This window comes from Rhinopithecus roxellana, chromosome 5 (assembly GCF_007565055.1).
Source record: "Rhinopithecus roxellana isolate Shanxi Qingling chromosome 5, ASM756505v1, whole genome shotgun sequence".
Taxonomy (NCBI): Eukaryota; Metazoa; Chordata; class Mammalia; order Primates; family Cercopithecidae; genus Rhinopithecus; species Rhinopithecus roxellana.
In genome coordinates, this window is record NC_044553.1 from 129,534,977 (window position 1) to 129,823,334 (window position 288,358).

Consider the following 288,358-nt stretch of genomic DNA (forward strand, 5'->3'; position numbering starts at 1 on the left):
ACCTCTCTTGCCTGAAATTCTGTAACATCTTCTAGACCTGCAGCAAACTATTAAAAACAAAAGTAAATCAGATTAGAGAATATACAAAATTCACTAAAAAGATACAAACATTGTTTCTGTAATAATTACCACAGAGTTATCTTTGCACAAGTCACAGATCTTTGGTCCTTTGTCACCTTTGCCATTTATTCATTTATTTCCTCCTCGAATTCTTCTTTATTTTTGAGATGGAGTCTTGCTCTGTTGCCCAGGCTGGAGTGCAGTGGTGCAATCTAGGCTCATTGTAGCCTCCGTGTCTCTGGTTCAAGCGATTCTCCTGCCTAAGCCTTCCAAGTAGCTAGGACTACAGGCATGTGCCATCACGCCTGGCTAATTTTTGTATTTTTAGTAGAGATGGGGTTTCGTCATGTTGGCCAGGCTGGTCTTGAACTCCTGGCCTCAAGTGATCTGCCCACCTCAGCCTCCCCAAAGTGCTGGGATTACAGGCGTGAACCACCCCACACTGCTAAAATTCTTCATTCTTTAAATAGTAAAAATCGGCCAGGCGCAGTGGCTCATGCCTGTGAGCAATTTTCTCTTTGAATCAGAGATTTTAAAGTTGTATTCCGCCAAATAAAGACTCTCTGAAAATGCCCTGTGATGGGTAAAATTAAATACACATGATAGGGGTGTTGTGAAACCAGTATTCTAGAAGAGATAAAAAACTTTAGGAATCTACTTCAATAGTGAAGTAGAAATCTGTCTCTCTCTCTCTCACTCTCTCTCTCTATATATACATAAACTTTGCAATCTATTTCAAAATGTTACACAGAAATTAAGATGGCAAGAATAGAAAACACAGACGAAAAATTTCATAAAATAAATGGAAATCATAGAAAAGAACAAAACGTAATAGGCCACTGCCATTGTAAGACGTAAGAGAAGATGGCGTTAGCATAGTCCATCTTTACACAACCAAAGAATTAAGAGTCTCAGAGGGATGCACTGATATGGTAGAGGAGAACGTGGAAGGCGAAATGTTTGAAGGTGAACTGGGGAACTTAAAGTGCCATAAAACACCAGTGAGTTTCAGGTTTTTCCTTTTCTCTAATATACCAGCCTTAATTCAGTATGGGAGAGTTCCTGAAAAATAAAACATAAAACTGCTTGTTGAGTACAACAACCAAGATGTAACCTCTATACTTATTATTTCAATGCATTTTTTTTAAAAATAAGAATAGTTCACATCAATATTCAACAGAAGATTCATTTTGCATAGCCTATCATCTGCCTTCAAACCTAGCGAAACTTATCTTAAACATCACTTACACACAGGTCCTCAAAATGTCAAATAAACATAGTTACTATATTCTCATGTATAAGAGAATTGAATACATAAACACAGAAAAGCCTCCACATAAATATTCCTAGCGGGATTAGTCATAATAGCCAAAAACTGAGGAGTAGATAAGCAAAATGTTATATTTATACAATAGAATGTCACTCCTCCATCAAAGAAAACGGAGATCTGATACATGCTACAACATGGCCAAACCTTGAAAACATTAGGCTAAGTGAAAAAATTCTGGGTAAAAAGGCTTCCTTCTAATATAAATGCTTCAAATGCGGTTATCTACAAGGCCTGCTGGTATTATAGTACTCATGCATTTATTCCACATTTTCATGTTTCCTGAGCATTTATGTATGCTCAAAGCATTCCTTTTGACATGTTCTTCTGCATTATTTTCATCAACTAATTCCAGACCTACTGAACAGACACAAGACTATCCATAATTCCTGGATAATCTTTACCTGGATTCCCTATTAGCTAACATCTTATAACACCTGTTTCATTTTTTTTCTCATTTTTTGAAACATGTATAGGCCGGGCACGGTGGCTCAAGCCTGTAATCCCAGCACTTTGGGAGGCCGAGACGGGTGGATCACGAGGTCAGGAGATCGAGACCATCCTGGTTTACACGGTGAAACCCCGTCTCTACTAAAAAATACAAAAAACTAGCCGGGCGACGAGGCGGGCGCCTGTAGTCCCAGCTACTCGGGAGGCTGAGGCAGGAGAATGGCGTAAACCCGGGAGGCGGAGCTTGCAGTGAGCCGAGATCGCGCCACTGCACTCCAGCCTGGGCGACAGAGCTAGACTCCGTCTCAAAAAAAAAAAAAAAAAAAAAAAAAAAGAAACATGTATATTATTTTATCTAAATGCTTTGAAAATTACAGCTATGACATTATCCTTTTATCCTTTAAATTTTTTTAATTTCTCAAAAACAAGAATTTTCTGTTACATAACCTCAGGCAATTATATGACATTGGCAATTAATACTCACATTATAATCTACTTGAGGGACAGTCTTCAAACTCTGCCAACTTTCCATGTCCTTTTACAGACATCCTGAATCAATGTTATATTCCATTCTCATGTCTATTTAGTTGGAGATAATCTGGACTATTTCCTCAGTGAAATTAGTATGTTTGAATACTAAAAGCAGAATGTCACTCAATTTGAGACTGATGTTTCCTCATGGGTAGACTCAGGTTTATACACTTTAGTCAGTAATACCACAGAAATGAGACTGTGTTCTTCTCAGTGCATCCTACCAGTGTCGCCTGATGTTGCCACTACTGGTGGTATTAACTTTCACCTCTTTAATTCAGGTGCATCAACCATGTTGTCCATCAGGAAGCTACTGCTTTCCCTTTGTAATGATAAGGACTCAAATTGCTCACTATCTAAGTGTCCTATTTCTCTTAAAATGTTCTCCAAGTTTTAGCATCATTTGATGATTCCTGGCTGAAACAATTATGATTATTTCCAAATACTGATTTTCCAAATCCTGTCATTTCTTTGTAAATGCTATCTACTGTACAGAAGAGCTGTACTGTCAACCCTGCCTAAGCGTTCATTCATATTAATATTTTAGACATCTTATTACCATTGATTAGGTCTCTCATCCTTCAAGAAACCGTGTCCACATATTCCAAAATGGTGTCCGACAAAACCCGAGGCTGTTCACTGCTCAGTATCCAGTGGTATCCTATTTGAGGGATGCAGCTTTCCCCATCTCTGCTTTCTCCTTCTGTACTTTTCCTTCTTCAGCATTCTCAACATGTCTGAGACCCAGCTACAAGAATCTCATAGTCAATTTCCAACCCCCCAAATACCAGAATATAAAAAATACAAAGCTAGAATGGCATTGTGCGTTCCTTACATGACAAACAGTCAAAATTCTAAACATATTTCAATAACTGCCATAGCAAAGCAAAATTTATGTCACAATCCCTCATGCTTATACCATTTTAACCGAAGTTTCAGCTACTAGCTGAGAACTGCTAAGGGATTGCATTCACAAGACACAAAGTGCCATCTTTAGAAAAGGGTTAGAATGAAGAAAATGGAAAAAGAGAACTAATTATAGATTTTGTTGAATGGGGGAGATTTTGTAGAATCCAGACCATATGATCATAAATTACACTGGAAAACTATCCCAACAAGAGGTTATGACCTTCAAATCTAGATCAGTTGGCAGTTTTCTCTTCACTCAGATATTACCATGGACCTTTTTCCTGCTATTGGCAATATTTAAGTCATCATACTGCCTGTCACCAGCTCTATTCCAAAGTTAGCTTCTTCCATTTAGTGATCCTCTTTCTACTGGCCATTTCTCTTTGGACTTTCATCTGTGCCTCCATGTCGTCTCAGAGCTTTGTGTATAATATGGTTTACTGCTGGAAAACGTGTTGTTCCACATTCTGAGCAAAGGTACCCCATATTTCCAGAAGTAACTCCTTAAAGGTTTATACTATAAGAATTTCCAAAAGATAATTTCCTATTCATGTTTTTCTCCTGTTCCTACAATACACCAACAGTTACATTTTCTGTCCTGACAAGCTACACTTAATAATTATCATGGCTCTGGCCTTAAAGACAAAAGGAGAATGAATATGACTTCTGAAATGTGGGTTCTTTCACAAAACATGATTTTGCTCAATGGGTTTAACAAATCATAAGCATTTGTAATTATTATCTTCCAAAGGTTGGGACATCCTAGGTTTATTTAACTTCTATATAATAGGATGAATTACACAAATTCAAACTCAACCTCAATTTACTTATTTTTTATAAAAGACATAAATTCGTTATTCCATCTGTTATTATAAGCATTACGATAATTCATGTAAAGTGTTGATCTGAATATGTGGTATATGTGGTAAAAATTCAATAAATGCTATGTTTAACTGAAATACATATATGTATTCAAAACACACACACACACAGATGCAACAATAATGACCAGAACTCGCTGTATTTTGAGAGTATTCTTCCTATAAAACTGGTTTTATTGACCATATCATAACAAGCACATACATTTATCATTTCAAATGAACAGAAATAACAATGTTGAACACAGTTGGTACTCAATAACTGGCAAATAAACTGCCGAAGTTGTTGGATTTTTATATCAATTAATTTGAACATGCATCACCGTTTTCCTAACTGAATATAATCCAATTGGTTAAATGTGCCATCACTAATTTTTCTACCATTATTTAACAAAAATGTTATTTACTATTTTACAATTATAATTAACACTACACTGAGTACCCTGAAGTTTACATGCATCTTTGAACACCTCCTATTATATCCTTACAGGTAAATATCTAAAACTAAAATTGTTGGTCAAAAGTGCTAATTTCCATATTATATATATTTTCTACTACCTTCCTTAAAGATTTTAACACATCAGGAATTGTAAATTCTCCCCACCTTGTTAACACATGTATCTGTTAATCTGATAGGTGAAAAAAGGCAAATAATTGTTTTATTTTATATATATTTTAAGTATGTATATTCATATGTACACAAATTTCATAATTTCATTATAATGACTGATAAGATTGAGCACATTTTCTATGCTCTTGGCCATTTGCAATGCTTTTCTTTTATGAATTGTTCATTTACGTGCTTTCCCAAATGATTTGAATGAGCCTTTCAACATTAAATTTGGCATATATGTTTTCAGTAAACACACACACATTACTGCAAAAGAGAAATTGCCCAAATTTAATTTTAACTTGGCAGTTTACTCATTCTTTTTACCTCACCTTTACTGCAATGCAGATAGCATCAACAAACTAGAGCAAATTGGTAAAAACCATTTAATTGGATTAAAGATGGCATTCATTTGCTATATGTATTGTTGATGCTATCATGCTTTTTACAAGCTGAGTTAAAGAATAGCTCTGGCATGTAGTAATCTCACTCTGATGTGGTGAAACAATTACAACTGCTCAAATGATGTCAAAATAGGCTCAAATTTATGGTCCACGGAGGATGGATACCACCACGGCTGCTCAGAGACAATCCTGCTAACTGGGATAAGAAGGCAGGCAAGATTTTGGAATTCCCTGGAACTCTACAGATGAAATTTGGAAGAAATAGGTTCAATTCTGAAATATAATTTATCAACTATAACTATTATAGCAAGGGGTTTACATCACTCCAATTCCTTCTACTGTGCTTGTTTTACACTGTTTAGGTGATGTTAATGGCACGTGGTAGTCATTTATATCACTCACTTGCAAATGCAATTTGGCAAAAGAGCTAAACAAATTTTTATGAAAATGAAAATGTTGAAATAATACTTCAAATATTATTACCACGTGGCTGAGTTGATGTGATTTTTTTTTCAGGTTCCAGTTTAGCCAATGCTCTGGTTTCCTGAAGAGTAAACTCTAGCCCACAGGCTGCTTTTCTAAAGTTTTATTGGAAGAAAGGCACGGCACACTCATTCCATTATAAATTATCTACGGCTGCTTTCATAATACAACAGCAGAGTAGATTGGCCGCGACAAAGACCACAGGGCTTTCAGAACTGACAATGTGTATCTGGCAGTTTACAGAAAAAGTCTGCCAATCCATGGTCTAGTTTAACACGGGCTGGAAAAATAACTCTACATAATTAAAATTGAGCTTTAAAATGTGGAAATACAAAAGACTGAAATGGCTGAGTCGTCTTATCTACTCTGTTTTCTCAGACCCAGAAGATACAGAATGTCAGCGCTATTTTGATATTTTTTCACATTCAAGCACAGTATAACAAGGCCAGAGTGCCTGCTGGACGAGGTCCCTGACTTAGGGCATGCTCTCTTCTGATTTTTCGTTCTATACATCACCACCTCACAGATCACCATCACCACTGTCCATTCAGAGGGAGGTAACTCCTTTGAGTTTCCACTGCTATGCCCTTCTGTCTCTTACGACAAACGGCACAGACAGAATACAGATGAATGATTGATAAAGACAGATACATAGATAATAGATAAAAATGGACTGATAGATTATTTAACAATAGACAAATTTAGATGGAAGCAGAATTGGGGAAGAGTTTGAGAACTACCAATAACATTAGACATTAAGGATATCAATCAAGGTATTTCTCAGAATGGAACACTTATTGTTCCACATAAGCTTATTTATCTTATGTGTACATTGGTATGCTGTTTCTGAATTTTTCTTAAGACCATAGAAAGACAGTAACTATGTTTTAGTGATGGTATGCACTACAAGAAGTGCAATCATGCCCCTTTCCTGCATGATCATCATGGAAGTTGACATGGAAATTATGAGAAATGTGAAAAAACATACCATTCAAATCAAACAGATTAAATTGGAAGATTCACATCATCTTCCTCGAATTCAGAAGTTGTAAGATACCTATATCCCATTTACATTCAATCAAAAATGGTATTTTAAGAGCTAGATCAATTCTATGTTAGGAGAACTCATCAAATGTCTACAACACAGCAAAATTCACAAAACATAACATAAGCCTATGTTCTGACACCAATAATATTTTCGATTAATTAAATAAAATCTTTTTACCCTGCTTTTTCTCATTAACAGTCATCCAATCACTTTCTAATTTACTCTTTCACTATAAATACCATGAAAGCAAATTTAGTCATTTAAAAAGGAATAATAATTTTCGGTTTCACTTTCCAGGATGTGGTATTATCACACTGTGAAAGAGACGCAAATAGCAACACGCAAAACTGGTAATAGTTCTACTCTTTGTTAAAGTGTCTGTCACATCCTGATATGCCAACCAAAACTTCTGTTTCAACTATTTGCTGTATCAACTACTCAAAGAAGAAAGTGGTCACATTTTATTTTTAGCCTTTACACAAAAGCCACATTCATCGACTCATTTCAGATGGCCAGAAACGTCTACCATGCGGTAGCTCACTTATTCTCTCTTCTGGCAAGATCAGAGCTCGCGGCACCCCTTTGCTTATGAACTACAGACTGAAGACTTGAACTGTGGGAAAGAACACTTAGGCAAGTTGGCTACAGATACCAAGGGGAAAGACTTTGTTCGTTTTATTCATTTTTTTCTAGATTTTTCTCTGGTATGAATAAATGCATTGTGGAGAATGTTTCCACCCCTTGGAAGTGGTAAAAGCAGGTGATAATGCTGGGAATGAGGGTAGAGAAGAATAGTTAGCTCAAATTAATCACCAGGTATTTCTAATAATAATACCAAGGTAAACTAGAACATAACGCTTAGTCAATCTGTTTTGGATGAGTGGAAAACAGATACTCATACCAAGAGATTATTCCTACTCTCGCCAGGCAAAATACAAAGCAGGTAGACCTTGGAAATATGTATAGTTTATAAAAACTGTGATGCTTTAAAAATCCTACAGAAATCTGAACATGTATACTTTTTATAAAAAACAGTGAAAATCAGAGAAGTTTCATGTGGGATAGACAGCTCCACTGTTTTAGGCTTGGGTACCTTAGAGTACGAATCAGTAAAACTAGCTAGCACATTATTGTCTCATAAGATGAAACTTTTCCCCATCAGGTCATGGAAGACATCCAGGTCTGGCTACTAGTAATAAGAGGAATACGTGTTATCAAGCTAAGCCCCCAACAGATATCATCTGGAAACTCCAGAAGTAATATAAAGACAGCTATCTAAAACCATGGAGAACAACGAAAAGCAAGCCAACACTGGAGGAGACAGCACTTTTGGAGGAAAGGAATTTCCCGGTAAAAGTTTCCAATTTCAAGGAATTTTGCTGACAGGCATCCTCCATAGTGGATGGAAAGTGGGAAGAAATTCCCAGTGTGGAGAATCAGACACGGGAAGCCTGAATGAAATTCTGTGTGTAAGTTCTGCTGAAATCTTTGGTTGACCTGTAAATTGCCCATCAAGTAGGCCATACTCAAAGTAACCCAACCAATATGAAAAGAAAAGAACTGAATAAGAGTGTAGGCTGCTTCTCACAGCACACAAAAAAGCCTGCAGTTCGAATGCAGCCAAGTTAACTACTTCTCTCAAACATAAGTAAGTAAAAGTGTCACTATCATTTATAGCCATAGCTCTCAATGAAAAAGAGTGAGTAAGAATGTGCGATTTTGGCCCCAACACCATAAAAAAGAGCGCTTAGAAAGGATTGAAGGCATTTTTTGGCAGGGGACATGGGGAGGAGAAAGAGTTATGCTACTGGTAAGAACTGAATGGAGACAAAGGATAACACTCAGTACCCCACAATGCATACAGAACAGTACCCTCCCAGAATACACACAACAACAACACAAACAAAATAACTCAGTTCAAAATGTCAATAGTGCTGAAGCTGAGAAATACTGTTTTAGAAGAATAAAACAGAATTCAGAGTTTCTAAAATATACTCAAACTTCAAGTTACAATCCAAAATTACTTGACATACAAAGAAAGAAAACTATAACCCATACTTAAGACAAAGGAAACTAAAGCTAACCTGGAAGCAGTCCTGATGTTAAAATTCTGAAAAAGCATATAATTATGCTGAAGACATAAAGAAAAATGTGCTTATATTAAATGAATAGGATAGCACATCAAATACAACATAATATTAAAAATAAAGAACTGGTTGACGGGGGCATGAGGACGAGGCAGGAAGAATGCTTGAGCCTGGGAGTTCAAGACCAGCTTGGGCACCACTATGACCCTATCTCTACAAAAACAAAGAACTAGCTGAGTGTGGAGGCATGCACCTGTAGCTCTAGCTACTAAGGAGTGGGTAGGTTAAGGTGAGAGGATCGTTTGAGACCAGGAGGTCAAGGCTGCAGTGAACCATGCCACTGCACTCCATCCTGTGTGACAGAGAAAGATTCTGTCTCAAAAACAAAGCAAAAGCAGTAAATATCTGGAACTAAAAAATAAAATAAATTAAAAAGAAAATTCACAGCATGGGCTTAAGAGCAGATTGGAAAAAAATAGAATAAAGTCAGTGAACATGGATGGAAACAAATTATTAGGTTGTTCAAGGTGAAAAATACCCAAAATAAGATTTAAAAAGAATGTCAGGTATCCATAGAGTATTAATAGGTGTAATACAAATACATATGTAAAAATTAGAGTCCCGGGGGAAGACTGAAAAGTTATATTTTAAATGGCTGAAATCTCCCCAAATTTAACATAAACCACAATATTAACAGATTAAAGAAGTTCAAACAGCCAAACAATATAAAGAAAAACATAGAGTCACATCATAACCAAAACTGACTCAATACTTAAGTAAAAAATATCTTAGGAGTCAGAGAAAAATGGCACACTTATATGAAGAGAAAGAATTACACAAAAATAAAGATTTAAATATTAACGGAGTCCAGAAAACAGTGGATTATCTTTGAAAGTGCTTAAAAAAAAACCCATTAATTCTATGTTTAGTAACAACATATTTCAATGAAGACTTCAAAAAAGGGCAGTTAAATATAAAATAATCACCATATACTAAAAGAAAAATTATCATCAATAGGCCTGCTATACCAGAAGTGCTAAAGATTCAGGCAGATGGGAAAGAAATTTCAATCTTCAGGAAAAAATGAAGATCACTGAAGTTGGTTCATATTCATGGAAATGTAAGTGATTTGAAAAAAAAGTAGTGTTACAGTGAAGGTAAAATTCTGACTGAGAAGCCAGATTCAAAACTAGCCATTCCAATTGCTCAAGCAGTGTCAAACAAAAGTCGAAGCAACTGGCATAGCAACTAGCCCTTTACTCCCATTGATTACAACTCATTTCCCTTGCATTCCCCATAAACCTGAAGATGGACTCAAAATGCCATCAGTCCACTTCCTTCTCTGCATGGGTTAACAAGGGTTAGCAAAGAAGGAGCTGTGGCAAAGCGAGAATAATACAACATTCACATAGAACAGACATACGAAAGCCCCAGAGAGAAAATCTTTTCAAATTTCCCAAATTCAGACATTTTTAGGGTCCTTTCCTATCATTCATTTTAAAATAAATCACTAATATTCTTAAAGAGTTAATACTTACACCTCTATACCTTATTAAGAAATCACTACATTTTATGTTCTCTTTTTAACACCATCGAACATGGCAGATTGCCAAATTATCCAAATACAACAGGATATAGTAATATATATGACATAAATGACAAATACATTAGATATAACATAGTAATATGTTATATACCAAAAAGAATATTGCATGACTATCAGAGTATCACATTCTCCATTATTTCTATATTCTCTCTCATTCATGACCTCTCTCTCACTCATTCCGTCACAAATTTTATTCAACAAACTTTAATGAAACTCTTACATTTTTATCCTGACATTTTGTCATGAGACAATAGAAAGAAAAAATCCCTGTCAACTAGGAGCTCATTATATTTATTCTGGGAAAACAACACAGAACACAAGACAAAGTGTATTGATAAGGCTATCAACACAATATTCAAGAGCTTGAAGTGGGGAGCCTAAGAAATCAGGTCTATATGCAGCTATTTACATTAAGGCATACTGATCAATCCTAGGATACTTCATGTCTGCCTGCCACGTAACAATGGTGTCAGTGCAAATGTACCATCTTAGCATGAATCTATTCAGATGTTCTCCAAACCTGCACTTCTTCACTGAGATATTCGGTGGCTGAGGGTAGGAATCCCATATAATGATAATGTTATCACTGAAGAGAACCATGAATCAACAAGACAATTTAACAAAGCCTTGACAGATATGATACTACTTCAGATTGAACAAACAGCAATACCTTTTCCAAAGTTTATAATGTCAGAAGATATCTTAAACTTATTCACAATAGCTGGTAAGAAGCCAGAATGAAAGCAAGACGAGGAGGCACATCCCCTATATACCTAATGTCTCAATATCCTTCTAGAAATCAACACTTTCTAACAACTTGGTCAGCTCTTTACTGATAAAGCATTTTTCTACAGGTTTTCACCTTCTCAGAAATCTCCACTGCGATGTCTTGTGGACTTTCCAAACGCAAGAGTAACGTGAAAAGCTCACAAACACTTCCTTCTTATTTTCCTTATTGTTTCTCTTGGTCTCCTATTTAAAACATACATACTCTTCCCATCTGTTATTAATCAGTAGACATTTCTTCAACACTCCTTGAATCCCAATATTAAACAAATAAACTGGATCACAGAAATAAATATAACTCTATTGTACAGCAATATCAATACTGTGTTACAGAAACACCGAGTGGTCACACTGAAGTCTGCTACATAGACTGTACTGTATCGCTCCCTCTTGTGATGGAAAGTAATCAGACAGTGACTATAATCTACAATTCGATCATTGGCCTGTCTACAGCCACTCTCCCTAAGAAATTTTTAAAGTAGAGTAGTATACAATATGGAAAACATGAATCCTTTCTAAGGACTGACAACACATAAAAAGAGCACTACGATGAAATATGTTGACTTTTCCCAGATTACAAAGTCTACCATGCATATGGCTTCCTCTTTGACCGTCTTCCTTTGAGAAAACAGTGAAAAAGAGGACACTAATGGCACAGGCTATACAAGCAGGAAAGAAAACAGGAGCTATCCTCTATTACTCCACAAATATCAGGAGGGATTTATGCCTAATCCCTAAAAAAGACTTTCACCATAAAAAGTCTAATCTAGCAGATGCTGAGTTCCCTAATACCAGAATCTATATTTACACAATCCAACTCAACATAGTCTACAGAATCTATGATTTCCTCAGTCATGCCATAATATTCTCAAAAAAGTGTGAAGCAGCTACCTCATATTGGGTCTCTAGAAATTCTTTTTACTCACCCTTCAGGTGATTGGGGCTCATTCATCAAAATTTCACTCATCCATGGTCTAAACTACTTTAGACCTATTATTACATTAAATATCTGCTACATAAAAGGCTCTGTAAGGTAAAGGAAAGTATGAAGAGGAAAATATCCCTGTCAATAGGAGCTCATTAGTTCTAGTCTGTTAGACACAAAATGAAGAAATGAAATGAAATTTGGTAAGTGAAATGTTGAGAGGCAGAAAGTATGTTGAACAATTTTCTACAGACTCTTATCTAACCCGTATCTAGTTAGGGAATGACAATGTACAATGACTGTACAATTGACCATATGGTCAATATCTTCTTCAGATTAAGCTGGAAAAGAACATCTTCCACAGTGGTACTCTCTCCCTGACTTTACTGGTTTTTTGTTTGTTTGGTTTTGTTTTTTTGAGACACAGTTTCATTCTTGTCGCCCAGGCTGGAGTTTAGTGACATGATCTTGGCTCACTGCAACCTCCCACTCCTGGGTTCACACCATTCTCCTGCCTCAGCCTCCTGAGTAACTGGGATTACAGGCACCCGCCACCATGCCCGGCTAATTTTTGTATTTTTAGTAGGGACGGGGTTTCACCATGTTGGCCAGGATGGTCTCAAACTTCTGACCTGAGGTGATCCGCCCGCCTTGGCCTCCCAAAGTGCTGGGATTACAGGGGTGAGCCACTGCACCCGGCCTCAACTTTAGTGATGTTATTGTATTTTAAATGTAGGTTCAACACACCTTACCCGTGTCCTACAACTTTCTTTAAAAATTCTACCTTTTGTACATTCTATCTTGCTTTACTCCCTCAATTCCTAGCACCATCCTTTCTTCATTCCTTTTTCACTTATCCATCATTAGGTTGATACTTTTTTTTTCAGCTGGCCCCTTCATCCATTCCTTTCCTTCAACAATCTTTGCTAAATGTCTGACAGAAGCCAAAACCAATGAAATGCAATCCTGCCTTAATGAAAACTCTACTGTGGCCGATGAATGCAGGTACAGAAAGAGACACTGCAAATGGGAACTCCAATGATAAAGCTACATAAGGATTGCTGTTAGAAGACTGAAAGGATATAATGAAAACATCAAGTTTTATCTTGCATACATATAATGTGGAATGAAGAAGAGGATCTAAAATTGTACAACTGGGATGCATCTTCACATAGTAATTGATGAGAGCAACTCACAGGTATCAGCATGTGTCTATGCTGGGCTAACGATGGTAACCTAATTATAGTACAGACCATCAACTCAAAGGTGTTCTTTGATTTGACCTTTTCAATAATAAGAGCACTACGATCAATGATACTCAATTTTCAAATGGAACTGTGTCTTTCACTGCCATGCAAAAGTCACTGCCGCCTCATTAATTTTTAATCTCACTCTTCATGTATCTTCAGGAACACTACAACCCTTTGGTTTTCACCTAGTAACTCTAGCCACAATCTCCTTTTAATGGGTCTTCCTCATTTTGTCAATATCCAAATGCCAGAGCATCCAAAGCATGGTCTCAGACACATATGTTCCTACTCCCACATACACTCTATCTCTAGATCTCATCCTTTCCCACAGCCATTACGTATCATCTCTATCTCCAAATACCCCCCAACTCAAGCTTCCTATTTACACTTTCAAAACCAAAATCTTAATCTGTGGGTTTAATATGGAACGAAAACTGGCAAAATAGTCTTTTTAAAAATCATGCACTCAAAGAAAAACCAACCCTCCCTAGCAGTTGTTGAGGTCTCAATCATAAGGAGTCCTGTTTCAGTCCTCTTCTCCTCTCATATGGTACCATTCAATGCTTTATCAAGTAGAACTGGCAAGGATTTCAAAATACACCCCAAATCCCAGTACTTCATAATACTTTCATGTAAGACAATCTAATGTAATACCTATGTACAACTTATATAAATACAACTTCTTACTTCTAGTTTTGCTATTAGTATTTATACCATCCACAGTGATCTTTATCCTACCTAACTTGTTTTAATATATAAAAATATAGAAAGTTAAGTACTGCAGAAATGAAATTTATAAATCTAAAATACCCAAAGCAGTTGGCATCTTAATTATGAGTAAAATACAGCCATTGAACAAGGCATTCTTGTTCAAGGCACTTAGGGAGAACACTCACTAAATCTTGGAAATGACTAAATGAGACACGAGAGATGACGTTTTTAGAATCTCTAATTCCTGAATATAATCAATTTTAGAATCGAATTATCTTGTGGAAAAATCAACATGATTGTCATTTATTCCAAGGTGACAAACGAGGTACAACAATGTAGCAGAGAATATTTCAAACCATCAAATAAACATGAGACTGGTATTTTTAACCAACTATACACTTTTGTCTTCGAATTAACTTTGCTAGATAAATCAAATACCAGAAGAGTCAGAGGCCTGAATTTTTTTGTGCAATCGTTTATCAGTGAGCAGTGAACCTCAACAAATACAAAGAGAAATAAAAGCCTACAATCTTCTCCTCAGCTTTCATTGGTCTGTGTCACTCTGCTCCCACTGGAAACAAGAGGGTCTAATTTGATTGGTGGAATGATACAGTACTTACTGGGCTACTCTTTAGAGGGCACTCACTGTGTTCCAAGGTCAATCACAGATATACAGATACGCATTTACGTTCCTCTGCACTCTCTTACCAAGTTCACAGGATGATTAATTGAAGGTTCTTTTCCATTTTTAACAGAGCAAGCCATGTTGTTCCCTTACATTGCATCTCCAGGGTATGGGCATATGGGTTCCATTCAGATTTAAAATTAGAGAGGATGAATTCCTCTGTGGAGTTACTCTACATTTCTCCCTGAATCAAAACGTGTCCTGCAGCACAGTTTCCATTACCATCAGGGAATCACATAATAGTAATGTACTTCAGTGCTGTGATTTCCATTGTTAAAACTTCCCTCACATCATGGAAGCTTTAAAAGTTTGCTACACTGAGGCTGAATGTATGAATTCAGTATTAAACTACCTTAAATATTCTCATATATATGTTTTAGTCAGGCAGATTCAGGTTTTCTGATACTCCCTTACTGTATTATATGTGAAAGCAACAATATGCATAATAAAACGGTAACACTATCTTAGGTCCCTGGCAGCCTTTTTCACTTGGTTTCCATTCTTTAGGTAACAAGTTGTGTTTTTTTTCCTGCTGGCTATTTGTCTATTTGTACATTTATTCACTTGGTGCTTCATTTGTTTACAATCAGTAATTTTTGGCCTTGCTTCCATTTTCTCCATACATTGAATGAACAATATTAACTAGGCCTCTGCTGCAATCCTGCCACTGAAGACTAAGTACAAAGTTACATACAGAGAGCAGGGAACACTCAGATGACCACTTTTGACCAAGACTTAGGTCATGTTCAAGTCTCTGATTCCACTGCACTGGTTTCAAATTATACATTTCCATTAATACCAGGTGGCCTGCATCTCACCAATAATGAACCAGATTTTGAAATATATCAAAGTGATTATTAAAACCACTTCCTCAATCTATCCAAGTCATTGTTCCAAAGTAAGAATGTCTTTATTCTGGGAACCTTCTTTAACTAGCATAAGATGCAGGATTACTACTGGGAGACTAATGCCCTAGTTACAGAGAACACAGAACAGAGTTCGGATATGTATAGGTTTTAAACAACACAGTCACTGCACAGTAGTCTGAATAATGTACACAAACTTCTCCACAGAGAATGGGAGGGGCCATGTAAGGTGACACATGAAAGAAACTTCAAAAAGCTGAGTTTTTGTCTTCAGATAGCTCCCAAATGCAGTCCCTTCACTGTCAACCTTGGATACTCTAATGGGTTAAATAAACTTAAAGTAATGACAAGCAAAAATTGATAAATAAACATTGGTGATATGTAGGATACAGATCTAGAATCTGAACCCAGATTCCAGCATAATGCTTCACAGTCTATTCAACTGTGAACTGTTGAACACTCTCCCAGTAACCAAGGTACACATACATGACACAGATATGTTACATGAAACACTATTACCAAAAACTTCCTCTTCTCCTTCCACCATGCAATGTATTTGCATCACAGCTCTGGGGTTCTATGTGCCTCTCACATTCCACTCCATGGTTTAGACATAAATTCATTCGACTCCTTGGGTAACCCTTTCCCTGTATTCTCATATAAATCACCATCTTACTCTTTCTTTCAGAATTTTCAGTTGATAAAAGACATTGCTGGACTGTTCTGACAGGCCATGATACACGAACTCTTCCTTACAGTACAAGACGCTAAATAATGCATATAAGCAATAACACAGATTTTTCTTTTTTTTTCTTTTTGAGACGGAGTCTCGCTCTGTCGCCCAGGCTGGAGTGCAGTGGTGCGATCTCGGCTCACTGCAAGCTCCGCCTTCCGGATTCACGCCATTCTCCTGCCTCAGCCTCCCGAGTAGCTGGGACTACAGGCGCCCGCCATCACACCCGGCTAATTTTTGTATTTTCAGTAGAGATGGGGTTTCACCGTGATAGCCAGGATGGTTTCGATCTCCTGACCTCATGATCTGCCCGCCTCGGCCTCCCAAAGTGCTGGGATTACAGGCGTGAGCCACCAGGCCCAGCCAACACAGATTTTTTTCTAATCATCACTGACTCAGGTAAAAGTCACCTATGCATATTAAACCTACTAGGTGAAAGTTTGATGAAAAAATGTAATTCCTAAGTAATTACAAGGGAATGTTAACTATAGTGGAAAAGTTCAGTGGACACCAATTGAACCAAGAGACCAAAGTAGTTCAAAGTGAGAAAAAGTGACATTGTTTGTCACCCGATATGATTCACTGAGGAAGACTGAGAATACTGAAGTATTTCTGCTCAAAATGAGTATCTTAAGCCTTTTCATGAGGAAACACAAAATTCAAAATTTGAGGTTATCTCCTTAAAAACTGTTAGCTATTACTTTTTAAAAACACTGATGTGATCGAAGTCCAGGAAACTGTTTCGAGACATGACAACTGAATGCAACAGAAGATCCTTTTCTGGATGTTGTAGAAGTGAAGAAACTGCTATAAAGAACACCTCTGGAAAAATGGATAAAATGTGAATATGGACTGTATAGTTATACTTTTATACTACTGACACATTTCATGATTTTGAAATTTGTACCAAAGTCAATATAACATGCTCAGGCTCTTAGAAAGTAGATGTTGAAGTGTTTTGGTTTACAGGAAGATAATGTCGGCAAATCATTCACCAATAATACATAAAATGATAACACTACGTATAAACACATGAAGGGAGGAGATGGCAAGAAGAGAAGTGAGGGGAGAACACAACGATGCAGAATAAGAAGTCAATCTGGGTGAAGCATAAATCAGGTTGCTCTGTGTGATTCTTGTGATTCTGACTCTAAAATTATTTCAAAAATACAAAGAAAAACGCTGGTATAAGGTATACTTAGGGAATTTATAAACTTCCAGGTGGCACTAAATTTAGAAAATATTAATCATTTCTAATTCAGATAAACAGGATTTTTGGGGGGAGTAGAGGAAAAACTGAGTACTGCCTTATCTTATAAATCATGCATCATTATTTGATTCTTCTTTTACCCATGGCCATTAATTGTTTAAGTTAGACTTATGTTAAAAATGCCATTTTCACCTATTAGATTGATTAAAAATTTAAAGACTTTTTTTTTTTTGAGATGGAGTTTCGCTCTTGTCATCCAGGCTGGAGTGTAGTAGTGCAATCTCGGCTCACTGCAACCTCCGCCTCCTGGGTTCAAGCAATTCCCGTCTCAGCCTCCCAAGTAGCTGGGATTACAGGTGTATGCCACCACACCCAGCTAAGTTTTTGTATTTAGTAGAGATGGGATTTCACCACGTCGGCAGGCTGGTCTGGAACTCCTGTTCTCAGGTGATCCACCTGCCTAGGCCTCCCAAAGTGCTGAGATTACAGGCATGAGCTACTGCGCCCGACCTAAAATATTCTTAATACCCAATGTGCACAAATTTTTATGAAAATTGGCACTTCCATAACAACACCGTTCTGTGGTGGCAGAGGACACCACTTTAAAGAGCAATTTCATAGCATCTAACTAAAATGAAACTGATGATCCAACAATGCAACAGCTAGACATCTATCCTGTAGAATTAGGAGACCAACTGCATTAGAATATACATATAGTCAACATTATATGTAGCAACAAAACAAAAAAAAATTAACCTGCTTTCCCAAAACAGAGAAATGGATTCACCCATTGTAATACATACTTTACATCCCACAGAAAGTCTGTGGGTAAGCTATATTTATTGTTTTGGAAACATGTCCATGCCACATTAAAGAACCTTGAAATTTACAAAATAACATCTATCATAATAATCACACATTTGTAAATGAATTCCACATAAACTTATATAAGCTCAAAAAGTTACTGACAACTATACTACAAACACTACTTATCAAGCCTAGGAAGTAGGAATGGAAGATAGTAGATAAATGGCCACAGTTTGCTTATCACTGACTGACTCACTCATTCTTGTTGGCTCTGTTTCAATGAACTAGGTGCCAAGCCTAAGTGAAAAGGAGATACAAAAGAATAAAAACACACAACCCTCGACTGGTTTTAAGAGCCAAGAATTCAAAAGCTTAAAGCAGATTCTACCCCATGTTTTACTTTAACTTCCTATGTTGAGGATTCAGAAAAATGACATGGGATGGAATACATTTTCTCACTTCTGCTTTCCATGTATCAAAATAAACTTCTGCTGTAAGCCAGAGGTCAGAAAACTACAGCCTGTGGTCCAAATCTGGCCTAATACGTTTTTGTTAGTAAGTTTTACCACAACACGGCCATATTCGTTTATGAATCGGTTATAGCTCATTTCACATATAATGGCAATGTTGAGTAGTTACAACAGTATGGCCTATACAGTCTGCTCTTTTACAAATTTTGCTGACCTCTGTATATTGTTATACAGACTACAAAACTCTGTATCATGTTTCATATAATGTAAAGGTGTGTGATTAGGACACTCATCTTCTTATATCCAGAACACATCCTGAACTTGGAAAATATTAACACAAGAAATAATATGAGATAAATTAACTTTGGAAGTACAAGAGCATCTTCTGTCCAGGTAAAATAAATGAGTATTGCAAAAGAGAACACAAGTGCTACGTCAAAATCTAGCTGCCAATGAATAAAATAATATAGCATGAAAGGAGACACTAATGGCTGTACACATTCATAAGATTTTTAAACCCTTAAATCTTGTGTCGGTAGGATTAACTGACATCAAAGGGATTGATAATATAGTCTTAAAATTCCAGCAATTGTTTGTTATTGCTAACACTGGTCTAGAGAGTTAATATTACTGAATGCCTTCCCTGTATAAACCTATCTAGACAGGTTGGGCAATATGGTAAGCAGTTCCCCAGTGGACAGTGCAGCTTATGTTATAGCAGTAGACAATTAAAACACCAAGTAAACACTATTTTATATTAAGCCCACTTAGGTTAAACAGAAAACAAAGGAAAACCAAGGTAATGTGGATAAAGGGGAAATCTCTTTGGTACACTTAAGATTTTTATTCCAGCCCCAAAGAACACTAGTGATACCAAGAAAATGATTATACAACATGTTCTACAAGATGAGATCACAATGGCTCAAAATGGCAGTGCAAGGGTCTCGCTCTCCCTTACACACTCAATTGTCATGTCATCCAAGTTTGTGTACTTTGAAAGAGGTGAATTATAGTCACTCTCAGATACTGATCTGGAATGAAATATACTAGGTCTAACAAAAAGGATACTACAGAAGGTCTAGTCCAGACAACACAAATGCTTAAGATTTCATTTGAAACTTGTCCAAAAACTGTGGGCTCCTGATTCAAATGAGGAAAAAAAGTATCTTACACATGGGGGGAAAAAAATCACTGGCACACCAAGGCCCTCTGCTTCTGAGAAAGACTTGCCATAATCTGGACAGTGACTAGCGTGTCCATGGGGTTGAATTAATTATATTTACCATACACAAATCTCACTTCCATTCAAAAAGTAAAATATAAATTTAAGAAATACAATGAGTTAATACACAAAAATAGAGGGAAGCATGAAATGTATTGAGAGCGCAGAGAAGTACATAAAGACATTCCAGGCAATTACTTGCCAAAAAGCAGGTCACTTCTATTCCTGGACATACTTCTATAAAAGCTGTGCCCCTTGAGAAGCAAAGATGCAAGAAGATCCCAGAAAGAAGCAATAACAACAGCATTTTGGTGATGCTGTAGATGAAACCACCATTTGGCTATAATCCCATTATCCACATGGTCACCACCTGAGAGTACAGAAGAAGAGATTGCAAATGGAAATAAACAACAGGTTGACACAGCCATGCCTGGTGACAGAAATATATCATCTTCAAGTCAAGTAACACTCCGTAAAACCAAACTCCTACAATCTGATGTGGAATAACCCAAAACCTACAAAAACCAGGTGTATGTACTGTATGCAAATTATAAAACTGCCATTTTCCTTCCTTTCTCTACACATTTTTTTCTGTGATTTGAATACCTATCTCCTATTCCAAATTATTTCATGCCAACCAACCACCTATTTACTCTTTGAACCAGCATTTCCTGCGTAGTTTCTTCATTCTAACTTACACACCAGTTCAGGGGTTAAGAATTTTCTTAAAAGACAATATAAGGAAATACTAATAAGATACTCTGTGTATTCCATAGTATTCCATTAAGATCTTTCCACAAACTAAAACCCAGTATCCACCCATCAATTCTCCTTGCTACCCTGTATGCTTCTTGTGCAACTTCTAGTGGTACTAAAATCAATAAAATCCCTGATTTGCTTAAATGTTGGTTATTAACAAGCATTAACTATAAAGTCCTTGATTAAAATATCAACTCAAAATAATCACATAACCACAAAATAGGATGAGAAAAGAAATTTCAAATAACTCAAATAAGAATCTAATGTATCATCAACATAACAAATAGAACAGCTTCAAAATCACAATATAGTCCTTAATGATTTTACCTGCAGGAAAGATGTCTTTGTCCTCCTTGACTATGAAAGATGCTTGTGGGAAAAAAAAAAAAAAAAACAGGAATGTTGGAAAATATTTGAAGTTTTTTTTCATTCACTCATCAAATGAAAGGGTGTTAAGACCCTACTTTTACAACTTTAGTGTTGAAATATTCCTCATCTACTATCTGCTCACCTTACCTACTTACTGATGATATCCTAAATCATGCAACTGGAACTAAAATTGAACCTGCTGCTCTCATTATAACCCATACTATTTACAGTAAATTCTAATTCCTAATGACTTTGCTCTCTGATGACTTTTAATATCCTATCCATTTTCTTTATTTTCCACAGGCTGCCAGACTTCCTTCTTACCTCCCTCTAGCTGATGAATTTATTCCAAAGCATTCATTCAGTAAAATTTACTGAAATAATATAAAATTTACTGAGTATACAGATAAAAAGTTATAGTCTCAGTCCAGATAACATCACATACCATGGTGAGAGTAGGTAAGAGTGGTAAATCAAAACCTGCATAGACTACTTATCAAAACTGTGTCACAATTTAGGGAGCCCTTTCATCTCTTTCATTTCACCTAACTGATAATCACTCCACAAATTCACAATCTTGTGTTTTATGGAATTCATGTATGGTTTTGGATGGTAAAATATCACAAATTAGATTCAGTATCAAATTGGTCAAATATAAACAGTACACCAGGGTTTCTGATTCTTACCAGCACTTTTGAAGAATGACGTCTACAAAAATAGTAAACAAGCACAATGATTTGGATTGATATGCAAATATCAGTCAATGAAGAAGTTCTCACTTCTTAAACTGGTACCACCTCAGCTATAACTGTGAAAAATATGGGAAAATTGTGACATATGACCGGTTAATATACAGTCATTCCTCAATCTCCTCAAGTCCGCAAATTATTAAAACATTGAAAGATCATTTTGATTAAACTAATTTGTGAAGGTTAGTTTTTGCTTATTTACTAACACATGTTGAGAATGCAAAAACAAAACTTCCATAATTTCATAATGAATTTGTCCATGAAAATATACCAGTCTTTCAAATGTCCATCTTTCCCATCAACTTTACATGACTTTATTATTCCATCAGCCCATTCTCATAGTCATCAAATTCCTGTACCATCACCTTGTGAATCAACCCACTGTCCATTAAGCCACTCTAAAGCCATCAAACATGCAGCTATCACCCACACAACCAATGTATCTGTACCCTGATCCCTATTATTTATCCAAGATTTTAGATAGCTGTACTTGTATTCATCAATCTAAAGATCCATGCATACAGCATTCCATTTTTGATCCATTCCAATGCTAACACCTAGGCATATAACCATCTGCTCCTTCACTAAATAATTCCACTGTGCATAGAACCATACATACACCCAACAGGTTATTGTTTTTTGTTTTGTTTTGTTTTTGAGACAGAGTCTTGCTCTGTCGCCCAGGCCGGAGTACAGTGGCGCAATCTCTGCTCACTGCAAGCTCCACTGCCTCCCGGTTTCACGCCATTCTCCTGCCTCAGCCTCCCTAGAAGCTGGGACTACAGGCGCCCGCCACCATGCCCGGCTAATTTTGTAGTTTTAGTAGAGACAGGGTTTCACCATGTTCGCCAGGATGGTCTCGATCTCCTGACCTTGTGATCTGCCCGCCTCAGCCTCCCAGAGTGCTGGGATTATAGGCGTGAGCCACCGCGCCCAGCCCCAACAGGTTTTTAAAACTTGCACTCTCCATCCTTGCATCCAGTCATCTGCTCATATTCTACTTTCCATCCATTTCTTACATTATTCAATATACCCAATTTTGCATGCATCCATCTGTTATTATATCTCAAATTATATTAGAAGATTATTGCATTCATCTGTCAGGGCTTTAAATATCCAATCACACATAATTTCAATGACTAGTTATTAAATCCACATAACCATATAATACAAAGAAAATTTCACTAACCAGTCTTGCATCCTTCCATCAATTCACACGTCTGCCTATCTACTACTACAACCAGGCTTGAAACCACCAATCCAACCCTGCCTCCTTGAACGCACCTATCCACCAATCACTGAATTATTGTGTGTGATTTTCCCTCTGTACTCAGATTGAAGTTGCGGCCACTTCAAAATCTTACTGGCTTAACACATTTACTTCTCACTAATGAAAATATTCCTGTGGGTCTGTTATGATGGCTCTCCAGGAAGCTTTGCTCCATATGATAGATCACTGTTCTAAGGGCATTCACCTCTTCTGGAAATTACACATCAACAAATGGTTCTACAATCACCATGGGTAAGATATAAGGTAGAATCACATATAGGCCATGAAACTCCTGTGCCCATGAAGCACATAACACATTTTACATTTTTAATGGGTCACTTTTACTTCCAAAGAAACGAAAAGCCCCTGATTGTTTTAAGACCTAAAATAATCATCTCTATGAACAGTCGAACATCTTCCACAATGCCTATCTTAAAAATAATTAAGTAGGATAAGGGGATTGGGAAAGTGTGCCAAAGGTAAAAGCTATAGCCAGGGAAAACCAAGGAAAACGTGAGCATCTTCCAGGACCTAATAAAACACTCTCTAGCCCAGTATAGGGAGCCTTTGCAATGTATTTCCAGAGGGATTTCAAAATTTCTATGGAAAAGTGATTACTCTCACATTTGACATCTTAGAGTTTGGAGTTGTATTACGGTTTCCCCGACCCTGCTCATTGTACATTGTACAAAGGGAAATGAGATTCAATTATCTCTTTTTTTTTTTTTTTTTTGAGATGGAGTCTCACTATATTGCCCAGGCTGAAGTGCAATGGCACACAATCTCAGCTTACTGCAACCTCTGCCTCCTGGGATCAAACGATTCTCCTGCCTCAGCTTCCTGGGTAGCTGGGATTACAGTCGCACACCACCACATCCGGCTGTTTTTTGTATTTTTAGTAGAGACGGGTTTCACCATGTTGGCCAGGCTGGTCTTGAACTCCTGACCTCATGATCTACCAGCCTCGGCCTCCCAAAGTGCTGAGATTACAGGCATGAGCCATTGCGCCTAGCCAAGATACAATTATCTTTAAGTTTCACCTATCTCTGGGCCAACAGTAGGTACACTGAGACATGAGGTACAGATTACTGCGAATTACCTCATGATAGGGAGACAGCATCACTGAGACGCTGGATTTTTACCCGGATGAGGTTTTTGTTGGTTCCCCCTGTGAAGGGGATAAAGTTTTTATTTAAGTAGAAAGTACACCTAGTTTGTGAGACCAGAAAAGTATCCTACAGTAAGCATTATCAGTGTTTAATGTGTCCTTTTTATCCTTTCCTTGAGAAAGCATAAAATACAGCTCCTAAATCTCCTGAAGTTTTGGAAAGCCATGGGATTTACCCAATTCCTTTACCCAATTTATCATTACGTATTTAAGAGACAATGGATGATTTTCCATAACTCTACCAAAGCCACAGTGAAAAATAAAACCTTATGCTGTCATAAAAGCAGTAAGAAGCATTAGTCTTAGTGACGTCGGCCCATGAGTTACTGCCATGAGCACGCAGCATCCTTAACAGTCACTGTTGAACAGTTCTGTGAGAATCACATGATTACAATCATTACTGAGATTTAGTAATTATCCTTTCCTAAACTGACCTATCCATACATTATTTCAGGCACATATCCATCAAATTCATACATTCATACATCCACCTTCAGTTTATTTTGCGTTGTCAATATAGCTGTCCAAAGTTTTTATCCTTACTCCCCTTCCACTCTTGCATCAATCTATACACACACACATATACACACACACACACAAACATGCTTACATGTATACCATACTTCATATATTTATTCTTGTTTCTTAATTTCATCAAAAATGCATTCAGGATCCATCCATCCATCAATCCACACACACAGTCCCATTTGCACATCATCTACTTGTGATTCCATTATTATTCCTGATCCTATACCCATTTATATACCCATTCCCATCTGTTAATTTATCCATTCATCCTACTATTAATCCAGTCATTCAATGAAGCAACTAACCATTTATCATTCCCCATTACCCAAGTGTCAACCAGCTGGCCAGGCAGAGCTCCGTACTGCTTGGAGTTTTACATAGTGCCTTGGCTTAACTAAACTTTCTCATACTACTGAAGATCCAATCAGCCCGTCCACAGGCCTAACCCCAAATAATCTTCATACCTTCTGACTTTGTAACTGTTAAGCAGAATCTCAGGTTTCCTTTTTTTTTTTTTTTTTTTTTTTTTCAGAAGGAGTCTCGTTTTATCACCCAGGCTGGAGTACAGTGGCATGATCTTGTCTCACTGCAACCTCTGCCTTCTGGGTTCAAGTGATTCTCCTCCTTCAAGCCTCCCAAGTAGCTAGGATTACAGGTACGCATCACCACACCCAGCTAAATTTTATATTTTTGATAGAGATGGGGTTTCACCATGTTGGCCAGGCTCATCTTGACCTGCTGACCTCAGGTGATCCTCCCGCCTCGGCCTCCCAAAGTGCTGGGATTACAGGTGTGAGGCACCATGCCTGGCCTCCTCCTGAGGAGTTTGCAACCTTCGACAAATTTGCAACCTTCAAGAAGGCTGGGATTTATTTGGGAACTGACCCTGCTCTCATAGAGAAAGCTTCTTCACTCACTACTCCAAGTATTTAAAAATGCTATCTTTGTATTAAAGGAACTTCATCCGGAATGTCTGCTCTTCTTCCTAAGATACTGCAAAACCCCCTTCTTTGTTTTACTTATTATTCCACAATAAAAACCTATTTATTCCACAACTCATTAGCTCATGCAGCATCTCATTTTGACAAAATTCTGTTGAAAGCCCAGTACAATTTCAGTTACTACCCAGGACACCATTAACAAACATGGTTATCTATTATGATGATGAAAGCACCCTAAGCACCATATTACCATTTTTACTTTCTGTAGCCTACATCTCCCCTATTTCTACATTATATCCAAGACATTATCACAGTGGTATACAAACATCCATCAATCATTCTTACTGCTATGTATTACTAGAAGATGAACCACGTTTTTTGCCACAGATGATATAAATTTACAAAATATCAAATTCCTACCCATATGTTTTACATTTTACATCACTAGCTGCAACGTATGATTTTCCATAATTCCCAACATGTTGCCAAAAAAAAAATGTTGTCAAACTTTGGACTTTTGCTAATCTGATAGTAGAGAAACTAATTGTATCTTAGCTGTATTTTCAATTGTCATTATCCTTATTATAAGCAAATCCAAGAATCCTTTTATATGGTTAATAGCACTTTGTATTTTTTTAATGAACTATGTGCTCAAGTCACTTTTCCTTCGAGCTGGTATTTTTCCCCAATTATATCTTACATACACCAAAAGTTTCACTCTTCTTATGTGATGTCACAACTAACTTTTTCAACTTCGTCATTTCATTTTTACTATCAATCTTTGTGTTTCTTGTTGCTTCTACAATGTGTATCATCAGTAATTTCCTCAAAATTGGAGAGACATTCGTTTTCTGAAACTGTATAATTTCTGCAGTTTTTGATTTAAACCTCTGATTCATTTTAAATTCTTCATGCTACATACCATGAGAGATGAATCTAATTTCTTATTCATTTGGCTAACAATCTACCCCCATGATTGCAGATAACTTTAATACACTTTCTGTTTCTCATGTCAACTTACAGGTCCTTCTATTCCATGACATTACTTTGCTTATAAATGTGCCATTAACATAACTCTAAACACATACAAGATTTTGTAAGTCTGTGATACCCAGTCAAGTCACCTTCCTCATTACCAATCTTTACAACGTCTTCACAATTTTTTTTCTCACAACAAAAGTGACAATCAAAATGTCTGACTGTAGGAAAAATGCCTTTTAAAAAAAGATGAAATTATAAATTGACTCAAAGAACAAAATTCTTCTATACCATCCAGATTTTCCCTGAGGAACTAGAACACCCTGGAATATGTATACACTCCCATAAATAAATATACTGAACACTAAAAATAAGACAGTTTGAAGCAAACAGCTATCGCAAAATGATTAAACAAATTGTTGTTCAAAGTGACATAATGACTAAAAACATACTGGTTTACTTGATTTGTATCAATTTTACCTTCAATTGCTAGTGCATTCCCTCTTAAGAAACATGAAAATAAATACCTTCATTGTATCTCTACTCCTTGGTACTAACACATCATGCATTCCTCTTTAGGTAAGTCTCATGATGAAAGTTGTGGTCAACTCTTTAAAACACACAACTAATTGATAATGAGCTTCTGTCTTTAATACAAAGCAGACAAACAATACATAAAAATATAGTTTAAGCTGACATTTGGCAATGTGTTCTAACAGGTATGGAGCTAGTATCTGAGCACTATAATCACTAAAGTGGGATATTCTGATAACCTTCCCTTTCATCTCAATGTTTAATATTTTTTGGAAAAAACACTGAAACACTGAGAAAAAAATATTAAACATGACCACAGGGGTGGCATCCTACCATGTGTACAATGTAATTTTTACCAGATAGCATGATGATTATGCTTAAAAGGATTGGTATCTCCTAAGCTTAATATAAAATACACTGAGAAGAAATTACAAAAGAAAACCAGCAATTACTTTATATTTACTGGGTAAGAGATGGCTTTTTTTCAAAAAATCAAAGTATGTTATCAGATTATATTTGCAAAACTTTTAAGAAATCTCGTTAGCATGATCTCATGAAAAACTGAAAGCATGACCAGGCCAGGACATCAAATTAATGGGAAAAATAACATCAAAGACTAAAAAGGTCTCTAATACGACAAATACAGAAACATGTAACAAGTTTATAGTAGATCTTGCCAACTATTACTTATGAAGATCTACACACGTAAGGTAATATACCTAATATACCTTTCCAAGCACCCCTTACAAATATGGACTGTACTTTGTCATACAAGAATTCAGACTACATATGGTGTATACAAAATATCTATTTTGGACCACAGTAGCTCACCAATTCATTCAGTATACTAAAAATAAAGGGTAGAATCAATCCCCCCCCTCAAAAAAAAAAAAACCAACAAATAAGAAATAAGAAATCCACTAGAATACCCAGCCTGGAGTTCAGTGTTGTGATTGTAGCTCAGTGCTTAAGTGATCCTCCTGCTTCAGCTTCTGAAATAATTGGGTTCACAAGTGCATGCCACCACACCTAATTTTTTTTCTTTTCTCTGTGAAGACAGGTTTCACTAGTTGCCTATGCTCATCTGGAACTCCTGGGCTCAAGCAAAATGCCTTGGCCTCCAAAAATGCTATGATTGCAGGCTTGAGACACCATGCACAACCTTGAGAAATTTAAATGAGGATTGTTTTCTTTGTGTTTTTAGAAGGCACATAGGAATTTTAGTAAATTTTACTAGGTAGAGATAAGATATTGCAATTATTTTGAAAATTGATACATAAAAATATAAACCTATTCAGGATTAAATCACCATAGTAACTGTAATTTTCAAAATGGGGAAAATGTTGATAGTTATTAATTCTAGTTGCTAGATAACAGAAGGTACATTATTCAGTTCTCATTTTTGGTGACTTCAATTTCTCATAATAAATAACAAATATTTCCTCAAAAAGCAAGTTCATGAAATTACCAAATAACTCAGCAATTTCATTCCCCTATATATATATTCAGATATGAAGACATGAACCCAGATATTTGTATGGCAACGCTCAAATATTAATGGACATATTTTTAAATGTATTCATCTCTCAATGGACACTGTGAATGTTTTGGTGAGCACGGGTATATAAAATGGCCATTAGCAGAGGAATAGATTTAAAATTGTGTCCATTAGCAGATGGATAAAAAATGTGGTGTTATATGTGTATACACACACATACACTCATATATACACATATATACACACACATACATACACAAAATGGATTTACTCAGTCATAATAAGAAATGAAGTTCTCATGTATTACATGAAACTTGAAAGCATTAGATGAAATATGTCAGGAACCAAAAAACACATACTATGTGATTCAACTTATATGAAATACCTACAACAGGCAAAATCAAATGCAGAAAACATGATTGGGGAGACAAGGGACTAGGGATTAGAGTAACAGGTATACAGTTTCCAATTAAGATGACAAAAGTTTTGAAAATGGTGATAGTGACACAACACTGTGAGTGCATTTAATGCTAACTAGTACAATTAAATCTGGTTAATATGGCAAAATTTATGTCATGCATAATCCATCACAATTAAAAAGTAACAAAATTATAGAACACAACTTTTATTGATAATCAGAAAGTGGGCAGATTCATTTGACTACTGTAAAATAAGCTGGGCAGAGTGGCTCACGCCTAGAATCCCAGGACTTTGTGAGGCTGAGACTGGGGGACTGCTTGAGTCCAGGAGTCCAAGATGAGGCTAGGCAATGTAGTGAGACCCCATCTCTTCAGAAAAGAAAAATTATCCGGGCATATCTGTAGTCCCAGCTACTCAGAAGGTTGAGGCAGGAGGGTCCCTTGGGCCCAAGAAGTCGAGGCTGCAGTAAGCTATGATAGTGCCACTGCACTACAGCCTGGGGACAGAATGAGAAATTGTATCCCAATAAAAAAAACTGGTGATCTGAGGGTTCTGGGAGTATGGTAGAGCAAGATGCACCAGAACTCTTTCTCCCCCTGAGATGACAAATACACCAGAATAATCGGTATGATATAACTGGTATGGAACTCTGGAGGATTCTATTAACCTCTAAATTCAGGTTTATTCAGGTTAATTTCACTCAACATCAACTCCTAGCAAAGTACAAATTACCTACCCCTAACTCCTACAGCCTCACGCAAGGTAGCTGTGCACATTTCTGGAACAACTTACATACAGCTTGCAGAAGGAATGAGGGTAGGAATAAACAAAAAACAAAACACACCACTCTGATACACAAACACTGAGAGGCTGTGCTCTCATCAGTTTACCACTTCTAATCTCAAAGATGTTAAGATAGGTAAGCAGCTTTTAAAACAACTATCTTAAAGTTGCTCAAAGAACTAAAGAAACTGATGGAGAAGGTTAAGAAAATGATGCATGAGCAAAATGGAATCATGAGACAAAAAAAATTTCACAAAGGAACCCAAAATGAAATTTTGGAACATGAAACGTTCAATTAACTGAAATGAAAAATTTTCTAGAGGGATTCAAATGCATTATCTCAGCAGGCAACAAAAAGGATCAGCCAACTTCAGAATTTTATCAGTTCTGAGGAACAAAAAGAAAAAATATTGAAGAAAGGTACACAGAGTCTAAACAACTTCCAGTCTACCACTCAAGCTAACCAATACACAGCAGGATTTCCAGAAAAATGAAAGCATGCAATAGAAAGAATATCTGAAGAAATTCTAGACGGAAACTTCTCAAATCTGATGAAAGACACAGATATTAACATGTAAGAACCTCAACAAACTCCAAGCAAGATTAACTCAAAGACCCACAATGAGACACATTATCTTTCAACTATGGAGAGCAAAAGAGAAATAATTCTGAAAAGCAACAATAGAAAACTGGCATCATATAACAAGGATTATCAGTTAATTTCTCACGAGGCCAGAAGGTAGTGGACACATTCAATGTGCTAAAAAAAAACAAAAAAACCCATTCAACTAAGAATCTAATATCCAACAAAACTGTTAATTTTTTTTAAAAAGGGAGAAATTGATACATTCCCAGATGTACAAACAACAGGAGTTTGTTAACATTAGGTCTGCTCCCCCACCAAACAAAAACACTGAAAAGACTTCTGAAGGTTGAAATGAACAGTAAATGGAAGCCCTATGAAGAAATAAAGATGGGAGGCTGAGACAGGAGAATGGCGTAAACCCGGGAGGCAGAGCTTGAAGTGAGCTGAGATCTGGCCACTGCACTCCAGTCCGGGCGACAGAGCGAGACTCCGTCTCAAAAAAAAAAGAAATAAAGATGTGGTTAAAGGTAAGTATTTGAGCAATTATGAAAGGTTAACAATGGTGTAACTGTCCCTCCACTTGCTTTTCATTAAGAAACAGGCTCTCATTCTGTTGCACAAGCTGAAATGCAGTGGCATCACCATGGCTCATTGTAGCCTCAACCTCCAGGGATCAAGAGACCCTTGCATCTCAGCTTCCTGAGTATCTGGGACTACAGGCATATGCCACCACACTCAGCTATTTGTTGTTGTTAAAATTTGTTTTGTAGAGACAGCCTCTTGCTATGTTGCACAGGTTGGTCTCAAATTCCTGGTCTCTAGCAATCCTCCTCCCTTAGCCTCCCAAAGTGCCAGGTATTATAGGCGTGAGCTACTATGTCCAGCCTCTTGCCTTTTTTAGATTCTACATGACTTAAAATTGATAAATTATAAAACCACACATTAGGCTAAAAACCAGTAAATATTATTGTAACTTTGATTATAACTTTACAATTTATCTTCTAAACAATTTAACAAAAAAATGAATTTCAGAAAATATTTTTTGATCCACAATATGTTAAAAGATATATTTTTATAACATCAACTGAAAGGGGTAGGAGTGAAGGTGTTAAGAGAAGCAGATATTTTGTAGACTGCTAAAGTCAGAAAACAGACTGCTAATCCAAGATATTACAAAAAACAAAAATGTACATCATACATTAATCAAAATTACAAGATAAAGATGATCAACATTTATGAACCTAATAAACCACCAAAATATATGAAACAAAAATTGACATAAAAGAAGGGAAAAATCGACATTTCCTCACTAAGAGATATAGACTTCCAAGAACCTACTCTCAATGATAGATAGAATAACCAGAAACAAGTAAGAAAACAGAGGTGTGGGCCAGGTGTGGTGGCTCATGCCTGTAATCCCAGCACTTTGGGAGGCCACGGCAGGTGGATCACAAGGTCAGGAGTTTGAGACCAGCCTGGCCAACATGGCAAAACCCTATCTCTACTAAAAACACAAAAATTAACCGGTGGTGGTGGCACGTGCCTGTAATCCTAGCTACTTTGGAGGCTGAGGCAGGAGAATCGTTTGAACCTAGGAGGCAGAGGTTGCAGTGAGGCAAGATCACACGACTGCACTCCAGCCTAGGGAATAGAGCCAGACTTTGTCTCACCCCCCACCCCCCCAAAAAAAAGAGAAAAATGAAGTGTGTAACATCACAATAAATCAATTATATTTAACAGATATGCACACAACAATCTCTGAACAACAAAATGCACATTCCCCTTGAAGTGCATGAGACATTTTTCACAACAAATGTAGTTAAGTCACAAATTCAGTCTCAATAAATTTTGAAAAGGCAGACAGAAAAAGCCTCTTCTCTGACCACAGCAAGACAATGAATTTAGAAATCAATTAACAGAAGGAAAGCCCTTGGAAAAGTCACAAATTTGTGGACATACGAAAACACAAACAACTAGTACAACAAAGAGGTTAAAAGGAACATTAGAAAATATGTGGGAATGAATGAAAATGAAAATAAAACGTTTTATGAATCTTACACCTATTAACGTAACATAAAAAAATCTCAAATCAACAAACTGTACAAATTAAAGAACTATAAAAGCCAACTAAACACAAAGAGGAAAAGGAAGGACATAAAGAATGACACAGAGATGAATAAAACAGAAAATGAACACAAAATAACCACTTGGTTCTTCATAAGCAAAAATCAAGAAAACTGACAAACCTTTAGCTAAGTGGACCAGAAAAAAGAGGGAGACTCAAGTTGCTACCATCAGAAACATACTGCAAAGTCTACAGAACTAAGAGATTTTGTAAGAGCACTATAAGCAAGTGAATGTTAACAAATTAGATAACCTAGATGAAATGTACCAATTCCTAGAAACCTAGGAAACTAAAGGCTACCAAATCAAAACCACACACACGAAACTATTAACAGTACTGAATTATTAATGAAAAATCTTCCATCAAAGAAATACTTAAATAACAAGTGTTTTCAAACTTTTCTAAGAAATTCAAGGAGGAAACACTCCCCAACACATTTTATGGGGCCAACATTACCAAATGTCTTACCAAAGCAAGACAAAGGAGGAATAAAAAATTCAACATTCAACAAATTAGGAATAGAATGAAATCACATAACCATAGTAAAAGCTATAAATGAAACTCAAAACAACATTAATCTCAATGGTTAAATACTACAAGGATTTCCTCTGGTATCAGTTTCAAAGCAAGGATGCCTGCTTTCGCCACTTCTTTTCAACACAGTATTACAAATCCTTGCCAAAGCAATCAAGTAACAAAAAGAAAGAAATGACATCCAAGTCGGAAAAGAAGTAAAAGTATCTCTTTTGGCATCTACTAAAATTTCATAGGCTGGTCGGGCATGGGGACTCACGCCTGTCATAGCAGCACTTTAGGAGGCCAAGGGAGGAGGATCACTTGAGCTCAGGAGTTCGAGACTAGCCTGGCCAACACAGTGAAACCCCATCTCTTCTAAAAAATACAAAAATTAGCCAGGCATGGTGTCAGTCACCTTTAATCCCAGCTACTCGGAAGGCTGAGGCAGAAGAATTGTTCGAACCTGGGAGATAGCGCCATTGCACTCCAGTCTGGGCAACAGTGAGACTATGTCTCAAAAAAAAAAAAAAATTTACAGGCTGAAAATTTCCCTTAGGAGTATAAAAAAAATCTTAGAACTAATAAATTCCACAAAATACCAGGCAACAAATTCAGCAAGCAAAAAAGTAATGAATAATTCCACTTGCAATAGCATTTTAAAAATACAATACTTAGCAACTTAACCAGTAAGATCAAAGAAAATTTTCTGTACAACGAAATTTACAAATTATTTCTGAAAGAAATAAACGACATAAATAAAAAGACATCCCATGTTCATGGACTGGAAGAGTTAGTATTGTTTATGTCAATATTACTCATAGCAATGTACAGATTTAATCCCCAGTAAACTTCCCATGATATTTTTGGCAAAAATTAAAAACAAAATCCTAAAACTCATATAGTGTTTCAAAGGACTGAAATGAGCAAAACAAACCTGAAAAAGAACAAAGCTGTTAAGAGTCACAGTTCCCAATTTCAAAATGTTAACTGCAAAGCTACAATAATCAAAACAGTGTGATACTGACATGAAGACAAACACAAAGAACAAGGAAATAGAATAAAGGGTTCCAAAAAACACAAGTTTGCATAAATGCTTAGTTGATTTTGGACAAGAGATAAATAACTTTTTTTTTTTTTAAACACACACTATTATTTCAACACCTTTTTAAGCCAACATTTCTACGTAATTAAAGAAAAACATTACTTGTTTCTAGCCTGTGCCAGAAATACTCAAAATGTTTTCAAAAACTCAATAAAACATTAAAAACCTCTGACAACAGAACAAGTAAAAAGCTGTTTGTTTAGGAATCATTTCAGAAATTCCAAACGAAATTATAAGAACTACAATCAAGGAGTACATACTAAAATATAATTTACTTCATTCATGGGATGGAATACGTTAATTTTGGAATACGTTAATTTTAACCTTAATAATTATAAGGACAGGTTTTTCAACTATACAAAAAGAAATTTTATTAAACCTGTCACCAAATTTGGTAAAACATCTTCTTCTAAAAGACTACTGAAATGCCCGTAAGAACAAAAACAACCATGACCTAAGGGGACGGCAATTAACAGTCCAATTGCCGGCCGGGCGTGGTGGCTCAAGCCTGTAATCCCAGTACTTTGGGAGGCCGAGACGGGCGGATCATGAGGTCAGGAGATCGAGACCATCCTGGCTAACATGGTGAAACCCCGTCTCTACTAAAAATACAAAAAAAAAAAACTAGCCGGGCGAGGTGGCGGCGCCTGTAGTCCCAGCTACTCAGGAGGCTGAGGCGGGAGAATGGCGAGAACCCGGGAACCCGGGAGGCAGAGGTTGCAGTGAGCTGAGATCCGGCCACTGCACTCCAGCCTGGGCGACAGAGCAAGACTCCGTCTCAAAAAAAAAAAAAACAGTCCAATTGCCCAATTGCCAAGTATACTTCCTACTTCCATATATCCTAGAAGTACTTACAAATGTACTTTATCAAGATAATTAAAATGACAAATTGTTCAAGAAAGTCATAATTTTAGAAATTCAGTAAAGACTACTAGAAAAGGCATACAAAAAGTTTTCACGTATTAGGAAAGTTGAATGACTAATTCAAATCACTAAATTAACAAATAACTAAAAAATGCCTAGTATTAAAAAATACTTTTAAAAACTGCACTAGCAATATCCCCAAATTATTATTCCATTAAAAATAGAAAGACCTACCTTGCAGTTGGATAGAAGACTCAATTTTAAAGATATCTATTCTCTCCTAATTAATCTATTAAGTTTGTTGCAAATGAAATTAATACTGCATTTTTTTCCAACTTGCAAAAATAATTGTGTCAATTAATAGAAAAAAATGCAAGTATAGACAGGGAATATTCTGAAAAAGAAGAGAAATGAGATAGAACTCAATGGAATAGATAAGACAGTATAAATCATTAGTAATTATTAAAGTGTCAATAAGATGGTAAGGCAAGTTAACAGAAATGTAGTCAATTTTACCTGGAAATTTTCTTTCTGGTAGAATTTAAGAGATAACTAAATATGTAATGCATTCATTAACACCAGAATGATGGTTAATGGAAAAAGAAATGACAAAATAACTGCTGAAATAGAAGGCAATACAAATAAATGATATTAATGTAAATATGTTTAAAAAAAACACAAAACTCCAAAGTCATAAAACAGAACAAGATTATATTTCAATATACAACTTCTATATAACCAAAAAATAAAACACCATAGTAAAATGAATGAGAAAAAACATATTTGCTATTCTAGACAAAATGTTAACATCTGTAATCACAAATGAACTCTTCAGAGATCAGTACGAGGAGACTAACATTAGAAAGGAAGTGAAAATAAAAGGAACAGAGGAAAATGGAATAGCACAAATGAGTTTTAAGGCAATATTAAGATGATACAGTTAACATTAATAGCTCAGAAAGCAATTTCATTATAAATTACATTATCGATCCTTACAAATATTATCTGATGTTTTGTACAGCTTTAGGAAATGAAGAATTCTCAAATACTGGGGAAATTTGCTCTAGTCATGGGGAGTTTACTCAAAAATGTAGACTTTTGCCTAAACATGGCCCCAGCAGTTCCAAACCATAGGAATCACTCCAACAAACTAATCAGATACACATCCACACACATACATGTACATGTTTACTACACAGAAAATGTATAATATATCATCCCCCCAAAACTACTTATGTATCAACTGGTTTATAAAAAATTGGCTCGGGGCTAGAAATAAAGAAAAGGCACTTAAGTAAAACTACTACATTTCACAAAATTCTAGTCCTTTGAATTCTTATGAAACATTTTTAATGAATCAATTTTATATTTACCCTGTGATTAGCGAAAATTATAAATATATGCACTTCATACTTATGAAAGCACTGAGATGAAGCTCTTTAAGTTCCACTATCCTGATTTCTTTGTTCAGTAATGTCTGTAGTTCCAGCTCCTGAGATATGATCCAACAGCAACCATGAAAACAATCGTCGTGCCTACTTAAAATTCACTTCAATGACACTCTTTAGGTCACTTTCCAAAAGTGAGCTTGCTCAGTTTTTTGTATCTGCAAGGAATGTCCACTGAAACACACATGAAGAGTGTCTCCATACATCATAAAAAGCATTTTTTGATTTTGGTGAAGATGATGGTACAAATAGTAGCACAGGTTCCCTTTTTCAGTCATCACCTGAGAGAACACAGTTGGAAAAATGGGAAAAGGTTAGAACCAAAGTTTATATCATCGGCAAGAACTAATAAAATTTGTCTGTAAAATGATATGCAACGTTCATTCTATTATGGAGAAAGAGTATGTGGATCAAAATTCCTTTTGGAGAATTCTAATAGTAAAGGAGGTCAGATGTTAGCGCTCCTTCCTTCCTTCCTTCCTTCCTTCTTTTTTTTTTTGTTGTTGTTGTTGTTGTTGTTGTTGTCGTTGTCGTTTGTTTTTCTTGAGATGGAGTTTCGCTCTTGTTACCCAGGCTGGGGTGCAATGGCGTGATCTTGGCTCACTGCAATCTTTGCCTCCTGGGTTCAAGTGATTCTCCTGCCTCAGCCTCCCAAGTAGCTGGGATTATGCTACCACGCCCAGCTAATTTTGTATTTTTAGTAGAGACGGGGTTTCACCATGTTGGTCAGGCTGTTCTTGAACTCCTGACCTCAAGTGACCGACCCACCCACCTCAACCTCGCGCTGGGATTACAGGCAGGAGCCACAGCGCCCAGCCTCTTTCCTTCCTATGTCTTGTGAAAAATGGACCTCTCCAACATTATCCACACAATGTCTGTGTATTCGGATTCCTTTACCTCTAGGTCACTTGTTCACATACAGAATTATTACCTGCAGTATACATGCGTTTCTGCACAATATACATGACAACAATGCCTAAATATTTAAATGATAATAACAAAAAGAGCTCAGCCTATCTGATGAGAAAGAAATAGTAACTATACTAAAAACACAGAAGCTACAATGAAACTTTGGAGAGGATACCATTTCTAAACTGTCCTGGGCATGGTCAGACCAACAGAATCCATGGACATAACAATATTGTTTTATGCCCCTGTTTCAAGATAATTTATTACATAGCAGTATGTAACCAACCAGATCTGAATGTCAACTAGCTGCCAGAAAAAAAATATCAAACTTATGAAAAACAGAATATATCAAGTCCTATCTAACCAAACCGCCCCTCTCCCAATCAAGTTAGCACTCAACTGCCCTTACAATCATATTGCTGAGGGAATGAAGAACACTTCAATGAAAGCACTGCAACAGGTCATTCACTGATGGTAGGTACCATTCTTGAGATTAAAAACAAAGATGATAAAATGTTCCTTCTTGGAACTACCATCTCCTGACAAAGAAAAAGAAGAAACACTGTAAAGTGAGATATATACCACTCTAATGAAACAGCTAAGGTGGCAGGTTAAGTGAATGCTCACGCTGAACTTTATTGCAGGTTACGTTAACATTTAGAAACACTTCCCATTATCAATCCTATAGCAAAGTCAACTTACAACCTCAGTAATGTTTTCAGTATCAGCACCTTTTTGTGGTTTCCATGAACTTCACCCTTTACATATCAAAGAACTGTATGTGAAAACATTTTGTGAAAACTGTACATTTATGAAAATACACATTTTCATAATGCCGATTTTATAATTTCTAATAATTAGATGCCTGGTCATTTCTTTTATTAGTTATATTTTCATGTTTGACCATAAATAAGCAAACTAATTAAAGGTACTGTGTGTGCATGCGCACCTGTGGAAGACCAGGTTCCACTAACACAGGCCTCCATTGACAGCTGTTTCAGTACTGACGGAATGATTAAGTTAAATATTAGAAACTCAAAGAGCCATTTCGTTATCCAAAGGCTGCAATGTCACAAAAGCCCACCAAATTTTGCCTAGGCCTCTCTTAAACCTTAAAGCATGATTAAACAAGTTTTATTGGGAGTCTGAAGAAACTCTCTAGGCCTCCATGAATAAGTTTACTGGGGGTATGAAGGAACTCCCCAAACCTTCATGATTTAGTAGGAGACAAGATAAGGGTAATCACCTCAGCACCTGGACCCATTTAGATTACATAAATTTACTGAGGCTACAGAGGAAGGTCTCTAACACTCAGACCTTAGTTATAGATCGCTTATGTCTTTAGATACACACTTACACACGCACATATAGCTTAGAAGGTATTTAAGCTCTGAAAAACTTTGTAATTTTGAACTGGTGTGGTGACAATTTCCAGGCCTTCTTCCTGTAACTAGCTCTAACTCTTCCTCCCCTGTTCATCTGCATCTCATTATTGGACCATGAGAAATAGCAGCCCAACCCTCAGTTTGGTCTGGGAACCAAACTATACCTTCACTTCGATAAAATATATTTTAATGAGTAACTCATTTGATAATTCCAAGGTGGTCAGGAAATACACCTGTACCAGTATGATTTTCCTGAGCTTAGGCAAAACCTCACCAAAACCTCACCCTCAAATAGCACCAGAACCTTCTTACCTATGTTTGCAGTTAAGTTGTAAATTAAGGGACTCCGTAAGAAAGGGATGTTCCTGATGATTCCATTTGCAGGTTAGCTGCAAATAAGTTTTGCACTCATCCTGATTGTCTAAGAAAAACAGTAACCAGTACAGAAACATTTAGCTACAAATCAGGAACCAGAACATACCCATTAGGATAATTTTAGGCTAGCCTGGCATAGAGAATAGAGAAAATCAAGTTCAACCAGCAACCATTTCACTTTCTCACCAACTTTAAACCACACCTTTTAGAAAGATGCAGAGAATATTTAAAATTTTCCCCCGCTAATTCTGAATGATCTATAAATCCCCAAAGGCCTACTTTAAATCCATCAAAGACTCAACTACTTTAAAAGGAAGGAAGCAATCTGTTTTCAGTTTATACCAAATTAATGAAGGATAACTTCCAACATATCCCAAGACACCTCCTCCAACATCTTGATCTAGTCAGTACCCACAAATATAGCATTGCCACCACTATTAAAATGTACTCTCCTTATAGAATGTTTCAGTTACTATTTCCTTTCACTCATCTGTTTCTCAACAGAAATTTCACTGTTTGACACCTACCTCAAATTCCATCTTCTGCTTCTTTCCTCGGGTAATCCAATACTCCGTTTCATGGTAGTTGCTGCATTAATGTCTCAATCACATGCTCTTTGTGAGATCAATCAAAAATCATTCATAATGCTGTTTAGAACAAGTTGTTGAATACAACAGCCCATTGTTCCTAGGATGTTGAATGTCAAGGATGAAGACAGGCACAAAGTGGTTGTCTCTAAAATTTCCTGTTGTTTAAATGTTCATTTTGAAATAGCTTTTGAAACTTTCAGATACAGAAAGTAGAAGTAGTCCTTCTATTCTCCATTCACTACACAGGACTGTGAAAACTTGGTCATGTCCCTCCAAACAATTTTCATGTGAATCATATTCTTTCTAGATTTTTGTCATGTAGTAATATACAAATATGTACATATACAGTCTTTTGAGTTTAACTCATGTGTTACAATTTCAAACAGTATATTTAAATAATCACCATCACCACAACACTGAAGTATTAAATGTCAGAATGACAAGCCCCACATATAATTCATATTTTTATAATTAACCATTAATATTTCAGTTAGAAAAACTAGAGACATATGCACAGACCTCTGTAAACAGCTAGTTGCTCACTGAAAAATGATATAAAATATCAATTTAGGACTACAAAACATATTCCATATAGAAGAAGCTATAATCATTGCAATCTTTGATTTATTGACAGATACCTCAGACAGTTATGATTTTATAGCCAACCTATAATTTGGTAAATTTTCAAGAATTGGAATAGATAAAATCCCAGTAGCCAGCTATAACATTTCAAAACTTTTACATAGTATCAATTTGATTGTCATTGCCAAACTGCTGCTTAAAAAGACATACAATTTAAACTTTTGATCAATACTGGATGGAATCTTTATAAAAATTTTCCTAATTTACATTGTAAGTAAACTTGAAATCTCTGATTATCACATATCTGAGTTTTTAAAAGCTATCAAAAAGTAAAAAATATTCACAACCACAGTTCTTCTATAGTCATACAAATATGGAAAGAGGTTAGAGAATAAAATGTTTACAGACCTGCTTATTATTTAATGAATAATCACCATACTTTTAGATATAACGGTAAGTGGAATTCTAGAAATATCTGCAAGCTTAGAAATAAAATACTAGTTCCACAATTTTTTAATTTTTTTTTTTTTTTTGATACAGTTTTGCTCTTGTTGCCTAGGCTGGAGTGCAACGGCGCAATCTCGGCTCACTGCAACCTCCAGGGTTCAAGCAATTCTCCTGTCTCAGCCTCCCAAGTAGCTGGGATTACAGGGACCCGCCACCATGGCCACCTAATATTTGTAGTTTTAGTAGAGACGGGGGGTTCACCATGTTGGCCAGGCTGGTCTCAAACTCCTGACCTCAGGTGATCGACCGCCTCTGCCTCCCAAAGTGCTGGGATTACAGGCATGAGCCACCATGCCCAGCCACTAGTTCCACAATTTTTTAAATGAAAATAAAACACAAAGCAGTACATGAGTGAAAGATTAATACCCTTGAAATAGATCTATGCCACTAAATTAAATTTAGACATGCACATGAATACTTATGATATACATGGATATGCATTTAAATAAATTTGCAAAGAGTACAAATAACAAAAAAAAATTACTTAAATAATCTTCTAACACTCGATATATCTATCTAATTTACAATGACCATTCCCTTCTCATGTCTTCCTCTATCTTTCTAAAGATAAAATATCCAGGGGGTTTTGTTTCTTCGTTTCGTATCAGTATACGATGCACAAAAAACCCACAATGGTTATTTTTCTTATACAAGAGACCTTAATGTTTAAAAGATAACGGAAGCAAACTATTGCTCTGTCTCAAAACACACAAACACCAAAATGTTACACAGTCCCAAGAGGCCAATTATTGATCACCTATTATACTACTGAACACTTAAAGGAGTCAATTTATGATATTTTACAATGAAATATTTACACATTTATACTTTGTTGAGACTCCATGCATCTAGCAAACCTAGATCTTTAGAAAATGTCATTTTTATCTGTTAAAGTGTTTTTTGAATGTTGTCATGCAGTCCAAGTAAATACAAAACTGTGTAATTCAAAGAGGTAGAATAAATTTTTCCTTATAAAAGACATTTCCTACAATGACTATAAAAGTATATTTATATAATGCCCTATCAACAATGTAACTACAAAATTAAGACTGAAGTTTTTAATACATAATAGAAAAACAAAACAATGGTTAAATATATTTTCTTTCTGATTATAATTTAAAGTTGAAAATACATTCTTTTAACTTATTCCTTACACTAACAACCCAATAAAGGTTAGATACCAAAATATGTATAGGTCAAGAAGCCAAAAATTTCATCAAGTTCATTGCCAAGACACTTGCAAAACACAACGAAACCATGAAATTTTACAATGACTTATTTACAAAATTATACTTTATGAGACTCTATACATCTAGAAAGACTAGATGTTAAAAATTAAAAAATTTTATCTATTATTTACAAAGTTGTCTTGAATATTGTCATGCAACCAAGGGAACACATACAGAATTTTGTATAGTTCCTAGAGGTAGTAGAAAATCTCTTTAATGAAGTCATTTATATCTTGAATATTAACAGGAAATAAAATTTATGGTATCAGGAAGTATATCTAGAAAGACCAAATGCATTTACATGACATTTAATCTAAGTTTTTTAAAATATGCAATTCATATCTGATATAATGGTAAGCTATATATTAACAGGTAAAATGCAGAGTCTCGTGTCATTTCCTCCTTCTAATATCCAAATTAAAACATGATAAATTTTGTTTAGCTCCAAGACCCTGTGTATCAATAATCAATTTCATTGCCAAGTTAACTGCAAAAGACAACAGTACTAACAAATTTACAACAAGCTACTTTAAAAAATCATACTTCATGAGACTCTCTATACATCTAAAAATACTAGATGTTTAAAATTAAATATTTCATTTACTGATTATTTATTAAATTGTATTGGTTATTGCCATGCCACTAATGAACACAGAATCATATAATTTAAAGATTCTATAGTATGGGCTTAAGAAAAATGAATTGCATCATGAACCTCAGTACATCAAGGATAGTAAGATACACCTTCCCCCCCACCCTTTTTTTTTTTTTTGAGAGGGAGTCTCGCTCTGTTGCCCAGGCTGGAGTGTGCAGTGGCGCAATCTTGGCTCACTGCAACATCTGCCTCCTGGGTTCAAGCTATTCTTCTGCCTCATCCTCCCGAGTAGCTGGGATTACAGGTGTGCACCACCACGCCCAGCTAATTTTTGTATTTTTAGTAGAGGTGGGGTTTCACCATATTGGCCAGGCTGGTTTTGAACTCCTGACCTGGTGTTCCACCCTCCTCGGCCTCCCAAAGTGCTGGGATTACAGGTGTGAGCTTCCGCACCCCGTCAAGAGATACCTTTCAATACAGAGGTTATTTTTACATGAAACTGACCCAAACAATTTAATAAAAATTAATTTTTACTTTTAAATAAAAATGTGGTGGAGGGAACCAGTCTCCCTCTCTAACACGACAGCATATATACATTTAATATATAAGCTTAAATATGTGCAAGTAACAATCCCAGCAACACAATGAAGACTACACAAAGGGGAAAGAACAATCTGTCATCAAAAGAAAAACGTCTCTATCTTTATCAACCAACTATATATTTACAAAGTTGAAATATTATAGAACAACTATGATAAACACAGCTATTTAATAGTAAACCCAAAAGAGCCACCCACACAGAGCTCTTAAAATCATTTGCAGGGTTAAGCACAGTTTGAAAAAGTGATGCCTGCAATAGATGCTCATCCACACTGTCTATAAAACAAAAAAAAAGAGGATTTTATAGTTGTCAAGCAATACCCATCGAGGATTTGTACCTGTACCGTGCCCCCATACCAAAAGCAGCGCATACTCAACTCCCTCAGCTCTTCAGAACCCATGGTTATGAAAAAGAGGTGCTCTGTTTACTCGGGGTTCAGATTCTGCCAATGCTGTACTTTCCAGCTGCATGTGCTTGCGGAGGCAAAACCCGCAGACAGGAGGGCTGGCGTGACAACTGCACACCACAGAGATGAAATGATAAAGTACCCAGCACACCTCTCCACGCCAATCAGGAAGCTAATGCCTACATTCGTAAAAAGACCTCTGATTTTTTAATATGTATCAGCAATGTCTATGTATTAACATGGAAAGAATAGGTACTTTAAAGATATAACCTGACTGTACACACAGCAATCTAAACATCCCACTCTACCATACAGGCTTGTTACGCCATTTCACTTCAACAAACATAAACAACTTCTGCCCTATAGTTTTAAGTAAAATATATCCACCAAATATAACAAATTTCTGTACTTCTATAAATTCTGCACATATTAAACATGGACACAACTAACAACTGAATAAACCTCCACCAATTTAAAGAAAACATAAAGGTTAACACACTTCTATTGGCAAAAGATTGTTTTCACCATATTTTAACATTCATATATTCTGTATGTTCATATATGTGCATGGTGGGTGCTTCTATATACCTAGGAAATTCAGATGTTACTCAAGACGCATCTGTTATTCACACAGCAGTCAAATGGTCTCCAGCTCTATCCAGGCACCTAACAGTCCAATAAACACAGGAAGGGACAAGCCACCAATTAGGTTGGAATAAGAAAAAATAATATAAAAATGTATATCAAAGTTTTTTTAGACAATCTCATTTTTTAAAACTGCAGAACCCAAAACAAAACCAAGAAAACCCTCAAAATCAAACCTCACAAGCACACAAAGATGCTAACTCTATTGGCAAACAATGATTCTACTTTTGAATAAAAATATATTTCCAAAAATATGGCAGAACTTGAATATTCAAAAATGTTGTTTTATCTTCTATATACAATATAATTATATATTCTGCATCAATCAAATAAATCCCACATAAACATGGCATAGCAATTCTACTGATCAAACTGAAGTGTTTTGCCCTTGTCTAGTGGTTTACTGGTCACAATATATGCCTATTAGTAATCTGTATGCAGATGCTAAAAAGCAAAAGGTAACATTTGTCTAGTACATATTTAGCAGCCATACAATAGCTCTGGCAACTTAAGAATATTTCTACCCTATAACAAAAAATGTTGTTTATACAGTGATATGTATGTGTATATATAAACCCACATACACACAAATACACGTGTCAGTAATTCCTACAAATCAAAGACTAAACAATTAAAGCAAAACAATTATATATTTTGACTGTTTTATACACATGTAACAAAATTCCCCTTCAGCTGCTCAATTATTTACACACATTAAGTGATCTGCCTATGTGAGGGAGGGAACAAAAGCTTTCACTATATATGTATGTGTATGTGTGTGTATACATATAGAGATTCGTGTGTGTTTACGTGTGTATACGTATTTAGAAACATGCAGACATAATAGCCTCTATGCTTTAAAAAACATATAACCATGTATATTGTATACACATAAGTGTTCCATTGATCACCTCATGATCTAATGAACTCAGGTTTCACATCCCATTGCTAGTATCCCCATAAAAACTTATAAAATGCCTCTACAGATAGAAACATTTTAAATCAAAAACAACTCACTAATGATGAAAGTCACATTTTTTTGGCAAATGAGAACTTTTCCAACCTATGCTATTTGACTCATGTGGCAATTTTTCTGTTACATAAGAAACTGCATATACACATCTGAAAACTATAAACAGAGGCAGACCAACACTTATGACATTTCCACCATGTTGCATCTGTCAGAAAAACACTGTCACATACACATTTATATTGAGATATACAATATTATACTAGAAATTATAAGATTTAATTCCTATTATATCTACCACAACCTAAAACTTAAGCCCAATGATCCAATGAACACTTTGCTTTTTGCAAGCAAAACTGGTTCTATCCCGTATGAATTAAAAATGACATCTATACACTTAGAAAATTAGATGTTAAAAATATTTAGCATATCCACCAGCAATGAATCAATGTTCCGAGAGGTGATTTAACACTCCCACTAGCAAAAGGAAAGTAGTCTACCTGTCTACAATGTAATGTTAACATATATATAAGACCACCACCACCTTCACGTGGATTTAGGTCTGGAGGCCCCGCAACATATGCTCATATGCACACAGGGCTCCAACATTCCACCCTCTTATCTCCTAAATCCACATCTAGTATTTGCCTAATACTAACAAAGCCATCTAAGAGTCTAGACACTCCTATCAGTAACCAATGACATCACTGTATAACAATTTAATGTCCTCCAAAATGCAAAATGTCAGCCATCTCTATGCTGGTTAAGTTTCAGTAATACAATCCTGTTGGTTATATAAACAAAGTAATACAAAACCCACCCAACCCTTAAAATATAAGTGTTCTAAAGGCTGGCCTTTTCTTCAATTCCATCACGAAAAGAAAATCTTATACCATGCAAATTTTAACATAAAGACCACTGACAAAATAACATCTACATCCATGGCTTTCATACATACAGCAGCATCAATAAAACTTCTTAGTTAGAAGTTGTATACATTAAGTTCACCCAGAAAAACATCCATAGCAATAAACCAAAATAAAAGGAATTTTAATGTACATCACTCAGAGGTACTCTAACAATTTTATCTCTACAATCATTTCTTAAAATGTTTCTATATACTTGAGCAAACTAATTGTTAGCAATATCTATATACCAAGAAAATGTCATTAAACAGTTACTTAGAAACTTCATACACCGTTTGTGTGCATCCTCAAATACACGTAAACAAAATGCCTTTTTTTCTAATTAACACTTCCCATGTCATTTTCTATTACCCTTATGCACTCAAAAAGTGAATACAGAATTGTATTTATCTTTAAAAGGTGACCTGAGAATTCCTTTCTAACAACGGTTCTAGAATAAAATTCTACCAAATACATTTTTAGAAGCTTCCCTAGGAAACGAGCTATTTAGCCACAGCAACTACATTAACAAGCTTAATAGATTCATGTTCAAAAACTAAGTGTTTGCTTTTAACTAGTTACATCCCAAGATTATGCAAAAAAATACAACTATTACGCATTTAATTTCATTGTCTGGCTTACCTAAGGCACAATGAACAATTCATACACATTTATCATTCAATGTGTGTCTTATATTTTCATTCAATACTATTATCCAAACAGAATTTTCCCACATATTTAAACAAACTCATAAGGTAAATATGTCCAGGAAAAAAAGTTTATATAATTTGAATATTTGGAGCTCTTTCACAATGCTAGCAGGAGTTGGGGAATGACGTCCTTATTGCATGTGCACGCAAGTATATCATGTGCAGGGCTTTTACTGGTAAGCCTTCCAAAGGCAAGCAGACTCTCCACAGCAAGAAAAAAAATATTCTCGGCTGATGAAGTTCAGGCAAGCATCAATCTATATTTCTTTCTTCCAGGGTCTTCCAGCTGATGAGGCACCTAGCTGAATTCAACAAATGTTATCCTTCCCCTTCTATCCATATATTCCTGCAGGGTTGGCTTGTCAACTTGAGTTTGTACAGACCAGCCAATGTATTTCAAGTTTTATATATCTGAAATGTTTTTCAATTCAGCAGATAATTCTTTATGCACCTGCCAAGCCAAGAATCTGGAGTGAGAGTTGTTCTGATGCTGTAAGGAGCAGGCAGATAGAGTAGATATGGACCATGGCTCTACAGCGGACTCTGGTCAAAGACCCTTTAAAGCAGACATCTCCAAGGGGGTTTAGACTTCCACTGCAGTCTAGAAATAAAAGTTCTCCAGAAGTTCCAAAAAGATCTGTTAACTACAATTTTCTCAATGCTGGGGTAGTTACTCAGACTACTCACTTGTGCTTATACATTTCAACGAAAAACTGGTTCACAAATCTACCCCAAATCATACATTGTAATCAGCGTTTCTTGCTGCAAAAAATTTCTGAAAATTTTTAAGGATGAGAGGATTAGTGAGGGAATGCCACAAAATATACTAATCCAAATGTTTGGTGCCCACAAGTAGGCGGTTTCCAGTGTTTACTGTGGCAAAAGATGTTCTAAATATTATAAACGTATGCAATCTTTGTCCTCTTCCTTGATTATTGCTCATTTCCAAAAGTCTTGAAACATGACAACTGCTTATTTATCAAAAAAATCTGATGAGGTTTGTCTTTTCTCCCCACATCAGCTCTGCCAGATAGATGAATTAAACAATCTGAGGTTAGAAGCAAGGGGAGCAGTTGCAAGTATGTGAATACAGTTAAGATGACAAAGCGCTCAGTTGGAAGAGTAACTCCAGGTCAGTTATCTAATGGGGTGAACAGTATCTTTTGTACAGTAAGTTTCTAAAGGAAATAATCCTGGTCCACCTTTTTTAAGTTGCAATTTAGCCCATGAATGAAAACTGTTTCCTTGCCCCTTAGCTGGCATCTCCTTTATTCGACTCTTCAGAATTGACAGTCAAATGTATCACAGTGATCTTAAAAAGATGTTCCTGAATGTAAATGAGTTTGAAATATTTCACAAATTTACTTTCTGCTTATTTTCTTGTTCAATGATCTGTTCATGATTCGTACATTTTCAAAACAATTTTCCAAGACTTTTTGTTTACTTTGAGCTGTAGATCGTATTTATGCACACTACAGGAATCAACAGAGTAAATAACCAATATATTTTGCCAACCCAAATATAGTAGATGCATTTTCATTTATTTTTATGTTGTCAACTAATATTAACACACTAACAAGTACACCCTCTTATCCTCTCCAACAGCAATCTCCTCTTGATTTCCAATAGGTTTGCTCAAAGGACAAGTTCATGTGAACACACGCTTCTTTTTTTAACCTGGAATATTTATTCTCCAGTGAGCTAGCCTGAAGCAGGTGGAGGCATCCAATAAAATACAATCTTAAGGAACCACCTTTTCTATTTTTAATAACCCCCCCAACCAGACATCTGGCGATGTCGTAGTAACCTCTCTACTTGATGAAAGAGACAACTTTAATTTAAAGCAAGACAGTATGTCCCAGTTCCCTACTCTCAGCTATGTGGTACAATGAAATGCCCTCGTTCTTGATCTAAACCCTAACAAAGAATGGAGAAAAAAAATCAAGGGGAAACTGACAGCCATACTTTGCCTGTACTCTACTAGAGGGCAAGTTTGTTACACTTTCTTCATTCATGTATTAACTCTACCAATGACTGTGGTAACAACATACCAATGAAATAAAAATTGACTATCCATCAAACACATACTAGATGCTAATTATTATGCTAGGCCTTGAAGACAAAGCAGTAAAAAGTATAGTCAAGGCATCTGATAAACCATTAATGTTTCTTTCTCCTTAAAGGGGAAAAATATCCAAAAAGTCAGTCTATTTAGCCTTTTGGAACCATATTTTCAAATTCTGCTACGTACTCATCTTAGACAAATGAAAAGCATTATTTCAGTAAGTCAAAGCTTTTAAAAAAGGTATCATCATTGTGACTTTAACAAATTCTAAGAGATGGTTTTTTTTGTTTTTGTTGCTACTTGACATCATTGCCTATGGCTGTAATCCACTCAGTAGATAAAACACCCAGTCTACCTAAAATGTGAAGCCACGGTGTCCAGCCACGCTCACTGGAGTTACACGTTATACAATTGACATTAAACCAGAAAGTACAATGTCCCAAATTTGTTGCCACCCTCCAAAACAATTTCAATAATTCCTAGGCCATATATATTTTTAAATCCTCTGTAATTTCTTCTCATTTTGTTCAGTCCAACCCAAAGAAATCTGCTTGTTTGAAGTCTGGGTTTCTTGTTCAGTTGCTGTATCACAGAAAATGACTCTGATTTGACCTGAATAGATCCATATTCTTCACCACTTCCAAACCTGGAGGAGTCTCAACTAAAGTGGCTAATTTTGCCATTTTAAAGTAAAAGAGAACAGTCTATTCCCAAAGAGAATCATCACTGGAAAACAGTACTAAATTTCAAAAAACAACTATAGCCACTGGAATGTCAACCTGTATGTTGAAATTTCCCAAACCCAACATACGTAAATCCACCAGAAGTAGATGCTTAAAATCAAATAAACAATAAAACAAGTTATGAAGAGTTCAGTAATTAACATTAAGCGCAAACAGGATTACCTTTCCTTCCTCCAAAAGGGTAGCTATTAGGCAGAAATTACCACACTATATTCACTGAGATTATAACTGCTCTTAAAATGTTATTTTTTTAAAACTACTGTTTTCTGGAATTCTTGTTTTCTTTTATCCAAAGGGAATTTATATGGACTGAATTTACTCAAATTTAATTTAGATTTGAATGGGTATAGTTGATACACCGCTAGGAAAATTATCAAATAAGCTTGTTTCCTCCTATGAGGTAGGTAATTTAAATTTATGTTAGAAATGTATTACTGTGATATATCTCTATATTCCCAGGAAATTAAATGTTTATGTCCTCTCATGCATTTGAACACACTGGCTACTAACAGTCATGCCTACTAGTAACAACCTTGCAAGAAAAAAAATATAGCATTCTACATTGATTTACATTATTACATAAGACAACTTTCTCTCAAGATTCCCTGGTCATGATCACATTTAAAAATATGTGGCAACAAGATATATCATTTTTTTCCCATATCAGTGTACATTAAAAGACATATAATAGCACTATAAGTGTGGTTCCTAGATCTCCAGCATCTAGGAACTTGATAAAAATCAACTTTTCATACTTACACCTAATAAGCCAGAAACACTAAGGTCAGGACCCAGAAAACTGGGTTTAAAAACCCCTCAGGTGATTCTTATCCACACTAAATTTAAACAAATCACTGACTAACCAAAGCTATCTAGAAATATAGTCCTTTATTGATTCTAATAATTTAGCAAGAACAGACATTTAATCAGCACACTTCGCTACTTAAAACAATCTCAGTAAAAGACAATATTACCTATTTATGGTCATCTCAAGAAAAGGTATAGAAGCTAACATGGGAAAGGTAGCCGACATTCTTTCTCTGAAGTAAAACAGAAACTTCCATGTAAATGATAATTCTGATTCCTGACATATACCACCCATTGTCCCACAATGCAACCTGTGCAAGTTTTCATTATTTCCAACAAATGAAACAATCGTAACATTACTCTCAATTTACCTGTCTCCCTTCATACAACTCAAGAACATGTTCCAACCATATTAAAATTTGCTTACTGGCCGGGCGCGGTGGCTCACGCCTGTAATCCCAGCACTTTGGGAGGCCGAGGCAGGCAGATCACCTGAGGTCAGGAGTTCCAGACCAGCCTGGCCAACATAGTGAAACACTGTCTCTATTAATTAAAAATAAACAAACAAAAAAAAAACTAGCCAGGCGTGGTGGCGATCGCCTGTAATCCCAGCTACTCGGGAGGCCGAGGCAAGAAAATTGCTTGAACCTGGGAGTCGGAGGTTGCAGTGAGCCGAGACTGCGCCACCGCACTCCAGCCCGGGCGACACAGTGGGACTCCCATCTCAAAAAAAAAATTTTTTTTTGCTTATTTTTCTCCTAGTACTCATTAATGTGATTTGCCATCGATTGCTAATTCATTCCTTCCACTACTCTCAGCAAATTACTTTGATTATGAATTAGCATGGCTGGACCCCAGGCTCTCTTTGCAGGAATGGAAAGTGTCATCCAATTTAAGAAATAATGATTCTCATCATTAAGCCAACCCTCCTCCTCCTACTACACCAACACACATACACACACGTGTCATCTCTTCCAGAGATTATTTTCAGGGGATTTATTTTAAGCCATCTGTGAAGTATCACCCCACAAATGAGGCTGTTTGGATGGGCTAGGCCAGCAACTACCACTGTATTCTCTAGGTTGCAGCAAACATCTAAAGGTAAAAGACCCCTGTCAACACTATACCTCAACAGAGTTGGCACTAATTCCCTATTTTTCTCACTTAACTGCTTATTTCTAATCTAATTCAGTTAGTAGGAAGGGAAAAACTCATTTTTCTCAATTCAACCAACATATCCCTAACTGCCTGGATCAGGAACACTAACAGAACCAAACAAATCTGAGGGGTTATAAATACGCTAACATTTCTACCAGAAGAACAGAGATTCAAAGGCAAGAACTAGCAAATAACATCTCACTTTCAAAAGAATGTTCATTTCTCTGAACCCCAACAGCCTTTCACTATAAACCAGTCATTTGTCATGTGACAAACAGTATCAACACTCACATCATTAACATGTACATATGTATACACAAACACATAACACATACAGAATTTATCAACTAAGAAAAAAACTAGAGAATAAGATCTTGCTATATTCAATGTTCATGGTATATTCAATACAGGCTTCTCTAAATTACCTTTTTATTCACCATTCTTCCTTCATAATATTACAGGCAGAACAAAAGCACCTACTCACAGAACGTCAACCACAGATAACAGAAGACCCATCAATCATACAAGCAAAAGTAGAGTACAGAATAATGTGAAATTAGAGATGTGATTTAAAAATGGCATGGTATTTAGCAATCATTTAATCTCCGTGGGGCTCAGCATCAAAAACTATATAATGCCAATTTCATCCCCTTAACTGAATCTAAGAGTCAAAACTAAATCTCCACCTATGTCTTGTAAAGATACAGCAAATGGTCAACTTAATTAAAAGTAGAATTAAATTAATCCCTGTAAATATAACTTAAGCATTCTGCTAAATATATAAATTAAGTCTCCTCTCAAACCAAAGCAATGTCTCAGCCACAAACTAGCAATTTCTCAATTACATGCTAAATGGAGAAGCTGCCTCAGTGACAGAAACATACTCACGAAACTTTTATACAAGGTTGGAATCAGGTGATGTAAGCAATAGGGTTAAAAAAAAAAAAAGGGCACAGGAGCTCCCAGGTAGTTACTCTCTTGAAGTGATCACTTGAAATGCATAGTAGAAATAAGCAAAGGTGTGGCTGCATGCATGGCTGACGCATGCAATCCTAGCACTTTGGGAGGCTGAGGTGGGTGGATCACTTAGAGACCAGCCTGGCAAACATGGCAAAGCCTGTCTCCACAAAAACATACAAAAATTAGCTGGGCATGTTGGCACATACTTGTAATCACAGCTACTCTGGAGGCTGAGACAAGAAGTGCCTGAACGCAAGAGGCGGAGGTTGCAGTGAGCCAAGATCACGCCAAAGATGACACGTACCAATGCAGTGAACATAGAACACACGCTACAAAAGATTAACTGTACTAAAAGATCTAGAACCGACTTCCCTCTATTGCACTGGAAAACCTACAACACGCCACTCTCCTTAACCTGTATTGATAGGAAAAAACATGTGACATTTAGAGTCTAAGAATTTATGTTTTGCGTATTTGTGTCCTGAGTCCTTAGACCGATACACTAAGGCTGGACTTCAGAGTAATCACATTGAGCTTTACTTCATCATGCTCAGTAAACACAGCTCATCACAAATCCAGCCCAGGTCTTTCCCAGTGTCTTTCCTATCAACTAGTAAAAATAAGTAAAAAAATAAATCCCTGCAGACAGTGTATCTCTACCCATAAGGACAGTCCCTGGCCTGGAAGAATAAATAAGAGTTTTATGTGACAATGGATATAAAACAACAGTAACAACAGTATCATTCAAAGCCCACAGAAATAAGGGGAATTATGAAGAAAAAGACACACAGCAATCTATGTGAAGGAAACACACACACACACACAGAGCAATCTGCCAGTAGGGTCTCATAGAGCTAAATATAGTAATTATTTCCACTAGCAAATTGTCCAAAGAACTGAAATGGAAATATCCTAATGCCACCACAAATAACTATCAACAACTTGCTATTCTCCCCAAAAATTAAATGTAAACCAATTTTAGGACTAGAGTACACTGAAAATACGCATCAAAATATTTCAGAGTTAAGTGTAAACAAATGGTATAGAAAGACAGATAGACAAATAAAATCAAGGCTGGCACAACATATGAAATACAAAGTCCAACGAAAGGATTCTAAAGGAGGTCTAAACTAACTGTAATTTCTCTGACAAGAAACCAAAGTAGCACAGCAATGCAATCCAAATTTTCTCATGAGAACCCACAGGATTCCTGATACATATCTCCTAAACATGAAACCATTAGAGTTCAGGAACTGTATCATTTCAGTTCAATTTTTGCTACCGAAGAACAAATGGTATAACATAAAATGAACACATCTATACAAACAAGACTTCCAAAAGATGGGAAACAGTCCAAAAAATTCAGATGTACAATCTAACTCTCAAGGTCACTGTATTCTCATTAGTTCAACAGAAAATAATTCACATGAACTAGACATCAAGTTCAAACACGAGGCTCCTTCTTGAATCTTGGACACTTAGTGTGGACCTTGCTTTTTAAGTTGAATCGGCTCAGCAAAGCAAATTAACCCAGCCAAGCTTTTCCTACCAATCATTTCTATGCTGCATTAGTTCTTAAAACTCATGGGCAAGCAGGCATTGGAAAAAGGATTCCAATGACTCACATGGTTGACGCTGAAAGTGGAAGAGCTAGAACTGTTTCTCCATGTCTGCAACCCCCTTTCGATTGTACAACCACCTCATCCCTTTATCAACATATACTTCTACAATATTCTCCACCTCTTTACTTTCTATTGGCTTAATAAATACATCCTTCGAACTTGATATCTTATTTTTTTTCCCCAGACAGAGTCTCACTCTGTCACCCAGGCTGGAGTGCAGTGGCACGGTCTTGGCTCACTGCAACCTCTGCCACCTGAGTTCAAGTGATTCTCCTGCCTTAGCCTCCTGAGTAGCTGGGATTACGAGCACACACCACCAAGCTCGGGTAATTTTTGTGTTTTTGAGACAGGGTATTGCTATGTTGGCCAGGCTGGTCTCAAACTCCTGATGTCAGGTGATCCGCCCACCTCAGCCTCCCAAAATGCTGGGATTACAGGCTTGAGCCACCGCACCTGGTCTCAAATATTTATATCGAATTAAGTGTTCCCCATCTCACTATGCAAGAGAGGACTTCTCACTCCTGTAAACTCAAATAGCACTTGCTGATTTCTATTTTTTTTTTTTCTTGAGATGGAGTTTCACCTCTGTCACCTAAGCTGGAGTGCCAGTGGCGTGATCTCGGCTCACTGCAACCTCCACTTCCTGGGTTCAAGCAATTCTCCTGCCTTAGCCTCCCAAGTAGCTGGGATTACAGGCACCTGCCACCACGCCAGACTAATTTTCGTATTTTTAGTAGAGTGTTTTGCCATGTTGGCCAGCCTGACCTCAGGTGATCCGCCTGCCTCAACCTCCCAAAGTGCCGGGATTACAGGCGTTTTAACAACCACCACCAAATAACCCCAAAACCATACCCAAAAATACACTGTAAATATCATTGCAAGGTACTAAACAAGTGCCGGTAAACACTAAATAACTCAAATGACCTCTATCTGGGAATGGCTGACTACTTCATGGGTGTAAATGTATGGACTCAGATATCAGATGGATCGAGATTCTGATCAGATATTCTGTCATAAGAAAGTAACTAGGAAATAGCTAAAAACTTGTTTTCTAACGTAAGAAAAAAATTAGTACCTGGCACAATGGTTCACACCTACAATACCAGCTGAGGCAAGAGGATGGCATGAGGCCAGGAGTTCAAGACCAGCCTAAGCAACATAGTGAGACCCCACCTCTAAAAAAATTAGAAAACTAAAATCAGCCAGGCATGTTGACACGTGACTGTAGTCCTAGCTACTCTGGAGGGTAAGGTGAAAGGATCGTTTGAGCTCAGGTGTTCAAGGCTGCAGTGAGTTATGTTAATGTCACTGAACTCCAGCCTGGGCTGTGAGATACTGTCTCACTTTACAAAAATTAGCAATGCTGCCTCATTCATTCACTTAATATTTCTTCAACATCTGTTGTGTCATGGGCTCTGTGCAAGTCAATCAACTGCACACAGCTGAAGAAAAAAACACAAACAAAATCAACTGTTCTAAAACACCAACAGTATTCATTTAAAGGCATGTACTATACTCACTGTGTTCCACAATATATGCTCCATAAATATAATTCCTCCTCTTTCCTGGACATCACTTAGAACCCTAGAACTCTGGAACTTTTTTTTTATCCGAGAGGTGGTAGTCTCATTTTCACACATCCTTGTTTCCATCTCACCAAGTGCCTGTGCCTTCCATGATCCAAGGGTAAGTTTCCTTTTAGCTTTCAACAACGTACAACATGTGGGAAAAAAAAGGAACTCAGACTATACAAATAAAAAAGGGTATCTGAGCAACTAGCAAAGTGCAATAATACACCTGCCATTTTTAAGTATTCAAAGTTTTCACAACATTTTCTGCAGAAAATCTTGAAATCGAAAAGTCTAATGAGGCACACTGACTGGATTTCAGAGTGTCATTTTTAAGCTCAAATTTTGAAATCATTATGTTCAGACAAGGTCCTGTGTCATCATGAACCTAGCCAAGGCCTCTGCAATATAGTCTTACTTTTCTTTACAAGGTTATTTTACCTGAGCAGTTTACGTTTCTGTCCTAAAAGCACTTAACATGAATTTCAGCCTCGTTGTGACACTGCTGAGTAGGATCCACACTGACGACACGTCAGATTTCAGCGACCAGATTCTCTCTTCCTTTCAGAGGCATCAACTAAGTGGTCAAAAAACGGTATCACATGACGCTGAAAAAGTTACAACACAAATATCCTATTTCAGGCTCAGATGTCATTCTCCCACTACAAAAGTCCCATGAAAATATACCTTGCTTTATTACATAAAATCCATGTACTAAGCATTATTACGTGTACGGACAAGATGAAGAGAATTGAAATGCAAATATAAGACAGAATCAAGCAATGTATTATCGACCAGAAAAACATGCATTTAAAAACTTCAACCCATGGCCGGGCACAGTGGCTCACACCCGTAATCCCAGCACTTTGGGAAGCTTAGTCAGGCAGATCACCTGAGGTCAGGAGTTTGAGACCAACCTGGCCAACATGGTGAAACCGTGTCTCTACTAAAAATACAAAATTTAGCCAGGTGTGGTGGCCCACACCTGTAATCCCAGCTACTCAGGAGGCTGAGGCAGGAGAATAGCTTCAGACCAGAAGGCGGAGGCTGCAGTGAGCCAAGATCACACCAACCACTGTACTCCAGCTTGCACAACAGAGCGAGACTCTGTCTCAAAAAATAAATAAATAAATAAAAACGTCAACCCATGGATTATAACTGACTACCTACTGAAATCAGTGAAGGTAGTGTCAGAGGTAAACATAACAGGTAAAGAGTGTTTTTGCTAAGCTTTGAAATGAGATCATGAAAATTCTAGTCAAGCAGCACTATTTCACATAATTATCTATGTAAATCATTTCTACTTGTAATACTCTATTACAAGAACCTATACAAAGCAAAATACCAGTATGTTAATAACAAACTTCTGAAATTTGACATCATAATTAAGGAATAATGAGTTCAGGAAAGCTGGGAGCCCCCTAAGCAACTTTCAGAATCTTTTTAATTCCAAGCCAAGATTACCTATCATATAAAAAGACAATACCTCAAATACTTCATTACCTATTTTAAGTAGCAAAATTTTTATCCCAAAATTCTATTTGAAATTATTCTATAACCTACAATGAAAGCATATTTGAGTCAAACATGATGTGCAACATGAATATATTTATGGAGTCACTTAACGAAATGCATATCAGGAAATCAGAAAGTTGTTGACCAACCATGTTTTAGATGAGAAATGTGTGTGTGTGTGTATATAAATATATACACATATAGTTTGTTGTTGTTGTTGTCGTTTGTTTGTTTTTGAGACAGAGTCTCGCTCTGGAGTGCAGAGGCTGGAGTGCAGCGGTGCTATCTCGGCTCACTGCAAGCTCCACCTCCCACATTCACGCCATTCTCCTGCCTCAGCCTCCCGAGTAGCTGGGACTACAGGTGCCCACCACGCCAGCTAATTTTTTGTATTTTTTAGTACAGATGGGGCTTAACTGTGTTAGCCAGGATGGTCTCGATCTCCTGACCTCGTGATCCGCCCACCTTGGCCTCCCAAAGTGCTGGGATTACAGGCGTCAGCCACCACGCCCAGCCACATGTATGTATTTAAATGCAAGAATGTAGGATGATTTTTAGGTAACACCAAGCATTAACTACCAAGAATGTTTTAAGACGGGTACGTTGATGTATGTCCCTAGTGGAAACACGCAGAAGCTTAGACTAGCATTCCATAACAAAAGATTCACCATGCTCAATTATACTATCTATATCCCAAGTTTTCTTCTAATATATCATCACAATCAGGATTCTCAAGAAGTCCAGGAAGCTCCAGACAAAAGAAAATGTATTATCACCAAGCAAAATAACTACAAGCAAGCATCTTGCAGAATCTAGAGTTCTTATAACTTACCTTTACCTCACGGAACAGGCCATATTTAATTAAAAAGGTCCTGAAAACAGGTTTTCTTCAAATATGCTGCATAATCACTCATGCCAAAATCTAAGGGCCATCCATACCAGCAAACCAATGCAAGGAGAAATGCTTCCCCTCCAAAAACGAACAAAAAAGTATAATTAGAAGTAGTTCCAGAGCAGTATGGGAAGAAATCACAGGTTGCTCTACATACTACCCCACGGTTTGTAGAGGAAAAGTGTTTGTCTTTTCATCAGTCAATTTGTGTGAACTGAGGAGCTCTGTCTTCAAAGATCCAGATAAAGTACTTTGGTTGTGGCTTTGGTAAATAAAGAAGTTTAACATTTCCAAATTCTGAGAACACTGATGTCACACCTGTATTCTATAACTCCTAAAGCAACTAGGCTTGGCCTCTTTATTTTCCTTACCTGAGAGTGGCCATTAATCCAAGAAGCTATTTGGGCAGAGACCATATCAAGTCAGTTACAGGAACTGTTGTTTACTCTGATAGTTCCTTTTCCTTGAGTAATTACCACCTGCAAGGATGTGATTTAAAAGACGGAAAAGGTGACATTCACAACCACTCCTGGTAAATTCAAGAGAAAAAATGTAACTCCAATCAGTCTATCAGTATTATCATGGAGCTAACACCAATCTCTATAGTACCTGGTAATCAACTGTTACAACCACTATGAATCATTCCCTTGCTGCCTACTATAAACCTTAGCTGCAAAACCTAAAAATCTCTTCCGTTTTATGAATGGCTTCTTTGTCCTGTAACCAACTCGAACTGGACCTAGAGACTAGGGCATTCCTGAACTATTTACTCCCAGTTTGTCACTTAGTGACACCACTGAACATAACTGTAATTTGTATTTCAGTGCACCAAGTATGTTTTAGTGTGTCAGTTATCTCTATTATCAGTGATACAACTTATTAACTCAAATATGCAACCTCCTGCCTCCCAGTACCCAGGACCTTCCACTCATTTAGTAATTTATAAATAAATACTTACTCGGCCGGGCGCGGTGGCTCAAGCCTGTAATCCCAGCACTTTGGGAGGCCGAGGCGGGTGGATCACGAGCTCAGGAGATCGAGATCATCCTGGCCTATACGGTGAAACCCTGTCTCTACTAAAAAATACAAAAAACACTAGCCGGGCGAGATGGCAGGCCCCTGTAGTCCCAGCTACTCGGGAGGCTGAGGCAGGAGAATGGAGTGAACCCGGGAGGCGGAGTTTGCAGTGAGCTGAGATCCGGTCACTGCACTCCAACCTGGGCGGTAGAGCCAGACTCCGTCTCAAAAATAAATAAATAAATAAATAAATAAATAAATAAATAAATAAATACTTACTCACTCAATGGTAGAAAATGATTATTCCAGTATCACATCCTCTACTGTGATGATAGGGCACTGTAAAACCTGATCAACTGAGGTCAACATCCCAAGAAAAAGAGTAACTGGTATTTCAAAAGCCTTGATACATAACAAGCATGACCGTGATTCACTACAATTTCCTTCAGTATATAGGTGGCCTTACAAGGGCTTTCATCCCATCCCCACTTCCCTTCAGACAACACGACTTAGTAACAGGAGAAGCAGGAGGCCACGTGTGAAGCCGCACAACCACTTAAAACCCCCGGGTCAGGAAAACATAATTAACCAACACCAGTCAATGCACAAAGTGAAAGTTAGAAAGCAGAAAACCTTTTTATCCTAAGAATGAAAGAGAATATGATTTGAATCTACTGCTTAATAGGTATCACCTCATCATCCACAGTAACTTAAGATCTCATCAAAATCAACAGGCAAAATAATATATACAACAGTACCTCACAGTTTAATTGCTCTATGCATTTATTATTAGCTATTATTAATGCAGAATGAGGGGACAAAAAGCTCACAAACACTCTACACAATTTCACAAGACGCATTGCAGGGGAAAAAGTGACTGAGATGGATCAACAGTATGCTAGGGTCTTGGTGGACGCATTCCTGGGGGAGGTGGACCTGGAAAGGAAATAGAAACATTGAGAAAAAGAGGATACACATATTCAGGGGCCTGGCTGAACCATCAAGCCCCTATGCTCCCACTCACCTCTAATTCCTGGTGGAGGGGGTCTCATTCCCGGAGGGGGCATGCCTATGGGCGTCCCTCGAGCAGGGGGAAGCCCAATTGGTGGGCCCATGGGTGGTCTCATACCAGGTGGAGGAGCCATAATGCCTGTGATGAAAAATGGTAGAAATAAAGGCCTCACAAACCGGCTTAGAAAAGCTGTTAGAATTTAGCCCAAATAATCCCTAAAGAAATGGGCCAGACAACAGTGATAAGAGTCAAATGATTCCCATAGGACAATTACTCTTCTATGTCTTTCATTAAACACCAGTACCTAGAAGAGGGAGGAAGCATATTCCCCAGATTCTGAGTGAGGCTCTCAGGCTGTGTCTTCAATCAGTAAGCCCTCTCTCGTCAGAGATTCAAATTCGTCTTAACGTTCACCAATCCCTTACCTGGAGGTGGGGTTGCTCTGCCGACAGGTGGGGGCGGAGTCCCCCGTCCTGGTGGGTACTGTGTTGGGGCTCCAGCAATGCTGGCAGTGGCAGCAACGGCAGCAGCTGCTACAGTGCCTCTTCCCTGTGGAGTCATTACCTGAGAAGGCAAGGCGAGAAACAAAGTGATACATACCTTCACGTTATTCAAACAGAAAATAAATGAGAAAAATGACCAATTAGATACAAACAACTGTTGCAATGTTGTACTTCTCTCATTATTCCCATTTTGTTTTTGAGACAGTTTCACTCTTGTCACCCAGCTGCAATGCAATGATGCAATCTCAGCTCGCTGCAGCCTCCCACTCCCGGGTTCAAGCGATTCTCCTATCTCAGCTTGCTGGGTAGCTGGGATTACAGGTACCCCCAACCAGGCCCAGCAGTTTTTTGTATTTTCAGTAGAGATGGGGTTTTCACCATGTGTGCCGGGCTGGTCTCCAACTCCTGACCTCAAGTGATCTGCCCACCTTGGTCTCCCAAAGTGCTGGACTACAGGCATAAGCCATCGCACCTGGCCTATTCCCGTATTTCAAAAACTAATCTTAGTCCACTGACATCCACAAAGCCCTTTGATCTTTTCAACTGAGGTATATCCATGCATTCTGTTCACTCACCACTAGTGGCAAGTTACTCTTACCAAGAGTAACTCGGGTAATTTTAATCACCCAATGACCATTTTAAGTAGCTAGTTTTATTCCCTTCTTCCTGTGTATCTGTCCGTTGGTTCCTCCTAGACCATATGCTGTTTACACAGTATGACATGTACACTCAGGTTTTTAAATCTCCTCAGCCTCTGGCTTAGTCACATTCTCCCAATAACCTAAAACCCTCTTCTGGTCCTCACCTGCTGGGATGGTCCCCCAACTCCACGGACAGGGCCTGCCAATCCAGCAGGGGCCTGGGGAATTGGCACACCAGCTGGTACTCCTCTACCAGCTGCCCTACCAACCCCAGGGCCTCCAGCAGCTCCAGCAAGTGGTACCCGAGCAATACCAGTCTGAAACAAGAAAATGTATAGCCTAAAACCAAACAATTTACAAGTTCTCAGTATTTTTATGCATCAGAGATCACTTCTGTCCACCATTTTCCCAGACACCTATCTCATATTAGTTCTGTATCCAAATGGAACAAACAAGCAAGTATACCATGGAAGTATCTTGTGGATAAAACGCGCATTATTTGTCAAATTGTGAAAACGGCTCTTTTATAAACATACCAAGCAAACATGAATCAGCAACTCCTACCCTCACCTAGGTAATGCCCAGCACACAGAATAATTCACCAAAAAACACTTAATCCAAATAGCACAGGCAACCAACAATTGATATTAAGTGCTTGGCACATTTTGTTCGACAATCCATGTTGAACTGTGTCTGTGCTGTACCGTGATTGCAGACACCTCACGTAATGTGATGTTCTTGCAAATTACAGTTCTGTCCTGCCCTACATCTTCCTTACATCTTTGGGGGGCGGCCCCTCCACAGTCATGGACACCAAGTTCTCCCCACGCAGCAACACCAGACCCAAAACCCGCTTTTCTTCACGCTCTGGTTGCTTCGCATTCTTTGGCCTACAAATCAGAATTAAATGTTAGTGAGATAAATGTTAGTGGCCCCTAGATCGCTCACTCATCAAAATACTTACACAACCTCAAGTATCAATTAAGGCAACCGATGCTAAACAGATATTGACTTATCACTGAAAAGCAAACCCAAAAATTTCTGTAAACACAGTTAATATACAAGGGTAAATAGTAAAGCTGTTTTCTGATCTAACTTGAGTCTTTTACAGAATGCTCCTTTGATGTTACACTACGACAAGACTAATTTCTCTTGTAAAATGCCTTTTAAGGAAAACAAAGTTGAAACTTCGGTTTCCATATTAAAATGGAAATTTCTTTAAAAAATTACTTAAATAATTAAATCATAATGACAGGGTGACACAACTGAAATAATGGGAACAGTAATAGGCAAAGAGAGGATAACAAATAGCAACCATATCCCAACTCCTCAACCATGAAGAACAATTATTCTCTATTTCAACCAAGATTTATTCCATCTAAGACTGTTGCAGAAGCCAACCAATTAACAATAGCATTTTTCTCAATTTTAAAAATAAACGTAACTTCATATTTTGAGCATAGCATACACTTTTATTCCCAGTAATAAATCCATGATTGTCTCACAAACTTAAAATTTTGAGTTTATATGCAGACTCTGACCTAATTCAGAGATCAGGTCAAGAGGTGAAATAATAGACTGGCTCTACCATAGCTTCCCTACCTACCTCAGTTACTCTTGGAAATCCCTTACTCCAGCTCTGGCCTTCCCTTCCCACTGTCTCTGCATCCAACCCCCATTTACCCAAATCAGCCTTACTTGATCTTTCTGAACTCATCACAATCACAGAGGATCAAATTCATATGCTTGTCAAAAGCCTTAAAGGTGCCAATGAAGATTCGGCCATCTTGTAGGATACATCTCATTCTATAGTCAATGTGCTGCAGCATCTTGCTACTCTTGCCCACAGTCTGGAAGCAGTAAGACAAGAGTCACGTTCAGCTTGCCAACACCCTAGTCTTCTAATCTTCTGTTTCTTCTCCACCCTTAATATAATCCAAGCCTGGTTTCCTTAACAAATACTCTCTCCTACTTTTTCACCAACATTCTTCCATATTTAGTATGGGTCGCTGGACGACCACAAAGGATTATGAAGTATTTTTTCACATCTCAAGAACCAGTTTTCACCTCTTTAGGGGTGATTATTCTTCTCTTAGACAATGCATGCTGTAAACTGTCCACTCCCCTAACTAAACCAAACCACAATGATTAGGGTGTTCTCTCTCTCCAGACTGCTTTTCTCCGTACTATTAATGCCAAAACCCTTCCATTTTCTTTTTTTTTTTTTTTTTTTTTTTTTTTTGAGAAGGAGTCTCACTCTGTCACCCAGGCTGGAGTGCAGTGGCCAGATCTCAGCTCACTGCCAACTCCGCCTCCCGGGTTTACGCCATTCTCCTGCCTCAGCCTCCCGAGTAGCTGGGACTACAGGCGCCCGCCACCTCGCCCGGCTAGTTTTTTGTATTTTTTTTTTATTCGAGACGGGGTTTCACCGTGTTAGCCAGGATGGTCTCGATCTCCTGACCTCGTGATCCGCCCGCCTCGGCCTCCCAAAGTGCTGGGATTACAGGCTTGAGCCACCGCACCCGGCCAACCCTTCCATTTTCAAAGTCCTCTTTATTTCTATTTTAATCTGACCTGGGAGTCCATCATCTGCAGGATAGTCCTTCACCACTGGTGGAATCATGACCAAATACTCCTGTATTTTCTCACATCATAAAACATTTCTCACAGCCAGGCACAGTGGCTCATGCCTGTAATCCCAGCACTTTGGGAGGCCGAGGTGGGTGGATCGCTTGAGGTCAGGAGTTTGAGACCAGCCTGGCCAACACGGTGAAACCCCGTCTCTAATAAAAAGGCTGAGGCACAAGAACCTCTTGGACCCAGGGTTGTAGTGAGCCAAGACCACACCAGTGTACTTCAGCCTGGGAGACAGAGCAAGGCTCCGGCTGAAGAAAATTAAAAAAAAATCAGCTTATCTCCAGCTGATACTCAGTGCAATGAGAACCTATATCCATGGACGTATACTAACATTCAGAACCCAAAATCACTGCACATGCTGGCAAACTATTTCTTTCGGCCCTTACATCACGTTTTCAACCCTCAACCTTATTGTACAGCTTACCATGATTGCTGTTCCACCAAATCCAATGTCCACAGTTAAAACTTGGTGCTTCTGAAGACCTAGGGGAAGGCTATAGATAAAGGTATGACGCAGGTTCTCCTAGAAACAATGCAAGCTGGGCAGAAGCTTCAAAGAGTAGACGGAGCCTGCAGAGGAAAGCATGTTAAAGCTGCACTGCAATCTACCATATTTTAAAACAGCCATGAAAATCACTGACAGACATATTCAGAAACATCCTTCCTCTCATACTAGCTTCCTCACCAAGGGAATGCCAAATTTCACTAGTCCCATTCTTAACTGTCACATTTGACACACTTAGGACTGATGAAACTCATTGAATTTTATTTTACCTAGTAATTCCTACATCTTTCAAAAACTAAGCTTTATTTTCCAAAATTTAGTATTTTTCTTTCCATCCTCATTTAACATAATGTGTCTCTCTCTAGTTCAGAATTAATACCAAGTCATCTCTGTATCAACATCTCGGTTACTCTTTCATTCAGATTTTTCCTTTTTTCTAAAATATCTATGTTGTCATTTGCAACGTTCTTTCTTACCCTAAATTCACTTCAAGATGATGGCAGGAATCTTTCCCCACTAAGAGCCAAATTTGTTATAAACCTGCCTAAGACTTCCCATGTCAAAAGAGGATACACAACTATGGAATATATATAGACTCACATAAACAACTTTCATACATCATGTAATGAAGGACAAAGTTATAAATCACGTTAACGACTGGGTTCGGTAGCTCATGCCTGTAATCCCAGCACTCTGGGAGGCCAAGGCGGATGAATCACCTGAGGTCAAGAGTTCAAGACCAGCCTGGCCAACACGGTGAAACCTCATCTCTGCTAAAAACACAAAAAATTAGCCAGGCATAGTGGTGGGTGCCTGTAATCCCAGCTACTCGAGAGGCTGAGGTAGGAGAATCTCTTGAGCCCTGGGGGGCAGAGGTGGCAGTGAGCCGAGATCACGCCACTGCACTCCAGCCTGGGCAACAAGAGCAAAACTCCATCTCAAAACAAATCAGTCAATCACGTAACAATGGGGATACATGAGGAGAAATGCACTGGGTGATTTTATCATGGTATGAACAGTGTACTTACACAAACCTAGAGGATACACAGAGTCTACTATACTCTTAGGCTATATGGTAGATCCTAGACTACAAACCTGTACATCATGTTACTATCCTGAATACCATGAACACTCACAATACAATGTTAAACAGAGAAGAGGCTGGGTGTGGTGGTTCACGCCCGTAACCCCAACACTTTGGGAGACCGAGGTGGGCAGATCACCTGAGGTCAGGAATTCAAGACCACCCTGGCCGACATGGCGTCTCCACTAAAAATACAAAAATTAGTTGGGTGTGGTGGCGGGTGCCTGTAATCCCAGCTACTCAGGTGGCTGAGGCAGGAGAATCATCTGAACCCAGGAGGCAGAGTTTGCAGTGAGCTGAGATAGGCCACTGCACTCCAGCCTGGGCAACAGAGCAAGACTCCATCTCAGCGGGGAAAAAAAGAGAAAAGGTACAATAAAAACATGGTTTTGTAATCTTAAGGGACTGCCATCACACACGCAGTCTCTTGTTGACTGGAATTGTTATGCAGCTCATGACCGTAATCAAACATGCATACATAGTTTTCCTTTTCTCCATAATTTAAAAAATGCTATTAAATATGGCAACCAAATCTAGCCTGAATTGTAAAAGGTCTCAAAGTGCTTAACACACTGATTTAAAAATGGAACACAAATTACTTTTGAAAGGATTCAAAAGTATTCCTTTGAGCCGAGATCACACCACTGCATTCCAGTCTGGGCAGCAAGAGTGAAACTCCATCTCAAAAAAAAGGGAATACTCTAATGCCTGGCTGTCATTCAGTGGCCATGAATCTGATGTTTGTACATTTAAAAAAGTATTAAATAAAACTTGTAAAGATCTTAAAAGAACTTTTCAAATAAGCAAAGACCCCCAAAAAAATTAAACGTAGTTTCTGACCTATATATAATGAGTGAGAGAGTTTAAGGCCTATAAACTTAGAAGTTTTGAATATTATGATTCTTTATAAAGCAGTCTAAATCCAAGAAAACATGGTATGTGAGACTCATTAGCAATATCCTTTTTTTTTTTTTGAGACGGAGTCTCGTGCTGTCACCCAGGCAGGAGTGCAATGGCACAATCTCGGCTCACTGCAGCCTCCACTTCCCGGGTTCAAGTGGTTCTCCTGCCTCAGCCTCCTAAGTAGCTGGGAATACAGGCACCTGCCACCATGCCCAGGTAACTTTTGTATTTTTAGTAGAGATGAGGTTTCGCCATGTTGTCCAGGCTAGTCTCGAACTCTTGACCTCAGGTGATCTGCCAGCCTCGGCCTCCCAAAGTCCTGGGATTACAGTGAGCCAGCACGCCCGGCCAGCAATATCCATTTTTACAGCATTGCAACACTTGGGACCTTCAGCCATCCAAAGAGACAACGAGGATCATGACTGTGAATGAGCATGACAAATCTTACTGTGCTGATGAAAATGTTTCCTGAGTAGTTCATGTCAATGATTGCACAGTTATATAAATTTACTTAAATCATTGCTTCATGTACTTGAATTGGATGGATTTTATGTTTATCAGCTCTACATCACTAAAGCTATTTTTAACCTATTTATGCCAGAGGTTGGAATTTTTTTGTGAAAAATCAGACCCTGGCCATGACCTTGAGCAATAGGATATAAATAACTCCCACAAGCTTAGCAGTCTATATGTATGAAAGACATCTAGGGATGTGAGTTATGGCCCAAAGAACCGAAGACGTAGAGAATTAGGAATAGATTAAAATAGAATTTAAATATATATATATATTTTTATATATTATATATGTTTTGCATATATGTGTGTATATATATCATAAACAATATAATAAAATAATAACCTGTATAGATAGAAAAGATACATGTTTCACTCACAATAGGAGTTGACCTCCTACAGCAGTTAAAAGGATTCCTTTAGGAGACAGATTTGAAATTTAGAAACAGTTCTCTCTCATCCCTAAATGTGATACAATGTAGTCATGACCTTGTAAGTGAAAGAAAATAAATCACTGCAGGGTGGTCAAATTTATCTTTACAGCACAAGAAAACAAAGCTTCAAGAGAAAGGAGCCAACAGTAGCAACATCACACTGCAAGGATGGACCAGCAGTCATAGTGTATCTTCGGAGATCAAAGGACACATAAGCAAATAAACCAACTGGTATCCCTCACGGAAGCACAAGTTCTCAAACTTTAGGAAACGGTAGATGTTCAAGTGATTAAACTGCATAAAAATGTAAATCTACTTTAATTCAAAAGTAAAATAAGATGACTAGGGTTGGCCAAAGCACACATAGCAAAAAGTAAAGTAAGATGACTAGGGTTGGCCAAGGTACACATAGCAAATGAGAGACACCAGAGTATCGGTATTCATCTGTTAAAATTTAAAATTATAGAGGGTCTCCGTAGAGATCCTCCATCGAAGAGTATGCAAAAACAAGTGACAAAAGAAAACTAAATGCAAAATATTAATATGCAATAATTCCAACTAAAAACACAAGAAAACAAATTTCCTTTATTGGAAAGGTTTAACAAAAACAGAAAAACACCAGAATACAAAGGGTGTTACTGAGAAACTAATGGTCTACTAATTTTTAGTGGCAATCAATACTTCTCATGATGTGTTTAGAAAACAACGTAACAAAAACGTTTAAAAGTCATACTAACAGTACACCCTGCATCCCAACTACTAGGTAAGAATCCAATTGGATATGTACCCTAGTAAATACTTAGGTACCAAACAAAAATAGAACATTTTTTTTTTTTTTTTTGAGACGGAGTCTCGCTCTGTCACCCAAGCTGGAGCGCTGTGGCCGGATCTCAGCTCACTGCAAGCTCCGCCTCCCGGGTTCACGCCATTCTCCTGCCTCAGCCTCCCGGGTAGCTAGGACTACAGGCGCTGCCACCTCGCCCGGCTAGTTTTTTGTAGTTTTTCGTAGAGATGGGGTTTCACCGTGTTAGCCAGGATGGTCTCGATCTCCTGGCCTCATGATCCGCCCGTCTCGGCCTCCCAAAGTGCTGGGATTACAGGCTTGAGCCACCGCGCCAGGCAAGAACTAACATTCATAACACAATGTTTTTGTTTTTTGAGATAGAAGTCTTGCTCTGTTGACCAGGCTGGAGCACAATGGCACAATCTCTGCTCATTGCAACCTCTGTCCCCAGGGTTCAAGCAATTCTCCTGCCTGAGCCTCCCGAGTAGCTGGGATTACAGGTGTCTGCCACTATACCTGGCCAACATTTGCATTTTTAGTACAGACAGGGTTTCGCCACGTTGGCCAGGTTGGTCTCAAACTCCTGACCTCAGGTGATCCACCTGCCTCGGCCTCCCAAAGTGCTAGGATTACAGGTGCGAGCCACCACACCCAGCCACATAATAGTTTATTTTCCTATTTCTCCTGGTCATAATGTGCCTTACATTTTTAATGAAAAAGGGTACCCAGTGTTTAAATGTCCTTAAGACTACCCATCTTCCTCCACAGCAGGCTTTAACATGACTCTTCGACTGATCCCTTCCCCAAGAAATTCATCTGACTGTCTACCCTGTCATGCATACTTCATACATACTTCTATAATCCATTCTTCATCACCTTCTATGACATTATGACTCTATTCACTGGCCCCCACTTTGGTGTTTTCTTCTTTGAATCTGCTCCTCTAAAACAAAACTCAGCCAATTTTTTTCTTTTAAATAGCAAGATACTAAGTATTTTACGCTTTGCCTGTCCTTCAATCTGCCACAACTACTCAAAGCTGCACCACTGTAGCACCAATGTGGCCAAGGATAACATAATAAATGAATTTAGCTGTGTTCCAATAAAATGTCATTTATAGACACAGGTAGTGGTCCAGATATATTACCAACCTGTGTTCTACAGGAATACTAGTAACGGGTACTATCTAGGTAGAACTAGCAGTTGAGACTAGAATAAGATATAAATAAATACCATAAAATTAGATGGTCCTACTTGCAGAGTATAATGTATGACTTAAATGTTGTATTTAAAAATTTACAAAAATCTGTGAACTGAACTGAGAAACTGAAAAATTCCTAAAAAGAAAAAAATCAGTTGTGCACACCTATTCAACGAAAAATTCCCTTACTCTAGGGAACAGCTTGAGACAATGATCAGATTCCAATCTGCTTATGCAATTACTAGAAAATGTTGAGTATAAAGGATTCAAGAAAGGAGTATTTCTCAGAAAATTTCTGTCTCCTTTGATTTAAACTCAAAATTGGCTGGGCACAGTGGGTCACGCCTGTAATCCCTGCACTTTGAGAGGCCAAGGCAGGTGGATCACCTGAGCTCAGGAGTTTGAGACCAGCCTGAAGAACATGGTGAAACTCCGTCTCTACTAAAAATACAAAAATTAGCCAGGTGCGGTCGGGGGTGCCTGTAATCCCAGCTACTCGGAGGCTGAGGCAGGAAAATCACCTGAATCTGGGACGCAGAGGTTGCAATGAGCCAAAACTACACCACTGCACTCCAGCCTGGGCGACAGAGTGAGACTTCATCTCTAAATAAATAAATAAGTAACTCAAAATGGTGCCCATAAACAAGCCTCATTGATTCAAGTTGAAGAACAGTATTTCAAAAACAGACTTTAAAAAAAGGCTAGAAGAAATTTATCAGTAAACCCAATTCCTCTCTGCTCTTATTTTGTAAAAAGTAAACAGTAAACTCTCAGAAATGAGGGCATTCTAAACTTAAAGTAGAAAAAAAGAAAAATCACAAAGGAAAAACAAGAAAATAAATCAAAATCAATTGTGTAATAGCTTTTTCCTAAAAAATGAAAGCAACAACATAAAAAGAAACCAAATAAATCTATATCACATTGAAAATTTATCATATTTTTATTACATTGCTGATTCAAATAGGAAATACATTGGTTAAAACAGAAAAGTGAGAAAAAGACAAAACAAAAAGAATTAGTAAATAAGCATGAGAAAGCATTTAGATTCTCTAATACTAATGGTTAATTATGTGTTGTGTATTTATAATTCACTAGACATAAACTCAATTCAAATTAAAATAATGCTGTGAAAGTGTGTTGTAACTGGCCTTTTATTTTTTGAAAGCAATGAATACTAATATAATACTTTGCAATAAATTTAGAAAAATGTCCCTTAAGTTCATATTCCTTGATTCAATTTATTTTTACATCTGCGTATCTGAAAAAATTATTCTACCTTAACTTTTATACAAAGCTATCTACTAAAGCTTTGTTCAAACTACTGGCAGAAAAAAATGACACCTCCCACAAAAGGAAATTATAAAACATTCAGTAACAGGGTATTTAAGAGCCATTTATAGTGAAATATTTTTATATCATTAAAAAAAAAAACACAAAAGAGAACTACCTGAAAAACATGCACTACAATAACCGGAATACAGAAACATGACAGAAGTGTCAGGGCAGAAAATGTAAGGTCCTGCTTTTACTTTTTAAAACTTTCTGCAATGTGCTTATTCTATGAAGCTCTAAGGAAAAAATGTAATGTGTGACTGATAATTAAAAGAACCCTCAACACCCATTCTTTAATGATTCTTTATTCTTGATCATTGCTGCATTAGTTCTAACCTGGTTTTTGCTTGGAATCAGATTCCTCGCTATTCCAATATGGCTTTAACCACCTCTTGGTGTCTCAGCTAAGAATGCCTGCCTCAGTTCAGCCTGGAAATCCACCACAGGTACTTGCTGCTGCTGAGAACGCCTCGGGTACAACTGACACCTACAACAAGAGCACAATATATATAAATGATAAAAGGACATTTGTCTTTATAAGAAACCATGTGAACAAAAACTAGGGACCCTTACATTTAAGAAGATATTCCTTTTTTTTTTTTTTTTTTTTTGAGACAGGGTCTCATTCTGTTGCCCAGGCTGGAGTACAATGATGCAACTTTGGCTCACTGTAAACCCCGCCTTCTGGGTTCAAGTGATTCTCCTGCCTCAGCCTCCCAAGTAGCTGGGATTACAGGTGCCCGCCACCACACCCGGCTGTTTTTTGTTTTTTTTTCCTTTTTTTAAATTGGAGATGGAGTCTCGCTCTGTCAACCAGGCTGGAGTGCAGTGGCGCAATCTGGGCTAACTGCAAGCTCCGCCTCACGGGTTCATGCCATTCTCCTGCCTCAGTCTCCCGAGTAGCTGGGACTACAGGTGCCCGCCAACACACCTGGCTAATTTTTTTGTATTTTTAGTAGAGATGAGGTTTCACCATGTTGGCCAGGCTGGTCTCCAACTCCTGACCTCAGGTGATCCACCCACCTTAGTCTCCCAAAGTGCTGGGATTACATGCATGAGCCACCACACCGAGGCAAGATCTTTCTTTAGGGTCAGAGCATGACACTCTTATGAGAAATTATAAAACAAAACAGGAATCTCTACACAGTGATTGTGCAAGGGGATTAGTGGATACTTAGATACTTACCAAGTCTAGAAATATTTCCAAAAGAACTAAAAGCACAAGAGCTGGTAGCCCTGAAGAAACACCATCAGTACCATATATAGTCACTAACTTCCAGTTATCCTATGTGAACAATCCTTTCTCCCCAGGGGTGAGGGGAGGGATATGCGACTAAAGCATTTGCAGGGAGATGTTCAGGCTGTCCTTCATACTGATCCTCCTGACAAATCACTACCTGAAATATAAAACTTCCAGGGCTATTTAAGGGCTCTTAAAATATGTAAACCCATCATCTACTGGCAAGCAGGGGATTCCAGAGAAAAGCCCTCAACATACCCCTATGAATGGGTAACCTGGCTGTGAAATCTGATCATGAGAAGGAAGAGATATAGGAAATGACAGTTAGCTTGCCTTCAGGTGAGGAGGTGGGGAATCACCAGCAATGCTGCCCTTGTTGGTATGTAAGGATTTAGAAATTGGACTTTCTTCTACAGTTTTTCAGTCACATTTTAAACATGTTTCTGTATAATACAGAATTTAGCTGGTCTTTGCTCCTGGTTCCTGGGAAATAACCTATACATCCTGGGAATTTACCAAGTGAAAGAAATGTGCTTGTTATTCCAGGTGGGTCCCTAGGATCACACCTGAGTTCATGGTAATGAGATGTCTCAAGATGGTGACTAACCAGGCCACAAAAGATCAAACAAAGACTAAAGGGTTGGGGCTGTGAGCAAGCCCTCCTGGGAGGGCAGGAGAGCTGCTGACTGAATTCAGTGACACGTCCAATGATTCAATCTTGTCAACATAATGAATCCCCAACAAAAGTCCTGGACATCAGGAGTTCTGGTGAGCTTCCTGATTGGTGATATACACTAATGGGCAGATAATGCATCCTGAGGACAGGGAAGCTTTGTGTGGGACCTGTCTAGATTTTGTTCTATACATCTGTTCATTTGTATCCTTTATAATAAAACTAATATGTATAGCACTTTCTTGAGTTCTACTAGTCATTTAAAAAACCTTAGTCAATTATAAAATCTGAGAAAACAGTAGGACCTCAGACTCTATAGACAGTTGGTCAGAAGTGTGGGTGCCCTGCCAACCCTGGAGCTTGGACTTGGTGTCTGCATTGAGAGCAATGTTCTGGAAGGCATCTGCATAACTGTGAAATTTGCACTAACTCCAGGTAGTCAGAATTGCACTGCGCATACCTATAAATCTTCACACTCTAATTCATAGTCTACTTTATACTCTAATTCATAGTCTAATTGCTGAATAAATCTTAATTTGGGCATTCTCCATTCTAACCTTTTGTTTACAAATGACAACTAAGTCTCTGATTTAATAAAGGTCTAAAAAGTGTTTCAGTCAAAAAAAATCTGTTATCTTGAAACTTAAGAGAATTCTCTATTGCAGTGTCCCCCTCAGGTTTAACCTGTAACCCAACAGAAGACTAAAGACTGAGAAAATATGAAGCAGCCTATAGAGTATTTAATTCATAAACTGCAGAATATTAATTTGAAAAGACATTCGAAGCTTTGCATAAAATAGATTAAGACAGCCCTCCAGCTCCAATTTCCAATTTCCCTTCGAACTCACAATGCCTCATCCAGCCCCAAAGAATAAGAACTGATTTAGTGACACATACACAGACAGAATAAATAAAAAAACTTAAATCAGTGAACTTTTACTTGATTTTTTTGAGATGGAATCTCACTCTGTCACCCAGGCACAGCCAACGGCACGATCTCAGCTCACTGCAACCTTTGCCTCCCGGGTTCAAGCGATTCTTCCACCTGAGCCTCCTGAGTAGCTGGGATTACAGGTGCACGCCACCACATCTAGCTGATTTTTGTATTTTTCTGGAGATGAGGTTTCACCATGTTGGCCAGGCTGGTCTTGAACTCCTGACCTCAGGTGATCCGCCCACCTTGGCCTCCCAAAGTACTGGGAATACAGGCGTGAGCCACCGTGCCCAGCCTCCTTCATTGATCTTTAGTGCTAATAACCACACAGCTCCTCCAGGAACACTGCCTCCCAATACTACTTACGGTTTAGGAGGACGTAGGAGATGAATGGGTAAATACTGAACACTTCCAGTGTAATAATCTAAGTATACCAATCCTGAGAATCCTAAACACATGGATAATGAGGCAGTGCTAATCAATCCTGCTTACCCATTCCATAATCCAATTACTCTCAAAATGGAAAAGCACAACTGGGAAAATTATACTATTTCCCTAACTCTACACTTTCCTCAGATCATTCCCCCAACTCAAGACCCTGCAGTATTTGTACATATGTATGCAGTGCAGATTAGAAAAAGTCAAGTTATTTCTTCTTCAAAACCATCTAAATGTTTCCATAAATATGGACAAGATGCCTAGAAGGCTTACCTCATCCCACAACAAGATGAGGATGAGAATACCTGTTATTGAGTCCACAATGAGGCTATATAGGAAAAAAACTACAACAAAAATATAGCAAGATAGAACCTTCACCCACTTAACAGTCCTAAAACTAAGAGTCCTAACCCTCAGCCCTACCTGCACCACAATCTCTGAACCACCTCTAGAAACTCAGGGAATAGTAATGGCACTTCAAAAAAAATGTCAGAGTTACAAAATAATGAACAGAGAGGCTGGGCGCAGCCAAGGCAGGTGGATCATCTCAGGTTGGGAGATCGAACCCAGCCGGACCAACATGGAGAAATCCCATCTCTACTAAAAAATACAAAATTAGCCAGGAGTGGTGGCACACACCTGTAATCCCAGCTACTTGGGAGGCTGAGGCAGGAGAATCACTTGAACCCGGGAGGCGGAGGTTGCACTCCATCCTGGGCAATGAGAGCAAAACTCTGTCTCAAAAAAAAAGGAATGAAAAGAGGAAAAAAGAGATTACCATATCCAATAAAATGAATGATCGAATAACCTATTATAAAGGACAAATTATACTACACAAAATACTTACAAAATATGTATCAATATACAAACAAAACATACATAAAATATGTCTTCCAAAGCAATTTTAAAAATGAAAAGTATATACTCACAAAAATAAAAAACAGCAAAATAAATCAGAAAAAATAAATCTTTACCCTCACCGTAATTTAAAACTTGCTAACAGATGTTTGACAACTTTTTTTTTTCTTTTTGAGACATGATCTCATACTATCACCCACTGGAGTGCAGTGGCACAAACATGGCTCACTGCAGCCTCAACCTCCTACGATCAAGTGACCCTTCCACCTCAGCCTCCCAGGTAGCTGAGACTACAGGCAGACATCACCACGCCTGGCTAATTTATTTTTCTGTAGAGAGGAGGTCTCCCTATGTTGCCCAGGCTGGCCTCTACCCGCTGTTCAGGTGACCCACCTCAGCCTCCCAACATGCTGGGATTAGAGACATGAGTCGCCACGTCCAGCTCAACTTTTCACATATAAAATGAGGAAATGACAAAGCACACACAAACTGCTACCCAGTCTTTACTGTATGGAAAAAACTTTAATTTGGAAAAAAAAATAAATTAGTATTCATACACTGCATTTTCTGTTTTTTTTCCTGAGACAGAGTCTGGCTCTGTCACCCAGGCTAGAGTACAGTGGCGCCATCTTGGCTCACTGCAACCTCCACCTCCTGGGCTCAAACAATTCTCCTGCCTCAGCCTCCCAAGTAGCTGGGATTACAGGCACATGCCACCACGTTTGGCTAATTTTTGTATTTTTAGGAGAGATGGGGTTTCACCATGTTGGCCAGGCTGGTCTCAAGCTCCTGACCTTGTGATCTGCCTGGTTGGCCTCCCAAAGTGCTGGGGCCACGCCTGGCCTACACTGCGTTTTCTTTTTTTTTTTTTTTTTTTTTTTTTTGAGACGGAGTCTTGCTCTGTCGCCCAGGCTGGAGTGCAGTGGCCGGATCTCAGCTCACTGCAAGCTCTGCCTCCTGGGTTTATGCCATTCTCCTGCCTCAGCCTCCCGAGTAGCTGGGACTACAGGCGCCCGCCACCTCGCCCGGCTAGTTTTTTGTATTTTTTAGTAGAGACGGGGTTTCACCGTGTTCGCCAGGATGGTCTCGATCTCCTGACCTCGTGATCCACCCGTCTCGGCCTCCCAAAGTGCTGGGATTACAGGCTTGAGCCACCGCGCCCGGCCACTGCGTTTTCAAAGTGATTGTTCTTTCCGTTGTTAATAGTCAAACAATTCAAACAAAATATCCAGCAGCAAGCTAATGATTAAAATAATAATGTTATCACACCACCCACACTTTGTAAAACAGATTTATGTGTACTGATATGAAAAGATCACCAAGACATATTGTCAAAATAAATACAGCATGGTATCGCATGCACACAAACTTCAAATGTGTCCCATGTCCTCCCTTCCTCTCTCTCCACTATACACACAATGCCTAGGACAAGGTCTGAAAGGACAGAGGGCTACTTACTTAAGGATTATCTTTGGGGAGGAAAAGGCCAGTAAATTCGTAGTTGCTTTAAACTACTTTTTAAATTCGTAGCTGCTTTAAAATACTTTTTATGCAAAACTGTTTTACAAAAAGAATCATCTTCATGAATTATTGATACTTATAATTAATAAAATAAAACAATTGTAGCTAAGAAAAAAATGCTATCTACTGACTGTCAAAATTTTAATGGCAATGACTAAATGCCAAAGTTTCAATGTAGACTAAATATGTATTAGGTCATTTAAAATGTTCACATATTTTTAATTAAAATTTCCCTTCTAGAAATCTAAATTAAAATGTGTCTGAGTGTCTGTGTATACATCCTATATATACATTCCACACATACATACTAAAAACAGAATAAAAAACACAAATGTATTTTAAATTTTAACAGAATGCACTAACCAAAAACAAACACCTAAATATCACAGAGCAAGAATGAATATGTAAATTAATCACTTCAGTGCACAGTACACATTCTGCAAGCATACAAAGTGATTTAATAATATAAGAATGCAGAAAAATTTAAATATGCTTATGTTGAAGGGTAATTACAAAATTGTATAAAGATAAATGCACTTACACATGTATAGGAAAAAAATTATACTAAAATCTTTAAGAGTGTGAATTATTTTAGGACAATATGGTTAAGAATTTCACTGCTTTTTTACTACATGTTCTGTATTATATGTGTCTGCTTCTTCAATTATGTTCATTTTAATCCCCTCATTGCATGTTATTTTGTTCTACTCTGAAATGGGATTCTGACTTGCATTTGTACTCACTCTTGGTTGCTCAGTGAGGCAGTCCTTCTGCGTTTGACTTGGACTTCCACCTCTGGTACGTGCTGTTCTGTAGTTCGTCTCAGGTGTAAGCGATCCCTGAAACAGAAAAGAGAGGGATTTGTTTGGTAGACTGCATCAATCTATGAAATAACTATTTGTCAAGGTTATATTTAGAACTACATTTACTATAATGGATTTTTAAATCTAATTAAAACAAGTTAACATTATTACAAGATCTTCAACCTTCAAACAGTCAGAATCTATGATATAACCACTTCTTTTCTCCTTTTAGAAGCCCATGACATCAGAAAACCTGGTTTTAAAAAAATCAGGAAATTAAAATAATGTATCTACCTCTATTTGTAGTCATGTACATATAAAATTCCCACTCACGCAGAGATATATACACACATTACACCACTGCCCTTACTTACCTTCCCTCCAAAAACTGTAAACCTGATTTCAAAAATGGTTTCAAAAAATATTTTTAGGATACAATAGACATACTTTTGTATGGTAGACTAGAACATAGTTTAAATTATAAAATATCTACTTAAAAAAACATGCAAATAGCGCTTTCTTTAGGATTTGAAAAGCAACAGAAGAGTTGCTCAGGCTAAAAACGATCCACATATCAAAAACAAACAAAAAAAAACCCGCCGTGTGATGTCTGCAGAACCCCTCACTAAATGGCTGCTCAAGGGAACAGAACACGAAATCAGAAACAGAAGCACTCGGACTAGCCATATTAAGGGCTGCAGAAACCACCTATGGACCCTTCAAGATGATAAATCAGAAAGATCAGCAAAGTAACACAAGTAACAACTCAAAAGCAAAATTCAAAATTAAATGCCAAAAGCTAGTAATAATTCTCTGAACCCTGATGTCTTTAAGTCACGTTAGACTTTTAGATTGGTAAAATAGCTTACCAATAACGCACAGCTGTTTTAGTCCTTCGGGAGTTTAAATGTTCTAATCAAGCCATACACACATATTCGATTTCTCGATGGTAAACTTTTATACACTGATAACGTTTATTACTTCTGATTACACAATGGTCTATTAAATATAACACCTGATTTACAAACAGTATAAGAAGTAAAGAGGACTTCATCAGGCCGGACACGGTGGCTCAAGCCTGTAATCCCAGCACTTTGGGAGGCCGAGACGGGCGGATCACGAGGTCAGGAGATCGAGACCATCCTGGCTAACACGGTGAAACCCCGTCTCTACTAAAAAATACAAAAAACTAGCCGGGCGAGGTGGCGGCGCCTGTAGTCCCAGCTACTCGGGAGGCTGAGGCAGGAGAATGGTGTAAACACGGGAGACGGAGCTTGCAGTGAGCTGAGATCCGGCCACTGCACTCCAGCCTGGGTGACAGAGCAAGACTCCGTCTCAAAAAAAAAAAAAAAAAAAAAAAAAGAGGACTTCATCAAAAAAATAAAGTTCCGAAAACACTAAAGAAAGTGAAAGGATAACCAGAATAGGAAAAAATATTTGCTAAACATACAGCTGTTTCTAGTATCCAAAACAAACAAAAAGAAAATCCAAACAATGAAAAAAAACACGGTAGGGAGAGGCAAAGGAAAACTTTTTCAGGTGACAGATACATTTATGCCACTAATTTTGATAAGACAATGATTTCAAAGGCATGTACTTATCTCTTAGCATATCAACTTTTAACATTAACTATCTACAGCTTTTGTATGTCAATCACATCTCAAAAAAGTATTTTTTCAAGTTTGGTATCAGGAATATGTAAGGAACAACATACAACTCAACAATAAAAGGGCAAATTTTATTGCTACAATGGGTAAAACACTTGAATAGACAGTCTTCCAAACATATACAAATGGCTAATCTATATGAAATGATGCTGAACATTAGTCACTAAAAAAATGCAAATCAAAACCCCAATGAGGCAGGGCGCAATGGCTCATGAAAAGCTGAGGCCAGCCGATCACTTGGGCTCAGGAGACAAGCCTGGGCAACATCTGTAAGAGAAAATACAAAAATTAGCTGAGTGTGGTGGTGCATGCCTGTGGAGCCAGCTACTCAGGAGGCTGAGGTGAGAAGGCACTTCAGCCTAGGAGGCAGAGGCTGCAGTGACCTGAGATCATGCCACTGGCACACCAGCCTGGGTGACAGAGCCAGACCCTGCCTCAAAACAAAAAAAAAAAACTACTGAAATGCCACCATCTGACACCACAATATTTGTGAAGGATGTGGGGAAACTGCTGGTGGAAACATAAAGTGGTATATATAGCCTTTGCCTACTTCCTAAAAATGTTAATCATGAAAGTAACATATGACACTAACTCTACTGCTAGATAGAGTAATATTACAAGACCCAAACTCAGCCTCCAAAGTAGCTGGGATTACAGGCGTGTACAACCACACTCAGCTAATTTTTGTATTTATAGTAGAGACAGGGTTTACCATGTTGGCCAGGCTGATGTCGATCTCCTGGCCTCAGGTGATCGGCCCACCTCAGCCTCCCAAAGTGCTGGGATTACAGGCATGAGCCCCTATGCCCGGCCAGTTCATGTTCTTTCTATTATACCTGCAGCCTTTCCAGCTACCAGTACACTCTCATACTTCCAAAAAGACAAACTTTCAAGAACCTGGCATATACTAGGGCTACGTAAAACTTTGTGAAACTAATTCTTTGTATTAAACATATTATACATGTTCCTAGTAGCATTATTCGTAACAGCCAAAGAGTGGAAACAACTCAAATGTCCATCAACTTATGAATGAAGAAAATATGGTATATCCAAAGGAACGTCATTCAGCCATAAAAAGAAATTTAGTATTGATGAGTGCTGCACTATGGTGGCCAAACAAATATAGCTAATAATGTAGTACATTAATATAATACAATTAAACTATTAACTAAACCATGATTAATCTAATAGTATACAACTGCAAACACTGTCTTACCAAAAAACAAACAAAAACCAGCAGCTGCTCAATATGAAAGGTCTGAGGTCAACTGAGGAAACAGCCATCAAACCAAAATATTCTATTATCCTATTATTTCAACTTTCTGAATTTACCTTTTGTGTGTGTGTGTGAGACAGAGTTTTGCTCTGTCACCTGGAGTGGAGTGCAGTGGCATGATCTCGGCTCACTGCAACCTCTGTCTCCCGGGTTCAAGCAATTCTTCTGCCTCAGCCTCCCAAGTAGCTGGGGCTACAGGCACGTGCCACCACACCCGGCTAATTTTTATATTTTTATTAGAGACAGGGTTTTACCATATTGGCCAGGCTGGTCTTGAACTCCTGACCTCGTGATCTGCCCGCCTCGGCCTCCCAAAGCGCTGGGATTACAGGTGTGAGCCACCACACCCAGCCCAAATTTACCTTTTTTTAAATGTAGAGACAGGTTCTCACTACCCAAGCTTGAACTCCCAGGCTCCAACAATCCTCCTGCCTTGGCCTCCCAAAGTGCTGGGATTATAGACGTGAGCCACCACACCTGGCTTAAATCTACTTATTTTTAATCTACATATAAAATGTCATCTATGACGTTTATTTTGAAAACACTGGTTTATTGAATGTTCTAGATACATACACACATGCATTTATCTAACTGCATCCCCAACACAGAAACCAACATTTGATGAAACTGAGGATATCACGAAAAAATCATCATATATAAATGGTATTAAATATTTGCCCTCAAATCACTTACACTGAAAGTAACAATCTGGAAATACATTGAAAAGCAAAAAGCAATGGGATCCCAACTTTATTATGGCCTAAATTTTCCATAAAATTTACGATGTCAAGAATAAAAATAAATAAACAAACAAAGAAAGCTGGCCAGGTACAGCAGCTCATGGCTGCAATGCCAGCACTCTGGGAGGCCTAGGCAGGAGCACTGCTTGATTTCAGGAGTTCGAGACCAGTCTGGGCAATATAAGGAGATCCCTCTCCACAAAAAAAATAAAAAGTTAGCTGGGCACAGTGCCTCAAGCCTGTAGTAACAGGTGCTTCGGAGGCTGAGGCAGGAGTCTAGATTGATCCAGGAGTTTGGGGTTACAGGGACCTATAATTACACCACTGCACTCCAACCTGGGCAACATAGACCCTGTCTCCTAAAAACAAAAAAATAAGGTTAATGATAGCCTGATAATCTGTACCCCACGCACGAACACAAGGAACCTCAGTGCCTCCAAAATAAAACCTGCAGAGGATTAACAAGAAGAGAATTTGGGCCAGCCACAGTGGCCAGAGAGAGACTGGGGAGGGAGAGGATATAGCTTGAGTCTAGCTGTTCGAGTCCAGCCTGGACAACATAGGGAGACCCTGCTCTATTAAAAAAAACAAAAACAAAAAAACTCTGAGCCAGCTAGCATGCCGAAATGGAGAGAGGCTGTCTTAGGTAGTAACAATTCTCACTCAAGCTTTCTGGCTCTGGGCCACAAAAAAAAAAGGGGGGGGGGGACAGGACCAGCGACAAGTCTTCGCTTGGAAGAAGTTAAGATTTTTAAACCTTCATTGTCCCAGTCATTGAGGGCAGTACTTACAACCTGCTTACTTAAATGATTCTTCATAAAAATAGCTATGTAACAGAGAGCAGTGGCAAAGGAGGTTATCTTGGAATCCTTGACACCTCATAAACTAAATTTTTTGGAAAACAAAAACGTTTATTAGGAAAAAGAACAGGGTAAGGGAAGCATCAAGACACAGAGTAACTATAAATGGGGAAAACATTCCAGCAATGACACACTGGTCAGACAGAATAGCGAAATTAAGATAAGGCAAGGTCTGTGAATAAACCCAAACCAGGTACTACCCTGCCTGAGACAACAATGTAAGGGTCTCTCAACCAAGCTTCCTTGCTCTGCATCACAAGAAGGGCTGCCACTCCCCGCCTCCAAAAAGCCCTAGCACACAGCCAATTCACTGAATAGGTCACAGACCTTGAAACTTCAAGAGGCCTTTCCAAAGGGATCTGCCATATTGGGATCCCGGGCCTGAATGCAAGACTACAAAATGGCGGACCAGACTAAATACTGAGTTTGCAAATAGCCAAATGACCAGAAGTTAAACCAAGAAATACATGTATGTTAAGTGCTATCTTCATGCAAGCAGAAAAAAAGTGAATTATAAGTATCATATAAAATCCCAGACTCCTGCTATTTTTAAAACTACCCAAAAACAGATTATTCCAGAACAAGGCTTTTCGGGCTTCGTAGATGTAACTTTTTCTGTTACAACTCAGTGCAACCAGACATACCAGTTATGACATATACCAGTACTGGAATATAAAAATGCAGTTATTCATTAACCTTTCTCACCAAATTTTTGTAGTAGCTCCAACTTCAAAAATGATCATCATTAATTTAAAAATCCAAAAAAAGACATTAACTCTGATCCCAAGCACAACCCCACCCCAATAAGATCATCTCCACTTTTCTGCTTCCATTTTCTTTGTGCAAACACAACTTGCAGCTTTCAAATCCCAGAAGATGAAGAGGTCCAGTGTTTGAAACACCTTTCAACCTTGGTTGGGAAGAGCCATCATGATATCCTCTCCCCCAACCCATTTAAGGGAAGTATGCTGTGCATCAGAATGGACTATCCAGAGATTAAGAAGGGTAAGTGAATCTTAAATAGAGTAAATTTGACATTTATCAAATGTGTCGAGTGGAAATCAAAGACTACAGGGAGTTAAAAAAGGGGTTAACAAGTCCACTCTGAATAGAGAATTAGCGCACAACACAACCCAGAGAAGAACTACAAAAATGAAAAGGCAGGATTTTCTAGGGAGTCAGAAAACCAATTTAAAATCTCTATCATTAATGGAGGTTTCCTGAAGCAGCACAGCAGGTCTTGGGGTGGCTGCACCTTTGATAGCCTCCAGACCTCCACCACTCCAGTTTACTGCAGAACAGAAAAGCAGGAGCCCAGTGCAGCTGCCATTCCACACAGGCGGAGGTGGTACAAATGCCTGGCCTCTAGCCACATTTCCCTCCAATCCTCTACTGCCGCACTGTGGGTAAGGGGTGGCTGCCAAGCTTGCTAGGCGGAGCCTGTGCCAACCCATCTCCCTCCTCCCCTCTCTACTGCGCCACAACCGGAAAGGAACAGCTGCTGTATCAGCCAGGTGAAGGGGAGTGCTGCCATCCCTTCCAGGCAAAAGCTGCATAAGCCCCTACTCCCCTGCTCCCCGTCTCGCCCCATTGCAAACGGAGGCGACTGTCACCTCTTCTGCGTCTGCGCAACCTGCATCCTTCCCCAGGCAGCACTTTGGGGAGGAGGCAGCCGCCCACCTTAGCCCGCCTCCTCTCCTTACCACTGCACCCTAAAGAGGGTACGGCTGAACTTCAAAACAGCAGAAGCTGAGCAAACACACCAGCCGCCCCCTCCCCACTGGCGGCTCTATAGAGAGGAAGCGGCCACCCCCACCCTGAAGCGCTTGCGCAGATCTAAGCCGCTGCAGCGGCGGCCATCTTGAAGGAGCCGCACAATGGCAGTGACGCAACACAGACCCCCAGGCTGTGTCGACACAGCCTTCCGAGACCGGTTCCAGAGAGAAACAATGAAAAAGAAGGTAACCCTCAGGCATCACCTGGCCTATCAGTCAAAAGATCTGTAAATGGAAGTTCTGCACTTATGCCAAAGCCTCAAAAGCGAGGGTTCCTAAAGGGTACACCAGGCAAGGATTCCACGCGTTTCTGCAGCCCCTGCGGCAGTGTAGGCGTTGCGCAGTTTTAATAAAAAAGCACCATCACAGCAGACAAACCAGATGACCACCGCAGGTCACAGGAAAATTAAAGGCTGCTGACTGTGCTACTGCCCCTCCTTCTGATGCCCCCTCCCCGCCACAGCGATCATTCAGCGTCCCTTAGTCACTCCAGACAGCAACAGGCCCCGCGGCCGCCATGCCCACCACCTCCATGCCATGCCCACCGCCGCCATGCCTACTGCCGCCAATGCCCACCGCCGCCGCCTTCCTCCTACCTCCCAGCCGCTTCCTACAGACCCTTCCCGCGCCGCGATCACCAACACAACCCCCACCATGGTCGCACCGACTCATCCCGCTGGTCCACTGCCATAGCCTCCTCGCCTCGGTCACTGCGACGGATCCCCCCAAGTCGCCCCACGTACCTTGCTCCACCACGCAGTGGCCACTTCAATACACCCACCTGCGCTCGACACCCCCTAAATACCCATGACTCCACGTACCTTCGCCCTGCCACGATCACTCCAATATACCTATCTCCGCCTAAAATCCCGATGCACTGGTCCCCCCACGTACCCTCGCCACACGGAACTGCAATCACTCCGATGTACCCACCTCCGCCCATGTCCCTTGCTGGCTGCGGTTACCCCACATGCTCCCCGTCACCACCGCCCTTCCCACCGCAGACACCCGCAATAGGACCTGTCGCTGTCGCGACACCACAGTTGGGGGCGGATGGAGGACGCGCCCCAAAGCGAGCGGACAGGGTACCATCGGGGCAGAACGGCACAGCCACAAGCCTCTGAACATTCCGGATCTGGTTCTCCGGAACAAAGGACTTTAGGACCCAAATTCGCAGTTTATTGAGTACTCCAAGTCCTGAAAACTTGGAATATCTGATGAATAAAAGTGGCTGCTCCCCAGGCTGTCTCTTGAGAGAAGCCACCGGCACAGCTGACCTTGCTCGCTCCATCGCGTCACTGACCGCTCCTCAGACCGATGCGTCAGGCATCTCCGGCGGCCGCTCCACTCTGCGCCAGACTCGCTGCAGTAGCGTCAGGCTTCGCACACATCCCCTCCTGAGCATGCGCACTAGCCCGCCTCTGCGGCCGCGCAGGCGCGCTTGTTTGCCGCAGTGCAGGGGTCCCAGTGCCCTCCCTGACCGGAATGACCTGGGGGGTGGGGGCTACTGGACCCCTAGGGCCCCACAGCACTGCTGCATTGAGAGGGGGCCTCTAGAAACCATAAGCAAGCTGGGATCAATGGACATGCCTATTTTTTTAAATGTGTAAAATACTAAAGAAATAATTCTTGGTTCTACAATAAATGTTTGCACACACCACTGGCCAAACAATCCTAATTTACACTCATCCTCAGGTCTTCCTATGTGCGGTACAGAAAAGCTGCTTTGGAAAAGTTAAATGCGCCATAACCACAATCAATGCAAACATGCCAGACTTGAAATCCTTCCAGAAGAAAATCTCCCTAACTCTAAAAACACGCTACATTGTTCAAATTTGGTGGGATTTTTCTTCCTTTTTTCTACTTTCTACATTTTGAGGGGGTAAATTGTGAAAAATATCTTCCCCAAAATCACAATATAATTAAACTGTCCCATACAGAATGGATAGATCATTCAATTCAAAAACACTGGCTATTCAATTCTTGTAAAACAAAAATATGAACTTAGACCCCCCCACCTAAGATCTAAGTAAGAGAGCCTTTCTTTGCCTATTAGACTCGGATACATTAAAATTTTTTACCAATAATCAATGATAGCTGGAGTGGGGAGAAACGGGCACTTTTATATAATACTAATGGACAAGTAAACATTATTTTTGACCTAATAATATTCTATCTGCAGAAATAACGGAAGCATCCGTAACTCCAAAATTTACACACTGATGTAGGTTGGGAAAAGACACTGCTGGGAATAAGAAGGAAATAATCCTGAAACTGCATCTGCATAGTTTGTACACACATTTGCCCTTTCTCAGTTGCCCATTATCAAAGAAGGGTGATAGGAGTGGAGGCTGACTAAATGGTTAAATCCCCTCTCAAGCCCTGTAAGCTACTGCTCAGTTCCCAATGATCCTACATTAAAACAGGTGCACAGAGGCTTATCAATGCTGACTTTTATCATAACAAAATCTCGCAAACTGTGTAATGTTCCTCCCAGAGAACAGATAGGCTAAGTAAATAAACGTATATATAAACAATAACATGCAATATCGCTGATGGTAAAAATGATCTATTAGGCTGAACCATATAAAATTGTCAATATTCAATTTTTTTGACCTACAAAAACATTGCAATTTCTAATAGTTCATTGATACATATTCACATAAAATAACATGGGAAGTTGACTCTGGATCACGGGAGTGAATCAAAAAATAAAATGTAGGCTGGGCACAGTGGCTCACACCTGTAATCCCAGCACTTTGGGAGGCCAAGGCGGGCAGATCACGAGGTCAGGAGATCGAGACCATCCTGGCCAACATGGTGAAACCCCATCTCTACAAAAAAACAGGAAAATTAGCTGGGCGCGATGGTGCCTGCCTGTTGTCCTAGCTACTCGGGAGGCTGAGGCAGGAGAACTGCTTGAACCCAGGAGGTGGAGGTTGAGGTGAGCTGAGATCGCACCACTGCAGTCCAGCCTGGTGACAGAGCAAGACTCTGTCTCAAAAAAATAAATAAAATAAAGGCATACTGTATGTTTATTCGTACACTGAAAAAATTATGAAAGAATACACACCATTATAGTCCAGTGATAAAAACCATGCCTTTGGACTCAGGCTCTTTTGATTCAAATTCCGGCTTTGACTCTCCACAACAATGTTACTTTGAGCAAGTTACTTAACCCTCTGTGTATTAAATTCCTAATCTGTAACAAAAGAAGGGATTCTATTTACTTTATACAATGGCTTAACAATTAAATGAGCTAAAATACTATTTAGAACAGGCCCTAATAAAAGCAGGGTAAAAATGTTGGCTCTTAGAACATCACCAAATGTTACAGTACTACTTCTTCTAGGAGTAGAAATTGGGTATTCATATTTTATTCTCATTGTTTTAACTAATGTCTGTATCTTATATTTCCTTTTTTTTCCTAATATCCTTTTTCCATTGTAGACACCAAACTTACATGCCACAAACATTATAATCATGTTTCCTCAGGTTTCTCTTGGCTGTCACAAGTTGAGATTGTTTTGTATTTTTAATTTTTACAGTGTTTCGTACTTTTTGCAATGATTATGAATTACTTTTACAATTAAAATATAAGTATTATTAAAAAGAAATAAAACTATATTCAGTTCTCAACTTGCACTTATCTAGTTTCTTGGACCTATCTTCCATTGTTTCTGGTATGTTCTCTTTTCAAACTCTGACTGCCTTTCCTCACAATCTCCTGTATGTTCTACTGCATTAGGAAATTCGCTTTGGAGTTTGAGAAGTCATAATGGGTGTCCTGGGCTTTACAGAAAATCCAAAGAGAACTGCCATTAGGCTCACTCATATTTTATGCTAGTTAATAATAGGTCTGATTCAGCATATTCTACAACTGGGGAGTGAAGATACAAAGAAGGAGACATTGCCACTAAACTCCACTATGATATGTTAGTAGACCCTGATAGGTGTCCCAAAAATTCAATTTTCCCAAAGTCTACATTTATCACCAAGTCAAACACTTAAGGTTATATACTTAAAGGACACTAAACCTGCAATAAAACTATTCTGTACAGAATAGACAAAGGAGACTAGAAAAACTAATCAGAACCCTTGCCTCATACCATGTACGAAAATTAACTCAAAATACATCAATAAACTATAAGTCACTTGTTATAGAGCATATATATACATGTTATATATGTATACATACACATATATACCTATGTATAAATGATATATAACATTTGTGTATGTGTATATTTTACATATATATTCCATGTATACTTATATATACATGTATAAATATATGTGTGTATATATATAAATCTGTGTAACGTTGAATTAGGCAACAGTTTCTTAGATATGACACCTAAAACAAAAGCAATCAAAAATAATAAATAAACTGACCATCACAGTTACATAAAAGTTTTTGCTTCAAGGGACATTAAGAAAGTGAAAAGACAGCCAAGAAAATGGGAGAAAATATTTGCAAATCATAAAGCTACTAGGAGTGTAGTATCCAGAATGTATAAAGAAGTGTTACTATTTGGCTGGGCGCAGTGGCTCATAAGTGTAATCCCAGCACTTTGGGGGACCGAGGCAGGCGGATCATTTGAGGCCAGCAGTTCGAGACTATTCTGGCTAATATGGTGAAACCCCGTCTTTATTAGAAATATGAAAATTAGCCAGGCATGGTGGCACATGTCTGTAGTCCCAGCTACTCGGGAGGCTGAGGCCAGGAGAATCCCTTTAACCCAGGAGGCGGAGATTGCAGTGAGCCCAGATCATGCCACTGCACTCTTGCCTGGGTAATAAGAGTGACACTCTCTGTCTCAAAAAAAAAAAAAAAAAGTGTTACTATTCAACAACAAAAGGACAAAAACATTTTTTTTAAATGGACAAAGGATTAAAATAGTTCTCAAATACCAACGTCCAATAAGCACATGAAAAGATACAATTGTTAAGTCACTAAAGAAATACAAATGAAAACCACAATGAGATGCCACTTGGGGCTATAATTAAAAAGACAATGACAAGTGTTGTGGAGGAGGTGGAGAAATTGGAACCCTCTAACACTGCTGATTGGGATGTAAAACAGCACAGCCACAGTGGAAGAGTTTGGCAACGCTTACAAATGTTAACCCTGAAGTTACCATGTGACCTACCATTCTACTCCCAAGCAGATCAGAAAGAAATGAAAACGCCAGGCACGGTGGCTCATGCCTGTAATACAGCACTTTGGGAGGCCAAGATGGGTGGATCACCTGAGATCAGGAGTTTGTGATCAGCCTGACCAACATGGTAAAACCCCATCTCTACTGAAAAATACAAAAATTAGCCAGGCATGGTGGCGGGCGCCTGTAGTCCCAGCTGCCTGGGAGGCTGAGGCAGGAGACTCCCTTGAGCCTGGGAGCTGGAGGTTGCGGTGAGGGAGATGGTGCCATTGCACTCCAGCCTGGGCGACAGAGCAGGACTCCGTCTCAAAGAAAAAAAAATGAAATGAAAACATAGGGGCTGGGCACAGGGGCTCAAGCCTGTAATCCCAATCCTTTGGGAGGCCGAGGCAGGCAGATCGCTTGAATCCAGGTGTTCGAGACCAGCCTGGGCAGCATAGCAAGACCTGTCTCTACAAAAAAAAAAAAAGCCAAATGTGGTGTTGCACACCTCTGGTCCCAGCTACTCAGGAGGCTGAGGTAGGAGAATCACTTGAGCCTGAGAGGTGGAGACTGCAGTAAGCTGTGGTCACACCACTGCACTCCAGTGTGGGGAATGGAGCCAAATCTGTCTTAAAAAAAAAAAAAGAAATGAAAACATAAATTAATGCAAAAACATGTCTATGCATTTTCATAGCAGCCTTATTTATAATACTTAAAAACTGGGGGTCAGGCGCAGTGGCTCACCCCTGTAATCCCAGCACTTTAGGAGGCTGAGGCTGGTGGATCACGAGGTCAGGAGTTTGAGACCAGCCTGGCCAACATAATGAAACCCCATCTCTACTAAAAATACAAAAATTAGCCAGGTGTGGGGGCATACACCTGTAGTTCCAGCTACTCGGGAGGCTGTGGCGGGAGAATCACTTGAACCCAGGAGGTGGAGGTTGCAGTGAGCCAAGACCATGCCATTGCACTCCAGCCTGGGTGACAGAGTGAGACTCCACCTCAACAAAAAAGAAAGTTAAAAACTAGAAACAACTCAAATGCTCTTCAACTGATGAATGAATAAACAAAATCTGAGGTCAGGTGCAGTGGCTCACGTCTGCAATCCCAACACTTCTGGAAGCCAAGGCGAGAGAATTGCTTGAACTCAGGAGTCCGAGATCTCCCTGACAGCAAGACTCCATCTCTACTAAAAATTTTTTTAAAAATTAGTTAGTCATAGTGGTGCGCACCTCTAGACCCAGCTACCCAAACTGAGGTGGGAGGATTGCTTGAGCCAGGGAGGTCGAGGCTGCAGTGAACTATGATTACACCATTGCACTTTAGCCTGGGCAACAGAGTGAGACCCTTTCTCCAAAAAAAAAAAAAGAAAAGAAAAGAAAAGAAAAAAGAAAACAACTATGGCATGGTACTATGGAATATTCTTCTGCTAGAAAAAGGAATGGCGTGTTGCTTCATGAAAAAACATGGATGAACCCTGACAACATTACGCTGAGTGAAAGCAGCTAGACAGAAAAGGCCACATATTTTTTTTTTGTTTTTTGTGTTTTTTTTTTTTGTTTGTTTTTTGTTTTTTTTTTTTGAGACGGAGTCTAGCTCTGTCGCCTGGGCTGGAGTGCAGTGGCCGGATCTCAGCTCACTGCAAGCTCTGCCTCCCGGGTTTACGCCATTCTCCTGCCTCAGCCTCCTGAGTAGCTGGGACTACAGGCGCCCGCCACCTCACCCGGCTAGTTTTTTGTATTTTTTAGTAGAGACGGGGTTTCACCATGTTAGCCAGGATGGTCTCGATCTTCTGACCTCGTGATCCGCCCGTCTCGGCCTCCCAAAGCGCTGGGATTATAGGCTTGAGCCACCGCGCCCGGCCTGTTTTTTGTTTGTTTAACAGTCTCACTCTGTCACCCAGGCTGGAGTGCATTGGCACAATCATGGCTTACTGCAGCCTCGACCTCCTGGGCTCAAGTAATCCTCCCACCTCAGCTTCCCTAGTAGCTGGATCTACAGCAATGTGCCACCATGCCTGGCTAATTTTTTTATTTTTTGTAGAGACCTGGTCTAACTATGTTGCCCAGAGAGGTCTCCAACTCCTACACTAAAATAATCGTCCCACTTTGGCCTCCCAAAGTACTGGGATTGTAGGCATGAGCCAACATGTCAGGCAGTATTATGGTTCCTTTCATATGATGTGTTAAGAATTGGCAAATCCAGGGCAAGTGCGGTGGCTCACACCTGTAATCCCAGCACTTTGGGAGGCCAAGGTGGCTGGATCACCTGAGGTCAGGAGTTCAAGACCAGTCTGGCCAACATGAAGAAACCTTGTCTCTACTAAAAATACAAAAATTAGCCGGGTATGGTGGCACATGCCTGTAATCTCAGCTACTCAGGAGGCTGAGGCAGGAGAATCACTCGAACCCAGGAGGCGGGGGTTGCAGTGAGCTGAGACTGCGCCAATGCACTCCAGCCTGGGTGAGAGAGCGAGACTCTGTCTCAAAAAAAAAAAAAAAGAATAGGCAAATCCATATAGACAGAAAGCAGATTTGTGATTTTCAAGGGATGGGAGAGGAGTGAAAGGAGAGTAATTGCTGTTAGTTATGAGGTTTCTTTCCGGATGATCAAAATATTCTGGAATTTCTGGAATTAGATAATAGGTTATCTAATTTTCCAACCATAGGATGGTTGGGAAACATTGTGAATATACTCAAAAGCACTGAATTATATATTTTAAAGGGGTAAATTTTATAGTATGTGAATTATAAATCAGTTTTTAAAAACCCTAATTCAGGGACATTCTACAAACATTTGACCAGTAATCCCCAAAACTGTCAAGGTCATCAAAATAAAGTGAGAAAATGTCACAACCAAGAACAACCTTGAGATGCAAGAGTACTAGCTGTACTGTGATTTCCTGGATGAGATCCTGGAACAGAAAAAGGGTATTTTAGAAAAACTGAAGACATCTGGATAAAGTATGTTATAAAAGTTAATAAAAATGTACCAATATTGGTACATCAATGACACAAGTGTAACATGTTAATAGGGGAAACATATGAGACACATGGGAACTCTCTACTATCTTTGAAATAATTTCGTAAATATAAACTGTTCTGAGGCTGGGTGCGGTGACTCACACCTGTAATCCCAGCACTTTGGGAGGCCGAGGTGGGCAGATCACGAGGTCAGGAGATCGAGACCATCCTGGCCAACACAGTGAAACCCTGCCTATACTAAAAATACAAAAATTAGCCAGCCGTGGTGGCGTGCGTCTGTAGTCCCAGCTACTCAGGAGGCTGAGGCAGGAGAATCACTTGAACCTGGGAGGTGGAGGTTGCAGTGAGCCAAGATCATGCCACTGCACTGTCCAGCCTGAGCAACAGAGCAAGACTCCATCTCAAAACATAAATAAAATAATATAAAATAAAATAAGATTTGTAATTTGAGTTTTCGATTACATTGTGAAACACTGATGCAACATTAAGAAATTCTAGTAGAAAAGTGAGTGGTAGATTAAGACCATTTTCCCCCTTAACTTATTGAGAAGTAGAGGTCTTTTGACTGATATAAATTACTTTCTTTTTCCTTAGTTTGAGACAAGTATAAGTACAGTCCAGCCAGGCATGGAAATAAGATGTGCTGCTACTTGGATAAAATACTTTTGGATGGGGTGGAAGGATATTTTAAAACAAATACAACTGTATGCCAAGACAAAATATAAAATCAGGTTTTTTTGTTTTGTTTTCTTTTCTTTTTGAGACAGAGTCTCACTCTGTCACCCAGGCTGGAATGCAATGGTGTGATCTCGGCTCACTGCAACCTCCGCCTCCCGGGTTCAGGTGATTTCCTACCTCAGCCTCCCAAGCAGCTGGGACTACAGGTGCGTGTCACCATGCCCAGCTAATTTTTGTATTTGTAGTAGAGACGGGGATTCACCATATTGGCCAGGCTGGTGTCGAATTCCTGACCTCATGATCACCTCCCAAAGCCTCAGCCTCCCAAAGTGCTGGGATTACAGGCATGAGTCACCGCGCCTGGCCTCAGGTTATGTTTTAAATACAAAATAACGTGAAGTTTTCTTTGCATAATTGCCACATCATCCCCAGTCCATCTTACCTGCCATGAGGAGTACTTTTGTGGCAGGGTCTTTTAAATATAATATTTGTCTTTTAAAAAAGCACCTCTACGAATAGTAATCTGAGATAATAATACACATTAAAATATTTTTGAAAGCTGCATTTTGATATATTAGAACTAAAACAAATATAAAAAGCATATGCATTATAAAATAATTTGAAGTAAATAATCTTAAAATTTATGGAACATATACAATATTGGAAATGATACTTTAGAGGGACTAACATCCTTCTTATAACAAAATTAAAAATTCAGAAGCAGAAATTCAGTGTAATAAAACTAGAAAGACTAGAGGGTTTGAAATCTGCACTCTAGGCCGGGCGCGGTGGCTCAAGCCTGTAATCCCAGCACTTTGGGAGGCCGAGGCAGGCGGATCACAAGGTCAGGAGATCGAGACCATCCTGGCTAACACAGTGAAACCCCGTCTCTACTAAAAAATACAAAAAACTAGCCGGGCGAGGTGGTGGGCGCCTGTAGTCCCAGCTACTCGGGAGGCTGAGGCAGGAGAATGGCGTGAACCCAGGAGGCGGAGCTTGCAGTGAGCTGAGATCTGGCCAGTGCACTCCAGCTTGGGTGACAGAGCGAGACTCCGTCTCAAAAAAAAAAAAAAAAAAAAAAAAAGGAAATCTGCACTCTATGTGAGCAGCTCTCTTTATTTTTCATTTATTTATTGTACAAACCCATATCCTTACTATGCAGCAGATACTTTTCTAAGTACGTTAACATTAGTTCATTTAAAAATCATGTTCTGGATTCAGGACTAGATCTATAAAAAGATTAAAAAGAAATCAGGCCGGGCGCGGTGGCTCAAGCCTGTAATCCCAGCACTTTGGGAGGCCGAGACGGGCGGATCACGAGGTCAGGAGATCGACACCATCCTGGCTAACACGGTGAAACCCCGTCTCTACTAAAAATACAAAAAACTAGCCGGGCGAGGTGGCGGCGCCTGTAGTCCCAGCTACTTGGGAGGCTGAGGCAGGAGAATGGCGTGAACCCGGGAGGCGGAGCTTGCAGTGAGCCGAGATCGCGCCACTGCACTCCAGTCTGGGCGACAGAGCGAGACTCCGCCTCAAAAAAAAAAAAAGAAAAGAAATCAAAAACAAAAAATAAAAACCATGTGATGGCCACTGTAGGCTCATGCCTAAAACCCCAATACTTTGGGAGGCTGAGCAGGGGGATCACCTGAGCCTTGGTGTTAGAGATCAGCCTGCATAACATAGGGAGACCCCACCTCTACTAAAAATACAAAAATCAGCCGGGCATGATAGCACGTGCCTGTAGCTCCAGCCACTCAGGAAGTTGGGACAGGAGAATTGCTTGAACCCAAGAGGTCACGGCTACAGTGAGCCATGATTACGTCACTGCACTCCACTCTGGGTGACAGAGTGAGATTCCAAGACTTCATCTCAAAAAAACAAAACAAAACAAAAAACCGTGTGAGTTACTATTTCATTTCCATCTTTTCTTTTTATTTTATTTTTTTAGAGACAGGGTCTCACTGTGTTACCCAGGCTAGAGTGCAGTGGCACAATCATGGCTCACTGCAGCCTAGACCTCCTAAACTGAAGCTATCCTCCACCTCAGCCTCCCGAGTACCTGGGATTACAGGCCTAAGGAACCATGCCTGGCCCTATTTCCATCCCTTTTACAGATTAGGAAACTGATGCCCAGAAAACAGAAGAACTATACTCAAAGTCACGCAGCTCTCAAGCATTTGAGCCCAGATTCAAGCCAAGCATTCTGGTTCCAGTACTGCCAGCTCTCAACCCCAACTCTATGCTGCTCCTCTTCATTATAATTTTATTCCATAAAAAGTTTATATAAATGCAAATACAAAAACCTAAAGCCAAAGCAGAAAGATGGGTAAAAACACAAAACAGCACACACACACATTAAGCACTGGAGCCCAGGAACTAACCCAACAGGCCTTTCTGCTCAAAGCACCAAGTAACAGGGGCAGCTGACATTTTCCAGACTTTTGCCTACAGGCACCATCTGTCCCACAGGAAAGCAGGCAAGGGACAGCCTTGATGAGGAGAGATAAATCTTTGCTGAATTTCTCCTCTCCCGCCTCAATCTAGGGAACAGCTGGAAAAAGACTAGACTAATAGCAACCTTCTTAGAAAATCCCAAGATAGGCTCAGGAAGAGAATTAGCAAGAAAAGAAAGTACCTACTCTTGAGAATGCACCAACTGGAACACAAGCAACAAAATAAAAAGCTCTTCACCCATGGCCTTTGCACATATTGTTACCACATCCATGTTTTAGAAAAGAGAGCCCTTGACGGTCAGCAAACTATGCCAAATCCTGCCTGCTGCCTGTATATTTTTTTTTAAAGAGATGGGGCCTCTCTATGTTGCACAGGCTGGAGTGCAGTGACACAATCACAGGCTTAATTATAGCACAATATAACCTTGCAGTCCTGGGCTCAAGTGATCCTCCTGCCTCAGCCTCTCAAGTAGCTGGGATTACAGGCATAGTGATATGCACAGGTACCTACCATTGCAACCTGCTGTGGTACTTTTTGTTGTTGTTGTTACATGGTGGGTGGGGGGAAGGAGGAAAGGATCCAAGTAAAAGTTTATTTTGTGATGTAAACATTATATGAAGTTCAAATTTTAGTATCTATAAATAAAGTGTTATTGGAGCACAGCCATGGCCATTTGTTTATGTATTGTCTATGACTACAACCACACAGTTGAGTAGTTTTAACATGAACCGTATGACCCACAAAGCTAAAAGTATTTGTTATCTGACTGTGAGAGTGATCTTATGTGTCAATGGGGCTAGGCCATGGTACCCAGGTATTTGGTCAAATGTCAACCTGGATGGTGCCATGATGGCATGTTTTTGAGATGGGATTAACGCTTAAATCAGTAGATTCTGAGTAAAGCAGATACCTTCTTTAATATGGGTGGACCTCATCCATTCAATTGAAAGCCATAAGAGAAAACAAACCAAAGAAAAATAAGATGAAATTGTCTCCAGACTGCCCTTGGTCTAGGGCTACAACATCAACTCTTCCCTGAATCCATAGCCTGCTCTAAAGATTTTGGACTAGCCAGCCTCCATAACCACATGATCAATTCTGAGAAAGAGAGACAGAGACTGAGACTATATACATCCCACTAGTTCACTTTGTTTTTCTGGAGAACCCTAACACACACAGATTTTGGTATCAAAAATAGTTCTATAGGAAACAGATCTTAAGAATAAATTTTCTGAGTTAGTTCTGGGGTTGGTTTCTGAAATTGGTACTCTAAATTAACTAGATTTAAAGGCATTAATTACAAGTAATCAGAAGAACACTAGCTAACAGCTTTTTGTATTTTTAGTACAGATGGGATTTCACCATGTTGGCCAGGCCAGTCTCGAACTCCTGACCTGAGGTTATCCGCCCGCCTTGGCCTTCCAAAGTGCTGGGAACACAGGCATGAGCCACCACTCCCGGCCCAGAGACTTTAAATTAAATAAATATAAAAGGCAAGGTTCTGGATTAACGTGTATGATACCTTCAAACATTTTGTCAAACTAACAAGTATAATGAGACTGTCTAGTTGCTCCTAATTTCACTGAACAAAGTAGGGGGAAAATTGCCTCAGGGATTCAAACACCCGGCTCATGTGCTACATTCATGACCTGAAAAGCTGTAGTTTTGAGTAGATCCCAAAACAAGAGAAGCTTCTACAACAGGTTCAGGCTGCAACATAAATTTCTCTGTCTCTATGGTCACATGATTCTGCAAGAACCAATGATGCAGCCAGGTGTGGTGGCTCACGCCTGTAATCCCAGCACTCTGGGAGGCTGAGGCAGGTAGATCACTTGAGGTCAGGAGTTCAAGACCAGCCTAGTCAATGTGGTGAAACCCTGTCTCTACTAAAAATACAAAAATTAGCTGAGCATGGTGGCACACCCCTGTAATCCCAGCTACTCAGGAGGCTGAGGCATGAGAATTGCTTGAACCTGGGAGACAGAGGCTGCAGTGAGCCAGGATCATGCCACTGCACTACAGCCTGGGAAACAGAGCAAGACTCTGTCTCAAAAAAACAAAAACAAAAACAAAAACAATAATGCTTGAAGTGTCAGTAGCAGACAGTAATGCTTTTAGGAGCTCTTTGCAGGCCCTCATTGGTAAGTTGCACCATAGGCCTTTAGGATATTGGCACAAAGCCCTGCCATCCTCTGTAATTAACTACTCTCCTTTTGAGAAACAGCTGTTGGCCTGCTACTGGGCATTAATGGAGACTAAAAGCTTAACCACAGGACACCAAGTTACCATGTAACCTGAGCTGCCCTTCATGAACTGGGTGTTATCTTACCCGCCCAGCTGTAAAGTTAAGCCCACACAGCCAGAACATGATCTGAAGACATAATTAAGTTACATGAAGAAGTGGCTCAAATGTCCATGGCCCCCACTCCTGCTACACTGCTTTCTCTATCCCAGCTGCCCCTGTGGCTCATGGGGCGTTCCCTTCAATCAGATGATGGAAAAAGAAAAGACTCAGGCCTGGTTTACAGATGGTTCTATGTAATATGCACATATCACCCGGAAGTGGACAACTGCTGCGCTACAGAGCCTTTCTGAAGACCTCCCTGAAGAATAGCAGTGAAGACAAATCCTCCCAGTGGGTAGAGCTTGGGACAGTGTTCCTGGTTGTTTATTTTGTTTGGAAGGACATATGGCCAGACATACAATTATATGCCAATTTATAGGCTGTGGCCAATGGTTTGGCTGGTCAGGAATGTAGAAGGAGCATGATTGGAAAATTGGTGACAAGGAAGCCTTGGGAAAAGATAGATGGACCTATAGATAGACCTCTCTAAATCAACCAGGGAAAGAAAAAAAGGTAAAGACATTTGTGGCCATGTGAATGCCCACTTAGCAGAGGAGGATTTTATGACCAAGTGGACAGGATGACCTGTTTCATACATACAGTCAGGCTCATTTTTCTGTCATTGCCCAATGGGATTATGAACAAAGTGGCCACGATGGCAGGGATGAAGGTTACGCATGGGGCCAACCTAGCTATGGCCACCACTGAGTGCCCAATCTACCCTCAGCAGAGACCAACGCTGAGTCTCCACTATGGTACCATTCCCCACGGTGATCAGCTGGTGGCAGGCTGATTACTTTGAACCCCTCCATTATGAAAGGGTCAGTGTTTTGTCTTTAATAGAACAGACCCTTACTCTGGATACAGATTTGCTTACATTGCATGCAATGCTTCTGTCAAAAGCTCCCTCTGTAAAATCACAAATGCCTTATGCACTGTCATAGTATTCCAGACAACATTGCTTCCGACCAAGGAACTCACTTCATAGCAAAGGAAGTGCAGCAATGGGCCCATGCTCACGGAATTCGGTGGTCTTACCATGTTCCCTGCCATCCTAAGGCAGATGATTTCACAGAATGGTGGAAAGGCCTTTTGAAGATTCAGTTACAGTACCAGCTATTTGGTAATACCTTACAGGACTGGGGTAAGGCTTTTCAGGAGGCTGTATACTGTCTGGGTCAGTATTCAATATATTGCTGCTTCTCCCATAGTCAGGGTTGACAAGGCTAGAAACCAAAAGATAGAAATGGGAATGGCAGCCCTCCACAATTATCCCTAGTTGACCATCTAGCAAAATTTCTGTTTCCTGTCGCCATGACCTCATACTCTTCTGGTCTGGCAGTCTTAGTTCCAATAGCAGGAATACTTCCATCAGTAGGAATACTTCCATCAGTAGAAACAGCAGTGATTGGACTGAACTAGAAGTTAAGACTGCCATCTAGGCTGGGCACGGTGGTTCACACCTGTAATCCCAGCACTTCAGGAGGCCGAGGCAGGTGGATCGTGAGGTCAGGAGTTCAAGACTGGCCTGGACAAGATGGTGAAACCCTGTCTCTACTAAAAATACAGAAATTAGCCAGGCACAGAGGCAGGCACCTGTAATCCCAACTACTGGGGAGGCTGAGGCAGTAGAATGCTTGAATCCCGGGCAGCAGAGGATGCAGTGAGCCGAGGTGCACCACTGCACTCCAGCCTGGGTGACAGAATGAGATTCTGTCTCAAAAAAAAAAAAAAGACTGCTATCTAATCCTTTTAGGCTTCTAGTGCCTTTGAATCAACAAGGAAGGGAACCGTTGTGCTGGCTAGTGCTACTTGTCCTGATTACCAAGGGGAAACTGGGCTTCTGCTTCATAAAGGAAGTAAGGAAGAATATATGTGAAGTACAAGGGATCCCTTAGGGTATTTTTTTTTTTTTTTTTGAGATGGAGTCTGGCTCTGTTGCCCAGGCTGGAGTGCAGTGGTGTGACCTCGGCTCAGTGCAATCTCTGCCTCCGGGGTTCAAGCAATTCTCCTGCCTCAGCCTCCCTAGTAGCTGGGATTACAGGCGTGAGCCACCACGCCCAGCTAATTTTTGTATTTTTAGTAGAGACAGGTTTCACCATGTTGGTCAGGCTGGTCTCGAACTCCTGACCTCATGATCTGCCCAGCTCGGCCTCCCAAAGTGCTGGGATTACAGGCATGAGCCACCATGCCCGGTGTCCCTTAGGGTATTTTAGGATTAACCAAGCTCTGTGACTAAAGCCCATGGAAAACGTTAACAACCAAATTCAGGCAGGACTATGACTGGCCTAGACCCTTCAGAAATTGAAGGTTTGGGTCACCCCACCAGGTAAATAATCACAACCAGCTGCAGTACTTGCTGAGGACATGATGAATAGTAGACAGAGTTAATTACAAATATGAGCTGTGACCACCTGACCAGTTACAGAAATCAGAACTGTAATAGTCTTCAGTATTTCATGTTTTATGAATAGGTCTGTGCATGTGCATGTGTGTATATAAAATGTCATTGCTAGGCCGGGTGCAGTGGCTCACGCCTGTAATCCCAGCACTTTGGGAGGCTGAGGCAGGCAAATTGCCTGAGGTCAGGAGTTCAAGACTAGCCTGGCCAACATGGTGAAACTCCATCTCTACTAAAAATACGAAAAAATTAGCTGGGCGTGGTGGCGTAAGCCTGTAATCCCAGCTACTCGGGAGGCTGAGGGAGGGTAATGGCTTGAACCAGGAAGGTGGAGGTTTCAGTGAGCTGAGATCGTAACACTGCACTCCAGCCTGGGCGACAGAACGAGACTCTGTCTTAAAATAAAAAAAATTTTTTGAAGTTTTCTTTCCTCTCTTATCCCCTTACCACATAACATATAAGATATATTAACTTTATGTTATAGTATTTCAGTGTTATTAACTTCATATTATAGTTTTTATGTTACAGGATAAAAAGGAAAAAAGTGACTATCACCCACAGACTTTGTATCCTCTTCTGTTTGCACTAAAACGTTGGTGTGTTTTTTAGTTGTACACAAGGTGGTATATCATGTTAGGCAAGAGTATGATCTTGTTAATATCTTTTTTGGAGAGTAAATAAGGTTCCAGGAGATGCTTATGGCATCCGTGTTGACAATAGGTAAACTTGTGACGTTTAACATATATATATATATATTTTTTTTTTGTGATAAGAAGTCTCGCTCTGTCACCCAGGCTAGAGTGCAGTGACATAATCTTGGCTCACTGCAAACTCCACCTCCTGGGTTCAAGTGATTCTCCTACCTCAGCCTCCCAAGTAGCTAGGATTACACGTGCCCGCCATCACACCTGGCTAATTTTCGTATTTTTAGTACAGATGGGGTTTAACCATATTGGCCAGGCTGTTCTCGAACTCCTGACCTTGTGATCCACCCGCCTTGGCCTCCCAAAGTGCTGGGATTACAGGCGTGAGCCACTGTGTCTAGCCCCTGATGTTTAATTTTCTTTTTTAATTATTATTTTTTTTTGAAACAAAAATTTTTTTTTTGAGGCGGAGTCTCACTCTATCACCCAGGCTGGAGTACAGTGGTACCATCTCGGCTCACTGCAAGCTCTGCCTCCCAGGTTCACACCGTTCTCCTGCCTCAATCTCCTGAGTAGCTGGGACTACAGGCGCCCACCACCACACCAGGCTAATTTTTTTGTATTTTTCTTTTTTAGCAGAGACAGGGTTTCACCATGTTAGCCAGGATGGTCTCAATCTCCTGACCTCATAACCCGCCCGCCTCAGCCTCCCAAAGTGCTGGGATTATAGGCGTGAGCCACCACGCCCCTGGTTGGTCCCAGATACATGGCTAAATACCACCCTGAATATTGTCGTGAAGGTACTTTTTGGATGACATTAACATTTATGTCAGTAAACTCTGAGTAAAGCAGAATACCCTCCAAAATGTGGGTGAACCTCAACCAATCAGTTGAAAACCTTAAGAGAAAACAGATTAAGGCCAGGCGCGGTGGCTCATGCCTATAATGCCAGCACTTTGGGAGGCCAAAGCAGATGGATCACCTGAGGTCAGGAGTTCAAGACCAGCCTGGCCAACATGGTAAAACCCCGTATCTACTAAAAATACAAAAATTAGCCAAGCATGGTGGTGTGCACCTGTGGTCTCAGCTACTCAGGAGGTTGAGGTAGGAGAGTCGCTTGAACCTGGGAGGCAAAGGTTGCAATGAGCCAAGATCGTGCCACCGCACTCCAGCCTGGGCTGCGAGACTCTGTCTCCAAAAAAAAAAAACAAAACAAAAAACAAACAAAAAAAAGAAAACAGATGAAGATCTCTTGAGGAAGAGAGGGAATTCTGCCTTCAGACTAGTTTCAGACTTAACACTTAACACCACAACTCTTCCCTGGGTTTCCAGACTACCAGCCTACTCTGCAGATTTTTGGCTTGCAAGACTGTACCATCATGTAAGCCAATTTCTTAAAATAAATTTAAAATACATCTCACCCTCTTTTTCACTCACACACACAAACATACACACACAGCTCCTTTAGAGGAGAATTTGCTGACACCTGCCTTAGACACTTCGCCTACAGCAGCAAAGTTGTCAGAACTCCTGGTCAGAATAGGATGATTAACCATCTTCCTCACTGCACGTAGTCCTACAAGTCACATTTGAAATGCTGATTCTGAAATGTAAAGACCAAAAATATTTTTTAAAAAGAATGCAAAACATAGACAACTGGAATAGAATAGAGAGCCCAGAAATAAGCTCTCCCATATGGTCAAATGATTTTCAACAAGTGTGCCAAGACCTTCAATGGGGAAAGGACAGCCTTTTCAACACATGGTACTGGGAAAACTGGATATCCACATGCAAAAGAATGAAGTTGGACCCTTTCCTTACATCATATACAAAAATGAACTTGAAATGGATCAGAGACCTAAATATAAGACCTAAAGCTATAAAACTGTCAGAAAAAAAGCTTCATAACTTTGGATTTGGCAATGATTTCTTGACTACAACACCAAAAGCTAAGGAAACACAAAAATAGACAAACTAGAGTATATCAAAATCAAAACCTTCTGTGCATCAAAGGATACAATCAACAAAGTGAAAAGGCAACACACAGAATGGAGAAAACATTTGCAAATCACATATTTGATAAGACGTTAATAGTACACATAAGATATAAGACTCCTCAGCCAGGCGCGGCGGCTCATGCCCGTAAGCCTAGCATTTTGGGAGGCCAAGGTGGGTGAATCACAGGAGGCCAACGGTTTGAGACCAGCCTGGACAACAAGGTGAAATCACGTCTCTACTAAAAATACAAAAATTAGCTGGGCGTGGTAGTACACATCTGTAATCCCAGCTACTTGTGAGGCTGAAGCAAGAGAATCGCTTGAACCCGGAAGGTGGAGGTTGCAGTGAGCCAAGATCACGCCTGGGCGACAGAGCGAGACTCTATCAAAAAAAAAAAAAAAAAAAAAAAAAAAGAGAGAATTCTATCATCAACATTAAAAAAAAAAAAAAAGTGATTTTAAAATGGGCCAAGCCAGGTGCAGCGGCTCACGCCTATAATCCCAACACTTTGGGAGGCCGAGGTGGGTGGATCATTTGAGGTCAGGAGTTCAAGACCAGCCTGGTCAACATGGTGAAACCCCGTCTCTACTAAAGATACAAAAATTGGCCAGGCATGGTGGTGCACATCTGTAATCCTAGCTACTCATGAGGTTGAGGCAGGAGAATTGCTTGATCCCAGGAGACAGAGGTTGCAGTGAGCCGAGACTAGGCCATTGCATTCCAGCCTGGGCAACAGAAAGAGACTCCATCTTAATAAATACATACATACATACATACATATATAAAAATGGGCAAATGTCTTAATGAGAATTCTCCAAAGACATACAAATGGCCAAGAAGCACATGAAAAGATGCTCGGCATCACTAATCATCAGGGAAATCAAAATCAAAATCACAGCGAGATACCACTTCACACCCATTTGGATGGCTACCATAAAACAAAGAAGAAACAGAACATAAGTGATGGTGAACATCAGATGAATTGACAACCTTGTAGAATGGTGGTAGGAATGGAAGATTTTGCAGGCACTATGCAAAACACTACGTGGTTTCCTCAAAAAATGCAAAAGAAGTTTTACCATGTGTTCTGGGTTTTCTTAGCTTCTGTGTTTGTCTATTTGGGATCCATTCATCACTAAGCCAATTATATTAACTATATCTTATTTTCTGTATTTTTGTTGCTCTGGCTTTCGAGGGCCTTGCAAATCATGGGAGAGAATGCTCCTCCCAAAGCTAGCTAATTCCCAAATATAATAATTTGTCTATAAGCATGTCTTTTTTTTTTTTTTTTTGAGATGGAGTCTCTCTCTGTCGCCCAGGCTGGAGTGCAGTGGCCGGATCTCAGCTCACTGCAAGCTCCGCCTCCCAGGTTTACGCCATTCTCCTGCCTCAGCCTCCCGAGTAGCTGGGACTACAGGCGCCCGCCACCTCGCCCGGCTAGTTTTTTGTATTTTTTAGTAGAGACGGGGTTTCACCATGTTAGCCAGGATGGTCTCGATCTCCTGACCTCGTGATCCGCCCGTCTCGGCCTCCCAAAGTGCTGGGATTACAGGCTTGAGCCACTGCGCCCGGCCTATAAGCATGTCTTTCGTATGCCAAACAACCAATTCCAGTCTGAAGCCCAGCCAACTCCTTAGCTAACTTTCACTGGCCGCTATTTCCCATACTCTATATACCCAGGCCACAAACCAAGCCACTAGAGACCATCCCTATAGCCCAAAGCCAATCAGAATTATTTAAACTAACCCACCCTATGCTCAAACTTGCCCTGTTTCCCTTGGAGTTCCCAGTAAAGGCTTTACCCTAGATTTTCCCCTTCACTGCTATCTTCTGCCTCCAGACCAAAACCTAGTGCTCCTCACGTGATGTGGTGTAGTGTAGCACGCCCCCTTCCTGGAAAAATGTAAGTAATAAAAATCTTCAATTGGCCGGGCGTGGTGGCTCACCCATGTAATCCCAGCACTTTGGGAGGCCGAAGCAGGCAGATCACGTGAGATCAGGAGTTCAAGACCAGACTGGCCAACATGGTGAAATCCTGTCTCTACTAAAAATACAAAATATTAGCCACGCGTGGTGGGTGGGAGTCTACAAGCCCAGCTACTTGGGAGGCTGAGGCAGGAGAATCGCTCGAACCCGGGAGATAGAGATTGCAGTGAGCCGAGGTCACACAGTTGCACTCTAGCCTGCACAAGAGCGAAACTCCATCTCAAAAAAAAAAAAAAAAATTCAGTGGCATTGGTCTCTCCATGTCATCACTCAGTCATCTCCATAAATTAAGACCTGGGCACAGAACACTATAATAATCTAGCATCATCACTTCAGGGTTATATCTAAAAGAATTAGAAGCAGAAGGCCAGGCATGGTAGCTCACACCTGTAATCCCAGCACTCTGGGAGGCCAAGGCGGGTGGATCGCTTGAGTTTAAGAGTTCGAGACCAGCCTGGCCAACGTGGTGAAATCCCAAATCTACCAAAACGATAAAAAATTAGCCTGGTGTGTTGGTTTGAGCCTTTAATTCCAGCTACTTGAGAGGCTGAGGCAGGAGAATCAAGTGAAAATTGCTTGAACCTGGGAGGCGGAGGTTGCAGTGAGCCGAGATTATAGCGTGGCACTGCAGTCCAGCCTGGGCAAAAGGGCAAGCCTCTAGCTCAAAAAAAAAAAAAAAAAAAAAAAAAAGAATTAGGAGCAGAAACTCAAAGAGATATTTGCACACCCATGTTCATAGCAGCATTATTTGCATTACCCAAAAGGCAGAAGCAACCTAAATGTCCATTGATGGATTAATAAATAAAACATAACGTATACATGCAATGGAGTATCATTCAACCTCAAAAAGAAAGTACGTTCTGATGCATGCTACAACATGGATGAATTTTGGAAACATTACACCGAGTGAAATAAGCCAGACACAAAAGGACAAATACTGTATGATTCCACTTATACGAGGTATGTAGACTAATCAAATGTCATGGAGACAGGAAGTAGAATGGTGGTTGCCAGGGGATGGGGTCCGGGGAGGAGGAAATGGAGTTATTATTTAATGGGTAATTTTCACTTTTGTAAGACAAAAAGTTCTAGAGCTAGATGGTGGTGATGGCTGCACATCACTGTGAATGCACTTCATGACCCTGAGCTGGACACTTAAAATGGGGAAGATGGAAATTTTATGTATTGTTTTTACCACAATTTAAAAAGTGCAAAGCATTATCAAAAAGTAGCAAATATACTAGATTCACATGAAAAGCAAGTCAAGATGAATTTTTTTTTAATTAAAAAAATTTTTTTAGACACAGTCTTGCTCTGTCATCCAGGCTAGAATACAGTGGTGAAATCATGGCTTGAACTTTTAGGCTCAAGCAATCCTCCCACCGCAGCCTCCTGGGTAGCTGGGACTACAGGTGCACATCACCACACCTGTTGGTTTTTGTCTTGCTTTTTTGTTTTTTTTTTTTTTTGTAGATACAGGGTATCACTGAAAATTTTTTAAATACTAAAAAGTGTCAATACATTATACATTTCCAGGGAAATTGTTTTGGTTTTTTTGTTTTAGATGGAATCTCACTCTGTCACCAGGCTGGAGTGCTGTGGCACAATCTCGGCTCACTGCAAGCTCTGGCTCCCTGGTTCAAGCTATTCTCCTGCCTCAGCCTCCCAAGTAGCTGGGATTAGAGGCATGCACCACCACGTCAATTTCTGTATTTTTAGTAGAGACAGAGTTTCACCACGTTGGCCAGGATGGTCTTGATCTCCTGACCTCGTGATCCACCCGCTTCAGCCTCCCAAAGTGCTGGGATTAACAGGCGTGAGCCATCGCACCTGGCCGGTTTTATTACTTTGTAAGTTATTGGCAAGATGCATTTATTTCTCATCAGCAGTAAATTCCATTGATAACTGAAAATAAGTAAAATATTTCTTTGGTCCCTGATGTGGTTTGAGTCTGTGTCCCCATCCAAATCTCATGTCAAATTGTAATCCCCCATGTTGGACGTGGGGCCTGGTGGAATGTGACTAGATCATGGGGGTGGATTTCCCCTTTGGTGCTGTTCTTGTGATATATCACAAGATCTGGTTGTTTGAAAGTATATAGAACCTCTCCGCCTTGCTCTCTCTCTCCTGCTCCTGCCATGTAAAGATGTGCCTGCTTCCCCTTTGCCTTCTGCCATGATGCAAGTTTCTTAGGGACTCCTCAGCCGTGATTCCTTGAGAGCCTGTGGAATCATTAGCCAATTAAACCTCTTTTCTTTATAAATGACCCAGTCTCAGGTAGTTCTTTATAGTAGTGCAAGAATGGACCAATACAGTTCCCAACTTCCTGACCTGAATCATCACTAGTCCCTTGGTCCAAACTTGTACCATGTTCAAAGCTGACTCCGTTTCTGCCAAGATTCTGGTTTCCAACACCTTCAGCACCACCGTCCCTACCAGATCGGGAATATGGGCTTTCTGCAAATTAACACGGGAGCCTAACTTGGCCTCCTCACTCTGGACGCAAAGCAGCAAATTAAGCTTTCTCCAATTCTCACCACAAAGTTTTACACAAAACCATGGAATATAAAGAAGTATCTTTTGGCGGCAGGTTCAGAATTCACAGGAAAGTTGCAGTCATCTTCAGTGGGAGATTAGGTGCAAAAGGGAGAAATAACAATTTTTTTTTTTTTTTTGAGACAGAGTCTACCTCTGTTTCCCAGGCTGGAGTGCAGTGGTGTCATCTCACCTCACCACAACCTCTGCCTCCTGGGTTCAAGTGATTCTCCCGCCACAGCCTCTCAAGTAGCTGGGACTACAGGCATGCGCCACCATGCTCAGCTAATTTTTGTATTTTTAGGAGAGACGTGGTTTTCACTATGTTGGCCAGGCTGGTCTCGAACTGACCTCGTGATCCACCCACCTCGGCCTCTGAAAGTGCTAGGATTACAGGCGTGAGCTACCGCACCCAGCACATAATTTTTAACTCTTCTCTGTCTGGCCCCAAAGAGTGAGCACCCGCAGTCCACTTTTTCCAGAAGCAGGAAGGACTTTCTTATGCTCAACCTTATTTTAGGGCAACTTTTCAGACTCCACTGCTCTAAAAACTCTCCTTTTTAAAACTTCCCTTGACTTCATTTGCTCCAAATAGATCACGCACGATTGAGATGACATGTTTGAAGCAAATAACGTGCAGTCCAGGCTTCTTGGTGTGGGCAGGACTCCTTGGAAACATTGGAGCCTCCTCTCTCTTCCTTACCCTGTTCCCAAAATGCTTCCCACTTCCCACTCCAGAAACAAAACATTCCCTATCCGCTCATGGTCCTGTCACATCCAAATCTTAGCTGAGACTCTTGCCTCCTAGCTTTCAGAATATCTCTTTCTCCATTCTTCCGTTTTCAGCCTGAACCCTTCAGAAAGCTTCTCAGGAATGTTTTGCAGGCAGAGACTCATTCACAAAGCACAATCCGTACATCAGTACTTATATCTATGTTTCAAATGATCTCACCTATTACACAAAAATCGAACTTTGGTTTTTGTTTTTTGAGACAAACTCTCACTCTGTCGCCCAGGCTGGAGTCTAGTGGCCGGATCTCAGCTCACTGCAACCTCCACCTCCCGGGTTCAGGCAATTCCCCTGCCTCAGCCTCCCAAGTAGCTGGGACTACAGGCGCATGCTGCCATGCCCAGCTAGTTTTTTGTATTTTAGTAGAGATGGGGTTTCACCGTGTTGCCCAGGCTGGTCCCGAACTCCTGAGCTCAGGCAATCTGCCTGCCTCAGCCTCCCAAAGTGCTGGGATTACAGGCATGAACCACTGCACCCGGCACAAAAATTTAACTTCTACTAGACTGAAACCTCTGTGATGAAAGCGCTTTTATCTTGCTAACTCGTGATCTCCAAACAACATATGCACAAGCAACTGAGTACCTGTCCCCACCTGGCCATATAAATCAGAGGTCAGCCAGGCATGGTGGCTCATGCCTATAGTCCCAGCACTTTGGGAGGCTGAGGCAGGCAGATCACTTGAGCTCAGGAGTTTTAGACCAGCCTGGGAAATATGGTGAAACCCTGTCTCTATCAAAAATACAAAAGATTAGCTGGGAGCGGTGGCACACGCCTGTGGTTCCAGCTACTTAGGAGGCTGAGATAGGATTGCTTGAGCCTGGGAGGTGGAGGTTGCAGTGAGCTGAGATGACACCACTGCATTATAGCCTGGATGACAGAGTGAAACCCCGTTTCGAATAATAATCAATCAATGAATCAGTCAGAGACCAGCAGCCTTTTTCTGTAGAGAGGAGAGCCAGACAGTAAATATTTTAGGCTTTGAGGGCCATCGCTTACAACCACTCAACCTTCGTAGTGTGAAAGCAGTCACAGACAATACGTAAACAAGTGGGCATGAGCGTATTCCAATAAAACTTCACTTACGGACTGTGCCATTTGAATCTTATGTAATTTTTATTAAATGGTATTCTTTTGGTTTTTGCAAGTATTTATTTATTTTATTTTTTGAGACAGAGCCTCGCTCTGTTGCCCAGGCTAGAGTGCAATGGCAGGATCTCGGCTCACTGCAACCTCCGCCTCCCAGGTTCAAACGATTCTCCTGCCTCAGCCTCCCGAGTAGCTAGGATTACAGGTGTGCACCACCACACCTGGCTAATTTTTGTTATTTTTAATAGAGATGGGGTTTCAGCCAGCCTGGACATCATGGTGAAACCCTGTGTCTACGAAAAATACAAAAATTGGCCAGTTGTGGTGGCAAGTACCTGTAATCCCAGCTACTCGGGAGGCTGAGGCAGGAGAATCACTTGAACCTGGGAGGCAGAGGTTGCAGTGAGCCAAGATCGCGCCATTGCACTTCAGCCTGGGCGACAAGAGCAAAACTCTATCTCAAAAAACAAAGAAACAAAGTTGGTCTTAACCTAGGCCTGTAAATATTTGAACAAAATACTAACAGATTCTAGCAGCTCAAGGCCACATCCCCTGGTTGACCCTATCCCTCTTAACCTGCCTGAAAAAAGTGAAGGCTCACAAATGAATTTCCTGTTTGTTCTAGCCAACACCAGAAGATAGGGTCCCGTCTCCTGGCCTCTGTGCGAGGGTCAGAGCCTAACTTCAAACAGCATCAGTTAGCAATCCCAGTTGGGTTTTACGTGGACCAGCCACTTTTGGTAAATTTGTATTTCCCTGACTGTCAAGCATACCCTGCCCCCCAACTCAATCCCCTCCTACTCCCTCATTTTCCATTTGTGGGTGAAGCAAAGTCCTTTTTTTTTTTTCCCCGAGACAGGGTCTCACTCTATAGCCCATGCTACAGTGAAGTGGTGCGATCTTGGCTCACTGCAAACTCTGCCTCCTCAAATTCAAGGGATCCTCCCACCCAAGCCCCCTGAGTAGCTGAGACTACAGCCACATGCCACCATTCCCTGCTAATTTTTGTATTTTTTGTAAAGACAGTCTTTCACGATGTTGCCCAGGCTGGTCTCGAACTCCAGAACTCAAGCCATTCACCCGCCTCCACCTCCCAAAGTGTAGATTACAGGCATAAGCCACCCCGCCCAGCCTAAGTCTTGATGTATTGCCCATGCTGGTCTCAAACCCCTGGCTCAAGCAATCCTTCTGCCTCAGCCCCTGTAGTAGCTTCATCCCAGTGTCTAGTACACACCCAGCTTCATTCTTCCTTTAAAACACCCAGTCACCTCTGTACACACCAAAGTTGAGCTCAGATCATGCTGGACTCTCTTCACTATTACAATAGTTATTAGTGATTAAAATGTGTCCTTATCACTATAACTAATATCCACCTTTTGTTTTTCTTTAACATAATTAAGGTAGAAAATACTGGAATAAAATCATTCAGTATATCCTGGTAGCATTATTAACATAGACAGGGGCCAAGGAGGGAAATGCTGTGCCAGGCAAAAATAAAAATCAGAAGCAGCAAAACAAATTGCAAGTTCCTAGTAATCAAAGAATATGACCTTTTTTTTTTTTTGGAAACAGAGTCTCATTTTGTCACCAGGCTGGGGTGCATTGGCATGATGTCCGCTTACTGCAACCTCCACCTACCGGATTCAAGTGATTTTCCTGCCTCAGCTTCCCAAGTAGCTGGGACTACAGGCATGCATCACCACGGACAGCTAATTTTTGTATTTTTAGTAGAGATGGGGTTTCACCATGTTGGCCAGATGGTCTTGATCTCTTGACCTTGTGATCCACCCGCCTCGGCTTCCCAAAGTGCTGGGATTACAGGCATGAGCCACCGTGCCCAGCCGGAATGTGACTTTTTTAAAGTTAGCTTGTAGCAATGTACTCTCAACTAGAAAAAAGTTTTATAAAATTAAAGCTCAGTGTTTTGTTTTTTTTTGAGACAGGGTCTCACTCTGTCGCCCAGGCTGGAGTGCAGTGGTGTGATCTTGGCTCACTACACCCACTAGGGCTCCCTACCTCAGCCTCTTGAGTAGCTGGGACTGTAGGTGTGCACCACCATGCCCGGCTAATTTTTTTTTTTTCCCCGAGACAGAATCTTGCTCTGTTGCCCAAGCTGGAGTGCAGTGGCGTGATTTCGGCTCACTGCAACCTCTGCCTCCTGGGTTGAAGCGATTCTCCTGCCTCAGTCTCCCGATTAGCTGGATTTATAGACACTCACCACCATGTCCAGCTAATTTTCATATTTTTAGTAGAAACGGGGTTTTACCTGTTGGCTAGGCTGGTCTTGAACTTCTGACCTCATGATCCACCCACCTCAGCCTCCCAAAGTGCTGGGATTACAAGCGTGAACCAACGTGCCCAGCCTTTCTTTTTTTTAATTTTTTTTTTTTTTTGATTTTTGTAGAGACAGGGTTTCACCATGTTTCCCAGGCCGGTCTCAAATTCCTGAGCTCAAGCAATCCTCCCTCCTCATCCTCCCAAAGTGCTGGGATTACAGGTGTGTGTACCACACCCAGCAAAGCTGAGTTCTAATAAGGTACAGGTAAATCTAGATTGATTTCTGAAGACAATAATGTATATTCTGAGGATTGAAACTAAGGACATAGGCAAAATAAAAAATATCTATGCATAAAATATTTTTTGCCCTTTTATGTAAAATATACTTCTCCATCTCATCATTGAAATAAAAAGAAACCCAGGCCGGGCGCGGTGGCTCAAGCCTGTAATCCCAGCACTTTGGGAGGCCGAGACGGGCGGATCACGAGGTCAGGAGATCGAGACCATCCTGGCTAACACGGTGAAACCCCGTCTCTACTAAAAACACAAAACTAGCCGGGCGAGGTGGCGGCGCCTGTAGTCCCAGCTACTCGGGAGGCTGAGGCAGGAGAATGGCGGGAACCCGGGAGGCCGAGCTTGCAGTGAGCTGAGATTCGGCCACTGCGCTCCAGTCCCGCGACAGAGCGAGACTCCGCCTCAAAAAAAAAAAAAAAAAAAAGAAATAAAAAGAAACCCAATAAATCATCTATTTAACATTGACTCATAGGCCAAATCACTATGAAAGATGAAAGATTTTTTTTTTTTTTTTTTTTTTTTTTTGGAGACGGAGTCTCGCTCTGTCGCCCAGGCTGGAGTGCAGTGGCCGGATCTCAGCTCACTGCAAGCTCCGCCTCCCGGGTTCACGCCATTCTCCTGCCTCAGCCTCCCGAGTAGCTGGGACTACAGGCGCCCGCCACCTCGCCCGGCTAGTTTTTTGTATTTTTTAGTAGAGACGGGGTTTCACCGTGTTAGCCAGGATGGTCTGGATCTCCTGACCTCGTGATCTGCCCATCTCGGCCTCCCAAAGTGCTGGGATTACAAGCTTGAGCCACCGTGCCCAGCCGAAAGATCAATCTTAAACAGAGTTTTTTGTTTGTTTGTTTTGACTGTGGTATAATTTTTACATTTTTAATCTGGAAAAATTTTTTTTTATTGATACACAATAGATATATATATATGTTCAGGTTGATTCTTTGAGCAAACTTGTTACTGCCTTAATTGCTTTTATTTGAAAACTATGTAACTGTTGCTCTTGCAGAAAGAAACTATTACTGGCAGAAAAATCATCACACGGACCCTGCCCTCATGCTGTCTACCATTCAACAGGAAAATAAAATATGCTGGACTCCACTTGGAAGAAAATGCATTTCTGCCTTTTTAGGAAGTGGTGTGGCAGCCCTAGAGGGTTGGCTGGGCCTCAGCCCAGGGTCCTGGGCTGCTGCTGCCACCCAGAACTCAGGGAGACAGTCTGCCACCCTCATGACGGACACCCAATTGACAGGGTGCCTACTGCTTCCCTGAGCTTCCCAGGTGCCTGCAAGTATTCCCCATCTTCCCAGACCTAGCCCCTTTCACTGCAGAAGCCTGCTTACATTTCTCTGAAAATTTTAAAAGTTTAATATTAAATCTATGATGTGTGCATGATGCTCCTCTTGTCTGACAACTGATGAGAGGAAAGGGGACCCTAGGAGGCAAGGGGCAGAGTAGGGAAAGAGATGAGACAGAAATGGGGTGACACTCACTGGGAGATAAGGTTCTCAATGTGGAAGGAAGCTCTACAAATAGGGAAGGCAAGGAAAAACTCTGCGGCGTAGATTGGGATGGCAAATATCACTGAAAGTACATGAAGATATATATACACATACACACATATAGTTATATACATATATACACAATAGAGTTACATGCATACAGCTATATCTTTATATCCTGTATATTTGAAAGGTCCTAAAAGCAATAACATACCAGTAGCACCAAGACCTTGGTTTCTAAGTACCTTTCTCCACAATAGAAATCAGGATTCCTTGGAAAAAAAACAGCTGATTCAAAAGTGGGGACAGGCCGGGTGCGGTGGCTCAAGCCTGTAATCCCAGCACTTTGGGAGGCCAAGGCAGGCAGATCATGAGGTCAGGAGATCAAGACCATCCTAACACGATGAAACCCCGTCTCTACTAAAAAATACAAAAAATTAGCCGGGCAGGGCATGGCGGGTGCCTGTAGTCCCAGCTACTCGGGAGGCTGAGGCAGGAGAATGGCGTGAACCCAGGAGGTGGAGCTTGCAGTGAGCCGAAATCAGGCCACTGCACTCCAGCCGGGGCGACAAAGCAAGACTCCGTCCCCCCCCCAAAAAAAAAAAAAAAGTCGGGACAGGAGAGGTACAAGACAAGCTTGGAATGTGTTCTGGGGTCAGTATCTAAAAATTGGAGCTGGGCGTGATGGCTCACACCTGTAATCCTAGCACTTTGGGAGACAACGGGAGGATTGTTTTAGGCCAGGAGTTTGAGACTAGCCTGGGCAACATGGTAAGACCCCATCTTTATGGAAAATTTTTTAAAAATAGCTAGGCATGATGGCATTGTGTCTGTAGCTACTCCAGAAGCTGAGGCAGGAGGATCGTTTAAGCTGCAGTGAGCTGTGATCGTGTCATGCCTGAGTGTACAGGACAAGACCCTGTTTCAAAAAAAATAAAAGAGGGAAAATTACAGCTAGATAGGAAAAACAAGTTCTAATGTTCTGTAGTACTGTAGGATGACAATATTTTTTGATACTGACCATTATTTATAATTGTGATTATTAATTACAATTCTGCTCTCTACTTCTATGAGGTCAACTTTTTAAGCTATTTATCTTTCTGTGCCTGGCTTATTTCATTTAACATAATGTCCTCCAGTTCCATCCATGCTGCTATGAATGACAGGATTTCATTCTTTTTTATAGCTAAGTAGTATTCAATTGTGTATATGCACCACATTCTTTTAATCCATTTATCTGCTGGTGAACACTTCGGTGGATTCCATATCTTGGCTATCATGAATAATGCTGCAATGAACACAAGAGTGCAGCTATCTCTTCAATACACTGATTTAACTCTGGACAAATACTCAGTAGTGGAATTGCTGGTTCCTAGGGTAGTTCCATTTGTAGTTTTTTGAGGACTCTGCATACTGTTTTCCATATGGACTACACTAATTCACATTCTCATCGAAAGTGTGGGGGAGCTCCCTTTCGTCTGCATTCTCACCAGCATTTATTTTTATGTCTTTGTGATAACAGCAATTCTAACTGGGAGGAGATGATATCTCATTGTGGTTTCGATTTACATTTCCTTGATGATTAAATGTTGAAAGAATACTTTAGCCATAAAACATCATTTTGACGACCACACTGGTAAAAACTGTGTTGTGCCAACCAAAACAGCATTAGTAGAATCCAGTCTTAAGAACACTTCAGATGGACTCAAGCTGAGGGCATTCTGTAACATACCTAGCATGCATGCTTCAGAAGTCACAAACACATGAAAGGCAAAGGCAGGCAGAGGAACCATTCCAGAGTAAAGATATTAAACATTATGGCAGACTGATAAGATATATAGTGTTAAACAAGATACTTAACATGAAAAAGCCATAAATAACATTATTGGGGCAAATGAAGAAATTGGGTTATAGCCTGTAGATTAGACAAAATAACACTATTAATGTTACATTTCCTCAATTAATATCTTTACTATGGTTATCCAAATGTGTATCCCGGTTCTCAGGAAATGCTGGGGGGACATGATGTCTGCAACCTTCTCCCAAAGTGGTCAAAAGTAAAAAAACAAAATTAAAAAGTTTATAAGCGGGGGGAAACAGAAGGTGCAGAAGAAGAGGGAAAGGAGGCCAGGCTTGGTGGCTCATGCCTGTAATTAGAACACTTTGGGATGTCAAGGTGGGAGGATCACTTGAGCCCAAAAGTTTGAGACCAGCCTGGGCAACATGGCAAGATCCTGTCTCTATAAAAAATTTTTTAAACTAGCCAGGTACAGAGACATATGATGATAGTCCCAGCTACTCTGGAGGCTCAGGCAGGAGGTTTCTTGGAGTCCAGGAGTTTGAAATGTCAGTGAACTATGAGTGTGCCATTGCACCCCAGCCTGGGTGACAAACCAAGACCCTGTCTCCACAAAAAAAAAAGGGGGGGGGAGAGAAACGAAAGAGGGAGGAAAGGAGAAAAATGTATAAACTAATGTGAAAATATATTAGTATTTGTGAATCTGGGTAAAGGGTAGGGTTTTTGGTGTTTTTTTTTTTTTTTTTAACATTCTTTTAAGCAACAGGGTCTCACTCTGTCACCCGGGCTGGAGTGCAGTGGTGTGATCACGGTTCAGTGCAGCCTCTAAGTCTGGACTCAAGTGATCCTCCTGCCTCAGCCTCCTGAGTGGCTGGGATTATAGGCATGTAACACCACACCCAATTAACTTTTACTTTTTTTTTTTTTTTTTTTTGTAGAGAGGAGGTCTCATTATGCTGCCCAGGCTGGTCTCGAACTCCTGGCCTCAAGCGATCCACCCATCTCAGCCTCCCACAGTGCTGGGATTATACCTGTGAGCCAGCATACCTGGCTACTAATATTCTTTTAACTTCTGTAAGTTTAAGGTTGTTTCAAAGTAAAAATTTAAATTAAAACAGCATGGATACATCCATTTCTTTAAAAGTGCAAAAAAACAGAATTCATGTATGTACTTATAAAATACAAATAAAATTCCTCTGGAAGAGACATAGGCAATGATACCACATTTGCCTCTGAATTGGAGGGAATATAACAGCATGGTGAAGAAGCAAGGATATAAGCAGAATGTCTGTATAATTTATCATCCAAACTAGCACACTTCTGACAGAAAGTAGGATTATTCATAATCATGTCAGGACAATAATTTATGTGTGCATCTACGCCAGGCAAAAGGGGATATATTGTCATTACGGGTGGAAAGATGACTTCTCACTGTATGCCTTTTGTATATTTTGATTTTTTAACTATGTAAACATATTATTCAAATATATAAAAATTTACATATATAATTTAAAAAGGAATCACCTAAATCCTCATTAGTATAATAAAAGTTGGAAAATGGGAAAATTCTTAAAATATCATCACAATAGAATCTAAAGTAGCTATTTAAAGAATGAGGGGCCTGGCACAGCAGCTTATGCCTGCAATCTCAGCACTTTGGACAGAAGGATTGCTTGATGCCAGGAGTTTGAAACTAGATTGGTCAACATAGTGAGACCCCATCTCATTTTTAAAAGATTAAAAAATTAGTGGGCCGGGTGCAGTGGCTCACGCCTGTAATACCAGCACTTTGGTTGGCCGAGGCGGGCGGAACATGAGGTCAGGAGACCGAGACCATCCTGGCTAACATGGTGAAACCCCATCTCTACTAAAAATTCAAAAAATTAGCTGGGCAATGTGGCAGGCGCTACCACTACTCAGGAGGCTGAGGCAGGAGAATGGCGTGAACCTGGGAGGCGGAGCTTGCAGTGAGCCGAGATTGCACCACTGCACTCCAGCCTGGGCAACAGAGCAAGACTCCATCTCAAAAAAAACATTAGCTGGGCATGGTGGTATGCACCTATGGTCCCAGCCACTGGGGAGGCTGAGATGGGAGGATCGCTTGGAGACTGAGGCTGTAGTGATCGCACAACTGCACCCTAGCCTGGGCAACAGTGTGTGACCCTGTCTTTTAAATAAACAGTAATAAATTCATAAAAAGGAAAAGGAGGACTCTAGAAAGGCAGTTTTTGAAAGCTTCATAGAGTAAGACACAGCAGAAATGAGAGCAGAGGAATTGGGGTTTGGAGCCAGGGAAGTGTTGGGGAGTGGTGGGGGGAAGCAATCATACATTTTTCTTTATGTAGAGATGGGGTCTTGCTATGTTACTCAGGCTTGTCTTGAACTCCTGGTCTTGAGCAATCTTCCCATCTCAGCCTCCCAAAGTGCTGTACAAGTGTGAGCTACCATGCTGGCCACAATCCTACTTTTAATAACCAAAGAATTACAGCTTATTTTCCTATCACTGACATAAAACACTGGAAATGTCCTTTCTTCCAGGGGCCCTTTATAAACTAGTAAGCAACATATATACTATGGATTTGGAGGCATCAGTATTTTTCTTAAAAGAGGTTGAAATTTAGCTTTTCCTGACTCAACCCTGAATAACTTCAGTACAGCCTTCATACACAATTCTATTTAAGTCAACAGATAAAATCATCATGATTGTGTACTTACAGTGTTCATAGTCCAATAAAGAGTTTAAACCAGCTAATAGAATTTGGAGTTAAGTAGATGGAAAAATCACCACAGCTGAATCAGAAGCCAAACCTTCTGTCAGACATGCAGACATTTATCATCCCAGTTTTCACGTGGTTGGCTGTAAGTTTCTATTCTGCCAAGCATAAGTTCAACAAGACTTGGCTGTGGACAGGGGTATTTTTTATTCTTTCTGCCTGCACATTTCCCAAGAGGGCTGAAGGAGTTCAGGAAATGCCACCCCTAGCCTGAGCATGGTGACTCATGCCTGTAATCCCAGCTGTTTGGGAGACAGAGGTAGGAGGATCACTTGAGGCCAGGAATTGGAGACCAGCCTAGCCAATATGGTGAGACTCTGTCTCTGGAAAAAAGTTTTAAAAAAATTAGCCGGGCATGATAGTGCATGCCTGTGGTCCTAGCTACTCAGGAGACTGAGGTGGGAGGATCTCCACCCCAAAATATGATGCTTTGGTATGCTGATTACTTTGAACTGAGGGTATGTGGGGAGCAGCTCATACAGGCAGAGGTTTTCTCTGAGCTTCCTTATCTAAAGAGATTATCCAAAAGGAACTTAATTGTCATGAATCCCCTCCCCAGGAAACTCACCAACCAGGGAAGACTGGCTCCTATCACAGGAAAAGAGAGCAGACCTTGGCAACACATGCAGACTTTGTCACCGGCTGTTACCTGTTCTTCTGACAGTCCGTTTATCTTTCCCCCAAACTGTTTACTCTCCCCTAAGTTACCTAATCATCTATACCCTCTGTCCTAAGAAGAGGGTACATAAGCTTCTGGATCTCACTGGGTTCTGGGACATTTGCTTTTCTTTCATGTGATGTCCCTGTGTCCATATCTAATTTGTGTACCTTTTCTCCTGTTTATCTGACTACTGTCAATTTCTTTCATGGACTCAATTATTGAATTCTCAGAAAGCAGAAGAAAGGTCTTCCCTCCTGTACAGAAGGAAAGACTCCTGAGCTCAGGAGTTTGAAATCAGCCAGGGCTACATGCTGAAACCCCGTTTCTACTAAAATATAAAAAGCCAGGCATCCAGCCTGGGGGACAGAGCGATACTCTGTCTCAAAAAAAAAAAAAAAAAAAAAAAAAAAAAAATATATATATATATATATATATATGGCAGTAAAAAGAAACAAACCCTAAATTTATCACAGTGAACTCCAGCAACTGAGAAGACCCAAGTGAGCCCTTCCCAAAACAGCCTCTCTCCTGTTCACAGGTAACCACCATCCTGACTTTTCACACTGACTTCTGAATGTTATAGAGATGAATTCAGACAGGTATATTTTTGCCTAGATTATTTTGCTCAACTTTGTGTTTATAAAATTCATAGGCCGGGCGCGGTGGCTCAAGCCTGTAATCCCAGCACTTTGGGAGGCCGAGACAGGTGGATCACGAGGTCAGGAGATCGAGACCATCCTGGCTAACACGGTGAAACCGCGTCTCTACTAAAAAATACAAAAAACTAGCCAGGCGTGGTGGCGGGCGCCTGTAGTCCCAGCTGCTCGGGAGGCTGAGGCAGGAGAATGGTGTGAACCCGGGAGGCGGAGCCTGCAGTGAGCTGAAGTGAGCTGAGATCCGGCCACTGCACTCCAGCCCGGGCGGCAGAGCGAGACTCTATCTCAAAAAAAATAAATAAATAAAAAATAAAATTCATCAAGGTTTTTACATGTAGATACGGGTCATTATTTATTATTTATAGTTGAATTCCACTGAATTTATATACCACCATTTACTTACCCACTTTGCTTTATTTCTAGTTTTTGGCTATTACAAATAATGCTGCTATAAACATTTAAATACTTGTCTTTTCATCAACTGTGCATGTATTTTTCCATGGCCTACTCCACACAGTAGAATGGCCGGTGCATGTGTAAGGTACACATGGTTTTCTAGGTAAACAGCAGATAGTTTACCAAAGTGCTTGTTATAATTAACCCTGCCATGAGCAACATTTGAATTGAAGATCCACCAATTCCACTTCCAGTAACAGATCCCTGAGAGATGTGTACCTATGTAAATCAGGATACACATACTTCAGTGATTACGATTGCAGTGTTGGTGATAACTGCCGACTACACACAACCCAAACAATCATCAGGTATAGAAGGCATCTGCAGTCGAGCACGGTGGCTCACGCCTGTAATCCCAGCATTTTGGGAGGCTGAGGCGGACAGATCACCTGACGTCAGGAGTTAGAGACCAGCCGGGACAACATGGTAAAAGCCTGTCTCTGCTAAAAATACAAAAATTAGCTGGTGTGGTGACGGGTGCCTGCAGTCCCAGTTACATGGGAGGCTAAAGCAGAAGAATCACTTCAACCTGGAAGACAGAGGCCGAAGTGAGCTGAGACTGTACCACTGCACTCCATCCAGCTTGAGCGACAGAACAAGACTCCATCTCACCGGGTGGGGGTGGGGGGAAGGGATCTGCTTACTGTGGCATACATACGGAAATACTAAGATACTGATACGTCTATATAGTGATACACATACACTCTGTATACATACATAGTGAGAAAGATACATACTACATGCTGTATATGTTATATATAATGAGGTAACACTATCAGTAAAAATTAAGAAGTTGGAATTACAACATGGATAAATACAGAAAATGAAATACCAAATGGGAAAGACAAAAAAAATACATACAGGTAAGCATAAGCAAAACCATACAAGATGTATTCCTGTAGCTTAAATATGTAATCACGAGGAATAAAATTACAAACAGCAGCATGGAGGACTCATCTCAGAAGAAAAGGTCAAGATGGGGAAGGGATACCCACAAGTTTTGAGGAGTTCAGGATCATTTCTTTCTCGACTTGGGTATTAGATTACATATTTGTAAAGCAGTACTGTATTGTATGCAATTTTTTTCCTATATATACCTCACAAGAAACAAGTTTGAGAAAAAATAGTTCTGGGTTCAAGGTAACAGACCTGAAATTTCTGGGTTTCATGTCAGTGAAATGTGTAAAGGATCTGGACTATGAATGCCTGAATTAATACCCTAGCTCTGCCACTCTCCTGTGTGAGGCTGAACAAGGCTCTTAGCCTTTTTGTATGGCTTTTTCTCTTTATTGAGATGGAGTTTCACTTTTGTCGCCCGTGCTAGAGTACAATGGCACAATCTTGGCTCACTGCAACCTCCGCCTCCCAGGTTCAAGCAATTCTGCTGCCTCAGCCTCCAGAGTAGCTGGGATTACAGGAGCCCGCCACCGTGCCAGGTTAATTTTTGTTTAGGTTTTTTTTTGTTTTTTGGGGTTTTTTTTTTAGTAGAGATGGAGGGGTTTCACCATGTTGGCCAGGCTGGTCTCAAGCTCCTGACCTCAGGTGGTCCACCTGCTTTGGCCTCCCGAAGTGCTGGGATTGCAGGCATGAGCCACCGCACCCAGCCTGTATGGCATTTTTATCGTCACTAATATATAACAGGTGGAAATGGAAAGCAAGAGGAACAGTGACTGATACAGAATAAGTACTCAATTGATGGTGACTAATACTGGTAACTTACATCCTCTGCTGTATTTAATCCACAACAATACTAGGCTTTGCTCAGAAGAGCAAATGTTTCAATAGGCCAAGTGAGTGAGTTGGCCTGAAGGACCGTGCTCTCTTCCCTTTCTGCACTGGCCATTTGACTGGCAAATTCAAACCAAGAACCCGGTCCCGTGCCTCGGTTACGACATGTTCATTCACAGGCCAAGGGCTGATAATAAGGTCATTTGCCAAGCCCTGGGTGGCTCCCTTTCCTAGGGTGGAGCCCTTTAACCACAGGATGACTTGGAGAACCTGACCCTACATGTTGCCTGGATGACAACTAGCCCCCATGCCTCAGGATTCTGTATCACAGTTGCTTCCACTCCCTTACCTGGGAAATAAGTTGGGCCTCCTTTATACAAACAAAAGGAAGATCTTTCTTGAATGCAGACAAACACGTTTCCAGGACTACTCTGCAGGAACAGTTTCTGAGAAGGACTACAACGCCTCAAAAACTGTGCTTTTCAGGCCGTGAAGGAATGCACCTGCAGCCTCATGAATTCCCTGGGTGAACCTCAAGCAAACTCTGCTCACCTGCTTAAAGTCAATCTTCTTTAACAGTGGCTACATCTGAAGCCTTCACAAAGCTGAATTTGCAGCTTCAGTTCTGTTGATTCTGGGTCAGATCTGATCCTGCATGAACATGAGCCTGTCAGAAGAGCCTTGGCCAAGTGGAATATTATGGCTGTCCTTGAATATATGCCACTTCCAGAATTTTTTAGTATTACACCAGACAATTCATGGACTGTCATTGACCCATCAGAAAAACGTGCTGAAGTGGATGGAAAATATCATACACCTGCAGGACATACTCTTTCAATCATTATCTACTTGAAAGGGTACTACACCTGGGTAACTTTCTGAACCAAACCTTTAACAGCTGACTTAAAACACAGAAAGCAATAGCCATCCAAATGCTGTCTGAGCTTCGCTTTGCTGCTAGGACTTAAGATTTTGGAGGCAATTTGGTCCAGTCATTCTCAAACTGTAATAAACACACAAAACACTGGAAGTATTATTAACACGTGATTCTCAATCCATAGGCCTGGGATTGAGTGTATGCCTCTGTGCACGCCCCTGCCCGCCCGCTCGCGTTCTCCCTTACTCCCCAGCCCTTGAAGGGGTTTGAGTGTATAAAGCACTCATTCACATATTGAAACTGGGCTTCAACTCTGCTCCCTCCTCAGATTTGGCACACTACTGTAATTTTCTCTACCCCAGGTTAGTGAACCCGAATCCCGCTTCTCTCAACGTGCATTCCTCAGACCAATCCTGGCACTTGTTAGAAATGCAAATTCTTATGCCGCAAACCAAACCCTGACAATCAGAAACCCCGGGATGGAGCGTGCACAGTTTAACAAGCCCCCAGGTGATACTAATGCACACTCAAGTGGGGAAACAACTGCCCTTGCCAGAGGGATATACTAGAACAAAGTAGAACTGCTGGAGAAAAGCAAACACTATATCCAAAAAATGGAAATTAAATTATGCAGTTAAATTGTAATTAAAGTGAACACGGCTTGAGCAATACAACACGTTTCTGATTCAGAAAAAACGTTTTATAAGCATTTATAACAGAGGAGGTCATGGACTAGACAGGGTGTGCATACAAGTGGCAGGCAAGGAGGAAGAGGCTGGAGATATGTAACATTTCTACTTACATAAGAGAAGGTAGCTTCAGCCACTGGTAAAACGGGCAGTAAAAAATCTGTAGAGGAGATTCTGGTGGAAGAGTATGTTCAGGGAATGTTCCCTTCTAAGTTCCACTTATGTATACTGAGGCTGAGAATTGTAAAGAGAAGATACATCAGGTCATTCAAAATACAAGTACATGTATCTAGAAGTTATGCAAAACGTGCTTTGTGTTCCATGAAAAGGGGAGATACAGATGCGCCAGAGGAATATTTTATAAAAACGTAGTTTTCTGTACACTGACAAATATTCTTTGCTTGATCAAACTTTAGTCAGGCACTTGAACCTTCTGTGGTCTGTGCACTTCCCTTGTGAAATCCAGCTTTAGCAAGAGCCTCCTTACCTTTGATATCTTACCAGGTTCAGGGGCCCGGCGCGGTGGCTCACGCCTGTAATCCCAGCACTTTGGGAGGCCGGACCATCCTGGTTAACACGGTGAAACCCCGTCTCTACTGAAAATACAAAAAATTAGCCGAGCATGGTGGCGGGCGCCTGTAGTCCCAGCCACTCCGGAGGCTGAGGCAGGAGAATGGCGGGAACCCGGGAGGCGGAGCTTGCAGTGAGCCGAGATTGCACCACTGCACTCCAGCCTGGGGGACAGAGCGAGACTCCGTCTCAAAAAAACAAAAACAAAAACAAACAAAAAAAATCTTACCAGGTTCATTATCCTGCACCATTCCCCCAAGTGATGTTTGATCACCCTGGCCTGTCTTCAGCAAAAATCCTTTTAGGCTGGTTTCCCCATAATCCCCCTAACCTTTGAGGTTTCTCCTTGGTAAGTTTCCATTCACAGACATCCCAGGCTGCTCTTTGGTTATAAACTCCCACTTGCCCAGGCTGTATTTAGAGTTAGCCCAATCTCTATCTGCAGAGGTCCCTGTATCTATCACCATGGTGACCTTTACCTTGCTTTAACAAGCATAATTGAATTATTTATATATTTATTTATTTTGAGACGGAGTCTCACTCTGTCACCCAGGCTGGAGTGTAGTGGTGCGATCTCGGCTCACTGCAAGCTCCGCCTCCTCGGTTCACGCCATTCTCCTGCCTCAGCCTCCCGAGTAACTGGGACTACAGGCGGGCATCCGGCTAATTTTTTGTACTTTTAGTAGAGACGGGTTTTACCACGTTAGCCAGGATGGTCTGGATCTCCTGACCTCGTGATCCACCTGCCTCGGCCTCCCAAAGTGCTGGGATTACAGGCAAGAGCCACCGCACCCAGCAATTGAGTAATTTTTTAATGCACACACACAAAATAAACCAAACAGCTATATGTTTTATTTATATATATGTTTTTATGTTATATGTTATATATATATATGTTTGCACATATATGTTATGCAAAATCCATACCATCTTTTAAGATAAAATGTGTGGTACTGTGGCAAATTTGCTGTGCTTCTCTGGCCTCTGTCCATTAAGAGATATTTTGGTAGAAAAGTGACAGGATAGAATCAAAAGCAAATTCAATATACACATATGCACACGCAGATATGTACTTTATAAGAGGAGTCTCATTAAAATAAATTCTACCCTCAAACTTACTGAAAAATATGTAAAGTATTTTGAAAATCTATTAAAGACAACACAATATTTTAAAAGTAAGGCACGTGAACAAATTTGCCCACAAATGATTTTTGGAACCATAAAATTCATGTAAAACGATGTCTGTATTGTTCTACATAAAACCAAGTGCTCTCTTCAGGTCACATTTGTAAAGCCAGAACTAAAAGAAAAAAGTCTAAAATTAAGAGGGAAAGTAGAATCCTTTAAAATCTTATTTTATAGGGTACATTTTAAGACTGTAGAGGAACATTTATGTTTTTTAAAAAACTAAATCCACAACATAAAAACAAGAGAACATAAAAAACAAATATGGAACACGGGCTTCCCGCGGCCGCGGAACGAAAACCCTGCGGACCAGCACCAACATCCTCACCGCGCACTGCGGCCCAGACCAGAGCGGGTTTGGCCCCTGCGAGCGGCCACTGTGCCCCGACACGTCACCTTCCCAGAATACCCAGGGGCCAGCCGGCCGCGCTGAAATGATGGCATATTCCCTGCAGGCTGCTACAATAGTGGCGGGTAGGAGGAAAGCTCCCTCATTTTCCCCTGGTGGCAGGCATGGAACATCCCCTGAAACCTTATGCAGTCATCTTGGTTTTTCTTCCCTAGCCTCAAAAAACACTTCAAAACTACTAAATTCTCTCCTTCAGGAGAGTCTAGGAATAGGAGTTTTAAAATAATTAAGACAACATAACATCTACTATAAAACATACATCCATTTAAAAACTATTTGATCCAAAAGGAACTAAATCATTGATGGAGAAAAAAATGACATCATAGATCTCAAAGGAAATGTTCGTTTCTTCTATTCCTACTTGCCTGGAAATTTATGGCCTTTAAAAGCTGATTCTGAGAGGTGAAGCCAGCTGCACTTCCTGGGTCCGGTGGGGACTTGGAGAACTTTTCTGTCTTACAAGAGGTTTGTAAAATGCACCAATCAGTGCTGTGTAAAAACGCACCAACTGATGCTCTGTAGCTAGCTAGAGGTTTGTAAAATGCACCAATCAGCACTCTGTAAAATGGACCAGTCAGCACTCTGTAAAATGGACCAATCAGCAGGATATGGGTGGGGACAAATAAGGGAATAAAAGCTGGCCACTCCACCCCAACCACCAGGGGCAAGATGCTGTGGTTCCCTTTCATGCTGTGGAATGTGGAAGTTTTGTTCTTTCCATCTTCACAATAAATCTTGTTGCTGCTCACTCTTCAGGTCCTTGCCACCTTTAAGAGTTGTAACACTCACTGCAAAGGTTCTCAGCTTCATTCCTGAAGTCAGCAAGACCACAAACGCACCCAGACACAATTCTCAATTGAAATTTGAAACGTGGCCAGGCGTGGTGGCCCAAGCCTGTAATCCCAGCACTTTGGGAGGCTGAGACGGGTGGATCACGAGGTCAGGAGATCGAGACCATCCTGGCCTATACGGTGAAACCCCGTCTCTACTAAAAAATACAAAAACCGGCCGGGCGCGGTGGCTCAAGCCTGTAATCCCAGCACTTTGGGAGGCCGAGGCGGGCGGATCACGAGGTCAGGAGATCGAGACCATCCTGGCTAACACTGTGAAACCCCGTCTCTACTAAAAAATACAAAAAAAAACTAGCCGGGCGAGGTGGCGGGCGCCTGTAGTCCCAGCTACTGGGAGGCTGAGGCAGGAGAATGGCGTAAACCCGGGAGGCGGAGCTTGCAGTGAGCTGAGATCCGGCCACTGCACTCCAGCCCGGGCGACAGAGCGAGACTTCGTCTCAAAAAAAAAAAAAAAAAAAAAAAAAAAAAAAAAAAAAAAATACAAAAACCTAGCCGGGCGAGATGGCGGGCGCCTGTAGTCCCAGCTACTCGGGAGGCTGAGGCAGGAGAATGGCGTAAACCCGGGAGGCGGAGCTTGCAGTGAGCCGAGATTGCGCCACTGCACTCCAGCCTGGGCGACAGAGCGAGACTCCGTCTCAAAAAAAAAAAATATTTGAAAGGTAGTGCATACTACTTCCTGAACAAATGCTGCTACCTAATTTAATACTGTTAGCATTATATGATCTACCTATAATCCATGTACACATATACTAAGAAGCATATGTAGAAACAAACACCAATGTTTATATGTATATACATATTTTTCTTTTTTTCTAGAGATGAGGTCTGGTTCTATCGCATGGCCTGGAGTGCAGTGTTACAATCACTAATCACTGAAAACTTGAGTTTCTGGGCTCAAGTGATCCTCCTGCCTTAGCCTCCTAAGTAACTGGGAGTACAGGGTGAGTCACTAAGCTTATGTACCTATCTGATCTCTCTCAATATCTCTCTGTCTCTTCCCCCCACTTTCCCCCAAGTTTTTAAATTTTTTCACCTTGAAACATTAACCCACATTGCTCCTTAAAAGAATAAGTTGGCCGGGCGCGGTGGCTCAAGCCTGTAATCCCAGCACTTTTGGAGGCCGAGAAGGGCAGATCACGAGGTCAGGAGATCGAGACCATCCTGGCTAACATGGTGAAACCCCGTCTCTACTAAAAAATACAAAAAAATTAGCCAGGTGAGGTGGTGGGCGCCTGTAGTCCCAGCTACTTGGGAGGCTGAGGCAGGAGAATGGTGTGAACCCGGGAGGCGGAGCTTGCAGTGAGCTGAGATCTGGCCACAGCACTCCAGCCTGGGCGATAGAGCGAGATTCCGTCTCAAAAAAAAAAAAAAAAAAAAAAAAAAGAATAAGTCACCCAAGTCCAGACGCGGTGGCTCATGCCTGTAATCCCAGCACTTTGGGAGGCCAAGGTGGGTGGATAACAAGGTCAGGAGTTTGAGACCAGCCTGGCCAATATAGTGAAACCCCATCTCTACTAAAAATACAAAAATTAGCTGGGCATGGTGGCGGGTGCCTGTAATCCTAGGTACTTGGGAGGCTGAGGCAGGAGAATCACTTGAATCTGGGAGGCAGAGGTTGCAGTGAGCCGAGATTGCGCCATTGCACTCTAGCCTGGGCAGCAGAGTGAGACTCCATCTCAAAAAAAAAAATGTCAACCTGGCCAAAAAAACCCACAATGTGTGTTTATAATCAGATGTATATCTCTGATTAATCAAGGAATAAAAAACTATAGAACTAGCTGAATATCATTCCTAAATTTGTCACAAGGAGTTTTATAATTTTGGAATTATTCCCTGCCACCCCTTAAAATTTTTATAATAGCAACATTCTTCTATAATTACATAGATTTTTAGAAAGTCAAATTACAAATAAAGAGGTGAGGAATTTATAGTTTTGGGAACAATTTGTTATATTGTCAGGCTTATGTTGTATAATGCAACAAATAAAAGTTTATGCTATATTTTTGTAAGATGAAATCAGAACATCAACAATAGGAAAACTGATTGATTGGAAAATAATGTCAAGTTGGAAGAGAGCTCCATTGGAGAAAAGGGAGCATAATGCATACAGGAGGGATGACAAAATTTCTCTGCTTAACCAAAATATACTCAGGCTTCTCCTCCACCCATCTGTGGACCTCATTATAAAATCTAGTTTTAACATGGAAGCCTGTTTATCAAGAACTCTCTTCTCAGCCAGGCAAGGTGGCTCACCCCTGTAATCCCAGCACCTTGGGAGGCTGAGGCAGGCAGATCACGAGGTCCATGGCAAAAACAAAAGGTTGGTAGAGGAAATAGGCAAGAAGATAGGGGTAACATGTCCCACATAACTTCAAACCCAACAAGGCCAACAAAATTTAATCTTGAGGTGTGAGAATCAGCTTTTTTGATTCTACCTCTCACCTTACAGAGACACTGGGGTAGGGCTTAGGTTCCCAAGCCTCCAAGGGACTCTGCTGCCATGACTGCTGGAGTCAGCCCACGCCACAGTTCTGCAGGTTGTAGTCAGGTGTCTATGTCTATCACAGGTTGGAATTACGCACTAGTGAATCTACAGGTCTGGGTCTGGGAACTCAGGGGTGGCCCTGCCCACATGGCTCCACTGAGTATTGCCCTAGTGAGGGCACTCTGTGGTGGCCCCAACCCAACAGTTCTGCTGGACATTGCCCTGGTGGGAACTTTCTATGGCAGCCCTGCCCCTATAGCAGTTTTCTGATTGGGCCCTGAGGCATCCTTCAAGGCTTCCTTGGAAATTAGGTGGAGAAAGCCATGCCTTCACAGCTGTAGATTTAGCATGCCCGCAGTTAGCACCGCATGGGAGCTGCCCCATGTTTTGCTCCTTGTGTTTTCTGGAGGAGTGATCTGAGCTGTACCTGGGCCCACTTGAACCACAGATGGGGAAGCTGGGGAATGCTTTGCTTGACTTCAGGGAGGAGATACATGAGGCAGCGTAGTCACTGAGCCCCAAGTTCCCACAGGCATCCTGGGTTTCACTGGGACCCTGGGCTCCTTCCTTACAATTGTTATTCCCTCAAGGACCTGGCACTTGAGTATGTGATGGTTGTGGCATCCTCAGTGTTCTCTGAAATGTCTTCAGGGTCACCCTCCCATTGTGTTAATGAATAGTAGCTGGTGTCCCAGTCATACTAACCTCCTTATCAAACGGTCAGTTGGCCACACAGTTGGTTTTCTCTCCTGAACACATTTTAAAAATTCTTCACAAGGCCAGGCTGTTAATTTTCCAAATCTTTATGTTCAACTTCCCTTTAAAAATAATTTTCTTTGGCCCTTTCCGGCAGTGACGACCTACCCACGAGAACATGTCTCTTGCAAAGGATCTCCTTCATCCCTCTCCAGAAGAGGAGACGACGAAACACAACAAGAAACGCCTGGTGCAGAGCCCCAATTCCTACTTCATGGATGTGAAATCCCCAGGATGCTATAAAATCACCACGGTCTTTAGCCATACACAAACGGTAGTTTTGCGTGTTAGCTGCTGCACTGTCCTTTGCCAGCCTACAGGAGGAAAAGCAAGGCTTACAGAAGGATGTTCCTTTAGGAGGAAGCAGCACTAAAAGCACTCTGAATCAAGATGAGTGGGAAACCATCTCAATAAACACATTTTGGATAAAATAATAATAATCATCATCATCATCTTTGGTCAGGCGAGGTGGCTCACACCTGTAGTCCCAGCACTTTGGGAGGCCGAGTTTGGTGAGTCACGAGGTCAGGAGTTTGAGACCAGCCTGGCCAATATGATGAAACCCCATCTCTACTAAAAATACAAAAATTAGCCGGGCATGGTGGCAGGCATCTATAATCTCAGCTGCTTGGGAGGCTGAATCAGGAGAATCACTTGAGCCCAGGAGGCAGAGGTTGCAGTGAGCCAAGATCGCGCCATCATACTCCTGCCTGGGCGACAGAGCAAGACTCCATCTCAATAATAATAATAATTTTTATTATCTTTTTTTAAAGATGGGGTCTCACTCTGTTGCCCAGACTATAGTATGATCATAGCTCATTACAGCCTCGACCTCCTGTGTTCAAGCAACCCATCCCGGCTAATCTGCTTCCCTTTTGATTACAAGTTCTAGCTTTTTTTTTTTTTTGGGACGGAGTTTTGCTCTGTCGCCCAGGCTGGAGTGCAGTGGCGTGATCTCAGCTCACTGCAAGCTCCGCCTCCCGGGTTCACGCCATTCTCCTGCCTTAGCCTCCCGAGTAGCTGGGACTACAGGTGCCCGCCACCACGCCCAGCTAAGATTTTGTATTTTTAGTAGAGATGGGGTTTCACCCTGTTAGCCAGGATGGTCTTGATCTTCTGACCTCGTAATCTGCCCGCCTCAGCCTCCCAAAGTGCTGGGATTCCAGGCGTGAACCACCATGCCCGGCCTATAAATTCTATCTTTAACTTGACTTTCTCTTCTCACAGTTTACTATAAGCATTTAAGAGAAGCCATGCAGTACCCTGAAAACTTGGCTTAGAGATTTCTTCCGCCAAATATCCTAGTTCATTGCTCTTACATTCTACCCTCCAAAAACTACTAAGGCACAGAAATACCTCCACCAAGTTTGTGGCAGGCAGGCTCCCATCAGCAACCAGAACAGTCTGTTTCCACTGACCCTCTATTATAATTCTAATGAATGTATAATGTAAACATTAAAGAACTGGAGAAACTGGGGCCTGAGCGTAGGGGCTGGAACATTAAAATAAACCCATTAAGACCTCGCCTGGGCTTTCTTAGCCTAAAGTCTGGTTGAATAATAAAAGCATTTTACACATGTACCTTGTTCCAGGTACCCACTTAAGATTAAAAAGCTTCCCAAGACTCTAGAGAAAGATTTCCAGACCCTAGGTCCTACTTAAAGATAAGATATAGATTGAAGGAAACGCTCCTCTTTGGAGATGCAATTCCACTCGTAGCATGGAGCTCAGAATGTATATAAGCACCAGAAAAAAACTTGTAATTTTGCGTTGGTATGGTGAATTACTCCGGCCTTCTCCCTGTAACCAGCTGCAGAAATAAACTTCCTTCTTTCCCAGACCTTGTTCTTTCCAGGAACAAATCCTCTGCCACTTTGTAACAAGGATGGCTTTTCCTCTAGTTTCCAATAAGATATTCCTCATTTCCATCTAAGACTTCATCAGAATGGCCTTTACTTCTATATTTTTTCCAACATTCTGTTCACAACCACCTAGGTAATCTCAAAGATGGAGGCTTTTTCTGCAGCTTTTCATCTTCTTCTGAAACCTTACCAGAATCGCCTTAATGCATGGCAAACCAGGCTTCTTCTAGCGTGCACTTCCAAACCCCTCCAGCCTCTACCCATTACCCAGCTCCAAAGCAGCCTCTACGGTTTTAGGTATTTGTTATAGCAACACCGCCACTTCTCAGTACCAATTTCTATCTTAGTCAACTGTGCTGCTAAGCATAATATCTGAGACTAGGACATGTATAAAGAACAGAAATTTGTTTCTCACAGTTCTGGAAATCCAATTATGTCAATCCAATTATTATGCCATCAAGTCACCGGCATAATTGGTTAATTGGTGTCTGGTAAGGGACGCTCTGTACTTTCTTTCTTTTTTTTTTTTTGAAATGGAGTTTGACTCTGTTACCCAGGCTAGAGTGCAGTGGTGCAATCTTGTCTCACTGCCACCTCCACCTCCCGGGTTCAAGTGATGAAGTGATTCTCCTGCCTCAGCCTCCTAAATAGCTGGGATAATAGGTGCCCACCACCATGCCCAGTTAACTTTTGTATTTTTAGTACAGACAGGGTTTCACTGTGTTGGCCAGGCTGCTCTCAAACTCCTGACATCGTGATCCGCCCACCTCGGCCTCCCAAAATGCTGGGATTACAAGCCTGAGCCACCACGCCTGGCCTACTCTGTGCTTTCAAGGTAGTGTGTGGCCAGGTGTGGTGGCTCATGCCTATAGGGCCAGCATTTTGGGAGGCCAAGGTGGGAGGATCACTGGAGCCCAGGAGTTTAAGACCAGCCTGGGAAACATACTATCGCACTGAAGATTACATTTCAACATGAATTTTATTTTTTATTTTTATTTTATTTATTGATTTTTTTGAGACAGTGTCTTGCTCTGTCGCCCAGGCTGGAGTTCAGTGGTGTGATCTCAGCTCACTGCAAGCTCCGCCTCCTGGGTTCACGCCATTCTCCTGCCTCAGCCTCCAGAGTAGCTGGGTCTACAGGCGCCCACCACCACACCCGGCTAATTTTTTTTTGTATTTTTAGTAGAGATGGGGTTTCACCGTGTTAGCCAGGATGGTCTAGAAATCCTGACCTTGTGATCCACCTGCCTCAGCCTCCCAAAGTGCTGGGATTACAGGCATGAGCCACTGCACCCGGCCTCAACATGAATTTTTGAGAGGTCACCATCATTCGAACCACAGCAGTGAGGATTATTCCCTGGATACTTGGCCTGGAATTCTTTCCTTCTTGGCTTTCTTTCCTCTATAGGTATTCCCTGACTTCCTGGGCTGCAAAGCTCATATTCCTAGCTCTATTTAAGACCCCTCCATTCTCTATATTGGATTCTGCTTCTCCCTTGGGATTTCTCTGTCATCTGAATCCCCTCTTCTCAAATCCCTGCTTACGATATGCTTTGCCGACTCTGTCCACCTCTTTCTTGGCATTATTTTACCCTTCGGTTCCCTTGCATCCTTTGATATTTCCCCCTTCAAGCCCCTACCTGCTTCATCATTCCTCCCTCTGCCCTCCCCTGCCAGCCTTTTATCTCCTCCAGTACTGCAATCACTTGCTTTTTAGGGCCCTCTTCTCCTAAGGGACGGAAGATCCTGCAAAATCAACTACCTGAGTCAGAAAAGAAAAAAAAGCTCATTGGAAATAGACTGGATGACAATTGCTAGATGTCTGCTCAGCCATTTACCTAAAATTTAGTTAACAGCCTCCATAAGAATGACCTCTGATAATAGGCACTTACATCCCCCTGAGTCTCTGTAAATAATGCCCCCTAATGTGGCACTTCAGAAATTGAGATAATAGATGCAGGAAGCACACTCTTTGACCTCTCTCCCCTGAGGTGGGTCATAAAAGAATTCTCTGACCTACCTCCCCTGAAAGTAGGTCATAAAATCCTCATTCAGGAGGGGTCCTTCTCTATACCCAGAGACCAAGAAAAATCTGAATAGCTCTTGCTAAGTTCTCCCCAGATTATTGCCACTAGGTCGTACCCATTTGTTTTCCAATCACACATCTGCATAGCTGTCTGTAAAAGTGGATTTTTCCAGCCATGCTCGGTGGCTCATGTCTATAATCCCAGCACCTTGAGAGGTCAAGGTGGGTGAATCAGTTGAGCTTGGGAGTTCAAGACCAGCCTGGGCAAAAAGGCAAAACCCCATCTCTACAAAAACAAAACAAAACAAAACAAAAATTAGCCGGGTGTGGTGGTGCCCACCTGGAGTCCCAGCTACTCGGGAGGCTGAGGTGGAGTATGGCTTGAGCCCGAGGAGGTGGAGGTTGAAGTGAGCTGAGATCGTGTCACTGAACTCCAGCCAGGGTGACAAAGCCAGACCTTGTATCAAAAAAAAAAAAAAAAGAAACAAACAAAAAAAAAAACAGGGTTCTCCCTGGTTCTTTTGGTCTTCATTTCTAAAAGCTCCCATGTCACATAATACTTTTAGTAACTACATTTGATACGATTTTTTCTTATTACTATGTCTTTTGTTATACGCGTCTCACTCATTAACCTTGTAACAGGTGATGAAAATATATTACTTTCTTATTCCTACAATTTCAAACAAATCAATTTGTGTCTGTTGGTGGGTGGGCCACTCAGGAAGTTCACCAGAACACTGGATGTCATCACCAAAGACATACGAACTGTAAACTAGGAAAACTCATTAGGCTGTCACTGCCTTCCTAACTTCACCATCTAAAGACAAGCTCAAGTTTAAACAATCTTGACTGGTTGATCTCTGGACTCAGAAGCTGAGTTTACGGTTTATTCCAAATATTAATCTTCGTTTTTCTTTTATTTTCACATAAACTAAACTCCTCTCATTAAAAGCCTGACAGCTATGACCACCTAGCAGTTATCTTCTACCAAGTCCCAACAAATGTTACAGCTGGTTCTTAATGAACAAAAAGCAACTCAACAACAACAAATTGACTAACATCATTCAAATGAAAAAATGTGTCTTTTTTTTTTTTTTTTTTTTGAGACGGAGTCTCGCTCCATTGTCCAGGCTGGAGTGCAGTGGCACAATCTGGGCTCACCGCAAGCTCCGCCTCCCGGGTTCAAGTGATTCTCCTGCCTCAGCCTCCCGAGCAGCTAGGACTGACTACAGGGGCCCGCCACCACGCCTGGCTAATTTTTTGTATTTTTAGTAGAGACGGGTTTTCACCGTGTTAACCAGGATGGTCTCAATCTCCTGACCTCGCGATCTGCCCGCCTCGGCCTCCTAAAGTGCTGGGATTACAGGCGTGAGCCACCGCACCCGGCCATTTTTGTATTTTTAGTAGAGACAGGGTTTCACCATGTTGGCCAGGCTGGTCTCAATACTCCTAACCTTAGGTGATCCACCCGCCTCAGCCTCCCAAAGTGTTGGGATTACAGGCATTAGTCACTGCGGCCCGTATGAACAGATTTTCTAATAAAATATGAACTATGCATGTGTGCCATTAAAACACACTCGTGTACATCCATGTTTGTAATTGAAATCAGCCTAATAGAGTTCACACCAACTGTTAAATGTAGTACGTGGCATTAAAAGTGGATATGGGGCCAGGCTTCCCTGCATATTTACTGTGAATTATCCTGAATTGTGTTCCCCTCACACGCTGCGGCAAAACATAGCATTGTTTCAGTTTTGAAATATATTTAAAAAAATATTCCTGCTGAAATGAACTTAGTCATTTCTATGTTTTTACCCCTCTTTTTCCTTTTTCTTGTTCCGATCCTTTTTTTTTTTTTTTTTTTTTTTTTGAGACAGGGTTTTGCTCTGTAGCCCAGGCTGGAATTCAGTGGTCAAATCTCAGCTCTGCTCACTGCAACTGCCACCTCCTGGGCTCAGATGATTTTCCCACCTCAGCCTTCCGAACAGCTGAGAACACAGGCATGCACCACCACATACAGCAATTTTTTTTTTTTTGTATGTTTTTGTAGAGATGGGGTTTATCCACATTGCCCAAGCTGGTCTCGAACTCCTGGACTCAAGTGATCTGCCCTTCTCTGCCTCCAAACTGATGGTTTTACAAGCGTGAGCCACCGCGCTTGGCCCTGCCCTTTCTTCTTCCAGCTTTCTGGGACCATCTCTCTCATTAAAACTCAGTAATATCCCTAGCAGCTGCTTGTACCAACGTTCTGTAAGCTTTTTCATGGCTTCTTATTTTCTTGATACCAGATGGTTCCACAATCCTGAATCCTATAAACCAAATGAAGTTTCCATTGGAAAGCATGAATGGAACCTGTGCCTGAAACATTCAAGGACTGATGTGGGATCCTGCACAGAGTGGAGTGAGTGGATGAAGAGAATGATGCAAGTTTTTGACCATTTTCCTTGCGACCATTTCCTTTGGCCCTTAGGATGTTTTGGTTTTGATTTTGTGTTTTCTCTGTCAAACCCTCTACACTTTTGCCTGTATAGACTCTTTCTCTAAAGCCAAAACTTTGGGTTAACCACTTTTCAGACACTAGGAAACCAAAATTCTCAATTTACAGTCATATCTGTGGCATCCCTATTAGGAAATTGCCAACTGTAGCTAATGAATGTATCTAAATACATATAAAATCAAAGAATTAATGTGCCATTAAGTATCCTCAACATCTAGCCCCAGCATATACTTTCAGATTGATTAAGGTAAATGAAATAATCTCTATCTGTAGTTCTGAGAGGTGAAGCTAACTGGGCTTCTGGGTCTGTGGGGACTTGGAGAACTTTTCTGTCCAGCTAAAGGATTGTAAATACGGCGGGCGCAGTGGCTCAAGCCTGTAATCCCAGCACTTTGGGAGGCCGAGACGGGCGGATCACGAGGTCAGGAGATGAAGACCATCCCGGCTAACACGGTGAAACCCCGTCTCTACTAAAAAGTACAAAAAACGAGCCGGGCAAGGTGGCGGGCGCCTGCAGTCCCAGCTACTCCGGAGGCTGAGGCAGGAGAATGGCGTGAACCCGGGAGGCGGAGCTTGCAGTGAGCTGAGATCCGGCCACTGCACTCCAGCCTGGGCGGCAGAGCGAGACTCTGTCTCAAAAAAATAAAATAAAATAAAATAAAATAAAATAAAATAAAAGGCTCATCTGATAAGGGGAGGTTCACATAGGCTATTCTGCCTTTTAATGAACTCAAAGTCAACTGATTACTTTAATTACATCTGCATTATATCTTCACTTTTGACATTTAACATAGTATAAACACAGTAACGATATCCTTTGCCACATGCTATTGGCAGGTTCTTCCCACACCCAAGGAAACGGGATTGCATAAGAGAGTGACTAATTGTGGGTCACCCTAAAGTGCTTCCACTTCTGTCACCATGCTTCAGTCACCATCTACTGTACTTTAGGGCCACATCCTATCTCCCATCAGACCAGCTGGTAATTTCCTGCTTCACCAAGTTTTTCCTGTTGTAACTTGGGTTGCAATTCTGCTCAGCTAAGGATGTACCTAGAAAGAACTTATGTGTTCTGTGTGTCCTTAACTTCTACCTAACAGCTTGCCCACGCAAGTAGAACTCAACATGAATCTTTCATAGCTGAATTATTATTAATATTATGTCTTAAGGTCTTACATGGGAATAACACCTTTAATACAAACATAGTCCCAATCTGGCTTGAAAGACCTTGTTCTCATACCTTCCTTTCCACGTGCATCGCTGTGACTATGTGGTGTTCTGCAAATATAGTCTGTCTTGTCATTCCTACCCTTGGCTTAAGGCTCTACTGGAGCAGAGGATATTCAGGAAGGCCAAGAGTAGATGTAAACAAATCTTCAATGTATGGACAAAGGATAAATTGCTACAGGGCTGGGAAAGAATGCAGAGTAACACAAAGAGAATACCTTTGTAATGGCAGAATGTTTTCATATTGAGGTGTCTTGTTTATACAGTTTAGCATTCTTATCTCATGGGCCAGATATGTAACTAAGAAATGGGTGTTAAATGACCAGCAGCCATCAATTTCCAATACCAAATGCCATCTTTCAGCTTGACCAGATATGCGATGGCAATTTCAATTCTCTTTTTGACTCAGTCATCCAAAATTAAACGTTTGAGGTTAATCAACTTTAAGATAGTCATAGGGAATGTGCTGTCCTCGTGTGTGTGTGTGTGTGTGTATGTGTGTGTGTGTGTGTGTATTTTTTCCGTAATGCTCTGACAATATGTTCAGGACATGCTACCCCAACGTATGGAAACTTGGCGTAATTAACATTTTAAGCTGAAGGAATTTTAGAAACCAAATGTGTAGGAAGGACTTTCTCACCTTTCCCTGAAACAGGTCATAAAACCTGGGAAGGGCTTTTTGACCTTCCGCTGAAGCAAGTAGTAAAACCCTCCTAGGAGAGCTGCCCTGCTCTACCCGGAAGAAAAGATCTCCATCTCTGAAGACACAGGGACACTGAACGAATAGCCCTTGCTGTTTTCCCCCATGTATGACACTTAGCTGACACCTTTTGGTCCCATTACATTTCTCCATGACCCTTCACTCTTCATCAAACCAGCAAAAAAAATACTCAGGTTTAACTGTTTCTTTTAGGCTTTGTTTTCTTATGAAGACTCATGTCACATAAAACATACAGTAAATCAACTTGCATGCTTTACTCTCATTAATCTGTCTCTTGTTACAGGGGTGCAAGCAAAGGAATGAGAAGGGTAGAAGTTTCTGGCCATGAGAAGGGGATAGGTGGGACACTTCACTCTGGAGTCTGAGGTGGGATTCTGGAAAACAGACACAAGCCTGTGCAAGGTGAGAATTTTCACCAACGTCAGCTCTCCCAGATCTCTGTTAGTAGTTTCTGGTCAAGAGAAGAAAGTAAAACCTCCTTGTCCCTTATTTTCCCAATGCAGATGGACAGGAAAAAAATTACAAAATTCGTTATCTAGATTGTGACTAGTTTGGTTTCGTGGTGCCTATTGGTTATTGATCCCTTCCCTCCCAGGAGCAGCTATTGCTTTTCTGTTTCCGTCATTTTGTGTCAAGAAATTGTGTCAAGTTTTCCACTTGACAGGACATACGAGTTGTTGGTTCTTTTTTTTTTTTTTTTTTTGAGATAGAGTCTCGCTCTGTCGCCCGGGCTGGAGTGCAGTGGCCAGATCTCAGCTCACTGCAAGCTCCGCCTCCCGGGTTCACGCCATTCTCCTGCCTCAGCCTCCCGAGTAGCTGGGACTACAGGCGCCCGCCACCTCGCCCGGCTAGTTTTTTGTATTTTTAGTAGAGACGGGGTTTCACCGTGTTAGCCAGGATGGTCTCGATCTCCTGACCTCGTGATCCGCCCGTCTCAGCCTCCCAAAGTGCTGGGATTACAGGCTTGAGCCACCGCGCCCGGCCGAGTTGTTAGTTCTTGTGTGTGCCGGCAGCCAACCATCAGGTTGAGGGGCTGTGGGAATACAGCTGGACAGACATGTGGGTTGCAACCCATTTGCAGCTAACATCTACTGCCAGCTCTCAGGGGGACTGTCTAGGCCTGCCTTTCTTTTGGCTACCTTTGAGAGTAGTGTGGCATCTTCAGAGGGCTACATTTTTTGCACCCTCTTTGAAGATGCCTCTGCATTTATGGGTAACTCATAAAAGTCTTATGGATTTGGTTTTTTTCCTTTTTCCTTCATTTTTTCTTTTCTTATTTTTTACATTTCTCCACCTTTTTTCTCTTTTTCTTTTTGTCATGCTAGATACATAATGATGTCATAACAAGGACTGAGGGAGGCACATCTCACACATGAATATGAAAATCCTATCACCATATCGATAAAGAACCATGAAAGAATCTATGAATTTTGGTTCCAAGTCTCTTGTAATGGGTACTTTTTTTTTTTTTTTAATGGGACCATGCTATCAGGAATATTTACTTTTTCTCTTGACCAAAACCTGGTAAGATATTTGAAAAATTTTATATATGTTTGAGATGGTGTCTTGCTGTGTCACCCAGGCTGGAGTGCAGTGGTGCAATCACAGCTCACTGCAGCCTTGACCTCCTGGGCTCAGGCGATCCTCTCACCCCAGCCTCCTGAGTAGCAGAGACTACAGGAGTATGCCACCACACCCAGCTAATTTTCTCTATTTTTAGTGAAGATGAGGTCTCGCTACGTTGCCCAGGCTGGTGTGGGCTCAACCAGTGCTACTACTGCCTAGGTTCCCAATGTGCTGGGATTACAGGCATGAGCCACAGCACCCAGCCTGAAAGGATTTTTTAAGACCTCTATGATCCATAGTTGTCCTAATGGGAAGCTGATAGTTATAGACTTATAGGAACAACTTTCTTTTTTCCTTTCTTTTTTTTTTAGACAGAGTCTCACTCTGTTGCCCAGGCTGGAGTGCAGTGGCTTGATTTCGGCTCACAGAAACCTCTGCCTCCCAGATTCAAGCAATTCTCCTGCCTCAGCCTCCCGAATAGCTGGGATTACAGGTGTGCGCCTCTACGCCCGGCTAACTTTTGTATTTTTAGTAGAGATGGGGTTTCACCATGTTGGTCAGGCTGCTCTTGAACTCCTGACCTCAGGTGATCCGCCTGTCTCGGCCTCCCAAAGTGCTGGGATTACAGGCGTGAGCCGCCACACCCAGCCAATAGGAACAATTCTCTTAAGGCCTCTCTGTTCTCTCCTTTTGATCTTGATCTTCCCATGAAACTTATCAATTGACAAAAACCCTTTTCTTGAACCTCTGTTGGCTATATGCTTTCACAACTCTGCTTACCTCCCTCTTTTTGGCATGATTTTGTTAAGGATATTTATTTATTTATTTTTGAGATGGAGTCTCATTCTGTCGCCTAGGCTGGAGTACAGTGGCGCTATCTCGGCTTCCTGCAGCTTCCACCTCCCATCTGGAAGGTGGGATTCTCCTGCCTCAGCCTCCTGAGTAGCTGGGATTACAGGCATGTGCCACCACACCCAACTAATTTTTGTATTTTTAGTAGAGATGGGGTTTCACCATGTTGACCAGGCTGCTCTCAAACTCCTGACTTCAAGTGCTCCTCCACACCTGGCCTGATTTTGCTAAGGATAATTTGGAATTTCACTGGCCTCTTTGGGGAATTTAATATCTCCCCCCGCTGGTTCCTTTAAGACCTCTTCCTTCCCACACTTTCCGTTCCTCCTTCCTACTCTTGCCGCCTTCAATCTTCCATTCGCTCCCTTGAATCCTGGATATGATCCCTTCAAACTCCTACCTTCTCCATCTCTCTCTCTTCCTCCCCTGTCAGACTTCTTCTCTTAAACTTTAGTCCACCCTGCTGTCAAGGGACTCAGAGTCCTCCAAAAGTAAGTACCAAGGCTGAAGAGGAAAAAAAAGATGAATTTGGAAATAGACTGGATATTTTTATCCACTCAGACGGGTGGTGGCGACATTCTGATAGCTGTCAGATGTCTTTGCAGTGACTCATTTAAAATTTAGCCCACAGCCTTCCAAAGGGCTTCACAAGGCAAATGAAGATCTTAAAAACCTTCTCCACGAATACTGGTAAAAAGCATTAGGCCTAATATTTAGTAGGTAGCCTTAATTTGTCCTGTTTACCAGGGACAATAGGGAAGAAATATGAAATGGAGAAAATACGAGAGATAATTGTTTCATATAAAACAGTGACTTCGGCCGGGCGCGGTGGCTCAAGCCTGTAATCCCAGCACTTTGGGAGGCCGAGATGGGCGGATCATGAGGTCAGGAGATCGAGACCATCCTGGCTAACACGGTGAAACCCCGTCTCTACTAAAAATACAAAAACTAGCCGGGCGAGGTGGCGGGCGCCTGTAGTCCCAGCTACTCGGGAGGCTGAGGCAGGAGAATGGCGTGAACCCGGGAGGCGGAGCTTGCAGTGAGCTGAGATCTGGCCACTGTACTCCAGTCAGGGCGACAGAGCGAGACTCCGCCTCAAAAAAAAAAAAAAAAAAAAAAAAAAAAACACTGACTTCGTGTTACTATGTGTTTCTAATTCATGGCTAAGATTTTAGAATGATAGCTAGAAGATCTGTTTTGATATTTGCCTGTATGTTTATGTATGTCTCTCTGTGTGAAATTTTTCTACCTCTGATGGTATTACCAAATTAACTAATAAAATATCTTAAAAGACATTTGCCTGGTACGGTGGCTCATGCCTGTAATCCCAACACTTTGGGAGGCTGAGGCGAGTGGATAACCTGAGGTCAGGAGTTTGAAACCAGCCTGATCAACATGGTGAAATCCCATCTCTACTAAAAATACAAAAATTAGCTGGGCGTGGTGATGGGTGCCTATAATCCCATCTACTTGGGAGGCTGAAGCAGGAGAATCACTTGAAGGAAGGTAGACGTTGCAGTATTGCACTCCAGCCTGGGTAACAGAGCAAGAATCCGTAAAGAAAAAAAAAAAAGAAAGAAAGAAAGAAAGAAAAAGAAAGGAAGGAAGGAAGGAGAGAGAGAGAAACAGGAAGGAAGGAAGGAAGGAAGGAAGGAAGGAAGGAAGGAAGGAAGGAAGGAAGGAAGGAAGGAAGGACGGACTCTACTTGGCTCAATGATACTACCAAATTAATTTATAAAGTTCCTTAAAAGAGGATTTAATTGACTTAAAGGGAAGTACATGCTTATATAACTAAGTATTCCTAAAACTTCGAAATATAGAAATTAACCCAAACATTATTTTAAGTTCACATAATCTTGTATAGTTTTTGGTAAATAAAGCAAAGACCCTGTCTCAAAAAAAAAAAAAAAAATGTCATTACACACCTGTAATCCCAGCATTTAAGGAGGCCAAGGCGGGCAGATCACTTGAGGCCAGGAGTCCCAGGCTAGCCTGGCCAACATAGCAAGACCCCATCTCTACTAAAAATACAAACATTAGCCAAGCATGATGGTGCATGCCTGTAATCCCAGCTACTGGGGAGGCTGAGTCACAAGAAGTGTTTGAACCCAGGAGGTGGAGGTTGCAGTGAGCCAAGATCGTGCCACTGCACTGCAGCCTGGGTGACAGAACGAGACTCTGTATCAAAAGAATAATAATAATAATGATAATAATTTTTAAAATGGCATTTTATCTATTTCTTCACATGTTGTGATTATTCCTGACAACCCAAAATACATCATGGCTGAGATCCTGATAACAAAAGACAGATTAACAAGAGAAAACATAATATGTTTACTTAATGCAAGTTTTACATGACCTGTGAGTCTTCAGAAATCAAGATGCAAAGGCCAAGGGATAGGTGTTTTTTGTTTGTTTGTTTGTTTTGTTTTGTTTTGAGACAGAGTCTCACTCTGTTGCCCAGGCTGGAGTGCAATGGCATGATCTAGGTTCACTGCAACCTCCACCTCCCAGGTTCAAGGGATTCGCCTGCCTCAGCCTTCTGAGTAGCTGCGATTGCAGGCTTGTGCCACCACACCCAGCTAATTGTTTTTTTGTATCTTTAGTAGAGACGGGGTTTCACCATGTTGGTCAGGCTGGTCTTGAACTCGTGACTTCATGATCCATCCACCTCAGCCTCCCAAAGTACTGGGATTACAGGTGCGAGCCACTGTGCCCGGCTGGATAGGTGTATTTTTATGGACAGTTTTGAAGAAATAGCTTTGGGAACAAAAGGGTATCATCTAATAGTAATTATCTGGGGAGAAATTCACAAGACCTGTTTGTTCAGATCTTTGTTGGCATCCAGGTATAGGGCAGAACTCCTCAAAATAAGGGTCTCATTATGACCTACTTTTAGGACAGGTAGGGCAGTTAATTCTTTTATGACTTATTTCAGGGGAGAAAAGTGGGAGCAAGTCAGAGAGTGGCCTTCCTGCTTCTGTGGTTTTCTCAATCTCCTTCAGCTTAAAACACTCAGTATGCGAGGGCACTGCAGTTGGGGATATCCTTTTTTTTTTTTTCTTTTTTTTGAAATGGAGTCTCAATCTCGCCCAGGCTGGAGTGCAGAGGTGCAATGTCAGCTCACTGCAATCTCCGCCTCCCGGGTTCAAGTGATTCTCCTACCTCAGTCTCCCAAGTAGCTGGGACTACAGGCATGCACCACCACACCTGGCTAATTTTTGTATTTTCAGTAGAGACGGGGTTTCACCATGTTGGCCAGGCTAGTTTCAAACTCCTGACCTCAGGTGATCCACCCGCCTCGGCCTCCCAAAGTGCTGAGATTACAGATGTGAGCCACCACGCCCGGCTGGGGATATACTATTCTGATCGCCTGCACTACCTATGAAACAACAACATGAACATGTAGGGATGCACTTTCACTATGGAGGAAATGAAGCCCAGAGGACTGGGTCTTTGCATGATTGACCCACAACTCATCCCTGGTTCACCTCTCTAAAGAATTCATGTTAGGGCCGGGCACAGTGGCTCACACCTGTAATCCCAGCACTTTGGGAGGCCGAGGTGGGTGGATCACGAGGTCAGGCGATCAAGACTATCCTGGCTAATACGGTGAAACCCCGTCTCTACCAAAAATACAAAAAAATTAGCCGGGCGTGGTGGTGCCTGTAGTCCCAGCTACTCAGGAGGCTGAGACAGGAGAATGGCCTGAACCTGGGAGGCGGAGCTTGCATTGAGCCGAGTACATGCCACTGAACTCAGCCTAGGTGATAGAATGAGACACCGTCTCTCACACACACACACAAATTCATATTACTTGCTATTGTATTTTAAAATAAATCAAATTTTCTTTTTTCTTTTTTCTTCTAGTATAAGAAACTTCTCGGCCGGGCACAGTGGCTCACACCTGTAATCCCAGCACTTTGGAAAGCTGAGGTGGGTGGATCACGAGGTCAGGAGTTCGAGATCAGCCTGGCATAGTTAAACCCTGTCTCTATTAAAAATGTAAAAATTATCCAGGCGTGGTGGCGGGCGCCTGTACTCCCAGCTACTCAGGAGGCTGAGGCAGGAGAATCACTTGAACCCCAGAGGCTGAGGTTGCAGTGAGCCAAGACTGTGCCACTGTACTCTAGCCTGGGTGACAGAGCAAGACTCTGTCTCAAAAAACAAATAAGGCCGGGCGCGGTGGCTCAAGCCTGTAATCCCAGCACTTTGGGAGGCCGAGACAGGCGGATCACGAGGTCAGGAGATCGAGACCATCCTGGCGAACACGGTGAAACCCCGTCTCTACTAAAAAATACAAAAACTAGCCGGGCGAGGTGGCGGGCGCCTGTAGTCCCAGCTACTCGGGAGGCTGAGGCGGGAGAATGGCGTAAACCCGGGAGGCGGAGCTTGCAGTGAGCGGAGATCCGGCCACTGCACTCCAGCCTGGGCGACAGAGCGAGACTCCGCCTCAAAAAAGAAAAAAAAATAAAAAAAAAAAATAAAAGAAACTTCTCATAGACACATAAAATTTCACAGAAACAGAAAAATGTCAAGGATCTTAGTAAATTATGAACTTACTTGCTGCTTCTCAGAACTTTAAAAGCCTGTATCTGCCTATATTGATTGCAGTACATTGTTGTTCTTGTGTATACAAGGAAACTAAGGTTAATTGTGCCAGGTTCCATATATTATAATTAAGTCAGTAAGTGGGGTAACATGGTTGACTCTTCGTAGGAAACTTCTCTTCTGTATTTATAGTCGCCTCCCTGGCTGATTGGTGCTTTTACCATACCAAGAAAGGGACTGAATGCAGCAACATCTGAGAAAATAAGGTACCTGGCCGGGCGCGGTGGCTCAAGCCTGTAATCCCAGCACTTTGGGAGGCCGAGACGGGCGGATCACAAGGTCAGGAGTTCGAGACCATCCTGGCTAACACGGTGAAACCCCATCTCTACTAAAAAATACAAAAAGCTAGCCGGGCGAGGTGGCGGGCGCCTGTAGTCCCAGCTACTCAGGAGGCTGAGGCAGGAGAATGGCGTAAACCCGGGAGGCAGAGCTTGCAGTGAGCTGAGATCCGGCCACTGCACTCCAGCCCGGGCCACAGAGCGAGACTCCATCTCAAAAATAAAAAAAGAAAAGAAAAAAGAAAATAAGGTCCCTTTTTGTTAAGGTGTGATAAACGTCTGATTATTACTTTTGCATTCTTACACACTGAAACAATGTACTTCTTTCTTTACAATAAAAGAAAAAAATTACAAAACAAAACGAAAATAAACTATTACAAAACTGATGTTGTGTAGGAATACATAGTTAAGAAAATATAGTTGAAAGTCATTCCTGGCCAGGTGTGGTGGCTCACACCTGTAATTGCAGCACTTTGGGAGCCCGAGGCAGGTGGATCACGAGGTCGGGAGTTTGAGACCAGCCTGGGCAAGACGGTGAAACCCGTCTCTACTAAAAATACAAAAATTAGCTGGACATGGTGGCGGGTGCCTGTAATCCCAGCTACTTGAGAGGCTGAGGCAGGAGAATGACTTGAACCCGAGAGGCGGAGGTTGCAGTGAGTCGAGATTGTGCCACTGCATTCTAGCCTGGGCAACAGAGCAAGACTCCATCTCAAAAAAACAATTAAAAAAAAGTCATTTCTAATATATTTCTCATTTTATATTATGGTAAAATATATGTAACCTAAAATTTACCTTTTTTAACCATTTTAAGTGTACAGTTCATTGACATTAACTAATAAAATGATTAATATTTTGTACATTGTTGGGATTACATTATGCTTGGCTCTTACTTTATCTACTGTCCTATGACTTATATTAAGTCCTCGGGTCAGTCCATCCACGAGCCTGGGGGGGTCCTCTCTGCCTGTCTCCACCCTCCCTCTTTCCCAGACCCTATCCCTCCTGGCAACATCCAGGGACCTCCTCACTCATTCGGCTTCCTGGCATGCAGACCTCATAGGCTGGGGTACCATTTCAAGGAACAAGAGGCCTCCCTTGTCTATCCCAGGTCTGATGCCTGTCCTCTCAGCCCCCAAAGGCAGCTATTCCACCTATCGTTTAATTCTAGGTTACATTTTTCTGACTCTCCAATGTACACAAATCTCGGAGAATGTGAAAACTTCGTCTAAGTTGTTTACCTGTGAGCCTGCCTCGGCCTCCCAAAGTGCTGGGATTACAGGTGTGAGCCACCACACCCAACCCAGACCTGTTATAATACATGGACTGATGCTCATGCCCAGAGACAAAGTTCAAGTCAGCATTAAGACTCAGTGAGGCCAGGTGCGGTGGCTCACACTGGTAATCTCGGCACTTTGGGAGGCCAAGGCGGGAGCATAACCTGAGGTCAGGAGTTCAAGAACAGCCTGGCCAACATGGTGAAACCTTGTGTCTACTAAAAATACAAACATTAACCGGGCATGGTGGCACACGCCTGTAATCCCAGCTACATGGGAGCCTGAGGCAGGAGAATTGCTTGAACCCGAGAGGCAGAGTTTGCGGTGAGCTGAGATCATGCCACTGCACTCCAGTCTTGGCAACAGAGTGAGACTCTGTCTCAAAACAAACAAACAAACAAACACCTCAGTGTGTGCTCTTGTGGATGTATTGCTACAGGACCAGAAGATGATACAGGGAACAAAGGCAACGATAAGACGGAGAAAGGACATTTAAGGGGTCAGCAACTATGCCAATTGCTTTGAGATGACAATGATACTTAATGATTAAAAGCCAGTTTGACAGTCTCTGATTATGTCACTTTACATCCCATTCCTGCCACTTTGGGTAGGGTCCCAAGTAAAGAGGATGCAGCTACAGTTATTCTTACTTTGTTCATATCTAACATGTGAAGAAGAAATGTAACATTAGGGGTTTTGGAAAATGGAAATCATAAATGCATATGAGAAATCACTAAAATGAATGTTAATTTTAATGGAGTCCCTTTTCAGGTGTGCAACTCTGCTCACAGTCATTGTCATAAACGATGTCATGTCACAGCTAATGTGTGCTATGGCTGAACCCATCTGATGGGTGACTGAATATCAGATGGGTATCTCCTGAAGAAAATGGTAAAGCCTGACACTGAACCTACCATTTTACTGACAGGAATGTAAGTGAAACAGGGACAATCCTTACCTGGAGAAGTACCCCACGTGGCTGCCAGCTGCGTGGAGTTTTGATGGGACTCCCAATTGCCTTCGTCAAAGTATCTGTTAAAGAAAAAAATAATTTTCAATGATACTTGTTAATGCACAGTAAGGAAACCTTTATTCAGGACCACTGCAATAGATGTAGGGACTGCCGTAATGGGGCCGTGCAGTGTGGGAGAGAGTTAGACTCAACTTTTTAAGTAACTCTAAGTACAGCATGGGCACATGGCAATTTATACCCAAGGAATAGGGTGGGGACTAGTGGTTGGAAAATTACTAAGAATTAACATCAGGGGCAAGAGGGATTCTGGCTAAACTGATCTAACAGGATTCTCGCTGAAGACAAGCTGGGATGATCACTTAAGGGATGGTGGAGGATGAGGAACCTGATAAGATATTGAAGGTGATCAGTTATCTAAGGTGTGGGAGTCTTGCTAAACTAACATAGCAGTGTTCTTGCTAAAACTACATTTTACAAGAAAGTGCATGGATGGAGTTAGGAGAACGTTCCGCAGCCTGACTAATGTTTGGATAAGAAGAGAATTTTTGACACATCCTCCAAAATTGGAGAAAGAGAAGTGAGGCTATCCACTGAGAATGCAGAAACAGAAACCAGACGGTTCGGATGCTGGATCCATGAGGACATTCTTCAACTTTGAAGAAGAGTTCTGGTCTGTTCACACTATTATTTTGAAATGCATATGAAAAATAAACTCATTTCATCTGTATGCAGTTGTAGTAAGTGTGTTCTATATCCTGATAGTAAAAATATGGCCATGCAACAGGTGGGCGACACTCTAATAACAATACTCACACCCCAGACACACACACACACACACACACACACACACACACACACACACACACAAGCGTGGCCTCAGATTCCTTCCTTGAAAATCCTTCCTTCTCATCAGCCTCTGCTCTCTCCACTGGCTTGCCTGTCCCTCTTTGGTTTTAGGTGTGGGAAAGGAAATGCTACAATGTTGCAGAGATGTGGCAAAGACTCTGGCAAGGAAAATAGAGAGTAGCAAAACAGCCAATGAAAGCAAAATGGTTAAATTATTCAAACAAATTTATAAATGAGGTGATACATATTTATAAACATAAAACTGTCTCCAAGTCTATGTAGAAAAATGAGCCAAAGATAATCATGCAATTTGGCAATGTCTAGGAAGATTTTAAAGAACACCTTTTGACCCTATTGTTAGAGAAGCAGGAGCTAGTTAGAGTCAAAGTAATGGCATTTTAAGTTCAGCTCCATCTTGAGATTAAGGCACATTCCTTGCTGGTCACAACCCACAGTCATGTTTATAATTGAGGAAACAGCTTAACAATACCTAGGCTACTGGTGCAAGGACACACTCCTACAACACAAAATCCAGATGTCCCAATACCCGTAACAATATGTGCTTTCAAATTACTTACAGTTATGGCTTTGATGTACTTAATAAAATGTCAAGGACCATTTTCTTTAAATCAACAGAATAGTAAATTTTGTCATGCTGTCAACCCACCTGCACGTAGACACAGTTTAGTTTAGTCTTTACATAGACAAGACGCTTACATAAGAAAAACTTAAATACAAGGCATTTCTCCTCCTGCTGTCTGAGGATGCTGTGCTCTATAGTTGAGTAGCTTTCAATAAACTCTCTCTTTCCAGTGCACTCTGTGTCTCACCTTGTTTTCCTTCCTGCTGGAAATCCAAGAACCCTCTTTCGGGGTCTGGGTTGGGGCCCCTTTTTCTGGCAACACTATGAGTCTCCCCTACAAACATTTTGACGTTGGCTTAGTTATGTCTAGGCATGATTATTCCAACATTGTTTCTCATACCAACATAAGAAAAAAAATACATAAAAGTATAATAGTAAATGGAAAGTAACTGTGGCCTATGAATATGAAACACTACAGAAAGTTTTAAGAGAACAAAATTTAAAAGAATCCAAAAGAAAGCCAACCACACCAAATTATCCAAGGCTTAAGAAGATCATGCTAGTGTATACACCAGCACAGTGGTGAGAAACGTGCTCTATGCAAAGCAAGGATGGGCTAAGTGTCATGACATCAATACTTCGTGCCTTCCTGAATTTGTACCCAATCTCTCCTTTCCTCTCTGTGCATTTGTACTACACAATGCATATCTTTACACCAAGTCTTACTTAAACTATGAAAAACACGATCAATACCAGGAATATACTCCACCCTTTTTGTTTGTTTGTGTTTTGAGACAGGGTCTCGCTCTTTCACCCCAGCTAAAGTGCAATGGATCCATCATGCCTCACTGCAGCCTCAACCTTCTGGGCTCAAGCGATCCTCCCACCTCAGCCTCTAAAGTAGCTGGGACCACAGGCATGTGCCACCATGCCTGACATGTATACACACACACACACACATATACACACACACATATGTACACACATACACACACAAATATACATATACACACATATATACACACATACACACATATATACACACACACATATATACATATACACACACATATATACACACACATATATACACACATACACACACATATATACACATACACACACATACACACACATACACACATATACACACATATATACACACATACACACATACAAATATACATATACACACATATATACACACATACACACACATACACACATATATACACACACATATATACATATACACACACACATATATACACACATACACACACACATATATACATATACACACATATATACACACACACACACATATACACACACACACACACACAATTTTTCTTTTTTTTTTTCTTTTTTTTTTTTGTAGAGGCGGTGCTTTGCCATGTTGCCCAGGCTGGTCTTGAACTCCTGAGCTCAAGCAATCTTGCTGCCTCGGCCTACCAAAATGCTGGGATTACAAGCGTGAGCCACCATGCCCAGGCCTACATTCTTTTTTCTTCTTCTTCTTCTTTTTTTTTAGACAGAGTGGTGCTCTGTTGCCCTGGCTGGAGTGCAACGACACGATCTCAGCTCACTGCAACCTTCACCTCCCAGGCTCAAGCGATTCTCGTGCCTCAGTCTCCCAAGTAGCTGAGACTACAGGCATGAGTCACCACGCCCGGCTAATTTTTGTATTTTTAGTAGAGACCAGGTTTCGCCATGTTGGCCAGGCTGGTCTTGAATTCCTGACCTCAAGTGATCCACCTGCCTCAGTCTCCCAAAGGGCTGGGATTACAGGCATGAGCCACTGAGCCCAGCTTCAGCCCTACACTCTTGATAAATACTAGTAGTAACTAATATTATTATAATCATATAGTGAATATAATAAAACATATATCCACAAAGAAGCACAGATATAATTGCACATATGTTTTTCAAGCCTTTATCTGAAATAAGAGTGTAAGATATTGTCAATGATGCCTGTTATTATCCAAAGTGCAACTGTAGGTGTGCAGCCTGGTAGAGGATGCAGGGACAGAGGTTGGAGTGCAATGGTCAAGAGTGGAGTGTGTTTTTTGAGGAGGTAGGGATTATAAAACTGACCCTGAGCCATCTATACCCAGTGGGTGTGCCCAGCTTCAGCCCCTGTGGGCTACTATCCTCCCAGACAGCCAGATGACCTTTCTACACTGCATTAGGGTGAGCCTGAGGCTCTGGCCAAGGTGCCTTTCTGGGAGGTTTTGTGTATGCATAGGGCTGTGCATGCTAATGGAGCACATCTTGGCAGAGACAGTCCACCACAGATCATCCAAGAATATGCTTGGCCTCTCTGCTTAGTTGGCTGCAAAGCCTCTGATTTCAAATTTCCCTGGCTTCCTTCTTGACTATCCAGAAGATGGAATTTCACAGTACAGATGGTACTCAACTTAAGATGGTTCAAGTTACAATTTTTCAACTTTATGATGGTATGAAAGTGATAAGTGTTCAGTAGAAACTGAACTTTGAGAATTCACACAACCATTGTTTTTCACTTTCAGTATTCAATGAGTTACATGAGATATTCAACACTTTATTATAAAATACACTTTGTGTTTGATGATTTTGCCCAACCATAGGCTAAAGTGTTTTGAGCACATTTAAGTGCTCAAGGCTGGGCCAAGCAATGATATTCAATAGATTAGGTATATTAAATGCATTTCAGCTTATATATTTATTTTTATTTTTTATTTTTGAGGTGGAGTTTCGCTCTGTCACCCAGGCTGGAGTGCAGTGGCGTGATCTTGGCTCACTGCAACATCTGCCTCCTGGGTTCAAGTGATTCTCCTCCCTCAGCCTCCTGAGTAGCTAGGATTACAGATGCCCACCACCATGTCCAGCTAATTTTTGTATTTTTAGTAGAGATGGGGTTTAACTGTGTTGGTCAGGCTGGTCTCAAACTCCTGACCTCATGATCCGCCTGCCTCAGCCTACCAAAGTACTGGAATGACAGGCATGAGCCACTGCACTCGGCCAATTTACAATATTTTCAATTTATGGTGGGTTTACTGGGGACATAACCCCATTGTAAGTCGAGGAGCATCTGTGCTATGAAAGTGGAAGAAATCATGCACTCTTAGTCTCTATAACAGTATTCATTGTCAAAATTTTTGAATATCATTAAAAATCATGCTTGCCAAAATACTGCAAGTAGGATGACCACAAAAACTGTACGTAATTTTTTTTTCTTCCCTTTTAGCCAAACTTTATGTAAGACATTTACCTTCAAAAATAAATTTTAGTTAAAATCTGAATCTAGGGTGACTGAATTTTTTTTAAAAGGCTTTGTAGCAAAAACAAAAGTTAGAGATTATGGGCCTGGAAAAAAAAAACAAATGAACCTACTTTTGTATTTAATATTTAATCATTTGCACATAGAAGAACATAAAAATTCAAAACCAATTACCAGGACACGTACAGCTTGGAGAAATGATGCACTAAGGATATGAAGAGGCAGCTAGAATGTGGTTAGGGAAAGGCCTTCGTAGTCTACCTCCGAGAGCATCAGGAGAAGGCGGAAGTGGATGAGGAGAAGGCTGTCAATTGTAGTCTACCTCTGAGAGCATCAGGGGAAGGAGGAAGTGGAGGAGGAGAAGGCTGTCAATTGAAAACACATGGCCGCTTCAGATAAGAAGTGGAGGAGGAGAAGGCTGTCAATTGAAAACACACGGCCGCTTCAGATAAGAAGTGGAGGAGGAGAAGGCTGTCAATTGAAAACACACGGCCGCTTCAGATAAGAAGTGGACCAGGAGAAGGCTGTCAATTGAAAACACATGGCCGCTTCAGCTAAGAAGTGGATGAGGAGAAGGCTGTCAATTGAAAACACATGGCCACTTCAGATAAGCAGTGGATGAGGAGAAGGCTGTCAATGGAAAACACATGGCCACTTCAGATAGGAAGGCTATCTTATTCTGCCTCTGTCTCTCTTTTGCCTGCCCAGGATCTGATCCTAAAGCCAGGCTTTGTTTTGGCACCTTTCAGACGAAAGACTTGACAATTATACATACAGTATTCCTAAAACTGATACACCAAATAAAGCAGAGGAATAGTTAATAAACCCAGAACTCATGAATATGGCATGAAATGACTTCAAAATCTAGATATGCTTTATGTAATTGTTAGTATTTCCACGGTTCTTCGATTTTTAAATTATCAGGCCTATGCTGGAACACAATGACTTTTTAAATTTTTGTTTGAGTCAGCTAGGGTGCCTTACTGTGATCTCTCTCTCTCCCTTTCGAGATGGAGTTTCGCTCTTGTTGCGCAGACTGGAGTGCAGTGGTACAATCTTGGCTCACTGCAACCTCTGCCTCCCAGGTTCAAGCAATTCTCCTGTCTCAGCCTCCCAAGTAGCTGGGATTACAGGCGCCCACCACCATGCCCAGCTAATTGTGTTTTTTTTTTTTTCTTTTGTATTTTTAGTAGAGACGGGTTTCACCATGTTGGCCAGGCTGGTCTGGAACGCCTGACCTCAGATGATCCGCCCACCTTGGCCTCCCAAAGTGCTGAGATTACAGGCATGAGCCACTACACTCGGCCCTTACTTTGACTTTTTAAACCACACTCTTTTGATGGCAATGAAAATCACCTCTATATGCTTGAATTCCCTCTTGACTGCATTACCTGGGGCAGCAGTATCTTTCTATGCTCTGAACACCTGCCTATCTTCCAGGCAGAGCAGAGAACTTGCCCTGTGGAGGCTCAATTTTTTTAGTTTATAAAAGTGAAATGTAAAGTGGCATCAACTGTCATTATTCAAATGTCACACAGGGACAGCAAATATGATTTTGTTTTTTTGAAGATTAAAATTCTTTGGGGCCAGCGTGGTGGCTTATGCCTGTAATCCCAGCACTGTGGGAGGCCACGGCGGGAGGATCACTTGAGTCAAGAAGTTCGAGACCAGCCTGGGCAATGTAGTAAGACCCCGTAGTGAGGCACAAGAATCGCTTGAACCCTGAAGACAGAGGTTGCAGTGAGCCGAGACTGTGCCATTCCACTCCAGCCTGGACAACAGAGCAAGACTCTGTCTCACAAAAGACATAAATATTAAAATGAATAACTTGGGTTGAATGTCATATTTTATGAGTACAAATATGAATTTGTGAGCACATATTAATTTCTTTTTTTTATTTTGGCTTCAATTAAAAAGATTCATCAGGCTCCCATTAGGGTTCCATTTTCAGGAAAGATAAAGCATATTCTGCCTTGTCTCTCCTACTGAATATAGCTATAAAACTTGGATAAAACGTATGGAAGAGCTGTTTGAGGACTAAGTAGTAACAGGGAAATGAAGGAATAACACTGGATTGTGAAGTACTACTAAATTGGTGATGAATTTTAACTTTTACCTCTCACTTATCCCTAGGCCTGAACTTAAGACAGGCAGAAACCCGGAAGTGAGTCTGTGGTGCAGACTGAGGGCTCCAGGAAAAGTCTTCTAGTCCAAGGAATGAAAACGGAACTCAGAGTGAAGAATTCCCCTTTCCTCCCATCCCTCCACCACCATCTCCCTCTTTTTGAGACAGGGTCTCACTGTCGCCTTTTTCTCCAATCTCTTCTACTCCATCTCTCAGGCCATCCTGTGGTCATGATGACAGTGGCCGCTCAGGGAGTTCACAAGAACAAAAACTAAAAGTTGGAAAACCTTTCTCTGCCAGGAGTCATTACAGGTCCAAGACAGTGGATCCAACCTCATCATTTTCCTTTTTTTCTCTACCCCAGAAGTAGAAAAATAATGGCCAGAGGAGACAAAAGGAAACCAAAATTAACGTGAAGTTATGGAAGGAAAGATGCTTGGGAAATGGACCTCTTGGAGTTGCTGATTAACTCACAGGTTCACCCACTCCTCCACCCAAGTGTGAATCTCACCCAAATTAACATACCAAAGACTTAATTGCCCTAACACCAGACAGAACACTGGGGGGTAGGAAGGCTAGAGAGTATATAATTTTGGTTGTGTGGGTCATTCTGTTTCTTTTGCAACTACTGCCATTGTAGCATTAAGGCAGCTATCAGCAATACAAAAATGAACAGCATAGCTGTGTTCCAACAAATATTTATTTAAAAAAGAAAGCCAACATACTGGGCAGAATTTGACCCTCAGGCCATATGCAAACAAAAAAAATATGTGATGTTGTTCATTCCAGCACACGGGTGACAGACATGGTCTCTGCAGAAAGACTGGTTTTGTGTTCACACTTCGCCACTAATTGCTGCTTTGAAAAGGCAAATGCATTTTACGTTTATTTTCTCATCTAAACAATGTTTCATTTCATAGAACACATTACACATATTTTCTGGGCTTCAATTAAATGCATAATTTCTTTCTTTCTTTCTTTTTTTTTTTTTTTTGTAGAGACAGAATCTCGCTCTGTCCTCCAGGATAGAGTGCAGTGGCACGATCTGGGCTCACTGCAACCTTCGCCTCCAGGGTTCAAGCAATTCTCCTGCCTCAGCCTCCCGAGTAGCTGGGACTACAGGCGAACACCTTCACGCCCGGCTAATTTATTTTGTATTTTAGTAGAGACGGGATTTCACTGTGTTGCCCAGGCTGGTCTCGAACCCCTGAGCTCAGCCAATCTGCCCGCCTCCGCCGCCCCAAGTACTAGGATTACAGGCCTAAGCCACCGCGCCAGGCCTAAATGCATAATTTCAAAAGCATACGAGGCAGAAAATAATCACTTAAAAAGTACTAGCTGAAAAGTAATATTGTCCTTATGCATTCTGGAGGACTAGCAGCTATTTAAAAAATACATTTGTGAAAATTCTTTCAACCTTGTATAATTTTTCTTAAATTACAAATATTCTATGATGAGATACTAAAACTCTGGGTTTTGAAAGTGTGACCTTGAAGCCTCCACAAGTCCTCTCATATTAACGGTATATTACCGGAAAAGATAAACAATAGAGAATATATAGAGAATCTTAAGGACAGCACATAAATGATTAAAGTAGTATCTGATTTCTTAAAAATGACAAGTTCAGTATTTTTGAAAAGGATTTCTTTTTTTCAAAGAACGCAAAAAAGAAAATTATTAATATTGAGAGGGAAGGATATACAATTACAGGTCAATGTTCATATAACAAGAGGAGAGGATGTTATAGAAATACCACAATAAAGCTTTCACGGGAAAACAACAAGCAAACCCAAGGTTAATGCAAATATAAAGTGCAAGACCAGAACAATTATACGAAGCCTAGAGAGGAAATTTTTAACGCTTGCGACGGAAGGGAGACTCCTGGCGGCCGCCATAAGCGGAACGGACCCTTGGGGCGCGCGGAAACGGAAACCGGGAGGGGACGAGGCCTCCCAATTCCGCCTGCGCTGTGCAGGCGCGCAGAAGATGGGCCCCTGCGGGCTGCCGTTCTCCCCAACTGTCAGGTGACCTTCCCATAGCGCACTGCGGGTTTGTCAGCCGCACGGAACGATGGCGCATTTCCTGCGGGCTGCGTATCCGCGGTGGTGGCTCTAATAGCTATGGTGGCACCAGCGAGACCCGCGGGCTTCAGGAGCCCCGGACCCGCCACGGAGACTTGAGCGAATACGCCGGATCTCTCTTATCAGATTGGAAAACGTTTTAAAGAATAACTTTTCAAGGCTTTAACCTAAGAAGTGCCGTTCATCTTGTGAACTATAGTGGGACCGAACATATGTATGGAAACACACAGTTACTGAAGGATTTACTGTGTCACAGTTCAGCGTCAACTAGTTTTACAATCAGATTTTACGTGTTTGCTCATGTTAACACAATCGTGTCTATCCATGTTTGTAAGTGAAAGAATCAGCCACTAGCACTCACATAGTCCTTTAACTCGTGCACTACTTAACAGCAGGTGATTGGAAAAGTGAGCATGGGCCAGGCTTCCCTGTATCGTTGATGGGCATTATTAGATTGCATTTTTTTTTTTTTTTTTTTTTTAGACGGAGTTTCGCTCTGTCGCCCAGGCAGTGGCCCGATCTTGGTTCACCACAACATCCTCCACCCGGGTTCAAGCGATTCTCCTGCCCCAGCCTCCCGAGTAGCTGGGATTACAGGCGCGTGCCAGTGCGCCCGGCGTTTGTGTGTGTGTGTCTGTGTGTGTTTTGTTTTGTTTTGTTTTGTTTTTTGAGACGGAGTCTCGCTCTGTCACCCAAACTGGAGTGCAGTGGCCAGATCTCAGCTCACTGCAAGCTCCGCCTTTTGGGTTTACGCCATTCTCCTGCCTCAGCCTAGTGAGTAGCTGGGACTACAGGCGCGCGCCACCTCGCCCGGCTAGTTTTTTGTATTTTTTAGTAGAGACGGGGTTTCACCATGTTAGCCAGGATGGTCTCTATCTCCTGACCTTGTGATCCGCCCGTCTCGGCCTCCCAAAGTGCTGGGATTACAGGCTTGAGCCACCGCGCCCGGCCCTGTGTGTGTTTTGTAAAGATGAGGTTTCACCATGTTGACCAGTCTGGTCCTGAACTCCTGACCTCAGGTGAGCCACCCGTCTGGGCCTCCCAAAGTGCTGGGATTACAGGCGTCAGCCATCGCGCCCGGCCTACGTTCCATTATTTATGCATCATGTTTAAGTTTTTAAGTAAATTGTAAAAATCCTGCTCAAACGAGCAGTCATTCTTGGTTCCTGGACCCCGCCTTTTTTTCTGTACTTACTAAGGTTGCCATTGGTTCCTGTTTCTGTTGATGCTAGATGGCACTGTCAGCACAGGGTTCCTCATTCCCTAAAGCTAGTGTAGCACGTGCTTCTGAAGTACAAATAAGGTGACTTCCAGGCAGGAAAGCAACCTGGATTTGGAGCTTAAGTGTCCTTTTCCAGGTGGAGAGTTTATTATTGAACCAGCATCTTTCATAGGGAGGTCTAACGCGAAGAGTAGATTTTATCTGAAAATACGAAAATTTTCTGTGCCCATTTTTCCTGGACCTCAGGCTATTTTCCCCACCCATACTTTTCCTTTGTCTGTACAGAATCTGAACCTAAGCCTCATATAATTTTTTCTTCAAATGTATGAGACCCAAATTCTCATTTACAATTTCAACAGCTGTGTTCCTAAGCACACCCTAGCTAATATCTGGAACTACAGAAGATTATAAAATACCAACACATTGACACGACATTAAATATCTTAAAAATCTAGCCCTGGTATATATTTCTAGCTTCCTTCAAGTGTACTGAAATTTGTATATCTATTTCTGGCTTCCTTGAAATGTACTGAAATTGCTGCTCTCCTTGCGATGTCTCAATTTTTTTTGCATTCTCTACACTCCCATTCTCTACCTCAATACTAATGATCTTTTGTATTTATTAGCTCTAATTTACATGGTTTTCAGCTACTTATTCTTCATCTATTCAATCATAAATTGCCTCTTCCAGAAAACCTTCAATTATCATTTAAATTTAGGTTGTATGCTCATGCATCAATAGAATAATGCACATTTCCTACTACAGCATCTTTTTTTTTTGAGACAGAGTCTCACTCTGTGGCCCAGGCTGGAGTGCAGTAGCGCAGTCTCAGCTCACTGCAACCTCTGCCTCCTGGGCTCAAGCGATTCTCCTGCCTCAGCCTCCTGAGTAGCTCGGATTACAGGTGCACACCACCACACGCGGCTAATTTTTATATTTTTAGCAGAGAAGAGGTTTCACCATGTTGGCCAGGGTGGTCTCAAACTCCTGACCTCAGGTGATCTGCTGCCTAAGCTTCCCAAAGTGTTGGGATTACAGGTGTGAGCCATGGCTCCTGGACCTACAGTATCTTTAATCTGATTTTTATTGCCTATTTGTTGAATGTCTGCTTGATTTGTGCTTTAAATAAAGGAGAAATGTATTTTGGGTTGTAGATGATATTTATGTGGCTAAAAGAAAAAAATGTACACGTGATAAAGACATTAGTCAGAAAGACAAATTAAAAACAAATTCATTAAAAGGCAATATTTCTGCTGAGCGCGGTGACTCATGCCTGTAATCCCATCACTTTGGGAGGCAGAGGCGGGCAAATCACGAGGTCAGGAGATCGAGACCTCCTGACTAATATGGTGAAACCCCGTCTCTACTAAAAATATAAAAAATTAGCCGGGCGTGGTGGTGGGCACCTGTAGTACCAGCTACTTGGGAGGCTGAGGCAGGAGAATGGCGTGAACCCGGGAGATGGAGCTTGCAGTGAGCCAAGATTGTGCCACTGCACTCCAGCCTGGGTGACAGAGTGAGACTCTGTCTCAAAAAAAAAAAAAAAAAAAAAAAAAAGGCAAGATTTGAAGCTGCATAGTGTTAGCAAGTAGAATGAGTATTGAACACTCGTTATTGTTACAATTTTTTTTTTTTTTTTTCCGAGACAAAGTCTCGCTCCATCGCCCAAGCTGGAGTGCAGTGGTGTGATCTCGGCTCACTGCAACCTCTGCTTCCTGGGTTCAAGCGATTCTCCTGCCTCAGCCTCCTGAGTAGCTAGGACTACAGGCATGCGCCACCATGCCAAGCTAGTTTTTGTATTTTTGGTAGAGACGGGGTTTCAGTGTGTTGGCCAGGCTGGTCTCGAACACCTGACCTCAGGTGATCCACCCACCTTGGCCTCCCAAAGTGCTGGGATTACAGGTGTGAGCTACCACACCCAGCCTAAAATTTTTATTTCTGTAGAGACAGTGTTTCACTATGTTGCCTAGGCCTTTCTGAAACTCCTGGGCTCAAGCAGTCCTCACACCACAGACACCTAAATTGCTGGGATTTCAGGTGTGAGCTACCATGGCTGGTGGAAAACTCCAAACATACATATTTAAGAAAGTTCAATGGGGGGAAAATTGATTTTTCTATCAATGCTGTAGGAAATTGAATATCCTTCTGTGGAGGGAGGGGAAATAAAAATCTGACCTTTGACCCCACATTACATACAAAATGATCACCAGATGGTTCATTGACCTGAATATAAAAACAATTTTATGTAGCATTTAGATTGCAATTGAGAAAAATAATTTCATATTATTGTGTAAAGAATGATTTCTGAAACAAGACTTAGGATGTATTTATCATATAGAAGAAAAGATATTCTAACATAGTTGATGTAAACAAAGATTCTGGAGACAGACCAAGTCCAGCTCAGGTGGTTCTGCTCCTTTCCTGTGAGGCGTTAGCTCAGATTCATAACTGGAACTTGGGAGTGGTAATAGTGCCTACCTCTTGAAATGTTGTGAGAATTGAATGAACTAATAATACTTAAAACCTGTAGACTAATAGCACATCTATACTAAACACTAAGCCACATTTTCTAATACAGTGTTTTCTAAGGAATTGAAATAGTTATTATTTGAGTCACTGTAAAATGCATCATTATTTTGTGTCACAATAAAGGAATAAATTCGTAGACTATTGCACAAATACATCTTATCACTTAGAATTTTATTACTGAAAAATCAACTACTATAAGTGTAGGTATCAGTCTTACATCACTTCTGTGATGACAAAGATGGAAAATAGAAGCAGAATACACTAACAACAACATTCCTAAAATTCTTGTCACTCAGATCAAACTCTTCGGAATCACCTTCTAACACATTCTGTCCATGATTTTCCCCACATTATCATCATCTTTGCTAACCAGGAACTTTGGTGACATCACATTTCTTGACAGAGTCCTAGACTCCTATTTGTGAGATTGTCTATTCAACCTACTGACAGCACCTCTGTAAGTTTTGATGGTGATCGTATCACCGGAAGACGTCAATCAAAGGTTTTTAGATCAAGTTCCTGCATGTGCAGACAAGGACAGCCATATTATGACTAGATTCTGGAAAACTTTGTTTTCACAATGTCAATTTTAAGATGCATCTGTACTTGAACTTTGTTAAAAGGTGCACTCTGACATCAGCTGATTACACTATTCTTTCACTTACTGCCAAATTATCAGTATAAACCCATGGTGGATAGATAGTTTTGCATCTACCATCTTTACTCTGAAGCCTGAGAACCAAAGCTCATCAGCCCTCATTTTCCACTTTGACACTGGTCACTCCTACTCCAGCCTGACATACGGCTTGTTTTTGGTCTGCCACTCTGCCTTTTCTTTTTTTTCTGAAGATGAAGATTTAAGTGAGTTTGTTTTTTTCTCATGGAGTGAATGAAATATGCTCTGGGAGGTGTGAGATTTCTTGAATTGCAAATGTCCAAATTACTAGTACATACATGTTTGCTATTCTGATCTTACAAGTGAGAAATGTGGTCTAGGTCAGCTGCAACTCTCACTCCAGGTCTTCAGATCCCAGGAACTCATTTCCTCATTGAAGGTAGGAATGAGATATGGAGAATATACTCTGTGATTTCAGACCATAAAAAGAAGAGTCTTGATTTTGTAAATGTCCCTGGAAGTGTGGTATGTAGTCCCATGGCTTTGTAGACTAGGTGTGGTTCCCGGACACACCCTCTTGCTGTCCAGCAGAGTGATGATGTTGTGCTATGGAAATCCCTGTTGCTTTTCGGGGCAAAGGGGAGAGTAATTTGTAAGCTGATTCTAAAATTCATATGGAAATTCATGAGATCTAAAAGAGCCACATTAATAATGAGAAGCAGAACAAAGTTAGATTATGGGATTTCAAAACAATATAAAGTGATAGTAATGAGGACATTGTGGTACTGGCATAAGGACAGCAATATAGGTCAATGGAATATAAATGACTGCCCAAAGATTCACCCTGACATTTATAGTCTATGGATTTGCAAAAGTTGCCAAGGCAATTCAACGAGGAATTTTTTTTTTTTTTTGAGATGGAGTTTTGCTCTGTTGCCCAGGCTAGAGTGCAGTGTGATCAGCCTGCCTTAGCTTCCCAAAGTGTTGGAATTACAGGCATGAGCCACCACACCCGGCCTTTTTTTTTTTTTTGAGACGGAGTTTCACTTTTTTTATAATTTTATTTTTATTTATTTTTTATTTTTGTATTTTTTTGAGACTGAGTCTCATCTCTACTAAACCCCATCTCTACTAAACCCCATCTCTAATAAAAATACAAAACATTAGTCGGGCATGATGCTGGGTGCCTGTAGTCCCAGCTACTCGGGAGGCTGAGGCAGGAGAATGGTGTGAACCCATGAGGTGGAAGTTGCAGTGAGCCGAGATCGTGCCACTGCACTCCAGCCTGGGCGACAGAGCGAGACTGTCTAAAAAAAAAAAAAAAAGACAAAATATTTGCTAGTCATATAGGTAATGAGGGTCTACTGTTCAGAATATATAAAAGATTGTCACATCTCAAAAAGTAAAAGACAAATATCCCCACTAAAAATGGGTAAACTGTATAAATAGACATTTCTTCAGAGAATATGTATGTATCCCCAAAGGGCACATAAAAAGATGATCAACATCATTAGTCCTTCGGCAATACAAATCCAAATCACTGTAAGATATACTTTATAAAATTAAAGGCACATTTTTAAGCTAAGTAAGCCAGTTTGAAAAGACTACAAACTGTGCAGTTCCATTTATATGACACCCTGGGAAAGGTAAAACAATAGAGATAGTAAACAGATGCATGTTAACTAGGGACTCTCCAAGAAGGACAGTGAAATAGGTGAAGTAGATGGAATTTCTTTAGGGTAATAAAACCTTCCTGCATGGTGGCTACATCATATTGTTTTTGAAACCCTGCGTAACTTTATAATACAAACAGTGAACCTAAATGTATGGAAATTTAAAATATTATTTGTAAGTCAGGCATGGTGGCTCACGCCTGTAATCCTAGCAGGTGGGAGACCGAGGTGGGTGGATTACCTGAGGTCAGGAGTTTGAGACCAGCTTGGCCAACATAGTGCAACCCTGTCTCTGCTAAAAAAAAAACTAAAAAATTATCTGGGTGTGGTGTTGCATGCCTATAATCTCAGCCACCTGGGAAGCTGAGGCAAGAGAATTGCTAGAACCTGGGAGTCAGAGGTTGCAGTGAGCCATGATCACACCACTGCATTACAGGCTGGGAGACAGAGTGAGACTCCATCTCAAAAAACAAACAAACAAACAAAAAACAAAATATAAAAATTATTTGTAGGTGGGGGGATCCCATGGAGGAATACAGAGAAAATAAGAAAAAGGAATAAGAAATGTATGATATAACCCCACTAAAGGAAGCTGAGAGGCGGGGGAAAGAACTGACCTAAGTAACTTGGATACAAAGTGAAGATTCTGCATCTAAAGGTCAAAGGAGTTGTCTGTGAGCACTGTACTTTAGTTGGTAATGTTCTTCTTCATGAGAGTGTGGATTAACAATTCTGAAGTCACTATGCATGTAGCCTAAAACTTGGTGATTAAGCTAACAAGGCCAACTCACTCACTGTTAGAGTGGGGGTTACAACCAAATAGTGGGAATGGGGAGACTGATTCAGTATATTATATTATATTATATTATAGTATATTATATTATATTATACTGAGTATAATATATTCAGTATATTATATTATACTGAGTATATTATAATATATTCAGTATATTATATTATACTGAGTATATTATAATATATTCAGTATATTATATTATACTGAGTATATTATAATATATTCAGTATATTAATGTGGTGCTGGAGACATTAGTAGGAATTTATGTTTAATCAAGTTATATATGAACACGTGAGGAAATATTTACAGGTATGTGTATATGTGTGGGTTAGTATACACAGGTATGTTTCATTGTTTTGTCAGCTGACTACTCCTCAAATCGACAGATGACCCACTATCAGTGAATATACCTGGGTCCGTATCTTTGTTTTCAAAGGCATTTTCCAATAAAAGAAACTAGGACCCATGGAAGAAATGATGGGTACTAGGCTTGGGCACGAAATAAACACCATTGGCCTGGAGGACCATGTAGTGCCTGAAAGTAAGAAAATATGAAACATCTTTATAATTGAACCACCAAACAAGCAAAATCTAACCAAAATAATGTGGTTATTTCAAAATGATACAGAAGCCAACTGAGAGACCTTCCAGTGGCCAACAATGGAACAATTTGAGCAATGAAATGAATAAAGGACTGCAAGGGAGGTGTAAACTGAAGATACACAATTTCATATAATATTCAATATGGTATAAATAAATGATATGAAATAATGGTGGAGAACAGGCCAACTGTATACGGTAGAGAGTTCTCAACTCTTGTTTTAGGTACTCAGTTCATAAGGAGGTAGAGCATGAATTTCTTGTTCTTAAGTATGTGCTATGTATGCTGACTTATTTTCAAAAAGTAAAACAGGGAGAGTGGAGAAAGAAATAATTTTACAGTAAAGAAATCTGACAAAAGCTACCTTGTCCAGGTAGTTAAATTACTGTCAACAGGCATGAATCGAGTTGATAGTAGACACCTGTGATATGATGTGATTACAATGACATTTTCTCTCGGTGATCTTCCTTCCCCAAACCCAACTCCAGTATAATCATGAGAAAAATGTCAGAGAAATCCCAAATTGGGGATGTTAATGTCATGAATAACAAGGGAAGTCTGAGAATTTGTCACAGGCAGAAGGAACCTAATGAGATGGGATTTCTAAACATGATGTGGTCTCCTGGAGGGGATCCTGAAACACAAGTGTTCATTAGGTAGAAGAAAAATTCTAAATAAAATGTGAATTGTAGAGAAGATAATGTGTACTATTGAATTATGAATTGTGACAAATATCACCCACTAATGTAAGGGATTAACAATAAAGGAAACTATATGCCAGGCATAAGCAAATGATCTGTATTATCTTGGCAACTGCTGTGTAAATCTAAACTATTCTAAAATTTAACAAGTTTCTTTTTTTTATAAATTCCCTTCCCAGTATAACAAGCCAAACCTTGTCAATATTGTTGAATGCCCCTTAGTGCATAGCTCCATTTTTTTTTTTTTTTTGAGACGGAGTCTCGCTCTGTCGCCCAGGCTGGAGTGCAGTGGCCTGTTCTCAGCTCACTGCAAGCTCCGCCTCCCGGGTTCACGCCATTCTCCTGCCTCAGCCTCCAAGTAGCTGGGACTACAGGCGCCCGCCACCTCGCCCGGCTAGTTTTTTTTTTGTATTTTTTAGTAGAGACGGGGTTTCACCGTGTTAGCCAGGATGGTCTCGATCTCCTGACCTCGTGATCCGCCCGTCTTGGCCTCTCAAAGTGCTGGGATTACAGGCTTGAGCCACCGCGCCCGGCCCATATCTCCATTTTTTTTGAGACAGGGTATCACTCTGTAGCTCAGGCTGGAGCACAGTCATGTGATCATGGCTCACTTCAGCCTCCATCTCCCAGGTTCAAGACATCCTGCTGCCTCAGCCTCCCTAGTAGCTGGCACCACAGGTGTGCACCACCATGCCTGGCCAATTTTTAATTTTTGTTGTTGTTGTTGTTGTTAGAGATAGGGTCTGGCTATGTTGCCTAGGCTAGTCTGGAACTCCTGGCCTCAAGTGATCCTCCCACCTCGTCCTCCCAAAGTGCTGGGAAGACGAGTGTGAGCTATTGCACCTGGCCTCTCCTTTTGTATTTCTAAGTGATATATTGTTCAGTTTTTCTTAACACTCAGATACATGTGTCTAAATTAATGCTTATCTCTACTGTAATAATGAGACCCATGAGACTAATCCATTTTGTGAGACATGCCATAAAATACCTGACTGGTACTTTGCAAAAGAGTTCAGGTTATACAAAATAATTGAACACTCAGAAACTGTTGTAGGTTGAAGATCTGACAGAGCAGGCAGACCCTAGATTGGCACCCAATGATTCTTACCTACTGGTGAGCACAACCTTGCATTCTAATCCTCTCCCTGTAAGCATGGGCAGGAACCTTAACTTATTTTGAAACAAGGGAATAGAGCACAGCTGAAGGTATATCACATGGGTAATTATGCTATGTAAAATCGTTATTTCTGTCTTGCTAGCAAACTCTCCCTTTGTACCTTTGATGGAGCATTCTGCCATGTGGGAGAAGCCAACATGGGAAGAGCTGAACGCAGCCTCTGGACAACAGCCAGCCAAGGAATGGAGGACCTTAATCCAATAACCAGTCGCTAAATTCACAGTTAATTCAAACTCCCTTTCAAATAACACTCTATCAGTTCACAAGTAGTGTGAGTTGCCTGTAAGAAGGAAACAATCCTAATTTGTACCTTTGGTATTTTCACTATTGCTGTCATTCACGGCATTTAGATATGCGCATTCATGTATATGTATATGTATATATATGTGTACACACACACACACACCCCCACCCATATGCATGCACACACAAACTATAAACATAAGAATACCTCGTCAAATACATGGCTACAATTTTTGTTTTTAACAAACTGTTATCTGTTATATCAACTAAAATATGAAAAAGTTTTCTTTATATGGCAACTACTAAAATATTTAAAAATAAAAAGAAAATAAATGATATGCTAAGAAGAGAAAATTGGATCATGTAAAATTCTCAATTAAAACCATAAAGGGAAGCAAACAAATGGAAGACAGGAGGACGAACAAAGAACAAGGGCAGCAAATGAAAAGCAGAAATAAATATGGTAGATGTCAATCTGCTATATCAATCATCACGTTGACTGTCAATGGTCCAAAAACCACCAATGAAAAGACACAGATTGTTTGAGTGGATCAAAAACAAGACCTAACTGTATGTTCTCTAAAGAAAACATTTCAATATAAAGACAGGTATAGGGAATTGTAAATTAAAACCAAAATGAGATATCACATTATACCTATTACAAAGCCATTATCAAAAAGAGTAAAGATGTTGGTGAGAATGTAAAGGTTGTAAATGTTGGTGTTGGTGAGAATGTAAAGGAAACCCCTGCACACTGTTGATGAGAATGTTAATCGGTACAGCCATTATGGAAAAAAGTATAGAGGCCCCTCAAAAAATTAAAAATAGAACTACCATAAGATCTAGCAATCCCAACGCTTGTTACATATTCGAAGAAAATGAAATCGGTATGTTGAAGAGATATCCACACTCTCATGTATATTTTAGCATCGTTCAAACCACTATGAGGCAGAAACTGTTAAAACAGGAAAAATAGATGAATCCACTATTATAGTTGGTGACTTCAACACTCCTCAATGAGAACTGTTTAGCATTGTTCACAATAGCTAAGATATGGAATCAACCTATGTGTCCATTGACAGATAAAGAAAATTATGTATCTATCCCCAATGGAGCATTACTGAGGCATATAAAAAGGAAATCCTGTCATTTGCAACAACATGGTTGAACCTGGAGTATGTTAACTGAAATGTTAAGCATGCAAAGATAAATACCTCAAGATCTTACTCATGTGAAATCTAAAAAATGTGATTTCGTACAAGTGGGGGTATAGAACGGTAGTTACCAGAGCCTGGGGTTGAGGGTGGGGTTGGGCAGATGTTTGTGGATTGATAGAAAATTTCAGTCAGAAAGGAGGAACAATTTCAAGAGATCTATTGTACAACATGGTCTCTATAGTTAAAAAACATACAGTCTTATTTTTAAAATGATAAAAATTAGCTGGGCATGGTGGTGTGCACTGGTAGTCCCAGCCACATGGGAAGCTGAGGCAGGAGGATTGCTTGAGCTCAGGAGGTCTACCCTGCAGTGAGCTGTGGTCAAACCACTGCACTCCAGCCTAGGTGCAGAGGGAGAGCCTGTGTCTATTTTTTAAAATGCTAAAAAAGTGGATAGAACGGTCAGGCGCGATGGCTCACACCTGTAATTCCAGCACTTTGGGAGGCCGAGGTGCGTGGATCACAAGGTCAGGAGATCGAGCCCATCCTGGCTAACATGGTGAAACCCCGTCTCTACTAAAAATACAAAACATTAGCCGGGCATAGTGGCAGGCACCTGTAATCCCAGCTACCTGGGAGGCTGAGGCAGGAGAATGGCATGAACCCGGGAGGCGGAGCTTGCAGTGAGCCGAGATCGCAACACTGCACTCCAGCCTGGGCGACAGAGCAAGACTCTGTCTCAAAAAAAAAAAAAAAAAAAAAAAGTGGATAGAAAGTGTTCTCTCCACAAAAATGATAACTATGTGAGGTAGTGCACATGTTAATTAGCTGGATTTAGCTATTCCACAACGCACATTATTATTCAAACCTCATGTTATACATAGTACATACATCTCGTTTCATCTGTTATTTAATAAAAATGGAGACATACTAACTGAAAGTAAAAGATGGAACAAAATATCGCAAGCAAATAGAAAAAGCAGGAGTAGTTATATTAATTTCAGAAAAAGCTGACTATAGAGTTAGAAAAATTGTCAGGGAAATAGAAAGGCATTACATAATAATAGTGGGGTCAATTTTCCAAGAAAGTATAATAATTCTAACATGTAGCAACAGAACATACAACTATGAGGCAGAAACTGTTAAAACAGAAAAATAGATGAATCCACTATTATAGTGGGTGACTTCAACACTCTATGAGAATTAAAAATAAAATCCTAAGCCTCCCAACTGACTGAACAGACAGGACCCCAAGGAAACTATAAAGACTGAGTTTCCAGCCACGATGGGACAGGAAGTGGGACATGCCTCCTTATCATCTGTCTCTTTTGCAGTTTAGACACAACAACTGACCAGCATTCATGTTAAAATAGAGATCATAAGAATGAAGGAATGAACTCTTCTTGGTGGCAATAAGGTATCAAATTATAAACAAGACCTAAGGCCATGCCAGGCAAGGGTTAAGTCACTCACCCCTATACTTGAGGTATGTTCTAACTCACAGGAGGTTTATCTTTTTCTCTAGCCAATAAGCAAGCACTGACTTCCACACAAACAATCTTAAAACAATTTGCAGCTCATCCACCGCCAGACGCTGACTCCACCCTCTGTTCCTCCAGCCATAGCTATGGCTTTGATTGCACAAGAGACTGATTTCAGTGACTTTCTTCTGATAAGAGCCCACCAAACATGTACTGGGTCTGACTGGTTTACAGAGACTGTGTACTTGTCTACCTTTGTGTCCTGAAAGGGGCTTCTGTGCGTAGGGCCTAACTGTAATACATTTAAACGTTAAGTCTTGGCCGGGCGCGGTGGCTCGTTCCTGTAATCATACCACTTTGGGAGGCCAAGGCGGGTGGATTAGCTGAGGTCAGGAGTTCAAGACCAGCCTGGCCAACATGGTGAAATCCTGTCTCAACTAAAAATACAAAAATTAGCTGGACATGGTGGCAAGTGCCTGTAACCCCAGTTATTTGGGAGGCTGAGGCAGGTGAATCGCTTGAACCCGGGAGGTAGAGGTTACAGTAAGCCATGATGGTGCCACGGCACTCCAGCCTGGGGGACAGAGTAAGACTCTGTCTCAAAAAGAAAAAAAAAAAAAAAAGAAACAAAACTCAGTCTTCACACCAAGATGAACATGGGTCATAGGTTACATGCATGTTTGTTCAGTACACATGCCATAGGGCTACCTTCAAGAATATTTATAACTTTTTTTCTTTCCAAATGTATAGATCTTATGATTTTCATGTTAACAAATATATACCCTAAAACCCCAATAAAATTAAGATCAAAATCAATAAAAGGCACATAACTGGTAAACTTCAAACTACACGGAGATTAACCAACATACTTTTAAATAACACATGATGCAAGAAATCTCAAGAGAAAATTAAACGACATTTTGAACTAAGTTTAAATTAAAATGCATCTTATCAAAATTTGGAGAATGCAGTGAGGGAGCATGGGGGGAAATGTATCTATTGAAAACAAAGCAAACAAACAAACAAAAACCATTGGCCGGGCTCGGTGGCTCACACCTGTAATCCCAGCACTTTGGGAGGCTGAGGTGGGCAGATCACCTGAGGTCAGGAGTTGGAGACCAGTCTGGCCAACATGGTGAAACCCTGTTTCTACCACAAATACAAACATGAGCTGGGCGTGGTGGCAGGCGCCTGCTCTCTTTTTCTTTTCTTTGTAAAAATTTTTATTTATTTATTTATTTTATTTTTTTGTTTTTGGAAACGGAAACTTCCCATCAAACAAGGACTCATCCCAGCTACTAGGGAGGCTGAGGCAAGAGAATCGCTTGAATCCAGGAGGGAGAGGTTGCAGTGAGCCGAGATTGAGCCATTGTACTCTAGCCTGCGTGACAAAAGCAAAATTCCACTTCAAAAAAAAAAAAGGGCCAGGCACGGTGGCTCACCTCCCAGCACTCTGGGAGGCTGAGGCAGGTGGATCACGAGGTCAGGAGATCGAGACCATCCTGGCTAACACGGTGAAACCCCATCTCTACTAAAAAAATACAAAAAACTAGCCGGGCTAGGTGGCGGGCGCCTGTGGTCCCAGCTACTCGGGAGGCTGAGGCAGGAGAATGGTGTAAACCCGGGAGGCGGAGCTTGCAGTGAGCTGAGATCCGGCCACTGCACTCCAGCCTGGGCAACAGAGGAAGACTCCGCCTCAAAAAAAAAAAAAAAAAACAAAAAAAGAAAAAAAAGAAAAAAGAAAATGGAGAGTACTGTAAATAAGGTGAAAGCTAAGTAAAAGATAAAGCAATTGGAATTTTCAAATGAGTATTGAGAGTTTCATAGCTTCCAGAGCATAGCTGTGTCCGCAGGTAACTAGGAAAACAGAACACTCTAAACTGAACTCCTGCTTATCAACATGCAGGGGTGGCTCCCCTGAAGTGAGGAGACATGAATCTTCAGGAATGATTAAGCAAAAGCACACAAAGCAGAGCAATTCATTTAGTTATTAAGTTGGAAAATACTTAATAACTATGTTATTAGCTATGTATAAAATAGCTATGAATAATCTAGCAACAAGGAATTTAGGTAAATTTTGCTAGGTACACAAGAAAAGGTACATACGATAGAAAAAAGTCAAAATACATGTTATGGTCTCAGAACAATGAGAAACTCATGAGGATTTTATAAGAATGTCAGAATACTGAAGAGGACATGCAGACACAGATGGGTGCACATCTGCATGTCCATGAAGACAGTGCCCCAAAAGGCTGCACACTGCCCACCATCATCATTGCTGTCACCTCTGCAGCCCCCTGCCAACCTTCACTGAAAGTTACCTGGGGTCCTTCTTCTGTGCAGCTGTGAACCTCCCTCATCTGCAGTTTCCTGTGAGGCCGCTCTCACCCTGTGATGCAAGGTGGCTGTGAGCCAGCCACTGTGAATTTGTGATCCAGTGATCCAACCTACATCTGCAAAATGGCTGAGGGGAAAGAAACTTCTCTGCCCTTCCCCAACCTTGCCCCTCCCCATCACCAACCCCTCCTGGTAATGCTGCTGCTCTTTGCCATCAAACAAGGACTATCCTTACTTGTTCCAACTGTCTTCCTTGTCAGTAGATCTCATGGACTGTGGGTAACACTTAAAAGAAGAAAAGGCATTTGAACTTCTCCCCACAGAATGCAGTCCTTAGGGAGTAGCCTCTGCATCACTTCCAGAGCTGCCCTCCCTCCCCTGCCCAGTCCCTTCATGGTCTGTCCTTCCTGCTTCTGCCTCCTCACATATTACTCATTCCAGCGATCCTTCCAACCCACTGTCCTTATCTCACGCCCTGACCTGTGCCAGACACACGGTTTCCTCTTCCCTTTCCCTCCCCTGTCTGGTGGACCTCGGCCCCTCACTCTCCAGCATCTCCTCCAATGCTCCTCCTCCTGGAGGCCCCCCTTGTCCATCGCATCCCAGGCCTGATGCCTGTCCCCTGAGTGCCCAAGGGCAGCTCTTGCACTTGTAGTTCAGTTTCTGTTGAGTTTTCTGAATCCCCACTGGTCTGAGAATTTGGCAACTTTGTCTATGTTGCTCCCCTGTGAGCCCCACATCTGCAGTGGACAAACAGCAGCACAGATTTTGCTTTTGCTGTGTTTCACTAATGAATCAGTGACTCTCCTCACCCAAATGCTTGCCTACTTCCCTAGACACCCCATCTCTCTTTCAGTCCGAAGAGGGTTTGTACCTGAAGATGAACCTGTTTCTTGTGCTCTCTTCTGTTCTCAGGTCAGGATGTGAGCCCTGACTCTGCCCAGCCTTTTCACCAGCCTCTCCATCCTCAATCCACCACAGAGCCCCTCTCATGGGCCATGCTGCTTCTACCTCATCTGTCCCTCTTCTGTTCTTTTGGACAGTTTTGTCCTTGCAAACCTAGGAAAAGTATTTTGTTCTCTAAAATTCACCTATATTAATATGGCTCCCTTGATAAATATTTCCAACGTTATTGTCATATTTCATCATTTCTAGTCTTTTTTTATTCAAATTTTATTATAATAGCTGTTAGCCTAGTGGTAGCCATGACATGCTTTTCATTATTTGCATGAACTTGTACTGAAACCTGTTGTCATTTCTTGTAGGATGGCCTGCAGCAACACTGACAGAACAGGCGTGAAGAGGAATGGTGCAAATTGCACAGAAAATGCTGCAGTGTCTTTTGTTAAGAAATGTTTTATTGCCATCAGTCTTCATGCCAGTGTGATTAAGATATTCAAGATTGTGCATTAAAGTCTGGTTTAGAACTATCATAAGCACAATTTCAAGATATCTATTAATTTACTTATGAATTAATTTCAAGATTGTTTATATTTTTATGTGACTAACACTTATGCTTTTATAACTACGGAAGGGCTTTTAACATAAATAGGCCGGGCGCGGTGGCTCACGCCTGTAATCCCAGCACTTTGGGAGGCCGAGACGGGCGGATCACGAGGTCAGGAGATCGAGACCATCCTGGCGAACACGGTGAAACCCCGTCTCTACTAAAAAATACAAAAAAAAACTAGCCGGGCGAGGTGGCGGGCGCCTGTAGTCCCAGCTACTCGGGAGGCTGAGGCAGGAGAATGGCGTAAACCCGGGAGGCGGAGCTTGCAGTGAGCTGAGATCCGGCCACTGCACTCCAGCCTGGGCGACAGAGCGAGACTCCATCCCCCCCCCAAAAAAAAAAAAAAAGATTATAATGGACCTGAAAACTTCCTATCACCTAGAGATGTCAAAGCTGTCATAATGTCATAAAACAATTACTTCAGTTTTTAATAAATTAAGTGTAGCCTTAGTTTACAGTGTTTCTAAAGTCTGCAGTAGTGTACAGTAATGTCCTAGGTCTTCACAGAACTCAAGCACTGACTCACCCAGAAGAACTTCCAGTCCTGCAAGCTCCAGGCATGGCAACCGTCTGTACAACGGAACAATAATTTTTGTTTTATACCATATTTTTACGTTTTCTGTGTTTAGATAGGTTATATGTTGAAATGCTTATCATTGTGTTACAATTGCCTATAGTATTTAGGATGGTCACATGCTTATAGGCTTATGGCTTGGGAGCAATAGTAAACACCATACAGCCTGGATGTGTAGTAGGCTATGCCCTCTATGTTTGTGTAATGCTCTCAACGATGCATTTCTTAGATGGTATTTCCATGATGAAGCAATGCATCACTGCACTTTGACAGAGATATTTTCCTTTTATTTATTTATGTTTTTGAGATAGGGTCTCACTCTGTTGCCCTATCTGCTAGATTTCACCCAGCCCCATTCAAGATGGAGCTGCTCTGATTCACGTGCCTCTGGCAGATGGACATTTGTTTGCCAAGCAATGCTGCAGTCAGGGGCTCTGGATTTCAGTCCTCCATACAGAAAATGTCAAGGGCAGACCTTAATAAAAATAAGTACATGAATAAATAACAGCATTGATACTTTATGTATATTTTTATTCCAAATTAATAGATACGTTACAGGGAAAGGGTCCTGATCCAGACCCCAAGAGAGGGGCCTTGATACTCAGGGCCAGTCTGCAGAGCAAAGTGAAAGCAAGTTTATTAAGAAAGTAAAGGAAAAAAAGAATGGTTATGCCATCGACAGCGGCCCTGTGGGCTGCTGAACTCCCATTTTTATTGTTATTTATTGATTATATGCTAAACAAAGGGTGGATTATGCTAAAATGCAGTGGCCAGAGTGCAGTGGCACAATCTCAGCTCAGTGCAACCTCCGCTTTCCAGATTCAAGTGATTCTCAGGTCTTTGTACTGCACAGCCACCCTGCAACAACCCCAAGGATGAAGGGCAGCCCATTAGAGATGAAGGAAATGGGTGTAATAGGTTGAACCACCTCACCTCAACCAAATCCCTGAGTTTCCTGTGATTGGTTGTTATTTATGGCTGGTAAACTTATTACATTTTATAATATATGGGCTTCCTGACTTGCTATGATTCAAATTAAAATTTTAAAATTAAACAAAAGCAATACATATTAATGGAAACTATACTTTGAGTGTCCAGTCTTTCTGTTTCTCTGTTTCAGTACAGTATTCAATAAATTACATGAGATATTCAACACTTTATGATAAAATAGGCTTTGTGTGGATGATTTTTCCAAACATTAGGCTAATATAATTGTTTTGAGCACACTTAAGGAGGATAGGCTACGCTATGATTTTAAGTAAGTTAGGTGTCTTCAATGCATTTTTGACTGATGACATTTTTAACTTGTGATGGGTTTATCTGGAAGTAACCTCATCATAAATCAAAAAGCACCTGTAATTTAAATGGAGCTTTCTATTTATAAATGAGCCACACAATTCTCATTAAAATAAATAGAAACTGGTAAATTTTTTGTTTTTTTTTTTTTGAGACGGAGTTCTTGCTCTGTCGCCCAGGCTGGAGTGCAGTGGTGCAATCTCAGCTCACTGCAAGCTCTGCCTCCCGGGTTCAAGCAATTCTCCTGCCTCAGCCTCCCGAGTAGCTGGGACTACAGGTGCCTGCCACAACGCCCAGCTAATTTTTTGTATTTTTAGTGGAGACAGGGTTTCACTGGGTTAGCCAGGATGGTCTCGATCTCCTGACCTCATGATCTGCCTGCCTTGGCCTCCCAAAGTGCTGGGATTACAGGCGTGAGCCACCGCGCCCGGCAGAAACTGGTAAGTCTTATCTCCTCTATTGTTTCCCACAAAACTTCCAGTTTTCTTTACATTTGGGAATCATCTTGTCTCTTCTCTTCACTAAATAAATACCACAGTTTGTATCAAGTTGCTCTCCATATGCAAGGAAATTAAAGTTAATGGTGTCAGATTATAACACAATAAAAGAATGGAAATGAGAAGTAATTTTTAAAATTTGGTTATTCATTTATTTATTTTTATTAAGGTCTGCCCTTGACATTCTCTGTATGGAGGACTGAAATCCAGAGCCCCTGACTGCAGCATTGCTTGGCAAACAAATGTCCACCTGCCAGAGGCACGTGAACAGACGTCTAAAAAGGGGAGCAACTCCATCTTGAATGGGGCTGGGTAAAATGAGGATGAGACCTACTGGGCTGCATTCCCAGATGGTTAAGTCATTTTAAGTCACATCAGGAGATTCGCACAAGATACAGGTCATAAAGACCTTGCCGATAAAACAGCATGCAGTAAAGAGGCCGGCTAAAACCCATGAAAACCATGATGGTGACGAGAGTGACCTCTGGTTGTCCTCAGTGCTACATCCCACCAGCACCACGACAGTTTACAAATGCCATGGCAACGTCAGAAAGTTACCTTATGTGGTCTAAAAAGGGGAGGCAGGGATAATCCACCCTTTGTTTAGCATATAATCAATAAATAACAATAAAAATGGGAATCCAGCAGCCCACAGGGCTGCTGTCGATGGCATAACCATTCTTTTCTTCCTTTACTTTCTTAATCAACTTACTTTAACTTTACTCTGCAGACTGGCCCTGAATATCAAGGCCCCTCTCTTGGGGTCTGGATCAGGACCCTTTCCCTGTAACACATCTATTAATTTGGAATAAAAATATACACAAAGTATCAATACTGTTAATCTGTTGGTTTCTCACATCTTAAACATCTTTAACAAATGCCCCGGAATTGTTTTAGTCCATTAGACTGAGGATTTCATCACTTGTATGAAATTTGCTAGTGAGTCTCAGGGACTCATCCTGCAGGAATGCTTCCTTCACTGGAGAATGTGTTCCTCTCAATACAATCCTGTTGACATTTGTACAATTTACAATACAGGCCCTAAATCAATCCTGGTCTTTTTTTTTTTGAGATTGAATTGTTGGGAATAATGCTCAAAATCCTAAGGAGATTGAACACTCAAACGAAGGTTTCTTAGCAAAGCAATTTTACTTCTGCGCAGAGGGGTGCTTCTCCTTGGCCAGCCGCCATGAAAGCACACCTGAACAAAGGGGCACAAGAGCCTTTATTCCTGACGCAAGTCCTGCCCCTCTACCCTTTCCCCATTGGCCGGAGTCCGGTCGCACAATGTGAACTAATCCCGGTTGACTAGATATTTGAACTTTCTTTAGATGAGGTGGGCATGTAAGGGAGAGAGAGGAGAGGGGAAGGGGTGTCTGCAATGAGCTAGAGAGCTAGTCTCCTTGCCAAATAAGGAAAGGATGTGAGCTGGTACTGATAAGCCTGGTACTGTGGCGTGTCCGGGCACGTAACAAAGGCAGAAAGGAAAAAAGGGAAAAAAGGAAAAGGGGCTGGGGGGTTTACTATGAATTAAATAATAAAGAATTGATCAGGCTATTTGAAGAGAGACCTCATCATATCCCACAGAGTTTTTCTCTGTTACCCAGGCTGGAGTGCAGTGGCTTGATCTTGGCTCACTGCAACCTCAGCCTCCTGAGTTCAAGCAATTCTCCTGCCTCAGCCTGCTGAGTAGCTGGGATTACAGGTGCATGCCACCATGCCCGGCTAATTTTTTTTTTTTTTTTTTGGTAGACAGGGTTTCACCATGTTGGCCAGGTTAGTCTCGAACTCCTGGCCTTGTGATCCACCCGCCTTAGCCTACCAAAGTGCTGAGGTTACAGGTGTGAGCAACTGCGCCCGGCCCCTAGTCTCCTATTTGGAGCCCTAAATTGTTTCTTCAGGAGGAAATCCATGTTCAACTCAGGTTGAGGAATCCCATTTTCACTACCCAGGACACTAAACTATCGCTTTGCAACCGCCTTTGCAAAAAATCATAACCGAGAAAATTATTACAATGAAAGATATCCAACCTAAACGACTCCATCTGGCTTCTGACCTCCAAGCCGCCCTTGTTCATTCCCCACTAACTTCAGGAGGAATTTAGTGTATAGCTTAGCTTTTAAACGAAGATGTAACAGACCTTTCCCAAAACAACACCCCTCCATCATGCCTTTGCAGGAATAACGAATCGGCTACAAGATTAGAAATTAGGGTTTAGGATTCATTCAGCTGGAGACTGCAGGACTCTAAACCGCCTCAAACTGCTCCTGGGGATAACATCACTATTGAGAAACCTAAGCTCAGTCAGTACTTGAGATATATTCCAGGCCCTGCACTCAATGGATCAGCGGATACCACCCAGATCAATAAGCTGACTCATCTGATCTTATGGCCCCAACCGGGGAACTGACTCAGCGCAAGAGGACAGCTTCCACTCCCTATGGTTTCATCTCCAACCTGACCAATCAGCACTCCCCTCTTTCTGACCCCCTACCCGCCAAATTATTCTTAGAAACCCCTGATCCCCCTACGGGGAGGGAGACTGATTTGAGGAATAATAAAACTATGGTCTCCCGCACAGCCGACTCTGGGTGAACTGTTGTTTCCCTATTACAGTTCCCCTGTTTTGAGAAATCGGCTCTGTCTAGACAGCTGGCAAGGTGAACCCCTTGGGTGGTTACCAATTCACATAAAAACTACCTCAGAGAAGTGTCGAAGGTTCAGCCTAAACAATGGACATCAACCCAGAAGATAACCAATACAAAGGTGTTAAATTATTGACAGAGTCAAAAAAAGGAAAAAAAAAGAAAGAAAAGAAAATCCCCAAACACTCACAAGCGTCAAAACTTAAAAAATGCTAATAATAGAAAATCATTAAGGACTGTAATTTCCTTATTACAAGATCAGATTATAAAACTATATGCTACCTGGATATGGATGACAACGTTTTCTGAATGATATTTTTGGTTCACTGAAAACTAAAAAAAAAAAAAAAAATGTAGTAATCATTCATCAAATAGTAAGAAAAAATATACATCTATATTATTGGTTATCTGTGCAAACATCATGCAGACAATTACAAAAGCAAGTTGGGAAAACAAATCAAAGACTAGGCAATGTCTACAGTTTTTGGGTAAGGAGAAAAGCAAACAACATGACGACATTCCTATTTGCGCAGTGCGGAGTGACTGTCTCTACATTTAGAATGGGAGTCATAATGTTCTGTCTACATAAATTAATTTTGTCCACCTTTTACAATTAGAACAAGCTAAACAATATCATGAAAATAATCACAGCCTTTATTAAAGCATGAAATTCTGAGCATATTTGATCTTGTGCCTCAGAGAAAATCTTGTTCCTCTCCTTTTCAACCAGAGATATTTCATAGGAAATTTCTCGACAACACTAAAAAGCGTGTAACATCTGCTTTTCCTAATGAAAGTAATATTTCCATTGCACAGGTAAAGAATGATAATGGAAAAGATGAAAAGAGCTGACAAGATACTTTGAAAAAATGATTATGAATGCATTTTTAAATACGAAAATGAAAGTTGTTAATACAGAATACGAACATGCGAAGTTGGTTTTAGATGATGTTTATGTGAAATTATAAAAAAGAAAACTGCATACAAATATTAAAGATATTTGGACCTTAAAACAAAAACACAAAAGTAAGAATGAATATTACCAGGAGAGCCTGAAGCTGTTAAGTGTTCTTGATCAGCAAGCAGAATGACTGGAGAGAAAAGCCTTTCTTATGCAAAAGAACCGCATTCCTCAAACAGCTCCAGAGGAAAGCCAGGGGGCAGCTGGCCTTGCCACACTGTAGACCCCACAGAAGGCGCTGAGCTCAGCTGCAGTGGCTGTGGCCCCGCCCTTGGTGGGCGTGGTCTGCAGCAGGAGGCCCGCATTCTTGGGGCAACTGCGCTTGCGCAAGAGGGATGTCTGTAGGGGTTTCTGCCACCTCTGGTGGTTGCTGGGTGGGTACAAAATCCCAAAGGCTTCAGAAGGAGGGAATCCTAATGAGGAATATTGACATCTCATAAAATCTACCAAGAATGGACTAAGCAAACAAAGCAGGGAACGATGTTGGGGAGGTTGTCTAAGATTCACAAGGACATTAAAGACAGAAGTGTCAACAGTAATGATGAGTTCTAAATTATCCTCTTTTTTCAACGGGCAACTGAGCATATTGGTAGGTGCAAGGCCTACAGATTTTCGTCCTTTCTTTTTTACATAATAGCACACTGGGTTAAGAGAAGGCCCTAGAGAGAGAATTCTTGTGTTAAATGAAGTTTCTTACTAAAATAGTGTGATATTTTCACAAAGAGAAATAAACCAATGGAAAAAAAGGGAGTCAGCAAATCAGACACATGTGTATATACACAATTTATGAGATTAATTGGGGGAATGTGGATTTTTCAATAAATATTCCAAGAAATACATCCACAGGAAAAAATAAAATCTGGTCTATAACCTCACATTACACATAAAATCATTCCTAGGTGGATCTTAGACCTATTTATTAAATCAATTTCACACAGGATTTACATCTAGTTTGGGAACATGACTTCACAGGGTAGAATAACATTTCTTTTTTTTTTTTTTTCTGAGACAGAGTCTCACTCTGTTGCCCAGGCTGGAGTGCAGTGGTGCAATCTTGGCTCACTGCAACCTCCGCCCTCTGGGTTCAAGCAATTCTCCTGCCTCAGCCTCCTGAGTAGCTGAGATTACAGGTGTCTGCCAGCATGCCTGGATAATTTTTTTTGTATTTTTATTTTTTTATTTTTATTTTTTTTTGAGACGGAGTCTTGCTCTGTCGCCTGGGCTGGAGTGCAGTGGCCGGATCTCAGCTCACTGCAAGCTCCGCCTCCCGGGTTCACGCCATTCTCCTGCCTCAGCCTCCGGAGTAGCTGGGACTACAGGCGCCCGCCACCTCGCCCGGCTAGTTTTTTTTTTTTTTTTTTGTATTTTTAGTAGAGACGGGGTTTCACTGGGTTAGCCAGGATGGTCTCGATCGCCTGACATCATGATCCGCCCGTCTCGGCCTCCCAAAGTGCTGGGATTACAGGCTTGAGCCACCGCGCCCGGCCTTTTGTATTTTTAGTAGAGATGGGATTTTGCCACATTGGCCAGGCTAGTCTCAAACTCCTGACCTCAGGTGATCTGCCTGCCTCAGCCTCCCAAATCGCTGGGATTACAGGCATAAGCTACCACGCCTGGCCCTAGAGTAACATTTCTTAATCTGGTCCTAGAATGTATTTTCCATACAAAAATGATATTCTAAAACACTTGATGTAAGTAAAGACTTCAAAGATAGACTCAGTCAAACTCAAGTTTCATCCATTCCTTTCCTGTAGGGCTTTAGATCAAATTCACTAGGGGAACATGGGAGTAAAACTAGTGCCGACCTCTTGAGATGCTGTGAGGATTAAATGAACTAATAATCCACAAAACCTGTAGATTAATATCAAGTCTATACAAATGAATGTAGTATTTGCCGATACTGACATAAACAGTATTTGCAAAATAAATTACATACATCAATTATAAGTTGCATCATTACTTTACATTTCACAATGGAGAATAAAACCACTGACAAGTCAGATAATAATGTATTTGGCTGTAAAATAAGATTTAAAAAAGTTTGTCCTGAAAGGCACAATGTAAACATCCATGACCAAATCTTCTAGAGGCCTCTGGAGCAGCACTAGAATTTTGTTTTTTCCTTGAGACAGAGTCTCGCTGTCACCCAGGCTGGAGTGCAGTGGCACAATCTCGGCTCACTGCAACCTCTGCTTCCCAAGTTCAAGTGATTCTCCTGCCTCAGCCTCCCAAGTAGCTGGGACTACAGGTGCCCACCACCACGCCCAGCTAAATAAGTATTTTTAGTAGAGATGGGGGGTTTCACCATGTTGCCCAAAGGTCTTGAACTCCTGAGCTCAAGTGTTCCACCCACCTTAACCTCCCAAAGTGCTGGGATTACAGGTGTGAGCCACTGCTCCCGGTCAAGTAGGCTAGAATTAATAGTCACTGTATTAAAGAGAAACCTCAAGAATGAACTAGAAATAACAAAAATACAATAAATGTGGAGAGGTGCTATATGTGCTATGTTTCAATAAATCTATTGAGAAGGAAGATAGAAATGACAGTCACTTTGCTACTTCTTCATTGGATGGGTAGCTTTCTTCAGAGTTAAAGTTGTACATTGAGAATTTCTGTTCTAAGAAATATGAGCAATGAACCCAAAAAGCTGTATTTCAAACCTAATACTTGAATTCACAACAGTTCTCTATCCAATTCATTCTCCATTTGTCTTTCTTATCATGTAGATGGTGATCTACATGATCACATATAAAGGTGGCCCTTTATGGCCAAGTTTTGCAAAAATGAATGCATTATTGTTTCTAAAAATGGTTTTGCTATGTTCCTGCTATGGTTTGAATTTTTGTCCCCTACAAAACTGATGTGGGAACTAAGTGCCACTGTAGCAGTATTGAGGTGAGGCTGTTACCAGGTAATTAGGGCTTGAGTGCTTTAGCCTCATAAATGGATTAATGCCATTATACTAGGAGTACGTATATGGAAATTATATAGGAGCTAATTAAAAGAATTTCCAATGGCCAAGAGTGGAAAACTTTGAACAACAAAATAAACTAGTAAGATTTAAGTGTAAAATAAATATCCATGTTTGCATAGTGATATAAATAAATGAGTGAAAAAATATAAAAAACAAATGGAGGAAAACTGACGCATTTCACATGTTGAACGATTCCAAATTGTTTTTGCAGATACTTTTCCCATAAGGAGGTGAAAAATGACTTCCCATTTCTTACGTGCTAAGCCTAGTGACTTCTTTTCAAAAGTAAAACACAGAAAGTGTAACAAATAGCAATTTAACAGTGGAGGAATCTGATAAGAAGTAATTCACACAGGTAATCAAATTAAGGTCAACATGATACAGCATGCTATTAGTATGTAACATTGGTATGATGTGATAAGAATGGCAATTTCCCTGTGCAGTCCTCCTTTTGAAAACCCGTAACTCTAGGCTGGGCGTGGTGGCTCATGCCTGTATTCCCAGCACTGTGGGAGGCCAAGGTGGGTGGATCACGAGGTCCAGAGATTGAGACGATCCTGGCCAACATGGTGAAATCCTGTCTCTACTAAAAATACAAAAATTAGCTGGGTGTAGTGGTGCACACATGTAGTCCCAACTACTTGGGAGGCTGAGGCAGAAGAATTGCTTGAATCCAGTAGGCAGAGGTTGCGGTGAGCCGAGATTGCACCACTGCACTCCAGCCTGCCAAGAGAGTGAGAATCCGTCTATAAAACAAAAACACACACACACAAAACCCATAACTCTCATCAGGAGAAAACCATCAGACAACTTCCTAATGAAGTATGTTAATGTCATGAAAGACCAGGAAAGTTAAAGGAAGTGTCAACAGCTTATGAAGCATAAGGAGAAATGACATCTAAATGTGATGTGTCATTCTGGATGGGATTCCAGAGTCAAAAATGGTCATTAAGTGAAACTAAGGAAATGTGAATAAAGCAAGGATAGTAGTGAATGATACTGTTTAACACTGCTTCTTAATTGTAACGAGCAGCACACTAATGTTAATAATAAGATTCATAAGGAAAACTGTGTGTGTGTGGTATATGTAAACTTTTTATATTACCAATTGTTCTGTGACTCTAACACTATTCTAAACAAAACAAGTTTACTAAAAGCACTGTCAAGCTTAACAGACCATTAGCGATATTGTTAGCAATATATTTGGAATTCCCTATTTGTCATTACCTAATTTTTAAAAATTAATTTTCTCTGTTAGTTTTTCTTTTCTCTCTTTTTTGTTGAGATATGGTCTCACTCTGTTTCCCAGGTTGGAGTGCATAGACCCTATGATGGTGCCCAATGATGATCACCTAAGTTTCCATCTTAGGAACATAGAAAAAGAAAAGCAAATTCAATTTAAAGTAAGCAGAAGAAAAGATATAATATTGTAAAGACAGGAAACATGAAATAAAAGACAGAGCAACTGGATTTTTCAAATGCGTGTTGACAGGTTTATAGTTTGCTGAACACGGGAGTATCCAACATTAACAGGCAAAACACAACACCCCAACATATACCTTACTTAAGAACATGTAGTTGTGACATCCATGAAAATGAAGAGACACTAATCTTCACAAATGATCGACGAAGAAATACTAAAGTGTGAAAATTTCATTTGTTTACTAAGCTGACAACATTTTGACTATGAATAATCTACCATTAAGTAATTTATGTAAGTAACTCTTTCTATGGTATAATGTCGAAGTCATATGTGATAGAATAAACTCACAATACATGTCATCATCTGAGATGCACAAAATAACTGAGGGGAAAGGAACCTGCCCTCAGGGTGGAATGGGGTGGGTCTGAGCGATGGAGAAAGGGACATGAACAGGAGCATCCAAGTTCCCTTAGTCGGCCGGTACTGGATCTGGAAGGTCTTCTCTGTTTCTTTTCACTCTCCCTTCTTCCTAGAACCAATTCCTCATAATGCACAGGGACCTCCCCAGAGACAGAAGCTATCCTCACTTTTCCTGACCTGGAGGTACAGTTACAAGGAACAAGACTCAGATATTTGAACTACCAGCACAACCAATGCATTCCTTAGTAGGCTGGCCAGCTCTGTGTCACTTCCTGACCTGCCTACCCTCCACTGCACAGCCTCTCCACGGTCTACCCTTCCCGCTCCTGCCCTCCTTACATGTTGCTAATCCCAGCAGTCCTTCCAGTCCACTGTCCCCTTCTCATGTCCTGGCCTGTGCTACGGACACATTTTTTCCTCTCCTCCTTCTCCTGTTTGCCAGATTCACTGCTCCACACTCTCCAGAATGTTCCTCCTCTTAGAGGCCTTCCTTGTCCATTCCGTTTCAGGTCTGATACCTGTGCTCTCAGCTCCCAAGAGCTGCTCTAACTCCTACAGTTGAGATTTTGGTTACAGTCTTTGAATCACTGCTGGATTGTAATATCAGAGGTTATTTTGTCTATATTGTTCACCTGTGAGCCCCAAACATGTACTGGGCAATACCCAAAACAGAATATTTTTCTTTATTTTTAATTTCACAAATGATTTAATGAATCTCTAAAACTTTTACCCCACCAGCCTGGGCAACAAAGTGAGACATGTCTTTACAAAACAGAAAGAAAACAATAGACAGGGCTTGGTAGCATATGCCAATGGTCCCAGCTACATGGGAGGCTGAGGCAGGATAACTGCTAGGGCCCAGGAGGTAGAGGCTACAGTGAGCTGTGTATATGCCACTGACTCCAGCCTGGGCAACAAAATAAGATCCTGTCTCAAAAAAAGAAAACAATAACAACAAAAAAATAAAAACTGCTCATTGATATTGTTTCCTAATAAACTTAAATTTTCTTTGAAAGTGAAGAGTGTGAATCTGAAGATGAACATGGTTCTTTTGCTCCCTTTTGCTCTTAGGACAAAAGTGAGCCCTGACTTCCCCCTCAACCTCTTCTCCAGTCTCCCTATTCTCAATCCACTGTGAAGATCAACTCATGGACCAGGCTGCTTCTACCTCATCTGTACTTTTTTTCTGGACAGTTTTGCTCCCTTGATGAAGGAAGATGTTCTTGTTTCAAAGATTCAGCTCCATTAATAGAGCTCCCTTGATAATTCCATATCTTTATTAGTTACCTTATTTGAATAATTTTAAAAAATTATTTTGTCAAGTATTATTACAATCACTATTAGCCCGTTGGCAGCCATGACATGGCTTTCATTGTTTGCACATGAATGAACTTGTTTTGAAACCTTCTGCTGTTTTCTTCTGGTAACATCACCTACATCAAAACATGCAGAACGGTGTCAGCAAGAAAGGTGGAAATCACACAAACAGTGGTCCAGCCTTGTTTTCTAAGAAATACTTCATTACCATCTCTGTTCATGCCACAGAGGGTGGTGTGAAGACATCCATGACTCTGAATCAAAATCTAATTTGGAAAAATCAGAATTGGAATTTCAAGATATCTGCAAATTCATTTATGAATTACTTTCATTATTGCCTTCATTTTCATGACAAGTAAATCTTATGCCTTTATAATTATAGAAGGATTTTTCCAGTAAGTATAAAATAAGGTCATTACGCGTATAGTCATTTGACAGAGATCTATTTCCATTTAAATCCATCTTAAATCTTTGATTCACTAACTTTCAGTGGATGGCCCTCATCCAGACTCCGACAGGTACTGTGCCTAGATCAATTCTGACCTGTTCTGAGAGGCCCAAGCTAAATCTGGATCCTAGTAACAGAGCGGCTAGCAGCCCTCTAATAATGGGAAATGAAGGGGAGCTGGACATAGGTGTTTACAGTGTGTCTCTTACGGGTTACTTCTTTTACCTAGCTGATGCTCTAACACCTGTGTCTGACCTGGGACCAGGTGTCCATCTCACAGAAAACATATACTGGCAGATGTCTTTCTGGATTGTCTGACCTGTGTCCCGTTCATTCCTGTGTGATCACCACTGTGGCACTGTAAACCAGATCTTGTATTCTCTCAGTGTCCTAGGGAAAACTAAGCCTTGGGTAGACCTTGTTTCTTCAAATGGAAGACACACATTTAATAATCTGATTAGTAAAATAATTTTGTGATTGCATGATCAGTTGTAAAGTGATGGATGAGGTGATGAAATAAGGGAAGTCAGGATACACAGAAAAGCATGACCAAGCCACTGTTTTAAAAAGTAGTAGAGAAACTTCTTTCAACCTTGTAGGCTTTTTTTTTTTTCTTTTTTTTTTTTAAAAAACACGGTATTTTATAGTGAAAATACAGACTGTGGGGAAAGGTTGACCTTGAAGCCCCTACAAGACCTTTCATATTAAAGGTGTGTTAGTGGAAAAGTTAAAAATAAATAGAGACTCTTAAGGCCAATACACAAATGATTAAAGTTGTATCCGATATTTAGAAAACAATAATCAGTTCAGTCAACTGAAAAATATTTCAGATTTTCAGACAAATGCAAAAAAGACATTGAAGTTATTAATACTCAAAAAGAAGAATATAAAATCATGGTTCATGCAATGTTTAACTATAAAAAGAAAGAAACACCAAAGTTTTCGGGAAAGAGAAACCTTAGATTAAAACAAAGTTAATACAAGAGTAAGAACCAAGTCAATGATACGAAACCTAGAGAGGAATATTTCTACGGGTAAAACTCAGGTTAAAGTTTCCGCGGTACACGCGGCTGATAAGAGACTCCCAGCAAGCGCCATAAGCCGAACACATCCGCGGGAAGCGCGGAAACGGAAATAGCGGGGGGGAAAGGGCAACATCAAATCCTCCCGTCCCGCGCAGGCGCAAACAGGATCTGCCGCCTGCAGGCAGCCGTCCTCCCGTCACGTAATCTTCCCACAGTGCGCCGCGAGCTTGTTGGCCGCGCTGGACAATGGCGCATATCCTGCGGATCTGCCCGCTGCAGGCAGCCGCCCTCCCCCTCCGTCATGTAACCTTCCCACAGCGCACCGCGAGCTGGTTGGCCGCGCCCGACAATGGCGCATATCCTGCGGGCCGCCCTGTGAGGTTAGAGGAGCTAGACTGTGAGGCACCGCTCAGAATCGCGGGAGACCAGGAGTCCCGGCTCTGCCACGGAAACTTGAGCGAATGCACCTAACTTCTTAATCAGATTGGAAAACGTTTTATGGAATAATAACCCTTCAAGGCTTTAGTCTAAGAAATTAATCTTCTGAACTCTAATGCTCCTGGAGAGTGATGTGTAGGGAATCACAGACAGCTTGGGGTTTAATGTGACACTGCACTGCAACACTGCAAAATCAGCTGAAGTCATTTTACAGTTACATCCGAAGTATGATTGCGCTCAGGGTAACACACTACTATACATCCGTATTTGTGAATCAGTTATCGTAATGGGATTCACTTTGACCTTTACCCCTTGCGTTAAATGACAGGAAAAGTGGGCATGGGCCAGAACTCGCTGAGTCTTTCCTGGGAATGGTTATGGATTGCATTTCACCTCTGACTCCTGCAGCAATTTTATTTTATTATTTTGAGGTGGATTCTCGCTCTGTCACCCAGGCTGGAGTGCAGTGGCGCGATCTCGGCTCACTGCAACCTCCACCTCTTGGGTTCAAGCAATCCTCCTGCCTTAGCCTCCCGAGCAGCTGGGATTACAGGCGCCCTCCACCATGCCCACCAATTTTTGTATTTTTAGTAGAGACGGGGTTTCACCATGTTACCCAGGCTGGTCTCCAACTCCTGGCCTCCAGTGATCTGCCCGCCGCGGCCTCCCAAAGTGTTGGGATTACTGGCATGAGCCACAGTGCCCGGCCAATATTTTAGTTTTTAAATAAATATAAGAAAAATCCTGCTGAAATTAACAGTTTCCAGTTCCTGGGCCCCACCTCCCCCCCGCCCGCCCGCCCCGCCCGTTATTAAGGTTGCCATCGGCCTCCCTTTCTGTTGATGCTAGATGGCGCTGTGAGCACAGTAGTCTCCTTCCTCAAACCACAGTGTAGCAGGTATTGAGAAATGCTGGTAAGGTGAGATTAAGGCATGAAAGTAACCTATGCTTGGTGCTGAAATGTAGTTTTCTAGGTAGAGGATTTTTCTGACTTCCTATCTTTCACAAGAAGGTATGACTCAATCAAGAGGAGCTTCTACCCTGAAAATACTAAAATTTTTTGTGGATGCTTTTCCCAGACTTTGTTGTCTCTCATTTTCCTCACTTATAACTTTTTCTTTGCCTGTACAGGGTTTGAGCCTCAACCCCACATATTTTTTTTTTTTCCTTTCAAATTCACAAGACTCCTAAATTCCCATTTTACAACAGCTGTATTCTTGAGTTGACCCCATAGTAGCTGATGAATAGAACCTCAGAAAACTATAAAAATCCTAACTCATTGACACAGAACAAAATTTCTTAAAAATCTAGTCCTGACATAGATTTCTAACTTCTTTCGGGTGTATTGAAATTACTACTTTCCCTGTGATGTCTCAAAAATATTGACTTGTAGACACACCTGGTCTCTACCTGAATACTAATCCTTCTTTTGTCTTGTCTAATTCTAATTTGCATGGTTTTCAGCTACTTTATTCAATCATAAATTACTTCCTGCAGGATTCCTTCTATGACTATTTAAATTTGGTTTGTATGGCCACGCATTTTGTGGATTTCCACAGAATAATGCACATTTCCTGCTACAACCCCTCTGATTTGCATTGCCTATTTGTTCATACCTCTGCTTGACAGATGCCTCAAATAAAGGAGAAATATTTGTTTTTCTTTTTCTTTTTCTTTTTTTTTTTTTGAGACGGAGTCTCGCTCTGTCGCCTGGGCTGGAGTGCAGTGGCCGGATCTCAGCTCACTGCAAGCTCTGCCTCCCGGGTTTACGCCATTCTCCTGCCTCAGCCTCCCGAGTAGCTGGGACTACAGGCACCCGCCACCTCGCCCGGCTAGTTTTTTGTATTTTTTTAGTAGAGACGGGGTTTCACAGTGTTAGCCAGGATGGTCTCGATCTCCTGACCTCGTGATCCGCCCGTCTCGGCCTCCCAAAGTGCTGGGATTACAGGCTTGAGCCACCGCGCCCGGCCAAATATTTGTTTTTCATTTATCCATCCCTCACAAGTAGCAATGTATGTGCCACATGGCTGCCACTAGATTTACTTAGTTTGTAAAAATGAGTGAGTGGAAATCAGTTGACTTCCTTTATACTGATAATGAAAAATTGAGTACAGAAGTTAAAATGTATTTTACAATAGCATAAAAACATGATATACTTAGATATAAATCTGACAAAATGTGTGCAAAATGTGTGCTCTGAGAATTAGATAATGCTGATCAGATTGATATTCAAAAAATCTAAATAAATATAAAGATACACCAATTTCATGGTTTGGAAGGCTCAATATTAAGGGTCAATTCTTTTTTTTTTTTTTGAGACGGAGTCTCATTCTGTCATCCAGGCTGGAGTGCAGTGGCATGATCTTGGCTTACTGCAACCTCCGCCTCCCAGGTTCAAGCGATTCTCCGCCTCAGCCTCCTGAGTAGCTGGGATTACAGGCACCTGCCACCATGTCCAGCTAATTTTTGTATTGTTAGTAGAGATAGTTTCACCAGGCCTTGGTTAGGCTGGTCTCGAACTGCTGACCTTGTGATCCACCCACCTCAGCCTCCCAAAGTGCTGGGATTATAGTCTTGAGCCACCGCACCCGGCCAAGGGGCAATTCTTACATATTTATCTATACATTCAGTAGAATCCTCAGCCGATTTTTTTTTTTTTTTTAGAAACTGAGAAGTAGATTCCAAAATTTGTGTAATAAACTAAATAATTAGTACAGCCAAACCAATGTGGAAGAAAAGGAACAATATTGGGGGACTCATACTACTTATTTCAAGGTTTTTTTTTTTTTTTTTTTTTTATTGAGGCAGAGTTTTGCTCTTGTTGCCCAGGCTGGAGTGCAATGGCGCGATCTCGGCTCACTGCAACTTCCATCTCCCAGGTTCCAGGGATTCTCCTGCCTCAGACTCCCGAGTAATATGGATTACAGGCATGTGCCACCACGCTTGGCTAATTTTTGTATTTTTAGTAGAGATGGGGGTTTCTCCATGTTGGTCAGGCTGGTCTCGAACTCTCAACCTCAGGTGATGTGCCCGCCTTGGCCTCTCAAAGTACTTTGATTACAGGCATGAGCCACCATACCCGGCCATTATTTTAAGTTTAATATAATGTGGTATTAGTCAAGATAATGTGGTATTGGTGTAAGGATAAATAAATAAATGGAACAGTAGCAATTACATATATGTATGTATATATAGCATATACATATACATATATTGATATGTATAAGGATAAATATTTAGATAAATGGAACATTATAACATATACATATATGGTTGGTAGGTTTTTGACTCATGTGCCAAGGAAATTCAATTTTCTTGAATTGAAGAAAGGGGAGTATTTGTAGCTAATGCTCCTAAAACAATTGAGCATTCATATGCCAAAATACAAAACAAAACTCTTCACCCTTTTCTGCACTAGATATAAAATTAATTCAAAATACCATAGATATGAATGTAAATCCTTAACACATAAAATTTCTAAGGACAATATTGTAGGTAAGTTTTATGACCTTGTGTTAAGCAATATATAATGGTAGGGAATAAATATCAAGCACAAAATTTAAAAATGGACAAATCGGCTGGGCACAGCGGCTCGCGCCTCTAATCCCATCACTTTGGGAAGCAGAGGCGGGTGAATCACCTGAGGTCAGGAGTTCAAGACCAGCCTGGCCAACATGGTGAAACCCCATCTCTACAAAAGTACAAAAATTAGCAGGTCATGATGGTGGGTGCCTGTAATTCCAGCTACTCAAGAGGCTGAGGCAGGAGAATCGCTTCAACCCGGGAGGCGGAAGTTGCAGTGAGCCAAGATTATGCCACTATACTCCAGCCTGGGTGACAGAGCCAGACTCTGTCTCAAAAAAAACAAAAAAAAGAACAAATTATTCTTAGTCAAAATTAAAAATAAATGCTACTCTTTGACCGACACTGTTAAGAGAATGACAAGAGATGGCACAGGCTCAGAAAAAAATATTTTCAGTACTTAACAATGTAGGTCATATAAAAATTATACATATACATAGTTACATTTAATAATATAACAAAAAACATTTTTTGAAATGAGAAAACTGAAAAATAGTAGATATGGAGGGAAAATAAGTTAATGAGTTTTGTTCAATGCCATTATCATTAGGAAATTTACTGAAACTACAATAAGATGCCACTATGTATCTACTGGAATTATTAAGAGTCGATATATATACATATATACATACATTTACTCATGCGCACACACAAACACACATATACACACACTACAGACACACACAAACACACAGAGTCCAAATCAAGTGCTGGTAAGGATGTGGAGTAACTGGGATTCCCATATTTTCTGTTAGGATGCAAAATGATAGCCACTTTGGAAAACATTTTAGCAGTTTCTTGTGAAGTGAATCAATACTTTTTTTTTTTCAAGACAAAGTCACGCTCTGTCGCCCAGACTAGAGTACAGTGGCACCATCTCAGCTCACTGCAACCTCTGCCTCCCAGGTTCAAGCGATTCTCATGCCCCAGCCACATGAGGAGCTGGGATTACAGGTGTGTGCCACCATGCCTAGCTAAGTTTTGTGTGTGTGTATGTGTTTTCATTTTTTTGTTTGAGATGGAGTCTCACTGTCATCCAGGCTGGAGTGCAGTGGTAGGATCTTGGCTCACTGCAACCTCTGCCTCCTGGGTTCAAGCAATTCTCCTGTCTCAGCTTCCCGAGTAGTTGGGATTACAGGTGTGCACGACCACACCTGGCGAATTTTCTTTTGTATTTTTAGTAGAGACAGGGTTTCACCATGTTGGCCAGGCTGGTCTTGAACTCCTGATCTCAGGTGATCCACCCTCCTCAGTCTCCCAAAGTGCTGGGATTACAGGCATGAGCCACTGCACCCAGCCAAATTTTGTATTTTTAGTAGAGATGGGGTTTCACTATGTTGGCGAAGTTGCTCTTGAACTGTTGGCCTCAAGTGATCCTCCCATCTTGGCCTCCCAAAATGTTGGGATTATAGGTGTGAGCCACCACAACCAGCCTTCTGAATCACACTTTTGTTATATGATCCAGCAACTCAGCACTAAGATCTATTTTCCCAAGATGAATGAAATCATATGCTTGTAGTAGTCATATAATAGCCCAACACAAATAACCATCAAGTTATCCATATTCATAACATTTTATATTAATAAAAATGATGAGTACTCTGGAGACTGAGGCAGGAGAATCTCTTGGGCCCAGGAGGTGAGGTCCTGTGAGCGGAGGTCACACAATTGCACTCCAGCCCGGGCAACAGGAGCGAAACTCCGTCTCAAAAAATAAATAAATAATTGAGTAAATTGTGGTACATTCATTGAATAGAGTGCAAGTCAGTTTCAAAAAGAAACTACTGATACATTAAACATGACATATCTCAAAAGTGTTATTGAAAGATTACATACAGAATGATTTCATTTATATGACATTCTGTAAAAGGCAAAGTTATGGAGATAGATATGATCAATAATTTCCAAAACTAAATGTGATGTGAAGATTACTACAATGGAACTTTTGGGGTGAAAATGCAAAACAGTCCTCCAGGTGGTCTTGGATGGATTCAATTCTTCTCATTTCTCAGTTTTAATTTGCCAAGAATAAGTGTAGAATCAGCCTGGAATGCAATATTCTGAGCTAGGGAGGGACTGTCTGGAATACCCCTGGCCTTGTTCTGGCCCTTCCTAAGGAATGTCACATCTTTAGTTAGGGAGGGACTGTCCAGGAGAGCTGGGGTTTGTTCCTTTCTGCCCTGAAAGCAGCATTTCCTTAAAGCTTTGTTCAGTGAGCCGTGTCTGCCCTGAGGTATATAACCCAGGGTAGGCTGCCTTTTGGGTTTCCTCAGCTGTGGTGGAAGGGGGACATGTGCAATCGAGACTTCATCTGCCCGGGGAACCCTTCTTGAGCCTTTGGGGATGAGCTCACAATGGAGCCTAGGCTTCTTCTGAAAGAAGACTTTTTCCCTATCTGTAAGTAATAAATCTGCATCCTATAACTTACTGCCTGAGAATGTGCTCTGGCTCACTGCTCTCAGGCAGTTGCGGAACTGCAGCGGAGGATACAGTGGGTGGAAGTGTTTGGACTCCTCTTCCTGATGGCTGGTATAGTGATGATCTTTGCTGTCCTCTATGTGGTGGAGTCCTCCCTTGGGATTGGTAATTGGTGAACCTGCTTCAAAAACTGGTGAAGTGAGTAAGGTCCAGTCAGAGAAACATGGCTTTCTGGCAAAGTGGGAGGGGCAATACCAACCAGTACTCAGCCCAAGGCAGAGACATCAGCCCAGGCGCACAGGGGCTGGACATGCACCTGGATGAGTTATGGATAAGGATGGGTGATAAATGGAACATATGTCATTCTCCTCCCCACAGATGTAGATGAGCTGGCTGCATGGACTGAGACAGAGAGAAAGGATTGTGGAAACAGAAGACCACAGTTCAAGATCGCCCTAGTGCTGGGCACTTCTGTGATCCCGCATTGTCAGGGCCCAAGAGCTTGGATGGTGAGTATTCAGATAGACCCTGAGGCACCCGAGAAGGAACTAGAGAGAGATCCTTGTATGGTCCCTGAGGCATGAGAGGAACTAACATGTACAATGTCACCCCAGAAGATGGGAAGAGTCAGGCTCTAATGGGTAAGGAGGAAGACCAGGGAAATCTTATGCAGTGTGGCTGTTATGAGTGTTTGATAAAGGAACATTGCCACCTAAGTGTCTTGGCCTGATTGACACAGTTAAGAATGGGGCCGCCGGGCGCGGTGGCTCAAGCCTGTAATCCCAGCACTTTGGGAGGCCGAGACGGGCGGATCACGAGGTCAGGAGATCGAGACCATCCTGGCTAACATGCTGAAACCCCGTCTCTACTAAAAATACAAAAAAAACTAGCCGGGCGACCTGGCGGGCGCCTGTAGTCCCAGCTACTCGGGAGGCTGAGGCAGGAGAATGGCGTGAACCCGGGAGGCGGAGCTTGCAGTGAGCTGAGATCCGGCCACTGCACTCCAGCCTGGGCGACAGAGCGAGACTCCGTCTCAAAAAAAAAAAAAAAGAAAAAAAAAAAAAAAAAAAAAAAGAATGGGGCCAAGGCCTCTAGGTCCCCACTGTAGCCCTCTGGCCTTATATCCTTGTTAGGATAAGAGGAGAAAACAGAGGACTTCAGTTTTTTCTCAGGTTCTTGGATACTGGAGCCCACATGACAATGTTCCTGGGTCCTTTTAGGAGAATAATTAAACGGACGACATTGGGAGGTTTAGGAACAAACTGGTGGCCCTTGATGCTTATCTGCATAGAATGCTTATATACTTGTGGGCAGGGCCCTGTGAGCAATTTTTTATGCAGGTAGCTGTGTTTCCCACCCTGAGTGCATTATAGGCATTGATGTCCTGGAAGATTACGCCCCCTCACAGCTAAGAACTAAGACACAATAGTGGGCCATATCCACTCCTGTCTGTTACCTAAGCCACCCAAGCCCCACTGGGTTATAAAACAAAGTGGTACTGCATACTAAATGGAAACATGACATTATTTTATCAATTCTGGATTTACTTGTTACAGATAAAAATGTGACAACCAGCTGGGCGCGGTGGCTCATGCCTGTAACCCCAGCACTTTGGGAGACTGAGGTGGGTAGATCATGAGGTCAGGAGTTCAAGCTCAGCCTGGCCAACATGGTGAAACCCTGTCTCTACTAAAAATATAAAAATTAGCAGGGCGCAGTGGTGGGCACCTGTAATCCCAGCTACTCAGGAGGCTGAGGCAGCAGAAGTGCTTGAACCTGGAAGGCAGAGGTTAGAGTGAGCCAAGATTGCACCACTGCACTCAGCCTGGGTGACAGAGCAAGACTCCATCTTGAGAAAAAGAAAAAAGTGACAACCCACCTGTCACAATGTAACAGCCCAGTTTAGCTGGTCAAAAAGGTCATGGGCACAATGAATGCCAAAGCTACTTGAGCAAGAAGCCAAAACGGTATCCCAGATACAGGCAATCCCCTGGCTGCACTCACTGGTAGAAAGGAGGCCTGGCAGCTGATTAGGTCTCTTTGGGTACTAGAGACAACATGCATGTCACATGGGGGTTCTTCTGGCATCCATAGTCAAGGTAACCAATAAAGTCACACACTTTGAATGAAACCCTTTGCAGCAGCAGGTTTTCAACAATTTATGTTTCAGGCACTGCCTTTTAAACCTTAAATCTGCTAGCCTGATGAAATCACAATTGTGTGCAACCTGATGCACAGTGATAGATGTCTCTGGCAACAGAAAACTGACACTGGGGTGTACCAGCCTCTGAGATCTTGGACACATAAGTTGCCTCAGGCAGTCACCAAATATCCCTCTTTTAAATGGCAATCCTTATTCGATATTGGGCACTGTTTTGGACTGGGCACCTCGTGGCCAGAATGCCAGATGGAACTCTGCAACCTGAACTGCTGTTTCTCTCTGGATGGCTTACAAGCCCAACCAATAAAATTAGACAGGCTCGATAGACTTCAATTATCAAATGGAAGTGGTGCATTCAAGTTCAGGCCCAGCTAGGACCACATGTGACCAGCAGGCTCCATGAACAAATGGCTAGCTAATTAGAAGACACCAAGAGACCCATTGGGTGTGCTCTGGCTCCTCCCATGGCTGCCCGGAGCCTAAGGCTCTGAGACAAGCCTGCTGATGGTGTCGCATGGTTTACTGATGGCTCAGTGAAACAACGGAGCAGATGGGGTCTGTTAGGCTGTGATTATCATCATCATTTCACAGAACAAACATCGGTGATTTGCCCAGTGGACCAAACAACATGCACTGGTGATGGCCATGCAGGCCACCCCTACCACCAGGTCTTCCTGCATTTCACCAGAGTGTGGGCCTTTGCTAACAGCCTACTTACCTCGTCAGGAGAATGGCAATTGAGTGACTAGAATATTGAAAGAGCCTCTGTGTGGGGACAAAGACTATCAAAACAGCTTGCTACTTGGAAAGGACAGAAAATATGCACTCTTGTGGATGCTGATACTACCAGTGCTGTTGTTGAGGAGAACTTATGTCATGATTTTGAATATCCCACAGGACCTCAGTCTCACCAAGAAGCATCCTTCATTACATGACCAGCAAAACAACGGCCATGCTGTCATGGAATATGATAGGTTTTGTATGCACCCTGCCGTCTGCAGGCCAATGGAGCTGCTGAACAATGGAACAGCCAACTTGCAAAGCAACTGAAGATAGGACATCAAGAAGGCTTGCTCATGAGTGGAACTTCTATCTAGCAGTACGAACACCGAACACTACACTCCGACTCATGGGAAATGGGGCACTGCAGCACATGTTGGGAAACACTGAGCTTGATGTGGATGGAGGTGGACCAGGCAGCTGGCTAATTGGCTGTCCCTGTGAAATTCCAACCTCAACGTTCCCTACCATTCTTTTTCCTTTTCTCTTCAAAGTGCATGTTCTTGGGGGTGGTTTGCGGTTCAGGCCACCAGAGAACCCCAGAAAGGGCCCCCTAACTTTAATTTTATGGCAGTGTTCCCCAAGGTGCACCCCCTTTCTATAGGATCTCACAGTGTTGGGGGGACAGGATCAGGGAGCCCCAGGGTGCTAGGAACCCTCTCGTGGTGCTGGAAACATCTGATACTTCCAGTGGGGTGGGTTATGTTACCAGGCGCATCAGGTTTGTATAGGACATGACCTCCCTCGCTGGACTGCATGACTGAAATCAACATGTTTAGGTCTATAAGAAGTGCTTTGGGTGCCAGCTGATGGGTGCCAGCAGAAGTAGTAACCTCAGCACAGGGACAGACAAATGGGCTACATCAGCTCAGCCCAATCCTTATCTGATAGACAGGGAAGATCTGAGACCCAGGGAGGGGCAGGCGGGAAAGAATCTCATAATCCATTCTTTCTACAGGGTCATGGCAGCAGAGGCCAGGAAGCCTTAAAGCCTTTGTTAGGATTTCCCAAGCTGTCGCCACTATGGGAAACCTTGATTATGGTGGCAATTTCATGACAGTATGTATTGTTGAAACTCTAGAAACTGTGTCTAGAAACTGTGTACTGGAAAAGGATGGATATCACCTCAAGAAACCCGACTTTAAAAATTAAAGAGTTGGGGCCGGGCGCGGTGGCTCACGCCTGTAATCCCAGCACTTTGGGAGGTTGAGGAGGGTGGGATCACGAGGTCAGGAGAGATTGAGACCATTCTGGCTAACATGGTGAAACCCCATCTCTACTAAAAATACACAAAAATTAGCTGGGCGTGGTGGGAGGCGCCTGTAGTCCCAGCTACTCGGGAGGCTGAGGCAGGAGAATGGCCTGAACCCGGGAGGCGGAGCTTGCAGTGAATTGAAATCTCACCACTGCACTCCAGCCTGGGCGACAGAGCGAGACTCAGTCTCAAAACAAACAAACAAACAAACAAAAAATCAGTAGCTCCCAAGTTATATGATTCGTGTTTTTCCACGGGAGTTTTCCATTTACTCGTTCTGCATAAATATAAAATGGTTAAAGAGTCCCACCTACAGGTAGGTTCAGACTTAACGTTTGCCCAAACTCCCACTCACAGCTGTACAAGGAGTTCATTCTTTTCGCCAGAGTTACCTTTGGACATCTTTACCTCTCGGTAGTCCTTTGCTTCCTTCTGTAGCTTGAAATCTCTATTCATGCTTGTTATGGCTAAGAGTTATACACTTAGCTACTGGGGTACAGGAAATACTACCCCAATATATGGCACCCTGCCACACTGAGGATTTTAAGCTGGAGGAGACAGAAAACGCCAGAGGGAGAAAGGTTTGAATGAACCGCTCCCACCTCTTCTCTCCTGAAGACCTTCATGTGACAGGTATTCTGCCCTATGCCCAAAGGGAAGGAATGTCAAACCTGGAGGCCAAGAAGAACCTCAACAGTCAGACCAAGGTAACAGACCTTGGTAAGTTCCTCCCAGTTTATTTCCATTAGATCATACCCGTTTGTCCTTCAATCATACTTCTGCATGACTGTCCATAAAAATGCAGTTCTCCCTAGATGTCTGAGTTTTCATTTCCAGTCTCCTGTGTCACATAAAACTTACATTAAATGCATTTGTGGCTGGGTGTGGTGGCTCACACCTGTAATCCCAGCACTCTGGGAGGCTGAGGAGGGCGGATCACCTGAGGTCAGGAGTTTGAGACCAGCCTGGCCAACATGGTGAAATCCCATCTCTACTAAAAATACACAAATTAGCTGGGTGTGGTGGTGGGTGCCTATAGTCCCAGCTACTCGGGAGACTGAGGCAGCAGAATCGCTTGAACCCAGGATGCAGAGGTTGTGGTTAGCAGAGATCCCACCACTGCACTCCAGCCTGGGCAACACAGCAAGACTCCGTCTCAAAAAAAAAATGCGTTTGTATACTTTTCTTTTGCTAATCTGGATTTTGTTATGGGGACTCAGCCATGAACCCTGCAACAGATGGAGGAAAGGTATTATTTTTCTCCCCTGCAAAGCCCTAACCCACAGTGTCTCAGAATGTGACTGTTTGGACATAGGGCCTTCAAGGAGGTGATTAAGGTAAATGAGGTCATTAGGGTGGGCCAAATCCAGTCTGCCTGGTGTCCCTATAAGAATAGAATGCTTGGATGAGAGAACCAGGGATGTGCGAGCACAGGGGACGGAGGAGGTGAGAGCACAGAGAGAAGGTAGCCATCTGCCAGCCATGTAGAGAGGTCACAAATAATACAATCCTGCTAAACTTTCCCTTGAAGTTACAGCCTCCAGAACATCAACTTCTGTTGCTTAAGCCACCCAGTCTCTGGTACTTTGTTATGGTAGCTGTAGCATATTTTTTGTTTGTTTGCTTGTTTTGAGACAGAGTCTTGCTCTGTTGCCCAGGCTGGCGTGGTCTTGGCTCACTGCAAGCTCCACCTCCTGGGTTCACACCATTCTCCTGCCTCAGCCTTGCGAGTAGTTGGGACTACAGGCACCTGCCACCACGCCTGGCTAATTCTTTTTTTTTTTTGTATTTTTAGTAGAGATGGGGTTTCACCGTGTTAGCCAGGATGGTCTTGATCTCCTGACCTCATGATCCACCCGCCTCAGCCTCCCAGAGTGCTGGGATTACAGGCGTGAGCCACCGCGCCTGGCCTGGTAGCTGTAGCATATTAAGACAATGCTCAAGGAATCAACACACTCATCATCTTACTTCAGAAACTGATCCCTTTGGGAGACTGAAGAGGGAAGATTGCTTGAGCCTAGGAGTTCAAGACCAGCCTGGGCAACAAAGCAAGACCCTGTCTCTATTAAAAAAAAAAATTAAAAAAAGATAAAAGAAATTGACTTCCTGACCACTCCAGTTGTTCTTAAATATACTTTCTCTCTGGATTAGTAACATACTCTGCGCTTAGGTTCTGGAACTTTCTTCCTCATAGTACGTTTAAAAAATTGTACATTTTGGTCAGTGGTTCTGTTCTCATTTCATAGTCTTCATTTTAAATGACCCAATAATTACCAAACAGAAAGAATGTATGCATTCATTATAGGGATGAGAGGGAGAAACAGAATAGACAACTCCGATGGGGAATGATCTGAATAGTATTCCTAAAGACATCAGGATGCTCCTCCTATGGAGGCACGTTCCAGTGAACGGCAATACTGCCGCAGGCGGGCCAGAAAGAACAGTAAGGTGGGAAATGGTAGACTCATAAGTAAGTACAACATCTAAAATGATAAGCTGTGATTTGCTTCTACAAAATTGAGGTAATATTAAATTCTTAGGCATTTGATTAAAGTTTGGAAAATTTGAGGTAATTGAGGTAATTTTAAATTCTTAGGCATTTGATTAAAGTTTAGATAAAATTGGACAAAATGTGACAATGCACATTTACTAGAGCTAGTAAATGATATTTTGGAGCCCCTAAAGTAATGTAGTCACATATAAGAAGAAAAACAGCATACCTATATATGTTACTTGTAAATTTTTAGAAAATTAAAACAAAATTTTATTTGATGCTTTGAATACAAATAACTAATTTCATATATATCTATATATTTTATATGCTATATATATGCTCTATAAAAAATATATATTTATATATACATGCTATCTATTTTATATATATATGCTATATATTATATATATATATATATATATATATATATATATTTAGAGACAAGGTCTCACTCTGTAGCCAGATTGGAGTGCGGTGACCTGATCATGATCACAGCTCACTGTAACCTCAAGTGATCCTCCCATCTCAGGCTGCAGAGTGGCTAGGACAACGATGCTCACTACCATGCCCAGCTAATTTTTTACACTTTTTATAGAGACGGGCTCTCGCTATGTTGCTCAGGCTGGCAAATGACTTATTTTCACACTGTGCATCTGGTAATCCAGATGAAGTTGAAAATTGAGTCAATAAGGATTGATTTTCTGTCTGAGCTGTAAGCTTCATTCTTCATACACAAATCAGTTTATTTTGTTGGGGCTCAGATACACCAAAGACTGGTGCTTTGTCATGCTGAGAAGTCTTAGAATTTGCCTCAGAATGAAGGTCCCTCTAATTTTGTTTCCTACCCCCAAGCCCAGGAAGAGCCTCTCTCTGAAATTTCCTTATCTGACCAAGCAAGCTTCTTTACCAAAGAAATACAATGGGCCGGGCATTTACAGGCAGGGCACGGTGGCTCAAGCCTGTAACCCCAGCACTTTGGGAGGCCAAGGCGAGTGGATCACGAGGTCAGGAGTTGGAGACCAGTCTGACCAACATGGTGAAACCCCCATCTCTACTAAAAATACAAAAATTAGCCGGGCGTGATGGCAGATGCCTGTAATCCCAGCTACTCAGGAGACTGAGGTAAGAGGATCGCTTGAACCTGGTAGGTGGAGGTTGCAGTGAACCGACATCGCGCCGCTTCACTCCATCCTGGGTGACAGAGTGAGACTCCATCAGAAAAAATAAATAAATAAATAAATAAATAAATAAATAAATAAATAAATAAATGCAATGCTCTTGAACACCCTCCCCAGGGATCTCATCAAGTAACCAGGAAAGATCAAGAGGCTGGAAGTCCTCACCAGCCCGGACAAACTTACCATCTATTCTTTTGAGGTCAGCTCCAAGAGATTATCTGGAGGACTTAATTTGCATTAAACAATAACCTCTCTTCCTGTGTAGCTCTGCACCTCACCCTCCCCTAATGTCTGCTTCCTGCCTCCTGGGTCTGTTCATTCTCCTTGACGGTCTATTGTCTCTTAAAATAATAGTCAACGTTCCACATCTCCTCCTTCTTCTATACAAACAGATATATAAACTTGTGTACCTCATTGGGTCATCATTCTTTTGTGGTTCCCTCCCTATGCAATTTAAAATAAAATTTTACATACCTTTCCTTCTATTAATCTTCCTTTTGCCAGTTGATTTTTCACTGAACCTTCAGAAGACAAAGGGGAACTTTTTTGTTTGCCCTTACAGTTCAATCCGTGCATTAGTTCAACACCTACATATTCTCACCAGTGAGGTCGGACGAATTATCCTAGACTCTGAAAACACAGAATCGAAGAATTTTCTGTCTCCAAAGGGCTAAGATTCTAATACTAGTAATCCAAGTGCTATAAGTAAAGACCAGGTAAACATTCTGTTCACATCCTAATCAAGTATCTACTGTTAGCAGGAGGCATGGACATAAACTCTCAATAAGCTGCTCTGTGACCACCTAACACCACAGCAAAGCCCGGAACCAAGCTCCAGGCATCATTCTCATTTCTACTCTGTTTTCAGCATCTTTTGAGTTGCTACGTTCGTTATCTGTAGAGCTGCAGCAAGTCTGCATATATTTTTCATCTAACTGCCAGCTTTCTCCACCAAGTTGAACTGACCTTGGACTCTTAGTTCAAGATGGCATGGACCCAAAGAGTGATCGGTAGCAAGGCTTATTGTGAAGAGCAAAAGGACAAAGCTTCCATGCCCTGTGAAGGGACCCCAGTGGGTTGCGACTGCTGGCTGGCCTGGCCAGCTTTTGTTCCCTTTTGTCCCCACCCATGTTCCATTGCTGTCCTATCAGAGCACCCTTTCTTCAACCCTCCCCTCCACTGGCTACTTTTAGAATCCTGCTGATTGGTGCGTTTTACAGAACGCTGATTGGTGCATTTTACAGAGCACTGATTGGTGCGTTTTACAGAGCGCTGATTGGTGCATTTTACAGAGCGCTGATTGGTGTGTTTTACAATCCTCTTGTAAGACAGGAAAGTTCCCCAAGTCCCCATTCTACCCAGGAAGTCCAGCTGGCCTCGCCTCTCACAAGCATGTCAGTAATCACTTTGAGTAGCAATGGTTGAAATGCACCAATTAAAGACATTGTCAGAGTAGATCTAAAAAAAGACCCAATTATATCTTGTATATTGGAAATCTCTGTAAATATGAAGACATACATAGACAATTGCAAATTAAAATCAATGAGATATCATCTCACACTTGTTAGAATGGCTATTTTAAAAGACAAAAGTTAGTAAGGGTTGATGGGGAGAAAAGGGAACACTTGCATACTGTTGGTGGGAATGTAAATTAGTACAATATAGTAACTATGGAAAAAAGTGTGAAGGATCCTAAAAAAAAATAATAGGATTACCCTTTGATCCAGCAGTCTTATTACTGGGTATATATCCAAGAGTAATAAAATCTGCCTTGGGAGATTTCATGACTATCCAGTGTGTTGGATAGGTATCTGCACTCCCACGTTAATTCCAGAATTAGTCACAATAGCCAAGTGTGGGATCCACCTAAGTGCCCATCAACAGATGAACGGATAAAAAGAATGTAGTGTATATGCAAAACAGGATATTATCAGCCTTAAAAAGGGAGAAATACTGTCATTGGAGGCAGCATGAAATTTGCATGGCAATATGTTAAGTGAAATAAGCCAGGAAGAGAAAGACAAATACCACATGAACCCATGTGTAAGTGGAATCTAAAAAAGCTTATTTATATAAATACAAAGTAGAATGGTGGGTACTAGGGCCTAAGGGTGGTTGGGGATGAGATTGGGTAGATGATTGTGAAGGGTACAAAATTTCAGTTAGATAGGAGGAAAAAGATCAAGAGATGTATTGTACAACATGGTAAGTATAGTTAACAATAAATTGCATTATGAAAAATGAAGAAAGAGTGGATGTAAAGTGTTCTTCCCACAAAAAATAACTGTGTGAGGTAACACATACGTTCTTAGCAAGAATTTATCACTTCACAATGTATATTATTCTTTAAACATCATGTTTGAAGGTGATGTGAAGATTTTACATAGTAAATACCCCAAATTTTATTTGTCAATTCATAAAAGACATATAAAAGTAAATGAATGAAAGAAAATGTACCTTGCTAACAGTACCCAGAAGAAAGCAGGCATAGCTTTATTAGCTTCAGAAAGAATGTAATGTAAATAAAAGAAAATTGTCAGGGATAAAGACCTTATGTGATAATAAAGGGATCAATTTTCCAAGAAAATAAATGGTCCTTAATATGTATGCATGTAACAACAGAGCAACAGAGCATCAATCTATGTGAGGCAGAAACTGTTAAAACCACAAGAAGAAATAGAAGAATCCACTATTATAGTTGGAGACTTTCAACACTCCTCTATCAGAAATAGATCCACCAAGAAGAAAAAGTCAGTAAGGACATAGTTGAACTCAACAATATCATCAATCAGTTGGATAAAATTGACATCTACAGACTTCTTTATCCAACAACGGGCAGAACACACATTGAACTCAAATCCACAAAGACCACTCGTCAAGATGCACCACATCGTCCTCAATAAAACATACCTGAAACCATTTAAAAGAATCAGAATTATACAATGTATGCACTCAAACCACAACAGAATTAAGCTAGAAATCAATTTTTAAAAACTGGTGAATTGCAAAATACATGGAGAGTAAATAATTCATTTCCAAATAACACATGGGTCAAAGAAATCTCATGAGAAAAATTTTTAAAAATGTTGTACTAAATGTAAAGGAAAACACACCTTATCAAAATTTGTCAGCTACAACAAGGAAGCTTAGAGGAAAATTACAGCATTGAGTGTGTATGTATTAGAAAAGTTGAAATCTAAAATTCAAACATCTAAATTTATACTGTAAAAGGAAGCAGAGAAATTAAATCCAAAGTAAATGGGAGAAAATATATAATATTAGAAACATGGCAAAAACAAAGTAAAAGATAAAGCATCTGGAATTTTCAAGTGAATATTGATAGTTTCATATTTTCCAGGACATACGAGTCCAAAGTTAAGTAGGATAATGTAACAGTCCCAACAGGACCCTCGCTTAAGAACATGGAGAGGTGACTCCCACTGAATTCAGGGACAAAAATCTTCAGAAATGATCAACCAAAGGCATGCAAAGCAAGGCAATTTCATTTGGCGACTAAGTCAGGAAATGCATTAACTATGAATAATCCACCAAAAATAAACGTTAAGTATTGCTAGGTATACAAGGCATGGTTACGTGGTAGAAAGAATAAAGTCAAGATAACATGCTATGGTCTGAGAAACATGAGAAAATTGTGAGGTTTGTATGTGAACATCAACATACAAGGGGTCATGCACATACACTGACAAACGTGTATCCCCTCAGAGAATAATTTCATAAAGACCCACTGCTACCACCCCTGGAGTCCCCTGCCCGCCTTGCCCATGTAGCTTACCTGGGGTCCCTTCTCTGTGCAGCTGCAAACCCACCTCATTTGCAGTTTGCTGTTAGGATGCTCTCACCCTGTCGTGTATTTTTCATCAGGTGGTGGTGAGCGGGCCTCTGTGAATTTCCAGATCCACGGATCCCACTTACATCTGCAAAATGACAGATGGGAAAGACAGCTCTTGCCCCGTTTCACTCTCTTTTGTCCTCAGCACCAACCCCTCCTGGCAATGCTAATGGTCCTGCACAGTGGACTACGGCCACCCTCACCTGTTCTGACTGGTTCCTGAATCAAAAGACCTCATGGATTGGGGATAACATTTCATAAAAGAACTGAGGCATTCAAATCCCTCCCCACAGAATGCAGTCCTCAGAGAGGGGCCCCTGCATCACTTTCTGAGCTGCCTGGTACCCTCACCCGCATGCCCAGTCCCTCCATGGTCTGCCCTTCAGCTCCTGCCTCCTCATGTATTATCCCAGTGGTCCTTCCAACCCACCACCCTCCTTTCATGCCTGGCCTGTGCCACAGACACACTGTTTCCTCTTCCTTTTCACTGCCCTGTTTGCTGGACTCACTGGTCCTCACTCCCCAGCATCTCCTCCAACGCTCCTCCTCCTCGAGACCTCCCTTGCCTATCCCAGTCCAGGCCTGAAACTTGTCCTCTAGGCTCCCAAGGGCAGTTCTGCCACTTGCAGTTTAGTTTCTGTTGAGTTTTCTGAATCCCCACTGGTCTTTAACATCTGAGAATTTGGAAATTTTGTCTATGTTGCTTCCCTGTGAGCCCCACACATATAGTGAACAAAAAGCAACACAGAATATCTTCCTTTATGTTGAATTTCACAAAGAAATTAATGAATCTCTCAAACTCCTCACCTATATTCTTGTCTGCTTCCCAAGAAACTAAAAACTTTCTTTTACTCTGAAGAGAGTATGCGCTTGAAGATGAACATGTTTCTTTTTTCCCCTTTTCATCTCAGGACAAGATGTGACTCCCCTCAGCCTCTTCTCCAGCCTCCCCATCCTTAGTCCACTGCTTAGCCCCTCTCCTGGGCCATGCTGCTCTATCCTCATCTGCACCTGTTCTTTCTATCTGGACAGTTTTGCCCTTTTAAACCAACAATTTTTTTCTTGATTTCCAAGATTCAGCTACATTAGTTTGGCTCCCTTGCTAAATATTTTCAAACACTTACTTAGTTATTTACTTTTCTAAAGATGGAGTCTAGCTATATTTCTCAGGCTGCAGCTCAATGGATATTCATAGTTGTGGTCACAGAGCATAGCAGCCTCCAATTCCTGGGCCCAAGAAATCAAATGCTTATTACTTACTATCTTTCTACATTTTTAGCATATGTTTATTTTTCAAATTTTATCACAATAGCTGTTACCCTGGTGGCATCAATGACATGGTGTTATTGAGGGCACATGCATGATCTTGTAGTGAAATCTTCTGTTGTCACCTTCAGGTAAGATCACCTGCATTCAACACTTACAGAATGGATGTCAACAGGAAGGTGCCAATCACACTGACAATCATGCAGCCCCTTTTATTAAGAAATGTTTCATTGCCATTACTCTTTATGCCACAGAGGGTTATGTGAAGACACCCATTTCTCTGGATTAAAATCTTGCTTAGAACTATTATAATCAAACTTTTAAGATTTTTGTAATTTCATTTATGAGTTAATCTCAATATTGTGTTAATTTTTATGTGAGTAAAACTTGTGATTTTATAATTCTAGAAGGGCTTTTTCCATAAATATAAAATGGGCTATTACGTGTATAGAGTCATGTACCACATAAGGGCCGTTTTGGTCAACAACAGACCATATATATGTTGCTGGTCCCATAAGATTGCAATGGAGTTGAAATTTTCTCTTATCTTGTGACATTGTAGCAATCATAATGTCATTATTACTTCAAGTTTTTAAAGTTAATTAATTAATTTATTTTATTTTATTTTATTTTTGAGACGGAGTCTCACTTTGTTACCCAGGCTGGAGTACAGTGGCACAATCTCGGCTCACTGCAACCTCTGCCTCCTGGGTTCAAGTGATTCTCCTGCCTCAGCCTCCTGAGTAGCTGAGATTACAGGCGTGCACCATCACGCCCAGCTAATTTTTGTATTTTTAGTAGAAACAGGGTTTCACCATATTGGTCAGGTTGGTCTCAAACTCCTGACCTTATGATCCGCCTGCCTCAACCTCTCAAAGTGCTGGGATTATAGATGTGAGCTACTGTGCCTGACCTACTTCAGGTTTTAAAAATAAATTTAGTATAGCCTAAGCCTACAGTGTTTCTTAAGTCTACAGTAGTGGACAGTAATGTCCCAGACCTTCACCTTCACTCACAACTCACCCACTCACTCACCTGGAGGAACCTCCAGTTCTGCAAAATCCACTCATGATATCTGCTTTAAACAGCAGTAACAGTTAAAAAAAGTTTTATATCATATTTTTGTTATAATATATGTATATATGTATGTGTATGTATGTGTATATATACACACACCATATATATACATATATACATACCATATATATACATACAGTATTTAGATATATGCATACATACACATATATATTTACCATTGTGTTATCATTGCTTACAGTTCAGTAAAGGTTTGTAGCCTAGAAGCAACACACTTTACCATATAGCCTAGCCATGCAGTAGGCTATATCATCTAAGTTTGTGTAAGTACTCTCTACACTGTTCTTATAATGACAAAATCGCCTAAAAATGCACTTCTTAGACTGTATCTGTCATTAATTAATGCATGACTCTAGTTTAATTGGCAGAGATATTACCTTTCTTTTAGATCCACCTTAAATATTTGATTTGTTGACACGCAGTGGCTGACACCCACTGAGACTCCTACCTATACCCATGCATAGACCAACTCTGACCTTCCCTCTAGTGTTACACATGCCCATTCAATCATAGGTTTTTCTTTATGAGTTTCATTCACATTGTTTCTTTGTATTGCCAACTAGAAGCAAACAACCAGAGGCACAGTAATCGTCAAGTAATTTCAGAAGGTATGAATACAAATGCTGTAGAAAAACGAATAGGGTTTGTACATGCCTTAACCAATGTAAAAACCAAGAATGGGTAAATTACGTGGAACAATGATTGGCAAGACACAGTACATCAGGCAATGGGCACAATGATACCTGAGGCATGTGAGGCAGCCTTGCAAGCCCACTATTTCCTCATGTTACTGCTTCAAGAGAGTTCCCTGCTGTGGAGTAGCAAGGACTTTTGGAGCGTTTTGTGTTGAGATGAAACTGAGGGTCTGAAAGAACAAGTTTGCCCAATTCCATCAAGACCTCCAAGTACAGTGTTAACAGTGGGAGAAAGTAATCATGACAGCGCCCAGTCAGAAAGGTTTGACTTGCGCCAGCCATTTTCTACAGAGACATGGATCACAGAACTACAGTAGCAGTCCAGGAGAAAAAGGGAAAGATACATCGAGAAGACATTTGAATGAAGTTGGCCTTCAACTCTTTTATCTCATTCATGATGCTAAAAGACACAGCCCTTTACATGACACAGCCATCTTGCAACAATCCCAAGGATAAAGGCACCCCAAGAGAGAGGAAGGAAGCGTGTATAAGTAGGTTGAACCACTCCCCTTGGACCCAAACCTGAATTTCCTATGATTTGTTGGTATATGTGTCCAATAAACCTGTATTGTGCAATAAAGGCACTCCCTGAGGTATGACTTAAGATTTCTCAACTTTATAATTGTGAGAAAGCAATACACATTCAGTAGAAATTGTACTTCGAGTACCCATACAACGATTCGGTTTTTCATTTTCATTGCAGTATTCAATAAATTACATGAGATATTTAAGACTTTATTATAAAATATGGTTTCTGTTAGATTATTTTGTACAAATGTAGGTAAATATAAGCGTTCTGAGCACTCTTAAGACAGGTTAGACTAAGGTATGATGCTCAGTAAGGTAGGCATGTTCAACACATTTTTGACTGGTGATGTTTGCAATTTATGTTGGGTTTATTGGGAAGTAGCCCCAACTTAAGTTGAGGAGCATCTGTAATTCCAGTGGAGCTTTCCATGTATCAGAACAGAACACAACTCTTATCAATGAAGAAGAAACTAGTAAATCTTATCTCCTCTACTTGTTTCCCCAGAAAACTTCTAGTTTCCTTCAGATTTGGGGATCATCTTTCCCTTGTCCTTCATTACATAAACACCATTATCCATCTGGTTTCATTGACGATTAGGTTCTTCTAAATCTGTGGTGAAATTTAAGGTTAATGGCATGAGGTCATAATACAATAAAAGAATGAAGATAAGGGTTACTTAAAAAAATTAACCAAGATCTGCCCTTAAAATGTTCTGTATAGAGTATGAAACCCCGAGTGCCTGACTGCAGCACTGCCTGGCAAACAAAGCTCTATCAATAATTTGGAATAAAAATATCCATAAACTATCAATGCTCTTGGTCCATTGCTTTTTCACATCTCATGTATCTTAAATAAGTGCCCTCCAGAATCGCTTTTAGACCATAGAATTGAGGATTTCATTACTTGTATAACAGCCATTTGCTATTGAGTCTCATAGATCCACGCTGCAGGAATGCGTCCTTCATTAGAGAATGTGTTTCTCTCAATTCAATCCTGTGGGCATTTGCACAATTCATATTGCAGAACCTAAACAATTCCTAGCCTGCTTTTTGGACCCCTAAGTTGTTTCTTCAAGAGGAAGTCAGTGTTTAACCTAGGGTGAGGAATCCTCTCTTTACTTGCCATCTAGTCACATACAAACGATATATGAGGAGTGTCAAAGGTTCAGCCTAAAACAATGGACATTAATGGAGCAGGTAAAAACTAAAAAATGGGTAAACTATTGACTGAGTCAATAAAAATGAACATATAAAAATTTAAAAAATAGTTTGCTCATTGATATCAAAGAAATAAAGATTGTAATTCCCTTTCTACAAGACAATACTATTAAAATATATGCTGCTTGAAGATGTATGACATTTCCTGAGTGGCATTTTTATTTCAGTGCAAACTAATCACTCACTCATCAAGGAGTAAGAAAATAATACGTCTCTATATTACGGATTTTCTGTAGGAAGGCAAGTCAAGCAGCCATTTACAAAACCAAAGTGAAAATACTCAAATATGCAAGCCAACGTCTATAGCTTTTGGGTAAGGAGAAAAACAAACAATATGATGACACTCATTTGCACAGTAGCAAAGTAGCTGTCTCTGCATTCAAAATGGGGGTCTCAGTGTTCTGTCTACATAAATTAATTCCTTGTGCACCTTCCACAATAAGAACCAACTAAGCCACGTAATTTAAACTATCATAGCTTCTTTAAGCCTACGATTGTAAGTAAATTTTGTCCTGTGGCTCCCAGGAAAGCCTCTGTCCCTCTCTTTTTCAACTGTTATATTTCATAGCAAATTTCCGGAAAACACTAAAACAGAGAATATGTAACATCTATCGTTCCTAATAAAAGTACTATTTTCATTTAATTACTAAAGAAAGATGATTGAAAAGATGAAAACAATTATGTGTATTTCAAAAAATAATTATGATAGCATTTTAAAATTCAGGAATGAAAGGCATTAATACACAATACAAAATATGAATTGGTTTTAAATGATGTTTATGTGATTTAAAAAAAAGACAACCGCATGCAAGTTTTAAAGATATCTGCACCCCCACTTTCAAAGAAGCAATATGAAATGTTACCAGGAAGGTGTCACTGATCAGCGAACACAATTATTGCAGAGAAAAGACTTTCTTGTGCAAAAGGACCGCATTCCTCAAATAGCCCCAGAGGGAGGGCAGTGGGCAGCTGACCTTGCCCCCCGCAAACCCCACAGAAGGCTCTGAGCTCAGCTGCAGTGGCTGAGGCAGGCCCTTGGTAGGCGTGGTCGGCAGCAGGAGAACAACTGCGCTTGCGCCGGAGGCACCCAGGGAATGACTGACAGGTCTCTGCCACCTCTGGCTGTTGCTGGAGGAGTACAAAGTCCCCCAGGTTCCAAAAACCAGGCAAACATAATGAGGAGCCTTGACATCTAATTTATTTCACTGGGACTGTACTAAACAAATAAAGTGGGGAGCAGTGTTCAGGGATTGTCTAAGATTCTTGAGAACATTAGAGACATAAGCAACAACAGCAATGTTCTCAAGTTCTAAATCCTTTTATTTCAAGGTACAGCTGGAAATATTGGTGTAGGAGCAAGGCATCCAGGATTTACTCGCCTCTTTCTTCTTTTTAGAACACCACAATAGGCTAAAGGGCTGTGGATGGAAAATTCTTGGATTAAATGAAGACTCTTAGTAATTAAGACAACGTAATGTTTGCACAGATAGAAAAGTGAACCAATGAAATAAAGGAAAGCTCGAAACAGACGAAATAATATAAATGCAAGTAAGTAATAAGCACAATTATTAGTAGAAAGATGGTTTTTACAATCAACGTTCCAGGAAATTAATATTCATTGGAGGAAGTTAAATGTACCTTTAACTTCACATTACACATAAAATTAATTGCAGGTGCATCATAGACCCAAATACAAATACAGTTTAATATAGTATTTACAACCTATGTTAGGAAAATATCTTCATGAGTATGGGCTAGCATAAGATTTACTAAATTAGACCTACAATGTAGTCACAATTTAACAGAAAAACATTTTATAACATAGTTTATGGGAGCAAGGACTATGGAGACATATTGGAGCAGGTTCTATTCCTTTTTTTGCAGGGCTTTAGCTCAAATTCAGAACTTGTACATAGGAGTGGTAGTAGAACCTACCTTTTGATATTTTGGGAGGAATGAATAAACTAATGATACATAATGCCTATAGATAAATATCAGGTCTATAGTAATCACAACATCAGTATGCTAACACTGACAGTGTTTTCTAAGTAATTTAAATGTATTTTTTGTATCAATTGCAAAATACATCATTATTTTATGCCACAGCAAAGGAATAAAATTATTGACAAGATATGGTACAAATACTTCCTATGCCTTATAATTTTTACCTCACAATTAATGACAATAACTCTTTTCAATATATAAAAACGTGGATATTTGTTTTATATCACTCCTATTCAATGAGATGCAAATATAAGCAAATCACATTAAGAAAGCTATTGTTGCTCAGGGCGGTGGCTCACGCCTGTAATCCCAACACTTTGGGAGGTTCACTTGAGGTCAGGAGTTCGAGACCAGCTTGGCCAACATGGTGAAACCCCATCTCTACTAAAAACACAAAAATTAGCCAAGTGTCATGGCCTGTGCCTGTAATCCCAGTTACTTGGGAGGCTGAGGCAGGAGAATTGCTTGACCCCGGGAGGCAAAAGTTGCAGTGGTCTGAGATCACGCCGTTGTACTCCAGCTTGGGCAACAGAGCAAGACTCTGTCTCAAAAAAAAAAAAAAAGAAAGAAAGAAAAGAAAAAGAAAGGTATTGCTAAGTGTCTCTCATTCAGATGCACCTCTTCGGAGTCACCATTCATCTTCTTTATGATTCCCTCATTATCAGCTTCTGTGTTAACCAGAAGCTTTGGTAATGTTTCATTTCTTGTGAGACCCCCTATGCGACACTCTGTGAGGTCATCTTTCCAGCCTACTGACAGCTCCTCTGCAAGTTTTGTGTTGATGATATTAAAAGAAGGTGTCAATGGAAGGTTTCCAGGACAGGTTCATGTGCATTCATATAAGGACAACCACAGAAAGCCTGTATTTTGACCAATAGCGTTTTGACACTATCAATTTTAAGATGCATTTTGTCTTAGTTCATTTGTATCGCTAGGAAGGAATACTTGAGTCTGGGTAATTTATAATGAAAAGAAGTTTATTTAGCTCACAGTTCTATGCACTGTACAGGAAGCATGGCACCAGCACTTCCTTCTGACTGGGTTCTCAAGCTGATTCTACTCATGACAGAAAGAAAAGGGGAGCTTGTGTGTGCAGAGATCACATGGTGAGAGAGGAAGCAAGAGAGGGGGCAAATGCTGGGCTCTTTTCAACAACCAACGTGAAAATATGTCCTCTAGCAATAATGGAACACACTGTATTTTTTCTGTGACTGCTCATTTCCCAGTGTGATATCATAGTGACTTGTCTGCTGAATTCTGGTTTATTATTATTATTATTATTTAAGAGATAGGGTCTTGCTGTATTGCCTTGGCTGGAATGTAGTGGTGTGATCATATCTCATAGCAACTTCCAATTCCTGGTCTCAAGGGATCCTTTTGCTTTAGCCTCCTGAGTAGCTGGGACTACAGGCATGTGCTACCATGCCCAGTCACTTTGAAAAAAAATTTGTTTTTGTAGAGTTGGGGTCTCGCTGTGTTGCCTAGGCTAGTCTTGAACTCCTGACAATCCTCCCACCTCAGCTTTCCAAATTGCTGTGATTATAGGCATGAGTCACCATGCCTAGTCAAGAAGACTTTTTCTTTTTCTTTTCTCTTCTTCTTCTTCTTTTTTTTTTGAGATGAAATTTCACTCTTGTTGCCCAGGCTGGAGTGCAGTGGCATGATCTCAGCTCAGGCTCAACGCAACCTCCGCCTCCCAGTTCAAGTGATTCTCCTGCCTCAACCTCCTGAGTAGCTGGAATACAGGTGCACGCCACCACGCCTGGCTAATTTTTGTATTTTTAGCAAAGACAGGGTTTTACCGTGTTGGTCAGGCTGGTCTGATCTGCCCGCGTAGGCCTCCCAAAGTGCTGGAATTATAGGCGTGAGCCACCGTGCCTGGCTCAAGAAGACTTTTTCAAACATAGTTTTATATAGATTACCTTTTACCTGCTATAATATGTGGGAAATTATTAGAGTACTATTGTTAAGTTCTACTTTATATGATTTTAATTTTTTAATGTTATCGTTTTATGTTGCCTCAGCATCTATTTTGAATTATGTTTATCTTGGTCATACCAGAAGCAGGACTTAACACCTTTGACACATTTTCCAGTTCTCCAATCCCTCCCACTTTCTCTATGCAGTTGTTCTAGATATCTACTTTATACAACCCCTCCTTATGAGATAGCTAGATGCAGCATCTGACTTTCCCCCGACCATCCATACCTCATGTGGGCTGTGCAAATATGCCACAGTGACCACCTTTTTTATCAGTGTGCCTCTATGGGATTCATGCTTGCTTCCTGTAAACCCACAGTTAGAACCCCCTGTAAGAAGGTTGCTTGAATAACACACTGGACGCCAATAAAGGCCTCAACTATAGGTCCCTCCCTCAGCCGTGTGAGTATGTGTCCAGAATGGCTCCCCCTTTGGCCATCTGAGGCATTCTGCTCTGCTCTCTCTGGGATCTGTAAATAATACACTAAATCAGTTATTTCATGTGTTTTGTTGAGCTGACTCCTCTATGTCTCATCTGAATAATATACCTGAATTTCTTTTCAAGTCAGGACTTTCCTAGAGACTGGTTATTTTAGTGAGAGTAAACCAGATGCAGTTCAGAGCCACAAGGTTGTTTTCCAATATAAACATGTTTTCTGTGAGAGAAACCCCTGGTCATGGGTCACACACGTATGCATTTGGCCATCTCACAGAATAAATAGAGGCGCATTTTAAACACCTATGACCAAATTCTATCAATTCTCATTGGGCTGGGTTAGCATTACATTGTCCTATGCAGCCATAAAAAAAGAATGAGATAATGTCCTTTGCAGCAACATGGATGGAGCCAGAGGCCATTATCCCAAGCAGAGAAACACAGAAACAGAGAAACAAACACTGCATGTTCTCACTCACAAGTGCGAGGCAAATATTGAGTGAAGATAGGCACAAAGGAAGAAGCAACAGACATGAGTTCTCACCTGAGTGTGGAGGATGGGAGGATGGTGATGATCCAAAAACTACCGATCGTGTAGCATGCTTCTTACCTGAGTGACAAAATAGTCTGTACACAAAACACCTGTGACATGCAGTTTATCCATAGAACAAACCTAGACATGTACTCTTAAAATTAAAACACAGGTTTTTAAAAATTCTCAATCTAATGGTCTAGAAACTATTGGGGAGGGGATTTGTTAAAGATTCCTGAAATGTTAGCCACCAAGAGACCAAGAACATTGACACTTCATAGGTAGTTTTAGATCTGATTAATAGATGTACGTTTGCTTCACCAGGTAAGTCTACAGTCAGGGGCTCTGGGAGTCAATGTTGTATGTTTCCAGATAATGTCAAGGCCAGATTTTGGTTAAAAAGAAAACTTAAATAAAAAACCAAGCATTCATCTTCACTCTATTTTTGTATTAGAACCTGACACCATATTCATAATTGCACTGTATATGAAGAGAAACCCTGTACTCCATGCAAACAACATAGACTGTGGAATTATGTTGTGAAATGCAAAGAGAAGATGATGCCCAAATTTAACAGAAACCGTAGGTGTTCTGGAGAAACAAATAGAGGCGACTAGCCTTACTGATTTCTCCTCGATGATAATTGTTATTTGCACTTAAAAGTAAAACCTTCTACTTGAATTACTCTATAATGTAGTAAATCTATCACTCACACATACAAAATACCATAGGAAAAAGGGGTAGGTCCACACGTGGTGGTTAAGCCTACTTATGTGCATAATATTCTCCATCTCTAAGGAGTGTCCATCTGACGGGGTGCAGTGACTCATGCCTGTCATCCCAGCACTTTGGCAAACAAAAATCTAAAAAACTCATAAGCATGAAAACCTTTAAAAATATTTTGCTAGGAGATAACAAAAAATAAGTAAGATGACAATTCCCTCTCTACAAGTACTTGTGCTTCCTGGAGATATATGTACAGTTTTTCTAAGTTGCATTTATCATTTTACTAAAAACTGTAAACAGTTTTAGTAGTGACTCACTGAATTGCAAGAAAACTATAGATATTTATATTATGGTCCATGTGTACAAGGAAATTACTTGCATACATTTACAACATGTTAGAAGGAATCAAAGACCTCAGCCATGTCTATAGCTTTTGGATAAGGAGTAACAGTATGATATCTATGCTTGCTTAGTGACAAAGTGGCTGTTCTCTGCATTCAGAATGGAAGACTCAGTGTTCTGCCTGTATAAACTAATGCCTTGTGCATCTTTCACAATTAAAACAAACTAAGCCACACAATGAAAACCATCATAGCTCCTTTTTCCGCACTTAATTCTGAACAAATTTAGTCTTATGGCTGTGAGAAAAGTCTCTGTTCTCAGAGATACTTCAGTGGAAATTCCTGGAAAACACTAAAAAAGGGTATGTAGCACCTACTTTTCCTAATAAAAGTCACATTCCTAGTCTATTTAGGAAAATTTCATGACTGAAAAGATGAAAATAATTGAAAAGGTTTTACGAACAATGGGTATAAGTGCATTATTAAATACAATAATGAAATAGATTAATACACAAGACAAAAATATGAATTCAGTTGCAGAAGTTGTTATGTGACTAAAACAAATAAAAATTAATACAAAGTGTTGAAAACTGTGTGCCAAAGCAAAAGCAAGAACAAACATTATCAGACATAGTCCGAAGGGTAATTATCCTCGGTCGGCAAGCTCAGCCACTGTTGAACAAACTCATTCTTTATTAAAAACAGAATGAATACCCAAACAGATCACTTAGGGAGTGTTGGGAGCAGCTGGTTTTGCCCATGTAGGCCTCACAGAGAGCCCTCAGCTCTGCTTTGCCTGCCACGGCCAGGACTTTGATGGGTCATGGTCCAAAGGAGTAGGACCAAGTCCACGGAGGCTCGTCCGCATGAGTGGGATGCACCCAGGGATGACTCTCCAAGTTCCTGCCAATGTTTCTAAGGATAGAGAAAGCCCAGAGTGGTGGAAGAGAAGGCACAAAATCACATAAAATTCACTGATGTTGTACTAAAAAATAAAGTGATAGTGAAGTTGGTTGGGGTTGTCTGAGAGTCACAAAGACATTAGAGACATTAGTGTCAACAGTAATGTGCTGAAGGCGTAAACCCAGGAGGCGGAGCTTGCAGTGAGCTGAGATCTGGCCACTGCACTCCAGTCCGGGCGACAGAGCGAGACTCCGCCTCAAAAAAAAAAAAAAAAAGAAAAGAAAACAACTACACCTGGTATTTTTGCTTGAGGTGCAAGGAATGCAGGATTCTACTCTTTCTTCATTCTAGAACAGCCCAGTGATGAAGAGAATGGGCTCTGGAGGGAAAATTCTTGTGTAAAATGAAGTCTCTCAGTAACTGAGCTACTTTGGTATTTGCATAAAAATAGAGAAATAAACAAATGAAAAAAGAAAGCTCAAAAACAGACAAAAGAACATGTAAGAAAATAGCGCAAAGAAAGATAAATAGGAAATACTGATTTTTCAATATATGTTCCAAAAAATTAAATACCCATAGGAGAAAATAAATAGACATTTGATCTCACATTTCAAAATGAATCAATTCCAGATGGATTGCTGACCTAGATATATATATATATATATATATATATATATATATATATATATAATTTTTTTTTTTTTTTTTTTTGAGACAGAGTTTTGCTCTGTCACCCAAACTGGAATACAGTGATGCAATCTCAGCTCACTGCAACCTCTGCCTCCCAGGTTCAAGCAATTCTCCTGCCTCAGCCTCCTGAGTAGCTGGGATTACAGGTGCCCACCGCCACGCCCTGCTAATTTTTGTATTTTTAGTAGAGATGGGGTTTCACCATGTTGGTCAGGCTGATCTCAAACTCCTGACCTTTTGATCCACTGCCTTGGCCTCCCAAAGTGCTGGGATTATAGGCGTGAGCCACCGTGCCTGGCCAGACCTAGATATATTTTTAAAAAATTAATACAGTATTTAGGATCTAATTCAGGAGAATAGCTTCATGACCATGAAATACATAAGATTCCTGAAACTGATCTAGAAGGTACTTATCACAAAATATATTGTAACACAGCCAATGTGAGCAAGGACTCTGGAGACAGACCCAGTCAAGCTCCAGCATCTCCTATTTTTTTCCTGAAGTACTTTAGCTAAGATTCAGAACTGGAGCGTGGAAGTGGTAATAATGCCTACCTCTTGGGATGTTGTGAGGTTTAAAGGAGCTAGTAATACACAGAGCACATAGACTAATGACTAAATTAGAATGTGCTAATACTGACAGCTTTTCCTAAGTAATTACAAGATGCATCATTGGTAAAATGCACCATTATTTTTTGCCACAAAAAGTAAAACCTCTGAGAAACTATGACACAAATATTTATTATCTCTTAGAATTTTTATATTCTTATTATTGATGACAATTTTACTGAACTTAAATAAACGTGGAAAAGGGAATCCCTGCGACTGGCAACGCAAATTAGTACAGCCGTTGTGGAAAAAAATATGAAGGTTTCAAAAAACTAAAAATAGAACTACCATATTATCCAGCTATTCCACTTCTGGGAATATATACACAGGAAGTGAATTCAACATGCTATTTGTCTTATGAGTACATGAGATGAAAAATTAAAACAGGATACATTAACAAAGATAATCCTAAAATAGCTCTCATGAGATCAAACTCTTCTGAATTATTTCTCAACTCATCTTTTTCATGACTTTCCTCAAATTATCATCACCTGTGCTAATCATAAGTTTTGGCTTTGCCTCATATATTTAGAGAGTCCTATATTATTCTCTGTGAGATTATATTTCTAACCTACTGACAACTACTCTGAAAGTTTTAATGATAATGATATTACCAGAGGGTGACAATAACAGGTTTCTAGACCAACTTCATGCCTGCGCACAAGATGGCACCCATATCATGCTGTCTGGCCAGTCGTTTTCTTACAATATCCATATCAAAAAACAACACTTTGGGCCGGGCGCGGTGGCTCAAGCCTGTAATCCCAGCACTTTGGGAGGCCGAGACGGGTGGATCGCGAGGTCAGGAGATCGAGACCAACCTAGCTAACACAGCGAAACCCCGTCTCTACCAAAAAATACAAAAAACTAGCCGGGCGAGGTGGCGGCGCCTGTAGTCCCAGCTACTCGGGAGGCTGAGGCAGGAGAATGGTGTGAACCCGGGAGGCGGAGTTTGCAGTGAGCTGAGATCCGGCCACTGCACTCCAGTCTGGGCGACAGAGCGAGACTCCGTCTCAAAAAAAAAAAAAAAAAAAAAAAAACACTTTGAAAAATGTGGAAATGTGGACTTTAACATTAATGGAATACACCTTTTCCCACTGTGACCATCCATTTATCAGTGTTAAATCAGGTGACTCTTCAGCTATATTCTGATTGGTTATTGATGAAATATGCTTAAGCATATTTTCATGTAAGTTGACCAACTCCATTTTTCTTCTACCTACCTATTATAGATATTAGAGTTACTAGTGGACTACTGGAATTCTTATTTTAAGTGTAAAGAAGTAATTTTGTATGCTGTGGCTTAAGAAACCCATCGAGGAACTGGCAGGGTGCGGTAGCATGCATCTGTGGTCCTAACTACTCGGGAGGCTGAGGCGGTAAGGTCACCTGAGCTCAGGAAGTCAACGCTGCAGTGAACCGTAATTGTGCTACTGCACTCCAGCCTGGGTGACAGAGTGAGACCCTGTCTCGAAAAGAAAAAAAAGAAAAGAAAAGAAGAAAAGAAATCAATTGAGGAGGAGATATAAATTCAAAATTTACTTGAAGTTTGCGCTGCAGTAGTAGCACTGTAAAGACTTGGAAAAAGTGTGTCTTGAGAATTTCTGTCATAGACATATGAGCAATGCTCCCTGTAAGCTACATTCCACCCTCAATTCTTTAATCCTTAATCTTTATATATCTATCTATCTTCTTCTTCCCCATTGATCTTTCTAATCATGTGGATGGTGATTATACAAATCACTTCATGATAAGTTACTGCAGAAGTAGGTTCGTTATGGTTTTCATAAAATATTTTGCTCTGCTTCCTTGCTACTGTTGTCAACTCTGCTTTTGGATACTGATATTGAAATGGGTTTTGGTGTTCCCTCTTGTATATATTGGGTGAGGGAAAAACACATACAATTTATGATTAGGGATGCTGAATGAATTTACACCTAGATTTTCTGTCTCCAGGAAAGCACAATTAAATGGACAACAAGCCCTGATCTCAATGTATGAGACATTCATCCACTGGAATTTATCTTCTGTTTAAGCTACAGTGTGGAGACATGGTGGTAGATTCTTGCCTAATGTGGTTCAATACTTTGGAATATTACCAATGTCATCTTTCAAGACTTCTGATGGCAAAGACCAAGTGTTTGTGAAATCTGATGGCTTAGTAAGTTGGAGAAAATAATATCTTCCATGCTATTAGAGAGCAACGTTTAGGGACTCGGTGCTCAGCACTGTGTCCTCTGTGCCTGTGACATCATGTTAGCACAGTCCTCTATGTATCAACAGTCCTCTCCTACAGTGAGCACTTGGAGCTCATCGACTCTCTTCTCATTTGAGATGGGTCCCTCCTTGTCCTCATCTATGGCTTGTTTATTACAATTACTCTTCCCTTTATTATTAGTTTTCCAGATGATGAGGAATTTAAATGAGTTTGTTTTTCCTCAAGGAGTGAAGTGTGAGCTTGGAGAAGTGAGAAGCTTTCTTGGCTTACGAAAGTCAAAATAAAAAGTACCCAAGAATATACTACTCTGATGACAGAAGTGAGAAACATGGTCCAGGTCAGCTGTATCTGTCACCCCAGGTCTCAAGATCCCAGGAGCTGTTCTCTCACTGAAGCTTTGAACCTGGTAGAGAGAATATACTCCATGATTACAGACCATAAAAGAAGAGTCTTGGCTGTGTAGACGTCTATGAGAGAGCAGTCTGCAGCCTGACAGCTTTGTAGGTGCTGTAGGCACTGTAGGCACAGCTCCTGGAACCTCTGCTGCTGCTCAGCAGAGTGCTGTGCTTGTGGTATGGAACTATCTCTCTCTCTGTCTTTCTCTCTCTCTCTCTTTCCGTGTGTGTGTGTGTGTGTGCGTGTGTGTTTCTGTAGTAACTGGCAAACTGTTTCTAAAATTTAAATAAAAATCCATGAGATCCAGAACAGTCAAAATAATCTTGAAAAAAAAAGTTGGATTATCAGATTTCAAAACCTAATGCAAAGGGACAAACTGGTAGTAATCAAGGTATTTTGGCATTTTGGTATTAGTATAGGTGATGGCAGTGGTGGCCTATACAGAGCAGCCACTGTGGGGAAGCCAGCTGCTGGTGGAGAGGTGCCTCTAGGGCTGCATGCTCCATGGAGCTCGCAGGAACCCCGCACCCTACCAAGTTGGCAGGGTGGGAACTCCGTGCTCCCAGGCACAGCTGCTGCAGCTCTGAACTTCTTGCCAAAAAGTCAAATATCCAAATTTAAAATGGGTATATTGTTTGGGTAAGCATTTCTCTAAATAAGGGCATCCCTGTGCTCTCAAGAGCCTGGGAAGCTCTCCTGCTCCAACAAGCTCAGAAGTGCCTGCTCCTGCACCTCCCCACTCCTGGCGCCATCTCTGATTTCCGAGCAAAGTTGAAGCCAAGCCCAGGAGCTGTCACTGAGAGGTGAAACCAGCTGGACTTCCAGGTCTGGTGGGGACTTGGAGAACTTTTCTTACAAGAGGATTGTAAAACACACCAATCAGCACTCTGTAGCTAGCTAGAGATTTGTAAAATGTGCCAATCAGTGCTCTGTAAAAACGCATGAATCAGTGCTCTGTGGCTAGCTACAGGTTTGTAAAATGAACCAATCAGCATTCTGTAAAATGGACCAATCAGCGCTCTGTAAAATGGACCAATCAGCACTCTGTAAAATGGACCACTCAGCACTTTGTAAAATGGACCAAGCAGCAGGACGTGGGCGGGGACAAGTAAGAGAATAAAAGCTGGCCACCCTATCCCACAGTGGCAACTCACTTGGATCCAGGTTGTGAAATTGTGTTCTTTTGCTGTTCACAGTAAGTTTTGCTGCTGTTCACTCTTTGGGTCTGTACCACTTTTAAGAGCTGTAACACTCACCGCAAATGTTCCTCTCTGGCTTCAATCTTGAAGTCAGGGAGACCACGAACCCACTGGAAGGAACCAACTCTGGACACACCAAGACCTGGCTGGGTGTGTGTGTGTGCGCTCCTGGTGGCTCTTACACACCAGTCCCTTTTGTTGCCTTGGACTCTTCTGAAACTTTGGGCACCAAGGAGCTCAGGGAGGGAAGCTGGCGCGTGCTGAAGGGAGCTTGGCACGAACAGTGTGGGCACTGTAGATTGTATGTTGATGGTGGTAGGCAGATTCCTGGGCAGAAAGGGGTGGGTCCCTGGTGAAACCCCGCTTTCAAGCCAGGGACACCAGAAGCCTGGGAGTCAGGGTGCCAGTTCTGGATGGAGTCTGCAGCCAGGTGTGAGAACTTATGCTGCTTTTTCTGAGCTGGCCCATGGCCACTCGTGGACCAGTTAGCATGCACTTTCACCCCTCTGGGTACATGAAATCTGCGGACTCAGCAAGACTGTAGCAAATGATGAATGACCTGCCTGCAGAAAGCAGCCGCCCACTGCAGGTCGTCTCCTGAGAAGGTTCTGCTGCTCAGTGAAGCTCCTCTCCACCTTGCTCACCCTCACATTGTCTGTGTCCCCCGTTCATTCAAAGAGATTGGGGTTCTGTCCCTTCAAAGAGATTGGGGTTCTGTTGTTCCTAGTGTGTCCAAGTTTCCAGGTGCCACCACTTTCCCCTAGTCCAGATGCAGGTGCTCATAGCAGAAGCCTCATGTAGTACATTTGGTCCAGCCACAGCCTTGCACAGAGCTGGCACCTGTGGTGGTGCCTGGAGCTGCCTGTCCCTCTGAAGCAGCCAGCATGTCTGGCTGTGCACAATGGCTGGACTGCATTTGCTCACGCACGCACTCCTCACCACTCTGCCTGGTTCACCCTTGTCAGGTTTGGGATCTGGGCTGGTGGCATGAGCCGAGCTCAGCCTGTTGGGCCAAGTGGGAGGAATGAGTCCAGCAGGAGCAAGCAATGTTCAGGAAGAAGGTGCTGCTGGCCACAGAGGTTTCTGGCTGGTGAAGTGACACCCAAGTATCCTGTGACATAAGGAATGCCATATAAATCAATGCAATAGAACAGAAATGTCCAAAAATTAACCCTGACATTTATCATCAATGATTTTACAAGTTGCCAAGGCAATTAATTGGTGAAAAGTATTTTTTTCAACAAATTTTGCAGGGACAAGCTAATATCCACATTTAAATTGGACTCCTCCCTCATGCCATATACATGACTTACTGAAAATATGTCATACACCAAAACGCAGGATCTAAAACTACAAAATCTGTAGAAGATAACATGGAAATATGTTTTGTTGTTGTTGTTGTTGTTGTTGTTTGAGACGGAGTCTGGCTCTGTTGCCCATGCTGGAGTCCAGTGGCGCAATCTCGGCTCACTGCAAGCTCCGCCTCCCGGGTTCACACCATTCTCCTGCCTTAGCCTCCCGAGTAGCTGGGATTACAGGCGACTGCCACCACGCCAGGCTAGTTTTTTTCTATTTTTAGTAGAGACGGGGTTTCACTGTGTTAGCCAGGATGGTCTCGGTGTCCTGGCCTTGTGATCCGCCCACCTCGGCCTCCCAAAGTGCTGGGATTACAGGTGTGAGCCACCGTGCCCGGCCATGGAAATATGTTTTTATGGCCAAGGTTAAACAGTGGTTTCTACGATACTATTTTTGATGTTACCATCAAAAATAAAAGTGACAGAAAAAACAGGTAAGTTGATTTTCATCACAATTAAATGTTGTGATTAAACAAACAATATCAAAAAGTTAAAAGATAACTCAAAGAATGGGAAAAAATATTTGCAAGTTATATAGCCGATCAGTGTCCATTGTACAGAATGTAGAAATGATTCTCACAATTCCAAACAAGAGTCAAATATCCAAATTAAAATTGGGTATACTGTTTGGATAAGCATTTCTCTAAATAAGCAATACACATGCCCAATGAACACATGAAAAGTTGATTAATGCCATTAGTTCTTAGGGAAAAAAATCACCATGAGATACACTTTATGGCCAGGCGCGGTTGCTCACGTCTGTAATCCCAGTACTTTGGGAGGCTGAGGTGGGTGGATCACCTAAAGTAGGAGTTCAAAACCAGCCTGGCCAACATGGTGAAACCCCGTCTCTACAAAAATTCAAGAATTACCTGGGCATGATGGCGGGTGCCCGTAATCCCAGCTACTCGGGAGGCTGAGGTGGGAGAATCACTTGAATCTGGGAGGCAGAGGTTGTAGTGAGGTGAGATCACACCACTGCACTCCAGCCTGGGCAACAGAGTGAGACTCTGTCTCAAAAAAAAAAAAAAAAAAAAAAAAAACACTTTAGAAAATTAAAGCATATTTTAAAGTGAAGGAAGCCACTTTGAAAAGACTGCAGAGTATGTAACTCCATGAATATGATACTCTGGAAAGGATAAAACAATGGAGATAGTAAAACAGATTAGTGCTTGCTAGGAACTTTCTGAACAGGAGGAAGGCTCAATAGGTGAAGGACATGGAGTATCTTTAGGCAGTGAAGACCTTCTGCACGATCCTGCAATGCTGCACACATCATACTGTTTTTGAGACCCTACAGCATTTTATAAGTCAAAGAGTGAACCTAAATATATGAAAATTAAAAAAAAAAAAACTATTATTTTTAGGTTGGGGGAATCCCATGAAGAAATCCAGGCAAAATAAGAAAAATGCATTACAAATGTATAAAAGTAATCCCATGGACGGAATAGGGGAAAAAGGAGCTGGTCTAAGCAACTTAGGAAATAAGTGGAGATTCTAAGTCTAATGTCCAAAGGAGTTGTCTATGAGCAGTGTACTTTCATTGGTAATGTTGTTTCCTATGGGGGTATGGATTAATAATTCTGAAGCCACCATGCATGTACTATGGGACTCAATTATTACATAAAGGAGGCCAACTTTCTCTAGAGTAGGAGATTACATGTAAGTAGTAGGGATGGGTGGAGAGATTCATGTGTTACAGGATGAAATCATGTGGTACTGGAGATATCAGCAGGAATTCATGCTTAATTTTATGTAGATATATATGGAAAAATGTAGAAATATTTACACAGATGTTTATATAGGCAGGTTTGTATACACATGTACATTTCTTTTTTTGTGTCAGCTGACAAGGCCTTGAATCTACAGACACTCCAATAGCAATGAGTACACTTGGTGGGCAGATCTTCATTTCTAATTCCACTTTCTGATGAAATAAACTAGGATGCTTTGAAGAAATGGTGGATACTAGGCTTGAAGAAATGGTGGATACTAGGCTTTGTCAGGGAGTGATCAAAATTTTGCCTGGAGTACCTTCTACTGCCTGAAAGTAAGAAAATGTGAAACTGCAGCACAATCAACCAAGCAAAGCAAACTAAAACCAAAATGATGTTGGCAATTTTAAATGATACAGAAGCCCACTGAAAGACCTTCCAATACTCAAGAATGGATCAATGTGAGCAATAATATACATGAATATAAGTAAAGTATAAAATAAATATTCACAATTTCATACAATATTCTATATGGTATGGACACATTATTGAATTAATATGTGATAAATGGTGAGGAACTGACAAATTGTACATGGCGAATAATTCCCAACTATTTTTAAAGATATTCCATCATAAGGAAGAGGAACATGAATCCCAGTTGTTAATATGTGCTATGTATAGTGACTTATTTTTAAAAATGTAAAAGTAAAAGAGAAAAATTAATTTTACAGTGGGAAAATATGACTACAACCCCTTGCTGAGGGGAACAAAATTACTATCAACAGTGATAAAGCATGTTGATAGTGTGTACCCTCGACATGATACGATGAGAATGACACTTACTTTCCGTGTTCTTCCTCCCTTACACCCAGAAATCCAGTAAAATCATGAGGAAAACATCAGAGAAATCCGTAATTAGGGATGTCAGTGTCCTCAACAACAAGGAAAGTGGGGGAAACTGTCACAGGCAGGAGCCCAAGGAGACACATGACATCTCAATGTAATGTGGGGTCCTGGATGGGATTCTAAACAGAACATTGACATTAAGTGAAAGCTAAGGCATCTAAATAAAATGTGCATGTGGGCTGGTTGTGGTGGCTCACGCCTGTAATCCCAACACTTTTGGAGGCCAAGGCAGGTGGATCACCTGAGGTCAGTAGTTTGAGACCAGCCTGGCCAACATGGTGAAATCCAATCTCTACTAAAAATACAAAAATTAGCTGGGCATGGTGGTACACGCTTGTAGTCCCAGCTACTTGGGAGGCTGAGGCAGGAGAATTGCTTGAACCCAGGGAGGCGGAGGTTGCAGTGAACCAAGATTGTGCCACTGCTCTCCAGGCTGGGCGACAGGGTGAGACTCTGCCTCAATAAATAAATAAATAAATAAATAAATAAATAAATAAATAAATAAATAAATAGTGTATGTTAGATAAGGATAATTCATTAATTATTGCTATTGTCCCACACTAATAATAATAATAGTTAACTAAGAGGTTAATAAGGGAAACTGTACTACCTTGGCAAGTGTTGTGTGAATATAAACTATTCTAAAAAAGTTTATTTATTTCTTAAGTCTTTGCCCAACTTAATAAACAAAATATTATCAATATTGTTGATGCCCCGCTGATATAGGAATAGCACTGGGTCATGACAAGAGGACAAAAAATCCAAATAACCGCTAAAACGTGAACTAGGCAAATAAACCACAGGGAAACCCAAAAATAAGGGAGAGAAAATGGCCAAAATCTTTGTCAGAGTGACATATCCATGATCCTTCCCAGCAAACTCAAGTAAGCAATAAAGGGTACAGTAACCGGGGGTCCCTGAAATCCCCTCCCTTTCCGGAATATCTAATGACTTTTCCACCCCTAGTTAAAGAAACAGGCATAAAATAGGAAGGCTGAGTGGTCATAGGAAAAAGAAGAAAATATCAAGCAGTAGTTTCACTGCTTGAAAATCACATCAAGAAAGGAGCTGTTAAAATGTTCTACAAGGACTAGGACAAGCCTGGGCTGATAAGACTTTAATGGGCTAAGTTCGCTGAGACTGGCTGGGTCCAACATCGTGCTGGGTTTGACCCGTGCCCTACCCCAGACCTAATGAGACATACTAAATCCAACACCCACCAGTGTCATGACATTTCACTTGTATATAAGCATTCATACGTACACACACGACATATACCTAATAATACATCATTAAATACATTGTTGCTGTCATTTCTTTCATCGAACTGTTATGTTAGAGTTTACTAGGAATATGAAAGTTTTTCTTCCATAGGGCAACCACTAAAAAAGTAAAAAAAAAAAAAAAAAAAGATGTTAAAGAAGAGAAAATGAAATCATATCCAATTCTCAATTTAAACCACAAAAGGCAGCAAATGGGTGGAAGATAAAAATAGGACCAAAGAACAAGGGCAACAAATGCAAAACAGTAACAAATATGGTAGATATCAATCCAGCTACATCAGTAATCACTGTGAATACCAATGGTAAAAATAAAACCATTAAAATACACAGATTGTCAGCCAGGAGCAGTCGCTCGTGCCTACGATCCCAGTATTTTGGGAGGCCGAAGAAGGTGTGTCACCTGAGGTCAGGAGTTTGAGACCAGCTTGGCCAGCATGGTGAAACACTGTCTCTCCTAAAAATACAAAAGTTAGACAGATGTGGTGGCACACACTTGTAATCCCAGTAACTTGGGAGGCTAAGATGAGAGAATTGCTTGAAAGCAGGAAGCAGAGGCTGCAGTGAGCTGAGACCCTACCATTCCACTCCACCCTGTGTGATAGAGACTGTCTCAAAAATAAAATAAAATAAAATGAAACACACAGATTGTCAAAGTGAATAAAAAAAGACCCAGCCGTATGTTTTACATAGGGAACCCATTTAAATATAAAGACAAATAAAAGAAAATTCAAATTAAAGCCATAGTGAGATATCACTTCACATCTCTGAGATAATAGGTGAGAGTGAGGTAATGAACATGCTAACTAGCTAGAATTATCCCACAATGTATATAATACTTCAGACATAATGTTGTATACAGTAAATACATACAATTGTATGTCAATTAAAAAATGTGAAGACATACCTAAATTAAAAGTATATGAGTAACACAAAATATGCCATGCTAATGGTAATCAAAAGAAAGCATGAATAGCTATATTAATTTCCAAAAGGGTGGACTGTTAGGGCAGGAAAATTATCAGGCATAAAGAAGAACATAATGATAAAGAGGTTAATTATCCAAGAAGGTATAACAATCCCTAACAAGTATGTAAGTCACAAAACAGCATCAATCTATGTGAGGAAGAAACTGTTAAAACTGCAGGAAGAAATAGACGAATCCACCATTGTCGTTGGAGACTTCAACACTCCTCCACCAGAAATAGATCCAGCAGACACAATCAGTAGGATTTGGCTGAACTCAGCAGCACCATAAACGGACTGGGTACAGTTGACATCTATAGACTACTTTACCCAATAATGGGTGTATTCGTTCATTTTCATGCTGCTGATGAAGACATACTCGAGACAGGGAAGAAAAAGGGGTTTAACTGGACTTACAATTCCACATGGCTCAGGAAGCCTCAGAATCATGGTGGAAGGCAAAAGGCACATCTTACATGGTGGCAGCAAGAGAAAATGAGGAAGAAGCAAAAGCAGAAACCCCTGATACACCCATCAGATCTTGTGAGACTTATTCACTGTCACGAGAATAGCACAGGAAAGACCAGCCCCCATGATTCAATTACCTCTCCCTGGGTTGCTCCCACAACATGTGGGGATTCTGGGAGATGCAATTCAAGTTGAAATTTGGGTGGGGACACAGTCAAACCATATCGATGGCAGAACACACAACTTTCTCGAGCCCACAGGAACCGCTCATCAATAGAGAGACCACATTCTCCTCCATAAAACACACCTTAACAAATGTAAAGGAAAAGGAATCATATAATATATGCACTCAGGTCAAAATAGAATTAAAATTGAAATTAATAAAGGGATGATAACTGGTAAAATACATGGATATTCAATAACACAGTTCTAACTATCACATGGGTCAAAGAAGGAATCTCAAGAGAAATTTAAAAATATATTTTGAACTAAATGTAAAGGAAAACACAACTTATCAAAATTCATGGGGTGCGATCAGGCAGCTTGGAGGGATATTATAGCATCAAATATATATATATTAGAAAAGAAATCTGGCCAGGTGCTGTGACTCATGCCTGTAATCCCAGCACTTTGGGAGGCCGAGGCCAGCGGATCACGAGGTCAGGAGTTTGAGACCAGCATGACCAGCATGGTGAAACCCCATCTCTACTAAAAATACAAAAATTAGCCAGGCATGGTGGAGGGCGCCTATAATCCCAGCTACTCAGGAGACTGAGGCTGACCCCGGGAGTTGGAGTCGCTTGACCCCGGGAGTTGGAGGTTGCAGTGAGCCCAGATCGTACCCGGGCTCACTCTGTCTCAAAAAAAGAAAAAAAAAGAAAGAAAAAAGAAACAATCTAAAAGTTAGTCATCAAAATTTTCACCTTAGAAACCTTTAAAGGAATGTGTATCAAGACCGGGCGCAGTGGCTCAAGCCTGTAATCCCAGCACTTTGGGAGGCCGAGACGGGCGGATCACGAGGTCAGGAGATCGAGACCATCCTGGCTAACACGGTGAAACCCCGTCTCTACTAAAAAAAATACAAAAAACTAGCCGGGCGAGGTGGCGGGCGCCTGTAGTCCCAGCTACTCGGGAGGCTGAGGCAGGAGAATGGCGTAAACCCGGGAGGCGGAGCTTGCAGTGAGCTGAGATCTGGCCACTGCACTCCAGCCTGGGCGACAGAGTGAGACTCCGTCTCAAAAAAAAAAAAAAAGAAGTGTGTATCAAGTTAAATCCAAAGTAAAGGGAAGAAAAATATAATATGCCAACACAGAGAAAACAAAATAAAAGATAAAGCCCACTGGAATTTTTAAGTGACTAGTGACAGCTTAATAGTTTATGGAAGATAAACCTGTCAAATGTTACCTAAGAAAATGCAATACCCCAAACTGAATACTTGCCTATGGGCATGAAGAGGTGATCCACTCTGAAATTAGGAGACACGAATCTATGATCCACCTAAGCATGCAAAGCGGGGCAAATTAATTTGGTTCCAAAGTTGGGAAATACACTAATTATGAATAACCCACCAAGAATAAATTGAGGCAAGTGTTGCTATGTATACAAAATAAAGGATATGAGAAGAGAGTCAAAATACACGTGACCCTCCAAGAAACATGAAAAAAAATCATGAGATTTGTAGGAAAACATCGAAGAACATGTGAGGGACACGTAGGCACCGATGGGTGAGCATGTGCATGTCTTTGGAGAAAGTCCCATAAAGGCCTGCCCACCCCACCCACCCCCACCCTCTCTGCATTTCCCCTCCTGCAGTGCTTGTGTTCCTTGCATTGGGTTTCTTCTGGGACCAGGTGTGGACCCCCTTATTTCCAGCTGCCTGTGAGGTTGCTCTCACCCTGTGGTTGCATTGATGCCAGGTGGCCGTGAGCTGGCCACAGTGAATTTTCAGATCCTTGGATCCCACCGACACCTGCCAAATGAGCAGACAGGAATCTCTCTGTCCTTTCCACCCTCACTCCTCCTCAGCACCAACTCCTCTGGTCCCCTCTCCACAGAGGACAGGGACCATCCTCACTTGTTCTGTCTTTCTGATTGGATGACCTCATGGACTTGGGGGAATATTACTTTCTTTTTTTTTTTTTTGAGATGGAGTCTCGCTCTGTCGCCCAAGTTGGAGTGCAGTGGTGCGACTTGGCTCACTGCAACCTCTGCCTCCAGGGTTCAAGCAATTCTCCTGCCTCAGCCTTCCAAGTAGCTGAGATTACAGGCATGCACCACTATGCCTGGTTAATTTTGTATTTTTAGTAGAGACTGGGTTTCACCATATTGGCCAGGGTGGTCTCACACTCCTGACCTCGTGATCCCTCCACCTTGGCCTCCCCAAGTGCTGGGGTGACAGGTGCGAGCCACTGTGACCAGCCTGCCTTTACTTTTTAGGCCACAGAGGGTGATGTTAAAATATTCATGGCTCTGGATTAAAATCTGATTTAGAACCATCATACTCAGAATTTTAAGATATTTTGAAACCCATTTATAAATTAATTTCAATACTGCTTTCATTTTTATCTAAATAAAATTCAAGTTTTTATAGTTCTAGAAGGGCATTTTCCATTAGTATAAAATAGGCCCTTACGTGTGTAATACACTTTTCTGCTGCAAAGTATAATGCACTTTTCAGTGACAGACTGGTTATACAATGGCGGTTCCACAAGATTCTTATGGAGCTAAAAAAAAGTACTATCTCCTAATGATGTTGTAGGCATTGTAATGTCATAGTAAAATCACTTTCTTTTTTTTGGAGACAGAGTCTTGCTGTATTACCCAGGCTGGAGGGCACTGGTGCAATCTCGGCTCATTGCAACCTCCACCTCCTGGGTTCAAGTGACTCTCATGCCTTGGCCTCCAGAGTAGCTGGGATTACAGTTGCATGCTATGATGCCTGGCTAATTTTTTTTTTTTTTTGTATTTTTGGTAGAGATGGGTTTTCACCATGTTGGTCAGGCTGGTCTCAAATTCCTGGTCTCAAGTGATCTGCCCACCTGGGCCTCCCAAAATGCTGGGATTACAAGCGTGAGCCACTGCAACTGGCCAATTACTTTGTTTTTAAAGTAAATTTAATGCAGCCTAAGTGCACAGTGTTTATATAGTTTACAGTAGTGTAAAGCATGCCATAGGCCCTCACTTTCATACTCACTGACTGACCCAGAGGAACATCCAATCTTGCAAACTTCATTCATGATAAGTGCCCTATACAGGTGTACAATTTAAAAATATATATATATTTTCTTTTTTTGAGACGGAGTTTCACTCTTGTTGCCCAGGATGGAGTGCAATGGTACGATCTCGGCTCACTGCAACCTCCATCTCTTAGGTTCAAGCAATTTTCCTGCCTCATCCTCCCGAGTAGCTGGGATTACAGGCATGCGCCACCACCCTCGGCTAATTTTGTATTTTTAGTAGAGATGGGGTTTCTCCATGTTGGTCAGGCTGGTCTCAAGCCCCCGACCTCAGGCGATACCCCCTCCTTGGCCTCCCAAAGTGCTGGAATTATAGGCATGAGCCACTGGGCCCGGCCCTAAAAAATATTTTGTACTGTATTTTTTGCTGTGACTTTCAAATGTCTAGGTATGTTTAGATATACAAATACTTATTTTGTTAGCGCTGCATACAGTATTAAGTACAGCAACATGCTACATACATTTGTAGTCTGGGAGCAATAGGCGATACCATGCAGCCTAAGTACATAGCAGATGGCACAGCCTACTACAGTTTGCATAAGTAAACTGTATGATGGTCCCAAATGACAAAACTGCCAAAAAACATTTATAAGAATGCATCCTCTTCATTAAGTGAAGCATGACTGTAGTTTAATCAACAGGGACATTATCCTTTCTTTTGGGTGCCTCTTAAATATTCCATTCATTGACACACAGTGGCTGACACCCACTGAGACTCTTGTTAACATGGTGCAAGACCAATCTGACCTGCCCTTTAGTGTCACAAATGCCAGTTCAATTATCTTTCTCTGAGCATTTCACCTGCATTATTTTTTTTCACCTTGGCAATGTGAAGCAAATAGTCAGGGATACAGTAATCATTGAGGAATTGCAGAAGGTAAGAATCAATTTTTTTTTTTTTTTTTTTTTTTTTTTTTTGGAGACAGAGTCTCACTCTGTCGCCAGGCTGGAGTGCAGTGGCACAATTACAGCTCACTGCAACCTCTGCCTCCTGGGCTCAAGCAGTTCTCCTGCCTCAGCCTCCTTAGTAGCTGTGATTACCGGCACGTGCCACCACGCCCAGCTAATTTTTGTATTTTTAGTAGAGACGGGGTTTCACCATGTTGGCCAGGATGGTCTCGATCTCCTGACCTCGTGATCTGCCTGCCTCAGCCTCCCAAAGTGCTGGGATTATAGGTGTGAGCCATTGCACCTGGCCAGGAATCAAAACAGTGTAGGAAAATTCATTGGGCTTAATATGCCTCAACAAATGCAAAAAAGTGGACAAATTATATGAACGATGGTTTGTGAGACACTGTGCGTGAAGCAATGAAGGATGGTGATACCTGTGGGATATGAAATAGTGACATGAGACCTACTATCACCTCCAGGTACTTCTTCAAGATAATTTCCTGCTGTGATGCGGCAAGGATGTTTGGAGACTTGTTTTGTTGATACGATTAAACTGAGGGTCTGGAAAAACAATTTTGCCTCATTTCACTACGGTAGCGGTCCACAAGAAAGAAACAAAGACACTTGAAAATATGTTTGAATACACTTGGTCTTCCACCTGTTCCTCTTATTAATGTCTGCAAAAAGAGGCATTCACGTAACATAACCATCTTGCAACAAGCCCGTATGAAAAGTGAAACATTAGCATTGAAGGAAATGTGTATAAATAGGTTGAACCACCACATCTGGACCCAAATCTACATTTCTTACTATGTGTTGTCATTGTGGCTGACAAAGATAATGTTTTTTAATACGAATGCTCTCTGGCTTGTAATGGTTTGATTTAAGATATTTTGACTGTAGGACGGCAGAAAACCAATACACCTTCTATAGAAACCATATTTCAATCACCCACATAAGCATTCTGTTTTTCGCAGTGCAGTATTCAATAAATTACATGAACTATTTAACGCTTTCTTATATATTAGGTTTCATATTAGACAATTTTGACCCACTATAGGCTAACGTAAGTGTTCTGAACACATTAAGGTAGGCTAGGCTAAGCTATGATGTTAGGTCAGTGAGGTGATTTAAATGCATTTTCGACTTATGATATTTTCAACTTTTGATGGGTTGATGCGAATGTCATCCCAAAGTAAGTTCAGAGAACGTCTATAATTTAAAGGGAGTTTTCTTTTTTGTGGGGGATAGGGGTGTAACTCTGTCACCCAGGCTGGAGTGCTGTGGCATGATCATAGCTCACCATAGCCTTGAAATCATGGGCTCAAGTCATCCTCCTTCCTCACCCTCCTGAGTAGCCAGGACTATAGGTTTGTGCCATGATGCCTCACTAATTTTTAATTTTTTTCTGTAGGGATAACGTCTTGCTATATTGTCCAAGCTGGTCTTGGACTTCTGGCCTCAATTGATCCACCTGCCTTGGTCTCCCAAACTTCTAGGATTAGATGGGTGAGCCATTGCACTTGACCGAGTTTTATATGTATAAGAATAGAACACATTTCTCATGCAAACAAGGAAAAACTGTTATGTCTCATCCCCTCTCTTTGTTTCCCTAGAAAACTTCCAGTTTCTTTCCAACTTAAGAATCATCTTGTGCCTGTCCTTCACTGCATAAAGACCACAGTGTAAACAATTTGCACGGAACACTGGGATAGGATACTCTTATTTTGCACGGAAACTAAGGTTAGGGTGCTAGGTTATCAAATAGAGTAAAAGTGAAGCGTACTGTAGATAAAACTAAAGTCTGCCCTTTAAATTCTCTGTATAGAAGACTGAAACTAGAGTCCCTGCAACACTGCCTGGCAAATAAATGTCTATCTATTAATTCAGAATAAAAATATCCATAATGTATCAATACTCTTGGTCTCTTGGTTTCTCACATCTCATAAATCTTGAACAATTGCCCACCATAATCATTTTAAGATCATTAGATTGAGTCTTTCGTTACTTGTACGGTAGCCATTTGCTATTGAATCTTGGAGACTCATCCTGCAAGAATGCATCCTTCACTAGAGAATGTGTTCCTCTTAGTACAACCCTGTTGGTATTTGCACAGTCCACATTTCAGGTGCTAAATAAATCCCAGATTGCTTTCTGGAGCCCTGATTTGTTTCTTCAGATGGAAATCTCTGTTTAATCCAGGTTGAAGAATCCCATATTCACTACCCAGGACACTCACCCATCGCTTCACTCAGAGGAGTATCAAAGGTTCAGCTTAAAACAATAAACAACAACATAGAAGTGAAATAGAAAGGTGGGTAAAATATTGATTGAATCAAGGAAAAAAATGTAAAAAACTTTAACCATGAAAACCTTTTAAAAATATTTTGCTAGTTGATAATACAAAATCAATAAAGTTTGTAATTCTCTTCCTATAAGACCATAGTATTAAACTATATGCAGGCTGGAGATGGATGACAGCACCACCTGAGTGACATTTTTATTTTAAGGCAAATCAGAAACAATTTTTGGTAATCTCTCATCAAAGAGTAGGAAAAGGATACATATCTATATTATGGGTTATCTGTATAAAGACATGTCATGCAGATATTCACAAAAACAAGTTGGAAGGCATCAAAGAAAGACTTAACTAATGTCTATAGCATTTGTGTAAGATGAAAAGCAAATAATATGAGGACAATCTAACTTCCAGAGCAGCAAAGTAGCTTTCACTGCATTCAGAATAATAATCTCAGTGTTCTGTATACACAAATTAATTCCTTGTGTAGCTTTCACAATTAGAAGAAACTAAGTCATATAATGAAAATGATCGCAGCTCTTTTTAAGCATGTGATTCTGAGTGAATTTTGACTTGTGATTTTCAGAAAAGTATCCCTCTCCTTTTCAACCAGAGGTATTTCAGAGCAAATTTCTGTGGAACACTAAAACAAATAACGTGTAACATTTGTCTTTCCTAATAAAAGTGATATTTCCATTCAATTAGTAAAACGATGCTTGAAAAGATGAAAATAATTGAAAGTATATTAAAAAACAATTACAAAGACATTTTTTAAATAAAGGAAAGAAAGGCATGAATAGAGAAAGCAAAAATGTTAATTTGCTTTTTAGATGATGTCTATGTGAAATGAAAAAAGGAAAACTGCAAACAAATGTTAAAGGTATTTTTATGCCTTTAACAACCCCAAACAAACAAACAACCCCAAAACAACAACAAGACTAAATATTACCAGGAAAGCTTGAAGTTGTAAAACGTGTCCTTCATCAGCAAGCTGAATGAATGTCTGGACTCTGGAGACAAACACAGTCAACCTCAAGGTACTTCTCTTCTTTTCCTGTAGGGCTTTAGCTCAGATTCAGTATCATGGGAGGGGTAATAGGCCTAACTGTTAAGATGTTGTGAGAATTGAATGAACTAATGACACATAACACGTGTAGACTAACGGCTGGTCAATACGCCAACCACAAAGTCAGTATTGCTGATACTGACAGTGTTTTCTATGTAAGTGAAAGGCATATCATTTGCATCAATTGTGAAATGCATCATTATTTTTGTCACAATGAAAGAATAAAACCATTGACAAATGGTAACACAAATACTTCTTACGACTTAGAATCTTTACCTCATAATTATCGATGATATCTCTTTTCAGTTTTACAAATGTGGATTATTTGTGTTATATCACTCTTATTCAGGGAGATGAAAAATTATGCAAAACACATTAAGAAAGGTATTATTAAATTTCTTACATTCCGAGTCACTTTTAATCTCATCTTGCCTGACTTTTCCTTCCTTATCGTCTGTGCTAATCAGAAGCATTTGGTGATGCTGCATTCCTTGTGAGATTCCTATGATACTTTTTGTGAGATTATCTTTCTAATCTACTGCTACTCTGCAAGTTTTGATGATGATGATATTAGTAGAAGCTGTCAAGGAAGCTTTTTAGACTAGATTCAGGTGACACATACAAAGACAACCACATAAAGTTTGTGTCATGGCCAGCAGTGTTTTGATACTATCAACTTTTAGATGGATCTCTATTTGAAAGGTGTGAAAATGTGCATTTTAGCATTAGTGGATACACTATTTTTCTCTGTGACTGCTTATTTCTTAGTGGAATATTATGGTTGTTGATCTGCTGTAGTTTGTTCTTTTTTTGAGGAAACATGTTCAAACATATTTTCATATAAATTAACCAAGTCCTTTTACCTTCTGCATGACTCCTAGGGAGTTAATAGTAGATTACTGAAATTCCTATTTCATATGTTGCAAATTCTGATAATTTTACTCTGCCTCAGCATCTATTTTGTATAACACTTAACTTGCACATACCAGAAGCAGGACTCAGTCATCCTTGACACAGTTTCAAGTTCCTCAATTCCTCCCAGTTCCTGAAAGTTGTTGATACAGTTAAATTGACTTGTCCCACAGAGTACACCTACTCCATGTGAACTGAGCAGATATGCTGCAGTAGCCACCTGTCAGTCACAGTGTGACTCTATGGAACTTACGCTTGCTTCCTGTAAACCCAGAAATTAGAACTCCCCAAGAGAAACTTGCATGTGTAATGCAGTGGATTCCAATAAAGGCTTCAGCAACTGGGCCTCCCTCTGACTCTCTCTCTTTGCTCCCTACTGGCTTGTGAGTGTGTGTCCAGGAAGGCTCCCCACTTCCCATTGGTCATGTGACGCATGCTGACCTTTTTTCTCTGGGACGTGTAAGGAATGCACTGCTCATGCTGAGCAGCCTCCTCTGGGTCTTACTCGACCAACACACTTGAACCTAAGTGTTTTCCCAGTCAGGGCTCCCTGACAGCATGGCAGCCCTGGTGTGGGTAGACCATACACAGATCACACAAGAACCACGAAGGAATCTTCCAATATAATGAAGTTTCCTGTGATAAGGACACCTGGTCACAGGTCAGATACTTATGCATAAAGGAGTATCCTGTGAGAAGTACATAGTAGACATCCATGACCAAATTGTATTAAGTCTCCTTTGGGCAGGGCTAGAGATTATAGACACTGACCAGAGGAATACCTTAAGATCAAACTAGAAATAACAAAAATACAAAATATGTGGAGAAATAATTTTATAAGATACAATTCAGAAAAACTATTGAGAGGGAAGATAGGTATGGCATAGAGGTAGCTGAATGTTTGCACATTCAGTTTGGCTAATTTCTACAGACTTACACGAAGCGTAGTTGGGAATTTCTGTCCTAATGTTATATATATGAATAATAGTATCTCTAGGCTGCATTCCACATCCAATGCTTTCATCCAGAACAATTGCATATTCATTTTTTCCTCACTCCTCTTTCTAATCCCAAGGATAGTGATCATACAAATCACTCTTGATCAGTCACTGCAGAAGTAGATGTTTTGTGGCTTTCATAAAATGTGTTCTTTGGATTACTTGTTACTATGGTCAACTTTCCTGTTAGCTACTTGAAAAATGGAATGGGGCCGGGCGCGGTGGCTCAAGCCTGTAATCCCAGCACTTTGGGAGGCCGAGGCGGGCGGATCACGAGGTCAGGAGATCGAGACCATCCTGGCTAACATGGTGAAACCCCGTCTCTACTAAAACAATACAAAAAACTAGCCGGGCGAGGTGGCGGGCGCCTGTAGTCCCAGCTACTCGGGAGGCTGAGGCAGGAGAATGGCGTAAACCCGGGAGGCGGAGTTTGCAGTGAGCTGAGATCCGGCCACTGCACTCCAGCCTGGGTGACAGAGTGAGACTCCTTCTCAAAAAAAAAAAAAAAAAAAAAAATGGAATGGGTTTTTGTGTTTCTTCATGAATATATTAAGTGAAGAAGAAATGTAATTTATAATTTTGGATGTTGACTGTGTTCGCAACTAGACTTTCAGGTTGTAGAAGGTTCATTTAAGTTAATAGCATGTTCTGATGTCATACATATAAGCTATGTATTCATTGAACTCTAACTTCTATTCAGACTGTTGTGTGGAAACAGGGTGTTGGGTTCTTGCCTCATAAGGTACTCTTATTTGGGAAGTTTCAATGTTTACATTGACATCTTTCTGAGAAATCTGGTGGGCAGTCTAACCTCAGTGAAACCAGCTTACAAGTTGTTTAGGAGGTTGTGGGAAATAATATCTGTGATGCTTTCACAGTAATATTTGGGGTTTTGCTGCTCAGCACTATGTCGTCTGTGCCTGCAATACCATGTTAGCACAATTTTGAGTCTATCACCATGAGGCATTAGAGCTCATCAACATGCTTGCTATTTTTTGAGGGGTTGCTCCTTGTGCGCATCTACTGTGTATCCTTAATGGACTGCCATTCTGACTTTTTGTGTCAGTGTCAGCAGAGATTGGCTTAATCTGTCAGGTATATAAAGTTATTATTTTTTTCATAGCCCACCTATGACCATGATGATATCTATTCTGTGGCTGTTGGAATTGTCATTCGGCACTATAATGTGATACTCTAAACTGGTATTAACCTGAATCACTCCCTGGTAGTTGAGAAAGCAGAGGGACTCCATTTGGCTCTTTCATTTGCAAGACAACAAGGGCTCCTTACCCACCCCCTTCCTCAAGGACTTAACTTGTGCAAGCTGACTCCCAGCACATCAAAGAATGCAAATAACGGATAAGATGCTATGGCAAGCTAGGTCCGCAGTTCCCAGGAATTCGTCCGGATGATACTACCCTAAGTCTCCGCGTTCGTGTCCGGTTGCTAGCCCAGCGTCTATCACCTTGTGATGGATTTAAAGCACCTGGAACTGTTTGCTTTTCTGTAACCATTTGTCTTTTTAACATTTTTGCCTGTTTTACTTCTGTAAGATTGCTACAGTTAAGCTCCCCGCTCCCCTTTCTAAACCGAAGTATGAAAGAAAATCAAGCCCCTTCTTCAGGGCTGAGAGAATTTCGAGCATTAGCTGTCTCTCAGTCACTGGCTAAGAAAGGACTCCTGAATTCGTCTCAAAGTGTGACGTTTCTCTCTAACTCGCTCGGTTACAACAACAATTCCACAACGAAATCCCAGCAGAACACATCCTCCCAATAAATTCATGATGGAGTCTATAGAATAAAATAACTTCATTATCACAGGGTTCTCTCAAAGTCTTGAAGGTATAGTTGTCATCTAAAACTTAAAGAAGGATTCCCTGCACAAGGAAACACTCTCTTAAATGCAGAAATATGACTTGTGTTCCTTGTCATTGGTATCTCTCAATCTTTCCTTCTAATGTCCTGAATCCCTGCCTTCCAAAAGAGCTTTAGTGGGATCTTATAGATAAACTATCTGACAACTTCTAAAAATGGGATTTTCTGTGATATGTGAGACATAGGAACCTTTCTTTGAAGAAGTGATTACTGACACTCAAAGTGGTGACTATGTAATGGGAAGCCAGTGGAAAAAAAGAAAGAGGAGAAAAGTTCCTGGAGCTTGATGGTGTCTTTCTGAAGCAGATGCACCTGAATTTAGAATTGTGAATAGATAAGGAAGCTGCTTTCCTGCTCTCTCCCTACATATATGATGATCAACCAATGAATCATCATCACCTTGTGAAGGTTATTTGTTTATGTCTGTGTAGTTGGTTTTTTTTTTGGTACCAAAATAACACTTGTAAAATAAGATTTTAATTGTGAAATACTTAAAAAATATATAAGACTCAAACTACTTTGTTGGAAACAGGCCTCCAAATCTGTCCATAAACTGGCCCCAAAACCGGCCATAAACAAAATCTCTGCAGCACTGTGACATGCTTGTGATGGTCATGATGCCCACGTTGAAGGTTGTGGGTTTACTGGAATGAGGGCAAGGAACACCCGGCCCACCCAGGGGGGCAAACCGATTAAAGGGGTTCCTAAACCACAAACAATGGCATGAGTGATTTGTGCCTTAAGGACATGTTCCTGCTGCAGATAACTAGCCAGACCCATCCCTTTGTTTTGGCCCATCCCTTTGTTTCCTTTAAGGAATACTTTTAGTTAATCTATAATCTGTAGAAACAATGCTTATAACTGGTTTGCTGTCAATAAATATGTGGGCAAACCTCTGTTTGGGGCTCTCAGCTCTGAAGGTTGTGAGACCCCTAATTTCCCACTCCACACCCTATATTTCTGTATGTGTGTCTTTAATTCCTCTAGCGCTGCTGGGTTAGGGTCTCCACGACCAAGCTCATCTTGGCACTGCTTAATTGCAAGAGTATAAGTAACAACATAAAAAATGGGCAAAGGACTTCAAAATAAGACATACAAATGGCCAAAAGACATACAAAAAATTCTTCAACATCTGTAATCATCAGAGAAATGTAAATTAAAATCATAATGAGATATTGGCTCACACTTGCTACATTGGTTATTGTTAGGATGATGAAATATAACAAATGTTGGTGAGGAAATGAAGAAAGACAACCTTTGTACATGTTGGTGGGAATGTCAATTAGTACAGACATTTTAGAAAACACTATGGAAGTGTCACAAGAAATTGAAAATAGAATTACTGTATGATACAGCAATCTCTCTCCAGAGTACGTGCCAAAACAACTGAAATCATTATGTTGAAGAGATGTCTGTATTCTCATGTTCATTTCAGCATTATTTACATTAGCCAAGATTTGGAAACAACTTAAGAGCTCATTAATGGATACATGGATTAACAAAAATGTGGTACATATACACAATGGGATACCATTCAGCCTTAAAAATTTAGGAAATTCTGTCATTTGCAACAACTTGGATGAACCTACAGTACATTATGCTAGGTAAAATAGGCTAGGCACAGAGGGACAAATACCATATGATCTCAATTCTATGTGGAATCTTAGAAGTCAAACTCATAGAAGTTGAGAATGATACAGTGTTTACCAGAGGTTGTTATGAAGGGGTGGTTGGGGAAGGGGAGATGTTGGTCAAAGGGTGTGAAGTTTCTATTAGACAGGAGCAATAATGTCTGGTGATTTATTTCATAGCATGGTAAGTATAGATAATAAGAATGGGTTGTATATTTCCCAAAACAGCTAAAAGAGATAATTTCAAATGTTCTCACCACAAAGAAATAATAAATATGTGAGGTAATGGATATGATGATCAGCCTAATTTGTCCATTCCACAGTGTATACATATATCAAAATGCCATAATTAACCCCATGAATAAGAGTACATAGTTATTATCTGACAATTAAAAATAAATAATTTTAGATTTACTGAAAAGTATAAGGAGAGTATAAAGAGTTTTACATACCATTCAGCTTCTCGCAGTCTTTTTTTTTTTTTTTTTTTTTTTTTTTTTTTTTTTTTTTCAGTGCCCATCGATAAAGCTTTATTGAAACACAACCACGATCATGCGTTTTATGTATTATCTGGCTGCCTTCACATGGCAACGGCACAGGTGAACAGTTGCCGCAGAGACCTTGTAGCTCACAATGCTGAAAATATTAACTATCTGCCCCTTTACAGAAAAAGTTTGCTAACCCTTGCACTAGGCCCTGTAAACATGCAAAGCCTCTGTTCCTGAAGTGCTGGTGGAGGGACACAATGACAAACACCATAGACAGAGCAACACTGTCACACATTGCTGCTTATGTGTATGACCAATGCAGAAAAAGGCAAGGACGATTTTTTTGCATGGATTGTACATTCTACTTTTTATAGCTTCAATAAAAATGGCTAAATAATTGTGGAGCTCTCCCAGTGAGGCAGGAGTAATGTCTGGATTGTAATATTTTTACTCTCCTCTTCTTCCACCAGGATTATAATCACTGATTCAGCCCATTGGCTAGAAATATTCAGAATGTGAAATTTTAACACATAAAAGTTTTTGTCATGAGAAAAATCAATCCATCCTGCAAAAAAATATAATAGGAATTTAAACAATGGCATAACTTTGTAGATGATTATTTTAAACCAAACACCGCATGTTCTCACTCATAGGTGGGAACTGAACAATGAGATCACTTGGACTCGGGAAGGGGAACATCACGCACTGGGGCCTATCATGGGGAGGGGGGAGGGGGGAGGAGGGAGGGCTTGCATTGGGGAGTTATACAAGATATAAATGATGAATTGATGGGTGCTGACGAGTTGATGGGTGCAGCACACCAACATGGCATAAGTATACATATGTAACAAACCTGCACGTTATGCACATGTACCCTAGAACTTAAAGTATAATAAAAAAAAAAAAAAAAAAAAAAAAAAAAAAAAAAAAAGAATGTGGAACAGTTGCTTTCTGCATAACATTCTTCTAAGTGCACTTACTGCTTTCCAGGAAACCGTTCTCTTCTACCGTGTCCATGGGCTGGGAGGTCGTTTAGAGTGTTTCCTGTGATTTCTGCAGCATGATACAGTGGGCCACAAATGCTCCCTTTTCTGTGTCATTTGCTCTCTTCATTGATAAAGGACACTCATCCTTCCTGTTTATTTTCAGAACTTGTTCTTAGGTTTATTGGGCGTGGCTCATTCCAAAGTCTGAAAACCTTCCATTGTCAAAACAAATGGTACCAGGGCATGATGTTAATATTTTACGTCGAACAGAACTTAAAGCACAAACAACATTAAAATAATCATCTTCTCGCAGTCTTAACATCTTAAATAGCCATAACATAGTTGTGAAAACAAATAAAATTGAATGTGGTTAAAACCATTAACTGAAATACAGATTGTCTTTATACTTTACCTGATTTTACATTAATGTCACTTTTTCTGTCAACGATTCAATCCAGGATGCTACACTACACTAACTGTCAGGTTTACTACTTATTTATTGCTATATAATTCATTTATACAGCAAAGTGCCTCAAAACCACACACACATATTACTCACTGTATCTTTGGGGCATGAATTCTGGTTTAGATGATGTCCAGGCTGAAGTCTCAGCTGAAGGTTCAGCTGGGGAGGAATCATCTTCCAAGCTCACAGTTTGTTGTTAGGACTCAATTACATGCCCAGGGTGAGATTACTTCACTAGTAAATTATACCAAAACTTTAAAGAATTTATAACAATCCTTCACTAACTCCTCTTCCAAGAGAAGAAGAAAACAAACAAACGAACAAAAACCAAAAAGGAAACAGAGAGTAATTCCCAATGCATTTTATGAAGTCAGTTAACCTGATACTACAACTGGAAAAAGACATTATAAGAGAGGAAAATTAGAGACCAACATGCCTTATAAATATGAGACTCCTCAAGGAAAAACTATGAAAACACAAAAGCACCATAGACAAAGGACATATGCTATCACCAAGGATATTTATTCCAGCACTGCAAGTTTGGATAAACATACAAAAACAATTAGTAAAATATACTACCTAAATAGTATAAAGAGTAAAAACACATGACCACCTCTTAAGATGAACAATGAGCATTTGACTAATTCAAATCCCATTTACGATTTGAGCATTTATGAAAACATTGAGCAAATGAAGCATAGAAGAGAACTTTGCCTAAAAAGAGCATCAGTTAAAAATTCACGTAACAACATACAATGTCATGAAAGCCTCAGTAATTTCTCTAGGATTAGAGATAAGACACAGAGGTCCACTCTTACGACTTCTATTCAACAGAATTTTGGAGGATGTAGCCAGGACAATTAGGCTACAAAAAATGTAAGACATCCACAATGGAAAGGAAGAAGTTAAACCATCTTCATTTGCAAATGAAATAATCCTGTGTATAGAAAATCCTAAGGAATTCACTAAAATAAGATTAGAATCTAAAAACAAGTTCAGTAACTTTGCAGTATACAAAGGTGGCTCATGCCTGTAATCCCAGCACTTTGGGAGGCTGAGGCAGGTGGATCACCTGAGGTCAGGAGTTTGAGATCAGCCTGGCCAACATGGTGAAACCCCGTCTGTACTAAAAATACAAAAATTAGCTGGGCATGGTGGTGGGCACCTGTAATCCCAGCTACTCAGGAGGCTGAGGCAGGGGAATTACTTGATTCTAAGAGCAGAGGTGGAGGTTGCAGTGAGTCGAGATTGTGCCATTGCACTCCAGCCTGAGTGACAAGAGTGAGACTTTATCTCAAAAACAAAAAAGAAACTCAGAAAACTACTCCTATGAAAAAAGCTTCAAAGTGGAGATATACTTAGGAATAATGTAATGAAATCTGTGTAAAATATGTACACTGAAAACTACAAAATGTATTGAAAGAGACTGGAGATGTCCTAAAAAGTATAAAAACAAAAATCCCATGATCAATGATTAGAAAACTTAATATTGTAAAGATGGCAATACTTTCCAAATGAATTTATGGATTTAATACAATCCATAGTAAAATACTACTTCTTTTAAAAATTGCAGTTATTGACAAGCTACTTCTAAATTTCATATGAAAATGCAATTGCTCCAGAATAGCCAAAACTAATCCAGAAGAAAACAGCTGGAGTACTTGACTCATATTTCTTGACTTAGAAACTTATTACAAACTGATAGTAAGCCAGACATTGTGGTTCTGGTATAAGTTCAGCCACATGTGTTATTGGATAGAATTGAGGGTCCACAAAATTACCTTTATATTTATGGTTTAACCGATTTTAAAGATTGCAAAAGCATATCAATATGGAAAAACGTTTCTTCCAATAAATTTTGCTGGCAGAAGTGGATATCCACTTGCAGGTTGGATTCCTCCCTCAAATCATATAAACAATTGGCTTAAAGTGGATCACAGGCCTAAATGTAAGAGTTAAAATGACAAAATCTATGAAAGTGAATGTATGAATTAGTCTTCACAGCCTTAGTTTAAACAATAGAGTCTAAGATACTTCATCAAAATATAAGTAACAGAAGCCAAAAAAAAATCATCAAAACTTAAAATTGTACTAATCAAAGTACACAATCAAGATAACCCAAACAATGGGAGAAAATGTTTGCAAATCATATACTTGATAGGGGTCTATTATCCACAGTATGTAAAATGTTCTTACAACTAAAAAATAAAAAGAAAAATATCCTAATTAATAATGGGCAAAATTTTTGTGTTACAAAAAAGTTGTGTTACAAAAAAAAAAATTTTGTGTAACACAAAATTTTTGTGTTACAAAGAAGTTACACAAATGTACAATGCTCAACAAATTTAGTCCTTAGTAAAATGCAGATCAAATTCACTGGGAGATACACTTCACTGCTTCACTAATCTTAAAGACATATTTATAAGAAAATGAAGGTAGTTTGCCTCACTATGTACTGTTCAGTATAATTTATATGACATTGTGAAAGTTGAAATTATAGTAAAATGATTAGAGGCTGCTATGAGCTTGTGAGAGGAGGGCTGGAAAGGAAAATTGCAGATATCTTACCAGCAGTGAAATTATTCTCTATGCTACTAAAACGGTCAGTTAATGCTACTATTTCCAAAATTCTATGGAACTTTATATCACAAAGAGTGAATAAAAATGTATACAAATTAAAACATTATCGAATGGGGGTATTCCATTGAGAAATGCAGACAGAATAATATAATTGCACATTTTAATTTATAAAGTTATTTCCTATGGGAGTATGAATGACCAACTCTGATACCAGTCTGCATATATTTTGGGACTCAATGTTTTCATAAAGGGGGTCAATTTTCTCATTGTTAGAATGAGAGGTTACATGCAAGTAGTAAAAATAAGTAGATTCATTCATGTGGTACTTGATTAGAATACATAATGCTGGAGACATTAGTAGGAATACAGGCTTAAATTTATATAGATACACATAGACAAATGTAGATACATTTTTACGTATGTGTTTTTGTGGAGTTAATATGCAGATATATTCCTGTCAGCTGGCAAAGTCCAGAATCAACAGATCACCCAATAGCAATGAGTGCACCCACTGCCCAGATCATTGTTTCTAATACTAGACACCAATAAAAAGAAAAATTCCAGCCAGGCGCGGTGGCTCATGCCGGTAATCCCAGCACTTTGGGAGGCCGAGGCGGGCGGGTCACGAGGTCAGGAGATTGAGACCATCCTGGCTAACACAGTGAAACCCCGTCTCTGCTAAAAATAAAAAAAATTAGCCAGGCGTGGTGTTGGGCGCCTGTAGTCCCAGCTACTTGGGAGGCTGAGGCAGGAGAATGGTGTGAACCCGGGAGGCAGAGCTTGCAGTGAGCCGAGATCGCGCCACTGCACTTCAACCTGGGCAACAGAGTGAGACTCCGTCTCAAAAAAAAAAAAAAAAAAAAAAATTCCTTGAAGAAATTATGAACATTAGGCTTGGGTAGGGAATCAACACAATTAACCTTGAGCACTTTATAGTGCAGAAAGTAATAAAATGCTAAACAATATCACAACCAACAAAGCAATCAAACAAAAAGAATCAAACTGCAACAACGTGGATATATCAAAATGGTATAGGAATCATCTGAAAGACCTTACATGGCAAACTCTAGAACAATTTGAGGAACAAAATCAATAAACTAGTAATTACAGTGTGAAGTAAATATTTGTGATTTCCTACATTTTATGTGATATATTAAATGATGAATATAAATAATGCATGGAGTAGAATACAGATTTTCCATGGTAAAGAAATACAATTGGCATTGTAGAAGCTCTGCCTAGCAGGAGGTGGAGCATGTTTCTCCAATTCTTAAATATGTGCAGGGCACAGTGACTTCTTTTTAAGAAGGTCAACACGGAAAGGGGAACAAAAATTACCTTACTATTCACCAATATAAAGAACTAAGATTCTGGGCCAGGCGCGGTGGCTCAAGCCTGTAATCCCAGCACTTTGGGAGGCCGAGACGGGCGGATCATGAGGTCAGGAGATCGAGACCATCCTGGCTAACACGGTGAAACCCCATCTCTACTAAAAAATACCAAAAAAAACTAGCCGGGTGAGGTGGTGGGCGCCTGTAGTCCCAGCTACTCCGGAGGCTGAGGCAGGAGAATGGCATGAACCCGGGAGGCGGAGCTTGCAGTGAGCTGAGATCCAGCCACTGCACTCCAGCCTGGGCGACAGAGCAAGACTCTGTCTCAAAAAAAAAAAAAAAAAGAACAAAGATTCTTTGAAGAAATGGAGATCCCTGACCTAAATTATCTCATAGAAATTATCAAGTTAATATCAACAGTAATAAGCACGTTGATAGTCTGTACCCTTGATATGATGTGATGAGAATGGCATATTCCATCTGTAATCTTTTTCCCTAAAACCAACAACTCCAGTCAAAACATTAGAAAAACATCAGTGAAATAGTGAAATCCCACTTGAAAGATGTCAATGGCCTCAAAAGCAAGAAAGGTCTAAGAAACTGTCAAAGCAAAAGGAGTCTAGGAATACATGATATCCTGGATGAAATCCTAGAACATAAAATTGACAATAAAAGAAAACTAAGAAATCTGAACAGAAGTGTGATGTTATTGTATTATAATATGTAATACTGGTTTGTTAATTTTGACAAATATGCAACACTAATTTAAGAGATTAAGAAAACTGTGCTTGGGGTATATATAAATCATCTGCACTGTCTCTGAAAGTGCTCTGTAAATATAAAAGTATTTAAAAATATTTAATAGAAAAATTAATATTTTTTAAAAGTCACTTCCTAGTTTAATAAACAGAACATTACCAAAAGTGCCCCATGTCTGCAATTCTCCAATTAAATCCACTTCCTAACCCCGTGAAGTTTACCAGTATTCTAAGTTTACTAATTGACATTTCCCTTTTTTGCTTATTTTTCTAAGTTTGCATTTCTTTTTTCTTTTTTGAGATACAGTCTCTCAGCCTGGCCAACATGGTGAAACCCTATCTCTACCAAAAATACAAAAATTAGCCGGGCAGTAGTGGCACGTTCCTGTAATCATAACTACTTGGGAGGCTGAGGCAGGAAAATCACTTGAACCCAGGAGGCGGAGGTTGTGGTGAGCCAAGATTGCGCCACTGCACTCCAGTCTTGGTGACAGAGTGAGACCCTGTCCCCCCACTTCCCCAAAATGAGAGATATGGTCTCATTCTGTTTTCCAGGCTGTAGTGCAATGGCATGAAGATGGTTCACTGCGGCTTTGACTTCCTAGGCTCAAGCAATCCTCCTGCCTCAGCCTCCTGGGTAGCTGGGACTACAGGAAAGTGCCACGAACCCTGGCTAATTTTAAAAATTTATTGTAGAGATGAGGGTCTCACCATGTTGCCCAGCCTGATTTTGAACTCCTGGGCTTAAGCAATTCTCCTGCCTCAGCCTACCAAAGGATTGGGATCACAGGCATGAACCACTGTACCTAGCCTTAGCTTACTTAATAGTATACTGTGCGGTTTTTCTTGTCATCAAACTCAGACATGTTTAATTTACCCATGTCCCCACTCTAATCATGAGAAGACATGAGACAAATCCACATTGTGGGACACACCACAAAATTCCTGATGAGTTCTTTTCAAAAGTGTCAAAGTCATGCAAAATAGACTGAGAAACTACTGCAGATTGGAAAAGACCCAATGTGACAGGTAGATCATAAGATGGTGCCCAATGAGCCCTACCTGTTGTTTTACAAAGCCCTGTAGTATAATCCTCCACGCCTGACAGTGAACAGGACATGTGATGTGCTTGAAACAATAGACTATTACAAAGGTGATGGGACATTACTTGAGTGAAATAATACAAATTTCTTCCTCCCAGCCCTTGCGTATTTTTCTGGAATTGTAACGCATGTTATGCTCTCAGACACCAAAAACAATCATGAGGCTTGTAGGAGAATATCAAAGAACATAAGGAGACATGTAGACTAGGCTCAGATGTCTGAACAAGTATATGTTCATGGAGAAACATCTCCACTGGATTAACACCCAGTCCCACAGTGCTCTTCCCTTTTTACTCCTGTTATTTACAAACAGCAGCTCCCAGAATTCCTTCAAATCCACTGCCCCATTCTCATGCCCTGGCCTGTGCCATGGACAGACTTCTTCCTCTTCTAATTTCCCTCCTCTGTTTGGTCAAAAACTGTTCCTCAATCTTCACAATCTCCTCCAATGTTCCTCATCCTAGAGGCCTTCCTCGTCCATCCCATTACACGTCTCATGTCTGTCCTCTCAGTTCCCAAGGGCACACTTCCACTTATAGTTTGGATTTTGTTAAGTTTTCTGAATTCCCACTAGACTGAAATCAGAGGACATAAATTTTAAAAGTATTTTCCCCCGTGAGCCCAACACATGCAGTGGCCAAAGAGCAACACAGATTTTTTTTTTTTTAATATTGAATCTTACATATGAACCTCTCAAAGTCTGTACCTGTATTTTTGTCTTTTCCCCAATTAACTCTACCTTTCAATCTGAAGAGGATTTGAACTTGAAAATGAACATTTTTTTGCTCCTTTTTATTCTCAGAACAGGCATAAACCCTGCTGTTCCCCTCAGACTCTTCTTGTCTCCCCATCCTCAAGCCACTGTAGAGACCCTCTTATGGATCACGCTACTTCTACCTCATATGCTCCTTTTCTCTCCTTCTGAAAAATTTTGCCCCTTTGATCAAGGAAGATGTTCTTGTTCTCCAAGATCCAGCTCTACTAATATGGCTCCCTTGATAAATATTTCCATATCCTTCTTGTATTTCACTTTTTTTGGTATTATTTTCTGTCAAATGTTATTACAATTCTGTTAGCCTGCTTGCAGCCATGACATAGTTTTCATTGTCTACACATGGATGAACTCATTTTGAAACCTTCTGCTATTTCCTTCTGTAATGTCACCTGCAGCAAAACATGCAGAAAGGTGTCAGCAGGACAGGTTGAAATCACAGTGGTGCAGCCTCATTTACTAAGGAATGCCTGCCTCATTGTCATCTCTCTTCATGGCACAGATGGTGGAAGACATCCATGACTCCGAATCAAAGTCCATTTCAGATCAGAATTAGAGTTTCAAGATATTGCAAGTTCATTTACGAATTACTTTCATTTTTGCTTTCAAGTTCATATGTATAAAATCATACTATTATATGTATACCAGTTTGATATATATATCAATGTATAGCAGTTTGATATATATATAATTTCCATTTAGATCCACCTTAAATCTTTGTTTCACTGACTTCCAGTAGGTAGCCCTTATTTAGACTCCTAGAGGTACTGTACAGGCCAACTCTGACCTCTGGTTCTGAGAACTCCCAACTATATCCGGGTCCTGGTACCAGAATGGCTATCAACTCTGCAGTAATGGGAGATGAAGGGGAGCTGGAAATGGGTGTTTACAGCGTGCCTTTCATGGGATATTTCTTTTACGAGGCCAACGCCCTAAGCCATTAAGTGTCTGACTCGTAACCAAGTGTCCGTCTAACAGTAAATGTGTTTACATCGGCAGATGCCCTTGTGGCTCTTGTCTGACCCATGACCTGTTTCCTCCTATGTGACCATCTCTCTGGCACGGGGAACCAGATCTTGTGTTCTCCCAGTGTCCTAGGAAAAACCAGGCCTTGGATAAACCCCGGTTCTTCAAATGGAAGGCACAAATTTAATAAATCGATTAGTAAAACAATTTTGGGATTGAATGATCAGTTGTAAAGTGATGGATAGAGTGATGAAGTAAGGAAAGCCAGGATACAGAGAAAAGCATATAGCTGAGAAACTTCTTTCACCCTCGTACAACTTTTTGTTTAAATAAAAAATTGTATTTTTTAATGTATATAGAGGCATTGGGGAAAAGTTTTACCTTGAAGCTGCCACAATACCTCTCGTATAACAGGTACTTAGTTGGAAAAGATAAAAGACAGTCAATCAAGAATCTCAGGGGAGCCGGGCGCGGTGGCTCAAGCCTGTAATCCCAGCACTTTGGGAGGCCGAGACGGGCGGATCACGAGGTCAGGAGATCGAGACCATCCTGGCTAACACGGTGAAACCCCGTCTTTACTAAAAATACAAAAACTAGCCGGGCGAGGTGGCGGGCGCCTGTAGTCCCAGCTACTCGGGAGGCTGAGGCAGGAGAATGGCGTAAACCCGGGAGGCGGAGCTTGCAGTGAGCTGAGATCTGGCCACTGCACTCCAGTCTGGGCGACAGAGCAAGACTCCGCCTCAAAAAAAAAAAAAAAAAAAAAAAAAAAAAAAAAAGAATCTCAGGGGAAATAAAAACATGATTAAATAAGTATCCCTTAAAAAATGACAGTAATTTCAGGATTACTGAAAAATAATTCAATTTTTCAGACGAATGCAAAAAAAAAATAAATAAAATTATTAACATTTTTTTAAAAAGGGTATAAAATCATGGTCTGTGCAGTTTATGTAAAGAGGGTGTTGCAGAAACACCAAGGTATTTTTCTGGGAAAAAGAAACAAACCTTAGGTTAAAACAAAGTTAATACGTCCGGGCGCGGTGGCTCACGCCTGTAATCCCAGCACTTTGGGAGGCTGAGGCGGTCAGATCATGAGATCAGGAGATAGAGACCATCCTGACTAACATGGTGAAACTCCGTCTCCACTAAAAAGAAAAAAAAAAAAAAAAAAAATAGCCGGGCGTGGGGTCGGGTGCCTGTAGTCCCAGCCACTAGGGAGGCTGAGCCAGGAGAATGGCGTGAACCCGGGAGGCGGGGCTTGCAGTGAGCCGAGATCGCGCCACGGCACTCCAGCCTGGGCGACAGGGCGAGCCTCCATCACAAAACAAACAAGCAAACAAAAACAAAAACAAAGTTAATACAGGAGCAAGAACCAAAACAATGATAAAAAGCCTAAAAAGGAAAATTTTTACGGGTAAAACGCGGGTTAAAGCTTTTGTGCGGCGCAAGCGGCGGATAGAAGACTCCTGGCAGACGCCATAAGCTGAACAGACTCGCCCGGAAACGGAAACGGTGAAGGGAGACCAGCGTCGTCCACTCCAAAGGAGCCGCGCAGGCGCGCAGTGGATCGGCTCCTGCCGGCCACCGTCTTCCCCCTCTGTCATGTGACCTTCCCACAGCGCAATGCGGGCTGTTTCCCTGCGCCGGACAATGGCGCATTTCCTGCCGGCATCTCTGTGAAAACCGAGGAGCTGGGGTCTGCGGAGCTGCTCGCTCCGACGGAGGATCGGGACCCTGGCCCCGCCACGTATACTTGAACGAATACGCCCGACATCTATATCACATTAGAAAACATTTGAAAGAATAATAACCCGTTAAGGCTTTAGTCTAAGAAATTACATTCATCTTATGAACTGTAGTGCTACCAAATAGGAGAGTGATGTGTATGGAAACACACACTTCCGGGTTTAATGTGCCACTGCAAAGTCAGGTGAATTCGTTTTACAGTCACATCCGAAGTATGATTCCGTGCATAGTAACACACTCCTATACATCCATGTTTGTAAATAAAATCAATTAGCGTAATGGGATTCATTTCGACCTTTTCAACCCTTGCGTTAAATGACAGGAAAAGTGGTCTTGGCCAGGGTTCCCTGAGTCTTTATTGGGAATAGTTACCAATTGCATTTCACCCCTAGCCCCTGCAGCAATTATGAATTATGTTTCAGTTTTTAAACGAATATAAGGAAAATCCTACTCAAATGAACACAGCAGTTCCTGGATGCTGGACCGCCATCTGTTTTGTTTTGTGGTTTTTTTTCTCCTCGTGATACTAAGACTGCCATCAGCCCCCCTTCCTATTGTCATCAGCCCCCTCTTTCTGTTGATGCTAGATGGCGCTGTGAGCACAGGGGTCCCTCATGCCCAAAACTGTAGTGTAGCCCGTGCTTCTGCAATGCAAGTAAGTAGAGGTTTAGGCGTGAAAGGAACCTATGCTTGGTACTGAAATGTCGTTTTCTAGGTGGAGAGTTCGTTTTCTGATTTCGTATTTTTCACAGGGAGGTCCAACTCAGTCAAGAGAAGCTTCTACCTTGAAAATACTAAAATTTTGTGTGGACACTTTTCCTGGACTTTAGGTTGTCTATTTTCATCACAACTTTTTCTTTGTCAATGCAGGGGCTGAGCCTCAACCTCACATACTTTCTTAAAAATCTAGCCCTGACATAGATTTGTAACTTCCTTCATGTGTACTGAAATTGCTATTCTCCTTGTGATGCCTCAAATATTTTGACTTGTATACATGTAGTGGTTTCTACATGAATACTAATCATTCTTTTGTCTTTCCCAGCTTAAATTTGCATCGTTTTTCAGCTACTTATTCATGTGTTCAATCTTAAATTACTTCCTGCAGGATACCTTCAGTGACTATTTAAATTAGGGTTGTATGCACATGCATTTTGTGGATTTCCACATAACTATGCAGCCTCTCTAATCTGATTTTTATTGCCTATATGTTCGAATATCAGCTTGACTGATGTCTCAAATATAGGAGAAATGAACGTTTGTTATTTATCCGGTGCCTCACATGTAGCAATATATATACCACATGGTTGTCACTAGATTTTCTTAGTTTGCAAAAATTCATAGGTGAAAATCAACTGTCTTCCCTTGCAGCAATAATGAAAAATTGAGTATTAAAGTTAAAATATATTTACAGCAGTATAAAATGATATTCTTAGAGATAAATCGGGCAAAATTTGTACTCTGGGAATTAGAAAACACTGATGAGATTAGTTTTAAAGGATCTAAATAAATATAGCGATACACTAATTTCATGAATTGGAAGGTCAATATTAAGAGAGCGATTCTTACATTTTAATCTATGCATTCACTACATTCTCAATCAACATCCCATTATGAATTTTTTTTTTAGAAATTAACAAATAGATTCTAAAATTTATACTAGAAAGTAAAAGTAGAATAGCCAAACACATTAAGAAAAGGAGGAACAATGTTGGGGTACTCACATTACCTATTTCAAAATTTAATGTAATGCAGTATTAGTACAGATAGCGTGCTTTGGTGTAAGGATATATATTTAGATAAATGGAACAGCTTAGCACCCAGAAATAGACGTACACATTTATGGTTGGTAGATTTTTGACTCATGTTCCAAAGAAATTTAATGGAGAAAGGACAGTTTGCAACAAATGGTTCTTGAACAATTGAGTATTCATATACCAAAAATAAAAACCAAAATGTGCACCCTTATTTTGTAGTATATATTAAAAATAATTCAAAATTAATCATAGATTAAAATGTAAAACCTTAAGATAGAAAATTTCTGAAAAACATAGCCAGGTGCAATGGGTCATGCCTGTAATCCTATTACTTGGGAGGCCCATTGGAGTGGATAACTTGAGCCCAGGAGTCTGGGAGCAGCCTGGACAACATGGTGAGATATTGGCTCTATGAAAACACAAAAAAATTAGCCGGGCATGGTGGTGGCTGTAGTCTCAGCTACTTGGGAGGCTGAGGTGGGAGGATCGCTTGAGCCTGGAAGGTGGACGTTGCAGTAAGCCAAGATAGTGCCACTACACTCCAGTCTGGGTGACAGAGTGAGACCTTGTCTCAAACACACACACACACACACACACACACACGAAAACATAGAGGTTAACCTTTGTGACCTTAGGTTAAGAAATAATTTGTATACAGGAAATAAATATTATAAAGCAGAAAAGATAATGTATTCAATTTAAAATTATTATAATTGTTGTGTTTCAATGTCACTTAAGAAAATGGCAAGAGATGCCAGAGGCTCAGCATGAAATATTATTTTAGGTGTGTAACTGTGATCAATCTATATAGAGAATTATACATATAAGATTAAATTTAAGAATAATAAATTAATAAACATTGTAAAATAAAATGGTAACCATTAATCAATAGATATGAATGGCAAATAAGTCCAAACTATGCTGAATACCAAAGTCATTAAAAAGATGTGACTTGAAATCACAATAACCATTTAGACTGTTTCTTCAAATATCCATGAAGTTATCCATATTGATAACATTTTATATACATAAAAATAATGAGCAAATTGTGGTATTTTTCATTCCAGAAAGAATAGTGAAAGAGTATAAGTCAACATAAAAGAAAAACTACAGATACATGAAACAATCTGATAAATCTCAAAAGTGTTATTCTAATTGAGAAAAACCATACCTAAATTATTACATACAGAATGATTTCATTTATATGACATTCTAGAAAAGGCAAATCTATTGAGATCAAGATGATCGATAATTGCCAAGGCTATGAGTGGGAGGAGGATTACTACAATGGGGGACAATAGAACTTTTTGAGTTCTTAATGCAGTTCTCTGGTTATCAGGGTTTGTAAATCAAATGGATTCTCCCCCTTTCTCATTGCAATTCTCAAGAATAACTGTAGAATGAGCCCAGAATGCAATCTCTTGAGATAGGGAGAGACGGTCCTGACCAACCTGGGCTTTGTTCCTGCCCCTCCTAGTGAATGTGACATCTTGAGTTGAGAAGGAACCTCTGGGTCAACACAGTTTGTTCATCATCTCACTTTAGAAACTGACCCCCTACCACTCAAGTTGTTCTTAAATACTTTTCCTCTGCATTAATAACGTACACTGAGCTTAGGTTCTCTGTCTTCCCTATTATAATATAATTTTAATTTGCACATCTTGCTAAGTGGCATGTTTAAAGAAAGCAGCAGGAAGGTGGGAACTCAGCCTGCTAGCTGAGAGAGATGCCTCTAAGTTCTTAAACCTCTGGCCACTAGCTTGAGCCATTTGGGTGCGGTGTTCTACTTCTAATGCCCAGGCAGCAAACTTTGTTGCATTGTTCCTATTACACCTCCCTTTTAATGTTACATGGGTCAGTTAACTTGTCTCTCTCTGTAGGTTTGACTCACATCTTTTTTTTACTCATCTTATTATTGCCAGAAACATAACAGTTGGCAGTACACTTATGATGGATTAATTGCACAAATGAATCAAAATGTTATCGAAAAACTAATAGCGACTGGATATTCCTCATGCCATGTGAAAACAAAAAATTCACAGGTATAGGAATCCATGGTTTGCCAAAGCCTGACCATTAAAAAAAAAAAAAAAGGACAGTTATCCCTGAGAGATGAGAAATAGTGATGTGAGTCCTACTGTAGCCTTGGGTTATGGTTGAGTTTCCAGGCTGTGGTGTGGCAAGGACCTTGAAAGACACTCAAGTTGAGAAGGTGGAACTGAGAGTCTGGAGAACAAGGTGGCTGAGTTTCATCAAGCCATTCTCCATGTCCAGTGCTAGGAAGGGGAAAGAGTGTTCATGCCAGCTCCCCTGAGATAGGGTTGCTATGTGCCATCATCACTGATGTGGCACATGGATCAAAGAACTATGGAAACAATCCAGACACAAGAAGAAGACATTTGAGTGAACTCAGCCTTCAACAATTTTGTCTTATTCTTGACTGCAAAAAGGCGACTTTATATGACACTGCCATCTTGCATTTTCTTGCAAGCAGTACGATGAAGTTCATATTTGCACAGTAAAGAAGTGGCTGGTGCCTGCATTTAGATGGTGTCTACGTCTCCGTGTTCTGTCTATACAAATCATTGCCTTTGTGAATCTCTTAAAATTAGAACAAGCTAGGTCATACAATGAAAACATTCAGAGCGCTTTTAAAGCATCAGGCTGTAGGTACATTTTCCCTTGTGACTGGTAGACAAGTCTCTTCTTCACAGCCAGAGGCATTTCAGAGGATATTTATGGCCAATACAGAGAATGTGTACCATCTGTCTTCCCTAAAACAAGTGATATTCCCATTCAATTTAGGAAAGACTGATGCTTGAAAAGATGAAAATAATTAAGAAGCGATTTTGAAAGTTATTATGGTAACATTATTAAATACATTTTATAGTAGCATTATTAAATACAAAAGGCACTAATATATGCCTTTTGGTATGGTAGCATTATTAAATACATTTATGGTAGCATTATTAAATACAAAAGACATTAATATACAATACAAAAATGAAAAATTGTAGATAAAGTTTGTGTGGCCAAAAAATTAAATGTTAAAAATATTTTCAAATTAAACAAAAACAAGAACCAATATAATATTACAAGGCAAGGAGTGAAGCAGTAATTGTCCTTGGTCAGTAAGCAGAATGGTTTTGGAACACACTTTTGCTTTATATCAAAGGGCTGACTTCCCCAACTGAACCCAAAGGGAGAGAAGGAAGCAGCTGGACATGCAGACCCTACATAGAGGATCTGGGCTTAGCTGCATAGGCTGTGGCCCTGTCCTTGGCGGGCATTGTCTGGAGAAGGAAGATCTTGGCCACTGTGTTGTCCCTCCTCGTCCAGGAGGGATTCAGGGGTATCTTTCTTGGTTCTTGCCACCCCTGGCTGTCACTGGGAAGCTTTTAGGAAATTCCCTAGGGCTCCAGAAAAGCAGAAAAGGAAAATGAAGATGGGTGAGGGTGACGTCAAATAAAATTCACTGAGTGTACTAAAAAATAGGGTGAGTAAGGTTGGAAGGATTGCCTAAGATTTACAAGGGCATTAGAGACAGAAGTGTCAACAGCAATGTTCTAAAATCCTAAACCCTACTCTTTATTGGAGGCACAGCTCGGAATATTTGTGTAGTTACAAGGCATGCAGTTTTCACTCTTCTCTGTCTTCATTACAGAACAGTACAATGATTAAGAGACAGGGCTCTGGAGGGAAAATACTTGTGTTAAGTGAAGTCTTTCATTAACTAAGATAGTGGCATTTGCACAAAGAGAAATAAGTCAGTGAAAAAGAGAAAAGAGAACTGAATAGAAGCATGTGCATAAACAAGTGAATTATACGTAAGACCAATGGGGGAAAATAATGTTTTCAACAAATGTTCTAGGAAATTAAATATCCATAGAATTAAATTAAAATCTGACTTTTGATCTCACATTTCACAGAAATTCAATTCCAGGTGGATCATTGACCTAAATGTAAAAGTAATTTGTTACAGATTTTAGCATTTAACTTAGAAAAATAACTTCATGACCATGAGATAGAGTAAGATTTCTGGAACTAGACCTAGAGAGTAATTACCATACAGAAGAAAAGATATTCTAACATAGTTGATGTGAGCACTGACTCTGGAGATAGACTGAGTTAATCTCAAGCTTCTATTTCTTTCTCATAGAACTTTACCTCAGATTGGAATTGGACCATAGGAGTACAGGAGTGGTAATAGTGCCTACCACTTGAGACTCTGTGAAGCTTCAATGAACTAATAATACATAAAGCATGTAGACTAATAGCAGTTATATACTAAACATTAAGCCAATATTTGTTAATACTGACAGTGTTGTCCAAGTAAATTGCAAGATATATCATTTGCATTAGTTGTAAGATGCACCATTACTTTATATGTCACAATGAAAGAATAAAACCATTGACAAAGTATAACACAAATATTTGTCACTTAGAATTTTGTCTTATTATTATTGAAAAAATTATTTCAACTTCATAAATGTGCAAAAGGCAACTTTCTTATACTGTTATAAGAAAGCAAATTATTACAACAGCATGCAAATTAGTGCAGCTATTATGAAAAACAGTATGGAGGTTCCTCCAGAAACTAAAAATAGAACTACTATAGGACCTAGCAGTCACACTTCTAGGTATGTGTCCAAAGGAACTGAAATCAATAAGTGGATATTTGCCTTTTGTGAGTTCTACAATTACAGGAGATGGAAAATATAAGCAAAGTACATTGACAAAAGTATTCCTAGTTTTTTCCCATTCAGATTAATGTCTTCTGAATCAACTTTGAAATCATCTTGGCCATGCTGTCTCCAACATTAATATCAGTTGTGCTAAGCTTGTTCTTGCAACAAACAAAGAGGAGAACAGAACAGTTTCCAGTGCATTCTATGAGGCCAGTTTACTACCAGTAGACACATACGTTACAAGAATAGAAAATCACAGGCAAATATCCTTATGAATATTGTGGCATTAGCCTAAACAAAATACTAGAAAACCAAACACAGCAACATAAAAACAGGATTATTCACTATAACCAAGTGCATTTATCCCAAGAATACAGTTTGGTTCCAAGCATAAAAACAATTAAAGGTAATGTGCTATATTATAGCCTAAAGAACAAAAACCAGGTGATCAACTGAAAGGATGTGGAGGTAACATTTGACAATTTAAATCCATTCATGGAAAAAAAAACCTCAATAAATTTGAGATAGACATAAAATTTCTTAATTCAAATGGACAGCCACAAAAAACTCATATAACAATATATGCTACCATGAAAGGCTCAATATTTTCCACAAGATTAGAACAAAGATGAAGATTTCCACTCTTGTCACTCCTATCCAACATTGTACCAGAGGATATATTCAGGGAAATTAGTCTAGAAAAAGAAATAGAAATTATCCAGATTGGAAAGAAATTTAGACAATCTTTTTTTTTTTTTTTTTTTTTTTTTTTTTGCAAATGTTATGATCTTGTGTAGGAGAAAATCCTAAGGAAACTACTCAGATAAGACTAGAACCAGAAAACAAGTTCAGTAATGTTGCAGTATACAAGGTCAATAAATAAATCAATGGTACTTGTTTTTTCATTATACTTTATTTTCTGGGATACATGTGCAAAACGTGCAGGTTTGTTGCATATATATACACGTGCCATGGTGGTTGGCTGCACCCATCAACCTGTCATCTACATTAGGTATTTCTCCTAATGCTATTCCCTCTACCTCCCAACCCCCTGACAGGCCCCAATGGGTGATGTTCCCCTCCCTGTGTCCATGTGTTCTCATTGTTCAACTCTCACTTATGAATGAGAACATGCGGTGTATGGTTTTCTGTTTCTGTGTTAGTTCGTTGAGAATGATGGTTTCCAGCTTCATCCATGTCCCTGCAAAGGACACGAACTCATATAGTCATTTATATGGCTATATAGTATTTTATGCTGTATATGTGCCACATTTTCTTTATCCAGTCTATCACTGATGGGCATTTGGATTGGTTCCAAGTCTTTGCTATTGTGAACAGTGCTGCAATAAACATACATGTGCATGTGTCTTTATAGTGGAATGATTTATAATCTTTGGGTATATACCCAGAAATGGGATTGCTGGGTCAAATGGTATTACTGGTTCTAGATCCTTGGAGAAACACCACATTGTCTTCCACAATGGTTGAACTAATTTATACTCCTACCGACAGTGTAAAATCGTTTCTGTTTCTCCACATCCTCTCCAGCATCGGTTGTTTCCTGACTTTTTAGTGATCACCATTCTAACTGGAGTGAGATGGTATCTCACTGTGGTTTTGATTTGCATTTCTGTAATGACCAGTGATCATGAGCTTTTTTTCATGTTTATTGGCCACATAAATATCTTCTTTTGAGAAGTGTTTGTTCATATCCTTTGCCCACTTTTTGATGGTTTTTTTTTTTCTTGTAAATTTGTTTAAGTTCCTTGTGGATTTTGGATATTAGCCCTTTGTCAGATGGATAGATTGCAAAAATTTTCTCTCATTCTGTATGTTGCCTGTTCACTCTGATGATACGTTCTTTCACTGTGCAGAAGCTCTTTAGTTTAATCAGATACCATTTGTCAATTTTGGCTTTTGTTGCCGTTGCTTTTGGTGTTTTAGTCATGAAGTCTTTGCCCATGCCTATGTCCTGAATGATATTGCCTAGGTTTTCTTCTAGGGTTTTATGGTTTTAGGTCTTACGATTAAGTCTTTATTCCATCTTGAGTTAAGTTTTGTATAAGGTGTAAGGAAGGGGTCCAGTTTCAGTTTTCTGCATACAGCTAGCCAGTTTCCCCAACACAATTTATTAAATAGGGAATTCTTTTCGCATTGCTTGTTTTTGTCAGGCTTGTCAAAGATCAGATGGTTGTAGATGTGTGGCATTCTTTCTGAGGCCTCTGTTTTGTTCCATTGGTTTATATATCTCTTTTGGTACCAGTAAATGGTATTTCTATGTATTAGAAATTAACAGTTTAGTAATGAAACTCAGAATAGTATTTCATTTAGAGTAGCATCAAAGAAGAATAAATTTAGGAATATATTTAACAAAATATGAGCAAGATATGTGCACTGGAAAGTACAAAGCATATTGAAAGAAATTAAAGAACTTTTAATTTAACCAACATCTTTATCCCACACCCACACACTTCCCAGCCTCTTGTATCTATTATTTTATTCTCTACTTCCATGAGATCAACTATTTTAGCTCCCAAATATGGGTGAGAACATGTGATATTTGTCTTCTTGAAGTTCTAATGCTTGCTAGCAGACTAGGGTGACTATAAATAACTACAATATATTGTATATTTCTTTTTTTTTTTTTTTTTTTTTTTTTTTTTTTTGAGACGGAGTCTCGCTCTGTCGCCCAGGCTGGAGTGCAGTGGCCGGATCTCAGCTCACTGCAAGCTCTGCCTCCCGGGGGTTTATGCCATTCTCCTGCCTCAGTCTCCCGAGTAGCTGGGACTACAGGCGCCCGCCACCTCGCCTGGCTAGTTTTTTGTATTTTTTAGTAGAGACGGGGTTTCACCATGTTAGCCAGGATGGTCTCGATCTCCTGACCTCGTGATCCGCCCGTCTCGGCCTCCCAAAGTGCTGGGATTACAGGCTTGAGCCACCGCACCCGGCCTGTATATTTCAAAATAGCTAGAACAGAGGACTTGAAATGTTCCCAGGACATAGGAATGATAAATACTTGAGTTGAGGGATACCCTAAATACCCTGACTTAATCATTACACATCTTATGCAGTAAAATTTATGACATGTACCAAATACATGTGTAAATATTATGTGTCAATAAAAAGTAATTTTAAAAGTTCTAAATAAATATAAAAATTCCAAGATTATTGACCAGAAGGCTTAATATTGTTAAGGTGACACTACTTTTCAAAGAAAGCTACAGATTCAGTATATTTCCTGTGAAAATCCTAGCTTTTTCTTTTCATGATTTCAAGCAATTGGCAATGCAATTCTAAAATTCATATGGAGGTGCAAGTGCTACAAAACAGTCTTTAAAGAAAAAGTTGGATTACTCAACTCATATTTAATAATTTCAAAACTTCCTACAACCTGATAGTAATCAAGACATTGTGGTACTGGTATAAGGATAAATATATAGGTCAGTGAAATAGAGTTTAGTGTCTAAAAATTAACCCTGGCATATATGGTCAATTGATTTTACAAGGTTGCCAAGTCAACTCTAAATGGAAAATATTTTTTCCAATAAATGTTGCTGGAACGAGTGGATATTCACACCCAAGTTGGACTCCTCCCATACTATACAAATTGATCATAGACCTAAATGTAACAGCTAAATTTACAAATCTCATGGAAGAGTATTATAGGAATAAATCTTCATGGCCTTCGGTAAAAGAATGGTTTCTATGATATTACACCAGAATATAAATGAAAGAAGAAAAATATAAATGATAAGTGAACTTCATTAAAATTTTAATATTTTGTGACTCAAAGAACAGCATCAACATAAATGAAAGAATGGGAGACAATGTTTGCAAATCATATAGTTGATAGGGGCCTATTGCCCAGAATATGTAAAATATTCTTGCAACTCGAAAATATAAAGGGAAATGTTCTAATTAAAAGTGGGTAAATTGTGTGAACATACATTTCTCCAAAAAAGCTATAGTTATACCTAATAAGCACATGAAAAGATACTCACTACCTTTAGCCGTTAGTGAAATATAAATGCAAATCTCAGCCACCAAGAGCTATACTTCACAAACATTAAAGGCACATTCTTACATGAAAGAAGGCATATTGTATAATTTCATTTATATGACACTCTGGAAAAGGTGAAATTACAGAAAAAAATAAAAAATGAGTGGTAAGTAGGGGCTTGGGAAAGAGCAAGGTTGGAATAGATGAAATAGAAAACATTTATTTTGGGCAATGAAATTATTCTCTATGATACTGTAATGATATGTTGATACTATTTTTCAAATCCTACTGAACTTTACATTACAAAGAGTAAATACAAATTCATGGAAACTAAATATCTATCTATCTATCTATCTATCTATCTATCTATCTATCTATCTATCTATCCATCCATCCATCCATCCATCCATCTATCCAGAAGATGAGGATCCCAGAGAGGAATACAAAAAATTCTATAACTGTAAAATAAATGGATGGAATATCCTCACTGAGAAGAGTGGAGAAAAGGAAGAGTGATGGTACATGACGTAGAAAATAAGTGAATATACTAATTGTTAAAGGAGTTGTCCATAACCACTGTACTTTAGTTGGTAAGGTTGTTTTCCATGGAGGTATGGATTAACTATTGTGAAACCACTATGCATGTATTTTGGTATCGTATAACTAAATAAATGAAGCCAACTTTCTCATTATTAGAGTGTGTGCTTACATACAAGTAGTTGAAATGGGAAAACTGATTCATGTTTTTCTGGATTAGATAATGTGGTGCTGAGACATTAGTAGGGATTCAATTTAAGTCTATATAGACATATATGGGCAAATGCTGTAACATGTATCTATGTGTATATGTGTGAGTTAGTATACACACATATTCCTTTGCCCTGTCAGCTGACAAAGCCTAGAAACAACAGATTCCCAATAGCAACAAGTGCACCTATTGCCCAGAACTCTGTTCCCCATACTATAAATTAATTAAAAGAATTAGGATTCTTGAAGAAATTGTGACTATGAGGTTTGGGCAAATAACCAACACAATTAACCTGGAGCATCTTGTAGTGCTAGAAAGCGAGAAGATGCTGGGCCAAGATGGCCAAGTAGAAACAGCTCTGGTCTGCAGCTTCCGCTGAGACAAATACAAAAGGCAAGTGATTTCTGCATATCCAACTGAGGTACCCAGATTTTCTCATTGCGACTGACTAGGCAGTTGACATGACCCATGAAAAGCAAGGAAAAGCAGGGTGAGGCGATGATTCACCGGGGAGCTGGTTCACCTGGGACCTCCTCTCCCAGCCAAGGGAGGCAGTGAGGGACAGTGCTACCTGCCTGGGATTCTACACTTTTCCCATGAATTTTTGCAATCTGTGGATCAGAAGATTCCCTTTTGTGCCTACACCACCAGGGCCTTGGGTCCCAAGCACAAAACTGGGCAGACCCATGGCAGCTGCACCATTCTGCAGCATTGGGGCAGGCACTGAGTTGCAGGAGTTTTTATATACTCTGTTGGCTCCTGGAACTCCAGGGTGGCCAGAGAGCCATCCATTCCCATGCAAAGGGCTCTGAAGCCAGGGAGCCAAGTGGCCTCACTCACTGGGTCCCTCTCTCATGAAACCCTGCAAGATAAGACCCAATGGCTTGGAATCCCTGCTGGCCAGCACAACGGCCTGGGGTCTGCCTAAGATGGCTGAGTTATGGGAAGGGGAGAGGCACCATGACTGTGGCTCTAGTCTGTGGTTTTCCCCTACCAGTGCCAGGGAGGCTGGGTGGTTTGGACTGGGCAGTATTCCCCGCAGCACAGCACAGCAGCTGTAGCCAATCATGACCAGACTACTTCTGGTGGGACATGGATTCATCCCTCCTCACTGGGCAGGGCCTCCATGCAGGAATTCCAGCAACGGTAGCTAGGGGTTTACAGACAGAACTCTCCCCTCCCTTTGACAGAGCATCTACGGGGAGGGGTGGCCTCGATCTCACGTTCAGCGGACTTAATCTTTCCTGCCTGCTCTCCCTGAAGAGTCTGGGTGATCTGGAAGAGGGGGATGCTGCCAGCACAGAGCACCAGCTCTGCTGAGGGGCAGCCAAACTGCTCCCTGATCCCGTGCCTCCTGACTGGGTAGACCTCCCAACAGGGGTAGCCAGACACCTCATACAGGAGAGTTCTGGCTGGCATCAGATCAGTGCCCTTCTGGTACAAAGCTGCTGGAGGAGGGAGCAGGCATTAATCTTTGTTGTTCTGTAGCCTCCACTGGTGAAACCCAGGTGAACAGGGTCTGAAATAGACACCCAGCAAACTGCAGCAGACCCGCAGAAGAGGGCTCTGACTTTTAGAAAGAAAAACAAACAAACAGAAAGCAACAACAACATCAACAAAAAGGATCCCACAAAAACCCCATCCAAAGGTCAACAGCCTCAAATATCAAAGATAGATAAATCCACTAAGATGAAGAAAAATCAATGCAAAGACGCTAAAAATTCCAAAATCCAGAGTGCCTCTTCTCCTCCAAATGATTGCAACACCTCTCCAACAAGGGCACAGAACTGGGCTGAAGCTGAGATGGATGAACTGACAGAAGTAGGCTTCAGAAAGTGAGTGATAACAAACTTCGCTGAGCTAAAGGATTATGTTCCAACCCAATGCAAAGAAGTTAGAAACCATGATAAGGTTACAGGAGATGTTAACTAGAATACTCAATTTATAGAGGAATGTCAATGACCTAATGAAGCTGAAAACACAGCATGAGAACTTCGTCAAGCAAACACAAGTATCGATAGCTGAATCGATCAAATGGAAGAAAGTATATCAGAGCTTGAAGACTATCTTGCTGAAACAAGGCAGGCAGACAAGATTAGAGAATAAAGAATTGAAAGGAATGAACAAAGCCTCCAAGAACTATGGGACTATATAAAGAGACTGAATTTACAACTGATTGGAGTACCTGAAAGAGATGAGGAGAATAAAATCAAGCTGGAAAACACAATTCAGAATATTATCTAGGAGAACTTCCCCAACTTAGCAAGGCAGGGCAACATTCAAATTCAGGAAATCCAGAGAACCCCAAGAAGCTACTCCATGAGAAGACAAACCCCGAGACATATAATCATCTGATTTTCTAAGGACAAAATGAAGGAAAAAATGTTAAGGGCAACCAGAGAGAAAGGCCAGGCCACCTCCAAAAGGAAGTCCATCAGACTAACAGTAGAATTCTTAGCAGAAACCTACAAGCCAGAATAGATTGGGGCCAATATTCAACATTCTTTTTTTTTTTTTTTTTTTTTTTTTGAGATGAAGTCTCGCTCTGTCGCCCAGGCTGGAGTGCAGTGGCCGGATCTCAGCTCACTGCAGGCTCCGCTTCCCGGGTTCCCGCCATTCTCCTGCCTCAGCCTCCCGAGTAGCTGGGACTACAGGCGCCACCACCTTGCCCGGCTAGTTTTTTGTATTTTTTTAGTAGAGACGGGGTTTCACCGTGTTAGCCAGGATGGTCTCGATCTCCTGACCTCGTGATCCGCCTGCCTCGGCCTCCCAAAGTGCTGGGATTACAGGCTTGAGCCACCGCGCCCGGCCTCAACATTCTTAAAGACAAGAATTTCCAACCTAAAATTTCATATCTGGCTAAAATATGCTTCATAAGTGAAGGAGAAATAAAATCCTTTTCAGGCAAGCAAATGCTGAGGGATTTCATTAACACCAGGCCTGCCTTGCAAGAGTTCGTGAAGGAAACACTAAACATGGAATGAAAACGCCATTACGAGCCACTACGAAAACAATGAAGTACACAGACCAATGACACTATGCAGCAACTACATTAACAAGTCTGCAAAATAACCAGCCAGCATCAGGATGACAAGGTGAAATTCACACATAACAATAATAACCTTAAATGTAAATGGGCTAAATGCCACAATAAAAAAACAGAATGGCAAACTGGATAAAAAGACAAGACCCATCAGTGTGCTGTATTCAAGAGACAGACACATCTCACCTGCAAAGAAAAATATAGGCTCAGAATAAAGGGATGTAGGAAAATTTACCAAGCAAATGGAAAGGAGAAAGAAAAGCAGGGTTTACAATCCAGTTTCTGACAAAACAGACTTCAAACCAACAAAGGTCAAAAAAGACAAAGAAGTGCATGACATCATGGTAAAGTGTTCAATTCAACAAGAAGAGCTAACTGTCCTAAATATATATGCACCGAATACATGAGCATCCAGATTCATAAAGCAAGTTCTTAGAGACCTACAAAAAGACTTAGAGTTCCACACAATAATAATGGGAGATTTTAATGCCCTGCTGTCAGTATTAGACAGATCATTGAGACAGAAAATTACAAAAATATCTAGGACTTGAACTCAGTGGACCTGATAGATGTCTACGGAACTCTCCACCCCCAAAAAGCATAATATACATTTTTCTCTGTGCCACATGACACTTACTCTAAAGTTGATCACATAATTGGAAGTAAAACATACTTCAGCAAATGCAACATAACTGAGGGCAGTCTCTCAGACCACAGCGCAATGCAATTAGAACTCAAGATTACGAAACCTCCTCAAAACCACAGAACTACATGGAAATCAAACAACCTGCTCCTGAACGACTTCTGGGTAAATAACAAAATTAAGACAGAAATCAAAAAGTTCTTTAAAATGAATGAGAACAAAGAGACAACGTACCAGAATCTCCGGGATGCAGCTAAAGCAGTGTTAAGAAGGAAATTTATAGCACAAAATGCCCACATCGAAAAGCTAGAAAGACCTCAAATTGACACCCTAACGTAACAACTAAAAGAATAAGAGAACCAAGAGCAAACACACCCTAGAGCTAGCAGAAGACAAGAAATAACTAAGCTCAGAGAGGAAGTGAAGTAGATAGAGACAAGAAAAACCCTTCAAAAAATCAATGAATCCAGGAGCTGTTTTTTTGGGAAAAATCAGCAAAACAGACCACTAGCTAGACAAATAAAGAAAAAAGAGAGAAAATTCAAATAAACACAATTAGAAATGATAAGGGGGATACTGCCACTGACCCCACAGAAATAGAAACCACCATCAGAGAACACTGTAAACACCTCTGTGCAAATAAAGTGCAAAATCTAGAAGAAATGGAAAAATTCCTGGATGCATACACCTTTCCAAGACTGAACCAGGAAGAAGTTGAATCCCCAAATAGACCAATAACAAGTTCTGAAATTGAGGCTGTAATAAAATAAAATAAATAAATAAAATAAAAACAAAAAAAAGCCCAGGACCAGATGGTTTAACAACTGAAGACTACCAGAGGTACTAAGGAGAACTGGTACAATTCCTTCTAATACTATTCCAAAAAATTGACTCAGTATAAGAGGCAAAAAAAAAAAAAAAAAAAGAAAAAGAAAACATTAGGCCAATATTCCTGATGAACATCAATGCAAAAAAATTCAACATTCCTTCATGTTAAAAACTCTCAATGAACTAGGTATTGAAGGAACATATCTTAAAATAATAAGAGCCAGTTATGACAAACCCACAGCCAATATCATACTAAATGGGCAAAAGCTGGAAGCATTTTCCTTGAAAACTGGCACAAGACAGGGAAGCCCTCTCTCACCACTCTTATTCAAGGTAGTATCGGATGTTCTGGCCAAGGCAATAAGGCAATAGAAAGAAATAAAGGTATTCAAATAAGAAGAGAGGAAGTCAAATTGTCTTTGCAGATGATGTGATTGTATATCTAGAAAATTCCATCAACTCAGCCCAAAAGCTTCTCAAGCTGATAAGCAACTTCAGCAGTCTCAGTACACAAAATCAATGTGCAGAAATCACAAGCATTCCTATACACCAACAACAGACAAGCAGAGAGCTAAATCATGAATGAACCATTCACAATTGCCACAGAGAGAATAAAATACCTATGAATACAGCCAACAATGGAGGTGAAGGACATTTTCAAGGAGAACTACAAACCCCTGCTCAAGGAAATCAGAGAGGATACAAACATATGGGCAAACATTCCATGCTCATGGATAGGAAGAATCAATATCATAAAATGGCCATACTGCACAAAGTAATTTATAGATTCAATTCTATTCTCATTAAACTACCATTGACATTCTTCATAGAATTAGAAGAAACTATTCTAAAATTCATATGGAACCAATATAGCCAGGGCAATCCAAAGCAAAGAAAACAAAGCCAAAGGCATCATACTACCAGGCTTCAAACTATATAACAAGTCTACAGTAACCAAAACAGCATAGTACTGGTACAAAAACAGGCACATAGACTAATGGAACAGAACTGAGAACTCGGAAATAAAACTGCACATCTACAACCATTTGATCATTGACAAACCTCTGGTTCAAAAGTGGAAGAACAGAGACTCTTCTGAAAACCAACAAGACAAAATTGCTCAGAGCCTCATGCTTAAAACGAGCTATGAATATTTCTTTGTAGATTAGTTTGTCCTAGTTATGAAAGCTTTAAAAAGGCATTAATTTGTATAGACAGAACACTAACACTCTCACTCTGAATGCTGACACCAACAACTTCATTAATACGCAATAATGAATTTCAGCATATTGTCTGATTTTCTGTTACCCAAAGGTTATAGACATTGGCTGGAATCTATGATTCCTTCAACATAGTTTTGTAAATGTCTGCTCAAATGGTCCATGTTATATATCTATGTACATGTATTCCTGTCCTTGCCCCTGCAGAACCCTCAGAGAGGCTCCGAGCTCAACAGGACCAGCTGTAGCCCAACTCTTTGAGGTTGTGGTCTACAGGGGAAGGATGATGGCCACTGGGTCATTTGTGTTTGCCCAAGAGAAACCCAGATATGTCTGTACAGAGTTCTGGCAGCACTGAATGTTATGGATGGAGGGGAAGGTCCCTAAGTCTCCAGAAAACAGGGAAAGAAAAAGAGGAAGTGTGATATCAAATAAGTTTCACTGAGAATGTATATAAAAAATAAAGGGGGAGACATGTTGGGGATTGCCTATGATTCACAAGGACTTTAGAGAAATAAGCATCAACAGTGATGTTCTAAGGTTCTAAACCCTCCCTCTTTATTCACGGTACAGCTGGGAATGTTGGTTAGGTGAAAGGCAAGCAAGTCTTCCCACATTCTTCATTATAGAACAGCATAGTGTTTAAGAGAGTTGGCCTAGGCAGCAACAAAAAGTAAGCAGATTTTCCCAAGATCAAAGATCAAGAAACTTTGTATATTTTTCACTTCTCCTCCTTTCTTAGCCTTCCTACTTTCAAAACAGCAATAACAATACAGCAAAACTGTCCCGGTTAACAATATTCTCTCACCCATTGATTTTTTTCCCATTTCTTGGTCATTTAGTCTGTGGCTCACTAAATATTTCTTGTCTCAATTTATCTTATTTTCTCTCTGATCCTCAAACATGGGCTTTCTTTCAGTGTCTAACTCTTATTATTAATCTTCTGCAATTTCTCAATAGGTCAAGCACTGATATGGGACCTTTTGCACCAGTTTTCCAAACCCTGGCCATGTTAACTAGTTTGATTACTGGTTAACATCTAGATAATAAAAAAGAACCCAAAGAAATTTTAATTCCTGCCAATATCAGTAGCAACTCCATAAAATGCATGTTTCGCAGGATATGGCATCCACAACCAATGAAACATTGTACTCTACTTTTTCATGTGGTGAGTTAATTAGGTGCAGATAAACCTCTATGGAAGCTTAAGCACTGTCCTTTGTGCAGGTAAAGTTATTAGAAGAGAAGTTTTCACTTTACATGGAAAACAGACATAATGCTGAACTCTTTCTAGATGCCATACAAAGGCAATGTTGCAAACAATCCCTGTGGTTTGATCCACAGGTGTTATCCTCAAACCTCTCATGAAGGTTTTATATGTTCCTGGTACTTACTCTTATGATACATGTACTTGACAAATCACCAGATGTTACAGCTGGCACAAAAACCAGCCCTGGAAAAACTGGTGTAATTGAGCTGCTAAACGCCAAATGTTATATATATGTCAAAAATCTGGGCTCATTGGTTGGCAGACAATACTAAGCCTTACTGCTGCCAAAGCCAAACTGAAGGCCTCATATATTAGTTATTTTGTAAAGTGGTAAAGTGTTTTGCTCCTACAAACTGACCTGAATACATGAAAAATAGAGATGAGTAGATGCCAACATGACAGATGAGAAGATACAGTAAACCTTAACCAAGTGGGGTACAAGTTCCACTCTGACATCATCCCTTAACAACACTGGTCTTTTTATATTAAGTGGTGATAAGATATGTAATGAATTCCCATGTAGATGGTCAGGACCATATGGATGCTGATACTCAACACATTCTGCAACCAGGCACTCCATCTTAAGTGCCAGCAAAGTTACAAACTTGGGATCCTTTGTTCCTAAAGTAGTGCCACAGAAACATTCTTGGCATGGCATCATAGAAAATCCACTTGTAGCTTCACTACTCTAACTTCCTTTTTTCTGCATTGTAACCTGCCTCATTTTTATTAATTCATGTTTGATACACAATAATTGTAAATACTTATGGGGTAAAATGTGATGTTTAAATATATGTATAAATTGTGCAATGATCAACCTAGAGTAAGTACATCCATCGTCTTAAATATGTATGTTTCTTTGTGATGAGAACATTCAAAAACTTGTCTATCTATTTTAAAATATATAATATATTTACATTTAATTCTAGTCATCCTACTATGCAACAGACCACTGGAAATTATTCCTCCTATCTAACCAAAGCTTTGTACCCACTGACCAATGTCTCAACATCCCCAATTTCCTTTACCCTTTCCATCCTCTAGTAGCCACTATTCTACTCTCTACTTCTATTAGAATGATGTTTTAGAATTACCACATATGAATGAGATCATACGATATTTTTCTTTCTGTGTCTAGCTTATTTCACTTTCCATAATGTCCTCCAACTTCATTCATGGTGTTGTAAATGACAAGATTTCATTCCATTTTATGACTCAGTAGTATTCAATTGTGTATATATAACACATTTTCTTTACCCATTCATCTGTTTGTAGACATTTAGGCTGATCCATCTCTTTGTTATTATGAATAAACACAGAAGTGTAATATTGCTTTGACATACTGACTTTGCTTCCTTTGCATATAAATCACGTTGGATATCTACATGCAGAAGAAAGAAATTAGACCCTTATCACTCACAATACAAAGAAGCAATAAAAAAGTCATAAAACAGATTGAAGACATAACAGCAAGACTCAAAACTATAGAAATACTGAGAGAAAACGTGAGTGGAAAACTTAATGACATTAGTAAGCTAATGTCATGTAGGTCATAAATAAGTTATAAAAACCCTAGGCAAGCGTTTTTCAAATAAAACCTCAAATGCATGGGCAACAGAGTCAATATAGACAAACGAGATTATATCACAGTAAAAAGCCTCTGCACAGCAAAGGAAACAATCAACGTGCAAAGAGACAATCTATAGAATGAGTGAATATTTTTGCTAACTATACATCTGATAAGGAGCTAATGTAAAAAATATATAAGGAACTCAAACAGCTCAACAACAAAAAATAAGCCGATTTTAAAATGGGCAAAATAACTTAATAGACATTTCTCAGAAGAAGACATACAAAAGGTCAACAGATATATAAAAAATTCTCAACATCCCTAATTATCAGGGAAATACAAATTAAAACTGCAATAAGATATCTCTTCCCTTCAGTCAGAATGGCAACCATCAAAATATAAGAAAATTAGTCTGATGGGCTTATCTTTGTGGATAACCCAATCTTTTTCTCCAGCTGCCCTTAACTTTTTTTCCTTCATTTCAACCCTGGTGAATCTGACGATTATGTGTCTTGGGGTTGCTCTTCTTAAGGAGTATCTTTGTGGTATTCTCTGTATTTCCTGAATTTGAATGTTGCCCTGTCTTGCTAGGTAGGGGGAAGTTCTCCTGGATAATATCCTGAAGAGTGTTTTCCAACTTGGTTTCATTCTCCCCATGACTTTCAGACACACCAAACGTAGGTTTGGTCTTTTCACATAGTCCCATATTTCTTGGAGGCTTTATTCATTCCTTTTCATTCTTTTTTCTCTAATCTTGTCTTCACGCTTTATTTCATTAAGTTGATCTTCAATTTCTGATATCCTTTCTTCCACTTGATCGATTCAGCTATTAATACTTCTGTATGCTTCACGAAGTTCTCGTGCTGTGGTTTTCAGTTCCATCAGGTCATTTACACTCTTCTCTAAACTGGTTATTATAGTTAGCAATTCCTCTAACCTCTTTTCAAGGTTCTTAGCTTCCTCACATTGGGTTAGAACATGCTCCTTTAGCTCAGAGTAGTTCATTATTACCCACCTTCTGAAGCCTACTTCTGTCAGTTCGGCAAACTGATTCTCCATCCAATTTTGTTCCCTTACTGGTGAGGAGTTGTGATCCTTTGGAGAAGGTGTTCTGGTTTTTGAAATTTTCAGCCTTTTTGCACCAGTTTTTCCTCATCTTTGTGGATTTATCTACCTTTGGTCTTTGATGTTGGTGACCTTCAGATAGGGTTTTTGTGTGGACGTCCTTTTTGTTGATGTTGATGCTATTCCTTTCTGTTTGTTAGTTTTCCTTCTAACAGTCAGGGCCCTCTGCTGCAGGACTGCTGGAGTTTGCTGGAGGTCCACTCCAGACACTGTTTGCCTGGGCATCACCAGTGGAGGCCGCAGAACAGCAAAGATTGCTGCCTGTTCTTTCCTCTGGAAGCTTCGTCCTAGTGGGGCACCTGCCAAATGCCAGCCAGAGTTCTCCTGCATGAGGTTGCTGTCAACCACTGCAGGGAGGTGTCTCCCAGTCAGGAGACACAGGGATCAGGAACTCCCTTGAGGAGGCAGTCTGTCCCTTAGCACAGCTCAAGCACCTTGCTGGGAGATTCACTGCTCTCTTCAGAGCCAGCAGGTAGGAACGTTTAAGTCTGCTGAAGCTGTGCCCACAGCCACCTTTTCCCCCTGCAGCAACCTAACAAGCCAGAAGAGAGTGGGAGCTAATATTCAACCTTCTTAAAGAAAAACATTTTCAACCCAGAATTTTATATCCAGCCAAATTAACATTCATAAGTGAAGGAGAAATAACATCCTTTATAGAAAAGCAAATGCTGAGAGATTTTGTCACCACCAGGCCTGCCTTACAAGAGCTCCTGAAGGAAGAACTAAATATGGAAAGGAAACACTGGTACCAGCCAATGCAAAAATATGTCAAATTGTAAAGACCATTGATGCTATGAAGAAACTGCATCGATTAATGGGAAAAAATAACCAGCTAACATCATAATGACAGGATCAAATTCACCTAATAATATTAACCTTAAATGTAAATGGGCTAAATACCCCAGTTAAAAGACACAGACTGGCAGATTGGTTAAAGAGTCAAGACCCATTGCTCTGCTGTATTCAGGAGACCCATCTCACATGCAAAGAAAAACATAGGCTCAAAATAAAGGGATGGAGGAAGATCTATCAAGCAAATGGAAAGCAAACAAAAGCAGAGGTTGCAATCATAGTCTCTGATAAAACAGACTTTAAACCAACAAAGATCAAAAAAGACAAAGAAGGAAATTACACAATGGTAAAGGGATCAATGCAACAAGAAGAGCTAACTATCCTAAATATACATGCACCCAATATAGTAGCACCCAGATTCATAAAGCAAGTTCTTAGAGACCTATAAAGAGACTTAGACTCCCATACAATAATAGTGGGAGACTTTAACATCCCACTGTCAATATTAGACAGATCAACGAGACAGAAAGTTAACAAGGATATTCAGGACTTGAATTCAGCTCTGGACCAGGCGGACCTAATAGACATCTACAGAACTCTCTACCCCAAATCAGCAGAATATACATTCTTCTCAGCACCACATCACACTTATTCTAAAATTGACCACATAATTGGAAGTAAAACACTCCTCAGCAAATGCAAAACAACAGAAATCACAACAGTCTCTCAGATCAGAGTGCAATCAACTTAGAGCTCAGGATAAAGAAATTCACTCAAAACTGTACAACTATATGGAAAATGAACAACCTACTCCTGAATGAGTACTGGGTAGGAAACAACAGGTGCTGGAGAGGATGTGGAGAAACAGGAACACTTTTACACTGTTGGTGGGATTGTAAACTGGTTCAACCATTGTGGAAAACAGTATGGTGATTCCTCAAGGATCTAGAACTAGAAATACCATATGACCCAGCCATCCCATTAATGGGGATATACCCAAAGGATTATAAATCATGCTGCTATAAAGACACATGCACATGTGTGTTTATTGCAGCACTATTCACAATAGCAAAGACTTGGAATCAACCCAAATGTCCATCAGTGACAGACTGGATTAAGAAAATGTGGCACATATACATGATGGAATACTATGCAGCCATAAAAAAGGATGAGTTCGTGTCCTTTATAGGGACATGGATGCAGCTGGAAACCATCATTCCCAGCAAACTCTCACAAGAACAGAAAACCAAACACTGCATGTTCCCACTCATAGGTGGGAATTGAACAATGAGATCACTTGGACTCTGGAAGGGGAACATCACACACCGGGGCCTATTATGGGGAGGGGGTAGGGATGGCATTGGGAGTTATACTTGACGTAAATGATGAGTTGATGGGTGCTGACGAGTTGATGGGTGCAGCACACCAACATGGCACAAGTATACATATGTAACAAACCTGCAAGTTGTGCACATGTACCCTAGAACTTAAAGTATAAAAAAAAAAAAAAAGAAAAGAAATAGCACGGGGAGCAAGACATTAGGATTTAGAAATGAGGTGGGGGAAATGGGAAAATGTTAGTCAAAGGGCATACAGTTTTAGTTATGTAGGATGAATAAGTTCTCAAGATCTAATGTACAGAATGGGCACTATAGCTGGTGATATTGCATTGTATACTTGAAATTTGCTAAGGAAGTTGATCTAAAGTATTCACACCACAGGCAAAACAAAATGGTAACTATGTGAAGAGATGGATATATTAATTAGCCTGACTGTAGTATTTTGTCACTGAGTTTTTGAGTGTCAAAATATCATATAATTTCCAATATTAGGAAAGTCAACATTTATACAAATTCACTGAAAGAAGACCAAAAATTTAAAATTTTTAAATCCTAATAATGGAAAAAAGATATTATACACATAAATTAAGGTTGTAGAACTAAAAAAAGAAAAAAGAACTAGAGAAGCAAGAGCAAACAAATTCAAAAGCTAGTAAAAGACAATAAATAACTAAGGTCAGAGCAGAACTGAAGGAGATAGAGACACAAAAAACCCTTCAAAAAATCCATGAATCCAGGAGCTGGTTTTTTGAAAAAATTAACAAAATACATAGACTGCTAGCCAGACTAACAAAGAAGAAAAGAGAGAAGAATCAAACAGACATAAAAAGAATCAAATCAATCATAAAAAATGATAAAGGGGATATCACCACTGATCCTACAGAAACACAAACTGCCATCAGAGAATACTATAAACATCTCTACATAAATAAACTAGAAAATCTAGAAGAAATGGATAAATTCCTGGACACATACACCCTCCCAAGACTAAACCAGGAAGAACTCAAATCCCCAAATAGACCAATAACAAGTTCTGAAATTGAGGCAGTAATTAATAGCCTACCAACAACAACAAAAAGCCCATGACCAGATGGATTCACAGCCGAATTCTACCAGATGTACAAAGAGGAGCTGGTACCATTGCTTCTGAAACTATTCCAAACAATAGCAAAAGAGGCACTCCTCCCTAACTCATTTTATGAGGTCAGCATCAACACAAAAAAACACAACAAAAAAAGAAAATTTCAGGCCAACATCATTGATGAACATCGATGCAAAAATCCTCCATAAAACACTGGCAAACCAAATCTAGCAGAACATCAAAAAGCTTATCCACCACAATCAAGTCTGCTTCATCCCTGGGATGCAAGGCTGGTTCAACATATGCAAGTCAATAAACATAATCCATCACATAAACTGAGCCAATGAAAAAAACCACGATTATCTCAATAGATGCAGAAAATATCTTTGATGAAATTCAGCAGCCCTTCATGCTAAAAACTCTCAATAAACTAGGTATTGATGGAACATATCTCAAAATAATAAGAGCTATTTATGACATACCCACAGCCAATATCATACTGAATGCGCAAAAGCTAGAAGAATTCCCTTTGAAAACTGGCACAAGACAAGGATGCCTTCTCTCACCACTCCTTTTCAACATAGTATTGGAAGTTCTGGTCAGGGCAATCAGGCAAGAGAAAGCAATAAAGTGTATCCAAATAGGAAGAGAGGAAGTCAAATTGTCTCTGTTTGCAGATGACATGACTGTATATTTAGAAAACCCCATCATCTCAGCCCAAAATCTCCTTAAGCTGATAAGCAATATCAGCAAAGTCTCAGGATACAAAATCAATGTGCAAATGTGCAAAAACGACAAGCATTTTTATACACCAACAATAGACAGAGAGCCAAATGATGAGTGAACTCTCATTCACAACTGTTACAAAGAGAATAAAGTGCCTACAAATACAACTTACATGGGATGTGAAGGACCTCTTCAAGGAAAACTACAAACCACAGTTCAAGGAAATAAGAAAGGACACAAATAAATGGAAAATCAATATCATGAAAATGGCTATACTGTCCAAAGTAATTTATATATCCAATGATATCCCCATCAAGCTACAATTGACTTTCTTCACAGAATTAGAAAAAAACTCCTTTAAATTTCACATGGAACCAAAAAAGAATCCATATAGCCAAGACAATCCTAAGCAAAAAGAACAAACCAGGAGGCATCACACTACCTGACTTCAAACTATACTACAAGGCTACAGTAACCAAAACAACATGGTACTGGTACCAAAACAGATATCTAGATCAATGGGACAGAACAGAAGCCTCAGAAAGAATGCCACACATCTACAACCATCTGATCTTTGACAAACCTGACAAAAGCAAGCAATGGGGAAAGGATACCTTATTTAATAAATAGTGTTGGGAAAACTGGCTAGTCCTATGCAGAAGGCTGAAACTGGACCCCTTCCTTACACATTATACAAAAATTTACTCAAGATGTATTAAGGACTTAAATATAAGACCTAAAACCATAAAAACCCTAGAAGAAAACCTAGGCAATACCATTCAGGACATAGGCATGGGCAAAGACTTCACAAATAAAAATGCCAAAAGCAATGGCAACAAAAGTCAAAATTGACAAATGGGATCTAATTAAACTAAACAGCTTCTGCACAGCAAAAGAAACTATCATCAGAGTGAACAAACACCACACAGAATAGGAGAAAATTTTTGCAATCTGTCCCTCTGACGAAGAGCTAATATCCAGAATCTACAAGGAACTTAAACAAATTTACAAGAAAAAAACAAACAACCTGATCAAAAAGTGGGCAAAGGACATGAACAGACACTTCCCAAAAAAAAGACATTTATGCAACCAACAAACATATGAAAGAAAGCTCATTATCATTATCATCAGAGAAATGCAAATCACAACCACAATGAGATACCATCTCACACCAATTAGAATGGTGATCGTTAAAAAGCCAGGAAACAACAGATGCTGGAGAGGATGTGGAGAAATAGGAATGATTTTACATTGTTGGTGGAAGTGTAAATTAGTTCAACCACTACGGAAGACAATGTGGCGATTCCTCAAGATCTAGAATCAGAAATCCCATTTGACCCGGCAATCCCATTACTGGGTATATACTCAAAGGATTATAAAATACTCCACTGTAAAGACACATGCACACGTATGTTTACTGCAGCACTGTTCACAGTAGCAAAGACTTGGAACCAACCCAAATGCCCATCAATGATAGACTGTATAAAGAAAATGTGGCACATATACACCATGGAATATGATGCAGCCATAAAAAAGGATGTGTTCATGTCCTTTGCAGGGACATGGATGAAGCTGGAAACCATCATTCTCAGCAAACTAACACAGGAACAAAAAACCAAACACCACATGTTCTTGCTCATAAGTGAGAGCTGAACAATGAGAACACATGGACATAGGGAGGGGAACATCAAACACCATGGTCTGTCAGGGGGTGAGGAGTTAGGGGAAGGAGAGCATTAGGAGAAATATCTAATGTAGATTATGGGTTGATGGGTGCAGCAAACCATCATGGCACATGTATACCTATGTAACAAACCTGCACATTCTGCACATGCATCCTAGAACTTAAAGTATAATAAAAAAGTTGAAAAAAAAATAGGTAATGCCATTGGAAAAATGTCTAGCATGAAATAAATTTTCAATGAATGTCCCCTATTATTTTTATTCTTTTCAATTTTTGTTTTTGCTTTCGGTCATGTTGTTTCTCCCTCTTTGCAGAGTAAACTGCAATTCATCTTCAAGATCTAATCCATAATAAGTAGACACAATCGAATAAAAAAATAGAAACAAGTCAGGCACGGTGGCTCACACCTGTAATCCCAGCACTTTGGGAGGCCGAGGCAGGTGGATCATGAGGTCATGAGATCAAGACCATCCTGGCTAACACGGTGAAACTCCGTCTCTACTAAAATTACAAAAAGTTAGCCGGGCGAGGTGGCGGGCGCCTGTAGTCTCAGCTATTCGGGAGGCTGAGGCAGGAGAATGGTGTGAACCCGGGAGGTGGAGCTTGCAGTGAGCTGAGATCGCGCCACTGCACTCCAGCCTGGGCGACAGAGCGAGACTCCATCTCAAAAAAAAAAAAAAAAAAAAGAGAAAGAAACACTGTTTGAATAGACAAGTTTATATGAAAAACACTGTTTTCATATAACAAGAATTTAATGTCACTGTGCGATCATTGGAAGCACTCCAATCAGAAGTTAACAGTTTAGATTTGGTCATACTTTAAAAAATTGTCACACTATGCGCACTGAAGGCCCAACAAGGAGGAATTTGTGCAACCATTGTTGAAGAATGTTGCTTCTATGTAAGGCACATGAGACAAATAGTGTCTAATCTGCCCTTTTAAAAGACAAGATAATCTCTCCCCATCAGATAAATGAGGCTCAACAATTTTATTTGACTGACTTATTTCCAAGGATGAGAGACTTGGTTAATGGGAAATGGTGCAATGTGCTTAGATTTTTTTTTTCTTGCTTATTTATTCTTGTTTTAATCTATGTTATTTTCTACCTTTGTAAATCTCTTGCCACTCAGCTATTAACTTGATTTTTCTCTCCAAAGCCACCAAATTAAGCATTTAACATGTGAAACTTCTAGAGAAGTTCCATATGGAAGACATGAAGGAGTTAAACATATACCACTCTGGTATATTGAGTATTTTGAATTATAGGCACTTGAAAAACAGCAAGTACAAGAAGGTCATTCTGACCTATTATCTGTTTTTAAGAGCAAGAGATGTGAATGTTGCCCTCTGCACACTGGAAGAAAAGCAACACTCTTATCATCAAGATGAGAAGCTGAGACCAAGAGACCTCTGTATAGACTTTCCTAAAATAATTCTTATTACAATTCCTCAAGATAAAGAATCCAGATACAGAGAATGTCCAAGACTCAGGTCTCAACTGAGGTCTCAACTGAAGGCTTAACATGGGAAGGTTCCTTTTCCAAGCTCATGTAATTGTTGGTAGGATTCAATTCCCTGCCTAGGTTGAGATGACTCCAGTGTTGAATTATTTTAAAACTTTAAAGAGTACTACCAATCCTTTATTAACTTCTCAAAACAACCAAAACAAAAACAAGCAAATAAACAAAAAACAGAGAAGAGATCACTTCTAATGCATTCTCTGAGACCATTTTATCCAGACACCACAACTAGACAGATACTAGAAGAAAAGGAAATTACAGACAAATATACAAATATAGCTTTTGAATATAGAGGCAAAATTCCTCAAGGAAGGACTTTCTTAGTGAACAAATCAGAAAAGGAAATTACAGGCAAATATACTAAAGAATATAGAGGCAAAAGTCCTCAAGGAAGCACTAATAAACAAATCAGCAACATATATAAATGATTATACATTGTGATCAATGGTATTTATCCTAATAACTTTGGTTCAACATACAAAAATAATTAGTGTAATGCACTATATTAATAAAGAACAATAATCACACTGTCATCTCAAAAGCTACAGAAAAAGCATTTGACAAATTTAAAACCCATTTATCATATAAACATTCAACAAATCAGAGATAGAAGGGAACTTTCTTAACCTAAAAAGGGCCTCCACAAAAATTCTCATCATGTGTTATTATGAATAGCTCAGTAGTTTCCCCAAGATTGTAAAAAAGACAATGATGTCTATTCTTGCCACTTATATTCAACATTATACTGGAGGTTGTAGTGAGGGCAATTAGGCCAGAAAAACACATATAAAACACCCATATTGAAAAGAAAGAATTCAAATTGTTTCTCTTCAAAAATAACGTGGTCTTTTGTATACAATATCTAAGGATATACTAAAATATGATTAGAACTTAAAAAATCAACTTCAGCAATGTTGCAGCATACAAGATCAATATACAAAAATTAATTGTATTTGTATATTGTAGCAATTAAGAATCTAAAGGTAAAACTCAAAAAACAATTCCATTTAAAATATCATCAAAATATACTTAGGAATAAATTTAACAAAATAACAAGATATGTGCACTGAAAACAAAAAGGCATTGAAAACATTTAAAGAAACTAAATAAGTCAAAAAATATTTGATGGTCAATGATCAGAAGGTTTAATAGTGTTAGGATGGCAATACATTAAAAATGGATCTACAGATTCAAGACAATCCCTGTTGAAATCTTAGCTTTCTAGGCATCACATTACCCAACTTCAAACTATATTACAAGGCTACAGTAACCAAAACAGCATGGTACTGGTGCCAAAACAGACATGTAGACTAATGGAACAGAATAGAGAAACCATAAATAAAGCCACACACCTAAAGCCATCTGATCTTTGACAAAATTGATAAAAATAAGCAATGTGGGAAGGACTCCTTATTCAATAAATGATGCTACTAGCCATATGCAGAAGAATGAAACTGGACCCCTGTCTTTCACCATATGCAAAAAGTGACTCAAGATGTGTTAAATATTTATATGGAAAACCTTAAAAACTACAAGAATCCTGGAAATCCAAAACAAAAACAAACAAATAAACAAAAGAACAGAGAGGCAATCCCTTCCAATGCATTTTCTGAGGCTATTTTACCCAGATACCACAACTAGACACACATTAGAAGAAAAGGAAATTATAGGCAAATATATTAAAGAATATAGAGGCAAAAGTCCTTAAGGAAACACTAATAAACAAATCAGCAACATATATAAATGATTATACATTGTGATCAAGGGTATTTATCCCAAGAACTTTGGTTCAACATGCAAAAGTAATTAGTGTAATGCATTATGTTAATAAATGTCAACAGTCCAAAACCACTGTCAACAGTCCAAAACCACCATTTTGGATATCAACCTTGAGAAAGAATTTATGACTAAGTCCTCTAAAGCAATTGGTACAAAAAAATTGACAAGTGGGACCTAATTAAACTAAAGAGCTTCTGCACAACAAAAGAAACTATCAACAGAGTAAATAGACAACCTACAGAATGGGAGACATATTCACAAAATATGTATCTGAAAAAGGTGTAATATTCAGAATCTATAAGGAACTTACACAATTCAACAAACAAAAAGCAAATAGCCCCATTAAGAAACTGAGCAAAAGACATCAGCAGACACATCTCACAAAAAAGCATACAAGCAGCCCATAAACATATGAAAAGATGCTCAACATCACAATTCGTCAGAGAAATGCAAATCAAACCCACAATGAAATACCATCTCACAGCAGTCAGGATGGCTATTGCCAAAAAGGAAAAACAGGCCAGGCGCGGTGGCTCACACCTGTAATCCCAGCACTTTGGGAGGCCGAGGTGGGTGGATCACAAGGTCAGCAGATTGGGACCATCCTGGCTAACACGGTGAAACCCCACCTCTAATAAAAATACAAAAAAATTAGCCAGGCGTGGTGGCAGGCGCCTGTAGTCCCAGCTGGGAGGCTGAGGCAGGAGAATGGTGTGAACTCGGGAGGCAGAGATTGCCGTGAGCCGAGATTGCGCCACTGCACTCCAACCTGGGTGACAGAGGGAGACCCCATCAAAAAAAAAAAAAAAAAAAGCAACAACAACAAAACCCCCAGATGCTGGCAAGGCTGCAGAGAAAAGGGAACGCTTATTGACTGTTGATGGAAATGTAAATTAGTTCAGCCACTTTGGAAAACAGTTTGGAATTTCCTAAAGAACTTAAGATGGAGCTACTATTTGACTCAGCAATCCCATTACTGGGTATATATCCAAAAGAAAATAAATTGTTCTACCAAAAAGACACCTGCCCTAGTATGTTCATTACAACTCAATTCACAATAGCAAAGATGTGCAGTCAACCTAGGTACCTATCAATGGTGGACTGGATTAAAAAAAAAAAAAGGTCCATATACACCGTGGACACAGCCATGAAAAAGAATAAAATCAAATCCTTTGCAGCAACATGATTGCAGCTGGAGGCCACTGTCCTAAATGAATTAACACAGAAACAGAAAACCAAATACTACATGTGTCACTCGTAAGCAGGAGCTAAACACTGAGTATTCCTTGAAATAAAATTGCCAACAATACATACTGGTGTCCAGTAGAGTAAGGAGAGATGGGGGTAGAGTTCATAAATTATCAGGGACTGTGCTCACAACCTGGGTGACGGGCTCATTTGTATCCCAAACCTCATCATGCAATATTCCCATGTAACAAACCTGTATACGTACCCTTTGAATTTAAAGTTAAAATTAAAATTATTTAAAAAATAAAGTATAATACCTACCAGGAAAAAAAAAAAGAAATCTTATCTTCCTTTGTAAAAATTTTTTGGTAGTTTTTGGCAAACGGTTTATAAAATTCCTATGGAAATGCAAGTACTCCGGTACAGATAACACAATCTTTTTTTTTTTTTTTTTTGAGACGGAGTCTCGCTCTGTCACCCAGGCTGGAGCACAGTGGCCGGATCTCAGCTCACTGCAAGCTCCGCCTCCTGGGTTCACGCCATTCTCCTGCCTCAGCCTCCCGAGTAGCTGGGACTACAGGCGCCCGCCGCCACGCCCAGCTAGTTTTTTGTATTTTTTTTAAGTAGAGATGGGGTTTCACTGTGTTAGCCAGGATGGTCTCGATCTCCTGACCTCGTGATCTGCCCGTCTCGGCCTCCCAAAGTGCTGGGATTACAGGCTTGAGCCACCGCGCCCGGCCTACACAATCTTGGATAGGAGAAAAAGTTTGGAGTCCTAGATTCATAATTCCTGATTTCAAAACTTACTACAAACTGATGGTAATTACAGCATTGTGTTACTGGCATAAGGATAGACTAATAATAGGTCAATGGAATAGAACTGAGTGTCCAACAATTAACCCATACATAAAAATATAAAATCAGTTTTAAGAGGTGAAAGTACAAATCCCATAGAGGAGAACGTAGAAATACATTTTGTTGCCTTAGGAAAACAATGGCTTGTAATACATCACACCAAAATACAAATGTCACATGTTAAGAATGGTAAAGTGAACTTCATCCGAATTAAATTTTGGGATTCAAATTCAAAGCACATCATCAAGAGTGCACAAGCAATCAGAGGCAATGTTTGCAAAACATACAGCTGATAGAGATCTATTGAATAGAGATATAAAACATTCTTACAACTCAAAAATGAAAAATAAAATATTCTTCCTCTTCTTTTTTTTTCTTTTTTTTTGAGGCAGAGTTTCACTCTTGTTGCCCAGGCTGGAGTGCAATGGCACAATCTCGGCTTACTGCAATCTCTGCCTCCCAGATTCAAGCGATTCTCCTGCCTCAGCCTCTGGAGTAGCTAGGATTACAGGCGTCCCCCACCATGCTTCGCTAATTTTTTGTATTTTAGTAGAGGCAGGGTTTCACCATGTTGGTCAGGTGGTCTCCAACTCCTGACCTCAGGTGATCCACCTGCCTTGGCCTCCCAGAGTGCTGGGATTACAGGTTTGAGGCACCATGCCTGGTGAAAAATAAAATATTATAGTTAAAAGTGGGTAGATTGTGTGAATATATATTTTTACAAAACCTCTTTAGAAATGTCTAATAAACACATAAAAATATGCTCATCATTTTTAGTCCTCAGTGAAATGCAAATCTACATCATCACGAGGTACACTTCATACATATTAAAGGCATATGCTACAGTGGAACAAAGCTAGTTGTAAAGACTACATAATGTATAAATCCATTAATAAGATACTCTGGAAAGGTGGAATTATAGAGCTAGATAAAAGGTTCTTTCCTTTGTTCTTTCAGATGACAAAATCTAGAATTAATATACTTTTTTTGTAGCAATGAGTACATCCATTGGCCAAATGGTTGCTTCTAATATCATTCATGAACAAAAGGAATTAGGACTTCAGGCAGAAATGGTGTATACTAGGATTGGGCAGGAAACCAAGCAAAGTAACCAGAAGTACCTTGTAATGAATAAAAATAAGAAAATGCTAAACAACATATCAAACCAATGAAACAGACAAAAAACCAAACTATAATAATCTAGGTATTTCAAAATGATACAGGAATCATATAAAAGAATTTCCAAGGACCAACATTAGAACAATGTGAGCAACAAAATAGATAAATTAATGTAAGTATAGTTAAATCATAAGAAAAATATCAGAGATATCCAAATTTATATATATGTGTGTATATATAAATATATAAAACATATATAATATATATGGTATATATAATATATATAATATATAAAACATATATTATGTGTGTATATAATATATAATATATAAAACATATATATTATATATATGTGTATATATATAAATATTTCTTTCTGAATTTTCTTGACAAACTTGTAAAATTAGTTGACCATAACCTTTGGAGTCTAAGGGAGACATGATATCTAAATGTGATGTGGGAGCTTAGGTAGGGTACTAAAACAGAAAAAGGACATTAAGTAAAAAGTAAGATAATCTGAAAAAAGGAAGTTAATGAATAATAATGTGTACTGATTCATTAATTGTGATAATTATGCCACATTAATGTGACAATAATTGTGATAAATATGCCACATTAATGTATGAGGAAAATAATGAAGGAAATTGTATGTAGGGTATGTATAAACACTGTGTACTATCTTTGCAACTGTTCTGTAAATCTAAAACTATTCTAAAATAAAAAAGTTTGTCTTTTTGTCAGTTACTGCCAAACTTAATAAACAGAAGATTATCAATATTGTTGATGTCCCATGTGTGCATACCCATGTTGCATTTATTTCCTCACCTGGTGAAGATTACTATTATTTTGAATTGTCTATTTGTCATTCCCTTATTTCTCTTTAATTATTTTTTTTTTTTTTTTTTTTTATTATACTTTAAGTTCTAGGGTACATGTGCATAACGTGCAGGTTTGTTACATATGTATACTTATGCCATGTTGGTGTGCTGCACCCATCAACTCGTCAGCACCCATCAATTCATCATTTATATCATGTATAACTCCCCAATGCAATCCCTCCCTCCTCCCCCCTCCCCCCTCCCCATGATAGACCCCAGTGTGTGATGTTCCCCTTCCCGAGTCCAAGTGATCTCATTGTTCAGTTCCCACCTATGAGTGAGAACATGCGGTGTTTGGTTTTCTCTTCTTGTGATAGTTTGCTAAGAATGATGGTTTCCAGCTGCATCCATGTCCCTACAAAGGACGCAAACTCATCCTTTTTTATGGCTGCATAGTATTCCATGGTGTATATGTGCCACATTTTCTTAATCCAGTCTGTCACAGATGGACATTTGGGTTGATTCCAAGTCTTTGCTATTGTGAATAGTGCCGCAATAAACATACGTGTACATGTGTCTTTGTAGTAGACTAATTTATAATCCTTTGGGTATATACCCAGTAGTGGGATGGCTGGGTCATATGGTACATCTAGTTCTAGATCCTTGAGGAATTGCCATACTGTTTTCCATAATGGTTGAACTAGTTTACAATCCCACCAACAGTGTAAAAGTGTTCCTATTTCTCCACATCCTCTCCAACACCTGTTGTTTCCTGACTTCTTAATGATTGCCATTCTAACTGGTGTGAGATGGTATCTCATTGTGGTTTTGATTTGCATTTCTCTGATGGCCAGTGATGATGAGCATTTTTTCATGTGTCTGTTGGCTGTATGAATATCTTCTTTTGAGAAATGTCTGTTCATATCCTTTCCCCACTTTTTGATGGGGTTGTTTGTTTTTTTCTCGTATATTTGTTTGAGTTCTTTGTAGATTCTGGATATTAGCCCTTTGTCAGATGAGTAGGTTGCAAAAATTTTCTCCCATTCTGTAGGTTGCCTGTTCACTCTGATGGTAGTTTCTTTTGCTGTGCAAAAGCTCTTTAGTTTAATTAGATCCCATTTGTCAATTATGGCTTTTGCTGCCGTTGCTTTTGGTGTTTTAGACATGAAGTCCTTGCCCATGCCTATGTCCTGAATGGTACTACCTAGATTTTCTTCTAGGGTTTTTATGGTATTAGGTCTAACATTTAAGTCTCTAATCCATCTTGAATTAATCTTCGTATAAGGGGTAAGGAAAGGATCCAGTTTCAGCTTTCTACTTATGGCTAGCCAATTTTCCCAGCACCATTTATTAAATAGGGAATCCTTTCCCCATTTCTTGTTTCTCTCAGGTTTGTCAAAGATCAGATGGCTGTAGATGTGCGGTATTATTTCTGAGGACTCTGTTCTGTTCCATTGGTCTATATCTCTGTTTTGGTACCAGTACCATGCTGTTTTGGTTACTGTAGCCTTGTAGTATAGTTTGAAGTCAGGTAGCGTGACGCCTCCAGCTTTGTCCTTTTGACTTAGGATTGTCTTGGCAATGCGGGCTCTTTTTTGGTTCCATATGAACTTTAAAGCAGTTTTTTCCAATTCCGTGAAGAAAGTCATTGGTAGCTTGATGGGGATGGCATTGAATCTATAAATAACCTTGGGGAGTATGGCCATTTTCACGATATTGATTCTTCCTATCCATGAGCATGGTATGTTCTTCCATTTGTTTGTGTCCTCTTTGATTTCACTGAGCAGTGGTTTGTAGTTCTCCTTGAAGAGGTCCTTTACATCCCTTGTAAGCTGGATTCCTAGGTATTTTATTCTCTTTGAAGCAATTGTGAATGGAAGTTCATTCCTGATTTGGCTCTCTGCTTGTCTGTTGCTGGTGTATAAGAATGCTTGTGATTTTTGCACATTAATTTTGTATCCTGAGACTTTGCTGAAGTTGCTTATCAGCTTAAGGAGATTTTGGGCTGAGACGATGGGGTTTTCTAAATATACAATCATGTCATCTGCAAACAGGGACAATTTGACTTCTTCTTTTCCTAACTGGATACCCTTGATTTCTTTCTCTTGCCTGATTGCCCTAGCCAGAACTTCCAACACTATGTTGAATAGGAGTGGTGAGAGAGGGCATCCCTGTCTTGTGCCAGTTTTCAAAGGGAATTTTTCCAGTTTTTGCCCATTCAGTATGATATTGGCTGTGGGTTTGTCATAAATAGCTCTTATTATTTTGAGGTACGTTCCATCAATACCGAATTTATTGAGCGTTTTTAGCATGAAGGGCTGTTGAATTTTGTCAAAAGCCTTTTCTGCATCTATTGAGACAATCATGTGGTTCTTGTCTTTGGTTCTGTTTATATGCTGGATTACGTTTATTGATTTGCGAATGTTGAACCAGCCTTGCATCCCAGGGATGAAGCCCACTTGATCATGGTGGATAAGCTTTTTGATGTGCTGCTGAATCCGGTTTGCCAGTATTTTATTGAGGATTTTTGCATCAATGTTCATCAGGGATATTGGTCTAAAATTCTCTTTTTTTGTTGTGTCTCTGCCAGGCTTTGGTATCAGGATGATGTTGGCCTCATAAAATGAGTTAGGGAGGATTCCCTCTTTTTCTATTGATTGGAATAGTTTCAGAAGGAATGGTACCAGCTCCTCCTTGTACCTCTGGTAGAATTCAGCTGTGAATCCATCTGGTCCTGGACTTTTTTTGGTGGGTAGGCTATTAATTGTTGCCTCAATTTCAGAGCCTGCTATTGGTCTATTCAGGGATTCAACTTCTTCCTGGTTTAGCCTTGGGAGAGTGTAAGTGTCCAGGAAATTATCCATTTCTTCTAGATTTTCTAGTTGATTTGCGTAGAGACGTTTATAGTATTCTCTGATGGTAGTTTGTATTTCTGTGGGGTCAGTGGTGATATCCCCTTTATCATTTTTTATTGCATCTATTTGATTCCTCTCTCTTTTTTTCTTTATTAGCCTTGCTAGCGGTCTGTCAATTTTGTTGATCTTTTCAAAAAACCAACTCCTGGATTCATTGATTTTTTGGAGGGTTTTTTGTGTCTCTATCTCCTTCAGTTCTGCTCTGATCTTAGTTATTTCTTGCCTTCTGCTAGCTTTTGAATGTGATTGCTCTTGCCTCTCTAGTTCTTTTAATTGTGATGTTAGAGTGTCAATTTTAGATCTTTCCTGCTTTCTCTTGTGGGCATTTAGTGCTATAAATTTCCCTCTACACACTGCTTTAAATGTGTCCCAGAGATTCTGGTATGTTGTATCTTTGTTCTCATTGGTTTCAAAGAACATCTTTATTTCCGCTTTCATTTCGTTATGTACCCAGTAGTCATTCAGGAGCAGGTTGTTCAGTTTCCAGGTAGTTGAGCGGTTTTGATTGAGTTTCTTAGTCCTGAGTTCTAGTTTGATTGCACTGTGGTCTGAGAGACAGTTTGTTATAATTTCTGTTCTTTTACATTTGCTGAGGAGTACTTTACTTCCAATTATGTGGTCAATTTTGGAATAAGTGCGATGTGGTGCTGAGAAGAATGTATATTCT

At 40.4% G+C, this 288,358-nt stretch overlaps 3 protein-coding genes, 2 long non-coding RNA genes and 4 other non-coding genes across 18 annotated transcripts; 1 reads left to right on the plus strand and 8 right to left on the minus strand.

Moving 5' to 3' along the window:
- Nucleotides 1-19,636: 19,636 nt before the first annotated feature.
- LOC104656484 lies at nt 19,637-35,636 on the minus strand. The gene is made up of 4 exons (XR_747132.2): nt 35,483-35,636; nt 21,873-21,994; nt 21,145-21,186; nt 19,637-20,428 (listed from the first exon to the last, which is right to left on the minus strand). It is a non-coding gene; the product is annotated as an uncharacterized LOC104656484 (long non-coding RNA).
- A 303-nt stretch (nt 35,637-35,939) lies between these two features.
- LOC104656489 lies at nt 35,940-59,396 on the minus strand. Of its 4 annotated transcripts, XR_004057404.1 has the most exons (7): nt 58,807-59,396; nt 58,376-58,513; nt 55,981-56,636; nt 39,893-40,052; nt 39,303-39,411; nt 38,015-38,144; nt 35,940-36,977 (listed from the first exon to the last, which is right to left on the minus strand). It is a non-coding gene; the product is annotated as an uncharacterized LOC104656489 (long non-coding RNA). The 4 variants fall into 4 exon arrangements; XR_747135.2 differs by having other exon boundaries at nt 58,376-59,395; XR_747137.2 differs by having other exon boundaries at nt 39,893-40,110; nt 58,376-59,395.
- Nucleotides 51,571-51,641, minus strand: LOC115898042. The gene has a single exon (XR_004057801.1). It is a non-coding gene; the product is annotated as a small nucleolar RNA SNORD108 (small nucleolar RNA).
- LOC115898023 lies at nt 53,349-53,415 on the minus strand. Its single transcript, XR_004057786.1, has one exon. It is a non-coding gene; the product is annotated as a small nucleolar RNA SNORD64 (small nucleolar RNA).
- LOC115898043 lies at nt 56,343-56,417 on the minus strand. The gene has a single exon (XR_004057802.1). It is a non-coding gene; the product is annotated as a small nucleolar RNA SNORD107 (small nucleolar RNA).
- An 815-nt stretch (nt 59,397-60,211) lies between the features above and the next one.
- SNRPN (small nuclear ribonucleoprotein polypeptide N) lies at nt 60,212-209,225 on the minus strand. 4 transcript variants are annotated; one of them, XM_030931116.1, is made up of 13 exons: nt 209,025-209,225; nt 203,337-203,444; nt 146,668-146,741; nt 122,650-122,764; nt 77,409-77,504; nt 71,338-71,488; nt 64,670-64,815; nt 63,307-63,458; nt 62,387-62,498; nt 61,773-61,925; nt 60,890-61,028; nt 60,477-60,602; nt 60,212-60,388 (listed from the first exon to the last, which is right to left on the minus strand). In XM_030931116.1, the coding sequence occupies exons 7-13, from the start codon at nt 64,670-64,672 to the stop codon at nt 60,351-60,353; spliced, it is 723 nt and encodes a 240-aa protein (XP_030786976.1). In that variant the 5' UTR covers nt 64,673-64,815; nt 71,338-71,488; nt 77,409-77,504; nt 122,650-122,764; nt 146,668-146,741; nt 203,337-203,444; nt 209,025-209,225; the 3' UTR covers nt 60,212-60,350. The 4 variants fall into 4 exon arrangements, with proteins under 4 accessions (XP_030786976.1, XP_030786977.1, XP_030786975.1 ...); XM_030931117.1 differs by lacking the exons at nt 203,337-203,444; nt 209,025-209,225 and adding exons at nt 122,231-122,305; nt 177,679-177,885; XM_030931115.1 differs by lacking the exons at nt 122,650-122,764; nt 146,668-146,741; nt 203,337-203,444; nt 209,025-209,225 and adding an exon at nt 85,064-85,233.
- Nucleotides 60,218-85,233, minus strand: SNURF (SNRPN upstream reading frame). Of its 4 annotated transcripts, XR_747139.1 has the most exons (10): nt 85,064-85,233; nt 77,409-77,504; nt 71,338-71,488; nt 64,670-64,815; nt 63,307-63,458; nt 62,387-62,498; nt 61,773-61,925; nt 60,890-61,028; nt 60,477-60,602; nt 60,218-60,388 (listed from the first exon to the last, which is right to left on the minus strand). XR_747139.1 is itself a non-coding variant. In XM_030931121.1 (4 exons), exons 1-3 carry the CDS (start codon nt 85,075-85,077, stop codon nt 71,383-71,385), a joined length of 216 nt encoding a protein of 71 aa, XP_030786981.1. In that variant the 5' UTR covers nt 85,078-85,195; the 3' UTR covers nt 64,704-64,838; nt 71,338-71,382. The 4 variants fall into 4 exon arrangements, 2 of the variants coding, with proteins under 2 accessions (XP_030786981.1, XP_010354439.1); XR_004057405.1 differs by lacking the exons at nt 60,218-60,388; nt 60,477-60,602; nt 60,890-61,028; nt 61,773-61,925; nt 62,387-62,498 and having other exon boundaries at nt 63,406-63,458; nt 64,670-64,739; nt 85,064-85,195; XM_030931121.1 differs by lacking the exons at nt 60,218-60,388; nt 60,477-60,602; nt 60,890-61,028; ... (1 more) ...; nt 62,387-62,498; nt 63,307-63,458 and having other exon boundaries at nt 64,704-64,838; nt 85,064-85,195.
- On the plus strand, nt 128,911-129,220 carry LOC115897645 (40S ribosomal protein S27-like). Its single transcript, XM_030931120.1, has one exon. The coding sequence runs from the start codon at nt 128,911-128,913 to the stop codon at nt 129,163-129,165; it is 255 nt and encodes an 84-aa protein (XP_030786980.1). The 3' UTR covers nt 129,166-129,220.
- Nucleotides 138,440-138,546, minus strand: LOC115898074. Its single transcript, XR_004057828.1, has one exon. It is a non-coding gene; the product is annotated as a small nucleolar RNA U13 (small nucleolar RNA).
- Nucleotides 209,226-288,358: the final 79,133 nt, after the last annotated feature.

Bases quoted from the DNA above. Each gene is read 5' to 3' on its own strand.
- LOC115897645 (XM_030931120.1), top strand. From the start codon at position 128,911: ATGTCTCTTGCAAAGGATCTCCTTCATCCCTCTCCAGAAGAGGAGACG.
- SNURF (XM_030931121.1), bottom strand. The intron at 71,489-77,408 runs GTGAGTACAAAT...CTCTTGTTGTAG, and splicing joins GCCTCACTGAGCAACCAAGA to GTGTCAGTTGTACCCGAGGC.
- SNRPN (XM_030931116.1), bottom strand. The intron at 62,499-63,306 runs GTAAGGCTGATT...TCTGATTTGTAG, and splicing joins GATGAGTTCAGAAAGATCAA to GCCAAAGAATGCGAAGCAAC. The intron at 60,389-60,476 runs GTGAGTGGGAGC...TTTCCTTTCCAG, and splicing joins CCCTCCACCAGGAATTAGAG to GTCCACCTCCCCCAGGAATG.